The 261501-nt window shown below is 37.1% G+C and overlaps 1 protein-coding gene across 1 annotated transcript; it reads left to right on the forward strand.

Annotated features, from left to right (window-relative positions):
* Positions 1-98277: 98277 nt before the first annotated feature.
* LOC150085834 (nitric oxide synthase, inducible-like) lies at positions 98278-236070 on the forward strand. The gene is made up of 22 exons (XM_090374711.1): positions 98278-98492; positions 102630-102775; positions 123105-123359; positions 132350-132491; positions 134095-134409; positions 140560-140566; positions 141502-141599; positions 146223-146417; positions 149828-149904; positions 150813-150957; positions 159360-159464; positions 159837-159901; positions 162135-162309; positions 164015-164153; positions 170431-170509; positions 181001-181216; positions 188843-189023; positions 196231-196441; positions 215491-215575; positions 223258-223561; positions 233890-234066; positions 235970-236070. The coding sequence occupies exons 1-22, from the start codon at positions 98331-98333 to the stop codon at positions 236030-236032; spliced, it is 3342 nt and encodes a 1113-aa protein (XP_090230837.1). The 5' UTR covers positions 98278-98330; the 3' UTR covers positions 236033-236070.
* Positions 236071-261501: the final 25431 nt, after the last annotated feature.

Here is a 261501-nt window from a genome sequence, read left to right on the forward strand (position 1 = left end):
ATTGTAAAAACTAAGGGCATAATTGGACTCGGCATACCTAAATTTTAAAAAAAATGCACATAAACAGCGCCTTCTTTTGAAAATTTGTTACTTAGTGTTATTGTTCCATTATCTTTTCTTCCACACTTTCTAAAGTGATCGATAAATCTATTGAGACATCTTTAAAATTATCTGGCGATCTCTTTGAAAACCAATACAGATTCAGTTGCTGCCAATCCACAGAAGATTTTGCTTAACTCGTCCACCTACGGGCAAATAAGCCGAACTTCGAAACTTAAACCGATGTTGTTGACATTTCAAATGTCATTTGTTTGAGTTCTGGTCAAGATCGTTTTTCTAACTATTTATTTTTCACAAGAAAAATAAACCTGTGTGAAAACCTTTTTTTTCATCCAGCTGTAGAGTAAACTTCATCCTTTTATTTATCTTGAAAATTTGAAAATTACGGCCTACAGAAATTTTGGTTCGGCACGAGCAAGATCCGTCTGTCCCAATCTCAAATCCAATTATAGTTGTCTTGGGGATTACTATGAAAAAATAATTATTAACTTCTGCATCGACAAACTGAATGTGCACAGATTTGAACCACGGAATGATCAATTCTATTTATCAAAAGGACCTTGGAAAAATACCCCTTTATTCTGGAAGTCTCCACCCACTTTGTGAAAGGAATTCTCCAAAAAATAATAAATCCAGTTTTAAATCCTTCAACGAATTAAAAAGTTATTCTCCCACGATTCCACTGTGCTTACATTATCTTTCTTGTTAAAATGAAGACAATTATTCTGTTTCTTTCGCAACCTCCTTGCCAGAAAATAATGAAAGGGTACTCTACCTTTCAGAAACACGCGATTTACGAAACTAAATCATATGATTATCTGAGTTTCCTTTTCGTCTTTGGAAGCGAACAGGTGTACCAACGCGCATAACCAATGAATTACACAAATATTGGCAGGCTTCTCTTACTCTGAAGGGGGGGTAAGACAATCAAGTAGAAGCTGTTATTTATCGTCATTTCTAATATAAGCAGCGCGGCTGATGACCATGTTCTTAAACTGCAGCTGCCACTTCCGGATTTGCCGTTTATTACTCTGCTGCACAGTCCGTGTTTCTTAGCAGTTACAAGCATCGTGGTTGCGTGCTTCGCAGTACGCCCACTTTCTTGCGGCACATATTGAACCTTAAATGAGGAGAAAAACTTTCTTTAAAGTTGAGATTCATATAAGAACTTTTCCTAGGAAAGAAACTAAAACTATATCAACGAGCGTAATTCCTTCCATCACGGGTATCCAATAAAAAACCAAAATGGTTCGATTCAATGGTCCCGATTGTTCAAGACACGACAGAAAGAGATTACAATATGTAATGATGATACCCATTAAGAAAACAAGTTTCTTGTAGTTGTAGCGTCATCTTAAAATAGTGTAAAACTTTAATAAATAAAAACTCCCATCTTCAGGAATCCGTTGTGTTAAGTTTATTTTTTTATTCTGTCAAAAACCGCATAAGGATGATGTGCACGCACTTTTTTCTTATGCAAAAGTCCTTAAGGACCAAAGGAATTATGCGTTCATATCTTCGCGTGCCTCTGTGGAGGTGCGCGAAGATATAAGACAAGAATAGATGGACAGCATCACTGGATTATACTTCGGGAAGCATAGTTGAAAGGGCTTCGTCAATGCTTTCCGGAATTAGGTATGCTCTGAAATGTTCTCCATAGCTGAGTATACGTTTAAAAGAACGTATCGGCATTTAAAAGATTGTTGACAGGCAGATTTACTGTCTTTTTAATTAGAATTTTTGGCTGTCCTATGTAACGCCAAAATCACCGAGATGGTTTACAACCAAGCTGCTAAGTTCCAGGAAACTTGTCCTGATGTTCCACGAGATGGTACTACTATCGGGAAACTTGGTCCTCTTTTCCACTGTGAAGAGGCAAGATACCTGCTGGTACGCCGAATTGCACATGACGTTTGAGCCAGGGTTCGACCTTGACGTTTCAGAACTTTCATCAGCAAGCAGACCAGCTGGCCGATTCAAAAAATTCTCAAGTACTTCAACACTAGGTATCATTCTATCTAAGCCAGAAGAGATAATGTCACCCTCAAAACTTACTCCTAACCTGGAAACATCAGCTAGCAGCTTGCAAAGCATTACACTAAACAGCTTAAAATCGAAGTGGACCAGACAACCTTTATGGGGACAGAAAAATGGGAAACTGCTGCCCCAACTATAAAAGATCTACACAGCACAATATTGACTATGAAGCAGGCCTTATCGAAGCTCCGAATTCCTCGTACCTCCAGACTCAAAGAGCACTTTGAGAATAAAACTACTGCCATCCTTAGTTGAAGACAGAACGCTTATTTTCACAGCCAGGTTTGTTTTCTGATGTGATCCCAGCTAAACCACTTCGATATGAACTTGTACATCTCCCAAAGCCATCTACGATCCACATCCTTTGCTGATTGCCAACTCTTACCTTTACCCAACTAAATACAGGACACTGATAGCAATCTAACCTGATTATACTCTTTCGATTACTTCTGTCCAATTAAAATCATTTCGCATAATTCTGTTTCTTATAACTCACTTAATTAATGTTATTGATCTCAATCATTATTCAAATACCAAATTATTCAAATAGTGAATTATTCGAATTGATCTCAATCATTATTCAAATAGGGATAATTCCAAGGGGATTATTCAAATCCCCTTGGAATTATCACTACGTAATGGGATGACTTATGGGGTTACGATAAGCAAAACAGTAGCAACTTAATTGTTCCTTTATAGAAGAATTATCCCGTTAAAGTGTTACCTAATGGCAACGCTTTAACAGGCTCCAAAGGACAACAAGTTGACAGATATACCGACTGCCAGAGAAGTGAAAATACCGGTCATGATTTCTTCATTAAGAAATCAGACCACTAATAATGTCCAACAACTGCTGTAAATTAAAACAATTTGTTAGCTGACTGCAGCTGTCCTATTTCGTTCTGTTTGCTTTGATTTAAACAGGACTTTACTCTCAACCTGTTCTCTCCATTTGCCTGCAGTGTACTGCTTTCGAAATCCCTCCTTTTAATAGGCGATGTTGCATATACGAAAACCATTCTTCTAGCAATTCATATTTGCATGAAGACCGTTCAGTTTTCGGTTGTCATTCGTCTTCGTCTCGTGGACAGAATGTCAAGTCAGCTCTATCGTCGAGTTATTGATTTTCTTGCTGGGTACTCGCGGGTAATTTTCCTTCATTAGTCTGACATGAGCATAAGAGCGGCACGAAGAATATCAAGAAGGGTTCAGCTGTGTGGGTGCATGCACGCGATATTAAAGATACGATACGAAGACAACTGACAAAATGCAAAAGACAACATTCCTCTTGAGAATAAATACTCGGTTATGTTTCGACCCACACGTGGTCACAGCATCATTTTGGGCGATAAAACTCGCAGAATAATTCATTCCACTCATCGGAAAGAAAAGCAACTACCATAAACCCTCAGAATAAAAAATGCGTGATTTTAATGTGTTCATTGCGAATAAACTTTAAATATTTAAGTAAATTAAATCTAAATTAATTAAATCAAATCTTATCTATCTTAATATATATCCTTGGATTTCCTAATAGGATGGACACTGCATTTGTTAAATAGGTACAGATTCAGCTAAGGGTTATGAGGTAATGTCCCGTCCCTATAAACTGTGCATATTCAAAATTCATATTGCCTCTTTAAAAGGATGTCAAAAATCCAGGAGAAGCCTGTTTGCGCATTTACTTCAGATTTTGAGAAGTAATTTCGCCTCAAAGACGTCAATCAGAACCACTACATGAACATCTTTCGCGGTGCTCTATCCCCGAAGGAATACAATCGAAATTAAAGTCGAAACAAGCTCGGCAGATAAGAACCTAAAATGAGCCCGAAGGTCAAATTCTTTATGCGATATCAGATAAAATTAAATCAAGTGGTGCGTAATTAATTCTATAACCAAAATCTGTATTACCTGGGGCAAGACGCCCATCATTATTTTCCAGAAAATCTGGGACATCAGATTACGAAGATTGTGTTGGTTTCTTAATATGAAGATGCTCGCTGCTAAAGTATGAAATTAATGCGAAGGAGGTCAAATTGGGAAGCTTCCTTTCCTTTATGAGTGGTGATAGACGTAATACGGTCATTGCGGTTCTAGTACCGTTTAATCTTTATAACTACAGCCATCGAAGCAGCGTCTGTTCCCTAAACGATCCTTCGTTTGGCAGGTCAATCAAAAAACCAGAAATAGTCAGAGCGCCTGCGAAGAACTTTGAAGATGAAGTTGTCAATCAAATGCATTTTAGAAAAACTGCAAAGTCTGTTAGAAATAATTACCGTATACGCCTGATAAGACATTCTTCTCAAATCTAGACAGAAAAGACATTAGATTTTAGAAGAATTTTGGAATTTTTTTGCATTTGAAATACACAAATTCTTTTGACTGCATTCTTTTTTATATGTACATGAAATATGCACTAGATGCATTCTAGCGTCAGAACTATAAGGTTATTAACAAATCACAGGAACTAGAGATGGCTTTCCCCCACGAAGCTCACACACAAGTGACTCATTGATTTATACAAGGGATCACTGATTCTCGAAGGTCATGGATAAGTTCAATCAAGATTAGCAACAGGAGTAATTTATGACTTATCGCGCTGATTTTTGTCGCACCACGTAGAACTCAGTGGTAAGAAGCAGGGAAAGGGCTGGGGTGGTAACGATGTCTTGTATATCGAAGGCAAGGCCCTTTAATAATTTCCAGAAAAGGGTTTATGGAAGAAAGTTTCCAGTGATATTGTCTCTACAGCACATCCGCACGCGTTACTTCAATAACGTAGTCTCTAATATAAATTTATAATATAACATTATAATAAATAATAAAACAAATTTTATTATAATTTGCGTTCACTTTGTTCTAACATTTTACTCCGCTAGTTGCAATAAACCGCAATCGAGTCGTTGCTGATATTATGGCACTGTAGTGTACTTACTGTCGTCTGCTACGTAAAGAAAAATCTCCGATTCTAACTGGGTGTATAATTTCTATTAATTCGGGGCATTTAACTTCTAGCAGAAGGTGCTGTTCACACATCGCCCACGCTAGTTAAGCAGACTGTTCTTCTGCGTCACTTCGTCTCCGCTGCGATGTCATACTTCGTCGTCTTCCGCATTCCAGTCACTGTTATGATGTGTTGGGTTTAATTAAGCTTCAATCTGATGACATCACGCAGCTACACGACAAACGTGATCATTTCTGATGAGTGTTCATAACGCTTCGATGCCTACATAATAAGCTATTCTCTGTTAATAGAAACTAAACTGCTTCACTCTATTGTTTACCCACGAATTATTACAGTGATTTAGTCACGGACACCAAAGAGGTAATCCATTAGGGTGAAAAATATACATGAAAATGTATTCCCAGAACTCCCCACATCAAATGCAGATGGAATAAAGTCTGTACAAGTAGATCCCGATATATTACTCTGAAATATGATTAGGCACTCCACCATCCATACTCAAAGACCCATAAAAATTCCTGACGCCATTAAAGGAATTCGAACCGGGCTCGTTTCCACCCGATGTGGAGAGGACCATGATACACACGAAGACGATTCACAATCTACAGAAGAAATCTCATGGGGACCTCAAAATAAACCACTGAAACCATCACCCTCCCGATCGACTTAGTCTCTCAGCGCACCCTATATCAGCCCCTTTATTACCAAGTACGGTCAGAGAAACTTAGTCATTGCTTTAAAACTAACTTGGCAAAGACTTCACCAGATGAAACTGTTCTCCAAGTCATAAATCATTTCCTGCTCTTAGTATCTCAACAATGAAATAGCTTGAGAAAAAAATCCTGAATCCCCTTAAAGACAGAAGAGACAATTCTTAACAAGAACTAAAAAAAGAACCACCACCTAAAGCCGAAAGCAGTAGATAATCCAGATCTTTCACCAGATATCATCAAATTACTGAGATTCCAAAATGCCCTCATCTAACAAGTTTCGCGAATAATTTGCTTGCCCATAAAGCCCTTGCATCAATAAAATGATTTATTCATACAGAGAATATACAATTAGACTAATTTTTTCTAAACAGGGTGCAAATTTAAACTTTGTCTTGACTAGTAGCATACCTGGTATGCTACTCGTAGGGTCCACCCGATGCGTGTTCCTAATAAATTTCCCAAGCAGCGTACATGTTCTCAGTCTACACATAAAATTGAAGGTCACTAATTTCTTGCTGAGCGGTACCAGAACCTAATGGACAATCGATAGTAACCTAAGTCCTTGGCTGTAAGAAATATGTCAACATCTTGTCACTGTTGCCGACAACCCTTGGGAAGAAGTAGTTCACGATGACGATCGATACGTCGAAAGGGGATAAATATTTACCATAAACTTTTGCTTTCAGGGAACAGAAGCATAAATCACGAGGCACAATGTTTATGAAAGGAACACCACCATCAAAGAGAACCGATTTAAGAAAGAAATTTCTATTCAATCATTATAATCGAGTCATTAGCCTCTTGATTCTCCCCCTCCTCCAAAATCTAAGTAAAACTTGATAATTCCTTCTTGAACATGTCACGCAGGCCCGTTCCTTCGCTGCCACCTGCTTCAAGAATATATTTGGAGACAAAACCGATAGCACACCAGCGACCAACCAAATTAATTTGTACATCTTAGTGAATTAAACGTAAATACTCGCTCTACAAATCTTTTAAAAGGCCTAAATATTGAATTTCATAAAAGTCCATCTACTGGGGGTACAGCAGTTACATGCGAGCGGTCATGGGGAAGACAATAAGCTCATTATGCATATAGAGGGTGTCTATAAAGCTCGATTAAACTTTTTTTATTGTATCTATCTTGAAATGGTTTGTTGCGGTTATCAAAGTAACTCAATGAGTTTTATCTCATGCGGTTGGCAGCCTTGATCTCAGCAAGCATTGCGATAGTTTAGTATTAATGTGATGACAGTGCATGAGAGAGTAATGCGCGTGTTGTGGCTGTGAGATACCAAATCTCTGGTGTCTGTAAAGAGACTTTTTCAATGGTTATTCCAAAAAGATTCGCCTATGGAACAATCAATGAGGTGGTGGTTGAAATTTTCAAGAAACCATACCTATCAAATAATATTTATTTTTACAACTTCTGTGTTTTTTGTTGAAAAAAAATATTCAATTCGACGTTTTCTCGTTTCGAAAATGTTGAGTAGATTGGCAAAAGTGCAATTCTTGCGGTCCGTTATCTTCCATTACAACACAGAAATAGAAATCCAATCCGGAAGCGGAAGGTGTAAAGGTCATTGCCATTAACGGCTCTTCTTCGCCAAAAGCCAAACAAAAGAGATTGTTTTTCCCGAATCCTTGCCGAAGCCCTCAATGCCCTTCGCAGTTACTTCCGAGAGGTTGCTCTTCCGGGATACTACTGACAGTCAGCAACAAAGATACGCCGCTTTATCGACTCCTCCAGCGTCACGAGCTCTTAGGAGAGGCATCAATAAATGCTACCTCACATCTGTCGTAAGGGTGCCGCAAAATAGCGACTGAGGGTAACCCACGGCCGATTCAAATGACGGGAGATAACGCGCTTTGGGGAAATTAAGTGGCAGCTGATGGGGGAGGAGGAACGAATATTTATTGGGATGAAAGAAATGCGGTGTTTTGAGAGGCGCGCGCAATAACGGAAATTTACAACTACTTCGAGGATAACTTGCCGTGACGTAATCAGTGCTTCTCAAAGAACTTTAGAAATCTGTTTCGACACATTGAGGAATGTTTCTAAGCAGCTGTGACTGCAATGAGCCACCAACCAGGACGACCACGGGCGATAGTTTATATTAGAGATCAGCGCGATTCTTTCCGATTCCAGCTTCCTATTATAATTAATCAACGGAACCCTGGGAAGCCCCAACTCCCGTATTTACGATTCACTAAGTTCGCCCGCATCGTTTTCAGAAATATTTCCGAGGAGGAGGTTTCTAAATGGTATTGCACAATGCCAACCCGCGCAAATAAAAAGCTCTGCATGAGCTGACGATGACAGGAACTTCGTTTTGGACTGGAAAAGACACGCAGTCAGACGTCCGTCTAAGAACTTTGTACGACTCGACAGCAGCTGTTAAGGACACTTTCTTTCCTCGCGTTGGAAAAAATTGCGTTCATTCTGCTGTTGCTTTGCGTCTAAACAGGCGTTACTCAATTCTTGCAATGACGTCAAGACGCGTTACACTTCAAAACTTCAGATAGAGGAACATTTTTACCTTCTCTCTCTTAGCGATTTCATCTACAAATACACTTTAGACAGCAAACCACGCGACTTTTACAAATGCTCGATCCTTGACAAATTCTACTGTCAATTTTAGGGTCGATGAAAGAGGATGCTCAGTTGTGATTTCGTCATCATAATTCTGCATCCGCTGAGCCGAATCAGAACAACAAATTAGATAAGTTTAGAATTTATTCCAGATTAAGAAATAGCACAGAAAGTGAATAAACTTATCAGATGCGTGATATGCAATGAGATCAAATAATAATAATATATTAAATATAATTTAATAAAATCTGAAATGCTAGTTGATTGCGAAGAAGTTCATTTTAGCACTTCTTAGCAGTTCTCAGATATAAACAGATTGAGGGGAAATGTTTTTTCAAGGGCAGATACGTAGGCTAAATACTGAGTTGTGTAAAACTTCTTTCGCTGTTCGATATTATCTTTGTTCAAAGAAACTGTCTCAAAGAGCTTTCCAAGTATTCTTCTACACTGCTGTACAAAAGTTAAGCAGAAATTAAATATTCACGAGGATCAAAAATGTTCTTCACGCAGTCTTCGTCCCTCTAGTGCAAAGAATAACTCGCTCGATTCAGAGCAAACTGCGCATGTCTTGCAATGACTACAGATGGAGCCACTTGCTCTTCACAGAAGAATCGCGGTTCAACTTAACGAAGAGAAAGAGGAAGTCGCAATGGCGCAACAACGTGGAAAGGAATAGATATGGAATTAGGGTGTGGCCAAGCATGACTATTCGAAATTGAACAGAACAAATTCGATGTTATAGTGGGCTCACCACTGGTCACTCGTTTGGCGATGTCTGGGTTCGAATCCCGTCGGAAATGGGAAGAATCAAAAGGTTTTATCAGTCGGGACTGCAGCCAATCTCAGGAGAGAGAGAGAGAGAGAGAGAGAGAGAGAGAGAGAGAGAGAGAGAGAACAGGGTCTCCTTGAGATTTTTGTCCCTTAAAACTTGTCAATGGACATGGTCTTTATCGTGTACTCACGATAAAGACCATAATACCTTGTGAACCAGTACACTGTAGTTCACCCTTGGCAATTGATTCATGGCTCACTTAATAAAATACAGTTGGTGTACTTGTATACTTCGATATTTGGTTGCTTTAAGTTTTGTTTCTTTGCTTCAAGAACTTTAACTTTTGTATAGATGGACGGTTGGAATATTTAAATCTGAATTGGCTCATACAATAAAGTATAAACGGAAATTAGCATTACACTTCAGCATATTTAGCTCACTTGGAAAAGCAGAAACTATTCTGAAATTATCATTTTAAGAAGGTTCTGCCGCTTAATTAACCCCTTTAAGGTGAATTCTCTAAGCCATTGATCTTTATTAATGAGTTTGGAAATAACTAATGGCACCAGGACTGCCTGGAGGGAGGAATCTGTTAATATATTATACTCAGTTTTCACGGATGTTAGCAACATAGAGATACCTCCCCGGTACATATACGACCCTTATTAACAAGTGGAGATGAAGGCAGAGAAGATGCGACTTTTGCTTCTATCGAAATAATAAATGAAAGCCTTTTGATTCATCGTTTAGAATAAAAATAAGATTTCATAGAAATTGGTATACTTCTTATTGAATACATTATGTTTAAAGAATCCTTGGAGGGCGGTAAGGAATTAATGAAACTTCTTAACACCTTCAAAGGGATGGTAAAACGAAGGAATATAAAACTGAAAAGTTCCCTGGTTTTAAAAGTAAAAATCCTACACATATTTATTCTTTACTTCCATTATTTTATGCAGTTAAGAGTTTACGTATTGTTTTTCTGAGTTTCTTTTTTTCCCCAACCAAAGTATTTAGCTGTTTCTCCAAGTGTATCCCTTCCAGACTCAAATCCAAAATCGTGGTCTGTTATAACATACGGGTAATTATGACGACAACGGTAAGTACAAGGTAAATAACAGATACAAGGTTATTATTTCCGCTGTATATTCAACCACGTGAGTCGATATTAATTTTGCAATTCTCAGTTCAGTGCAATGTGAAGTTATAGGTTTGCGTAAGGTCCATTTGAACCAGGAATTAGACTGATGTAGCGCGTCATTTTCTTCAATCTCTGTTTCAAGTTTTGTACGCATCTCTCGGCCTAAGAATAACTCGCAACAACTGACAGTTGCCGGAAACTTAACTTCGGGCAGGTCTCACGAGCGCCATAATCGAAGGCGGGCAAACTGTAAAGGTTAATCCCGAATGACTTCACAAATGACTTCCGGTTTAGGATTGCTTTGCTCTAATGTTTGCGCACGAAGAGATCCATAAATCTACCCAATCTCCCTTGAGTCACGATATCACGTGGTAACGTACGAGTATGTTCCTCAGTACAGTTCTAAGCAACTAAAACCACAAACGGTGGTAAGTTATTCCAACAAAACACTTCTTTGCGACCAAAAAGCATGACTGACCAATATTTCCTTCGCCTCCACAGCAACTGGTGACGTAGCCAGCAACACATCATTTGCGAAATCGATGAATCCTCAACGAGGCAATTACAATAGACCTCACCCCTTTCAGTTGCGAGCAGTCAAACTTTATTCTCTTCCCTTAATGGATTAATGAAACCCTGTAACAGCTGCCTCAATGGAAAAACAATGTTCTCGTTGTAACATCAGCGAGCCAGTCAATATTAACGTACGATCTGTTTCTCTTCTTTGCAGAATTCAGAAAAATATCAACACATTTTCACTAACGAAGAACAGACAAAACATTGATGATTTGGGAGTGAGTTAAAATTGCCGAAGTATCCTTCTGTATTCTCTGATACAGAAATGGAGTAGTTCTTAACGACTTCTTTGCTCTGTTAAACAAAAGCAGAAACTTGGGCGCCAGCAGCGGCGATAGAAAAAAGAAAAAATCTGTGACGAAGGACATTGGCTACTCCAACGGGCATTTCCTTCACAATTATAGACCACGTGGATGATTCGGCAGATGGAGCCACAATATTGCTAATCGGGGTAATTTCATTCCCAAATTCCTTGGATTTGTGCACCCACTGCTCCCCTATACAATCTTTAGTATCAACCTAATCTGCTTATAAATGCTAAATGGTACAGGATGACCCCGCCATACTCAATACAAACTCATATCTTTTGATGAAACCACTCTAAATCTTGTAGTAAATTCCGATCGAGGTGGGGGAACTTATATGCATGAGATTAGCTAACTACAGCCCGACTGAAGACGCCTTGAACTCCTCCAGCCTCCAAAGGGATTCGAACCAAGAACCTCCCCAAAAAGTGTCACGTGGCGAAATCACTACTGTCACAGATAGCGAACCTTAAGCCCTCAATGATATCAAATAATAATATTAATAGTGAAGAAACTCTTATTTATGAGTGAATCTTGTAAAATATAAAAGATCTCCCTCCAACAAATTTAATTAAAACAAACTTTAAATTAAACTGAGAAATATTCCAAATGCCGGTTTAATTGGAGATTGGTGAAATAATTGGACATTAGGCTTGTCTTCCCACTCCATAATAACTGTACGGAAGAGAAGGCATATTGAATGACCATGAGCCGCCCATTGTTTTCTCCTTCCATCCCCCTCAACGCAATTCGCAAGGCCATGAATTATAGAAGGTCGTTATTATAGTGGTCCAGAGAGATCCTACCGCTCTGATTCGACAATCGGATATACGTACACTGTGAATGAAGGCCTCAAGACAGCTAACCACCTGCGGATGACCTCGTTTAGTTTTCTCACGAAATGACACGTGGCATTCACGGCATGAACATTTTCCCTCATTACACTTCTCAACGCACGAAATGATTTCCAGCTAATTAACGCCACTTTCTCTTAGATCTTACAAACATCTACGCGAGAGATGCGCCAGGCCTCAATAGGTGTTCCTGTTGACTAATTAACGGCGCTGAAATTTTCAGGCCTCGTGCGTGTTGCGCAACGAGTTCAGTTTACGTAAGAGCTACCGGTTGTGTCAAGACAGAAAACTTTCAACTCATCATTTTAAGCCATTCACGTCTCATTCTGGATTATAACGTGACAGAGAAATCGATTCATGCGCAAGGCACATTAAGTTCCCAATATTTCTAAATTATAAAATACACATCGTATTTTTACTGTTAAAGTCGTTTTTATTTTAATATTAACTCTCCACACAACATGAAAGAAGCTTGATAAAGTATTTTTATTAATTAAAGAGTAATTGCTAATTTTAGTTAAAAGTAAATTACTATCTTTAGTTTAATTAACGGTTCTTTATCTTGGCTGTTTAAAGTGACTGGTTGATAAGAAGAAACCCTTCAGTAACTCCTTATGTGCAGTAGTAATCCCGGATTGGAACGAAAAAGGGCTATAGCCCCTTAATCAAGAAAAAAAAAATAACTTACCATAAAATAAGCCCAATTTATACATGATTTACTGACACCTCATGACCTCAGTAGCCTCCGCACAAATGAAACCCTTCATCATCAGCCATTTTCAATCCACTGCAGGATTGCCTCTCCAGCAACGTTCCAGTTCCTTCTGTTTTGTGCAATGGCCATCCATCTCTACCCACAAACTCATGAATTTCATCTATCCATCTCCGCCTTTGTCTTCCAGGTTTTCTTCTAGCTCCTCTTGGATACCATCCTGTTATTTTCTTAGTCCATCTTTCATCATGTCATCGAGCTATGTGTCCTGCCCAAGACTATTTTAGTTGTTTAGTTTTGATAAGAATGTCCTTTTCTTGAGTTTGCTGCCAAATCCATGTGTTTATCTTCTTATCTAACAGTCTGATTCCCAATATAATTCGTTCCATTCTTCGCTGTGTAGTGATCAGCTTCTCTTCCATTCTTTTGGTGAGTGCCCAAGTTTCACTTCCATAAGTCATGGTGGGGAGTATGCATTGGTTCATTATTTTACGTGTCAGACAAACTCGGATATTGCTCTTCAGTATGTGACTATATTTCCTGAATGCTATCCATCCAAAATTTATTCTTCTCTTGACTTCCAGCCATTTATCATTATTACGGCTAATAAGAGTCCCAGATAAGTATATGACTCCACCTTTTCAATTACTGCTCCTTCAATCATTATTTCTCTTTCCGTGGCATACTTGTTCATCATTACTTTTGTCTTAGCCATATTCATCTTTAGTCCAAAATCCTTACTAACTGTGCATAACTGATTAAGATTTTCCTCTAATTCTTTGGGATCGTGGCTTACGACCACAATATCATCTGCAAATCGTAAATGGTTTAGGTACTCTCCATGCACATTGACTCCTTTCTGCGACCAGTCTAATCTTCTGAAAGCTTCCTCAAGGGCAGCAGTAAACAGCTTCGGAGATATTGTGTCTCCTTGTCGAACTCCTTTCTCGATTTTAAATTTCCTACTGTCTTTGTCTAGTCTAATAAAGGATGTAGCACTCTCATATATTTTCTTCAAAATCATAATATATGGGGTATCAATGCCTTGTCTTTCCAGTGCCCGAAACATTGCCTTATGCTGTATGGAGTCAAATGCCTTTTCATAATCCATAAATGCCAGGCATAATGGTGTTTTATATTCATTTGCTTTCTCCATTAGCTGTGATATTATGTGAAGGCGATCCATAGTTGAGAATCCTGTCCTAAAGCCAGCTTGCTCTTTTGGTTGATTCTCATCAAGTATTCTTTCTAATCTGTTAGTAATGACCCTTGTGAACAACTTGTAGATGTGGGATAATAAGCTAATTGGTCTATGCTTTCCAATTTATCTCCTTTCTTATACAGTAAAACCCTTAATGAGTGTTTAATAAGTACCCTTGTATATAAGTCTTATATAGTCCTAAAGGTAAACAAAAGATAGATATTTTCTCAAAGATTTAAGCAGTGTTTTGTTAAATATATTTGTTCCATCTGCAACTCATCTCTCGATAACAACACTGGAAAACAAAAGTAAGTCGATTCTAAATGTCTAATTTTGCCCTAGCACATGAATCTTTTGCACAAAATAGAAAGTAAAAAATATCCAATAATCACCAAAAAATTAGACCAAACTTAAGACTTTTTTGAAAGCAGCAAATAAATCCCTCTTTAAACTACAATGTTATTCGGCCATTTTTATCTCATCCGATCATTGCTGGTTTTAATGTTTCATGTTCTTAATATCTTGGCGAAACTATTCTCCCTCCTCTCCTCTTCACTGGTGCACCAGAGCCTCAAGGATGTACAAACTGAGTTTTCAAATATGAATTCACAAACTTAGCATGTTGTTGGCAATCTTATTACATCCATGTTCCATATGCTGTTTGTTGATTTCGGCCAATGCAACTAAGCCTTTAAGGTAGCAGTATATCCTATCCATAAATTCAGTGTATTCTGTGGTAGGTTTGGGTAATTTTTTGTTATATTAAAAAGGAGAGCATTTTTGCTTGACGGAAACACCCAATTTTCTGGGAGAAAACCAGACAACCCTCACTGGAGACCGACTAACTCAGCCACTTGGTGATGAGGTCTACCGGAACTCAAGTCTGGTCACTGTTATTGGTGTTATGGAAGCCAAATGATGCAAGCAAGCAGAAGTTTTCTGCATCAAACAAAAGTATAAATAAAACGAAACGGAACACTCATACTGTCCCCGAATTACATACCCCAAAATAACCATCTAATTCTGGTTGGAATCTAGCTAGACTTATTGCTCTGCCACATTAGGAGGAAAATATTCTGTTATTCCCCGAGATTTTATATTTGTATCCCCTATTCCATCTCAGACTTATTTCATTCAATCTCTTCAGCTTTTATGCAACTTATTCACATCGCCCCTTAAATGTCTAGTTGTCATACACTTCAGTGTACATCTACTCCATTCTTCATATGTGCGCAGATTTGCACTCATCACATTTCTTTTAAACCTTCTCCAGACGTTTTGTGTATTTTCTCAATACAATGTTCCAAATACGGTCTAACCATCATCTTGCAGACGGATAAAGATGACGTCCTTTTCCACACCTGGCAAAGACTCATTAAATCACAGACAGGACACCATGTTCCTTCTCAACCGCCTGTTTACACTTCATGGAAAATTTCATATCAGAAGAAATCCTAACACCAAAGTCTTTTTTGACTTGAAACGATTTTGCTCCTTTCCCCTTAGCTTATAGGCAACTCCAGGATTTCTGTTCCCCAAATGCATAATAATATATTTAGAAGCATTAAACTTCTAAGTAGCTATTTTTCGGACTATATGTGCAACGGATCCAGTATTTTTGTAGCATGGCCTAGCTCTAATTATTAAGCACCCTTCTCATCTTCAAATCAACAGCAAATTTTGACGATTCCCTTCGTGAGTATCGTTTATGAATATCAGAAATGGAAGTGACCCAAATTCGAGCCTTGCGGAACACCATTTTTAACACTGGTCCACCTTGATTGACTGGCGATTTATGACAAATTTCTAATTCCTATCTTTTAGCCAGTCTGCGGTCCAGCATAGCATCTTACCAGTAACACCAATACTTCTTCGAACCTATATAGCAGTCATCCATAAAGGATGTTATAAAAGTTTCACAAAAGACTAGATATAAAGTTAACCAACTACTGTTTAGCACCACCTTTGTGGATTGGGGGGAAGACACTAGCACTTCTCTAGGCTAAAGATCTTTCTGGAGTCTAATAAACATTCATTTGCTACCTTTTTAAGTACAAATAAATATATACCGTCCTCTTAACCGCAGTAGCTTCTCTAACGAATGTTTCTCTGAGATCCTTATATCAGCTATTTTAGTAATCTGACATCTTAATATTCCCCAGAGCTTCGAACTTCCGTAAATATCGTTGACAAATATCTCCAACTCATCTGCCATTTCTACTGTGCTTCTAGGAACCTTCCGTTGTAATTATTAAATGTGATTTGTTCGTCTTCTTTGGTATTCACACACGATCTCTCTCTCTGTCTGTCTGTTCTTAGCTAGCTTGTTTGTTTTTTCCGCAATCAGCATTCGCCCGTCATACCTCATCAGTGGCTTTGTTATATACCCTCTTAACATGTTCATACAAATTGTAATCACGTGATATCTATAACTGTCCCATGCTTATTTCTTCAGTTGAAACAACCTCGCCTGACATCCATTTTGACGTATTATGTTTATGGAACTCTAGTTATTATATTAATTTTATATGATGGAAATGCACTTTCGCCTCCAAAACAGCACCTTATTCAAGTCACTGAATTAATTATGGCGTGAGCTTTCAAAATTAATTAGTAATGCTGTTGGTGCATTCCACGGGTTTGAGCCTACAGTCTTAAATAAGTATTAAGTGCTTTGACGAGTTGTTGTAGGGGGTTTTAGGAGGATCAGCGACTAAGGCCATATTGCTCCGTATATGCTGTCTATAAATTGCGGGTGTTCTGAGGTCGATTTCTGTTTGCTGGACGAAAAACCATGCTGTCCTCATATGAGACCGACTAACTCGGCCACAGTGAAAAAGGCACAATTTCTCCTGTCATCCACGGGACTCGAAATCAGGTATTTTTCACCCAATCAGTACAGAAATGCAGCAAAGTGAATAAATCGTTATACTGAATTTAAATAATAGCCTCTTCGACTGATGGTAGGAGGGTTAGCCCCTTTTTGATAGGTGCAATTCAAACAGCATTGTTCGCCGTTTGCCACAAAATCTTTTAAGTGGCATAAATCCCATCAACTACAACTACCCAAAGCGAATCCATTTACAGAGAACTATGTTAGCGTTATCCTAAACCAAATTTTTATCATAAAATTTTTTTATTTGAATAAAAGGAATTAACGATTTCTTTAAAAGACGGATTTCGACAAAGAATGAAATGAGCTGCTGTCTTAATTGCGAGATATTCTGCGGACAAGATTTGCATCATCTCGAAATATTGTTTTCAATTTTAACTGGGCGATGTAAAGGTTTTTAGATTAAGATGTACGGTCTCGTCTTGCTTTTCTCCTCAAGGAAGTAATTTCCCTAACTTCTCAGTAGGTAATTTAATAATACTAGAGCACGATTTATATTTTGCTTGTTTTCAGCCTCGAAACAATTAATTTTCAAATCTAATCTCGGGTTACCGCAATTTTCATATTTCATTTATGAAATTTTATATTGACAGAATTAACAAAAAGGTTGCTCGCAAAATGAAAGCCAATAAAAGAAAACAGATTAAGACACTATCAAGAAAAATTAACTGAATATTGTACTCGTAGAGTACTACAAGTACAATATCCCATTCCTTGCAGCCGCGTTGGGGGTTGTTTTTGCTTTCCTTTTTCTCCAGACCTCCACCCTACTGAAGTCTCAATCTGCCCAAAAAACGCAAATCTAACTGCAAGTCACAGAAGATTCTAGGGTGTATAAAGCGAGTGTTAGCAGAACATTAAAGACATTTATTTACAAAAATATTACAACCTTTAATGAACATTACACAGCATTTGCATAAAAACTAACTACATATATACCAATTTCCATATATTTGAACCATACTACAGTACAGTACACTACTTACTTACTTACTCTCTCTCTCTCTCTCTCTCTCTCTCTCTCTCTCTCTCTCTCTCTCTCATTAACTATTCTCAATTTACAAATTATTAACATCATTTTGCATCAGTTGTATCTTACTAAATATGAATCCTCGATGATTACTCAATCATTCTCTTACATTACCAATTTTTATCGCTTACATAGGTAAACTCATTTCAACTCTTATTACATATTTGTTTCTAGCCTTTAACACATGAAATATATTACAACTGTATTACCTCTTACCTCAATAATATTAACTATAGATCATCCATCCTACCTTAATTATTCTCCAGTTATCATCTTAGTCGTCCTCTTTGCCACCCTTAGGTTATTTCATAATCATCTACATTCGTAACAAATTATCCCAACCTTAGTAACTAACTTGCCTAATACAATATGAATGTTCTTCTTGAAAAGGATTATCACTCAGGTCCTTACAGAGCTAGATTATGAGTCCTTGAGTTCGGGGTTCAATAAAAAAACAGGAACAGACTTGTGGTTCCTACTTCCAATTTCCTTGCGCTCAGGCTTCCTTCGTGGCAGACAGGCTTTCTTCCATTTCTTGGGCACACTGCCCTCTAATGCCGGACCAGGCTTTTTCTTTTCTTGGCTCACTTATCTGCACAACTTTCAACGCACATGTTCCCACTCTTCCATACCTCCAAAAAAACATCACCACTTTCAGTCCGCAGTTACTCGCGTCCTCTACGCCTCACCACCCATTTCTCTCGCGTTTTTTCTTCTTCATCTTGCTTCCACAAGATGTGAACTCTGACCAACAAAAAAATCTACTCCCACTTCGACCACAGAGAAGTCAGATACCAAATGGACACTATCCCAAATTACTCCCCCCCGAACTTTACTCTTTCCCTCAAGTTTGGAAAGCCTCCCGCAAGGACTCCAACCAATCCCCATACTGTTTAATTTTTTTCATTCCTTCCTATTTGCCAAAACAACTCACCCCAGCTGTCTCCCTAGTGCACAAACCAACCCTTCTCTAGAAAGTTCTTATTTTTTTCACACGGCAGTATGGCCCTTTCATGTTTGCCTGTAACCTCCAAAACACTCATTTTCGTGTCCACACCTCTGCTAAATATAGCCAACTTATCCAAAATTCAAATCATACCCTGGCACCGTTTTCTTTTGACGCGAAAACTGGACGTCCACTAATTTCCTGTTTACTTCCTAACGGTGGTTTAGATCAAAAGAGACGCTTCGTAATCCCGTTTCACGGTCCTATTGTTCTTTCCTCAGCAACCCTTTAACGCCTCTTCTCAAATGGCACCCCTTCTCTAGTCATTGCGCTCTGTTTGTTCTCCTGTATTATTTAAATTACTTGTTTACCTTTAGCCGCTATTTTAATTCCCACGCCTAAAACTGTCCATTCCTAAACCCAGTGTTCTTCCAACTTTAACCGTATTTACATTCAAACTAAATATCCAATCTTAATGCTTACTATTTTTAACTTAATGATAATTCTCTTTCCATCGCCCTTCCTGGATCTATTTTAGCAAAACAAATATTTGTACTTTAACTTGCAAGATCTACGTCTTACACGCCATTTATATTAAACAAATTTCGCAGTAGAAGGCATTGGTGGTCGACTACTGCATTTCATTGTATTAATCCGAGAACACGACCACTGTTTCCTTAAAGGATCTGTTCTTGTTGCATTAAAGATTTGGAAATAGTGTTACAATTAGTTTACTAAATTCGTTAACTATTTCTCAATGAATGCCGAAAACGTTATTCTCGAAGAGAACAACGCAATTTTTACTCAAATATTTCTTAATTTTTCTCATACTTTTGTCTCTCGCTAGCATTCAACAATCTTGTTCTGATTCATCGAAAGGAACGGCTCAAGGTTAAACCAGCATGATCTCCAACATAAGACGTATCATGGATTAAGCAATATAGCTTCCAAACTCACTCGACGTACGCGCTCGCCTCTCCAACCACTCGACTTTCTTTCAAGACCCTTTAGCGGTACTTCAAGGCCAGCCACTTTTCTTTCTCGGACTAAAAGAAACTTGGGTTCTTGACTTCCGGTAGCGTAATCGCAATCGTTTTGTATATATATACTAAGCTCCGAAACGTATTTAGCGCTTGAACTACGACGGGGAATCAACCAGATCTCACCAAAATTGCTTGAACATTTCGCATACACTTAGATAAATAACCAATACAGAGCTTCCTAAGTTACATTATGGTCTTCTATAAACATATTTAAAATGTGATCCCTGTAACTGTTGCTATGGCATTTTGTAAAGAGATAAGCGGAATTCAAAAGTCTTTCACAACAGGTTTAATTAAATCTTCCTGCGTGGGTACAGGCAATACGCAATCTATAATCTAATTTCAACAATATCCGATGCATGAGCATCAACTAAACGGGATCTCCAGCTGGTGATTGAATTACATAGCGATATCGAATTCAAGGTGAAAGACAGATGGGTATTCTTTACAAGGAAGCATCCCATTATTTAACTAACAAAATAATGCGCAGAAACTTCCTTATATCGTGACCTATTGGCGATATACTAGGCTGTGTTATTATTGCTTGTATGAGATTCTCAAGGATTATCTTAATTGAAAATATCCCATGATAATAGTCCTGCCCTCTTATTCTAATGATTTTTTTTTATCGGGGAGGTTACACGTTTGTCATTAATGAAAACGCACTCCAAATCCTGCGGGCAGTGCTTTTTCAATCACTAAAGAAAGAATTCTGCGTGGGTGAGCATTTCTGGAACTCAAAAGAAACTGACGGACGTTGACCCGTCATCGATTCTCTACGATTATTGGAGAAACATTTAGCTTGTCAAGAACTCCAAGTGTCTCAAAGGACCTACAAAAAAAATGAAATTACAAAATATACACAAAACGTAAAAAGAATAAATTTATAAGAAATTTCTGTTCACACAAAAAACGTAATTTAAAATAACGTTGCGTGCAATCGAAAGGAGAAAAGCGATTTGCGCAAACATCTTGGTACAGATGTATTCGATCAGATGTGTACACACCAAGGAACTAATGGAAGAACCACATTATCACGAACCGAAGGCCTAAAAATCGATAGGAACAAACACATCCACTGTGCATCAGATGGAAAGAATGGCAACCCGGTACCATTTTGCCTTCTTAACTCATTATTCCAATAGCTATAAATTTCCTCTTCGACTCAAATTTTTCCTCCACCATCCTCAACTTTAACAGCAAGAACATAACAAATCAAAAAACTACCACACTAAATCTTAGAAGCATGCTGAGGATTAAAGGAATGGCTCTAAGCTGAATTCAAAAACAATTTTTCATGGAGATTGACCCATTGACTACTCATACCATTATGCCAGTTGTACTTACCCAATACATGCAATTGTTTTATGTACTCTGTCCGAAAAATCCCGAATAACTCACGCAGAAAACTTAATCCGACTGTGATCGGTTAATTCCACTCCGGTTGACGCAATTTAAGACTTCCTCCAATTTTCTAAAGGATCTGAATTTAAATCTGTCCAAAGAGTAACAGAGAAAAACCAGTACACAGTTAAACAGGACCAACCTGAAAATATCAAAGGTAAACTAGTAATAATAATCAGTTTATTTGCAAGTGTATTGAAAAATACTTTCAAACCGAGACGAGAGAGATTTACAAGGATTAAAACACGTCAGATAAAAGTTGCTACATGCGTTAGAATTTTTGAATTTACTCTTCAAATGTTTACCTTGGCATGGAAAAGTAAGCTGAAATCATTAACTAAAAACTCTCCACATCAAAACAGACGAATTGTTAACTAAGGACAAACCAGAAGGTGGAAAAAAGGTGATCTATTAAAAAAAAAAAAAATCTTTGTTTCAGCAGAGAGACAAGGGGCTCCATTTTTATTTTTTGGAATATTTCAGAAAGCAACTGGATACCAAAGAAATATATTCCCGGACAAGACGCTTGACAAGTTACCGCCTACCAAACTTCTTTCTTTGTTGTACGCGCACACCTGTTTCCGAACTGGCCATATTCGCGAATGAACTCTCCCTCTGTCCAAAAGAAAATGTTTGTGCATCTTAAAGTGGATTTCAGCTTATTGGCCATCTTCTAGAGATCTTCACTGAAATGCCAACCTAAGTGCAAAGATTAACACAACTAATATCGTAAAAGGGTGTTGAGCACACTTCCATTACCAAATCTAAGACCTGTAGTCAACATTTTCTGCAATGATCTTATGAAAGATTCTCACGTACAGCTTTCTCAACATTGCCCAAAACATCAAATTCTAAATATTCAGGCCACCTGAACTAAACTCCTCGCATTGTTGTAGCAAAAGGACCACAGAAGTCCTTATGACAAAATTATTAGAAATAAAGACAAAAGACCCGAGGATGTCTAACTTTGAAAGATTAAGCTAAAATGCAATCAGCTGCATTCAGGAAACAGGAGAATAATTTGGTATCGCTGTGAAATACATTGTACCTACGATACAATACATGTATTTCCATTATTAACTCTTCAAGTTAGGGCAATTAAAAAATAAAGGAGGCACCTGTAATATTAAGAAATCTTCTAAAGCAATCTGGCAGTAAATCAATACAGTTACTATATTTATTTCTGAAGTTGTCTCTTATCTGCTAGGATTTTTCCAACGCTTTTGTGCACCTCAGCCTGGAACTGTGTAAGTGGACAGGCATACAACAATATGCTCTTTTCAGTGACAGATTGACAGCTTCAACGCGCAAAGCCATCAAGTACATAGCGTCTACCCAACTCGGTTTTACGTAGTACGAGAAGTAAAACCGATGGATAAGCAACAAAAAGCTATGGTAGTGGGTTGGCATCGTAACAATAGCTTGGAAAGCAACTAGATTTCCGAAAGCAGAAAAGTCTTCTTCTCCACTCGTTGAAAATGCAAAACTAAGCAAGCGTCTACCCTACCCAAAGTGAGAAGAGTCCACTTTTGAGTTTTTTAACCTCCAAGCAGCTGCCTCGTAGTTTATTATTATATATTTTTTAGATTATACCGATCCTAACTAGCGCATTAGTTCAATTTACAGAGTGCATGTCAGGAGAACTTTGCAAAAACATGGTAATACATTAACAAAACTTCATAGGTGCCATAATAGATTCAAAAGTACAGAATTGCCTGTGCCGCGTTTCAGATCTACATTAAGTCAAAATATTTGTAACGAATGGTACTTGCAAACTCCTCTTCCCTCTGGAGTAGATATGGTTCATTTAAAATCTGTCTGTTTACGGTTAAAAAAATCTGTCCATGACGAACAGAAGGAACGTTGGCAATGCTAAAGAGGACACCGTGATCTGATTGGTTCAATAATACATTTTGAAACACGTATTCTGAATCAATATGAAAATGGGTTACATTGAAATTACATCATATGCAGTGGATTATGCTTTGTCATAGACCCCTCTCCAAAAGCATGTTAGGTTTGGTATTGAAATAGACACGCTCCATTTAATGTCTTTCAAGTAACGACATACAGTATGTTACCCAACCATTTGAAGTTGACACGAGAGAATCAATTATTATATCTTCTCACTGGCCTCATTGAACTCCAACATCGATTAATTTTCACCAAATTTTTCATCGCTGGGATTAATTACATTGAATAATATTTTCTCTAAGACGAATTTTAAAAGCAGGAACACAATGAAATCCTGATTGCTTATCAATTCACAGAAATACACTAGGTAAGATTGTGTAACCTTTTTGCCCAAAATAAATGGGGGGGGGATTAATGGGGTGACCGCAAAATCACAGGGCGGCAGTTAGTGCAATCGTAGCCACTGTGCTAATGACGAAGGCACAAGAAAAGTTCGATTGGACGTTAAGCTTTTCGACATTTTGCATTTCTTCAACACGTTTAGCTTCAAAGCTTACCCACACCAGATAAGATCAGAGTAGGCTGTTGCAGTAAAATTAGACCAGTAAGAAGATGTAATCGCTTTCCTTAAGCCACCTTCAAATGTTTGGATAACACACTATATTGTCACCTGAAAGATCCTCGGCTATTCCTATTCATATAAAACTGAAGTTCACCCTGGTTTCATATAAACAATGTCCAAGAATCTCCGAGAAACAGCGCCAGGCTGTATTGAGAAATCTGCTAAGAGAACATGTGTGTATGAGAGAGAGAGAGAGAGAGAGATTCATTACGCATGCTGACGTACGTTGCACCCAGATCTTCTGAGCTGAGGGCGACTTCCAGATGAATCATATCTAGCAGCACTGTGCTGGTAACGATTCATTCAACCAATCTCACTGTCTGTATAAGGTTGTCATAAAAGCACCTCCAGCAGGATAGTAACAGGTCGATAGTTATTGAATTAGCTTATTACTCAAAGCTTTACAAGCTAATAGTCTAACATTATCTAATGCCCAGCGTACAACCATGTACTAATCCTTGGAAGAACAATTACGAAGACCGCTACTCAATTTCAGTAGACATTGAGCTGGAAAAAAAGAGAGGATATTTTTATATTCAAGTCATGCAGTGTGCACATTGTATTTTGCAGTGACCCGTTACGGCAGAATGCCAAGGATTAATTTAAATAAAAATTTATGCAATTAAAATTATTGAATTTCATAGCAACCCATGATCGCAAAAAAAAAAAAAAAAATAAATAACCATGAGGCTTTCAGGAAATTTATGCTGTCCTCTTCAATCTGAGAATGTGTATTTGTTAAACGGCAAAGTAACTAAGGGTATGAGACGTCAATGTATTCGTCAATGTTCATCGATGTATTCATCGATGAAAGTTTTCTGGTTAAAACCATGCAACCCTGTGGCTGATAAACTCAGCTAAGAGTGTGAGAAGTACCATTAAAAATCCCTCACATCTTGATAGGAGAGATGGCAAGGGATTAGAACGCAGGCCTTTTTCCCACAGTGTGGAAGGACAGCAATCCACCATACGAAGGTATCTTTGGATACACTTTATATATTTCTGCATCTGCCAGCTCAGAATCACCTATAAACTAATCATACAAGATGCTAATGACTGACGTTACAAGATCCAAACCAAAATATCAAATCCAGCTTCTAGAATGGAGGTGGTTCTTTATTCACTCTCCCATACAGTCTACAATCTCTGTAAAAGCGATTTCTATGTTGGTCGGGATGAAAACGCGGGAATAAAAACTTGCCACCTCTACCACATATGAGTTATGGCGCCGACTGATGAGGCTTCTAAGAATTCCTCTAGTGTCAGACGGGATTTGCACCAAAGTCTCTTCAGATAAATACTATATGGAGAAAAGAGTTAATTTTAATGTCTGGTAATCGTATTCCTGATTGGTATATTACCAACAACAGATTTAATCAACATCAGCTTTTCCCAAATTGTACAGTTTTTGTGCTGGTAAATTGGCCTTTCTCTCCACAGCCATTCCAATTATCGTTGGTGGTGGTCGTCGTATTTTAGGCGCATCAGATGACACCAAGGAACCAAGGTTCCTTGGTGTCATCTAATTATTTTGCTCGCAATGATTTAAGACGTTAGTTAACTAAAGTTTGTTTTCCTAAATATATATCTTCATTGCAGTATTTCTTAAAGAGAGAGAGATACTCGGAAATTATTCAAAGGTCCCTAAGAATAATTTGCAAAGCCTTGAAATTTTGTAAGAGATATTTATTATGAACAATGTTTCAGATATGTAGTTTCTGAATCACGTTTTTTTTGTATCCACTTAGGCTTCAACTGGGCAGGACCCGAAATTAAAACTTGTATGGAAGAATACATAATAAATGTATGAAAACTGGAACCGGATTGTTTCTATATAATTCGCGCGCACAATCCCAAGCTAATACAATCGCTGAGCACAATTTAATAACTTCAAATAGTTTTTAGTTTCTTCCACCGCAGTTTGTCTCATTAGTCTGCCAATACTCAGATGGTTAACTTGGAATATTTCCATTTAAATTGCCTTTCTTTGAAATGAAAGACTTGCTGTGCGTCAACCCGGAACAGAAGTAAGAATATTTGCAGGTAGAACGCCAATGTCACGTGTCAGTCAACCAATTCGTTTCTCACTAGGAGTAGTTCTTCAGTTTATGCGAATACTGCATCAAAGTTGGCAAATCATTCGGCCATTGTGTGGAGTGCTTTTCTTTAAGCGCATGACGCAAGGAGTCAAAGCATCAGACAAAACATTTTGTTACAAATGCAGACAAAAGAAAATGAAACAAAGTCGAAAATTTTTCTTTTAGCATTTACATCACAAAGCTAAGATAAAAAAATTACGTATCAATGATTAAAATACAGAATTTTGGTAAAGAAAATTATCTTGGGTTTTCATTCTTTTGGTTCGGCTTCAAAGTTCATCGAATACCACAAATAAAAATTTAAAAAAATGTCACATTTAATTATCACTCCACTTTTGGTACAATGGTCGATCAGGAACTTAAACACGTTTTTGTCGTTGTACCTAATATATACTTTTAATACAGTAAAGTATCGTAGAATCCATATCTTCAACAGTATAATGAGGACTTAGGTACATTTATGAATATAGTGGGCAATTTTTTGGCTATTACAGAGCACTGTTGAAATGATTATGGATAGTAGGGCTATCGGATAGTTACAATCACTGTTATTGGGATATCAACATTAACAGAGTTTTTAAATGCCACAGTCTTAAGACCTCCATTGATGTGCAACTCCATCAGATCGTAAAGGATTTAAATAGTAGTTTACTGTCCATATAAGATAAATTCCTCCTTGAACTTGCGTTTTTCTGTCCAATTGCTAATTAATCTGTAACTCTTTATACTGAAGTTACTGAACTGGGTCATCTGCTCCAAGCCCATCTACACCCGTTATTTCAAAACAGGACATGCTATCAGGAAGGTCCATTATAATCAGAAGCTGAACTGAGCCATCTCGGGTTCAGTCAGTCCATTAGAAAAGACCAAATTGGCCAAGTCAGAATAATTGAGGGATGGTCGTAAACTAAGTTTACGACCATCCCTCGGTTTAGTAAACCGGCTGGTTATTCATGTTGCGCTGGTTGAAACCCTACTCTCTCTCTCCCGAGAGAGTAGGGCTTCTGTCCCGAGAGAGAGAGATTGGCTAGCTGTGTGGAAAATAAGCGTGTCCTAAGGTTGGTTTCTATTGGGAGCAATGGTGCTCAATCTTTTGCCCGATGGCTGCATTGGAGATTATTATGGGACTCCGCATGCCGTATAAGGAAACGGTTTCTGGCACAACCACATTGGTCAGAGGATTTACACTAATAACTCTGGCAATTTATATTCGAACAGCCTTGAAGCAGACTTATATTGTGCGAAATAAATGAATAAATGTCACACTAGGGCTACCCAGATATGCATTCATCTGCCCAAGTGTGTTATGTTCTTGAATTGGGTGCATTTTCTGGTCGAGTTATGTTTTCTGGGAGAAAAACCCGAGTTTTTGGGGGAGACCGTGTTATCTATGCCTGAAACGACTAAATCAGCCACGGAGTGAAAAAAACCCCTCGCATCATTGACAGGATTTGTGTTGTATGAAGCTATAGTTCCATATTTTTCCACTAGGATGTTTGCTTCGAGTAGTGATAATTTTCCAAATTCTTTTGAGGAACTGGTCCAGCCCGTGGGCACCTCTGAATCTGTAAACAGTGAATCTGACAGTCCCTCTAGCTACTCCAAGGTTGGCTTCAAAGCATCTGTTCGAAACACAAAGGAAATGAACGTTTAATTCTACTTAACCCTGTAAGGGCGAGATAGAGCAAGCTAACAACACTAAGAATCTTCAACAGCGTGGTGCAACTTGGTAGAGGCGGATATTAATATGTGCGTAATATAAAGGCGTTTTAATATAATAGATTTTTTACAGTTGTGCACGTGAGATAAAAAAGGTTTTGCGCGCATGTTTTTTATCTTTAATTATCTCTTGTTCTCCCCCCCCCCACACACATTTTATTCGCTTGTCTAAAATCAAGTTGAAAGTTAATGAAATTCTCTATATAAGCATCAAATATTAATTACGGGTTTAAAGTAGCGCGCGAGCACATGCAATTTCAGAAATCCTTCGGGTTCTAACTCTTTTGAAAATGAAGTGGGTATGACCAAATCATTATTTTAAATTAGAACGAATTTCCAATTTCATTAAGAATCCCCTATAAGTAGCTCATTAATTGAGCGTACCCAGTTCGTTGGATAATTTCTTATTCGATAGTGCGTGGGATCAGTGCAAAACTAAATCTTTGCAGACCACACGAATGTGGGAGCTTTGGATCGAATCGTGCAGCGTCATTGTAAACAGAAAAAAAAACCGAAGATATCAATTAACGTTGAGAAACACGTGCGACAAGAGCACAAATTCTTTTAAGGGTCTTAGTTAAGTTTCACGAGTACATTTTGAAGTATTTTATCCCGTCTGAACGGGAACGTTAATTATCAAGAATAAAAAAAAAGCATCCTCATCAATACTCACGCTTAGTGGAACGGCAACGCAAGGTCTCGAGGGTTTAGTTGTATTTGATGGCCGGGAGAGCATTAAGATCACATAAAAATGTTTCCGGAAGAATTAAAGGATGGAACTGCATTACCCCGATTTAATAGCGAAGGTCACTATGTCCTGAAAACTGTCTGGCGCATTGACAATAGAAACGATTATAACCCCGATTGATAGCCATCCCCTCTCGGCCTTTGTAGCTACAATGGGATTTGCAGTTCAGTAAAATAAATTGGAAGGCCATCTATTTAACAGACTAACGTTATTGCTTCAAGAATGGCCAAGAAGCGCGTTATTGTTTTTGTTAGTTTTCTTTTCTGGTTTGCGATGACTACAATGCATCGTAAAATTCATTTCTGCCATTATTTAATCAGATGAAAGAAGGGGACTAACAAATTTTGGCACCGAAAGTGGAAAATCAATAAGAGAGGGCTTCTTCCTCCTTAACACATTGGAAGAAGAGTTTTACAACTTTGTTTTTACCAAATAGCTCTTATCGCTTTCAAAAAGATTGTTTTTCTACCATTTTCATGTTTAATTAGGGCGCAAATGCTGTTTACGTTCTGGAGTACTGTATTATTGTGCAGGAATGGATTAGGGATGACTGAATTAGATCATGGACGTCGCTCGGGAAAATGAATGTTAAACGACGAAAATAAGTTCATCACATCGCTCTTGGATTATACGAGTACAACACGCAGCAAAAATTTTGAAAGATATACGAAAAATGTTTTTAAAATATAAAAAAGATTTATGGGAGATCATACTTCACCTGTGTTACGGTTAGATTATCTCTAAGACTAATAATCATTCATTAAAAATGTTACTGTGTCGGAAACTGAAAGAAAACTGATTATTACTCGTTATTTGAAAACACTTTGTTGTTATGATAACTAATGTTGCAAAAAGCAGACATTGGAACTGGAATGTTTCTAATCCTGCGTGTGCCTTAACAGTGACCATGGATGAAAAGAGTGGATTCTAATCCATTCTTAGTCTGGAGAAATCTTAAAGTTCGCTTCTGTTGGAACTGTAATTTGCCGATGAATTAGACAACAGTTCGCAGCAGAGAAACACCTGCTCAATGTTTCAAAAATTATATTTAGAGGTGATTCCTTGTTGGTTCCTCCTAAGTTCAAAATAAGTCAGTTATCTGGAAATGGCCAGTTGTCGAGCCAGACTCTTGGGAATCTTACTAGTCCATGCTGTGGAGGTATCGGAATTAAGAAGCTGCTATCGTGTGGAATTAGTCTCGTTGCTCAATCCAGGCTCGGATAAACAATCTTTTGTTTATTCTTTGTTTAAAAAATTCAGTTACTGTCATAGTTTTTCCTTCTGTTCAACCAGTGACGATATCATTCGAAGAAAGAAGAAGTGCAAATATGTGCTGCCCATGCATTATCCTGGTCACCTAGAGGACAGCCAAGTATAACTGCTAAATTTCCTGAAAACCGTGATTGTACGCCGCTTGGATTTAGTTGGGTTGGTTGGTTGATTTGGTGTTTAATTGGGCACACACACAGTAGAATTTGTCAGGAATGTTTTAAAGCAAGTCCTCGCGGTAGCACAGTTGATATAATCGTCATCCTCCCCACACCCGGAGAAAAATCTCCGAGTTCGAATCCCATCAATGACCCGAAGAATGTTTAATGGTCTTTTTCACAACGTGGCTGAGTTAGTCGGTCTCAGGCGAGGACAGCAGTGTCTTTTCTCACAGAAACTCGGGTTTTTTGTCCATCAAACAGCTGATACTCTACAACGACAGGAGGAAAGCAAGCGTATACAGCATCAACCAAAACATCTGGCTGAAGGCAGATTCAACCATCCTTTCTCAATCTCATGCATGAACATGATATGCACTAACTGTCAGAAACTTACTTTCATATGACTGCGTGATTATATGAACTGAATATTACATAGCTACACGTGAACATAGGAATAATGAACAGGAATCACACGAATTCGTTTATTTATGGTTCAGAGCATCTTCGTACTTCGAGGTAAAGAAAAGCTAACAACTTCGCCACGAAACTTCCTTAATTCCATACAGGAAACGAGTTTGGTTTCCTAGAAGTCGCATCGCGACTGCGCAGACACTTAGGAAGTCGAGGGAGGAGGGACAAATAATTACGAACATAATTTCAGCTGACGTTTTGCAAGAATATCCTTTCCAACAGCACGTGAAAGCGTTGCAGCAGGGTGATTATGAACATCGCCAGAATGTCTTCGCTCATTAGTCATTCTCTTCTACTTATCTATCTCTCCAAGTGATTCCATGTAAACATAATCGAATAGAGAATGTAACCGAATTAATTACTCGAGTAATATTTCAGGTTTTCAATTATTTCGTTCCCGATTCATGGCTCTGGTAATGGATTCAGTTATCCGAAATCCATTAAGACAACGCAATATTAAAATATCGCGCGTTTAACTTGGTAATAGAGCGTTAAGATAACTGCGCTTCAGGTTCTACAAGAATTCAGAACAGATGGCTCTCTCTCTGTTCTGCACGACTTCTATTTGTGAAAGTCAAACTTATCCAATTAACTGACATCCCATCAATGAAAAATTAGTTGCTCTCGCGAATCTAACTCCAAAATACTTACAACGGGTTAAAAGCAAATGTTTTCGACGTTGTTTGAAAAGCGGGTGAAATGTTTTTCAGCATATAAATCTGCAGGACTTCAGTAGATAACACATCAGTAAGTTTGAATCGCAAAATATGCGCAATCGGAACAGCTCACGGTAGTTGAATTCGATATGTAAACCACACCTGACTACGTGCCCTTCATAAATCTCCCCATGTTGTCTTCTTAAACTGAAGACGTGTAGGCGAGGATAACTAAATGTTTACAGTTTGCTGCTAGTTTGTACAAAGCCTCGTGGGATGTCTTTGCGCGGTTTCTTTAGATAAGTTTTGGACCATTCATGAGACAAAGGATGAATGGAACCTCGCTTCAACCACCCTTGATAAAGCTGTCATCGGCACGCGCATCCCTCTTACCGCATACTCGCTATTTCCGTAAGGTTAATATGGCTTCGTGTATGCGTATTTTATTCGTGAAAGACTCTGGAATTTGATACAATACGGGACATTATTAGACAACATTTGAAAGCTTCGTTCTGATTGAAACAGATTGGACATGAGGATTAAGGTTTTCTCTTAGATAATTTGATTTAATTTTTTCTTTCTCAAACTGTCTCTTGTAAATCTTATGGGGGGGTCCTCAATTGTGTGGAAATTTATTTGTTGATGTGCCATGACGATAATGATACTGTCTAACCGTCTACACCACGTAAAGCTGCAAACTTGGGAAAAATCTGTTGTCCATCTAACTGGATGAAACCATAAATTGCCACGTGACATATAGCGAAAAATGCTACACTGCACAGAAATATTTCACAATAACCTTCACAGACAACATCGAAATAGTCCAAATGAAATTTAGAAAGGTTTCGTTTACCGCTACATCTCGATAAAACCGAGGAGATCCTTACAGCTCGTGCAGTCGCGTACGTGTTCGTCAGATGATTTTCTCCATTAAAGAAGGAAGAAAGTGCGCAGTAAAAAAAGTTCTACAACTTTTTTGAGCTTACTTTCCTGATTGCACGCCATGCTGAGCGCATTTCCCCGAGATGATCCGAGTGAATCTCGCGATTCTGTGGCTCTGAGGTTCATACAGGGACTTTGAGTGCGCAGTTTGAGCGCATTCACGAAATTATCTCCTGTGCAGCGTTTGTTATTCAATCAACAGGCCTTCACTGTATCTGGTGCGTGGTGCTCACCAGTGAGGGGGGGAGTGTTTCAAACATATCTGAACTTCTTTAGAATGGAGACTCTACTGATTCGCTTCCATAAATTAACATCCGTAAAAGGAACAAAGATATTTGTTAAAGACAGATTCTTTAGCATCGAAAAGAAATGTATCTCATCTACAAGATTATTTCAAACTACGTAAGCATATTTTTAACAATTACATTTTATTCTCAAGCTACTCATCTGGTTATTTTCATCTTTTCGTGAGATGCAGTTACGAAAGTTCTTCAACAAGAACTTTAGCATAAAAAAGCACCTCTTCATTCCTTGCGCTAATATGACGTGTTTAAATGGAGACATTGAATGCAATTAATAGAATATTTTAAACTACGATATCGTTCAGTTCAATCGCATCTTACTACATAGTTGAATTTAATACAAACCGAAGTTAATGTTAGGCATCCTTATAACATCTCACATTGTAGGATCCTTCACGAGTTTCCTTCCTCTTATACTTCGAATAAAGAAAACTTCCCCATTAGAGAAGTCTTGATTATTCTCAGTTGAGTACACCACCCAGACGGCACCGTTCCGAAGCTAATTGGCTTCTCATCGATGGGCGATAGGCACCCACAGGTATAAAAGCTGACGATCCAGCTGCATTTAGATCTCAGTATTCCTTAAAGAGAAGCAATAAAAAATAAATCGGTCACGTACTGAGTGCTGGGCACTCAAGACGAAGGGTCTGTAGTCACGAATGGTCGTTCTAGTAGTATCTCAAATAGAGAGCTTTATGGTAACTGAAAAAAGTTTCTGGTACCTCGGCTTGAAACCGAGGAACTAACGAAAACGTTGTCTATTTGAGTCTTTCCAGTTATGAAAGACAAGTCAAGAAGGTGTGCCTGGAGAGTATCTGATCTTCGTTATAAGTAGGCATCGTAGGTCGTCGTAGCGGTCGCATTGGTGCATTAGGTGGTTCCACGTTTCTTCCTGCCCACAGATGCACACTGAGCTATCCACCAGACCAACAGTCATTAGTTTGGCTTGGAATGGGCCGTGTCCTGTAATTAAAAATGTCGTGTTTAGTCCTGGGAAGAACCAGGGAGAGTGCTTTTGGATACACCCTGTCAATATGAGGAAGGAATTTCTTCGTAATTTCTCCTTTGGTGGAGTTCGCTCACCTATACTGCAGGTGTTGCGTTAGTCTGGGTTTTCTATTTTTTTCTGGCCGTTTGGAGGGTTGAATCCAGCAAAGGTTATGGGGTTTTTTTCTGGCGTAATAATGCACGAGGGCAGTCTTAATAACCTCAGGGTCCAGGAGAAGGGCTCCCGCTATGACCTGTAGGGCATGCGCACTTACTATACAGCAGGCTCAGGTGATGACAAGGAAGATGGTTCTTTGGATTGAGTCTAGTTGTCTTCCATTATTACTTCTACCCCTAACCATTGTGGTTTTGTTGTACCAAACGCATAGCTAATGTATGTATTTAACTGTCGAAGGATGGCACCCGGACATACATCCATCTCCACCAATTTAGCATATAATACTATATTCTCATAATGACCTGTTAGTGTAAGTGTGTGTAATATGTTGTAAAGTGGAACAGGCTACTCTGCCACCAGGTGATAGGCCATTGGGCAATTACCATCTGGTGTCCATCCCTGGCACGAGGAGTTAAGCCTGGGTCTACTAACTCTGGCGGTGCAAATTGCACCTAGATCCCGCACCCACCAATAAGTGTGCAAGACTGGTGGGTGCCAGCAGTCCCGCATAAGATTGCAAAAAAAAAAAAAAAAAATTCACGAACTAGGAGAATGCTACTAGCGAGTGCAATAATCCCGCCTCATGGTCATTCCACAAAGCCTGCAATAAAAAAAAGAAAGAAAAAAAAGAAAGAAAAAAAAAAAGGGTACAGGTCTTCAGTCAGTATTAGTAACCACGGGTATACTCCTTTTATTAAAAGTCAACCTGCAAAACCGTTGAAATTCTACAAAATTCCTTTCATTAGACAGCCAAATTAATTCAGAACCCCTAATAAAATTAGGTACCAAATTAAATAAGTCTAATCTAAATTCGTCATACAAATTGCATTCATATAAGATATAATCCCGTGTTTCCAACCTTCCACAAACACAGTAAGGATCTTCCACTAAACCAAATTTATGCGTCTTACTTTTTTTAAGGAACCATGCCCCTTAATTAAATATGAGCATTCCATACTTGGATAAAACCAGCGATGCAATTTGTTATTAAAATTAAATTCGACACTACGTATAAATAAATAAGTTACCCCACCAGCACTACTGGAATCCAACGGTCCTGCCATAATTTAATTAATTTCACCAAAATTTCTTTCTTCTGTTTGCTGATTGCAGAAGAAACTTCATTAGTAATCCCCATGAATGTAATCTGTATTCCTTTATGTATAAAATAACAAAAAGCTCTATACACGACTGCTAAATCCAAAGGCAGCACCTGGGAAACAAGAGGAATTTGTTTACTGTTTACTAATAATCGAGGTGGTCTGTTGTAGTCTAATTTTCCTTTCAATAACATCGTGACAGTTTTAGTAGATGAAATTTTTAATTTGTTTAATGTAGCCCAATCAGTCAAATCCTGAACAATAACCTCCATTCTACTTTCTAAGACTGTTCTAGATCTCCCTGTCACGCACAAAACCAAATCATCGGCATAAGCCACCTTATAACAATTAGGGATTGTTCTACTTAACCACTGGTTTAAGACCAGATTCCATGAAATAGGACCCAACACAGATCCCTGTGGACAACCGCGATCAATAACTATTAAATATTAGATGTTGGGGTCTTGTAATAATCTGCCTATCCATTAAATAACTTTTAATAATTTGGTATAACAAATCGGGGCAATTTAATTCTCTTAATGAAAAAAGAACACTTTGATACCATACAGTATCAAATGCTCCTTCGAAATCTATGAATAATGCTAGAATTTACACTAAAATTAATCAAATCGTGTAGGGCATCCTCTGTTGAGCTATTTCTCTTAAAACCATACTGATATTTAAAATGAAGATCATTGAACAATTTCTCTAGCCTTAATAACAACAATCTTCCAGTATTTTGCCCAAACTTGCTAACAAAGAAATGGGTCTATAACCCCTAGGATCAGTCAACAATTTGCCAGGTTTTTGTAATAATTTTAACAGAGCAATTTTTCAAAATCCTGGAAAAAACTTCTTTCAAGATTAACCATTATTTCTGAACACAATTATTTTCAATCAAGTCTAAACCTGGTGTTTTATTATCCCCAACCTCAGAAATATACAAATTTCACTTCATCAATAGTAAACAACTCCATCTCAGATGATCCAGTATATTGTTCATTCCCCTGTCTAATTTGTTGCTGCTATACACTATCTTCCCCACAATTTTCATTCAGAAATAAAGCACTAGTAATAGTAGCAATTGTAGAGCACAATCAATAGACTCAGTATCATTTGAATACGCAGTATTAATTAAATTATTAACATTCAACTTGTTTCTGGTTAACTTAAACAACAATCCCCATGGCTCGCTTTTTCCAGTAGTACAAACCAATTCTTTCCACGCATTAAATTTGTGTTGAGAGATTGCCTTATGATATTCTCTCCTCTTAATTTTATACATTTCTTTATACCTTAATGCTTCATTATTACTTCTACCCCTAACCCTCTGAAAAAGCTTCCACATTCTAAACACTTCCCTCCTTAATACTGATAGCTCCAAAGACCAGCATAGCTAATGGTGGACATAGTGTTATTGTTATGCGGTTCCCCACAAATCCGCGTTAAGTACTCTATTAACATCAAAGCCAGTCACAGTGTGGGTTATGTGTGAGTAGTGTGTTGTTTGACTGGCCTCTTCGTTACTGGGAGGCGCGATCACCAGGAAGGAGCCTCCCAGAATCCATCCACTGGCACGAGGAGCCGGACCAGAGTAAAAGACTTCTGATTAGATTCCAGTAATTTGGTTTCTGGCCGAAGTGATGTAGTGTGGAGATCTGGGAGTAGTTGGATTCTTAGGTCTAAGTATACGTTGCATAGCTAATGTGATTTTTAAAATTTGTAGCTCCATTAGCGACGGAAATAGAGTGGGGGATATGCAAATTACCCACATTTTCCTGTCTAGCACCGCCATTTTTAATTTTAAATTATATTTTAAATCTACTCGTTGAGCTCTTTCCAACTGTGTATAATAAGCTATAGGTTGTTGACAACATTTTTGTCCCCCCCACATTTCACCCCTCCAAATTTTTGTCAACAATTAATATGGCGTTATGTTGACCCACATGATGCACAAACGCATGCAAAATTTCAAGTCAATAGGTTGAGTGGTTCCAGAGATACAATGCTGTAACAACAGAGTGACATTATAAGGGTCCTTCGTTAGACTACGGACCCTAAAAAACATTCCAACGGTTCAGATCACGTGATTGTCAACACAATTGTACGGATTTTTATTTTTCTTCCATTTCCGCATTGTATTCCAGAATCGAGTAACAAGAAATCCCCGCAGGTTCGTTATCAGACACATTTGTGGAGTAGTTCACAACGATGAAATCCCGTTGCGTTTCCACGCAATTAATTTTTTAATTGACTCCGCATGTTTTTAATCCGCATCGATGCTGAGTTTTAACGAGGCCCTTAATTAATAATTAGAAAAATTAAGGTCTTCGTTATGTTATAACTGTGCTCGCAATTAAGGATTTTCTGTAATGTTTGGATCTCCTTTTTCTTTCAGAGGAGGAGGAATATTTCCTTACTACCAAATGAAATAAGAAACATAAGAGGGATGTGGCTGAAAGTTAGGTACAGAGAGAGATGTTATCAACGATTCATTTGCCGGTGAAGAATACCACAAGATGCGTAGAGAAGAAGTACAAATCCCCACGGATTTTAGATACTTGACCCACCGGGGGATGATGCGACTGAGCATCTACTGCGAAGAAATGGAAATTCAACAATGCGGCGAATTTTTAATAAGTACTTCAACGTGGATAATTAAACAGAAAATATATTTTTAATAGAAACTTTTTGAATAAACAATGGCCACCGTTTTCCCCATTAAGGGAAAAATATATAAATTCTTTTCAAAGTTGAAGTGATGGACGATCCAAATGTGTGTTGGCGGCCCAGCGGCTTATGGAATGAAAGCTTCGAATTATTTTCTAAGAAACTTCATGAATTGTATGATTAAGCTCCTCTAAACATTTGAATGAAATAATTTTGGAAATGAGAAATTGGGCTATTGATAAAACAGTCTCCATGACAATGTTCTAGTATAAGGATGAAAGTCGTTCTTAGCATGTTATCAATGTAAGTGCAGAACATCTAAGATAGCGAACTTCAATAAAAGTATAAATTTTAACAAAAAAGGTATTTCTGTCCCTCCGATTGCACGAAATTACATTTATTGTTAAAATTGAAGGAATATATTCTGCTGTTTATTTTTAATTATATCATTTGTTCCCTGTTTACTATTTTATATTATTTATTTACGCTCTATTCTGAACTGTATGGTAACACTGTTTTTGATCAATATATGTATAGGGTCCAAAAGCTAAGGGAACTTAGACATATAGTTTACCTTCTAGATTGTCACATATGGCAGATCGCAGATTCGACTCATGACTGACGACCTGGAGGAGGATTTCAATCATTTGCTTTCCGAATCCAGTTTAGAATGCCTCAGTGTCATTGAAAAGCCTAATAGGTGGATACTCCCATCTTGCAACATGTAATGCATCTCTGCTTTGTTAAACTGCCGTTTGTGGAGCCAAAGTGATATGAACCCGTGTGCCTAGGATCGGCGAATTCCTGGTGAACCCGACTAGCTCAATGCACTTTTAACTTTAATTTTCTGCGTATTAACAAAATCAATTTTAAATAATCTGACCGATTTAATTTGAGCCTGCTTTGTTGTCAATCCTTTTGTATTCACCGTTTATGTGATGTTCTCTTATGTCCTCCTTGTCTAGATGGCTGTCTGTAAATGCAAAACCAATTGATTTAATAAACGAAATAATAATAAAATGCAAAAAGACTGAATTTCTCCGAATTCCTAGAAAAATCCACTTCCATCATTTCTCATCTGTACCTTTTCTTCGCTGTTGGTTCTTTTTCCATTCTTTAATTGTATACTTTGATCTTTATATCAAGGAAGATGAATTTCTTTCTCTGCCGTGATGACGCTTATTATTTCCATTAGTCATTAAACATTCCGTGGAAACTAATGTATGTGAGAATGCAAAAAAGCGTCTCCAAATTAGCTCTTACTCATGTCCAATAGAAAACAAAGATCCTACGGAAACGACTGACATTAATTCACATATGATAAAGAATGCTGCGAATTCTTGAAGAATTCTCATAATCTTCATCAATGGAATTCTCAGTTCTCTGCTGTACGTGACAAAATTAAATTTTCGCTTTTCTTTCAGCTTGGTTGAAGAAATAGCTGTAGGTCTCAGTCAGGTCAACAACCTCGACAGGTACCCATTAATTACTGCCGCTCCCACACAGATTGCTCGAGGGCACATTCGTAAGATCGAATGGCCTTTACAGCGGGATCACTGGGCGTTATAGTAAATAGGGACACTCCAATGCTTATAGTAAACGGAGAGGAGGATCAAGCATATGCGTCAGTAAGCACGAGAGACTATCCGTAATAGCTCATTTGACAGTTCCTATATTTCATCACAAAATGTATCGAACTTCGACTTAGAAGCTATACATCCATAATGCTTCCGGGAAAACATGCAGGAAGTACAGTTTTAATGCTTACTGTCACCTGATAGTTTAAAGAAATGAACTTTTTATTCCGGTTCAATAGGTTTTCCATTTCACGCCCCCGCTCCTAATTTAAACAAAATCAATAGCTTTAAAGAGAGCTTCTGACGCATAGTGAATAGAATTAGGGTGGATCTGTGTCCATTATTTCCGAAAATAATTTTAATTGTAAAAAGCTCTCCTTTACAATATCTAATTAGGATAAGATTTTACTTACTATAAGACGATGGTAAAGCAATGGATACATACAAACAGTAGAATTACGCTAATTGAAAAAAACATTTGCATACTATTATACGCTACTTCTCCAAAGAGATAAATAATCAATGGAACTTCCTATCTAACCTTAACTCTTATATCCTAAGCATAATATGGAGTATGGATCTAATAAACGGTTTTTATATGCTGATCATCCCAAAATGCAGTTCACTTGGATTGACAAATGTATAAAGAAAAACATCTAAAACAAAGCATTGTAGAAACCAAGTCGCCTCTAACGGATGTAGATTCAACTCTCCTCATGTTAGTGATGCTTTAAAATTGATTCACCTCTATTTCATGAATTCAGTAAATTTCAGCCAAGCGCCATCCTGCTGTCGAGGTCATGAGACAATCTCTTGCCCGCTGATGGTTGGTATCAAACGCCATGACACTCCATTAGGAATCATTACAAAAGGGTTTGTCAAAACCATTTCGTCTTGCCTAGTTACACATTTTAATAATCTTTTACAGAAAATACCTTTCTGAAGTTGATTTTAGCAAAGGTTGCCTGTATTACAAAAGAAGTTTGCAAATCTCCCATAATAGTTGGACTGAACTGATCTGGATAAGTGTAGTAGAAAATTAAGAAATGGGGCGCTAGTACGAGTATATCAGGTCTCTAAAGTGTTGGTATTCTCCCATCAGTTCTCTTGCAATGCAAAAACCTTACACATTCTAACACCAACTAACTTGCTTGCTACATAAAGTCCTTAAGGGTTCCTCCTCTTCCCGCTGGAAAGCACTTCTCTATTCTGGCGATGAGAACTCAAACCTTTCCAAAAGAAGGTAAGTGGGCCCAATTTTCTAAAAAGGAAAGAAGACTCATTTATCACATCACATTGCTCACCTTAAAATCAGTTATCTTATAAACGTTAATGTTCCACATACAAGGACAAATTACAAAGTGCAAACCACATTTCTTTGGTGGGTAGCTTCCATGAATAAATTGCACTGGAAAGACATACACGTGCAGTATTGTAGTGGGGAGTCTATCTGTATAGATGGCGACAGAATTTACAATGATCAGGCGTATTACGCCTTCCACAATTTTAAAGAATCCGAAGGGAGCATGCAACTGGGAAAATTTTGAAGCGTCCAAAATGTGCCTTGTAATTCACTCCAAAAAGAATACACCATGCACTTTGTCAACCCATTCAAAATCAACGCTTTTGGAAGAATCATGACAATATCACTGTTATAATTCGGTTTATAGTAATCTCAATCTCCTGAAAATATCCACCAAAGCTCCAACCCACTCAATTTATTCTACTTCATCACAGCATTCTATCGTCTGAAGACAATGCAAGCTTTATCTATAGGATGCCAATTAGAGAAACTGGTCTTGCTGCAGGAGCCATGAAATCAGGGTGAATACCACTCTGATTTCATTGCTCCTGCCCATAAATATTTCCAGGTCGCCAATTCTTTCATTGTGAAGATATTCACATGACAAAGCCTGAAAAATCAGTTTTGAAACGACTGCTAAGTCAAACATAAAATGTGGACTTAAGAGAAAAATTTATACAAAAATTAAAACCACTGAAATTTTTGGTTCACATTTAGGTAGACAGTGATGGGTTTCAGTAAAATAGCAGCGTACCTGTCTCTAAATGGCAGGAATTCCGAGGAAAGGTAGTTTAATGATTTGGTGGAATTGAATTTAGATAAAAAAATTTAAGCAAAAAAAAAAAAAAAAATTAGATAAATGAATGCTGGGATTTGCATTGGATTGTACCCTGTAATTTCAAATTTCTGGAAAAAGAGTAATTAAGCATAAGCATATTATAGAGTGAGATATTATACAAAAGAAAATTGCGCAGAATATAAGTAAAAACGATATTAAATTATAAAAAATAAAAGTGAACAAGATGAAACTGCATCCTAAGTTCCACAGAATCTTCCAGACTTCGACAGTGGTCTAACTAGAAAATTAATTTCAATAAGACTAAGAAGAATCCTTGTAGAAAAGGGCAACGATTTTGTATGGAGTTATAGTTTTTGAGAAGCGAAAACAGTATTATAAATGTAAGGCAAAAATATTAAATATATGCTAAAAGTAGTTATCACACAAAGATACTGTATATCTGGCTGATGGGCACGGTATTTTGGTGATTCAGAATACGTATTATGAATACGTAACAGCACCGGCTCATCGATCTATTTATATCTCAGTCTTCTTCGCCATAATACCATTTCCCTATTTTGTACAACTAGTTATATCAATATAATGCACAGTTTCCTTTTTTTTAGTTTAAAACCATACGACGATCCTCAAGAACTGTATCGAATCTTTATTAAAATATTTGTAAGGCATTCCATATAGTTAATAAAATTATACTGAAATAATTAGATCTTTGTTCTGAAAGATTGCATCTCGTTGGATTATTCAACTTCATTCCTGAAGAATTACTCCAAGTTTGTGCACATACTGAATTGTAGTATGCAATTCAGCAGTACAAAATTAAGTTTCATTTGGTATTTCCGCTATGAATTCTTTGCGTAAAGTAATGTGCGCTGAAGCCCCATTTCTAACGACAAGTGGCAAATTTCAATTTTAAAAATTGACGATCTGGAATTTAACACTAATGCCAATTCGGATATGTTGAATCATAAATGCATTTAATCCTTAGTTTTTAAAGCTAATATGTCAGAAATAATCTTGCATTTCGCATACAGGACGAAAAAAAAGTCAAGTTTTTACCATCATGGTTATATACACAGCATTGCGCTGCCCAGCAACGCATATCTGCTATGCAGTGGGACAACCTTTACAGGAGTAAATATTGTGAATTTATTTTAGTCATATTGCTCCTGATATCGGAAGTTCATCCGCAATGACTATCCTTATTTCTCCCCACTACACAGAGGAAACGTTTGTACTGAACTTCCATTTTTTTTTAATTTTAAAACATTAAAAGCTGCTGAAAACTAATTTATAACTTCTGATAAAAACGTAGGTTATACTCTGCATGTTCAAATAAAACAATTTAGAGCGGGTGCATTGTAAAAATGGGCTCCCTTCAAGCCAAGCATCCGAAAGCTCTGATAACTTCGTGAGCTCTCATTTTTTTAAGATTGGCTGACTGTTCTAATACCGCTTTGCTCACAGTCATCAGCCACTGACACAGTGAATGCCACTATCCTTGGGAAACTTCTGAAATCTCAGGAAATTAGGTGGCAGGACCTGCCAGAGTAAAAATCTAAATCTGGTGTACCTGGTCAAGCTCCCCGGGGATATGTGGGGGCAATGTTGGGCCTAGCGGCTAACAGGCTAGACCAACAACGTACACAACATTACACACCACAAGATCCACACACTTTTAAATCTCTGGCCATTACAGAGTACTGTATCACATGACAATGAAAACTACGCAGAGATGGGGGAAACCCGTGGTGCTGTTTGACCCTAAACACACTTTATTCTTAGCCAATTTTGATGCTTCTTAGTTATGTGCTTCAAATACTTCGACCTGTTTTAAAGAAGAGAGCTGATTTCCTTTAAAGCTGATTTAATTAAAAGCACGCAGCTTTCATAAACAGCAGTTGTAAAGCCTTTCCGAAAAAGAAAGACTACGTGCTTCGGGCTGGGCAGGGAAAAATTCCTAGATGCATTTGTAAACATCTTATTTGTTCGCAAGACTGATTACACAAAAGTGCCTTTCAAACTGGAAAACGAAAAATCTTAGCTGGAAAATAAAGTGCCACATGATGGATATTGCAATTCACCCTTATTATTTGATAAATGAATACATGGAATGGCAATAATACAGCGCAAATGAATGCAAAAAATTTTGCTAGGAAGCAAATTTTATTTAAAAATTAAATTAACCTCTATATGCTGCTACTCTTTGAAGTAATAATAAAAAAATACTTTTTAGCGTTCAATCATTTTTATGACCCAGTGTACAGCATGCATTTTCATATAAAGGAACACTGAAAAGTAATTCGGAAATGTCTAGCATTTTTATCCAAATAACTTCATAAATTTGCATACTGGTTTATATTTATAGTGCCTAAAATATAATTACATATTTCAATATGGATGCGTACGTGTAAACTTCGCGATATATTTTTCTGATTATTAGTTTACACAAATTTCTTAATGTGGGGAACCAAAACTGTGGGAAATGTTTCTAACACTCAGAAAAGGTACTCGACATCTGGTTTATAACCATCTGTAGAGTCTTCTGAAACAATTTTCTTAGTCACAGTAATACAGACAAAACCTATCTTAGCTAATGCAGGAATTTGCTTCTGAAAACCTCTTATTTCCATTTCTATTTTATTTTGCTAGTCAAGTTTATTCTAAAAGGTAAAATTGAATAAGTTGATATTTTCTCTGCTTACTTTAAACATTAACTCACGAAATGCTATTTAAGAACACTGAAATTAAGAAGGAGATGAGAATTAACTGCTATATCTTATCAAGACAAATCAATATCTTAATTATTTTTTAATCTATAAATAACTTGGAAATTTATAAATCACTTTCTGAAATTTACTAAATCTGAAATTTAAAATAAAATAATTAAATGGGTTTGTTTAATATATCAAGTAAAGGTAGTATACAAACTTAAATATAAATGAAGAGGAGGAAAGACTATTTTCACTTGAAAAAAATTATTTGTACAGTTTCGAATCATTCATTAATCCCACATCTACAATACTAAAATGTTATGAGTTACTGGATATGTTAATTGTTACAGAATAGCAGACTCCTTAAAGAAAATATTCGCCCCATATGACCTAAGACTTGTCTTCATTTTGTGCATGTGAGAGAACTACGTAATCATCCTTTTAATTTAAGAAAAATTAATTTTCTTATGCTACATAAAATTACTAATTCACAGTAATAGTGATTGCGAGGAAACAGTTTCTCCTCTTGTCTTTTATGGATATAAATCTGAGCGGTTCGTTTTCCAATAGTATGAGTGCATAAAAAAATTGCTTAATTTATAGAAGCCATGTCTTCAACGTGTTCAAAATTATCTTTACATCAGACTGGTTACCCCTGTAAAGACTGCATTTCTGTGTGACATTATTGCTTTACAGTACAGTAGGCTATAATATATAGCTGATGATGGTCATCATCTGGCAAGTGACGTTTTCTTACGCTGTACGTGAAATGGTCAATAAAAATCACTCCTTTAATCGAAATACTATGGATTAAATGCATTTAAGATTCAGAACTTCGAAAAGTATCATCGCTGCATAACTAAAAACATCCTAGATGGAAAGTGGAATAAATTTATCCTTTAAAAAGTCTTATGTGAATTAAGAGGTGAACACAGGGATAAAGAGAATCGGGTTCAACGTACGTAGTTAATTATCCAATGCAGGACATTATCCTCTCGAATATTTTTTCATCTTTCGCCTCTTTCATTCAAGGCACGCCCACTGTTATGTGTTTCGTATCTGCACTGATCTTGGGGTCTTCATTCTTAATTCTTCCAGCTTTCATCCACTTATCTTTTACTTCCACCTATTATCCTTCACTTTTACTATTTGTCCTGTCCTTCTCCATTATATCCTTCACTTTAGTCACCTCCTTTCTACCCGCCCCTTTTTCTTATCCTTTATCGGGTTAGAATGTTAACGCTTTCCTTGCCATAAGTGTTGATTTATTTCTTATTGCTTTATGATTGGTTCGTTTATAAGAATATCATTTAACTACAAGGTTGCTAAGCGGAAGAATTATTTTACCTTAGTGAGTAGCTGCGGTTAATTTAGTTTCAAGAGGAAGTTCACAAAGGAGAAAAGGTTTGTCACTTTCGGTGAGTGAAATTCTGAATGACTGATTCTGTATGACAGATGTAAAAAATTAACTCTTAAGAGAATAGGACAAAAAATATCATACGAGTGAGTTTAAGAAGAATCATTCAAAAAGAGAACAGGGTCCGTGATTATGCCATGTGCAATTTGTAGTCACAGTATTACAAGGTCCGATCAAAATCAAAAGTAGCGCTTAATTATGACGTTCTCGAAGATGGAGCTTCTACAAAGGATTAGTATAATCAAAAATTAATTCTACCTTAAATTAAAATTATTAGCGTATAGAATAAGCTTGTTTTTTTCTGTAGATAGCTGAAAGCAGCTAAACATAGAAACTGAACTATTAAAGTATCAGTATAATTTTTACCATGGGGATTAAATTCGTGAGACCATTTACCTTTTTATTACTTCATTTCGATTAAAATATAATTGAAGTGGAAAATTAAAGTTAAATTTTGGGTTTTTTAATATTACATACGGTATATTTTTACAAAGAGTTGCCAAAGCCGTTTTACTTAGAGCGTTGGGCAAATCAAATTTTGTATTTGAACTGATCGCATATTGTGAAGGCACCTTCACCACGAATTTTCTTGGTATTGCGGAACCTGCTCGCCAATGAGACTCCAAACAGAGTTTAAACTTACATGAAACAGCAATTACTTCCTACAGGAGCTGTGCAATACCAAGAGAACTTGTGGCGAAGGTACCCCCACAATATGAGATCAATGCACTACGTAGCAAACTGAGTTTACATAATGGTACGCAAGAAAAATAGCTTTGGCCACCACTTCCAATGATTTTAGAGCACGTAGCCGGTGGTAGCGTTAAAAATCATTAGCACTCGTAGAACCGGCTTTCGTCAATCACTTAAGGTATTAACGACCACAAATCAATTATGGAAAAAGTTTATCAACTAAACAGTAACCGAATGTTGAAAAGCTGAGGACAAGAGCGTGCGTGTGTGGGGGGTTTTTTCCCCAGAACTGCAGTGGGCTGACCTAAACATTCTACACTCAGTTTAATCAGAAATAACATCAAAGACGAATACAGTTCACAATAATGTTCTGCATGTACAAGTATTTTAGCCATATTTTTTACAGACACGCTCCATTTTGTCAAGAAATAAACCTGTTTCCAGTCAGTGGCTCGTGTATTTATATATATAAAGCATCAGTTGAACGCTATTAATGCAGCCTATTTAAAATCCAAATGCCATGCGTGTACTCTGTAGAAAATCTAGTACCTGAAAACAGTTTGAAGAAAGCAAAGTTCGATTATGTGCTCAAACTTTTTAAAAGTTCCTTGGTAATGTGCACTATATTCAAAAATAGAGTAGAATCCAGTTGTTAAAAAAAACACACCATCTTTCAATCTAGACTGCTCGATCAAATTAAGAGAACAAAATGTTTTTGGTGAATATTTGCATAATAGAAATATTCAGTACTCAAGATGGCAAGTAACAATCGTTTATATGGTTGTTTAAGGTGGCAGTCCGTTGGACAATTTCAATCCGGACAGCCGCAGGCGGCATGTTGGCTTAATGTGTCACGCACTATTGTTTCGGCACTATGGAAGCACTTTCAGGAGACATCAACTATTACAAGAAGAACTGGTCAATGTCGCCCGAGGCTACGTCAACCAGAACAGACCGCTCTCTGGTTCTAACAGCAAGATGGAACCCCACGATGTGCTGTCATCAACTGTCTCTTGAGGTTGCTACGGCCACAGGCGAAAACATTTCCAACCGGACTGTGTTAAGAGGGCTAAAATGAAGTGGACACTACGCAATGGAGCCAGTCTTTTGTATCCCATTAACCTCAAACCACCGCAGAACTCGTTTAAACTAGTACTACGAACATGTGACTTGGAGCTCTGACAAATGGAGTACAGTTCTGTTCTCTGTTGAGTCCCGTTTTAGTAACTAACAGATTATAGACATTATTTCTTCTGAAGAAAATGAGAAATGAGGTACCTTTCCTCCAAAATCAGAGAAAGGAACACTTACGATGAAGTCTGTCTTCGTGTATGGGGGAATAATGATCAACGACCACATCCCTCTGTTTTGATAGGGGTATTGTAAAGGTACGGAGAACAGATTGTCGATCGAACCCTATATGCATAAGAGACTGTCTTATGTGACTTAACAGGGAAAATCCATGAATCTAGAATTTTAGAATGCAAGTTTCGTATGCAGTCGATGGAATTGCATGAATCTCTGTTTAAGATTTTTAACAGAGAAACAAATTATTTAACCTCACAAAAAGACGAACCTTTAAATGCTCAACAAGCTTGCCTCATGCGCATCAATCTTAGTCGCTGCTCTGAAAAAAAAAATGCATTAAACCCACCGGCCGCGAATGAGGTTCTACCAAATGTCACCTTCTGCAGTCATCTACGCAGGTTTCAAAAATAAAAGCGAATTTCCAGTTGTCATGGCGACCGGCTCTTCGTATAAATAGTGTATCCCCGCTATTACTCCATTACCTTGCCATTCATCCGTGTTTGTAATTAGACTACTGAAGCATGGCGAAAACCTAATGGCCCACATTAGAAGCTTAAAGAAAACTTTATTAAGGCACGGTGTATGACTTTACTGTAAATAAGAATGTAGGTCATGTCGACGTTAATTACTCCGCGCGTCACCTTGAAACACTTTGCTGGACCCAGCTATTAGAGATGAACACAAAAAGACAAGTTTCGGCACGGAGAAGGAAACAAAGAAAATTACTTGGACGACCTTGGAATCGGTGCGATAAATAAACAAAACCCCAGGTGGAGGCGGAGAAAAGTTCAATAAAAAGCGGATTATTTGTGATTATAATGGGATCAGTAATGCCCACAAACAATTTCCTCACGTTTAATGAGTTTCCTGCTGAGCAATAACAGTTCAGTTTAAGAATGTGACATTTATTCGGAGAAAACTTGACATAATTATGAAGTAACCAAATGGAGCTGAAAGCCCCTACGTGATAGGTCTATATAATAAAGTTGTCAGTTAATGGCACCATTGTAGGAGGAGAGTGGGGGATTGATAATACTGTTGAGTTGAAAGCAGCTATGCTCTCTTTGTTTTTTTCGAAAGATGGTTATTTTGAATAGGTGTGCTCCTGTACCTTTAAAGATGAGCGCGACATGACAGTTCCAAGAATTAACATTATCCTAAGTTTCACAAAAATGATTCATTATACTACGAATGATAAAAAATAACTTTTCGGATAGGTTATTCCACAATACCACAAACTGAATCATCTAGAAATTCTTCTACGATTTACCATATCAAAAGAAGAAGCCTAAAATTAAACTAGTAACAACAGTACCGGTCCTCAAGAAATAAGCACACAACTGGAAAAAATTAATAACGAGGGTAGGTTTGCTACCTTCTCAAACTGTATAGAAAAGATCCGGGTTTGAATCCCATCTCCGGCCAAGTTGATATATTTTTTCCAACCGGAACGGGAGGAACTTTATGGACTGACGTTTTTTCATACCGTGGCCAGGTTAGCCACTATCGAGGGAGAGTCGCGTTGTCTTGTCGAGAAACAATGGTTTTTCACCAGTAAAACAGGACATCGACAATAGGGCAGCGCAATTTACAGTTTATGATATATGCCTCGTGGTCCTCATTGAGTCACCCTTATTTCAAAAAAAAAAAACTTGTCCTAAATTGATGATGACATTAAGCGCCCAATTATTATGTACGTCTTCATAGTAATACCAGATTTTAAAGAGCACTAGAAAAGCCCTAGATTGTTATTTCTCAGTTACTATATTCTTCATATAAAATTCCTGATTTTAGATAACTATCAGGAATTACCTAAAATGGGGGAATTTAGTTTAACGAGTTATCCTAGACTCGCGTCCAGAATAATCTGCGAAACATTTAATCGAGCAAATCTTTATTGGTACAACCTTGCTCCTGTTAGGCAAGATTTAACAGGAACTGCATTCAGCGTGTTGCGCCTAAGAACAAAGTGGACCAGGCATGCAATACGGAATAGTATTTGTCATTAAATTTTCAGAAATAGAAAACCTGTGCTGGGTAATCTGCAGCTTCATTTTTAAGAGTTGCGCGAGTCGAGCTTACCTTCCTAATTGAAGTGAGATGTATAACAGCGATTGTCTTCTTGACAATCTACTAAAGCACGTTCATAAACAATATTTTATCTGCTTCAGGCGATTCCTGTCAAGATCTCCGAAGTAAAACACTTCACTTGCATCTTACAGTCCTTCAATCTCTCAACGACTGCTCTTTTTCATCTTTTGTTCCCGGTTCCTAATAAGCAGGCCACTGAGCACTTCCTTTTTGTAATTTACTACTCTTTAAATAACGTCTAGGAATTTAACTCTTGAAATTACGTTTTAAATTTTTTTCTACTCAAGAATTTCTTTTCTTCCCTGCGAAGAACGATTCTCATTAAGTCGAATTTCCTAACCCTTTGACATAAATGTTTCTTCAGAAAGTGCTTAACACATTCCGGCTATTTTAGGAGAAGAAAAATCAACAATTTTTACGAGGAGTTATTACAATGACGCTTAATTATAATAGGTAAACATCTCATTTTCTTACGACCACTTCCTACTGTCAAGTTCAAGGAAGAGAGGAGTAACGTATAAGAACTCTGAAACGTGTTACTCATGCGTTATATATGATATTATTTATTTAACAGTCGTAAAGCTCGTTGGAACCAAGAGACTCCAAATATTATGAATAGTTCTTATATTATATCAGAAATGGTATTTTGTGATCTTTAATTCTGGTGAACAAATAACCAAGATTATGCTACTAGAAAAACAGCATTTTTGTTTTCGATTTGAAAAAATAAAACGTAAGTTCCAATATCTGAACCTTCCCAGCTTATTTAATTTATTCCTAGTTCAAATATAAGCTCGTCTTCAGATCACCCTTTACAATTCAAAAAATTTATACTTCGTATTTGCATATATACGAACAATATAAAATCCAGAAATCTTTCAAAGATTTGTTTTAAGCGATTAATGATTATTTTTCTTAATTTCTGTCCTAATCTTTAAAACTGGAGCTAAACAAGTCTACAAGGGTTTTGTTTAAATCTTTAGACAAGTAGCCTACCGAATAAATAAGAAAAATATGTGATTTAGGAGAGTAGGAAGAAAATGTACTTAAGTTACCGAAGACCATTACAAAAATAGCACCAGAAGTCCATTAGATTATGGATTCTGCGAGTGCGTGGCACCTATCATCTCATCCCATGCTTACCAACGCTGTGGCCGTGAACACTATCAACAACCTGGTAGGAAAGATAAAGGTGAAACCTTGGGCATTAGCTACTTTCTTGCTCTAAAGAGACCAAAAATAAAATCTTATCGTCATTATTAGAAGAGCATCATGGGTTATGACGACAATTGGGGGGAAAACAGAATGAGGATGGACACGGCAGATTCCTTTCTGAGCGAAAGGGTGATCGTTAGACTGACCGAGTTTAAGTAGCCAAAAGATGAGCCCGCTCCACATTTCTCATTTGCATTTGTCAATTCATTTCGAATCGTCTTAAGTGGGAAATCCTAGTGCGGTTTCCCAAACACCTCAGTGATCAAGGAGATTTCGGAAATTATAGTAGAACTTAATTTATGTGCTTTGTAGAACGCATTTCGAAACTCCTACACCAGCAAAATTATAAATTTTTCCCTGATGGAGAAGTCGTTGCTTCCTACTGAAGAACTTCGGTAGACTTCAACTATTGTTCTTTTTAAGGAGTGAAAAATAAACCTTGGATAAAATGCAGACGCTCTTTGGTTATTTCAGAATTAGTACCATAGAAGTAACTCTTGTGCATGCCTGTATAAAAACATTAATAAATAAATCATTTCACTATTTTTTTTAATTTGCATTATTTTACTTCTGATACACAGTTTCGTTTTAAATGGATAATTCTCAATATTCAGTTAATCACCTGAAGAAAATTTATCTTGATTTAGTTATCTTGAACCCAATTCTTCATTGTCCATGTGGATCACTCATAAAACGTTAGCATGTGTCCCTCTTGGCTACCTTAAGTACTCCAGATTAATCTGTATATTGCCAAATTTTTAATTTTTTTTCTGGAATTCTTAGCTAATTAAAGCGAGCATTAAACAGCTCAAACCATTTGTCCTTGACCCTTTCTTACAAACATTTCGTACCGTCTATTGATTCGAGAAGTAAAGCCCAACAGAACAACAAGTTGGGCATATCGATTTTTGCTGTGAACCATTTTAAACAGGCTTACCGTTTTACGCTCTCTTAAGAAACCAGGATTACAAATGTTAGATCTTGCGATGCATTCTGGAATCGTATAAACCTTGTTAACAAAATATGAGAATTTCCCTAAATTTCTTTGTGAAATCGATGCGACCACTGAATCAAATAAGATTCCAGTCAAACGGAGGCGGGGGGGAGGGAGATTCGACTTTTTCTTTCCACGCAATGGTCCAGCTAGTCGGTCCCAAGATTGTGCAGGGCGTGCTCCATAAGGGATTCAGTAAACATATTTTAACAATAATGATTAATTAAACGGTGTTATCCAACTTAGCTGCTCCCAATTTACAATACAACAAAATTTGGTACTTGTTTAATATCCTCCAAAAGTTACGAGGTCACCACTCTAGGAGTGCATCCTTCGCGGGCATTAAACCTACGTAGTACAAACTACAAACGGTAAATATGAAAGTCTTATATAACATAGCGGGAAGATAATATACAATTATACCGGACGAGTAACTAAAATCATCTATCCAGGTGACCGATGCTTCTGGGTAGCCAAGTGGCCAGAATATAACAGAACACACACAAACCTACGTCACGCACATCTGGCCCATTTGTAGTGATACTGTTCTTCACAGAGACACGAGGCGCAGTTGAACTGACGTTCTAGGTGGCGCCCTATACATATACACATGACCACATACAATTATACCCAAAGATTTATTAAAAACCAACAAAGAATTTATAACTCTTACAGAATTTGGTGGAAGTTTCCACCTTAGAATAGGTTTTCGCTCTTTTTAGTGTACAATTCTATGAATTGTACACAAAAGTATCAGTTCTCAGGTCTTGCAGTCTGTTACTGAATATCCCTTGGCATTGCAAAAAAAAAAAAAAAAGACGCAAGGAATGTAGCAGAGTGGTTAAGATATGAGTGCAGTAGCACACGCTCTTTGAATAGACCGGGATTCAAGCCCTTGACAGCTAAATACGGTCGATCAGCCAACCCGCACTGAACCAGCGTGGCAGATTATGGTCCATTTCCCTCAACATGAATCGTTCAGGACGCTTCCATCCTGCAGTGGATTGATAATGGCTGCAGTTTACCCATTTTTTTTAATGTTCCAAAATAAGCACGTTCTTCAGGAGGAAAAACTTTACGCAAGCAATAATACATATCCTGCTGTTTCTGAAGTATTACCACCCTTGTCGCAATGAAACTGCCTTCTTTCACCCTTGCCTAAAAAGTCTAACAGAATATCCAATAATATCGTGTATTCTGTTGCCTCGTTCTTTGGTACATACCCTAAATGACGGGTTGCGTGATAAAACAGAATAATCTTGTGTACTATAATTCTCATTTTGAGTTCACAATTTACTTAATTCGGAAAAGGATTTGAGTACAGCAACGTTCTCTTAGTTTAATCCAATGAGTTTTTAATTTCACGATACCTCTTAAGCTGGAATAGCTCATTTTTCAAAAAAACATCAGAAATACAGAATGGCGTGGTTATGTTTGGCAAGGCATTGTTTAGCAAGTTGCAAATTAGATAAGTTTACTTACATTTAAATTTCGGTTTAAGTAAAAGTGGAGGGGCGCAGTTGTCAGTTTTGATTTGCCCTTAACAGCTACAAATTTGTATGTAGCAATTAATAGTTTAGATATGTACTTTATTTAGTTCTCTAAAATTTGGTTAAATTTTTAAAAGGCTCCCCACACTCGTCAAAAGGAATATTTACGTTGTGTTGTAAAGTTTCCAGTTGTGTGAATTAACTCCCAATGAAGTGGATTAGTTTAATTAGCAGTTGCTGCATTTTTAAGGTTCCAGTTGAAAATGATCGATATCTCGTATATTAATAGCCTTGAAAAGGCTTCGATAACATGTGCTAAAGACCGAACTAAAGAATTGTTTTTGAAACAGTTCGAAAACATCGGAAATGTTTTCGAACTGTTTATCATGGGAGTAACGTTCTTTCATTGAGACGTGGTAACAGAGTAGGGGTGCTCGCATCTCATCCGTAAACTGGAACTTGACTTCAAGAATTACAGAATCTATCAATTATGATACTTCGTTTGCTTATAAACATTCTAAATCATCAACCAAACTTCTCGGCCAATTTCACCACAATTACTACCTTCTTTCCCCGCCCCTCCCTACATGCTTCATGACCATCATCAGTAGTTATTGAAATGGAATTTTCATCGTCAAGGATGTCGCCAAGAATCAGTTAACAATGGACTAGTTTCCTGACCTGACTACGTATCACACAAATTGCCTGTAACTGGTTCAACAAAACCATACAAAATACAGCAGCGTGGCTGGAACGAGCCCATGGCAGCACATCCATGTGTTTAGCCTCGAGTTGATGTTATACACTAAACCCTTCGTCAAGACAATCTCAAATCGCACTCAAAGCAGCGGGGGTGGTCAGACTGACTACTCTTTTGGTATCGCGCTGGCAAAATTGCGATATCTCAATAATTCAAAAAGATAAATTTACGAATAAAGTTCGGAACTCATTTCAACATCTTCTGTTGTAGCACGTTTCAATATTTTTGTTGAAAAGTCGACAAATTTAATCTATAAACAACTCCATAACTTTGGTTGCCGCTTATAGCAGCTATTTTTGAGCAGAACCAGATGTATGCTTCACCCCTTTCCAATCAAAGTACTCTGCGTGGAGTATTTCATTTGGAAAATGCTTTCATTTTTCTTTTTAACTATTCCTCGGGCTAATTTGCACATGAAATACTCAACCGGTCAGTATCAGCATTTTTATGCAAAAAAAGTTCCTGATTAGTTGCCGGCTCCTTTCAATTTCCTTCAAATAAACATCTGGGGAGAGTCGAAGTTTGTAATCGGTCTGTCAAATCCTACGTTTAGTTCCTTTCGATTAGTGACACGCAATATTTAAGTACAGACGTTTCTGAAGGCCATTTTCACTGGCAGTGCTTCAAAAATCGATAGAAACTAAACTTATTATCCCAAAATTCGCAAAAAGTCAATCTCCAAGCCTACATTAACTAATGCACTTAATCTTAAATGGTTGTGAAGTTCTACTTATCGTTTTTGAATTTCTAAAAACGCAGTCACCGACTTATATGAAAACTGTTCTCTTAAGTTATATTTGTAACACTTTTACAACCAACAAAACTCTAAACTGAACAGTACACTTAATTATTAAACTAAACAGAACTGAGCTGTACAGTACCTTGTTTAAATTCAGCGTCACCTTCCAATGGATTATAGCTGTTTACGACACAGTCCACAAAGTTAACCAACGAGAGTAATTTCCCCTCTCCTTGCAAACACGGTAAGTCGCTAGCTGAGTACTGGAATCCATTACGTTTATCCAATTTTCCAAGCCAATTCGTCCGTTACCGCAATTTCAACATTGTCGCCTTCCTACCTCTTCAACCACACCTTTCACAATGCATTTCCCTTCTACAATTTCATCCATTCGTTTTTCGACAGAAATACCCATTCACCTTCCATATTGGCGAAGGTACTACAGTCCCATTTCACAACAGACGTACTTGGGAAGCCCACGCGCAACAAAAATTGCACGAGTCAAAGCTTTCTGACAGCGCCATCTCATAAATGGAGGAATTTTTTATCATCTAAAGAAACTAAAAACAGCGTTGTAATGTCAATAGCTTTAGCTTTCATTATAATTGGATTTCCGTTTATTTTGCATGCTGCTCATAGTGAACTCGCCGTTGTTGCAACATGCAAACAACCCAAAACCCAGACACCGGTAAAAGACTAAAAGTATGAGCCATTGGTTGACTGGTTTAGAAAGAAGCGACTAAGGTCAAAACAAGCTAGAACGCATAATGGGACTACGTTATTATTCATACCCACGCTATTCGAAAGGTGTCTCGATAGCCGTTCTTTTACACCTATGGAAAAGGCTTGGGTTCGAACCCCATCTCAACCAGGAAAACTTTCATCGACTTTTTCCACAGCGTGACCAAATCAATCAGCCTCGAGCACGATCTGCACGATCTTTCTCTCCCGAAACTCTAGTTTTTCATCCCGAAAAACTCACTACGAATTACACGCAATTTACAAAACGATACGCTGACACTTTATAGCCTTAGTTGCTTAAGTTCATATTTCGTATCTACTCTTAAGTTTCTTTGATAGTCTCAGTTTATAATTATTTTATTTTTAATTTATTTGAAGAAATGTAGAAATGGAAAGCTGTAATGTCGTATGCTATCTTACTACAAACTAGCATCGGGAAAGATATTTCTGATCCTTCTTTTAATAAGAAGTATCCAATTTTGTGGGACCCCTTTTAGATTTCTGTGTACCTAAGTCAGTACCTGAAATGCACTTAAACCTCTGTGTAATGCATAGCAATACTGTAATGCAAAAATATAGAGATTTCTATTTCTGAAACGCGTGTGTTTATCAAAGAAGTAAATATATCTGCGCTTATAAACATGTATTAGATTATTTCTACGAAAAAGCTAAGAAATAAAGCAATCCACCGAACTACTCAGCATAAATGCAATAAATCTTCAGAGTGAAGCGTGTGACGTCGCAGTGAAATGTTCGAAAACTGGAGTACTACCAATATTTAGAATACCTGTCAGTGCCTTACGCGTACCAGGCTGCTTTCCAGATGCACATTTGCGTAAATAGACGAAGGCTGTTTTATTAATGAGACAGTTTCTGGTTTTTATTCCTTCGGGTATACTCCAAGCACGTAAATAAAAATAGGCAAATACTTTATGCAGCTGTAGCAGTATTTGACGTAACTATCTCTGAAGAGGGTGAATGAATAAGTCAAATAAATGGCAAATGCTCCAAACACAACCGCCATGTTTATTTATTTACATTCTAAATAGCGCCTTCTGTTCCTTTTTCACCAGAGGGAATGCAGAAGTAATTTTTAAAATATTTCTCTACTTCTAATTCGCGTACATTTGCTCATTCAAAAGGAGTACCAAATTATATACTGCAGTTCAAAAATTGAACAACAAATGAATTTTACCCATAACTCCATGATTAATTAAGAAATATTTCTGTCCATCAAAAGACTAAAGTTAATAATCTTTATTTAATCTCAGAGGTGCAAACCCTCGATTTTTCCACGTAAATAGGTGTTCCTAAAAACACCTAGCAACATCTTCCCAACCTAGAAAGATGGACACCAAGGTATACTATAAGAGGCTTAAGAAAGGAATCTTTAAAAAAGACGACCAACGGTCTACATGAAGCTCCCCTTAACCACAGCCCGGAGAAGAACATGCATGAAGTTTCATTGCACAGAATAATGAGCCAAACCTAGACAGACCGGGATGAAAGATTTGGTTCTACATCCCACAAAGCATGTTTGCAGTGCTCCAGAAAGATGTATATGCTCAGGAATCTGTACGAAGTTAGTCACTCTATGCCTGGCCTATATACTGCATTATTCTACGCCCATTAACAGCTCCTTTACCTTTTGACCATGCATAGTTCTCCGTGATACAGTAGTGGTTTCTCTGCTTGTTACTTATTTGGAGAAGACTCTGTTGAAATCATGTTTGAAACTAAAGAATGCTTAAAGGCCTCTTTCTCAGGATTGTGGATAGCCGATCTGAGGTGGAGGGAGAAATTTTTCCATTGAATTAATACAGGTTTTTCATCCAACACAAACAGGCCCGTGAACACACTTTTATAGAAAAACAAAATAAGGATCAAAGAACAGACACACTACAATCAAAGGTAGTTGATGCGTTACTTCAAACACTCAGCATGGCCATGTTGATGTAAGATCAAGAATATTTATTTTCTTCATAAAACGACCTCACAGAGAAGTGCTGCGTATTCTGATCACATTAATCCCCCACCTCATCCTACTTATGCCCTGGATATAGAAAATGAACTGACACTGGCAACCTTGCACACAATCGCTACGATTGTGCGCAATTTTAAATTGTAATTTGAGCTAGTATGACTATTTAAATTTTAATCACTTTCTGGTTAATACTTCTCTAGAATCAATGAAAAAAAAATCCGTGAACTGACTGCTGATACATAAAATGATTTTCAGATGGTCATTGAACAAAAAAGATACCATCCTGATCATATTGTTTTCGAATTTGCTTTATATTTTGTAAAAACAACTCTGTAAGGACCATTCTGACATTGCAACATCATTAAGCTAAAAATAGAACTCCCATTTCGTTGATATTTTCCATTACAGTTATGACATACAATTCTCTGATCTCTGCTGAACCCATTACTTCTATTCAGAGACTTTTTTTCGTTTATATCGCTGTAAACTATAAATGACATCGAAGGATCGAAATACTAACAGATTACAACACCGACAAGGTCAAAACGTTTACAAAAGAAAGATTAACCACCAGAGAATCAAAACTGCAGTTTCAGAACAGATGTAACATTTAATTCTTGTTGTCTTTTCATTTCTGTGAGAGCACGAAGGTGCACGGAAGGAAACGTAATCCTCTACGTATAAATAATAACACTACGCCTCTTCTTCAGGTTTTACCAAACATATAATGAAATGCTCATTTTGTTCGCTATCCTTAAAACTTCTTATCTACTCACAAGCTTTTGGAAATTTCCACTCGCAACAAAATAATGTAAAATCGCTAAATGAAGTTGCGTGAGTAGATTTTAATTAAAGTAGACATTTACGTTTCGAAATTCATATATTCAAGTAAAATTAAGTATTACTCTGCAGAACATCCTCAGTTTATGGACCTGCTATTTAATACTGTTTGTAGTTGGCTTTTTTTGGAAGAAATGGACGGAAGGTAATTTAAAAATGTTTCGGAAAGAGAGCTCAGAAACGAAACGCAGCAAGTCTTCCAAGAAGTAATTCACAAATTACTTTTCTAAAGAAGAACATATGGTGGGAATTAAGTTTGCCTTACTTGCGTAGCGAAATAAAATTGCTAATAATATGAAAGTAAACCAACACACGAGATTCACACAGTAATGCGTAAGCGTATGGAGAACACGAGTTGTCCTTAACACCGGTAAAATTGGAGAAAGGATTCAATGAAACAGATGCAACGATGGATGATGATGAGTGGCCAGGAGAGCCACTCATCATCATCCATCTAGGAAACTAGGACATTTCATCCAGAAAACAGGCACGCCAACCATAGAATACACGAAATTTACAGACAGAACATACTGGCGCCTCACGACCTTAGTTTCCTTGGTGATAAATCACTAACAGTGCCGACGCCTCGAAGGGTTACGTGTATAGTCTAAACAGCAGCATCCATTAGCAAAGAATAACTCTGAACCGGTAACTGAAAGACTTGCTACCATCACCATAATCACCATCCACCCACATTGGGTGGAATGGGCCTCATGTTCGAATCCCCTCAATGAGATAAGGATTTTTATGAGCGAAGCCGTTAAATACACGCACACAGAAGAGCATAAATCATTGATAAGAAGAGTGTGCCTCATGTATAGTTGGAAAAGGATGTTACGTGTTGGTTTTCCATGATATCTAGTTTTCTATAACGATCACTCTCATACCACGTGATTATTAAGATAGTTTATTTAGCTAATAATTAAATCCCTATACATCAAGGTAACGTTTTGGGAACCTTCCCGAAACCCATCCTCAGACCATACATAGGCTGTTGCCAACCTCCTCTTTGCCAAGTGTCTCGATTCCGATTGTGCAATTCGGAATGCGCAGTCGGAATATATGTATAATATATCTATAACACTATCTAAATATTCATGTGGTATAAGAGTGGTCATTATAGAAAACTAGTATGCTTTTTGCCAAATTCGTGGAATGTAGAGAGGGGAGAGAGAAAGAGAAATGCGCAGCGTACAGTATATTAGGGCCTCCAGAGAACTAACTCATCCACCCATGTGTATTATGTCAATAAATTGCGTGTATTCTCTGGTTGAGTTGTTTTGCTGGACAAAAAGATCGAGATTCCAAGGTAAAAACCTTGCTGTCCACGCCTAAGACCAATTAACTCAGCCGCAGAGTGAAAAAAGCCTCCATAAAAGTTCCTCGCGTCACTGATGATATTCTAACCCGGCCTTTTTTCCATTCGGTGCAGGGAGGCAGATCGGTGTATAGAGCCCCGGTCTACGCTATACACTGATTATAATCACTGTGCTACCTGTGCACACTGCGCAGTGACACCCAGATTCAACTGCCGGGACGAACCACATGCCGTGGCCTCTTTGCACAGCATTACTGACAGATATCAGACCAATACCCAAAGCCATCAAAAGAAAGTGCAAAAGTTTCTTTACGGATTGTGTAATTCGTCTTCACGATAACACCAAGTCCATATGAGGCTAATGAAAACCTCGAAAATTCATATCAAATTCGAATGAAATTTATTGGAACACCAACCGTACAGTCTATATTTGTCGCCTGAAATTTCCAAGTGTTTGAAGAACTTGAACGAAAGTTGAAGAACCTCGCAACGAAACCTAACTCCCTGGGTTTCAGTAGCCATTCTCTAAACAAGGCAGCCTGCGGAATTTAAGCACATTTCCTCTTTGAGTTATATATGAGGATTACAGCTTTGTGTGAAATCGCGTTAACAAAAAAAAGTTGGAATTAACATTACTGACCTCTGTTGAATCTGAATCCAAGAAGTATGGTAATTTCTCCAAATTAAGCATTCATCCTTATACTCGAGATAAAGAATCAAACCTTCGTGCACAAAGACTGTCACAAGCAATATTTTTACCTACGAGAAGAATACCATGACTACTCCTGCAATCTGCTATCCGGCTATCCTACTCCTAAACCGTAGTTCCGGGGCCGCTGTGTCAAGCTACTGACACCTGATTGACAAGCTTGTTGTTGTCGCTGTTGTTTGTAATGTTTCCGGCGCATCAGTACTTTAAATTGTGTGAACTGTTTGCTGGACGAAACAGTCGAGTTTCCGGGAGGAAAAACCCCGCTACCAACCTGCCTGTGACCGGCTAGCCGAACCACATTGTGAAAAAGACTTATTGCTTTATTTAGCACGTTATTGATGGGATTCGAACCCAGGTATTTTCCACCCGATGTGGGGAGGACTGTATTATGCCAACTGTGCTACCCACGAGGGCGTAGCACAGTTGACATCAATGTGACGCTAATAACAACCACGAAAATCATGGCCATAATCGCCCAGACTAAAATCCAGAGGGCTTGCAAATGACTTCGCACTATTTCAGTATCAGGGTTTTATTGAATATAATGTTCTACGTGACAATACAGTAGTTGTATCCCTTATTACTCTTTGGAGCGGTGTGGGTTCGAGTCCAGGAATTTCTGAAGGCTCCAGCAGTCGGAGCTGTAGTTAGACGATTTCAGAAGGAGATTGAGGGAAAGGAACTTCCCAGTGAGTTATTCGGGCTTTTTGAGCTTGTATAACGTGCAGATCAGTCCATGAACCACACTTGTACAGATATTATACAAAATGGTACAACACTCCAAAGTGCGCTGATGCTCCTGAAAACAAACAACACCAACGTTTTCAAATGCGTATGGGGAGTAGTTTTGATGGGGGAATTTATAGAAAAATAATTCAATAACAAATGACTTTGGAACTGCAGAATGTCAACCACGGACTAAGAATAAATTTGGCGTTTAAACTCTATATCAGAAAAACAAATCGCAACAGCTGATAATGTAATTATTCCCGGTATAAAACATCATAAAATAACCCGCAACTTTGTACGTTTAGTATTAGATTAAAATTGCGAGATTTTTCTCGCCACGATATTTTCTTGGTTCCCTCAAACACCTATAAACCAATCGTGAAAACAATTTGCAGATGATGCCCAAAATTCATTCCTGTTTTATGAAAATTTTGGTAATTTCTTTAAACTTGGAGCTGAAAGTATCTTTCGGGAAACAAACCCTCGCAGCGGTGCTTCCAAAAAATATAAAAACTTCTCCAACGTGCCTTAACGGAATCCTCACAGAGGAGTTCGTTCCTCTTCGCATCATCGTTCTCCTCTCAGGTGGCAGCACCAGTCATCGTTTCCCCTATCCAAATACACAATACGGCTTAGCTGTCCGCAAGAGTCTCGTGTGTCATCAATCAGCGTCGCCCCGAATCTTGGTCCATTTGCATTATTTAAAGGTCAATGGCGATCTGCGGTCACTTGGCATTCCCATCATAACACGTCATTGTCAATCACCCGCCGATGGGACATATATAAAGCCGAGATGAAAGGCAAATGTGACAAGAAAATACATTTATGCAGCCAGAAAACCAAGTTTTCTCGCGCTAGAAAATAAATGCTGATAGAAATTCTTGCTCAAGTCTCTCTCTCTCTCTCTCTCTCTCTCTCTCTCTCTCTCTCTCTCTCTCTCAACCACTTTCTCAGAAAATACTTTCTTGAAACTCAATAATGTATCTGCTTAGAGGTGATATGATGATGCTGCAGCAGCAACGAATATTGCTGGTTTAAGTGGACCAAAGCTTTCGCTCTTTCTAGTAACGATTTTTACAAAGAAAGACTGGAATAAATGACCGCTGCCTGTTGAACAAAATCATCCAAGTTTTGCTTTATGTACAGTTCTTATTTCCGTGCATTATTCAGACGAGTCCTTCTTTCTCAAATGGATATACATCTCCAGAATATCCTCTTTAAAAGCATTCCTTCGTATCCCGACCGCCTGCTTCCATAAATCCGCGAAATTCGACACAAAATGACGATAAACATCCCCAAAGTATTATAACAGAGTTTGTTATAACGCACGCGATATTTCACTGCTCAGCGTTAAAAACAATAATCAGTAAATCCATTTTTAACGTCAGATGAAAAGTCGCATGGAGCCTTTTGTGAGAGTTCAGAAGTCTCTTCCTACGATAGGGGCCTTTAATTTAATTTAATTATTTTTAATTAATTTAATTATTTTTAATTTATTTAATTTAATTTAATTATTTAATTAAATTATTTAATTAAATTATTTAATTAATTTAATATTTTAAATTTAATTTAATTTTTCATTTACTTTAATTTTTTATTTAATTTAATTTTTCATTTACTTTAATTTTTTATTTAATTTATATTCTTAATTAATTTAATTTTTTGATTTATTTAATTTTTTTATTTTTTTTTTATTTATTTAATTTTTTTATTTTTTTTTTATTTATTTAATTTTTTAATTTTTTGATTTATTTAATTTTTTAATTTAATTTATTTTTTTATTTAATTTACTTTATTTTTTTAATTTATTTTATTTTTTAAAAATTTAATTTATTTTTTTATTTAATTTACATTTTTTATTTAATTTATTTTTTTAATTTATTTTATTTTTTTAAATTTAATTTAATTCTGTGAGAGTTCAGAAGTCTTCCTACATATTTGGGCCTTTTACCAGCCTTTATCATTAAAAAGTATAAGTACAACCCTTCACAGCGAGGGATTTGCCATAATATGATAAATACAATTATTAAACAACATAAGCAGACAAGAATTTTTTTAAAATAAATGTGGTTAAAAAGCTAAACTGATAAAAGAACTGGGGGAAATTACTCTCCATAGCAACGAGGCTTCGTCTCAAGACGTAGCGCGGGGTTGCTGGCTTTACATGTCTAGCAGGGGTTACACGTCTAGCAGATAATTCAGATCACAGCAGAATCTGACAGCGTGTATTGCAGGAGTAGTGGCACAAGGATCGAACCTCTGATAAGAATCACAGTACGTGACTGGTCAAAGGCTCACAAAGAACACTTTCGGACACTCAGGCAGGTTTCAACTGTTTTGATCGCAACAGCTATGACAGGGAACTGCTGCACATTAAAGGGTGGTCACCAAGAAAAAATGAAAGCATCGTCTGTATGCTAATAGACGATGGACAGCTTATATTTAGTGTCGGTGGCAAATGGAGATTACAGTCCAATTGCTGGATTCTATTATTATTATTATTATTATTATTAATATCAATTTATTTCCGAAGAAATGTCCTTTTACAGCTATGCAGCTAGAGGACATGAATTATATACAGAGAAAAAACATAAAATACAGACATATGCATTGCATACAGAGCCAGATACAATATACGGCTTTAAACAGCCACTGGTGTAGATACAAAAACATAAAGCTACAACAAATACAAAAACATAAAGTTACAACAAGTACAAAAACATAAAGTTACAACAAGTACAAAAACATAAAGTTACAACAAGTACTTAATGGGTTGAGCGGACAGAAATCTGTCGGAAAAGCTCAAGTCTGTTGTTTTGGACCAAAAAGATGGTGAGGATCGTAGGCGCGGGTGGAGGGGTAAGCTAGGCACAGAGGTGATTCGTTATGTTAAGGTCGCTAATAGCTCCTGAGAGCATTTTTGCAGTGAATACTAACTGCTATTCTTCATAGTTTCGGGAGCCAAATCATCCCCATCATTCGTGCTTTGCAGTGGTCGTTATCTCTGAGAGCAGCTTAAGTTGTAAATTATCATCGCAGTTAATAAGCAGGTCCTTGTATTTTAGTGCACTAAAAATAGTTGCCACTTTTCTGACCATCCTTCCTTGAAGCTTATCCAACTTGTCTTAAAAAACGACTTGGATAAGAAGTGATCAGCGCTTCTTGGAACTAATCACTCTTCTGACCTTGAGATCATCTGAAAATTTTGAATCGCGTGGCAGTCCCCCTCCTCTCTTCTTTATTGATTTTTGACCCATTAGTGAGCAATGCTTACTGAACCATTCACATGTGTATACGAGTATTACAAACATTTGAACTTTTTGTTTGTTAACAAACGAAGGCACTTCATTTTGATAACTGCAGATTGTATTGTTCACGAATGTATGCATTATGAAAGCCTGGACATTGCACATCTATTGGCGAACTTCGCTTTTACTGACACTGATTGTCTCTCAATATTTGTCAGTTGCAAATTAACACTTTATCTTTATAATGCTACTACTAGTATTTAATTATATTGCGACTATTTTTTCCCCCTCTCTCTCTCTCTCTCTCTCTCTCTCTCTCTCTCTCTCTCTCTCTCTCTCTCTCTCTCTCTCTCTCTCTCTCTTTTCTTTCTTCTATTTTCTTTGTTATTTTGTATATTTTCTTATTTTTTATGATGGTTCTATTCCAGTGGATACGAGATCTGTGGACTAGTCCTCATGGACTTGTCAGTACTCACACAATTGTGGAACGTCTGCACGTGGCATGATTGGTACTAGGAAGCAGACCTCTTGGAGATGGCTGCTTCTCAGTACCAATGGTTGCAAAGAGGCAGAAACAACAAACAACACCAAAAACGTACACTGCACAAACGCAACGATATACTCTTTTCTAGTCATCTTACAGAGTTCTATATACATTACATTGTACCACAGTGGAATTGGACTAACTTTCAAGAGTTGGCCTACGTAGGATTCTACACATGTCCATAACATTCTAAACAACCGCGCTCTTCCTACATTTGGTAGCAGTATACGGCGTATACTTTTCTGTTACAGAATAACAATGCGCCATGTCATACTTCACAGTCTGTAGGGACTGGTTTGAAGAAATAGGCGTGCAAAAGCATCATTGTCCGATCAGATCCCGACCTTAGACCCACTGTACACCTTTGACAGGAACTGCAACCTAGGATTAAAGCCAAGACATGCCCACAATTAGCAGCTGAATTGACAGCTGCGTTGATGGAGACGTGGATCAAATTATCGCCTTCCTATTATCAAAAACTGGTTCGGAGTCTGCCGGCGAAGGTGCAGTGTGTAATTAAGACCAAAGGTGGAAGAACATGTTATTACACACTGAGTGATCACTGAATTATGATCACCTACCTAATACTTCGTAGGACCTCCTTTTGCCCCCAGCACAGCAGCTATCCGTCGTGGCATTGATTCAACAAGATGTGGGAAGCGTTCGGGAGGTATGGCGAACCAAGCTGTGTGTAATGCGGTCAGCAATGTAGGTATGGAGGTGATTGGGGTATCCAGACGCCTGATATGCCTTTCCATAGTGTCCCACAAGTTCTCTATGGGATTGATATCAGTGGAGTTCGGAGGCCAATCGATATGCTGGAAGTCAGAACTGTGTTTCTCAAATCATTCCTGCACAATAAGTGCCCGAAGGCTCGGCGCATTGTCATCTTGGAAGACACCATCGCCATTCGGGAAAAAGTGTAACACAGCGGGGTGCACACAGTCAGCAAGCAGTTGATGATAGCGGAAACCACTGATACGTTGTTCCACATGCACTAGGGATCCAACTTCATATCAAAGTTCATGCCCCACACCATACAACCGCCTCTGTTGGCCTCCACTTTTGATACCATGCATGATGGATGAAGAGCCTCATGTTGTTGACGCCAAATCCGTACATGAAGAGTGCTGCGCCTGTTAGCCTGTACGAGTTGTCGGACCCGGCGCTCACCTCTAACATCAATCTTTCGCTGACCTATGCAGTTTTGCCGTCGGGTCGTTGTTTGAGCATTTCGACGCCAGTCCTGGTACACTTGAACTACGGCGGCTTTCGAACACCCCACCAGTTCTGCCGTTTGGGAAATCGAGGCAGCAGATCGTCGAGCTCCCATAATCTGTCCTTTGTCAAAGTCCGATAAATCCTTCCTTTTACCCATCACGCTCGGAATTTTACTACCTACTGAACCACTGACACCTTATCTATGCTACGTAGGTCAACTAACTCCGCACTCTCGTACATCACGTGGTCAATAGGTCACATTCAGTTTTCATAGAGGTGGTCATAATTCAGTGATCACTCAGTGTATATTGTATCAATAATTTTGTCCGGTTACTTTCGGCAATATATCGTTGTGAAGGTACAAACAAGAGCTTCATGGCCCTGAAGACCAGGGAAACAAATTAATATCCGTGAAACAGTTATTTAAAGTGGCTTCGTAATTCCGAAAACTTGATTTATGGCTTCTAGGCTGCATTCTCTTTGTTGCGAGTTCTGTTTCTTTCTTTTTTTTTTTTTCTGTTGTGCTTGTTGTGCGTTGCTCTTCACAGTACGAACTATTTATAAGCAGAACTATTATATTCTCTTCACAGGACGAACTATATATATTATTTTTTTTTGTTTTGTTTTCATAGACTTGGCTGTTTAAGTATTGGAACAGTCAATTTTAAATTACGTATGTTGTAGTGCTGAGCCGAGAACAGCCTTGCCATCTAGTGGATTCTTGTAATATTTGCTCTTAAAAGTTAATGACTACGTGAATTGTCTCTGGCAGAAACTTTGGTGGCGTGGCTGATGTCTGGTCAGTTGATGATCTGAGCGACCAGCTTGGCTAGCACACTGATGGTATCTTCCTTGATTCTTAGTTTCAGTTGTTTAATTTGGAGGTTATTTTGAATACTGGTTCTAGGGATCAGGAATGGAAAGCATAATTTCCGACTGAGCCATCTAAAGATCCAGTATTCTATAGCAAGGAATTTCTTGAATGTTGTTTAATAACCCAGCCATATCTCACAGTCATATATTAGAATGGGGTGCATGCGGCGCTGGAAGTGATTGATTACTTATTTACTACTGTTTATTCTTATTGCTTCTTATTTAATGATCCACATGGCTTTTCGGTCTTGGGTGGCCCTATTATGATACTTTGTTTTTTTTACCTCTTACATCAAAGTGATAGGAACTACTTTCGAATCTGCACAAAGTTGAGACGCATAAGTAAACACATTTCCACTTTATTTGTCAAAAGTAACAAGTAAACTAGTAAGTTTGTTGGTCGGGTTAATTAGCAACCAGTTCAACTGAATTATTTACTGATTCCATCTTAGCCAATCTAGTAACAAGGAGACTGTTTTTATTAGTCCAATTACATAAAAGTATGTTTCCTTCTTTAGTAATTTCATGCTAAATAGATTCGAGCCCGCGAGAAACGTATAACACAAAATAATTACATGGGTAATGAATACCAAGAAGAAGAAACAGCCAGTTCCAGTAGCTCACAAGTCGGGACATTCAGTTAGTCCAATTATTCGGAAGATAAACGAACCACCGTACGGAAATGTGAATGCCAGTAGCAATTCAGCCCAAAATAGCACCCATAAATGCTAAAAATAAGAGACAAACAGCATCTACACGCAACCAAGATGACCTTCGTATGCTTTTGGCGAACGTTACATTAATGGAAACGTCATTTGGGATCTAAATACAGGAACTGAAACGAATACTAGATGTGAGATGAGTCGTGATATTTATAGAATCAATCGCTGAGCCGTTATAAGAGTGCACGCTCTCTGCCTAAGTGATCCTCCTTTATGTCCTACACATACGTAGTCACTCCTAAGAAATTTTCGATTCGACTGTCTCCAACCAATGAAGGCTACACGAATCCACAATAAGCCTTATACCATTGTATTGCAGGGATATTTCAACTCAGTAATTAAAATAAAATGAAAATCCATGCTCGCCAACTACGTTCGACTAGGAAAATGGAGAGACTTTCCACTCTCACTGAAGACCGCGTCCTCGTAGCTAAGGCTTGAGCTCGTGTTCAACTTAGACACAAATTCACGGTTCTACTCAAGTTGCTAATATCTTTCAAATGGTATAACATCACCAGAATAGATGAATCCGATATGAACCAGTCAGACACAACGCAAGGACATGTGTTTCAAATCTTACTAGCAAATCTTAAAGCCTGTAATAACGAACGCATTAAGTGTGAATAACGTGGTCCAATTCTAAGGGTTTACCTTTAACCATAGATGCGACCATAGTTAGGCCGCATCTTTGGTACTATATATAGGTCTGAAGGCCTCACTTTAAAAAGGATATAGATCTGCTGAAACGAGTACAGAGAAGGCAACCAGATTGGTGAATGGAACAAAAGGGTGCTCTTACCAAGAAAGGCTTAAGTTCTGAAAATTGCAGCGTCTGGAGATAAGCACCTGTGGGGAAACCGGATTGAGTGTTTAAGCCTTTGAACGGATTGAGAAAGCTCAATGACATTCTTCTTCTTGCTCAGACTACACACAGGTAGGGGCATAAATTCAAGTTGATGAAGGATGGTTGCAGAATAGATGTGCTGAAATTTGGCTTCAGTCAGCGGGTGGTTGACTGTTGGAACAAACTTCCATCTGTTGTTGTGGAAGTGGGTAGTTTCAATACATTTAAGGACGAACTAGATGAATTCTGAAAGGGAATGGATGGGTGAAATATGTAGGTTTTTTGGGCTGATGCTTCAAAAGCTTGCTTTCTTGCATCATATTTAAAGTACAGTGCAATCAAATTGAAGAACCTGGATTCTTGCGGTATGAGAGATGACATTGTATTGTCCAGCCCAAAAATAAAAACGATCCAGACTAGAAAAATCATAGTTGTTAATGATTTTGTAAGCAGAAGAAAATTTCATCAACAGCAGTAATCTAAAATCCATCGAAAAAGGGGAGAAATCTATGAAGGAAGGCAGTAATGATGTAATGTATGTCTTAAACCTATTAGTATTATACAAAAATAAATATAAAACACATCGAAAGTAGATGAAATCTAGGGATGAATAACCTAATTATACGCTGAGAAAAGACAGTAAATAAAACCTTAAAATAAAAGAAGCAAGACGTTATATATCTACGTGTATAATAAAACAAATTTAAATGCTCTGAGATGTAAAAATGTCAGATAAAAATATAAAATCTCATTAACTAAAACGATTGCGTGAGCTTTTTTTATTTATTTATTGTTCTAGGCGATCCCAGCCAGCTTTTCCGACAACCATGCCACCTACACTGCTGGACAAAATTAACAGAACATATAGAAAACGTGGTGTAACTCGTGCATCTTACGATGAAGGGACAAAATTTGGTACGGTGATGTACGATAGAATAACGATGAAATGAGATGACAGCGAGAAACTTCGGACAGGTATGAGGGACATTTACAGGGATTCTATAAAAATTACCAAAAAAGGTCACAATACATAATGTCGAAAATATGGTCACATGACATCAGTACGGCGTATAATCCGCTCCAACGGGTAAACAGCCCTGACAGCGGTGAACCATGTTCGATATAAGGGTGTCTATAATATTCTGTGGCAACTAATCTCATTCTTCCACCAGCTCAAACCTTAACTCACCAAGTGACAGAGGAGTTGGCTGTCGGCGTGCAATGCGACGGCATAGGGTGTGTCACACATGTTCGATCGGATTTAAATCTATTGATCGTGCTGGCCACGGTAGTCGTTGGATATCTTCAGTTTCAAGGTAATTCTCCACCACTTGAAAAAAACCATGCTACCCTCGCCTGAGACGGATTAATTCAGCAAGTTGTCAAAAAGGCCCATAAAATAAATTCCTCACGTTATCGATGGGATTCGAACTCAGGTCTTTTCCTGTGGGGGAGTCCGGCAATTTTACCAACTGCCCACGCAGTTACAATACCCCTATCAAAAATATGGAGAGGGATGCGGCCGTTTATCATTATTCCGACCCAAATGCGAACATCGCCTCCAAAGTGTTCCTTTCTCTGATGTTGGAGGGATGGTACCCCATTCCTCGTTGTCTCAAGATAAAAGAATGTCTAGAATTTGCTTGTAGGCTAAAACAGGACTCATCAGAGAATAGAACTGTACCCCATTTTCCAGGGCTCCAAATCACATGGTGTGTCTTGTGGGACTTTCTAGATAAATTTCACTGAACACTAATCCAGGAATCCAAATTTTTATTGATTTTAATGAATTTTTAAAAACTGAAAATCTGTTTGAAATATAAATTTACGATTTGTCATTTGACATTTTAGAACTGCACAAATACAAATTTATCTATAACTATAAACTTTGTGTAGAACTCCAGTTGGAAATAAAAACCTGCCACGGATTTGTCAATAAATATTTATTCTGAAGAAAAGAACTTGAATTGCGATAACATGTCCATTACTTCAGTGAACTGACCACAATCACAAGAACGAATAGTAACTAACATCCAAGCCCGTTCTTACAAAGTGAATAGTTTTAAAAGGAAGCGCAGAGTGAAAGTCAGTATTTAGGATCAAAAGATGGATCAGTACCTCATCTGTAACTTACATTAAAAAACTTTTACTCGCTCTCTATGATGCTATTGGAAAAGTACTAGAAGAAAAGTTGGAAAACTTTCGATATATGCTTGTAGAAGAAACTACTCCTTTGAAACCTTGTGGGAGTTCTTCGAAGAAATGGAGCTCCAGATCAGAGAAGACCACGTTTCGATGAAGAAAAGAAACATAAGTTGATACCCGTGGATAAACAGGAATATAATACACCTAAAACGAACACCACACAGACATCAAACGCGCAAGGACAAATGTCTTTAATAAATATTAAAGGAAGCGCATCGGCAGCTAGCCAGGACAGTTAAAATATAAACATCACAACAACGCCTACGCAAGCTGAAAGCCGTTAGATGATCTTCCAAATGGCACATAAAAACTGCTCGCGCACGAGCCAATATATTTTGAAATTCTATCCGTGTCTTACCTTATCAGCCGCATTTGATGGGAAAAAAGGCAAAAATAGACTCTTCCCATGAGAGGCTGTTACCAACCCAAGATTTATGAATGAACTTGAAACCTAACGTTCAGAATACAATATCCCTCGCTGATTGCAAAGCTCCTCGATCGTGGGTTTGTTTATTTACACGTGGATGACAAAAGGTTGCATTTTTTCCATGCTAAATTAATTGAGACAGGAAGAAAAAAAAGTTTTTGATTACGTATTCTCTCATATTTTCTCTAAATGTTGTTATATAATGCACGCGGGCAAGGAATAACTGTATACATAATCATACTTATCATATATGCCCTCGCGGGTAGCACAGTGGCTATTATCACTGCCTTCTCGTCCTGAGTGGAAAAGGCAATAATTCAATCTCATCAATAAGGCGAGGAATTTTTGCGGGCCTTTTCACAACGTGGCAGAGTTAGACGGTCAGGCAAGGATATTTTTCTCCCGGAATCTCAGGGTTTTAGTCCAGTAAACAACAACCCGACTGAAAAATATAAGTTATAGACGGAATAACGACCTCGTGATCGGCGTCGATCACGAGGTCGTTATTCTGTCGTTATGCTATGGAATACGAGGTCACTTGCTGTCCTAACCAGATGCGTTCATCATTTTCAACTTTCCTTGTTGCTGTTTTATGGTTTTAGGAGCATCAGGCAAATTGTGGCGTATATAAGGTGTCTGTAAATTGCTTATGTTCTGTGGCTGGAAAAAAACTAGAGTTTCTGGGAGAAAAAATCACGTTATCGTCTCATGAGACTGACTAACTCAACCACACTGTAAAAATGACCCATAAAAATTTCTCACGTCACTGACGAGATTCGAACTGAGATCTTTTCCACCTGGTGTTAGGACAGCGATTACACCAGATGTCTACCCACGAGAACTTCAACTTTTGTGTCATTAGAAATGGAATCACGAGATGCATCGTAGATTCACCATTTTCAACCCAAGTCCCAACGTGCATCAATACACAGAAAGACCTTGGCTCACCCTCCAGACTGTTATCTGCGACGCTCACGGCGTTCTTCTCCTTAATTTCCTAAAGCCTGAATAGACAGAATACCGACATAGATAAACGCTGCCTTGCATTCTGCACTTCTGAAAGAACTTGCGACAACGTTCACAGAAAACAGCCTGGACTATAGAGATGTGGATACCATTGTTGCTTTGTAGAGCAAGGCTGCCCACAGCACTTCCATCCCAAGAGATTGCATTGACATAAAATGAAATGGTAAATCTAAACATTAAAACGAACAGCCCTCTCTTAAAAATCAATCTTAGATTCTTCAACCATTGACCATCGCAGCGTGTTTTCGAAAAAGATAATAAATTAAGCGTCGCCCTCTAAAAATAAATAATTTTTAAGATTTGCGTAAATTGGACTACATTAAGGTAAACATTTAAATGCTCTCAATAATGAAGTTGCAAAATGAAGAAAAGGTGAAGATTTCTTAAAGCGGTGGTTAAAAGTTTTAACCACTGCATTAAGATATCTTCGTATTGAATGTCTGATTTTTTTTTTTTCAGGCAGATATTGACATTTAATTAAGATAAAAACGAGTTCCACTAATTTAATAACCACCGTTTATAAAGTAATCTCAGAAAAACGCTTATACTTTTCTTCGCTTGTCGAATTCAACCGCTTTGAAAGAGAGAAAGAAATTTCTCTCTTTCAAATTCGCAGTCCTTCACAACGAGAACAATAGCCGCGTTTATGTGGGGGAAAAAACAGAAGAAAAGAAAAAAAATTGTCTAGAAGCGCAAGTTCGCATTCTCTCTCTCGGTCGAAGAACTGTTCAACGAATTGTGAAATCTCTTTTCAAAGTGTACGCGAGCGAGCGTTGCAAAATAATAAAAAAAAAAGAGTTAAATAGTAAAAAGGGTTCTGTTATTTGATTTGAAGTATGCGTGTAAAGCACCAGATGGAGCTAGTGTACGCGAAAGATGCGCAGTTTCGTGTAGAAAACTGCGTAAAAAAAAAATAAATAAATAAAAAGGAAACGTGATCATCACCGGTCTCGTGACCAGGAGAATGTAAGGCATCTTGATGCAGGTAGCTGCAGCCTTGAACTGCAACCATGGCAACAATGATTTCCCAGAGACGGGCAGAGCTGCAGGTGAATCCTCGTTAACCGCGCAGCTTCGTGAGGGAGGAAAGGCTGATGAAGAGAAATGAAAGGTGGGGCAGCGCGAGCATCTGGGAAGGATCAATTGATTTTTTTTTTCCAAGGAGCTCTTGCGCGTGAAAACTTCTCGACTTTCTCAAAATTTATAGTAAGAAAGTCGAAATAAAAGCGAATGAGAATAAAGAAGGCATTCTTCCACGCTGCCAAATGCCTTAAATAGCGTTAAACATTTAGTATCCGCGCGTGTGTGTGTGCACGCACACACACACATGCAGAAAAATCGATTGTATACCTCGGAAGGTCTTTTCTGCTCGCGAAATCCCAACTTCGAGCTTACGTAAGGTAGAATGGGAAACGATTTAATCCTTTATGGCGCGAGGCATTACTCCGCACTTCGTGGTTAATTTTACCTTGACCCGGTTCCGACGCTATCGATTATAGCTGGCGGAACGTTTCGGCTTAAAAGTCGAACCGAAAGAAAGAAAAATGAAGCAATAAACGGCTAACTGAGCGGGCATTTGGAGACTGCAGCGAGATGCGGTTACAGTCGCAATATTATCGGAGCATTAATGGCGAATTATTTCGAGTGTTTCGTTGCCAAACGACTCTAATTTAAACTTTGACACTCTCGGCGGCGAACACAACGATGCGATAAAGTTTCGGCGATGTTCCAATCTCGGGGCTGCAAATACTTCGCCTAATGGAAAACTAGGACGCTGCTACTTAATAACGTACAGAGACAAATCGACCAGTAAGATTCAAAGTACTACCTCGTAATATTTGCCCATACCTTTGATGGGGTAATAAAGGCCTACCCCTGATGGGGGATGGTTTAGGCCTTATTGGGAACGATGATTTCATTTCAAAATTCTTGTTAAAAATGTTAACAATCTGTAATATTTGGTCAGTGCCCGCCTGATGAGGCTTACCCTCTTTTAAGCTCAATAGCTTTTCTAACAGACGTCTCTGAGATCACTTATTTTACACCAATCTGTACCCTTCGCCCTCTCCACAGTTTCGAGCTTGCTTTCGACTAAATATATTGAGAATCCATTCATCTGTCTGCCATCACTAATGGCTCTTATATGGACCTCTGAAACTGTTTGCTCGTTCGTGGGACCAGTTTCGACGAGCTCTGCAGTGGTTTGAGGTTAATGGGATACAAACCACTGGCTCCCTTGCATAGAGTCCACTTGAATTGAGTTATTTTAACGCAGTCTGGTTGGAAATATTTTCACCTGTGGCCACAGCAACCTCAAGGACCAGTTAATGACAGGACAGAGTAGACTTTCTTCTTGTCGTTAGACACTGATAGCGGTCTTTTCTGGATGATGTGGCCCTCGAGCGACCTTGTCCCGCTCCTCTTGTAATGGTTCCTATCTCCCGAAACTGCTTCCACAGTATATAGTGTGTTCGTGTCTAACGACACCAGGGGTTCTCCCCCCTATCTCCGCGTTGCTTTCATTGTAGGTGTAACAGTTCACTGTAAAGGCCACAGATTTAAAAGTGTATGGATCTTGTAAGTGTAGTGTTGTGTATCGTTGTTCTTCTGGCCATTTAGCAGCTAGACCCCTGCTGGGTCCCAACGTTACCCACAACGTTGTCCTCGTGTAGGCAGACAGACCAGGTACCCAGTAATTTTAAATTTTCGCTCTGGCAGGTCCCGCCACCTAATTTCTTAAGATTTCAGTGGCTAAGACCTTAAAAAAATGGGGGAAAAACGCTGGAATTTAGGTAAGGTCGAAAGAGGTTTATATTAATGCGGTTTAATTTTAATATTGTGTATGGTGTACGTTGACAGTTTAGACAGAGCAGAGAAAATACAAAAGTATGCGGACGATAGAGAAGGCGACCTCAAAAGGTCAGTGGGGCAGGCCCAGGCCCCACCATGAGAAGAAGAGGGAGGCAGGGAAGGAGACAGAAACCAGTATGCACCCGCCGCCTAGGGAAGGGGATTTTTTTTAAAGGGGACTAGGTTAGGCACCTGGTTCAAATCGCCAGGTTTGAGTATGTCAGTTTCCTTATCTTCCGCTGTGCGTTAATGGAACTTCTTTTAGTCGAGGCTCCAGTCAGTGATTGAAGGCTACGTCGTGAGTTGTGGGTGGTACTGTACAGTTTTCAAGTTTGTGTCTATGGAAGCGCCCTACGTCGGGTGAACAATTCTTGAGCAAAGTGCGTGAAGGCAATGTAGTCTTTGGCGTTATCAAGAACGTGCTGTTCCTGTTCCAGTTGGAAGATAGTGGATTTTGGGGAAGTGAGTACATCTCAAGTCCTCATAGAGTTCACAGTCGTACATTAAGTGGCTCCAGCTTTCCGGGGAACTACAGTGGCATAGAGGGTCATAAATAATGCCTAGGGCTTGTAATTTCCCTTTAATGCGCCCATGGCCGGTAAAGAAGAACGTAGCATGGAGGCCGGGGGAGAACCATTTCGGCATTCCCAGATAAACCCTGGTACAAAGGGTACTAGGAAAGTTTTGCAATATGACGCAACAATGAATCACAGGAAGCTGCTTGTTGCTGCATGTTGAGACATGTTCATACGTGCATAGTAGCCGCCGCGCCAAGTCGATGGGCTCAGTTATTCATTAGTAGTGAGAGTGTAAAGTGCTTGCGATGGCATCGTGGTCACGAAATGAGATAAGGACAGTTTTGCGGTATAATTTCGTGCGTGGTTTAACCATAGACCAGTGCTTAGAAGAAATGACTCTTGCACTAGATGATGATTGTCCACATCGTACAACGATATTCAGGTGGTATAGAGAATTCCAAAGGGGAAATTTCACTCTGGAGGATTCTGAGAGGCCGGGAAGGCCACGAACGTCAGTTACGGAGGAAAACGTTACTGCTGTGAGGAAACTGCTTGACGAAAACAGGCGAGTGACCTACCAACAGATAGAGGATACTTTGGGCCTAAATGCACCAGCAATTCGTTCGATTCAGCAAGATCATTTGCACGTGAAGAAACTTTGTTCTCTCTGGGTGCCGCATCAACTGACTGAAGAGCAGATGACACGACGTGTGACTTGGTGCCGGGAGATGTTAAAAAAGTTTGATAAGGGACAATCTCGGTATGTGAACAAAATCGTGACAGGTGACGAGACTTGGCTGTACTATTACGATCTGCCGACCAAGGCTCAAAACAAAGTTTGGGTCTTTGATGATGACGACACACCCGTAATTGTCAGAAAATCCCGATCTGTAAAGAAGAAAATGATAGCTGTATTTTTCAAATCGAGTGGAATTGTGGAACGTGTCGTTTTGGACACGCAGAAGACAGTCACAGCTAAGCGGTATACTGAACAATGCCTGCCTAAAGTCATTGGATCTATGAAGAACCTGCGGCCAAAGTCAAGAATGGACACCTGGTACCTCCATCACGATAATGCTCCAGCTCACCGCGCCAAAGCCTGCACCGAATATTTGACCACGACAGGACTGAAACTTCTCGAGCACCCTCCCTACAGTCCAGACCTTGCTCCCTGCGACTTTGCACTGTTCCCGCATGTGAAAATGAAGCTTAAAGGGAGGCGGTTTTCCAGTGATGAGGACCTTCTACGGGCTTGGGACAACGAGTGTGCTTTACTCCCTAGTGAAACTTGGCAGAACTGGTTTAAAGATTGGTTTCGGAGGATGGAGAGGTGTATTGAATGTAGAGGAAATTACTTTGAAAACATTAAATAAACAAAGCTGTATTACAAAACTTTCCTAGTACCCTTTGTAGTGTCGAGAATGAACTTTCTCGTAATCTCTCCTTTAGAGGAGTTGGTCCACCCAGATTACCAGGTTTGTTGTAGGTAGTGGGCTAGGCGTTTTTTCTCTGCTTTAGCTGTGTTAGCTGGGTCTGTTGTGTAATTCATGATTGATACTGCTTTGCCCTTAGAGAGGTGATATAGCAACCCGCATCTGACGACCTCAAGGTCCAGGGGTAACACACCGGCCAGCACCTGAATGGCATGGGTGCTGACCGTGCACACCGCCCTAATGATGGTCAGTAGTATTGCTAGTTGTATAGTTTCAAGCTTTCTGTAGTGGACTGCTGTTATGGCCTTCGAGTACCAGATTCCTGCTGCCTATGTGATTATTGGTATGAACATGGCTCTGGTATATGGAAAGAGTTCGTTTCTTCAATCCCCAGTCGCAGCGAGAGATTGTTTACTAGTGAGGTGTAGTTATGGATCTTTTTACATAGATACGTCAGATGAGGGATAAAGGATAGGTTCTTGTCTAGGATAATTCCAAGATACTTCATTTCGGTGGCAAGCTTGATAGTTCTGCCCTGTATTTTTAATTGTGGAGGTCTCCGGATATCCAGCGTTCCTTTAAGAAGTATGGAGCAGGTTTTGTCTGGTGAGATCTGGGGATTGTGCTCATTAGCCCAATCCTGTAGGGTAGCAAGTGCTCTGTTTCCTATATCTTCAAGCTGTGCTCTGTTATCGGCTTCGAGGGTAAGGTTGAATTAGAAAAAACCCTTGCATGTCCTCTGCTTAAGTGAATATTTACAAAATAAATTCCGTCTACCAACGTAGGTTAGCCAGTTTGAGGAAAATTACTCCCATAACCATTACAGAGTCCCTCAAGCCTAATCCACAAGGCTTTCATCACGAACTCTCCCCCCCCCCCCCACACACACACTCCTCTCATGTCGTGCTAAACTGCAAAAAGCCAAGGACATTTTGTGCTATCTCACGACTTTTTAAACAGGATCTTATATTTCGTAACCAATTCATCAGTTCATTTCAGCTTTAAATCATTAATCCCCCACGTGTTCCCATGTATCCACTACAGAACCCTTAGGCACTGATAAACTTTTTGTTACACAACGTCAATTTTCGCTCCCGGTGAACATACTGTGGTTCTCTGTCATCTGTCCAAGTATGGAGACCGCGCCTACAAAAATACATCAAGCTTCTTAAAAGAGTCCAAACATGGATAACCCGCTTAGCGAGATGTGCAAAAGGGCACCCATATGAGGAAGATTTCAATTGTGTGAAGCTTGCCAATTAAGCACCTTAGAAGGGACCTCACTGCGGTCTACACTGAAAGGACAGAATTCAAGGAATTCATGGGAAATTCATGTTTCTCATGATTCATGGGAAACGCGACGCTGTCACCCCTCTCGCTAGTGGACGAACCGACCACTTGGCAGGTATATACGTGCACTACATCTCTGCATTCACCTAGACGGTAATTCGATGTCAGTATGAATAAACGTCGTGAGTTAGACTTTGAAAGAGAGATGATAGTGGGTGACCGATGCATGGGTCGCTCTTTCGCGGAGGTGGTATAGAAATTGCACTAACTCCATTCGACAGTATCAAGAGTGTATCGGGAATACGCCATTTCTGGAATAACATCTCATCGCGGACAGCGCTGTGGGCGGAGAAAGGTGGTGGATGAACGTGACTGTCGACGCCTGTGTCGCATTATTTCAGCCAACCGGACAGCGATAATGGCACAAATCACCGCCGACTTCAACGAGGTAAGTGCCGGAAACGTCTCCACCAAGATCATTAGCGGCAACAGGTTATGGGAACCGCCGACCCACCAGAGTCCCATTGCTAACACCACGACACGACACTCTACGCTTGAACTGGGTGAAAGAACATCGGCAATGGACCTTGGATGATTGGAGACGGTCTTCTGGTTCGATGGGTCCCGTTTCCAGTTATTTGGCGAGGACGGAAAGGTGCATATCTGGCGGAAACCGTATGAAGCTATGTACCCGTTATGTCAACAAGGAACTGTTCAGGCAGATGGACGGTCCGTAATGGTCTAGGACGTGTCCAACTGGGACGTCTAGACGCATTTCTGAATGGTCCAGATAACGTGTATATCATTGCAGACCATCTGCATCCCTTCATGGTCATCGTACATCCACAGGGCAATGGATTCTTCCAGCAGGAAGAGTCCATTGCCCTGTGGAAGTTTCATTATACATGAAACTTCTGTATCATGTATTATGGCCTCGGCTTCTGCAGAGCCTTATAGACCTCAATGTATCCCCTCTAAGGTGCTTGGTTCCCAAGGTTTCCACATTCGAAGTCTTTCCTCACGCGGGTGCCCTTTTGCAAATAACAGGTAGCCTTACTTTTCTAGCGAAGCGAAAACAAGGAAACAAACTTAAATTAAAAAGGATGGCTGCAGAATATAGTACATGCAAAAATTTGCATTCAGCCAGAGTAACTGATTGTTGGAATACACTTCCACCTAGATGAGCTACACAAGCGTGTTTCTCGCATTATTTCATATTTATTGGTCTCGACTGAATGAGTTCCTCGCCAACGATTAGCTGTCCTAATTCGAGGTTACCGTCTCGAATTGAATAAATATTTTTGTACGCAGTCACGAAAACATCTTAATACAAATTTTAATTGTTTCCTATTCAAAATACCGCCATTCTAAAAGTGCATTCAGGATGAGAAAGAAGTGAAGAACATCTGAAAGGTCTCGTGTAAAGACAATTATGATGGATTGGGCATATCTTGAAGAAGAGCCGAGTTACCATGCCGAGAGATGGCAGAAGGTGTAGAATTCGCAAAGGCTAAAATTAGAAGGGACGATGAAAAGTGTTAAACTTAAAGCTTTCTAGCAATCAAGTTAAGAAGTCAATGGCACTACTTGAGGGATATTTTCAGTCTCTTTCATTCTTACCCTCTCGTTTTCAGTGGCTTGGAAGATATTCCGCGGAAGCGAATAGTGCAGACTCGCATTCCTCTTTCGTTTCTGCTTTTATAACTCAAAGCATTCTACCATAGCGCACCTAAAAATCGTTCTTCCTCGATTACCTGTCACGCCTCGAATTCCTTCGCGTGTTTGCACGTCTTGCGATAAAAAGACGCGCAGTGAGCTGTTTGCAGAATGACTTACAAGAATGCGTCGCAGAACCCTTTGGAAAATCGACCGGCGTCTGTCAAATGTAACGGTGGATCCCCGTTCAAGAGACGAAGTAGGTCAGAGGAGAAAGCCCGAACACGATCTCCCGCCAGGTAAGCTGTGGAAAGGTGACAGAGCAGTAGCGTGTTTTATTACGCGCTCCGTCCCGGAAGGTGGTAATTTTTCTAAGAGCATCAACTGAAAGTAGGTCACAGGGTGGACGGCTGTCTACAGAACGCAGCAGCAGCAGCATCGAGCGACAAGTGGCGAATGCACGTTCGCTGATTTATTTGTTAGCCCCAAAATCCGTAAGCAAGCCCAGAGAACACGATGAGCTGCGGTAGAAGAATCGCATGGAAACAAAGGGGGCGTGGGAAAATGAAGCAATCAGTCTTGCTTGCATTCCTACTGGGAAAGTAGAGCAACTGACCAATAGCCTTAAGACAAACCAGCACTGGAATGGAAATCATAAATCTTCTCTTCAAGAATTAATGCAGATTTATTCGTACATTCGATTCCACTCTTTGCTTGCAGTATTTTGCAGTTTCCACACTTAATTGTGAGATATATGCTACATGGAAATGACTATCTAGTAGTATGGAAGAACATCAAAATGGGAATGTCAATCGCCAAACATCCCACATCGTAACTCTATTGACGTTTACGTCTGCACCAGGAAGACCGATTGTGAGAAGAGGGCTGCATTTCTACCTTCTGCCCCTTGGGCCATTTCGTCATCAGTATCTGCAGTGCTGTAGGAAGAGTGATGCTTGTGAACGAGAATTGTATCGTTCGTCTGTAGAGGCGAATCTCGGTTCTGTTTGGAATCTAGTGACTGTACGGTCTGGAGGCACGTCAGAAAGAAAAGTAATCCATCCTGCATCAGGGAGTAGCATACCAAGCCAACACCCAGAATCATTTAAAAGAGAGCCATCAGTTGTAATAGTCGTTCAACTCTGGTCTTTGTTAGACCTACAATAAACTAGTATCGTGCATGGACTAAGGGTTGAGAAGACCGAAGAATCTTCGGTCTTCTCAGCCAGGAAATACTTAAGAAGAAATAAATGAAGAAAAAGAAGTAACTCGTAAGTTTTGAATAATTAATGGATGTCAAATAGCTAAGGCAGGTGTTTTGACTAATCAGGAAAGAAGAACTGGAATTACAGTTGCTAATTCAGAAGAACAGTGTCTATGGAAGCATGTAGAAAACGCGATTATCAAAAACTATCATTTGCGGTTGAGTGAGGAATCATTAAGCAGCATAACTGCCCTCTTTCGCATAAAGACAACGCGTATTAGAGAAATATTTAGAGGAACCATTCCACATGTAGGAAAAAATACGAGGGGGATCAAAACCTTCGAGGACTGGCTTTGTATCTCTAATATTTCTAAATGGACGTTCAATCAGTCAATCAATTTTAACAAATATTTATCAATGCGACGCGTTTCAGCCAATGCTGTGCATCGAAATCTCACTGTTGATCCAAGACCAGAAAATTCTAGCGTTTCAGAACTTCATCAACCTACAGCTGGCGTATACATTTTCACTTTCACCATTACTATAGATGAATCGTGGGCGTATAACAATCATCGGGAAGCAAAGGTCCAGTCCTCTCAATGGAAGACTCCATCTTCTCCAAGAACCCCCCAGAAAATCTCAATCAAATTTAAAGATTTGCGCTTATCGTATTTTAATCAAGGGGCATTGTTCATTATGAATTTGACTCACATGGTGAGCAAACCAGGAATACTACAAACCAGTTAAACGATGAATGTGCAATGCTGTTAGGAGAAAAACAGCCCTGAACAGTTAGCTTCAAGGAACCTATCAGGAATGCTTTCAGAAGTTGCAGAAGCGTTGGAATCTCTATATACAGTGGCAAGGAAACTAGTTCGAAAGTAACACAAAGGAATGACCCGTAAGGTTCATAATTTTTAAAATTCAGTCCTTTAAACATTTCGATCACACTTTGTACTCTATTGTGAATCGAGTTTCGATTTGAACATAGGTTTGAAGTTGCTCAGATGAAAAATAACACTGAGGGCAAAAGAGAAAGCTAGTTTCGATGCAGAAGACAAAAAATATCATATTAGGTCCACTGGAGAACGAACTTATATGCCTATATGTATTACGATGCATTCCACATCTGAGACTGACTAACTCAGCCAGGGAGTGAAAAACTCCATAAAAGTTCCTCGAGTTATTAACTGGATTCGAACCGGGCGTTTTTCCACCTAGTGTGAGGAACGGTGATTATAACCACTGTGCTACCCCGCAGATCTTATGAATAGGAAAAATATTTCTTATTTTCTTATACCAATAAACGATAGAAATGAGCAGTAGAAAAATTATATAGAGGCAAGATAACCTAAAAGTTTTAGTACCTGGTCTAACTACCAAATGATAGCTCGCCCGAACATTGAGTCAGTAAATCCCTCGCTTGGTGCGAGGAAAGGCTTAGTAACTTCCACGGCCAATTATGGGAGGGGTTACTGACACCACACTTCGAAACAACGAAAAGTGCAGAAACTGATAGCGGCGCACACTGTCCCGAAATCCGTATGCGATTAAAAAAAAATCTAATTCAATTTGTAAGAGAACAATTTACTAATTGATGAAATGGAGTCCCGAATTAAAAGTAAATTAATACTAATTAAATAAAAAATCAATTTATTTGGATGATTTCGTTAATCTAGAAGAGCTGGTGGAGAAAAAGAAAGTACCGCGAACACACTTGTGTGTGTCTATTATAAAATTCGCTTTTAAATAAATAGAGAAATCTAACCATGATCTAATTATTTTTCTCTCTTCACTGTTCTCGTAACTCTTCAGATCATTTGGGACTTTTCCATTTTTTTTCTCGAATATCAACTTTCTGGGCTTAAGAAAGTCGAATCTCGACTTCTTTAAGCCTAGAAAGTTATTTTCCTTGGTTACTGTAACGTTGGTAACTGCGTCTGGCTTTGTTTTTCAGATAAAGCTAACTCACCTAATAGGGAAGAAACGGCCACTAATAATCCTACACAGTCCTCTAATACCTTAATAATTCCACACAGTTCTCTTATACCCCAAGCCACGACTTGATATTGATCGTCTCCCTATGGAACCTTTTTGTTGGAAAGTTTCGACCTCTTGGATTTCACCAAGGCCAAATGTACTTTTTTTGTTTGATTCGACCTCTATTTTAAATCTTTTGATTTGATACTTTGATCACATCACTGAAATTATTCTTATAGAGATGATATCTTTTTATTTCTCATTTTACCTCGCGTTCTTCAGCCACAGTTTGTTTTCCCGAAAAAATTTGCTGAGGCCGTTGGGAAAACAATAACGCACCCACAGATGGCTTACGTCCATATATCATGCTTCAGTTTCCGTTCTAACTGTTCTTTTTTAGACGCATCTAAAGACAAAGCTAGCATCTATTATCTATTTTTCTTTAATCTCCCGCATGGTGCATTGACGACGTTACCAAGCCTCGTCTTACCACCATATATCGCCTTTTGACTTCAAGGTATTGAAGTTAAAAGGTATTTTGATTTTGTTCCTTCTAAAATATGGTACATTTCATGGATTTTGACCTGAATCCAAATCTGACGTCACGCATTTCCTAATCTCACAGATTTAGAGAGGAATACGGTTTATGGTTAGTCACTAAAATTTTTAATGAAAGTTTAACAAGTATTACAATTAGCAGCTAAAAATATAGTCGACTTTTTCGTTTGCTTTGTTCAGTTGTAATGATGGGAAGCCTCTCCGATCAATGTCCAGCAATAGTTTTCCAGCATGAGAGACCTCCAACTTCTTTGGTAATGTTTCTCCTTGGTAGCAATATTTTTGATGAAAATCACCGTGTTTATCGCAACGTGTTATCTGTAAAAAATTCTAAATATAAATGGAGAAGATGTATTTTAGAAACATGTTGCTACTGAGATTTTGGTAGGATTGTAATAAATTCTCGATAAAGATTTTATAGCCGCTTATCTGCTGTAGTCCTAAAAATGTTCACCAACTTTCTTGAAGGATTTCCAATATTCCAGTTGCAAAGTATATTGCTTTTTTTTAAAATGTTCATCTTTCAGTAACTCTCCGATCTGCAAACCGACTTGTACATCTTTGATTTTGGCATCACCAATGTGTAGAAACTTCAGTTTCAAATACTAAACGCCAGCTTTCTTCTGGTCCATAACTTTTAAGAAATTTTTCATTTTCATTCGAACTCAATTTTTTCCCACCCGGCGTGGCGAGGACGGAGATCCTACCAACAGTGCTACCCACGAGAACCACCCCACCATATTGGGCCTTATATAAGGTAAACTGGCCTTATATATATTATGTAAACTGCGTGTGTTCTGAGGTCGAGTTGCCGGTTTGCTGGACGAAATATTTGAGTTTCCATAAGTTAGGCTGAACAACAATGAAAACTTTTTTTTCAGTAGAACGTGGAGAGCGTATTTTTAATGATAATTTCGATTGTGCAGCCCATTTTTCCAAGATATTTCATATTTTAGTTTTCACATATTTACAGTTTGCTCTCTGTTCATAATAGTTGGGATACTAACTGAGAATTCCTGGAGCACTACTCCAAAACTCTGGAGTCATGAGTTTCTAGGTCTTTGTGCAGTGGCCCGTTTCCGGCAGTTCCCTAACCTTTGCTCCCTGCATGTCAGACGGATTATATGACAAACCTCCCCAGATGGGTCAATCAGTCGGAGTTATAAGTGTGTGAATTAATATTTACAGTCTATTAAGTTAAAGAAAGTACACGAACTTTATTTTAGTTGAAATTTAGTTGATCAGTACATGGAGCGGGCTTCTTACATGTGCTGCGCTAATTGTGATTCGTCTCTCATCACCTAGCTAACAACTGAAGGGAACCCACACCATTGGAACACTATTCGTTCTCTTATAGTGGGGAGGAAGTCAACAACTGATGTTTTGCATAACCTGGTTGAACGACAGAAAAGAAAATACAGAAAACAGTTGACTATCGGAATATACCGTCCGCCATTAGATTACTTAGTCACAGTGTCCTTTTGTTTGTTTTCTCAGAAACCTGGTCATTAGAAGAATGTGAAGAAGAAAACACAATACCCTAGTGGGCACAGTCCAAATGCGCTCTGAATCAGAATACGAATGCCCAAATAAGCCTCATCTTATAACTCAAAGTGAATTGAACGATCTCTGTGTGATTTATATCTATTTTAAAGGTAAGGCAGAGCTTTTAGGATCGAAATATCGAAGGAAAGGATTTACCACATAAAGATACAAATATATCTGTATTCCTAAACTTCAAAAAGGTTTCTTCGTATTTAACTACAGAAGATTTACTTTTCCTATTCTAATGATATCGTTGGACTGCTTGATGCCTTCCGAGGAGAACTTAAACAAGACAAATGGAAGCTTTCCATCGACTGTTCCGAATTAATTTTGGAGATGGATACTACTCCAAAATGGAGTAGTATCCATCCCCATATCGATTTTTACTAATTGGTGTTGTCCACATGAAGAATCCATTGAGAACATGAACATAATCTTAAGAAAACTACAGTATGATGAATACAACTGATGATTTCAAGCTTGTCGAGATTCCTTTAGGTCTGCAATCTAGCCGTACAAAATATTGTCTTTTTATGCAGAACTGGAATTTGGGGAGTACAATGTCTACAGAAACGATAGACAGGGTAGGAAGGGAGGAGGGGTTATGCTATTAGTTAAGAAATACATAAAATCCAAGGAAGTGAAGCCAGTCGACATCGCTGGACAGTGCAGTGTTGAGTCAGTTTGGTGTGACATAAGCATTGGGAGATCAAAATTGAGAGTAGGAGTGTGCTATAGGCCTAATGACTCTGATGAGTATAATAAGAAACTGTACAGGGAAATAGTGGGCCAGTACATCAGAGAGTCTTATAATGGGGGATTTTAATTTCCCAGATATTGACTGGAATTTGGGGGCTGGTCACTCACACACTACCAAGGCTTTTGTGGATTTATTGGATGATTGTTTTCTACATGAGCATGTTCGGGAGGCAACTAGAGGGAGTAATACTGTTGATTTGATTATCAGCAGTGATTCTTCATGCATTAAGAATCTGCAGGTAAATGAACCACTAGGTGGCAGTGATCAGAGTGTGCTGAAGTGGAATTTACTCAAAGAGGTAACTACCATTAGGGGTAAAGGGAAGGGTTATTGCTTTCGTAAAGGCGACTACGATGGACTTAGACAGTATTTAAATTCTATACAGTGGGACCAACTGATGATATTACCAACAGCAAACTCAAAATGGGAAGCATTCAAAGAACTTATCTTGGAAGCTACTAGGCTTTACATACCAACTAAGAAATATTGTTCAAGGTTTAGGCCTAAATGGATGTCAGATGAACTAATGAGACATATGGCAGAGAATAAAAATACATGGGATACATACAAATTAACACATGACACAGAAGCCTATGATAGATACAAGTTGATCTGTAGCCAAGTTACAAAGGAGGTTAGGCAGGCGAAGGAAGATTACGAGAAATCTTTGGCAAGGGATGCAAAGAAAAACAGCAAAGAGTTCTTTACTTATGTAAACTCTAGAAGGAAGGGGATGAATCATATTGGTACACTTGATATCGATGGGTCAACTGTTTATGATCCTGCTCAGGTAGCTAACAAACTGAATGAATATTTTGCATCGACATTCACACATGAGGAGTTATTCAGCGAGGGGAATGCCAGAGGTGTATTCAACTCTGGCAGTAAGCTAGAGAATCTTGTAGTAACTGAGAGTAAAGTGGAGGAGAAATTGTTGAAGATAAATACAAGAAAGGCACCTGGTGTGGATGGGATCTATCCAGTTATATTAAAGGAGGCAGCAAAGGAAGTAATCAAACCCTTAGCCATAATTATGAAAGCTTCCTTGGACTCATGGGAAGTACCCATGGACTGGAGATGTGCAAATGTGACCCCAATTCACAAAGGAGGATCAAAGGGCGACACAAGTAATTATAGACCTGTTAGTTTAATTTCTGTTCCTGGAAAATTAATGGAGGCACTGGTTAAAGAAGCACTGCAGGATCATCTAGACAAGACTTCAGTTATAGCTCAGACACAGCATGGTTTTGTTAAGGGGAAGTCTTGCCTGACCAATTTGATTGGATACTATGATGCAGTCACAAAAGAACTGGATGCAGGGAATAACTTCGATATTATATACTTGGATCTTAGAAAGGCTTTTGATACTGTTGCAGATGGAAGACTGCTGCACAAATTGGAGTAGTGTGGCATTGGAGGCAAATTGCTGCTATGGATAAAGGGGTGGTTGAGGGGGAGAAGACAGAGAGTAGTAATCAATGGACACTGCTCATCGTGGACTAATGTTATTAGTGGAGTCCCTCAGGGTTCAGTATTGGGTCCATTTTCTGTATTTATAAATGACATTGATGATGGTATATCAAGCTTAATGTCCAAGTTTGCAAGACGATACGACGGTTGGCATGGTTGTCAAGGACACTACTGACACTATGCTATTGCAACAAGATCTGGAAAGGTTGAGCAGATGGGCTGAGAGGTGGCAAATGAAGTTTAACATTGACAAATGTAAAGTACTACATATGGGAAACAGCAACCCCAGAGCAACGTATCAACTCTGTGGTACTACACTGACAGTGGTAGAGAATGAAAGGGACCTGGGGGTGGTTGTGCAGGCAGATATGAAGTTCTCTGAGCAGTGCAGACGGGCTGCAAGTGTAGCTCATGGTGTATTGTCAATGATATATAGGAATTTTTCTAGCAGGGATAAGGAGGTGATTATTCCCTTGTATAAGGCAATGGTCAGGCCTCACCTTGAGTACTGTATACAGGTCTGGAGGCCTCATTTCAAGAAGGATGTAGAGCTGCTGGAACGAGTACAGAGAAGGGCAACAAGATTAGTGAATGGAACAAAGGGGTGCTCTTACGAAGAAAGGCTTAAGTTTTGCAAATTACAGTGTCTGGAGACTAGGCACCAGCGAGGTGATCTGATAGAGGTGTATAAAGCCTTGAATGGTTTGAGCATGCTGAATGCTGATGGGATTCTTCCTCTCGCTGAGAATAATCACCTGAGAGGGCATAAATTCAAATTGAGGAAAGACAGATGTAGGATAGACGTGCGGAAATTTGCCTTTAGCCAGCGGGTGGTTGGTTGGTGGAACAGACTTCCATCCCCTGTCGTGGAAGTTGATAGCCTAAATAAGTTTAAGGCTCAGCTGGACAGGTATTTCGAACGAACAGAGGGGTGAAGTGGAAGTGGTTATTTTTTATTTATTTTTTTTATTATTTATTATTTTTTTTTATTTATTTATTTTTTTTTTTTTTTTTTTTTTGGCTGATGCTGCATAAGCTTGCTTTCTTGCATCAAATGCCTCTACTAATGCTAATGCTATGCGAGTAGAATAGTATTATCAAAGAAAACCATTCATTACGAAACTATGGTACCTTCTACTTCGTATGACTGGTTTACCTGGAAAGAAATATGTCATCTATATTCCACTAGAGATTTAGGATGAAGGAATGAATGGTCGAGCAAGCATATTTTTACCACATCTCTACCCATAAGATTACAGACGGATGAAATTTTTATGGGCCTTTTTCACAACGTTATTGAGTTAGCATGTTTTTTATTTCTCCCGGAAACTTCGTTATCAAAAGGCTGAATCAATCCTCCATATACCAACAATATAGCAGCCCAATACGATCTAAGTCGCTGATGAGTCTAAAACCCTACATCAATCTACTTCGACTTTTGGAATAACTTTATTAAACCTGGAATGATACTCCACGGCAATGCATCGAAGCAATGCACGGTTAAGCTACCGTTCTATAGTTTTTTTTTTTTTTTTTGTGTTTTTATGAAATAAAAATGCTGAACTGACGGAAAACAACATTGTGGAAATAAAACTCTTCCTTGTGACAGTACATAAAGAAACAGACCATGTACCCAGATCCAAAGATGACATTTCGCAATTTACCTGTGGAGAATATATCAATCACTACCAGCTTTAGACAGACAACTAATCAGGATAGGCCTCTCTGTTCACAGATTACCTGTAAATAATAAATAATTTTATTACTCATGTATTTTTTTGTTGTTTTATTGAGCACCTGGAAGGAGGAGGATTCGACTTATATGGCTAATCCATCCCTATTATCCAGCTGCATTGTAGCACTTTCCCTCCTCATTATTGGTAGAATACAATACACAATAAAAAAATAATGAAAATTTTGTCATTGAATCACACAACGTATGTTAGCGACCACGAGATCTCGTAGATTGGTGTGACATCTCTTTTCACAAGAACTCCCAAGGAATGGTAATTGAGTGCGTCGTGTAATTCTCAGAGATGCCATCATGCTGACCTCAGCCTGTGTTTAAACATTTTACTTCAGTGTGGAGATACCAAACTATAGCAACCATGATATATTTTTCTTATGGTCGCATGGATTTCATTAATTGATTATTAAAATAAACCAACAGTTTTTGCACTAGCCAATAAAAGAATAGGTCTACTTTTAAAATCCAAAGTACACTATGTTACAAGGTACCGGGATACTAAGAGAGAGAGAGCGAGAAGACAACCAATTGTTTCAGATGAGCAACAGAGATCAATTCTGTATTTAGATCACTTAAAATCTTATTAACACATCTTACTGCCGTATGCCGGCTCCTTTAGTGCTTTATACTGAATGTAGTTTTCGTGGAACACTTTCCATCCAAGATTTAACAAAAACTTTTCTTCAGAAAAATAGTTTTTAATTGGACATGTAATGTTGGTCCAAATAGACGAGCCTTCACGCGCTTTTCCAATGTCCCACATTGATGCTATTGAACTCGGCGTAAAAAAAAAGGTAAAGTGCAGCCATTATCAACCCACTGTAGGATGGAAGCCTCCTCAACAATTCATGCTGAGGGGAATGGACCATAATCTGCCACGCTGGTCCAGTGGGTTGGCAGATCGACCGTATTTAGCAGTCAGGGGCTTGAGAGAACTCGGCGTACTTCGCCATAAAATTGTATCGTGCCGGAAGAACCGCATTTTGAAGGTATTACAATATCACTTCTTTTACAAGGAATATCCACAGCAACCATCAGTATATGCATGGCTGATATCACGAAAAACAGGCTTAGCTTATCATTTTCTTAATGCAACAGCGTACATATTTTAGAAACTATAATAATTTTCTAAACGTTCGCAGGATTGAGGCCAAACCTAAGTTCTTCCATCTGATCCATACAGCGTGCATTTAGATTCGCCGCTCCACATAATTTTTTTTTCCACTCTTCCAGGTATAAGTTCCTGCTAGCATGGTATTAACTACCATGATGAAAGATTTATGACGCAGTTTGTCCATGAGGCCCAATTTGTTTCAACATTGTGCGTACAGTATGCACATTGCCTAGTGGTTCTGTACACCTGTACTTTCTCGGACTTGCGCTATTTCAAGGAAATCTCTCTCTCTCATTCGAAGATCATCTCTTGTTGTCAAAAAAGAGGCCTCTCTAGTCAGTGTTCACATTTGGCACGTACCGTTGCCTTCCGCTTGCTTACGATAATTCGAACTGTCTTCGGAAGGAGAGAAGCGCCAAAATGTGTCATGCTCTTAGTCCTCTTACAGAACACCATCAGCTCTTCACGTTTCTACGAGCACGTTTTCGCATAGCATATCAATTTTAAATTCCTTGCATATCTTCCTTTACTGAAACAGGACGTGGGCGATAGTAAAGGAAAATGTGCAAGAAATACCACTCATGAAGATGACATAGCAAATCAATATCACTGAATGTGCAAGAAATTCTATCCACTACGAAAAGCGAGTAGAATCAATGTACATCAGGCAGTCCACTCACTCTGTTATAAACAAGGACGAACACCTTCCAGTTCATTGAACCAACGCGGGGCATCATCTAGAGATTTGACGAAGAATTTTGGAGGCCGTAGACTGACGAGTCATTTGGCTGCATTTGGTGGCGACTCTGCACACAGGCAAGAGCAGAAAGCGCAGATTACTGTTACTATGCACCGTGTGCTCAAGCAGTTTTAAATCTGAGATGATGGAAAGGTTCCCGAAAGCTTTTTTTTTTTTTTTTCATTTATTTTTAGCATATTTCCCTTTTTTACAAAAAAAAAAAGTCAGTTAGGTTGCTTTACGGGGCTACTTCGGTGCACTGCAGTGAAGTATGATTTCAGTATAATAAAATTATTTTATAAATCAGGGATGGGCAATCTTTTTAAACGGCGGGCCAAATAAAATGTCTGTGAGGTACACTTGGGCCAAATTATTATTTTTTTTTTTTTAGCTTACTACGATTTTTGGGATTATTTTTACGATTATTAAAATGGTGTATAATGAAAAAATTGTCAAAAACAGTTTTACGTTATTTATTGTAATATTTATATATATCCGTATAAATAATTAACTTTATTAATAAGAAAAACGAAATACAGATTCAAGATAAAATTACAAAAATAAAATTATAAAAATTAAATTGAAAATTATTATAATTTCAAAGCTTTTATAAAACCTTAATAATAATCTTAGATTTTCAATTATGCATTACGATAGGTTTCAATAAATACCTTCATAAAAATCAAATGGTAAATCCTCTCCAAATTATTCACTGACATTTGCAGTTAAACATACGATACACTTGCACTGCACTCACATTCTGCAGAGCAGAGAGTCCGGAACCACTACTGACTGCGTGCAAGCCTGCTTGCCAGTGTTGCCAGAAGCTATGCTTGCTTACCGTTTAGCAACGCTGTTGCTTACTCAAGTCGTGATACATGGCACAAATTCAAATGATTCATTATACGTCGCGCAATCAAATGTTAAAAACAATTTAATAACAACAAATATAATAAAGATTACAATAAACATAATTTCATGATATATATTATTCGGCGGGCCATATATATATGTATATGGCCCGCCGAAGAAACAACCGCAGACCGGAGGTTGCCCATCCCTGCTATAAATCACTGGTGTTCAATTACAACTAAGACATCCAGTCGCTCAGCAATTAGTGGAACAACGTTGACATGCAGTGAACTTTACAGATCAAAGTCAACCCGATTGCCGAAATATTTTAAATTCGAACACCCCATACTTAGTTATCTATTATGTATATTTAACTATTACACAGGGTGTCTCGAGAGTCACGGAACCCATACAATTGAGTACATCTCCGGTTACACTTCCGGGGACACATGGCATGTGTCATGTGTCAAAAACAGTTTTATCTCTTGTATAAGGTCGCGATGAGTTATATGAGATTGTCTAAAAGAAAATGTTCTGTTCCTACTCCAGCACGACCACATAAGTCAAAGGGGTTTAAAAGTAATCATTCGGATAAGGTTATTACCATATTTATCAATCACGTGAGCTCGAACCACGGTCAACTTAAACTGGTTTGCTACTTCACTTCTGTGCCCTAACCACTCGGCTATGCCAAGTCTGAGTCGTAGTCACTTTCTATTAAACCCGCTCGAACCCAACGCGCAGTGGTACATGTCCCAGGAGAAATTTCAAGTGCCCGCCCTTAAAGGTATCCTCAAAAAAAAAATTTTAAGAGCGGGTGATCCTGCCTGCAGCCATCCCTTGAGATTTTCCGGTTTTTTGACACAGATTTCACTGTCTGAAGCGCCACCGCAAGTGCGCTCTTGTTGGAAATACTCTTCTTGACGTTCCAGTCAGCTTATGCATCTCTGAAACATTCTAGATATTGCTGACTCTGTAAAGAAAATAGGACCGATGATCGAACAAAGTGATACGGCATTTTAATGAAATGAAATTTGCTACTTATCCCCCCCCCAGTAGCTTTTGCCTGTTCCCAGGAATACTGTACCATCGATAAATATTGCAGTCAGTTGAGAGCTGAGAAACAAGAGATTTTTCGGGGACCTGTTATTCAACAGTATTCCAAGTTTGGTTTATAGAGCTTTCCTTCCCTTTCTTCCTTCCTGCCATTCGACGCAGTCCCAAGAACACATTAATTACATTATGAGAGAAATACTTGCATTAATTAAATGCCAAAAACAACACTAGAGTGAATAATGAACATAATTATTAAATTCACGGCTGATATAATTTCTCTTAATAATTGAATATCTGGATTCTATTTTAAGATTGTTTATTAAGTACGTAACTGTGCAGGAATGCCATTAATGTAGGGAAACCTTATATCACTTCCTAGCTGAGATACTCCACGTTCAGATTGCTCCACGAACTCCAGGAATAAAGGGAATCTTTAAACCTCAGAACAGGGAAGCAAACAGCGTTTAGTGTTATTTGTAGATTATTTCTGAGAACACGTTAATCGTGCTAGAGTACGAAGTGTAGTGGAAATATTAATTTAGGGAATATCCCCTTGGAAATTATCATAAAATTCATCACGGTTGAGCAATTGTCCTAGATAGTAAAGGGAGAGTGATTGGTGTGATATCGACAGATGGACAACAGATTTCATACGCCTTCCATCTTTGAATATGTTCCACTTCTATGTCTTAATTTTCGTAAGAAAAAGGCTATTCCTATTCCCAAGTCAAGTTTTTAGTGATTGTCTCCATACTGTAAAAGAGGTCTGTTGCATAGAGTAAGGGTTGCTATTAATTCTTAATTGCAATCCTTCCGCATCCGAAAGGAAGTGATATTTATCAAAGAGAAAGGTTCAAAATCATTATGGTCAAACTCCTTCACAAAATTAAAAGATGCAGCGTTAGTGTCGTGCTTGAATAAGGTTAATAATTTCCACCATAACATGTTCCAATATATGCGTTGATATTCATTTCTAAAGGTTATTTAAATCTTTACTTTCACTGTTCGATCGAAACCTACCTCAGAAGAGTGATTTATACGCCTCCAGGAGGATAAAGCCAGTCGTTTTATTTAATATTACCTCTTCTATTTAACTTTTAAAAGACGGATTAAAAAAATAGCACCTTAAAAGATCACAACTCAACCAAAAGAAAATATTCTTTATCAGACGATACACATTATGCAAATAACATTCCCTATCATTCGCAACTACTGCTCCACCTAGCAAAATGGACGCACTTGTCATAAACTTACCAAAAAATACATTATTTTTTCGTAATTTATTTATCCATTTTAATTTAATTAATTTCATTACTTCATTTTTGACCTACTAGATGGCAGCACAGTTTATAAGCTTTCTAGGTTTAAATATGCGAACTTCTGTAGTTAGTCTTTGTTATCAGTCTTTTACGATTTGATAATAACGCGTTTACAATCAGACGCCAATGCATTAATGACACCAGTAATTCGCTTTTATAACTCGGTGTTTATAAAAAAATAATTTTAAAAAAATCGTGCATTTGTTGATGCTGGAAACCATTGTATATCAGAGAACAATGGTATTGAAGCAAAGCAGCATATCCAAACCCTTACAGCGTGACAAATGGAGGCAACTACTGAAATCAAATTGCCCAAGCCATCCAGAGCTGGCTACTATAATGCCATATTATTATTCTATATGGCGTCTAATAAATAAATAAATAGTGGAAAGCATATTTAATGTTTTCATTTCGTGGATAAATCACAGAATCTCCGATAAACGCCTTGTATTTGAATTTCGGTCAAATTGTATAACAAATCAATTCTATAAATCTATTTCTTTTCCTGGATGATTAAAACAGATTTAACATAATTTTTATTTTCATATTGGTAAAAAATGTAATGAAAAATGGCAGTAAAATCAGTTCTGCCTCGTATCATTAAAATTTTGCAGTGTCCAAATATCTCGTCAAATGGAGTCTGCAGTTTCCATCTAATATTATACCTGTTGAATGGGTTAAATGTAAAACACGAGTTCTCCAATTTCGTTCTATATTTAATCCTGTAAAGCCAATCTAAAGATCCTTGGTGTAATCATGGATCGCTAATCGCTTCTCATGTTAATGGAGCGAACTAATAAAATCCTTGATAAATGCTTGTAATATGAAAGCCGAGGTTTCATGAGATCACAAGCGGTCCCAACAAATTAGTACTGTACGAACTGCGTTATGATATTGTCTAAGAAGAGAATACCTTCTATCAAGGTACCACCGCTTTTTTCACCATGTACATCCTCCAACAAAATACCGAAGGTTCTGCCATTATCAGAAATGATTTCAGTCTGCTCTAAAAATGTATCATTGATTGAAGTGATCTTACTCTCACAAGTATAATAATTTTCTGTGTACTACCTGTTAAATTATATCATACGTATAGGGTATATAGGGTTTATTCACCTGATTATGAAGCTAGATTAAAATTTTATTATAAAAAGTATCTTAATATGGTTTGGTTTGCAGAAGTTATCAAAGCAACTCAAAGTTTTTCTCATGCAGTTGGCAGCCTTGATTCCATAAAGCATTGCGACAGAACAGCATTAAAATGGCGATAGTGCAGGAGAACGTAATATGTGCGTGCTGTGACATACCAAACCCCTACTGGCTGTAAAGGGACGTTTTCAAATGGAATTCCAAAAAGATCCACCTACGGAATAATCAGTGAGGCGATTGTTGAAACAGTTTCAAGAAACCGGCAGTATGCTGCCAGAAAGGAGCAGGTAGGCCCAGTGTATCTGCAGATAAAGTTTCGGAAATTCAGAAAGTTTACCCGAAGGCCTACGTAATGTATCCTCCGGGCAACTGTGACAAGAATTTCTTTGAGTTGTTTTACTAAGTGCAGCAAACCGTTTTACAATAAAATTTTAACCGAACTTCATAACGAGGTGAATAATTTATAGACAACCTGTATATTTTTTACATAAGGTATGTAATAAGTAACCTCTCCTAGCGTATATTGCCCTACCAGGGTAAAGTTGTACACTTCAAATTGAGTTAATAAATGAGCTGTGTGGTCAGGCGCGAGGGTGCATTAGTACATATGCCTTGACTGACTGTGGTTCAAGCCCGTGACTGCTAAATACGGTGATATTTCTTGTATGCTTTCTATCTTGCGAACTCCTCTGACCCTGTGGTCGTCCCGGAGTGCAAACAGACATATAATAATAATTTATAAGTAATGGAAGCCTTTTTATCTGTCTGTATACTTGCACATTCAGATAAATATGCTATCGAGAGTACTGCATAGGTATGTGCCTTTTTTGACCCCCCCCCCGTAAGTCTAAATCTTCCCCAGTGTCTCGTTAATAAACTTCAGTCGGTTGAAATAGGACAGTAAGCCTGTGATCACTTGCATTACTTATTAAACATACACGACGTGGCTCCAATCAAAGGTTGTAGAAACGATTATATTAATTATTTCTCACGCCAACCTTGCCGAAGACCGGGGTGGGTGATATCCAATTATGCCTGTGAGTAACTGGTTAGCGCCTAACCTTGAGTGTTATTATCATAAAATAACCACTTCCCCAGCAGGAAAGTTACACTCTGTCCTGGGTGGTTGAATCACTGCAAATGATACATACCAAAACGATTTCAATTAAATGGTTTCCCAGCGATCTGTTCAATGGTAAAGGAAATAGGAGTTGGAATAAGACATTTTTTATACGCGGTAGTCTTAAATGCGCATTTAACCTAAGGAATTGAAAGCTTAAATTAAGTTAGGCTCAAAATTGAAAATAACAGTTTCCGGCTCATTCCCCCATCCCTCCTCCTCTTTGCAGTTCTTGTGTTCCTGATACTTGTTGTTGTACGACAAGTCCTGCACTCTGAAATGCCTCTTTGGTTATTACTCTTCAAAAGTCTTTTCAGCTTCTTTTGGCCTCTCACGATTATTACGATCGCTGTCCTTGCACACTATGTGGAAAAGGGTGTTCATTTTCCACCTAGATGAGAAGGCCTTTAACTGGCTTGTTTTTTTATCACACCATGGAGAAATAGCGGTTTTTCGAGAGCGGGTTGCATGGTTCCCACAATTCCAGAAACTTGGACTTGTTATCCAGCAGAACAAGCAAAAACACGATATTCTCATGCCTTAGTCGCCTCCAAAGTAAGATAACAAGCCCATTACATTAGGTATTCCATAACCTCAGCCCGTCCCTGGGTCTATCCAGCGAAGCAAAGGAGGATGCAATCTCTGGAAATTTACTGATAATATTTTCTGAAGCATGCAGAATACTTTGTAATTCTTGTTACCAAACATTTAAATGAAAATTTTCAAATACCATGAAAGGACTATTTTTATTATTAGAGTTAAAGACGACTCGTAGTCCACAAAATGAGCGAATTGATTGCCACTCATTCTGCTCATATTCAATTTCCTGTTGCAAAGGTTACAAATGTTTCTCCGAAGATTGTTTTCCATACATGGACAGAAATGAAACACGCCACTGGACTTTAAAAAAATATCTCGTCGTGATAAAAATAAATTTGGTGCCAAATTTATTTTTTGGTCTCCAATAATGCATAAATTTGACACCAAATTTATGCATTATGTTCCTAGACTCCATGTCATTGTTATTATGTATTTTCAACATATAAAATCATTAATTTTGCTAGATATTCAATACTACTTCACAGTATAGTACTTAATAGTACAGTAGTATTTAGTTTTTAAGTCGATTCGATTGATGAAATCATATATACTATGTACGAGTATACTCGTTTTAAAAAGTATTGGACAATCGCAGGCCCAGGCTTAATCCTGGAGTACGAGTTAACATTTTGGCTTAATGCTGGTGACTACTTCTCTGGAGGTTACAGGGATCAGGGTTACTGCATTATCTAATAAAAATTAATCACTTTCAATACTTAGGCTATATCGTAACCTTAAAAAATCCAGAATTCCCAGAAATTGTGAGATTTCTATATTATACCCCGAGGATTCGGGATTTATAAAGTTCTATTGTACATAATTTTGTAAGACAAGAAAAATTGATAAAGTGTATCCACAAAAACAACCCATTACATCAAAAATAGAGCAGAACTGAGTTTTGCCATTTATTAATTTACAGAACTTTAAGAACCAAAGTCTGTTATGTAGAAAAGCCGATTTATAACTTGGGTATAGTTCAATGATCAGTAGAAAATCATAGACAATGGCGGTCCAGCGACTTCCTGATGGGATGGATTAAGAAATGTTCCGGGGAATTCTTGAAATTTTATCGTCAATGTACCAGAAAAACAAAAATAAATAAATCCACAATATTTTTATCATGGGAAGGTACTATAGCCACTTTAGTCCCTATTTGGGGGTGCCATTGATCACAGATTATGTAAAACCATTTCACGTTTACACTACATTCGAGATGATTCGATTTTCACGTATCAACAGGAGGTCGATTGTGCAGAAGTGCCAGGTTGCTTTGTTCACAAATATATCACGCGATAATCACAAGAGGAAAATTATGCTTCTGGAATCGATTACGTGACTATTAACTGCAAAACAACATCCCAGCCAACAGGTTCCATAATGACATGAATATGAAAGGGATTAGCAGAAATGCGCAGTGAACTAAAGCAAGCCCAGAAGACAGAATTCCTGGTGCCTACTTAACAGCGGAAAGAGGTTTTATTCCATTGCTATAAATTAAGTTCCCCTTGATGCATAAAAGTTTAATTCGCAGCTGTTCCTTTGAAAATCTGCTTCAATCTGAGAAAAGTCATCTAGTCAGATGAATTTTGTGATACTGGTTGGGACATGCGCACTGTTATGTGGGCGTGTTTTAGTTCATCAAATAAAAATAGGAGGCATGGCGGGCCATCTTTTATTCAGCCCCTGTCAGAGAAGTAAGTGGCTGATTTTCTTGATCTGTTTCGGCAAGATAGACTGCCGTTCCTTAGAAATCAAGATGCCTGAACACGAAGGGAGTTCTGTTGTGAGCAACAAAGATATGGCTAATCTCAAAAGCAGGATGGCTACGACATGGCGTCCGTCCGATCGTGATGAGATAAAGATTACCAATTACACTACAGGAAAGCAAATGAAGGATTTCTTATACAGGCGTTCTAGGGTAAATATTTTATAACATATTGCATTAACTTTAAATAGTTAAATTAAATTAAAACCATAGCAGAACCTCATAAATCCGGCACCTGTCGATTATTTCTCTAGTTAGTTGCTGTAGGATTTTAGGTGCATCAGCAACTTAGGCCATATTTCTCCGTACATATATGTCTATAAATTTCGTGTATTCTTTATTTTTGTGTTTGCTGAACGCGAAATTCGAGTTTCCGGGCCATACTACCTTCACATGAGACCAACTAACTCAGCCACTTTGTGAAAAAAAGGCCCATAAAACTTCCTCGCGTCATCGACGGGATTCGAACTCAGGTAATTTCACCAGGCGTGTGGGAAAGAAGGCGATTACACCAACTCTGCTAACCGCGAGGGTTCATTTTGCGAGCCATTCAAATACTAGTTCATAGACACTGTAGTACTTCGTAGTATGTATTTATTGCTGAAATCATATCTCACCAATAATACCACTGAAGAACATAAAATATTGTTTAGAAACAGAAATAATACTTACATTAAATTGGCTATTCATTTAAAAGTAAACCCAATTATTTGTATATAAAGTCCAGCACTGCCAAGTAACGATCGTTGATGCAATTTTGTGTCTAGTGGAGGAAGTTTTGCATTTCAAGTATTCAATTTGTCACGATTCGGTTTTGAAGTGGCACGCGTCATTACTGGTGAATAAACGCAATGCCGAATACCATTGAACAACATGTTTTTTACTAGAATTTTACCTGGAAACGAAGTCGTACAGTGAATGTCAACAAAAATGTCATGAAAAATTCTCTTAACACTAACGGTCCATGAAGAGCTGTAATTTTCTAGAAAATAAAGAAGTTTCGTGAATGCGCATCAGTTGGGAATAAGGAACATGAAAGAAGGCTTAGACATGACACTTTAGACGATATTAGGCAAACAATTTTGCAATCTCCAAACAAATCTCCGAAACTCAGCATTCGAAAGGTGATATCACTTGGTTTAGCTCATTTTGCTATAAGAAAACACCTAAAAAATGAAACTGGCTCCAACAGAACGAGACCACCTGCCATACCGCATTCGATCACTGATATATTGCAAGGGTTTTTTGTGAATCGAATAACATCACAAGGTCTTTGGACATAACGCTTTAGACTCCTGATTTCACGTCCCCAGACTTATTTTTTATGGAGATTATTAGAGCAGAAAGCTTACAAGAATACAAGCTTACAAATTTACTTTGTTTCGTCTCTCGCAACATGATCAAAAGAGTGAATTGTGTATTGTACTTATGGAGGACACTACAATATAGAGTCCACAAGAGTTTGTTACTTTTAACATTTGCGCACTTGCTGTAAGAATTAAATTCGCACATAAGTACATAATGTATGAATGCGTGTGATAGTTGCTCCTAAGAAGTTTCGTCTGTCCATCCGATGTGAAGAAAACAATTGTCTTCAGTTTGATGGATCTAAAGTAATTTCGTTCTTTGGCTTCCTTTGTATAATATTTGTTCGTCAGAGCTTCATAAGGGCTTAATTATGTTGAAATGGCAGATCTGCGCATTTTGTCATTGTTCAGCTTCTTAAGCTGAATGAATACTGGATTGAATACCTCCATACTGATCTCCGGTTCACAAGTATCCATGAATGGATACATGTGATCCAGATATGTCGTGCTTCGCAATTTGGATCTGATGGGAAGCATGTCGAAATAGCTTGCATTACGCGACAGAGGTCTGTCGAGGATATTTCTGATATTTGATGAGTCAATATTTCTGGATACTAGATGTGTCGGGATAACGAGATTCCTAGAGGTGACACGACAGCTTCGTGAGAGAATATTAAACTGGCAAGCAGGACGGATTTCGAGATGATATTTTTAAGGCCAGCTATCGTACTCAGCCATTTTAAGAGCCAGTATTCAATGGATAAGAATGTGAATTGATGGAGAGGAGCAGAGGACCAAATGACCGAGGAATATAGGGAAACTGAGGACGATTCAGCAGAGATGATAATCAGGGTTGTAAAAGCTGGAGATCTGTTTGGCCGCTCGTATTAGCTAATTGGCTATGCTTTCGTTCTAGTCACTTTAAAATATGATTTCTTTGTCTCAGGTGGTTCCTAAATAAGTATGTGGAGTGACTGTTTCGATAGAAGAGTTAGCCATTATGATGGTCACCCCATTGATGTTTCTCTTCTTGGAGAGCCCAATAGCATAGAGACAATCATCGAAATCTTGCAACTGTTCACTGCCTCTGTAGTGTTAACGGAAGATAGTAAGGAAGGAAGCCTTCTTCACATTATAGAATTTCAAGTAGCCAGCTTAGTGGTATAAATACGTGATCAGCAATGAATAGATAAAAGAAGCTGCAAAGAGGGCGGAGGAAAGAACACCCTCCGCCTAAGGGACTCCTCTATAGCAGACAGTTCTATCATTATGATTATGATTTCCAATTAACAAGATCATTGACCGTAGAGGATTTTTCAAAAAACGAAAAAGATTCCTGGAGATTCTCAAGTAATCCCCTAGTATGAAGCAGAGATTAGAAAAGGACAGATTTTCAAAGGCCGCCTTTATGTTGAGGAACACCTTATGTTGAAACCTTAACACTTTAAGGTCGAGAAACACCTCAACCTTGCGTCGAGTTGCTCCTTATTGCTGAAGGCAGGTTCAATTCTGAAAGGTATATCAATAAGGTAAGTGACAGTGGATGGTCATGGAATTACATTATGAAGGCATGGTAGAAGACCTCCTCAGAAAGGATGGGAAGTATGGATTTTTCCATGATTTTCAGAAGAGCGCAGCTTACAGCGCTTCACCTACCATTAAAGTGCATTTTTGTTTAGTAGATCTCAGACAAGGACAGCAAGATTTTAACTCCCAGAAAATCAGGTTTTTCGTCCAGAAAAACAGGCAAACCAACCAAAGAACACACTAAACACACGAACGTGTTTCTCCGTTTTTATGCGGTTTTGGGTTAGACTTTTTTTGGAACAGGTTATTCGATTTAGGAGCATTAGCATCTAAGGCCATATTGCTCCGTGTATACTATCTGTAAATTGGGTGTGTTCTGTGGTCGATTTTCTGTTTGCCGGAAGAAAACCCGAGTTTTCGGGAGAAAAAAACCATACTACCCTCGCCTTAAACCGACTAACTCAGCCACGTTGTGAAAAAGTATCATAAGAATTCCTTACGTCATCGATGGAACTCCAACCCAGGTCTTTTCCACCTGGTGTTGGGAGACAGCGATTCTACCAACTGTGCTACCCACGATGGCTTTGGATCACAGGACATACAGTATGTATTCCAAATGACAAAAATGCTGTTTCGAAGACGCAGTTAAAGAAGGGAATCGGCGATATATGTACTACATAGTACGTATATCGCTGATCCCCTTATATAAAGTTTATCTAATCATTTCTTATTTGTGATCCGAAGAACACGTTCCTTCAAATGGCTATTTTTCGATGTATTTGATTTGCTAATGGTTCAGTTTCCAATTTCTTCGGGGTAGAAAATAAACGTTAATAAAACAGAAATCCTCTCGCTCTCTCACACACACACACACACATCAGTAGTGACAACACTCTCCAATGAAACAGTTGTAAAGAAGTTGTTCGATGTGAGTTGTTTGAAGATACGAAATCGCAGTTGTAATGTAGCTAAAACTACGTTTTAGCTACATTACAACTGCGATTGATTTTGCAAATTACAGCTATATGACCGTTAGTCACACAGCGCTTGGGTTAGATGATGACTTTGACGTCACTAGAACAACTGAAAGTAAAGAAATTTAGAAAATCCCCAGTGTGGTGGGGCAGTTGGAAAAATGCACATTCGATTAAATCTGTAATCTCTTGCTTAAACATAGACTTACCGACTCGCTCAAATAATGCATTTACTTCGCACATCTTCGGCCCTTTTGGGGGGGGAGGAAGTTGTTCCACAGCGGCCAAAGGGGAACTGACATGCTAATGAAATGAGTGGAAATAATGTCAGTGAGAATCGACGGTTCCAGATACTTTTCAATAGATGGCGTAAAAGAATGAATTTTTAATGTCATAATTTTTATAATGATAATAATAATACAGAAATAATAATTTTATTCTTCCTATCCATTTTGTAATAATGAAATTGTCTGAATTTACAGCCGATCACTTGTGAAAAATCCTATTGTGCTGGAGCATTAATGGCTGGCCAGTCAGGAATTCTTCTACCTGGACCTCCAAAACAAAAAGAAGTTGTTCTAGAAGAAGCACAGGAATTTCTAGAGCAATACTACCTCTCCCTCAAAAGGTTATGTTATCTTTTTTCATCTTTATAATTACGTTCATAAGGTAAAAGCAAAAAAAAAAAAAAAAAAAAATGAACATGTCAGTATATTACCACTATTCTCCCTTTGCTGTTTCGAATGTAATGCTGTACGCTTTTCTCTTTCTAGTCAAGTCTAGTGTTATAGCCCTTTGCTATTTGGGAATGTAATCTGCTTAGTTCCATATGTCTGTACTACAAAATATATTTCAGATTTCCCTTATAACTGAATCCCCCCCCCCATTAAGACTACCACCTGTGAAACTAGAACAGTCTGCACTGAAAGATCCGGTTCTGCGGCTGGATTTCGGAAAATGTTACTCGGTATAGAATCAGAAACTTAGACCTTTGTCAAGCTACCAGTTCGATATTTATCTAGAGCATTAGCTCGTGTTTCTGAGACACTCAGTCTCGCCTAGCCGAACAGTACACCCTGCATCTAGCGCGCACACACACACAAACAAATTGCCAGCAGCTAGAGAAAGTTCTGCAAATATGCGACAGTAAATGCAAAGAAAAAGGCCGTAATTTAAGAAGCGCTTCCACTTGAAATCATAATTACGTTCAAGTACAAATTTAAATAATAAAATATCAAAATAAGCACTAATGAATTACCTTTAAAAAGATCCCATTAAAAATTACACTAAATAATTTCCAATTTATTATCTAATAATAATTGTTTTCACTTCAGGCACACAACTCCCAACATTTAACTGTACTTTATAATCAACAGCAGTGAAAGGCAACACGTATTTACAGCTCTGTGATGTAATAAACTAACCAATCGTAGTATACTTCATTATTACGTAGGATACTACATTTTAAAAAAAGTTGATAGTATACTGTCACAGTTTACTTCTTTCTTCCTGAATTTTTATAACAATTGAAATACGACAAGTATTTAATTCCTGCTGATTAATATAATAAGGAAATAGTAATAATTCATGATTTATATATTTAGTAGACTGATAACAAAAACAAAAAAAACAGAATAACCTTTATGTGCAAACGAAAACAAGTTCATTTTTTCACTCAGTACACGACAACAATATCCATCTAAAATATACAGCATACGATTAGCCTATGTCACTATGTGATATGTATGAAAAATAATAATAATTTTTCCATCCTTCTGTTGGTCCCATTTCAATGAAATTTGGGATGGCTTGACAAATATTTCTAAAAGAGCAAAATATAAAATTTCGTTAAAATCCATCGACTAATAGTTAAGTTATTACACCGATGAATAGACAGACAGACAGACGTGGCAAAGACAAGTAAGCGCTTTATGCACATATGCTTGCACACCTCAAAATCAGTGTTATCTACCAAAATATTGACTATATATTAAAAAGATACTCCAAAATTGAGTTCTGCTTATATCGCTTTCCCATTGTTTAGGGCAGAGGTTCCCAAACGTTCTCGGTTCATGGTGCCATTAGTGGCCCTGTAATTTTTTCACTGCACCCCCGGGTCAAAAGAAATAACTAACACAGTGGTTTTCGACCTTTTAATAATCCGATTCTCTTTGTGTGTATATATATATAATATTAAAAAAAATGTTATATGATAGTTATTATAATAATATAATTATAAACAAAATTACAATTCATAATGCAAATTATATAAACTTATATAATAATTTTATTCTTTATATAGAGGTACTAAATAAACATCAATCATAGATCACTACAAAATTAAAAAGATACGGTACAATGGATACTGTTCACCTTTTCATAATGAAATAAATATATAAATTAAAAAAAAAAAAAGTTTAAGTAACTTAAACCCAAATTACATGGCACCCCTGGAATGTTGTTGCGGCACCCCCGGTTGAAAACCACTTGTTTAGGGCTAATACCCTGGAATGCACTGTAACGGAAGTTTACTGTTTACGAGGTGTGGCAATAAAGTTTCCGAACCGATGCAATAAAAAGAACAAAGAGTGAAGGAGCTCAAAAATGCTTTTATTTTATTCAAAGTAATTGAACAAATGAATGTATGCACTTTCAGTGAAGGCGCCCAAAGAGATAATGTTCAGATCTGTGGTTACGGTTTTCTTTGTCTCCAATATCCTGAAATCTTTCTATTGAGGGCAGTTTTCATTTTGGGAAAGAAAAATTCCGCTAGTGCTAGATCAGAAATGGATAGCACATATGTATTGACACGGTCCTCCTCACACCGGGTGGAAAAGCACGGGTTCGAATCGCCTCGATGACGCGAGGAACCTTTATGGACTTTTTTCACTCCTTGGCTGAGTTAACAGGGCTCAGGAGTATATAGCAAGGATTTCCCCCAGAAAAACTGGAGTTTTTCTTCCGGCAAAGCAGAAAAATCGACCAGAAAATACACACAATTTACAGACATAATACACGTGGGTAGTTTAAGTGACTATCTAGGTGACCCATATATAATAGTCTAGTTTTTTAATAGTTTTAGTGTTAGATCAGAAGAGTAGGATGGTTGACAGTGCAGTTTCATCAGAAATGTCTTCCCAAGTGTGGAATGGGTGAGGGCGCTGTTGTGCAACAAGAACCAGCTGCCTTTCTCTCGAAATTGCGGCCTCACCCGGAGAGTGCGCTTCAATAGTCTTTGAAGCACCTGTACCTAGAACGCAGCATTGATATTCTTCCCTTTACGTACGATTTCCTTGTAAATCACACTCAGTTTGTCGAAAAACATGATCAGTATCGCCTTCATCCTGGACTTCTGTAAACGAAACTTTTTGGGCTTTGGTGATGATCTTGAAGTCCACTGCATGCTCTGACGCTTCGTCTCTGGGTTATACTGAAATATCCAACACTTATCTCCAGTGACAATACAGTCGAGGGAATTAGGATTGTTTTGACAAGCCTGGATGAAGTGTTCACATGATAACACTCCTCATTGCTTCTGCTCATCCGTGAGGCTGTGTGGCACAAATTTTGCACAGCCCTTCCTTTGCCCTAAATCTTCATGCAGAATTTTACGAATCGTCACTTTATTCGCCACACACAAATCGCCACATTTTCTCGCAACAATATCAGAGTTGCAAACGTAAAGATTTAAAGAATAAAAGAGGTTGACGGGTATCCACTCCTTGGATCATGTAGATGACTTTTATCAACCGATGAAATACCACCGCTTTGCTTATTGGAGGCTTGAAGTGGTGAAACCCATGTTTAGTCTCTAGAGCAAAGTTTCCGGCATCCCCCTCCCCCCATACTTCTCCTTCAACCCATGCACGGTACTAAGTACTATAGGTTTTGATACCTTTCGTGTTTGGGGTTTTCATAAATAAAAAAAAAAAAAAAAAAAACATCCTCACGCCCGCCTTTGAACCACTTATGCCATTCTAACAAGAGTACAATTTAACGTTTCATCGCCATAACATTTGTATTAACATTTCATACGTTTCTATTGTAAACTTCCCCATTTCTCTAGAAAATTTGAAATTCGTTCTTTGCTCCTTTACAAAATCGTGACACAGAATGTTACCGCTACAAATGAAAGTGGTTGTTACTTGCAACCTGTTCACCTACTGGAATTAGTAGAGGCATATGATGCAAGAAAGCAAGCTTATACAGCATCAGCCAAAAAAAAGAAAGACAGGATAAAACCTTCCCATTTCACTGATCCATTCATTCCAAATGTTTGTCTAGTTCTGACTTGAATTTATTTAAGCTATCAACTTCCACAACGACAGATGGAAGTTTGTTTCAGCAATCAACTACCCGCTGGCTAAAGGTAAACTTCCGCACATCTATCAAAACACAGTTTGAATATAAGCCCTCTCAGGTTTGTAATCTGAGCAAGAGGAAGAATCCCATTAGCATTGAGCCTGCTCAACCCATTCAAGGCCTTATACACCTCAATCAGATCACCTTGCAGGTGTCTAGTCTCCAGATGCTGCAATTTGCAAAACTTTATTTTCGAACTCACAGAACATGACCGCAAAAACACCAGTCCAGGAACTTTATTGCCACAGTATAGTCCCATTCACCAGTGTCTTTTAAGTATTTTACGAACACAAACGAAATGGTACTGAGTGGGAGTGAGCTTAGCGTACCGCGTTAGATATATGCATAAGGAAGAACTAGAAAAACTATTGGATGGAATGAATAGGTGAAATTGGAAGTGTTGGGTTTTTTTTTTTTTTTTTTTTGGGGCTGATGCTATATAAACTTGCTTTCTTGCATCATTTGCCACCACTAATGTTAAGAAGTCAAAGTCTGTTACAATCATGTTTCGTTCCGCCCATACACTTAGTAAAACAATTAATCGATCAATCACATTCATGACAACGTAATGCATAAACACGAATTTCATAGTACAGTTGGAAATTCAGTAGAGAGAATTTTCCTGGGTGGCTCAAGATCATTTCACTAGCTATTCCGCGACGTATTCACACTACAATTCCACACTTTCTCATCAACGAACTGTTGGTGTAAGGAAGGCATTTTGTAACGCTGGATACAAGCACTGCCAAGGGAAAAGGATTTATTGTTGTTGTTGTTGTAGAGTTTTAGGAATTTGATATGTATGTTTTAAATAATATCGCTTAGTTTTGAAAAAAAAAATCGTGAAAACAGATATTAATAATAATTGTTATAAAATACATAAATATATAATAATAATCTTTATTTATAACTAAACATAATTACATGTGTAAAGTTTAATTCACGTGTTATTATATATATTTAACTTATAAAATAAATTGAAATAAAATGACTAGATATAAATAAATTGAACTTTTCCGGCTTTAAGTTCTGAAATTTTTCTTATCACGTCGGGCATATCTAAACTTTTAGCTAAATCGTCTTGTATCGAAACTAATGCTAAATTATCCAATCTGTCTTGGGACATTGTACTACGAAGATAATTTTTAATTTAGATTAAATTTGGATTGTAAGAAGTATTCTTAAAGCAACCACTACGTTTGGAAAAGTGGTGCATAAATTATTTTCAAAAATATACTCTAATACTTCCGTTACTCTCAAATCTGTTTTTAAAATATTTTTAAGTACTTTTAATTGGTGGTCATGTCAATGGCATCGATATCCTTTTCGTTCTTGATATAGTCTGTTAATTTATTTTGCAAATCTTTACATTTTAGAATTTCTTGATCGGTTACTTGCTTTAAATTATGTGTCATATAAAAAATTCAAATCATCACTATGTGTTCTTAATAAGTCAAACCTGTCTTTAAGATAATTTATTGTTGTGTCTATAATGAAAAATTAATTTTAAAATTTCACTGTGCATCGTTTATGCCTTCATCTGGATTTTCATAATCAAATGATTTAAATTGAATTTTCTTTTTACGTCGACGTATAAGAGAGACATCAAGAAATTTAGTTTCGGTTTCCAATATTTCGGCTAACTGTTTTGATTCATTAAAATCCACTATCAGATCGTTTACTTTGTAATTAGATCAATTATTAAATTGATCAAGCGAACACTTTCACTACTTTCTGCTACGATTACTGGACATGTTGAAGATGTTGATGGTTCTTCGAGACTTTGAAAGTATTTTAAAATAGCACCTTCTGATTTCTTTATTTTCTTCATCTTTTACTTTTCTTTTTTTACGATATTGCGCACCGGAAAGTCGTTTTGTTTTTCGGTAAGTCTGGCTGTCTTTAGCCATAGCTGAATATTAAAAAAAATATTTTCTATTACTATCATAATACCACCACTTTGCTTATTGGAGGCTTGAAGTGGTGGAACCCATGTTCAGTCTCTAGAGCTAAGTTCCGGTCGGCCCTTCCCTATCTCTTCCATCATGCAGTATGATTGATGACTTTTGAGGTTATGATGAACATCGTGGCGAGATCCAATATTCCTTACATTTCGAGGGTACAGCTCTAAAACGGTGTTCGCAGGCCGGCCGCTAGTTAGTACACCGAACCGAACCTATTGGTAACTCTCTAGGAGGCTTCCGGATCAGTTAGTGTATAATCTTGCTACCTCTACTCTGCCAGATAGTGACTGGAGGGAGTCAGAGTAGTGTGTATGCGGGGAGCATTGTCGAGGCCACGTTATGTCAAGGATCTGGGTAAATTCTTACCATGTGTACGCCATATCCAAAAAATTTCATTACTTCATACAGCATGTCCCACTCACTTTTTCTTACTATTGAATACACCATGAATTGTCAAACTAATAGAGAAAGCTTATCTGTGAAAAGATCTAAACCTCCCAAGCACTTCCTAATTCATTTCACAAATATACGTGGTCTGAATTCTAATCTCAACAATGTCCATTTCCACTTGCAGTCTGCCAAACCCCATGTACTTTTTCTGACAGAATCTCAGTTATCGGTTGATTCAACTACTCTCATCTCAGATGCCAAAATTATTCGTTGTATGATTCCTTTCGCCTCAAAGGTGGTACTTGTGCATATGTCCGTTCTGATATTCCCTGTCAGAGACTTGGCAATTTGGAATCTCCTCTCTTTGATCTTCTCTGGTTTAAAATCTCTCTACCTCATTGTGTCAAATTCATCTGATGTCTCTACCGTTCTCCCAAATCCACTGATCACTTGGAGTTCTTTGACTTCATCTCTTTGCAACTTGTCTTTCTCCAGTCCAACTTTCCTAACAGTGAGGTAATTTTCCTTGGTGATTTTAATGTTCACAACTCCAGCTGGCTTACGTTTTCTAGTCACACCGACCCAGCTGGTCGAGATGCTGAGGCTTTTGCAATTAATAATGACCTTGCACAGAGTGTTCATTTAACTACAAGAATACCGGACAATCCTAATCATACAGCCAATACGCTTGATCTTTTTCTCACAAACAACCCTTCTAAGTACACGGTCGAAGTGAGAGGTCCTTTAGGCACTTCAGATCACAACTTGGTGATTGTCTCTTCTCCAATGGAACCTTTATCTCATGGCTATTCCCAATCCCGTTTTGTTTGGCATTACAAGAATGCAAAATGGGATGACCTGCGAGACTTCTTTTCTTCTTTTCCTTGGTCGGATTACTGTTTCAAAACTTCTGATGTCAACGTTTGCTCAGATCGTGTCAGTGAAATTATTCCTCCAGGAATGGAATCCTTTATCCCACACTCCACTTTAAAATCTCGTCCTTTATCCCACACTCCACTTTAAAATCTCGTCCTTTATCTAAACCTTGGTTTTGCAATAAATATGTTAAGGCTGTACAAGAGAAGAATGTTGCATATCGTAATTGGCTTGTTTATAATTCTTCAGTTTCATTTTCTGCCTACACCAAAGCTCGCAACAATTGTAAAGCAGTTATTAATCAGTCCAAACTAGAGGTTCTTGTCCTAATGGTAGCCGAGCATTCTGGTCTCTTGCCAAAGCTATTGGCCGCAACTTTTGCCCATCTCTGTTCCCACCTCTGTCCAAACCAGACGGTTCTGTTGTCACTTCAGCTAAGGATAAAGCTGACCTGCTAGCATCCCATTTTTCTTCCAGCTCATGTGTTAATGATCTTGATAAAACACCTCCCACCATTCCCAACATGCTCCATTCAATGCCTCCTGTGGTCTTCCGACAAAAGGATGTCAGAAGGATTTTGACGAATCTTGATGCTAAGAAAGCTCCACGTCCCGATGGTATTTCTCCACTTGTTCTCAAAACCTGTGCTCCTGAACTTACTCCTATTCTTTGCCGCCTTTTTTCACTTTCTTATTCCAAAGGTGTTTTTCCTTCTGCTTGGAAATTTGCTCATATCCAGCCAGTTCATAAAAAGGGTGACAAATCCCTCACATCCAATTATCGTCCCATTGCAATTACTTCTACTCTTTCTAAAGTAACGGAGAAATCAATTAACCGCCAACTCTTAAACCACCTAGAAACCTTCCGTCTGATCAACGATCGCCAGTATGGATTCCGTCAGTGTCGATCTACTGGTGATATTCTGGCTTATGTTAAGTATTTATGGACTAATTCAATGGAAAAGTTCGGTGAAACACAAGTAGTTGCTCTTGGCATCTCAAAGGTTTTCGATCGTGTTTGGCATAAAGGTCTTCTAAACAAGCTTCCATCTCATGGTTTTCTAACTGTTTTTAGTAATAGGTTATCCAGTTTTCTCTCTGATCGCTCACTGAGGGTGATGGTAGGTGGCTCTCTGTCTTCTAACTTCTCCACTAATGCCGGTGTCCCCCAAGGTTCAGTTCTTTCCCCCGCTCTTTTCCTCTTGTATATTAATTACCTTCTTCCATTGAATGGAAATCCTATCCATAGTTTTGCCGATGATAGCACATTGCATTCCACTTTCAATTTTGAGAAACCTTGTCCTGCTCAATCAGCTTCAACTTCTCGGAAATCTGCTACCAATTCCTTAAATGCCGTTCTCCAGGTAATTCTCCAGTGGGGCAAAGACAACTTAGTTGATTTCAATCCTTCTAAAACAGTCTTGTCTTATATCTTGCAAAAAGGATTCTTCTGCTCCTATGCTCATCTTTGGTGACACTGATTTCTAGGCAAAATGATATATCTCTTTTCGGGATTACCCTGACTTCTAATCTCTCTTGGCACAAGCACATTACAAATATTGCTTCCTCTGCATCTAAAAAACTTGGTTTTCTTTTTCGCTCTCTGCATTACTTTTCTTCCAAACAGCTGTTCACTCTGTACAAATTGAAAATCCGCCCTACCATGGAATTGCCACATCTGGGGCAGTGCCCCCAAAACCTCTCTCAGGCTTCTTTATTCCATTCAGAAGAGGGCAGTTAGATTAATTAATGATTCATCTCTAACAGGGTCTCTGCACTCGCTTTCTCATAGACGTACTGTTTCTGCTGCATGCCTCTTCTACAAATTATTATTATTTTAGGGTTGCCCGTAATTAAATACATTAACCCATATTTGTGTCTGTAAATTGCGTATGTTCTATGGTTGATTTGCCTGTCTTGCTGTACAAAAAAACCCCAGTTACTGGGGAGAAAAACCTTGCTATCTACGCCTGAGACCAACTAACTCAGCCACGGAGTGAAAAAAGCCCATTAAAGTTCCTCGCGTCATCGATGGGAATGCCTCTTCTACAGATACTTCCATGGGCACTGTTCTTCTGAATTGGCTTGTATAATTCCCGCTCTCTCTCTCTCTCTCTCTCTCTTTCAACAGTCCGAACACGTGCCGCCACCAGCCAACATCCATTTACTGTCCAACTTCAAACTCACAGAACCAACTTTTCATCTGCCTCATTTATTTATTCAACTGCCGTTTTCTGGAACAACCTTCCTTCATACGTATTCCCTGAAAATTACAATCTACAGAAGTTCAAGTCCAATGTCAACAAATATCTTCTTTCGTCTTCTCAACCTCCAACACAAGCACGGTACTAACCACTATAGGTTCTAATACCTCTCGTGTTTGGGGTTTACATAAAAAAAAAATAGTTTAAATATATAAATAAATAATATACATACATTTTTCAGTTACGAAAACTCCCCTGCTGCAGGTAATTTGACGTCAATATTAATTTAAGTAAATAGATAATTTATAATAAACTTAACGCTGATAATATTTATTAAATATATTTTTAATATTCTTATGTAATACACTGCACTTTAAAATAAAACTATTAAATGTTAAATTTCAGTTCATCGTTAAACGAGGTAATACTGTATAATGGGCTCAACAACTACTGATATACGAATGAAGAATTAAAAAAAAGTTACGGGTTCACTATCTAATCATTTTTAAAAATCGTTTGTTTTGTTAAGTATTAAGCTATTTATTGTGTAAATAAATAAAATTTATTTAGACGACCAGAATTTCGTATTTGTTATGACAAGAATTTCATTATTTGTATTTTCTTTATTCAAATTATGCTTAGATTCTACATCATTTCGACCGCCCGTGTTCGTCGCACACAGGGTTGGCGAGGCCCTGTGTGTGTGTCCTGAGGTCGATTTTCTATTTTTCTGGACGAAAAACCCGAGTTTCCGGGGGGGGGGGAACATCTACCCTGAGACCGACTAATTCAGTCACGTTGTGAAAAAGGCCCATAAAAATTCCTTCCGTCGACGGGATTCGAACTCAGGTCTTTTCCACCCGGTCTGGGGAGGACGGCTATCCTACCAACTGTTGTACAGCCCTCGTGGAGCGAAAAAGGGTAAACAAAAGATGAGAGCAATATTAAGACTGACACAGGGGTATAATTCCATAATCACATGGAATGTTTTCAGTTTGATTTTTTGGATCAAATATAACAGAATTTTTGATTCTAAGAGAGACACAACGTGACTGTCGTATTGAATTTTTCAATAATAAATTAATAATAATAAATAATGAATAATAATAATAATAATAAATAATGAATAATAATAATAATAATAATAATAAATAATGAATAATAATAATAATAATAATAATAAATAATGAATAATAATAATAATAAATAATGAATAATAATAATAATAAATATGTACATCGCATTGAGAATAATAATAAATATGTACATCGCATTTTATATCCCGTATTTTTTCATCATGTATTAATAAACTTTCATTTTTAAATTATTATTTATTTATTTTATTTTTTTACTTACGAGGCGCAATCTTTGTGGAGCCCATTGGTTATCTCGGTCACCGAATTTCAGTCCAAAATAAGAACAATATGCATTCTTTAATTAATTAAATTCTGCAAGATCTTGTCTTTGCTTGAGGACTACTTACATAACGTCCACAAATATAGCAAAATACGTTCGGATTGTTCAAACGCGTGAAGACATTGCACTCACTTTTCAGCACAAGTTTGACACGATAACCTCAAAAATGAACTGAGCTCACATTGATAAATACTGCTGCATGGTCAAGAAACAAATGATAGAAGGCAGTGCTGCCAACATATGCAGATTTAGTTTAGAAATTCCAGAATTTACTCCTAACTTAATACATGAAATAATACAATTCATGATATCAACTTAAGTGATTTGTAAAAAACCATAGTGATTATCTTTATTTGAATATTACGAAGCATGTGAATAACATGTCAGAAGTGTCGTCAATAAAATGAGTGAATTCGAAATGCTGGTTACGAAAAGTAACGCTGACATAACAGGAGTTACGGAAACGTGGTTCCACGCAGAGATAGGAGATGATGAGATTCAGTACCGGATGTATAATGTATTTAGGAAGAATAAGGAAAATAGAAGGGGTAGTGGGGTCATACTTCTTATCAAAAACAGCCTGAGCGCGACGAAAGCTTTCCCGGATTCAGGTGTTTCTATGCTAGTACAGAATCTGTATGGTGTGAGATAGTTGGAAGCAAAGGTATAACGAGAGTGGGAGTAATCCACAGGCCAGGTGATTGTGAAGATTATGATGAGAGCCCGTACATGCAAATGAATGGGCAAGTACGCATCAATATCTTATTATGAGTGATTTTAAGGCTGTAGCCAGTTAGCGGTACACTCTTCAAAATGATGACAAGAAGCGTGGGGAACAGTGTTGCCATTTTAGCGGTTTTCCCGCTAGATTTAGCGGAATTGCTTCAGGTTTAGCGGATAAAAATATGAAATAGCGGATAGCGGATTTTTTAGCGGGAAGAGTATAAATGTTTAGCATTTTATGTATTTTGGCAATGTAACATTTATATTAAGAAATATTAAATTAATTGTTTAATTAATTATTTAATTAACAATAAAAATAATTCATAATTGAAATAGTAGGGATATCATATTTCATAGTTTTTTTTTTATAAAGCGAAGAATCGGTTTTATATTATTCTGGATTTCCCTGAGGAGAACCCCAACAATTTTACGTAGTTACGCTCGCGGTCAAACGACCTGATCATTGGGTCATGGCTTTAAATTGTTGAATCAAATCTAAAAATGTGGAAAAAATTCTAATGACGCCTTTTTTTGAAACAGCGAAGGAATGGCATTCGATAATTTTTCTTCGTCGTATTTGTTTGGCTTCCAAGAAATGCGATCCGAATTACCGACATCTCTTTCAACGTTTCTAATAACCACAGAGCAATAAGTAATAAGAGTAATAAGTAATAATTATTTCTAATAACCACAGTGTAATAATATCTTAGTATAGTCAGTCCTCGTATAGCACGATAGTTGTATTCCTAGAAACTCTCGTGCAATGCAAAATCGTGCGTTTAGTAAATCCACCAGCCGACGAAATCAATTCAAATATTTATACAGGGCCATAAACGATGGTGCAGATCTGAAAAAGATAGTTCTTTAGTGTCAAACAAGGTGGTTATCCATTGAAGTTGCTATAACAAGAATTTTAGAACAGTATATTGAATTAAAAGCCCATTTTGAAATAACTCGTTTGACTGACAAATGTTATACTGCAGAACTTCTTTATTCAATGTTCAAAGATGAAAGTAATTTAGCATATCTTTTATTTTAAAACCTATCTTATCTGAAGTACAAAGAGTAAACAAATCTTTTGAATCAAATACTGCCGATCCTACATTATTACTACATGATTTAAACATGCTATTGTCGATGATTGCCAATAAAATGGTTTTACCAAATACATATATTGAAAGGATAGAAGAGGACATTAATAATTATTTAGACCCTAAGCCATATTTAGGTTACCAATTTGAAAGAAAAATAAATGAATTAATAATGAATAAACTTATCACAACAACAACAGATGAAATGGCAATAAGAGAGAGAGAGAGAGAGAGAGAGAGAGAGATGCCGTAATTTCTTGATTTGTGTCAACAATTAAAACAACGCCTTCCGGACAACATAAAAGAATTAGAAAAAATGTCATTAATCTCAATTAACAATATATTAAAGCAACAAAAAGAACCACTGATAAATTTATTACAAAATTTAAAATTGTCTGAAGTAAAAATTGAAAAAATTGAGCAACAGTATATAAACATTACTCTCGTTAAATGGGAAAACATCAACAATACAATGAAGTTTTGGTCAGAAGTTTCGAAATATCGAGATGCAAGCGGTAAAAATCCATTTAAAGAAATTAGCGAATTTGCATTGGGTATTTTAATTTTGCCATTATCCAATGCAGATGTGGAAAGAATATTCAGCAACTTAAATCTAGTAAAAAACAAAACACGCAACAGAATGAGTGTTGGCACGGTTAATGCAATCTTATCAGTACGATACGGGCTCAAAAGAGTTGAAAAGTGTTGTAAAAATTATGTTTTACCTGAAGAAGTGCTTCGCAAAATAGGTCCACAAGAAGCATATGATGAGGCTGTTTGAATTTCGAAATTTAGATTTTTAGATATTGATTTTATATTAAAAACAGAAAAATAAATAACTATTTATATGTACTATTTGTTTGTTTTTATTCACTACAAAGTACAAACAAATGAAAATTTAAAAAATTTGGCGGGTCAAGTGCTAAAAATAGCGGATTTTGAGTATGCGGCTAGCGGGAAATATTATTAAGAGTTGGCAACACTGGTGGGGAAGGCAGCGATTGACAGGTTGTGACTCCGCCCACTCACGTATCTCCTTCTGTTTCTGGCGGACATCACGTGACACGTCATTGCAGCGGTAAATGCGAAATTCGTATCGTTTCGTAGTCGGAATTGCTTTCTGGGTTTGCTGGTTATGTTCGCTTGCTACATTGTGTCGTCCTGAGTTAAAGAAAAGTGAAACTTGGAAATGTTGATAAATTGTTTATATTTTTCCTTTACATCTTAATTACCGTAAGTGTCCAGAAATTAATACAGTATTGGGTTAGCTTGCCACGTGGTTCCTCGTGTCGTCTCTCCAGTTCCATCCTGCGAGTAAACTGTTTAGTTGTTTTTTTTTTTTTTTTTGGCGTCACATTTTGTTATTTCGTTTTGTGTTTTTTTGACCTTTGTTTAATTCCAATGGAGCAAGTGAGTGCGAAAATGTTTCATGGTTTGCAAAGGGACGGATGTAAGACTGTGGTTGAATGGTGTATGAGTGTGAATTTGATTGCTTCTCGGCATAAGTGTTTTCAGTGTGGATGTTCGATGAAATTGGACGTTACGTATCGATTTTATTATTATTATTAGCTACACAGTGCAAGGAAGCCTGAGGCTTATGCTGCACCAGCCAAAAAAAAATTCCGAATGACCCTGAGAGAGTCAGAGTTTTTCAGAAGTAGAAGGGAATCACCAAGAAAGAGATGAATGATGATATCCAGTTCAGGACCCTGGGTGTGCTAAGCCCATACTCACCTGATGTGTGCCCCTGGGGAAGGCGCCTCAGTAGCCAGGTTAGCAGGAGCAGCAGTGGTGCGTAGCACACGCTTCTTGATTAGTCTGGGGTTCGAGCCCGTGACCACTAAATACGGAGGATGCGGAAAAGTCAGGGAATGACCACCGCATATCCCCGGAGCAATATGGCCTTAGTTGCTAATGCTCCTAAAAACCAAATAACAAACAGCCCTTGGGGGTAATTTTGAGTGGGTGTGTAGGAAGGGGCCAATCCTCATCAAGTTAAAAGGTCTGTAAGCAAGGGATCATGGTTTTATGAAAGTAGACTAAGAATGATTGAGGTGCTTATTCTCACCCATTATTAGACGGAGAAGGTACCGTGTGAATATGTTTTGAGTCAGATGGGTTTTAGTCAAACCACTGTGTGTGTGTGACGTGCAGTTTTTGTAGAGAGCAGTTTTTGTGTGTGTGGAGCTGTGTTTGAAAGAAAGGAGTAGGATATGAGGCAAGGGTGTGGTGATTGAAATTGATGAAAGTAGGTTTGGAAAGAGGAAGTATAATATAGGAAAAAGAGAGAATGGTGTTTGGTGGGATTGAACGAGGCACATCACGGTATTTTTTTCAGGATCGTTGAAAATGGGAGTAAAGAAGCCCTCCTAGACATCATTAAGACTTCCATGTTGCCTGGAACGACTATCGTTTCCGACTGCTGAAAGTCGTATGTTGTCTAGAGGATGAAGGTTATAGCACATAGCGGTAAACCACTCGCTTCATTTTACCGATCCTGAAACTGGAGCAAACACCAACAGCATCGAGAGGGCGTGGGGTGCCATTAAACGGCAACTGCTGTCAAGAACAGTGATGGTCAGTTCGACTCGTACCTCGGAGAATATATATGTATGTGGCGGCATATGCACTCTGGCAGCGAAAACCGAACGATGGCTTTCCTGCAGGGAATTCGGGAATTATACAAGCCCGCATGCCAGGACTGATGAGGTGAGTTTTCTTTTTCAATCTCATTAACCTAGTGTTGTCAGTTGTTACGTTCTTTAAAAAAAAAAAAAAAAAAAAACTAGCATATTGTGGACATACAAAGAGGAATTTTTTTTATTGTTAATTGCACATGTTAGTCAACTTTCATTTGTGTTTAGTGAAAAAAAAGTTGTTTTTACCCGACGTCGGGAAGGATTCAAGCAAAAACCGATAGTTGGGGAAAAAAAAACAAAAAAAAAACACGATTATACGAGAGGTTATGTGTTTAATCGACTTTCGTTTTGTTTGGTGAAAAAAGGTGGTTTTTATACGACTTCAAGAGGGATTCAAGCAAGAAAAAAATTGCTCTTTTTGTGTTAATTTTTCTTCATTTTAACTCTGAGATGTTGTTACATAACATTTTTGACCTCCTCGAATAAATTGCATCCCTGTTACTTGCTGCTCCCAAAAAATTGCCGTTTTGCCGTAATTTCGTTGTTTCAATGGAGCTTTCAATTCGTTGTTTCAATTTAGCTCCGACATACTGTTATGTTGCCACGTGCAGTCGTCGAGAAAAAGAGGGTGAACGCAGTGAGTGGGCGGACTTACGAACCGTACATCGCTACTTTCCCCCGCTTCTTCTCGCCGCCATTTTGTAAGGGGTACCGCTCTCTGGAGTTTTACCGATTTGAATTTGCCTCTATAATAAAGTGACCAGATCCTATGCATTCCAATGCGGATATCTGAGGGGGGGGGGGTCAATATAACGCATACATATACAGTATATAATTTTTTTTTTACGGTACCCCTCGTGTTACTCTACGTAACAAACAGAAGGTTGCGTGAAAGATGTGAACTGAAAATAATTGTAATTAGAAGGGTAAAAAAACACTTATTAGAGGGATCATGTTTTTAATCGATTTTCATTTTTGTTTAGTGAAAAAAGTTACGTTTTTCTGTGAAATAATAATAATACATACTTCTTTTAACAATAAAAACAAGGGAAATCAAATAATATAATTAAATATATTCAACCTGGGGGGGGGGGGTCACATCTGGTGAATATGGGCTTGGCACACACAGGGTCCTGAGCTGGATATCATTCTTCTCTTTCTTGGTGATTCCTATCTACTTCTCTTCTCTCTCTCTCAGGGTAACTCGGAAATTTTTTGGCTAGTGCAGCATAAGCCTCAGGCTTCCTGCACTATATGGCTATTAATAATATTTTTCTTCTGAGTGAATTTTTCTTAATAATTTTCCCTAAAATTCTTCACAAGAATTAGCAAAATGGCATTTAAATTTTAGTATTGCTTTCAGTGTTTCTATGGTTAGCTGTGTTTTTGCTGATGTCCACGGCTTATTTACTATCAAAAAAACTCTTTCTGTTGTACCATTGGTTCCTGGCAAACATAATGCAAATGATTTGCATTATTTGCCATTAAGTATGGAGACTACATGTCTAATCCGGGACAGTTTGCAATGTGAGGCAAACAACCGAAATCTGAGACGTCTGATCACTTTACCTCTAATTGATTGGAGCAAATGGGAAGGAAACTCCACATGGGGGAAAAATTGTTAAATCAACTAGATGATTTTGATTTGTAACAACAAGCAGGGAAAAGAATATTCTAGGCCTCGTCCTCACCCATGAGCCAAATAACATAATAGGGCTGACAGTACAGGAACTAGTAGCAGGAAGTGATCACGGAGTTCTACAGTGGACGATGAAGAGAGAGAGGTAACAGTAGTAAAAGGCAAAGGAATGGGTTATAACTTCAGAAAAGAAAATTAAGATGCCTTAAGATGTTACACGACCTTTATTAGCTGGGTAGGTATTGCACAGATAGCGATTACAATTGAATTATTGTATACCTTTTAAAACATTAATTAAAGAAACCTTGAATGAGTATATACCATTAAAACAAATACTCCATGAGGAGGATTCCAAGGTGGATGAGTAATGATGTTGCCAGATTACTTGAGCAGAAAAAGACAGCATGGAAAAGTTAGAGCAATAAAAAGTACTGAAGCATATAACAGCTACAAAGTGATCTGTAATAGTGCCACAGAAAAGGTTAGGCTGGCAAAGGCAGATTATGAGAAATCACTGACAAAGAATGCAAAGAGTGGGAATAAGGAATTCTTCACATAATTTTTTACGTCCAATTTCTTACGTCCAATAAATACAAAGAGGAGGAGGACAAACCAGAATGGACCCTTATGTAATGGATGTCTGATAGTATTAGATATCCCAGCTGAAGTTGCAGATGAACTCAGCAGTTACTTTACATTGATATTTACAGAAGAAAAACCCTTAATGTCAATGAGAAATTCTGGGAGTGAAGTCGAAAAATATGTATTTAACGATACTGAAATTTTCACATGATTATTTAATGAAAAAACTAAAACTTTTGAGCCTACAGACCAGTAAGGTTCCTGGGGTTGATGGCATATACCTTATAATTTTAAGGGAGGTGGCAAGTGAGTGCATTGAACCATTGAGACTAATTATGAGAGCATCACTGGACTCAGGAGTGATTCTGTTGGATTGGAAAAGTGCCAATGCATCTCCAATACATAAGGGTGGTTCTAAGGGTGAAGTGAGAAATTACCAGCTGGTCAATAGCAGAGAAAATCTTGGACGTAATGATCAAGGGTGGAATTCAGGATCATTTAGATAGAAATGGAATTCTGAAGGAATCTCAGCATGGTTTTGTAAAGGGAAAATCATGTTTAACAAATGTGGTTAGCTATTTTGACAGGGTCACTCATGATCTGGATTTAGGGAATAATTTCAGCATCATTTATTTGAATTTCAGAAAAGCATTTGACTCAGTCCCACATGAGCGGTTACTTTATAAGTTGGAATAGGTTGGAATCATAGGGAAAATCCTTAGATGGATAGCTGGATGGCTTCAAGGCAGAAGATTATGATAAATAGTTATTCCTCATATTGGGTTGATGTAAGAAGTGGGGTTCCCCAAGGTTGCATATTAGGACTACTGTTGTTTTTGATTTTCATAAATGACATCGATGAAAGAATAGAGGGTGTGATGTCTAAATTTGCAGGTGATATAAAGATAGGTAGAGTTGTTAATAATCACTGCCAAGCAGAGCTTCTTCAGAGTGACCTGGATAGACTTCAGGGATGGTCAGAAAAATGGCACCTATGCTTTAATCCAGTAAAGTGTAAGGTATTACACCTGGGGAACAGTAACCCCAAAACTTGTACACTTTGTAGAGTTGAACTAAAGCCAGTAGTGGAGGGAAGGGACTTGGTTTGTTTTTTGGTTTTTAGGAGCATTAGCAACTAAAGCCATATTGCTCCGGGAATATGTGGTTGTCATTCCCTGACCTTTCCGCATCCTCCGTATTTGGTGGTGATGGGCTCGATCCCCGGTCTAATCAAGAAGCGTGTGCTACGCACTGCTGCTCCTTTCCACCTGGCTACGGAGGCGCCTAAAGGACTTGGGTGTTACAATACGGTCAGACATGAAGTTGTCCGAGCATTGTAGACAGGTTGCAAGGAAGGCCCATGGTGTCCTATTGATGATTTATCGAACATATGCTAGTAGAGAAAGGATGCCATAAATCCATTATATAAGACTATTGTTAAACCACACTTGGAATACTGTGTTCAAGTATGGAGACTGCACCTAAAGAAAGATGAGCTTCTTGAAAGGGTCCAGAGACTGGTAACTCGCCTGGTGAGATCGGCAAAAGGGCGTCCGTATGAAGAAATGCTTTGAATATACGGGTTGTTTGTTTGTTATTTGGTTTTTAGGAGCATTAGCAACTAAGGCCATATTTCTCCGGAATATGCGGTGGTCATTCCCTGACCTTTCCGCATCCTCCGTATTTGGTGGTGACGGGCTTGAACCCCAGTCTAATCAAGAAGCGTGTGCTATGCACTGCTGCTCCTTCCCACCTGGCTATGGAGGCGCCTATATGGGTTGTAGAACTTGGAAACTAGGCACCTAAGAGGAGACTTGATTGAGATGTTTAAGGCTCTGAAAGGCATAACTAAAATGAATGAGCACAAAATTTTCACTTTTATAAATGATTCTAGAACTAGAATCCATAAATTCAAGTTACGAGGGGGTTTAGACTGGACTGCAGGATGTTTTATTTTAGCCAGTGGGTTACTGGAATAAGTTGCCTATGTTGCCTAGGAATAAGTTGCCTAGGCAGAGGCTGACAGTTTGGGAAAATTCAATGGTCAGCTGGATGGTTACCTATGGGAGGAAGGAAATGCATAGATTGACTGTTTCATTTTTTTTTTTTTTTTTTTTTAATTATTATTTCTTCTTCTTTCTTTTTTCTTTTGGCTGGTGTAGTATAAGCCATAGGCTTCCTTGCGCCATGTGGGCATTACTAATATGTAAAAAAAAAAAAAAAGGTAAACTGCAGGATGAAAGCCTCCTCAGCAATTCATGTCGAGAGAACTGGCCCATAATCCTCCATGCTTTTCCAGTGGGGATTGGCAGATCGGCATATTTAGCAGTGAACGGGGCTTGAACCTTGGTCTACTCAAAGAGCGTATGCTACTGCACTCTTGCTCATGACCACTTGCCTACGGAGGGCTTCGTAATAATATGTATTAATCACAAAAAATTACAATATATTTTTTCCAAACATTTGGCAATACAACATGGTGACTTTTGTTTTCTTTAATTTCGAATTTTTGGTTAAGAGGGGCATATGCCCCCTCTGCCACTCCATGAATACTTACTAATGCGTCTGAAATGTAAGGAATTGTGTGCATCAGATAACTTGTTTTGATATAAATAATCCATTTATACTTTATTATCATTGTATTGTGTTTTTCAATATTTACTCTATTATCATTCTCTAATGTCCTTTAAATTTTAATGTTAACTTAATGTAGGGTAGAATTGTTTTAAAATGACCAGTTTATCTAGTTATTTTTAGTCCTTGTGGATACAAGTAAAGAACAATGTTGAAGTCAATTTTTTTTTGAGATTGGTCGAACATTATGAGCAACTCGTGTTATTAAGATTTCAACAGAAAAATTCACATTCTCTGGATGCATTTTGTTATTCCTTTTTCACCTAAAAATCTATTTCAAAGAGACTAAAATGTAGTAGAAAATTAAATTATACATTAATCACCATTCAGTTTATTAAATCAATACTGAAAATAAATGCCTTTTGTGATTAATCATTTTTCTGATTTGTTAAATTATATTATTCGTTCATTTAAAATAATTTGATCTTTTATTTTTAGACCACAAAAGGCTGATTTGATTAAAAGAATGAAAATAGTCAAAGATGAGCTGGAAAGTAAAGGTACATATACTTTAACAACTGAAGAACTACACTTTGGAGCTAAAATGGCATGGAGAAATGCTGCACGTTGTATTGGTCGGATTCAGTGGAGTAAATTAGAATTGAATGATTGCCGACATGTATGCAGTACCAAGGAGATGTTTGAGGCCCTCTGCAACCACATCCAATCTGCCACAAATGGAGGAAACTTGAAGTAAATAAAAATAATAGTTTAGAAATCCAGTGAATATTAACTTTGAAACATAAAAAGACAATTCCAAAAAATAATATATAGAGATTATTTTAATATTTAACCCTTAATCTTAGTAAGCATACCAAATTCAAATCCATTAGAAGGGGCTTGTGAATTTTAAACTATAAAATTTGCCAACTGTATATCATTTTTTGGGGGAGAAAAGTACATAGTTTAAAATGGGAAACTTAAAAAAATTTTCTTAATTTTGATAGTGTATATATATATATATAAAACGCTTAGGTATGTTGCCCAAATTTTCCAACTGCTAATTGTTGCCAGCACCCGTTCATGTGGTTCACCTTGCATGACCACCATACCGGGCATTCTGTATTAATCTTTGTACTAATATTTTTCAACTGAAGAAAGGCAACCTATGCCTGAAAGTTATCAATGTACATGTATTTTAACTGTTTATTTATCTGTCTTCAATTTTAATAAACCGTTCTAAGTTTTAAGAAGTGTTGAAATGGCTGAACAGTGTGTAAGAACTTTGAGAAAATGTAGAAGAAATGCTAATGAAACATTAGAGGAGAGATCTAATAGACTCTACAACTACAAAGACGGACAGAAAACATCAAAGAAAGAGCAAGATTGGAAATGAAAAGACGGGCAAAATGCTATAGACTAATCAAATAGAAGTACCGGATGTGAATAATCAATAAGCTGTAATTAATGTGGATGACCATGACATAGGAAATATGTGTTACAACTGTGAATATTGCAATGCAAGATATTGGGAACATGAGTTAAACACATCGAATAAATACACCAAATGCTATTGTGATGGAAAGATTTCACTTGACCCACTGTCTGAGAAACCTACTGTATTACGAGAGCTGCTTACAAGGGATACACATGAAGCAAATAACTACAGAGAACATATATTAGAGTACAACTCAGCAGTGACATTTGCATAAATAGGTGCAGAGATTAAATCACTGCCTGGAAATGGTCCATACTGTTTTAGAATACACGACCAGATTTACCATTTGGTCTTGCCGCTATATCCAAATGAGGCAAATAAGCCAGGATGTGGACAACTTTATATTTTTGATTCTGCTGAAGCAACAACAAAGCAGCTTGAAAAACAATCAAATTAAGGGTGTATGGCCAAAGTAATGCAACAATTGGATGAGATGCTGTGACGAGTTAACCCATTTGCTGAGTCATATAAACAAAGGCATCAAATAATCCAGGCCAATCCAGCAATGCCATAATCAGAAAGATGGCATATATTATGCCAGGTACAACTAGTATTATATAATAAGTTCAGAAAACATCAATAGAAACAAGTTCTGTTGTTCAAAATATAAATAAAAAAAAAACACCTTGTTAAGTTTCCATAGCAATGGTGCTTTCTGCTGTACACAATGCCATAAATATTTTACTGCTAAGCTTTTCCATTTAAAAAATAATTAATGATGAACAGTTAAAATGAATATCATACTGGAGGAATTCACACTGATGCAATTCTAACAGATATTTAACTTTTTCTGTTTTTGTTATACAGAATACACTAGGGTAAGAGCTAAATAGGGATACTGTGGGGATAGACAATATAAGTACAATCCCCTTCACTGCTAAGAATGAACAGAAGTTAAAACTTTACGGGGAAGCTAAATTTTTATTTAAAAATATATAAATTCAATTAAAAAAATATATATATATAAATAAATAGGTTTGTAATAGAATTAAGAGAAGTTTACCTCAATGGGTTGCAGGAAAATGTAAAAAATAAAAGATTAAAGTTATAACTGATGAGGAATGACAGCAATATTTAGGAAAACTTACTATCGCAATAAGTTTGCAAACTTATAAAAAGTCACAGACATTTAGGTTTCCTATATGGCAGTGATATATGAAATAGCATTAGTTGAGGCATATGATGCAAGAAAGCAAGCTTATGCAGCATCAGCCAAAAAAATTAAAAAATAATAGTAATGGTTGTTATCAGGGATTTTTTTTTTTTTTTTTTTTTTTTGCTGGAACATGCCAAAATGATGTTCCAGAAATTAAAGAGAAATAAAAATTTAAAAAAAAAAATCGTAAAATATTCTTTTAGCGGCATGGGGTGCAGGTATATCAAGAACAAAAAATTGGTGAAATAATGAGCACTTAGACCTGGGTGGAGACCTGGGTAATCTGCCGTTAATTTCTTAAAGAATTACAGATCATTCTCATATGTTTTATGGTACTTCCTGTACCACTTCTTCAGTGATACAGAAAGTATCACAAAACGACTGAGAATAATTTGTAATTCTTTAAGAAATTAAAGGCAGATATACTCCATGCAGATGTTCATTATTTTGCCAATTTCCAGTTCAAAAAAATCATATCATATATTTAAAACAAAAAAAAAATGTATTTATTATTATTAATGCCTCTGGCACATGACTAATAAATTCAGATGTGATTGATATGAGGATTCCTATCCAAAACTGCATTCCATTATAACAATGAAGCAAAACTTGGGAAATGAAGCAAACCTAGATGAATTTTTCTCCTTTCTAAAGAAGATAAGGATGTTCTCTCACCTTTAAAAATTTGCAAACTTGAAACTATTATATTAATAATTTGAAAGCCACAATATGGCCACTGTAGCCCTCATGCCAAAACTTCAACAACAGCTTTTGGCGTGTAGTACATCAGCAGAGTTAATCTAGATACACAGCTTGACTTTGTAACTAAACTATTGAAGCATTCACCAATCACAACACTTAATAATTAAAATGCTTGATAAAACCATGACATATCCAAGACCATCATGCAGTCATTGACATAAACAGTAAAAAAAGAAATTGCAATAAGAAATATGATAACATGCTTTTATTAAAGGCCTGACGTAGCCCGGTGGTCAGGAGCGAGAGTGCAAAGCATGCGTTCCTTGAGTGGACCGGGGTTCAAGCCCATGACTATTAAATACGATAAATATTTGTATTCACGATTTATTGTAAACTCTACTGACTTGGTTGTCATGCCAGAGTATAAACAGAAAATTTATTTATTTATTATGGAAATCTTTATAAAACACTTTTGAATAAATAAATAATACCCATTAAATTAATTTTATTAATTATTTTGTCTAATTTACTATTCTTCTGTATTTGAAATATCAAATTAGCTGGTATGATGCCATTATTTAAAAGCATCACTGGGAAATGAGATCGTACAGTTTATTGTGCAAGTGCAGTATTACTGAAGTCATTTGTGTTACCTCCTATCCTAGTTGCCACCTGGGCTTTTGCCCATATGCAACTAGTTCTCAGCTGTGAATGTATCTTTAACCATTACTAGGTTAGTTGTTAGTTATGTTATACAACTCATTTTATTCAACTCAATAACATAGTGATAGCAGTGACCTTTAGCCTCTCTATGTGGATGGCATCTCCACCCCCACAAGTTTCTGTCCCCACGGTGAGGAGGTAGGTCGCCCTATCTAGCAATTTTATCGAAGCCTGAAAACATCCTTGACATATTTTGTTAATTCAACAAAATAATTGTACTGTAAACGTTCCCCCAAGTTTTCCTGGGTGAGAGCAAGTGTCACTTGCACCAGCCTGGCTCTGAGATCAGTATAATTTGGACAATCCAACAAGATGTGAAGACCAGTCTCTGGCTCTCCACAAAAGCATAGATCTGAGGTTACCAGATCTATGCTCAAGCCATGTCTGGTCAGGACACAGCAGAGAGCCAGACCAAACTGGAGCCAAGGCATTCACCGGCTCACGGTATGAAAGCAAATAATTGCCGTCCCTTGTCAGGGTGGTCCATTGGTTCTGCCATATGAACTGAAGCTCATCATTTATCCTCCTCTGCTCCACTATTATATTTCTGGCATCATCCGCTGGGCACAACCAGATGCCAAACCCCATTCAGGGAATCCCCTCCCTCTTCAAGTCATACCTCATATATGATCTTGCAACCAGCAAATCTATCAGGATCTTACTTGCCAATACACAAAATGCATTGGTGGAAACAGTTCTTCATGTTCAGGTTATGCCAAGAAGAGAAGACCTCTGTGCAGAGAGAAGGATCCAACAGACGTGGGAATTCTCGGCCCTCCCTCCCCAAGTTCCAGCCGTGTAAGTCAGGATTGGGACTAAGATGTTATGATAAAGGAGATAGAGGGCTGCTCCCTACTGCCCCAATCCACACGGATGACTTGCTGAAGCCTGGCATATGTCCCCTTCACCCTCTCCCAAAAGTGCCTGGCATGTCAGCCTCTCCTCAAGGCACACCCCTAGGTACATCACCTTGTGGATGACTCTAAGAACTAAGACAAAGTATTACTGAAGTATCAAATAAAGGAAAAGGCAACTTTATTAAATATGCTGCAGCAAAGTGAGAGTGCAGGGCGAGCGGCAAAAGTAACTAGCAGTGAAAATGAAAAAATATTTTTCTTGAGATCTCACCAAAAAAAAGTCATTCAGATGTTTAAAGACATTATAAAACCCACCAAATTCGAAAATTTGGCACCATGATTTTCTAAAATATTATTTTGAGGAGAAACCCCTTTCTTTCCTAGGGGAACTTCCTCAGTATTCCAGAAGTTTATATTTTACAAAAAAGAAAAAAGAAAACTGTGGTTGTTGGACTATATTTCAGTACAGGATTTGAAATACTGTAATCTCAAAATTGTATTCAGCTTTTCCAATTGTTCTTTTTCACTATAAAATCAAAAGCTTGCCCAAGACAGATAAACTGAGAGAGAAAATGTATACCGCTGGTACACAGCATACTCCAGGGCACCATTGTTCTCCCACAATCATGTTAAAATACAGCCATTTGGACATAAAAATTAGTTATTTACAAAATTTATACTCCTACTGAAGAAACCATAAAGAGAGGGATAATAGCAGACTTTTTTTTTTTTTTTTTTGTAATATGCAAAGTTCTAAATTCATATTAAATGCATTCACCCTACCCATCAAAGCATGCTTTTATAATATCACTCTCCACCATGATTTTTACCCCACTAATATTTGCTGTTTGTCAGCATAGATTTTTAAAATTTTTAGGCATAAATTTCGAAAACCTTAACTTTCCAGATATTGATCAGATTGTGCAGGTTGGTCACTCATAGTAACAAGACTTTTGTGCATTTATTGGATAAGTGTTTTCTACACCAATATATAGAAGCAATGAGAGAAGGAAATGCTCTTCATCTGATTATTAGCAGTGACCCTTCATGCATTAACAATCTACGGATAAAAACCCCACTAGAGGGCAGTCGTCATAGTGTATCGATGTGGGATTTACTTAAAGATATGACTATAAGGGCAAAAAAAGGGATGGATTTCAGGTTTTGTGAAGGTAACTACATTAGTCTCAGACAGTTTTTAAATTGTACGCAGTGGGACCAACTGATGAAATTACCAACAGCAAATTTTAAACGAGAAGCAGTCAATGACATATTCATAAAACCTACTAGGCTTTTTATACCAACTAAAAGATACTGTTCAAGATTAGACTTAAATAGCCAGTCAGATATACTTATGAGACTCGTGGGCAAAGAAAGAGAAGAAGAAGAAGAAGAATGCATGGGATTCATGTAAATTATCAGGTAAAGATACAAAAGCCTAGAGATAGATATAAACTATTCTGCAATAAAGGAGAGCTAAGGAAGATTATGAGAAGCCTCTCAAAGAATGCAAAGATAAACAACCAAGCCTTCTTTACTTAGGTAAACACTAGAAGGAAGGGGAAGAATGACATTGGTCTATTAGAAATGACTGATTTAATTGTTGATGATTCTGCTCAGGTTGCTGACTAACTGAATGGATACGTTTAATTCTAAATTTACACAAGAGGAATTTTTTTAGGGATAGATAGGGATGCGAGAATTGTATCAAATTCTAAAGGAGTTGAATGATAACAGAAAGGAACGTGCAAGAGTAATTGTTGAAGCTAAATGTAAAAAAGGCACCTAGGGTGGATGGAATCTATTCAATTATATTAAGGGAGGCAGCAAAAGGGGTAAGCAAAGGGGTTTAGCCATAATTATGAGGGCATCCTTGGATTCAAGTGAAGTCCATATGGACTGGGGATGTGCAGATGTATACCCAGTTCACAAAGCCTGATCAAAGGAGTAATTACAAATCCATTATGTTCCAGGGCAAATAATGGAGTTAACTGGTAAAGAAGTAACGCAGGACCATGTGGACAGGAGTGCACTTATGCTGTAATCACAGCATGGATTTGTTAAGTAGTAATCTTGTCTGATGAATCTGATTGGATACTACACTGCTCAGCAAAATTAACAAAACATGTAGAAAACATGGTGTAACTCATGCAGCTTGCATGAAGTGGGACAAAATTTTGTATGGTGGTGTACCATAGAATAGCAATGAAATGAGAAGATAGCAAGAAACTTCAGACAGGTATAAGTGATATTTATAGTTGTATAAGAATTGCCAATAAGATCACATTACAGAAGTCTATACAAAATGCTCAAAATATGGTCACATGACATGAGTACAGCATATGATCCCCTCCAACAGCTAAACAGGCCTGATAGTGGTGAACTATACTCAACATAAGGGTATATACAAGATCCTGTGGCAACAAATCCCATTCTCCCACCAGACCTCAGCTCACCAAGTGACTGAGGAGTTGACTATCAGCATGAAATGCAATGCCCAAGGGTGTCCCACACATTTTCGATTAGGTTTAATTCTGATAATCATGCACTCATTGGATATCTTCAGGTCCACCACTTGAGCTCTATGTGCAGTAGCATTGTCATGATAGAAAAGAAAAACTGGACCAACCACACGCCCCTAAAAGGTTGCACATAGGGTTCAAGAATCTGTTCTCTTGCTGTTGGAGCCAAATAGTTATGTTCTGTTAATGTAGCCCTTGAATTGCCTTAGCCAGCTCTTCTTGTAATGGTTCCTGTCTCTTGAAACTGCTTCCATAGTGCCTAGATGCTACTGCATGACACATTAAGCCAACATACCACCTCTGCCTGTTACTGTCCAGCAGCATGCATGGCATCTCAAAGAGTCATCTAAATGACAATGACTTGCTAACCTGAGTACTGGAAATGTGACTATCCCACTGAGAGAGACAAAATATGGAAATAAAGTGATGTGGTTGCAACCTGTGTTTTTATAGGCATAAATAGTATGCATAATGTGCAGCCCTGTAAGGTATTAGATCAATTTCTATTGGATATTCGGAATTTGCATACCAGGATGCCTGTTATATTAAATAGTCTCCTTCAGTGACGCTGTTCACAATAAAATATTCATGAAATAACATTTTGTTCTATAAATTCTGTTGAGCAGTGTATGACATAGTAACAATACAACTTAATGCAAAAAATAATTTTGATATCATATACTTAAAATTAAAAAAAGCTTTTAATACTGGTGTACATAAAGTACTATATAAATTTGAGCAGTGTGGTATTGGGCAAGTTATTGCTATGGATAAAGAAATGGTCGAATGGGAGAAGACAGAATGGTTATTAATGGGTACTGCTCTTCTTGGATTAATGTTATTAGTCAAATTCCCCAGGGTTCAGTATTGAGTCCATTATCGTTTTTAATAGTTATTAATGATACTGATGAAGGCATATCAGGCTTAATGTCTAAGTCAGCAGATGATTAAAAGGTTGGCAGGGTAGTTAATCACAGTAATCAGGGGAGTGCTACTGCAACAAGGTCTAGACAAATCAGGCAGATAGGCCGAGAAGTGGCAATTGAAGTTTAACATTGACAAACAGGCAGCATTAATCCTAGCATAATCTAGCAACTGTGTTGTACCACACTCAGAGCAGTGAAGAATGAAATAAGACACAGATGATTGTGTAGTCAGGTATAAAGTTCTCTGAGCAGTGCAGACAGGCTGCCAAGGCACCTTGTGGGGTTTTTTCAAGGATATACAGGAATTTTGATAGCAGTGATAAGGAGGTGCTTATCCCATTGTATAAAGCAATGATCAGGCCACCTTGTGAGTACTGCATACAGGTTTGGGGGCCTCATTTTAAGAAGGATATAGAGCTGTTGGAACAGGTGCAAAGAAGGAAATGAGATTGGTGAGGGAACAAAGGGATGCTCTTACCAGGAAATGTCAGTTCTAAAAAGTGCAGTGTCTGGAGACCTGGAACTTGTGAGGTGATCCAGTTGGGGTGTTTAAGGCTATGAATGGATTAAGTAAGCTAGCTCAGTGCCAATGAAATTCTTCCTCTTGTTCAGACTACACACATGATGGGGTCTAATTGAGGAAAAATGATTTCATGTCAGATGCGTAGAAATTTGCCTTCAGCCAGCAACTAGTTGATTGTTGGAACAAACTTCCACCTAGCATTGTGGAGGTGGGTAGTTTGAATATATTTAAGGAAGAACAAAAGAGATTGTTAGAGGGGATAGGCAAATGATATGGTAAGCTAGTTTTTTTATTTTTTTTGATGGTGCTGTTTAAGCTTGCTTTCTTGCATCATATGGCACTAGTAATAGTAACTGATATGCATAATCATATGATTACTTAGTAAAATATTTCTTTCTGTTTATAAGTATAACTACAAAGCTTACTAATAACTAGAGAAAAACTATCTGTATATACTGATATTTTGTATGTATAGTATATGCTTCTTTCACAAGACTTATGCCTATTATTATTTTTCATGCATAGCTCTTATTCACTAGTCTTATGAATTCATGTCTCCTATTTAAACACAAATAACAAAAAGCATTTTCTAAATGCATTTTGAAAATGCTGAAATTAAAGACTGTTTTGATGCAATTTTTACTCCTTAAGATTTTATTATAATCTTTTCATGATTTCAATATGAAAAGGTCATATCGAAATCTCTAATCATTAAAAGTGGCATTGGAAACTTCTGTGACATAATAATACTTGCCACTCCACTCTTGATTTTTGTTGTTTTTCCATAATTTAGTTTATTATATGTAAAACCTGGTTTGTTTTTTTGTTTTTTTTAGGTCAATGATTACAGTATTTCCTGCTCGCCAGCCTGACCAGGAGGATTTCCGAATATGGAATCCCCAATTGATAGGTTACGCAGGTTATGTATTACTAGATGGATCTGTAATTGGTGATCCAACGAAAACAGAATTTACAAGGGTAATTTTATTATGCATCAAAGCAGTACTTCTTGACTTTTATTCATGTGGTTACATTTCCAGATGTTATCCAGACTCTCATCTTTCACTTAAGGCCATTCCCTTATGGAAATTGATCTTAAGTGTAATATAGCCATAAGGAAATGATTTTCTAAATTTTAATCACACCACCCTACTTTAGTGAAATTTTCATTGTGTTCCATTCAAGTAATTTTCTTAAATAACAGTATATTTACAATTTTACTAAGCTATTTTTATGTGTGACTGCATTGAAAGCCTCTAAATGTTGAGTATGATAATCAGCCCATGCAGTCACTTAAATTAGAATGAAAAAGAATGTTTACTTTAAAACAAATTTTTATGTGTGTTTTACTCTTAGAAAAAGTTGCATTGTATGGATGGGAAGTATATTCCACAGTTTGGAAACCACTGAATTAGTGAAAGCAATACATATATTAATTTCTATAACAGTTTCAGTTTATTTGGTAAAAATTCGGAAATTTTTCCAATATGCTAAACCATTTGGCATGGCCAAGTTTAAGAGTTAACTGCATTAAAATTATTATATTTTTATTTGTCATAAATTTGTTTATAAGAAAATTTATTCAAATTGCTTTCAAACTGATAAATTCAATGAGTTCTAGGGAATTAAGTAATCTAGGGGTTTTGTTGAAGGGGAGAGAGAGAGAGATAAAAAAAAATGCTGTTGCTTATTCTGATAACATTTATTTATTTAAATGTAAAACAGGACTTTCAAACATTTTTTAAAAGGCAAACCGACAACTAAAATAAGCACGCCACTTACTCATCACCATTAGTAACAGGTGTATTTCTTTTTTTGTTGGTAGAGATGCCTGTACCAACATTCAAATCTTTCCTGATTAGGCCAATAAAATTCAATGTGGAGTCCAGAAACATCACTGATTATTAAGTAGTTATATTGTGTGGGAGTTCAGCTTACTTACTGTAATACTTTGTACACAAAATTCACTTGATGATAACAATTCATATTTTTAATTAGTGTTATTCATATTTCAAATTAATTCAACATAAGCATTTGTTTGAAAAGAATGGAAATTACAATTAGGAAAACAATGAAAGTAATAGCACTTCAGCATTCAATTTCAATGCTACTGTTTGACTCCATGAGACATTTTTATCCCTTTATTTTTTTAATAAAATACAATTGAAGTTGACTCCACTTTAACCACTTTTATCATATTTTTCATTGCATAAAAAATATTTAGACTTTTAACTAGCTAATAAAGCTAGTATTGAAAGCATAATTTGTTACCAATATGCAAAATAACTTTGTAAATATCACGAATTACAAACAGGAAATACTTAAAAGTAGAAGAAATTTTTGTGATTGTATTTGTAATTTTAATTTTTTGTAATTTTAAAAATTAAAATTTTTTATTTCTGATGCAATAATGTAATGTAATGTACATCATAAAATAATGTAAATTTAGTTGTAAATTATGTAAGTATTATATCAGTATGTTTAATATCTATTAAATTCAATGGTAATATATTTTGTTTCCATGCTAAAATATTTTTATGACAAAAGACTTGTCATTATGTAAAATGCATTTTCTCACTAGATTTGCCAAAGGTTAGGATGGGAAGGTAAAGGAGGAAGATTTGATATCCTTCCATGGATACTTTCTGCACCTGGTGAAGGACCCAAGCTATATGTTATCCCTGAAGAGCTTGTATTACGTGTCAAGCTAGAACATCCCAAATATTCATGGTTTGCCGAAATGGGACTAGAATGGTATGTTCTACCTGCCGTATCTGATATGTTGTTTGATGTTGGAGGTATAGAGTTTCCTGCAGCACCCTTTAATGGCTGGTATATGGGCACAGAGATTGGTGCAAGAGATCTGTGTGATCCTCAACGATACAATATTACCAAGGTACATTAATTTTTTGCACAATATTCCTTTAAATTTGCTTATCTTTCAAATAATATCTTTAAAACAGTTTAACAAATTATTTTATTAATTTAAAACATCTAAATGGGTAGAGCTAATATAATACAAATCATATGATACAAAACAAATGAGTTTAGTTAAATGGGTTTAAAGTTCATCATTAGCTGGATGTTATTTGGTTACTCGAGCAGTCTCAATGTACCCGAGACAGTATATGTGAAAATTCCAGTAGGATAGCAGTTTCTAAGGTACCCTATTGTCACTGGTCCCATACCACATTCAAAGTTATATAAATCTCTTGTCTTGTCCATTCTTACACTGAATAGCCACTTTATTAGATACAGCTAACCTTTTGTGAAATGAGCACTCCTTCAGTAACAGCTTCATATGTTCTTGCCTTGAAATATAAAGCTAGTGGGCAGATATGCATGGATACTATGTACATGCAATTCAGTGCAAGAATGGATAAGGCAAAAGATTTAAATAACTTTGAATGTGCTATGGTAGTCAGTGCCAGAAACACCAGTATGGGTATCTTGGAAACTGCTATTCTGCTGAGATTTTCACGTATATTACTGTCTCAGGTATATCGAGACTGGTCAGGTAATCAAAAAAACATCCAGCTAATGATGAGCCTATGTTTGAAAAAAAGCTCATTTAAGAGGCCAAAACATGGCCTCTTGATTGTAACAAAACTTGTGCAGGGTAACAGAAAGGCTACAGTTAGTCAAATAACAATTCAATACAACAGTAATAATCAAAGAGGCATTTCGCAATTCACAACCTGTACCTTGTCACAGATGGAGTATTGCAGCCAACAAATGACTCAGGTTCTCCTCTGTCAGCAAAAACAAAAAGGTACAGTTGCAGTGGGCAGTTGACTTGGCATGGTTGTTAGAATATGGGGGATGTTTGTGAACCTTGTTGAGGGAGCAAAATTTGTAGCCTTGTTTAATGTATCAATATTTGCAGTGGCATTGTGGTAGTCGTATTACTACTAAGATTGGTGATAGTTGTTCAGAAGAAAATAATGCTAAGAGCAAAAAAATCCTAACTTTTTAAATGCCGAGCCAAGGAAGACTGAAATAAGACCTGTACTAAACATTGTTAGTGTTCTGTAACTTTAATGTTACAATGGTCTTCCATACAGTGTTCAAGATATTTTTGTGGCATTGCAGAGTTGAACGTGCAATAAAAAAAGGTTCTGAAAAGGTCTGCAAATACTATTGTCAACCTGCTTTTGCCGCTCATTGCTCTGGCTCACTCATTCATTATCTGGGAGTTTGCAGAAGTGATGCTGTGACTGCTCTGATACCCCTTTGACAAAATCCAAGCAGAGATAAAATGGAGAAAATATCAGTATCCTTCTCCTTCAGACAATTAGGAGTGCTAACATTTTTGAAATGCATGTGATTCTCCATTGCCAGCTTCTCGTTTTCTAATATCGAGTACTAACTGCTGGGATCTGTTGATTTTCTAACCTAACATATGAAACCGTTGTATATGGTTAAGTTAGGAAATTGAAAATTGGGATTAAGATAATATTGTAATTCTAATATTCAGTTAAAAATTACTACTGGTTAGTAATATACATCCATAAGGAATTTTGCTGCAGTATCCTGAAGCAGCACTTTTGCAGATATTCAAACTTATTATTTATTATTATTAACCATATGATGCAAGGAAGCCTGGGGCTTATGCTGCACCGGCCAAAAAAATTCGAGAGAGAGAGAGAGAGAGAGACCCTGGGTTTGCAAGCCCATACTCACCAGATGTGAGCCCCTGGGGTTTATGTTATGATACAAAACAGTCCATACTAAAACTGTGTGATGCATGTGCAAGTTGCTTCTAATCATGACTCAGTTACTATAAATCAAAATATACCTGCAGTAAACTTTTGAAAAGTATAAGGTAAATAGGTTTTCCTTTTTAACAATAATAATTATCTTAAGGATTAGAATTTGATGTCAATAATCAATTTGGTAACTCTATTGTGCATGCATTTCTCAATTGCAGGTCTCTCATTTTCAAGTATGGATCAACAGCCCAAGATGATCCCCATATATATATATAGGAATAAAATTAATCTCAAAGAAATATAAAAGGTTTTCATTTTTGTTCCTAACTACAAAGTATCCTTGCTGAAGCCATTGATAAAAATTTGCTTGTGGTTTGGCAGGAATGGTTAATAAGCTTATGTCCAATAAATGCAAGCAGAACTTGACACATCAGCCAAATATAGATTCAGACAGATTCATTTCTTGATTACAAGCTTCTCATTTCCAAATTTTTAATTTTTACAAATGGTCAAAGTGATATTTACCTCCCCTTCTACCCTTGGTATCCCCTTAGTATCATTTAGGAACAAAAATTATGGGTTCTTAAATTCCTTTACATATCAACTTTTATACGTATATGTGGGATTGACCAGTGAACAAAATTTGAGAGAAATCCACAAGTAAGAAATGCCTGTATATTATATATTGTACATAATTACCACAGCAATTACTACTTCACATTTCTAATCCTTAAATTTAAAGAAAAAATGCATGCTTTTCAGGTTAATATGATACACAGTTTAAATGACTGTCGCTGTTATTCATGATTATATCCATGGGAAAACTATATGTATCATGAAATTTTTTTAGCAATGGATCATCCAGTCATACTGTGACAAGAGTGTGATTAGCATTAGCAAACTCACCAATTTGTAATGTTATAGCAAAGTTTCCTGTGTGCATATAAAACTGATAATTTTAAAATAAAGTGCCACTGATCATAATTTGCTATGAGCAAATGGCCAAAATTCTTTTTAACTTCAGCAAAGAAAGGAAAACTATTCATCTGTACAAAACCTAAACACATTCTTCTAACTATCTACTTCTATAATTCCACCTAATCTAACATAATGAAATTGTTTGTTTTATATGGTTAGATTATGGAAGTTTACTAAGTGTTAAACAATGGGAATAAGCTTTAGCAGCAAATGGAAGTATAAAGTTTATGCTGCAAAGTGAACTGAGCTTTCTATATTCCTGCTGTGTTTGAATTTTCCACTCATTCCATGAGCCTTATAGAAAATTGCTGTTGGCTAATGTGACCAAGCTGATGATCAGGTTATGCATATAACCACTTGAAGATTAGTGAAAATGAAAAAAGAGCTGTTGGCAAATAAAGTTTGGTTTGTTTCAGCAGTTTACACATCCAGTGGCAGTTATTTTTGCATCACTAATTGATAGAATGCATTCAAACCTGCAGCATAATATATTGTAGCAGCCAATATATTATGCTGCATGTATTCTTGCTAATTTAATGACAAGATATGCATAACTTAGTATATATACAGTTACAGCCATGTACACTGATCTCCCTAAAATCTTTAATACAGTATACTATAAAGAGAGTAATTAATACAATCCACTACAAAGAGGTCTGAGAAAACTATAAATTACTTTTTATAATGGATTCTTATTAAATCCAAGGTTAAAATGCAGGCAAATGCTTAAAAAACACAAAATTTAATGGCTTGAGCATGCTCAATGCCGATGGGATTCTTCCTCTTGCTCAGAATAATCACCTGAGAGGGCATAAATTCAAATTGAGGAAGGACGGATGTCGGATAGATGTGCAGAAATTTGCCTTTAGCCAGCGGGCAGTTGGTTTGTGGAATAGACCTCCATCACTTGTTGTTGAAGTTGATAGCCTAAACAAATTTAAGGCTCAGCTGGACAGGTATTTCGAATGAACAGAGGGGTGAAATGGGAGTAGTAGTTGTGTTTTTTTTTTTTTTTTTTGGCTGATGCTGAATAAGCTTGCTTTCTTGCATCATATGCCTCTACTAATGCTAACCACCTCTAGGCTTAGGAGTTAGGTAGCCTCCTTCAAATACCCTATAATATTTAATATAGTTCTTTTAAATCAAGAAAGTCTTGAGCCATATTTTTGTCTTTGATTATGCTGCAAACAATAAGGTTGCAATAACACTATTATTATTCTTGTAATAAAGTTTAATTTAAAGTGCTTTATCTTTAGGCAACCTTTTTAAAATGAACTTGACTGAATTTGGTTACTTATATTATGGCTAAAACTTCAAGCTTTTTATCTTACTGAAAAAGAATAAGACTGCAATGAGCAAACACTGAAATTTTCAGATTCCAGAGCATTCCTTTTTATAATATACAAGAAAGCTGATTTGTTTATTGGAGTAAATAAATTGCTTATCTTTCTGGTGATCAAGTTTTGAACAAATTTTTATTGCTTGAAAAAATCCCACATATATTGATTAATTGACATTGGATTATATGTATTTTTATATGTAAATGCATATTGTGGCCATTTTAATCATTAGTGCATAAAATGTCCAGTTTACTCAACTGCTTCAATGCCTTATAAACCTCAGTGACACCCCCTTAGATGTCTAGTTGTCAAACTTTGCAGCCTGCACCTATTCCACCATTCTTCATATGTACATTGATTAATCTGCTTACCCTTCTTTCAATCCCCTCTGGAAGTTCTATCCCTCTTTTCAAATGTAGTCTGCAGACCTGAATATAATATTCCAAATGTGCTCTAACCAGCATTGGACCACATTTGGATATTGTATTGACATATTGATCTATACTGGCAAAAATCCTATAAATCATGGACAAGATACCACACCTTCCTAGCTACCTGACTGCATTGCATGGAAAATTTCATAACAGGTTGAATTATAACACCTGTCTTTTTTTCATCTTGAGCCACTTTTAGCTCCTCTCCCCTTAGTTTATTATAAATTAATGTATGCCATCAACTCCTAAAGCCTTGCCCTCCTCTAATTAACCTCAGTAGTTTTCTAAAAATGATAATTATATCACTTATATTTTACAGCAGTCATGCGCCTTAATTTGAGCTTGCTTTTGACTCTACATATTGTGGAGATGTATTTGTCCAATTCATCTTCACTTAGAAAATCTTTCCACTAAACTAGTTTAGGGACCTATTTGATTTAATCACTTATTTTTTGTATTCATGCATGAGAAAAATTCATGAACCCCATTCTTAGCTCTTTGCTAGTGCTTTCTCATAATCAGCTTTTGCCATTTTTACCCTGTCAGTGGCTTTTTTTTGCATACTTTATTATTATTATTAAGTATTAAGTAATCATTATTATTACTTAATACTTAATAATAATAATAATACTTAATAATGATTTATATAATATTCATACAAATCAGAATCCTCTGATAACTGTCCCAAGCTTTTTTTTTTTTTCTTCACTCAATTAAACTCAACCTCCAACTACATTGGCATCTTACATTCCAACAGCATAGAATGAATACATTCAAAGATAAATCCCTTGAATGTTTCTCATAGCATATTTCTTTCCAACACCACAGAAGTCTCCCCATTTTACTAAGCCCAAGATATGTTTCATTTGCTTATAGGCTCCTCTCTTGAAATTTAAACCTTTGCCTTGACCTTTTTCTGCATCAGCCAAAAGAATTCTATGATAATAGATTTATTTAGATAAACTCATTTATGGTAATCTGGTCACTATCACATTTATGATACAGTTAGGCTTTTAGTGAGAACCAAATCTAATATGTTAAAGTTCCTTTATACTGAGACATGTCTGGATGAAATCATCCATTTTGTTCAAAACTCTGTTACCACATAATTTATTTCTGGCTCAAATATCTTTGAGAGGCAGCAGTTGCCCATAATGAGACAACTGTACTGTGTGAAGAAATTTTTGTTGTACTTTTCAGTTATTTTGGCTGTAACATACCCCAACTATTATCTTCCCTTTATTGCAAGTCATTTCACACCACACTGATTCAACATCCACTTTACCTTGATCTGCCTCAGAGAATATTCTTGCCACCTTCAGGCAATTTTGATGAGAAGTATACTCCCTTGTCTCGCTGTCCCTCCTTATCTCACCTGAATATTTACCAAAACTTAATTCATTTTGTATCTCTGAGGGACACCATGTTTCAATAAGCCCAACTACATCAGCATTTAGTGACTTTATCAAAAGCTCAAATTAATTTTTTTACAATATGCCTTGCATTCCTGTAGTTACTCAAAAGTGGTTTTAGCTTACTACCAGATTTTACTTTTATTTCCATTTTCTTTTCAGTATTTAAGGTAACCAGTGTTTGCACACAAGCTTTTTGAATGAGGGTCCAAGTGTAATTTTGTTCCTTTCCACTGACCTGAGTTAATTATGTATACTGACTTCTCTACTTCCTCCCCCCACAAAATAACAGTTTCCCTAAACCCTTAATGCTTCCTTGATGGAATTAGCAAAAGTTCTTGCATCTCCTCTGTTCATGTAAATACTATTTTTACATAATAAATTCATCTACCAACTAAGCTTACCATGCTTGGCAAAATCTCCCCCCATAAGCCTTGCAGTCTCTCTCAGGCCTAGAGTTAATAAAAAAGGCTTTCATCATGAAACCCCTCCTCCTATTCAGAATTATCTTGCAACACTCTTTCAACATGTCATTATATTTCATAATCAGTTCATCAGTACATTTCAGCTGTAAATCATTAGTCCCTACATGTATTACAATGCACCCACCCAATGCACCTATTAGCTGATAAATTTTGTTACATCAATTTTTGCACCCAGTGGACATATTCTGGTTCTATACCATATCTTTCATACAAAATATGTACAGTCTCCCTTACATTTGAGTTGCCAATTAATACTACTTCCTTATGAACCAAAGCATTCTGTACCAGTTAATCCATTTCTAGGGCCAGACTTTGGAAGTACTCAAATGTCTGATGCTAAGTGTATTTCATAGTATCAGATACTGAAGTCTTTGAGCCCCAGCTGAACTGCTCCAAGGCATAAGCTTGCTTTCTTGCATCATTTGCCATTACTACATCTTCCACAAAGAAATGTCTTTCCATCAGGTAGTGAAAGTGCAGGCAACATGTGTAATCAGAAAGGCAGCAACTGAGAAAATAATAAGGTCAAATTTTCAATTATAAAAATTATCTTAGAAAGCCAAATCAGTTCCGTAGGAATTGATTTACTATAAATCAATCATTACAAAATGATCCATTAATAGGAAGTTGGTCAGAAGATGGGTCTTAATACTGCTACAGCAGCAAGCCTGTGGAAGGACCAAGTGTTAGTGGAGGTGAATCTTGCTGTTCTGCACAGTTTTCAGGTAAGTACAGTTTTTTCCAAATCTCCACCTAAGAATAATTTTGAATAATTCTAAAGCAATTATGAAAACCAGTAATCTGACCATTCCCACTTGTAATTTAAAGTAATTATTTGTTTGTATATTATGTTTATTTGCTGAATTATATATTGTATAATTTATACAATATTTATCGAAATAGTTATAAATATTAGAATAGTGCTGTGCCAATTTAATTAAGAATATAATTGTACATTTGTTCAGTTGAATATTGCATGAGTCACCTACTGCAAGATACATCCAAAAGAAAGAAATCATGGAGAATATTCATAAGTTACAGTGGTTGTACCCACAGGACTGTGACTTATTCATATTATTCATAATATATTTTTATCATCATGTTGATTTCCACTGAAGAAGAATAAGAGACAAAAATCCAGAAAAACAAAAAAAAATTAATTCTGCTGAAAATTGCAAAAAAAAAAAAAAAAAATTTTTTTTTAGATATAAAATAGAAAAATAGTCTTATTCTCTTCCATTTTGCAGTTTAAAAGACCATAAAGTGCACAAAATTTCAAATGTGGCATATTTGTTCTTATTATATCTTATATAAGATATCTTATATATCTTATTATATATTAAGTATTATTAAAAAAAAAAAAAAAAACATATATATTCAGTACTAGTAGTTACTTCCTTTTCAAGTTTATTTCAAATTTCAGAGAATGAAAAATTTTAAACTACATATCTTTCTTTTCATAATATAGTGGCCATCTTGAAGGAATATAAAGTTTCATTTTCCTGTGTCTATTAAGTGAAAACAATAAATCTTTCAAAAACAACTGAAGTAAGACGATAGCTGTTTATTGAACTAGTGAGGGAAGAAAAACAAGTAACATAAAACTTAAACACAGTGCTATGCCACTCTTCAAGCAAAAAGCCAAATATTTGCAAAGACAGTGGTGAGTCACCTGACAGGTTCCCACATGATTTCTGTATGAAAACTGTTAAATAAAATAAAATAAAATCACTTCAGAAACTATTGCAGTGAAAGTTTTGATTATATTTAGGAAGGAAGGAAAGTTTCAGATTTTTGATCATTAATTAATGCTTAACATGAGAATGCATTATTTTGAGAGTCACCTGTCAGGTGGCCCACCACTACTGCCAGGTTAAATAAGAAAATTCTTAATGTTGGCTTATTTCCACATACTATTCAGTTATTAAACAACAGCTTAGTATTGAATATTTCACTAACAAGATTTTCAATTTAGCTTTAAGCTGAATAAATAACTAAATTAAAAAAAGGTCACACTGAAGGTAGGGCTTAGTATTAATAAAGGTCGAAAGATACATGGAAGCTAGCTCTGGCTTAATCAACCAAAAAGAAAATCTTAGTCTATACAACCTCTATCCCTCTTATTTTAGTCTTCCACTGCCAGAAGGTAGTGATCCAGTTTCTCCTTTAAACTAACTAGACTGTTACCCTGGAATGCAGTTTATTCCATTTGTCTACAACACACTAACTGAATGTAAACTTCCTGAAATCTGGTCTACTATTTTGCCCCCAGTAGTTTATATTTATGCCCACTGATTTTTGTGTTCCATTTCAATTATGCAGTCTTTTAAATTGTCCTCTCACACCTCAGTCAAATCCCCCCATCCCAAGATACCTTGTTTCAAAGTTCTGTAACCCTTTGAAATCTTTCGTAGTATAGATGCCCCTTCGCTAATTGTCACCAAATAAGTTGGCCATCCTTTCAAGAGGCTCAATGTCTCTTCTTAAATGTAGCCTCCAAATCTGCACCCTATATTCCAAATGTGATCTATCATTGAATTATGGACTTCCTGTAGACCTTCCTATGACACATGTCTTTTTATTTTCAACTGCCACTTTCCACATATCCATGAAACCTGTCCAAGTCATTCTGAAGAAGCTCAGTCTGATTTGCATCATTGACCACACTTGCCCTCTTTATATCACCTGCAAATTTCAACATTGTATCCTTTATTCTCAAATAATATATTGGAATCTCCTTTAATACAAGACCAGTTAATCATTATAGGAACACTATAAAAAGAAAAGATGTCTATTAACCACAATAAGCCACTCTCCAGACAGCTGTTTAGAGTTAGATGAAAACAAAAAGACCTGAAGTGCAGACAATCATAAAATGTCTTTTTTTTGTCCATCTTGGGCACAACCATTTTTGCTGAAGTTAACCCAGAAACTATGCCCATACAAGAAAAACAATGCAAACTCAAATAATTAAGTCTTCTTCTTAGAATTTATTCCATTATTACAACGGTTCTCCTCAACCTAACATCAAAAAGTCATTCCTTTGTTTCCATTTTCTTCTATCTTTCCAATCTCTATCCACCAGTCCTCTTCTATTCATGGCTGCTCTCACACTTTCTATCCACATCCTTCTTGGTCTTCCTCTCTTTTTCCTTCTCCATGACATCCATTCCATGGCTCCTCTGGGCAATCTGTTGTCCTCCATTCTCTTCACATGGCCAAACCACTCCAATCTTTTCTCCTCTATTTTATTAATTATGGTTTTTTGGACATTCATTATATTTCTTATCATGTCTTTTCTAACTTTTTCAATCCTAGACTTTCTTGCCGATCTTTGCCAAAAATCCATCTCAACGGCCAGTAGTTTATTTATTTTTTTGTCTTTCAGTTAAGGTCCAAATCTCACATCCATATAATAAAACACTTTGTAATCTTGCAATATACATTCGATGCTAGTTTTGTTAATATTTTTATTCCATAGCACAGAAATAAGCATTCCTATGACCTTTCTACCTTCACTCGGTCTTCTCTCAATTTCCTGTGCAGATGATCCATCAGCCTGGATAATTGCACCCAGATATTTAAATTGCTGTACAGTTTACACCTGTATTCCACCTAAATCCAGAATCTCCTCACTTCAATTCATGTATTCTGTCTTATTAAAATTAACTGTCAGTCCCCATGTTTTATATTCTTTTAGTAACTTTCTGCCCATGTAGTTTACGTCATCGTCATCCTGTGCTACCACAACTTGGTCATCTTCAAACAGTAGATTGTAAAGGTACTTATTTTGACCAAGGGGAACACCCATCGAACTGCACTTCTGTGACTATGGTCTTAGAACAACTTCCAGGTACAGCTTAAACAAAGTAGGTGACAAACAGCATCCTTGAAGTAGTCCTTTGGAAGTCTTAAATTTTCGTGATATTTTTGAACCAATTTTTATACATGTATTGTTCTTGTAATTTTTCTAATTATTTCAATTAATGGCTGGCTTATTGACATTTTTTCATAGTCTTCCACAGAAGATTTCTTGGCACATTATCATACGCTTTCTCTAAGTCTATGAACAGCATACCTACATAATAATAATAATAAGATTCTTTATTAACATAAATTTTATACAATAATGATTCCATACACAGAAATCCAGGGGAATCTTACAATTTGTTGTTTATACAAGTTATTTTGTTTTATATAAAAAAAAAAAAAAAAAAAAAATATATATATATATATATATATATATATATGTATATATAATAATAACTATATAATAATTAATAGATCAAAGCAAAGATGATAATCAGAATGTAAAATGAATGAAGTAGTAATTACAGTGAAAATGGACTACAAGTTGAGCAGAACATGAAATGACATCGGCTAGCTAAGATCAGCACTTACACAAATGTCCTTTACAAACAACAAGATGGGCCAAGATGCCATCGCGATATGCCTTGTCTATAGATTGGTTTGTTTCCTGACATTTTTCCAGAATTTGCTTAATAGTGAATAAATGGTCTATACATGAGCATCCATTCGAAGCCACACTGTTCCTCAGAAATAACAAACCCTTGTTCTAGTTTTGATTTTATCACTTTTCCAAATAGTTTAGCGATAACACATTGGGATCAATCTCACATATTTTTAAGTTTGGGCTATTTGTCATATGACCTTTTTTGTCATAAATAGGCTGAAATTTTTGAATTTGATGTTAAAATTGAACTGGGTATTATTTAGATTTTTTACAATTTCTAAATTAAAATTTTACCTTATTAACTTTTTTTTCTCAATGGGAATGTTGTTTCCAATCTTCAATTTAGCCTAAAAGTAATTTCTGTACTTCTGAAACAAACAAACTGATTTTATTTGAATTAAAAAAAACACACAATAGTTGGGATTTTTGCTCTTCAGTATGTGCATTTTAGCTGTGAACAGCTGGCTACAAGTGCAAATTGTGTCATATCTCCTCATGCTACCATTGTTTTTGTTTGAAATAAAATATGTTTGTTTGTTAATTTCTGAAGTAATAGATGATATTTTTCTGAACTGAAGACTGGAAACAACTGTCCCATTAAGGAAAGAAAGGAGTTAGTTAGGCAAATTTTATGTTTCTAAATTTTAAATCTAAATGGTAACACTTGTGGAAAAAATAAAAAAGGTCAAGAAGGCAAATAACCTAAAATAATCAAGGTAGACCCCATTGCATTATAATTGAAACACCCTGTATGTAGTGCTCTTTAGGACCAGCACCCTAGAAAGCACTATGCATTACAGGAATTTACTGTAATGACTGTTCTTTAATTTAAGCTTTTCATAAACCTTTCTATCTAGTTGTATTTTTTTTTCAGAAATGGCAAGTAACCATAGTTGATCATCACACTGCATCTGAGACCTTCATGAAGTATATGGAAACCGAGCACAAACAGCGAGGTGGCTGTCCAGCAGACTGGGTTTGGGTTACACCTCCAATGAGTAGTAGTATTACTCCAGTATATCATCAAGAAATGATTTCTTATACACTAAAGCCTAGTTATGAATATCAGGTAGGTTTTTTTCCATTGTTAAAATTATATCATTCATTAGTCACAAATCATCATATAGATAGATCTGCAACTCTATCCTAGTTTGCCAAAAAAGTTTAGAAACTACAAATTGAATAAAGTCTGAATAATCTGGAATATGCAACTGAATATAAATTATAGTAATTTATGTTATAGCAATTTCATGCAGCAATTTTAAGTTTCCAAAATAACTTAATATGATAGCATAGCTTGATTTATTATGGTACTCACCTTTTTTATAATCTGCAATTGATGTTTGAATAAGGTGGATGATAATTTTAATTTAAATTGGGAGTAAGTAAGTTGGGGTTTAAAACAGAAGTTAAAATATGCGCAAGGAAGTAGAAGTGCACGTCTTCGTCCTTGGTTGTCAATATTAAAGTTGAAAATAAATGGCTAATACTGGAGGCCAATAGCCATAACAAGTGGCTTTTGTTATCCATGTCTTCAGTTGGTAATGATGGGTTGAGAGTGAACACGTGATTCGCACCACCCCTTAACATAAAAAAAGCCGTTCTTTATAATCAGATTTACAATGCTATAAAATACAGTTCTACACAAAATGATATCAACTATGAACTTCAATATCTTACAATAAAATTCATATCTAGAAGGTACCCCACTCAATTAATTCAACAAACCATTTTTACCGTCCAAAATAATATTAACAATCCACCCAAACACACCTCTAATAATAATTTACGTATTATCCTACCTTACAATAGTAATTTTTGCAATCAGTTCCATCGCATATTCAAAGGTACTGACATCACCCTCACATTCTCAACTTATAATAAACTTGGCTCATTATTTAATTCATACAAAGACATACAAAAATATCATATCAGCGATATGAACAATATTATTTACCTAATAAAATGTCAACCTAACTGCAATGCATGTTACATTGGTAGCACAACTTCGAGATATGGTTCTATTAAAACATCAAACAAACACGCGTACTACCACTACAATAGTTTTAAGACAGGTCAAACCAACACAGAATTAGCATCACATGTTCAATCTCACAATCACACCCCCTTAGTAGACTCAGTCATTCCCATTATCAAATTAAAATCCAGTTTTAAAATTTTCCAATATGAAGCCCTAGTCATAGAATGGTTCCGCCGCCATTCCAACCTCCAAGTATTAAATACAAAACTACCTTACAACATTGCACCGGCTTGGAAACTCATGCACCTGAGATTTCCACATGTAACCAGGAGCATCATGGGAACTTAGCTTTCTTAAATACACGCGTTCACTCTCAACCCATCATTGCCAACTGAAGACGTGGATAACGAAAGCCACTTGTTATGGCTATTGGCCTCCAGTATTAACCATTTATTTTCAACTTTAATATTGACAACCAAGGAAGAAGATGTGCACTTCTACTTCCTTGTGCATATTTTAACTTCTGTTTTAAACCCTAACTTACTTACTCCCAATTTAAATTAAAATTATCATCCACCTTATTCAAACATCAATTGCAGATTATAAAAAAGGTGAGTACCATAATAAATTAAACTATGCTATCATATTAAGTCAATTATAAATGGTATTTTAAGAAATCTACAATTATCGAATTGTTTCTAAAATAAATTATTTCAGATAGTTGAAATTGAAATTAAAATATCTTTATGTGAAAAATAGGGACATAATGCTAACACAAATAACTAAGAACTACATAAAATACACTTTTTTGCTTTCATAGCTAAAAGAAATATATTGGTGTTAATTTAGATTTTAAATATAACCAAATATTGTCAGAATTTTCTTGGACTTTTCTTATTTTTTGGCACTAATACTAACTAGACATTACTTACATTGCATGGTAGGTAATATTTTTACACATCTGCTTTTCTTTTGAATGTCTGAAATCTCCCTAAATTCAGTTGAGATAGATGGGAGAGGAAATGTCATTCTAGGACATATCCTCTTCTATCTATCTCAATGCTTTAATGTGTGAATTCAAGTCTTCAAACCTAAAAATAGTAATAATAAATGTTCTGTTTGTACTCCCAGATGACCAACTAATGCGAAGGAATTTACAGCCAGAACTCAGAATTGAACTGGAGCATACCAGAATTCCATTCCTGTTCATCACCCAGATCACTAATATCATGTGCATACTTGATTAAGTAAAAATAAGATATTTTATTAATGAGCATTCCATTTTATAAACTTTTCCACCCCATATTTATAGTTTAATAGCCAATACCATTATTATAAGCATGCATGATTTTTACAAGGGCTCATGCATCATTGAGTTTGAAAAAGCATTAATGAGAATAGGAATTTCTGGTCCAGTTATCAGCTGTTTTGAAAAAAAATCTTAAAAGTTAATTTTTAATCACTTCTGTACTTATCATTTACAATATTTTATATTTGTAGTATTTTGGTAGCTGAATGTAACTGTACTGTACTGCACTGCACAACTGGAGTGTTATATCTCTGCTAGGGTAAAGAGTACAACCATAGGAAATTGTAGCAGTCTTCCCTTCCCCCCCCCATCTTCTGCAGATGAATTTACATCTGTAAAAATAAAAAGCTAGTTGCAAAATTTTACAGTAGAGCACAAGGTTGTAAAGTTGTCACTTATGCTCACTGAGAACCATATATCAGATTTCGCTGATTTTTAATGAACCATTTGCACAAACTGACTACATCACACTTCTGATTTAAACAAATATTTCTTTTATAAATACAGAACATCTCATAACACTTCAGGGATGTAATATTTTATATTGTCCATATTAATTGTATTTTATGTCACTAAATTCAACATGTAGGGCTGCCTAAATGGCCGTTGGCTGCACAATGTGAAGAAGCTGCACACAGCCCACAGGTTTGACACCTCGAGTTAACACATAACTATGCTCAGAATTATTCTGGCAATTTTCTGACATAGTTAAATCATAATGTTAATCAGTGTTTCCTGCACTTTACACCATACGGTTTAATCAAGTCTGCTCTGCTCAGTTCAGAATGCTGCATACTTTACATTCTCTGTTCTTTTATAGTGTTTGCAGAATACATTCAGAGTGGTAAGAGTATTCATATTTTGTTGTTAGGAGATACAAGGTGCATGCTACCCAAAAGTTTGCAGACTGTAATAAAAAAAAAATAGTGTCACTTACTACCTATTCCATGGTCATTATCCCTTCAAAGTACTCCCTTTGTGAGGCAATAGTGAGTCAAAAGTAGTATGTGCTGATTAACATTGAAAAAAAAAAAAAATAGCCAAGTCAGCTTGAATATGGTACGGTACACAATCGTGTTTTTTTTTTTTTTTTTTTTTTTTTAAGTACAATTGCTGTGTTTTACTTTGCATCTTAGAAGCTATATCTGGAACAAAAATTAACCCTAACGTGTAATATTTTATGTTTCAGGAAAAAGCATGGAGACTTCATCAGTGGCAGAAGAATACTGATATCACCTTGAAATTTCACTTACGATCAGCAGGAAGGTTAGTAAAGTTAAGTTGGCATACATTTAATAAAAAAAATCTAATTTTTACTTTACTTAAAATTTATAATCATTTATTCTCTGATATATTTTAACATAATTTAAAAAGTTAAGTCTAAAACATCACGTGCAACTTTTACACACTTACTTTCTGCTTGATTTTGATATTAGCAGCATCCTTTTGTTTTGTTGCATAAAAAGCTTAGAAATAAATTACATATATTTTAAACTTATGTTGCACTATTTATGAATAAGTTTGGTTTTTTTGTTTTCTTTTTTTACTATTCAGTATTGTTTTTAGCTGCTCTAAAAGTGGTATGCAGTCAAGAAAGGTGGAATATCATACTACTTAATTCTTTGTTTTTTAAAGAAAGAAAATGTTAATTCTACATTTATAAATATTCTTTTATTAAAAAAAAAAAAAAAAAAAAAGCACTCCACTGACTTTCTTTTGAAAGACATGCATAGTTACTGCCAAACTAAAATAATCCATTTTAGATTTAACTGTTTCATCCAGAAATTGATAATTGAGGTGTCAGCACCATATATACACCTTCCTATTAATGATGACAAGTGATAATAATTGCTGATAAGATTTTATTTATAGTTTTTATGAAAAAAAAAATACTTTCTTGCAACTTCCTTTATATTCCGCTGTTCAACCAAGTTTAAAAAAATTGATTTTTATGAATAAACCTAATTATGGGTAAATGCATACAAAATGAAGTTTATGGCTGAAAGCATTTGATATTGCTGAGCACTGTAATTTAACTAAAATTGTTAAATTTTGCTTTAGAATAATGATATCATTTAAAACTTAGATATTATATGGGATAATTCACATGACACAATATGGATTAAACTCATCTAACTTTTGTCTTTTTGTTTACCACTTTTACTGTTTTATAGAGCTGCTTCAGTGATATCTGCTATGATGACAAATGTGCGAATGCAAAGATTGCAAACCACTATATTGTATGCAACAGAAACAGGAAAATCTGAAACTTTTGCACAGAGACTTGCAAAACTTCTAGACAGTTCCTTTAATGTGCAGGTGAAATTTTTTTAAGTTAAAATTTTTATTTATCATAAATTGGATGTAATATTTGTATTGAATTTTTAGTCATGGTTTCAGATGTGCACATATTCTTTGTATTCTAAAAGCAAAATGCCAATACCATAAAAAATAAGTAACAGTGATAAAAGTACATTTTTTTCCTCCATCAGTTCTTCCTCTTTTACAAAAAAAAAAAAAAATGCCAAAAATTTCATTCCTGTGGTAAAAAAAAAAAGTAAATGATAATAATTTCTGGGTTCTCCCCCCCCCCCCAAGACAAAACTTGGAGGTCTATCCTGAAAGAATCCGTTGATGGGAGCATCTGGATCAGAGCATCCCACCTTTTTGGCTAGGGAGCCAAAATAAATAACATTCTCAATGTCATGGGCTACAAGAACAGTTACTTACCACTAATTTATACATTTTCCAAAAGTATAATTTAATTTCTGATAATCAATGTTTATATTTAATAATTATATACAAAAATCAATGCTATTGTTACATGACTAATAAAATTCTTTTTTATATGGCTGTAAAAAATATTGTTAAATATTGAGGGAGATATATAAAACCATAATAAAAGTATTTGCAAATCTCCAATTTGTATGGATTTAAAATCCCCAGTCTAGAGGGATCCAAATCCCTGAATCCAAAGTGAATATTATTGTAGCCAAAGGTTTAATTACCTCTTTTACTGTATCTTTTAACATATTTAGATAGATTCCATCAACCCTAGATTCCTTGTTCATTTTAGCTGCATCAATTTTTTTTTTCTGGCTTCCTTTCAGTTAAAAATCATTTAACTCTTAATCAGTATTAAATAAATTTCTGGTATTCCCATTTTTAAAAACTTCATTTGTGGATGTAGATATAAAATATACAGTTTGTTTTCAATCTATACTGGATCATCAATATTTATGCCATTTGTATCATGTGAATCAATGTGGTTCATCCTTTTTCCTTCTAGTATTAAACATAAGCAATGAATGCTTTACTACTTATGGCATTGAGCTGTTGTCCAAAGCCTTCTGACAATCTGCCTTAGCATGCCTAATCCTCTGAGTAGCTTGATTATATTCCAATTTATATGAGCTGTGATCAGAAAGTTTGGAGACTGAATTTTTTATCTCAAAGTTGTATCATTATAGCTAGTTACAGCTTTTACAACTTGTCATAGTTCAGTAACATTTAAACACAGTAATGCATAAATTGCCAATTTATCTGCAATCAGTCTGAATTAGCTTGAGTGCTTTTACTCAGCAGCAGATTTGCAACAACCTTTGTTGCGTATTTGGGAAAAGTGCAACAGAAATCCATGAAATGTTAAAAACCAGCTTTAAGAGAAGATGCCTGCTGGTGATAAAGAGTCAATCATTTTTAACTTAAGATTTGGGAATGTGATGTATTTCAGTGAAGTTTGTTTGCTTTTCATGCTCACAAATGATTATATAGAGTGGCAGGTTCTCATATGACAGGATTTTAAAAGTTCTTCTGCTGCCCACATTTATTTCTTTCATTGCTACTGGTGACAGATGATAGGGGTATGACTGTGACCCAGTTCTCTCAGTGAAAGACTCACTCACTCTTATCCAAGGCCCAAAAAAAATGCAAAACAATTACTATCAAATGTGAAGATAATACTTATATTTTTTGACTCACAGGGCACTGTTAAATAAGAATTTTCCCACATGGTCAAAGAGTGAACCAAGAATATCTTAAAACAGTTTTACAGTGATTGCACAATGCTGTTCTAAAAAAATGCACAGAAAAGTGGGCTTTAGGAAGTTGGCACTTGCATTATGAAAATCCTCCTGCCCAACAGCACTTTCTGTTGAGAATTTATTGTGAAGCACTCCCATCATTCTGGTTCCTCATCCACCATACTTTATTTTTTCTCAAGAAAAGTCCCCTCACAGAATGTGACATGGGAACCATTAGCAATTCAAAAAGAAGCCTACTTGAAATACTTCCAGAAGTTGCAGAAGCATTATATTCCATGTCAACGAGATGACTTTGAATGAGAAACATCCAAATAATCATAAGCTTCAACATTTCCCAAATATTATTTCAAACCTCAAAACTTTTTGATCACAACACATGCTTTCTATAGTATTCAGTGTTTTCGGGCAGTTCATGATCATCCTATACATTTTTCTTCCCTGAACCTGACGTTAGCACGTTAACATCAGTTGGCTCGACTGAAAAAATTTTTAAAATGTCAAGTCTTTTATTAGCATCATTAATTTTTGCTCCTGTCAGACATGCCCTGGTTCTAGTTAGTACAAAAAATGTTACTTATTTCCCTGACAATAGATCTCTCAATAAAACTAAATCCTCTTGAATCAGAGCAGAATGGATTTGACCATTCTCTTCTGGGGCCCAAATCGGGGGGGGGGGGGGGGGGGAACACCTGACTGGTTGCTAGATACTTGAGTTCCCAACAAGTCCCTAGTTTTATTTATACCGATGAGCCAAAACATTATGACCAACGAGTCGTTATGCAAATCAAAGCAACTGCAAGTGAACTACGGCGCGTGTTTGGATCAGACACAGTATAAAAAACACCTGATACTGAGCTCCATTAATCAGTGTTACTCTTGTTCTTCAGATGGGAAAGGCAACGGACTTAAGCAAGTTTGACAAAGGTTAAATTTTAATGGCCAGACAACTGGATCAAAGCATATCCAAAACGGCACAGCTGGTGAGGTGCTCATGGTCAGCCGTGGTTAGTACCTACTGAAAGTGGTCCAAGGAGGGGAAACCCATGAACCGCTGGTGAGGTGTTGGATGACCGTGGCTCATCGATTCTCGAGGTGAGTGAAGGCTCTCCCAGATGGTATGTGCCAACTGAAGGGCAACTGTGGCGCAACTCACTTGTGAGGGAGTAATGTGTCACCCAGTACATCAAACTCTGCTGAAAATGAGGCTGCGTAGCTGCAGGCTGCTCTGAGTTCCCATTCTAACCACGGTTCACTGGCGAAAGCACCTACAATGGGCACACGAGCATCAAAACTGGACCTTGAGTGATTGAAAAAAGGTCGTCTGGTCCAACGAATCACATTTCCTGTTGAACCATGTGGACAGCTGGGTACGTGTGCATCATTTACCTGGGGAAATTATGGGGCCTGGATGCACCGTGGGACAAAAACAAGCCGGTGGCAGGAGTTTCATGCTTTGGGCAATGTTCTGCTGGGATACCCTGGGTCCAGTCGTCCATGTGCCGGGCACCCAACGACATCTTCAGCAGAAGAATGCAGGTGCTTCACCACACTGGATAATGCAACAAACTCTTGCTGAGCCATTCCCTGTGTCACCTACCAGTCATCCTGGACTTGATTCTTTTGATCTCTGAGGTTGTTCAGAGATGTCAACCACTGGTGTTTTTTTTTTTTATTATTATTATTATTTTATTTATCATTTTACTTTTATTACAATTTTTTTTTTTTTTTTTTCTTTCTGCTGGTACTCAAGACTGGGCATCCTGAGTACGGGGTTGCTGGCATCCACTGGTATTGCACTACCTCCAGTGGGTGTGGGATTTTATAGCACATTAATTGGTGCAAATAGATTATGTCCAACTCCACGTGCTTTGGGGCATCAGGCAGCAGTTGCTCAGGTGGTGGCTGCTCACATTTCAGGCCCTGATTACACAGATTCTGTTGTCAAGATAGAGACAAATTGCAGAGATGAACCCAGGTCCTGGAGCCACTAAAAACAGGCCACATATATACACGCATACATAAATGTCATTGAGTGTGCATACATGCATTTCTTTTACTTTTGAATTCTAGAGAGTTTTATTGTGTGTTACAATTTTGTAAAAGAAGCTCCATTTTCTGCTGGAGTTTCTTACACAGGTTCGAAAAAGTATTTCTGTTTATGTATTTATGTAAATAAATAAAAAATTTAAAAAAATACTTCAACATCATTGCTGACCAGGTACCCTTTCATGGCAATGGTCTTCCCCTCTGGCGGTGCCATCTTTCAGCAGGATAATGCACCATGCCACAACACCCAGATTGTTCGAGACTGGTTCGCAGAACATTGGCTTGGCCTCCAAATTCCCCAGACATCAATCCCATTGTGATTGATGAACAATCTGTGGTTTGTGTTGGAACAGCAACTCTGATCTGTGGCATCTCAACCACGAACCTTACAGGAGTTAAAGGATCTGCTGGTTACGTGTTGGTACCAGATACCACAAGACACATTTAGAAATCTTGTAGCATCCATGCCTTGCCGGGTTTTTTTTTTTTTTTTTTTTTTAGTTGTTGGCGCATCGGTTTCTGTGGCCATAATGCACCTCCTAAGGTTTTTGCAGTACTTTGATCCAAGCCCGAGGCGGGATTCGAACCTCGTGACCTTTGGGTTGCCAGGCAGGTACTTTACCCACCCGGCCAGCGCCTTGCCGGGTGCAAGCTGTTTTGGCTGCATATGGAGCACCAACAGCGTCATATTAAGAAGGTGGTCATAATGTTTTGACTCATCAGTGTATCTCTACGCCAATTACCATTTCATTTGACTCAATCATCTGGTAAGCACCAAATTTTAATTTTAGATTGTACACTAAGAAAGGAATTGAACAACAAGAGTAATTGTTAGTTGAGCTAGGTTTAACTGCATGACCAACCTTGAATGCATGCCACAGGCTATACAAGTGATGAACTCATGACTCACACGAGAATCACCTATGGCTATTTCTGTCTGAATCAGAAATGGATCTTGTAGTAACCATTATTAAGATAAGAATGAAACTAACAAAATATTATGAAATAAGAATAAAATCACCAAATATTATAGAAAATAACCTTGCTAAATTATCAGAATTAAAATTATAAAATTTCAGAAATTAAAATTTACATGATAGTTAAACAAAATAAGGAAAATCAAAAATTTGTCTAACAGATTCTTAACTCAATCTTCCTGTAATCCTCTTAAATATAATCTGACAGAGTACTGATGCCTGTCTGTTCTTTATAGCTACTGATTCCTGGTATGCTAGAGCCAGACTCCTCAACCACCAGTAAGCCACCCTTCCAAGTCTCCATGGGTCACAGCATATCAATCCATAATGCCAGATTCCTGTGGTGTTAGTCTAGAACCTAAGCACCATTGGATCCAGTGAAGCTGAACAAAGACCAGTAGCATCATTGGGAGGCCTTCCCCCCCCACAACATATAGGTGTCCACATGGAGGGGAATGAATGATGTACTTATTGACAAGGCTAATTAGAACAAACTGAAATGGAAGATTTTATGAAAAATAAAATGGAACAAATCACTATTGTAGAAGGGCACCTCAAATTTAAAAAGGGTGTTAAATAAGAATTTTTCTACTACTGTAGAAGGATTGTCCCCACTTTTCTTTTTTTAATTTGGTATTAAGTGAAGAATTGGAACCATCACTTACAGATCTAGAAAACACAGACATTTATTTAAATAGATTTTTTTAGTATACAGTAATTAGCATTATCATTACTAGAGGCATTTGATGCAAGAAAGCAAGCTTATGCAGCATCAGCCAAAAAAAAAAAAAAAACACTTCCACTTCACCCCTCTGTTTGTTCGAAATACTTGTCCAGCTGAGCCTTAAACTTATTTAGGCTATCAACTTACTTACCAACCAACCACCCGCTGGCTAAAGGCAAATTTCCTCACATCTATCCTGCATCTGTCTTTCCTCAATTTGAATTTATGCCCTCTCAGGTGATTATTCTGAGCAAGAGGAAGAATGCCATTAGCATTGAGCATGCTCAAACCATTCAAGGCTTTATACACCTCTATCAGATCACCTCGCTGGTGCCTAGTCTCCAGACACTGTAATTTGCAAAACTTAAGCCTTTCTTCATAAGAGCACCCCTTTGTTCCATTCACTAATCTTGTTGTCCTTCTCTGTACTCGTTCCAGCAGCTCTACATCCTTCTTAAAATGAGGCCTCTACCTGTATACAGTACTCTAGGTGTGGCCTGACCATTGCCTTATACAAGGGAATAATCACCTCCTTATCCCTGCTAGAAAAATTCTTATATATCATTGACAATACACCATGAGCTACTCTTGCAGCCCATCTGCACTGCTCAGAGAACTTCATATCTGCCTGCACAACCACCCCCAGGTCCCTTTCATTCTCTACCACTGTCAGTGTAGTAACACAGAGTTGATACGTTACTCTGGGATTGCTGTTTCCCCATACGTAGTACTTTACATTTGTCAATGTTAAACTTCATTTGCCACCTCTCAGCCCATCTGCTCAACCTTTCCAGATCCTGTTGCAGCAGCATAGTGTCAGTAGTGTCCTTGACAACCCTGCCAACCTTCGTATCGTCTGCAAACTTGGCCATTAAGCTTGATATACCATCATCAATATCATTTATAAATACAGAAAACAATAATGGACCCAACACTGAACCCTGAGGGACTCCACTAATAACATTAGTCCACGATGAGCAGTGTCCATTGATTACCACTCTCTGTCTTCTCCCCTCAACCACCCCTTTATCCATAGTAGCAATTTGCCTCCAATGCCACACTGCTCCAATTTGTGCAGCAGTCTTCCATGTGCAACAGTATCAAAAGCCTTTCTAAGATTCAAGTACATAATATCAAAGTTATTCCCTGCATCCAGTTCTTTTGTGACCACGTTGTAGTATCCAATCAAATTGGTCAGGCAAGACTTCCCCTTAACAAAACCATGCTGTGTCCGAGCTATAACTGAAGTCTTGTCTAGACGATCCTGCAGTGCTTCTTTAACCAGTGCCTCCATTAATTTTCCTGGAACAGAAGTTAAACTCACAGGTCTATAATTACTTCTGTCAGCCTTTGATCCTCCTTTGTAAATTGGGGTCACATTTGCACATCTCCAGTGTATATGGGTACCTCCCTTGAGTCCAAGGAAGCTCTCATAATTATGGCTAAGGGTTTGCCTACTTCCTTTGCTGCCTCCGTTAATATAACTGGATAGATCCCATCCACCCCAGGTGCCTTTCTTGTGTTTATCTTCAACAATTTCTCCTCCACTTTACTCTCAGTTATTAAAAAATTCTCTAGCTTACTGCCAGAGTTGAATACACCTCTGGCATTCCCCCTCGCTGAATAACTCCTCGTGTGTGAATGTCGATGCAAAATATTCATTTAGTTTGTTAGCTACCTGAGCAGGATCATCAACAGTTTAACCATCAATATCAAGTGGACCAATCTGATTCATGCCCTTCCTTCCTTCCTTCCTTCTAGAGTTTACATAAGTAAAGAACTCTTTGCTGTTTTTCTTTGCATCCCTTGCCAAAGAGTTCTCGTAATCTGCCTTCACCTGTCTAACCTCCTTTGTAACTTGGTTACAGATCAACTTGTATCTATCATAGGCTTCTGTGTTACTTGTTAATTTGTATGTATGCCATGCATTTTTCTTCTCTGCCATATGTCTCATTAGTTCATCTGACATCCATTTAGGCCTAAACCTTGAACAATATTTCTTAGTTGTTATGTAAAGCCTAGTAGCTTCCAAGATAAGTTCTTTGAATGCTTCCCATTTTGAATTTGCTGTTGGTAACATCATCAGTTGGTCCCATTGTACAGAATTTAAATACTGTCTCAGTCCATTGTAGTCGCCTTTATGAAAACAATAACCCTTCCCTTTACCCCTAATGGTAGTTACCTCTTTGAGTAAATCCCACTTCAGAACACTGTGATCACTGCCACTTAGTGGTTCATTTATCTGCAGGTTCTTAATGCATGAAGAATCACTACTGATAATCAAATCAAGAGTATTACTCCCTCTAGTTGCCTCCCAAACATGCTGATGTAGAAAACAGTCATCCAATAAATCCACAAAAGCCTTGCTAGTGTGTGAGTGACCAGTCCCCAAATTCAAGTCAATATCTGGGAAATTAAAATCCCCCATTATAAGACTCTCTGATTTACTGGCCCACTATTTCTCTGTACAGTTTCTTATTATACTCGTCAGAGTCATTAGGCCTATAGCACACTCCTACTCTCAATTTTGATCTCCCAATGCTTATGTCACACCAAACTGACTCGACACTGCACTGTCCAGCGATGTCGACTGGCTTCACTTCCTTGGATTTTATGTGTTTCTTAACTAATAGCATAACCCCTCCTCCCTTCCTATTCTGTCTATCCATTCTGTAGACGTTGTACTCCCCAAATTCCAGTTTTGCATTCCTTATATCTGTGTGACACCACGTCTCTGATATCCCAACAATATCTGCCTTTGATGTTTTTAATAAAGTACTACTCTAAGTTTGAAGACTACATTAAAATCATTTGCAAAACAAAAAAAAAAAAAAAAAGCCAAGCATGTTTAGATCTATAGATACTTAATATAATACTAACCACACCAGTTTTTTTTGAGAACTGAACTTAGTTATTTTAGATCTTCTGTAGGTAATACAAATGGAAGAGTATAAATTTGAAGAACTTGATAAAGAATCTTTATTCATTGTTGTTGCCAGTACTTTTGGAAGTGGGGAACCCCCAGACAATGGAAAGGTAAATGTTCAATAATAACAAAGCCATAATAATTATATTTCTTTAATAGCAATTTTTGCCAGTTGTAATAGTGTTTCTCACTTGACTAGAATAGAGTAACATTAGATACTCTCTACAGTTATTAATTTTCCTATTAATTTTAGCAGTGTCATTGATTAAGGGTACAATAAAATCCCATTATCTGTGATTTTCCCAAGATACCATATAACATACCTTTATAATCCATTTCTATACTGTTTCCCCCATAATTAACTTTTAGTATAGATGGAAGTAAAATTGTGTTAATGACTTTAATATTTGCTTTAGTCTTAGGGAGTTTGTCTATATTTGCACTTTTTTTTTTATAAATTAACAATTTGTGCTCTGTTATAGGAATTTTGGAAACAGCTAAATAAGCGAATGAAGCAGAAAAATGTGACAACCCTGAAACATGTTAGGTAATAGATTTTGCAGTTTAATATATATTAGCCAAACTATAATGTAGGATAAAATTTAAGGAAAGCAAAAATTAATATTGAGAGCAAAGTAAAACATAATTAAAGCAGAGTAAAATACAGGTCAACCATCACTAATCTGGGACCTGTGGGGGTGCCGGATTAGTGAGTTTGCCAGATCACCAGTGGTTATTTTAGCACATACAGTTTACCCAACGGCTAACTACCTTATCCTACGCCTACTTTTAACAGTTGACTGTCAAGCTAGTTTAAGAAAAAAATTCCCCAGGGGCCAAAAAATATTTAGCAAATATTATTTGATTAGTAATTCTAAAATAAATATTGTAATGTCAGTGTTGTCGTTTTTTCGCTTAAAATATCATTAAAAAAAAAAGAAAAAAAAGGTGTTTTTTTTTTTTTTTATTTTTTTTTATTTTTTTTTATGTCACATATATGTGGCCGACGTTGCCCAGTAGGTTAAATCTTGAGAAGCTATGTCGGCCACATACTTGTGACACTATTACGGCATACATATGAAGGTCGTTTGTGATTAGTTTATTGCACATGCGGTGAGAGCTGCAATAAAACTAATTGCGATAAAATAAACTCTCAGATGCTGCAATAAGTTTGTCAGTATTGTTAGAGATTTTGTGAAAACGAGCTCGTCAGCACGCTATATATATATATCCATCATATTGTGTTGTGTTTTTCTGCAAGTTTGTACAAGTGTTGTTAAAAAAAAAAAAAAAAAAAAAAAAAAAGGAATTGCTAAAAGAAAATTACTAAAATAAGAGGAACTGGATAAATTGTTGGAATTTACATATTAAGCAGAATTAAGCTTCTCACAGACACCCCGCTGTCGGGTTTTTTCAGAAATTCAGCTTTATCTGTTATGGACAATGTACGGTGTTTGCGCTTTACACCACGAAAGGCACTTCCTTTATGCATTGGAACCATGGCTGGGGCCACAGAGAAATATGTTACTACTCTGTGGCTGGGGCTAAATGTGAGCAGGTTATAATAATAAATACAGAAAAACAAATGGGAATGGCTTGTCAGTGTTACGAGTTCGTGCCAACAGCTGATGCAACCAACGCCACCAAAACAGTAACGGCAGGTCAGTGCGGCTTAGTAGCAGTATCTCTCATATAATTTTAGTGACATTTTCAATAAGAATCCTTACCTCTTATAAGCTTCAGCATAAACTCTTTATATTGCATTGTAAAAGACAATAATAATGAAATAACCTGAATTATAATTGTCATCATTGTTAGCTTTCAGTGAACATGTATATAATCCAATACAGTGAGCTCCATAAATTTTCTAATTTCTGGTATGGAACAACATTTTTGTATGTAAACAAGAGCAAACCATTTTTTTTTTTTAAAGCATATTGCAAAGCAAGTTACTGTTAAATTACATTAGTATTGTACCTACACCTCATAAAAAGTACTGATCCCAAAGGAGAAATATGCCACTATTCATTTGAAATGCATTCCTGTATATCCATTTCATTACTTTTCATCTCACTGCATTCTTCTCTTTTGGGTGCAGTGCTTTTTATACATATATGAAGTGCAGATGCAGTACCAAGGCAGATCAAAGTGACTTGCTTCTCAATATGAGATCACTGCATTTTTTATGAAACTTAGTTTACTCTCTTCTTCAAATGAAACTGAAGTTTGAAGCTGTTACTTTAAATATACTTGAGCTGCATATTTTAAGATCTTATGCCACTTTTTACCATTTAAAATGAAGTGAATGTTATTATCAGATGTTATCTTGCTTTCCTATAATTCTGTTGGCTAATGATGATTATGGCCAGCAGTGTGGGGGGTCATTGTCTACCCACCATTTCATTTATATCACTGTTAAATCTTATTTTCTCTCTTTTTTTTTTGGCTGAATTAAAAATTTTTTTGCCCAAAAAACAATGGTGTAAGAGACAATGCTAATGTTGTTACTGATAACAAGAAGTTTAGAGAATCCCTATTTCTTTTATTAGAGGCTAAAATAATTACAGCTAATGATATTAATAATCTGGTCTATCAGAGAGGGAAATCACTTGAAGAGTTAACTTCTTCATGTGAGTATCCATAATAAAAGTGCAAATGATAGGCGTGTTTTAATTCTGATTTATGGCATTTGGCTACTACCTAATGTATCATAAAATATTTTCATTATGAACAGTACTGTAAAGCCTAAATATGAAATAATTATTTATATTTGATTTTAGATATGCAGTATTTAGTTTAGGATCTAGCCAATACCCAACTTTCTGCGCCTTTGGAAAAAATATTGATGAATATTTATTTGCTATGGGAGCTGAACGCCTCTTACCAGTAGGATTAGGTGATGAGCTGAGGGGACAAGAACAAACTTTCAGTTCATGGGCAGAAGATATCTACAAGGTACTATCACATATTACTATAATTTAATCAATATATTTGATTGTAAACACTTCGAAATCAATCAGGAGAAAGTGTCAGCTGTAATCTCCTTTTCTTTATTTGCAAGAATTTTTTATGTTATATAATTATTGTTTTTATTTTCAATTATTAAAATCTGAGTAAAAAATTGTATTTCAGATGATATAAAAGGTTATACTTTCTTTATATTAAACAAAACATGAAATTACATTTTTTTCCCTTCTTGAAAGTCAATCAAATAACAGATTCAATCTATTTTTATTTTGTTACACAGAGCATTAAAAACTATGATAAATGAATTAGCTTTCGGCTGGGTGGCAGCCTTCATCAGATTAAAATACTTTGAATGGCAGTTGGAATAGAGATGCACTGCCAGGATGGTGCGTGAGGCACGTGGTTAATTGTTTGTTGATGTTTGTGGCTGTGATGTATGGTGGTGACGTGGCCAGCATTTGTCTATGGACAGAATTACTGCTTCTGTGATGGGGTTAAGTTGACAACCACTGTTCCTGTTCAACGAGGTATCCGAGCATTTTATACTTAACGATTCCAACCAGGTGCGCCTTAGGTAATGGTGGGACTTGTCCACAACCACGACATCGCGGTGTGGGTCGATGTCGTGGTGGGTTGTCCAGACATGCTCGGCAATAGCTGAGTGTTCTACATCCGCCAAACGGATCGCCCTTTTATGTTCTGAGAGGCGTTTCTCGAGTCGACGTCCAGTCTCTCCAAAGTAGCAGCTCGTGCAGTCACGGCAAGAGATGCGATAGACCAAACCACTCTGTAGAAGGGTGGGGACAGGTGTTTTTATGTTGGAAAGGAGAGAACGCAGTTTCTTGCCTGGGAGTTGGATGCACTTTATCCCATGCGATCTTAGGATTCTACCGATCTGCTGTGACAGGTTGGGGTAGTATGGGATGAATGCCCTCGTGGATGACTCGTCACTGTTGGCGTTGCTGTTGGTCGTCACGTTGTCGCGTGCTTGTAGATCACACCTGTTAAGGACGTCGATGGGGTAGCCACACCTCGTAAGGTCTACTTTGACTCTGGTGATCTCTTTGCGCCTTTCATCTGCAGAGCTGGAGTGTGTCCAGGCGTGAGTTAGCAAGGTTCGGGCGGTTGAGAGGATGTGAAACATAAAAGGGCGATCCGTTTGGCGGATGTAGAACACTCAGCTATTGCCGAGCATGTCTGGACAACCCACCACGACATCGACCCACACCGCGATGTCGTGGTTGTGGACAAGTCCCACCATTACCTAAGGCGCACCTGGTTGGAATCGTTAAGTATAAAATGCTCGGATACCTCGTTGAACAGGAACAGTGGTTGTCAACTTAACCCCATCACAGAAGCAGTAATTATGTCCATAGACAAACGCTGGCCACGTCACCACCATACGTCACAGCCACAAACATCAACAAACAATTAACCACGTGCCTCACGCACCATCCTGGCAGTGCATCTCTATTCCAACTGCCATTCAAAGTATTTTAATCTGATGAAGGCTGCCACCCAGCCGAAAGCTAATTCATTTATCGTAGTTTTTAATGCTCTGTGTAACAAAATAAAAATAAATTTTCGCATTATGAATCCAGAGCACGTAGGCCTGTTTTATTAGATTCAATCTGTTTTATATTTAAAAAAAAAAAGGTAATCTGAAAACACAAAATTCCTTTCTTAATGTTAGGTTTCTTGCCAAGCTTTTAATCTGCAAATCAACAAAGATGCCCGCTTACCTTTTATAGACAGTAATGCATTGTGGACTCCTGAAACCTTCCGTGTGACTACCATTACAAATAACCAATCTGTTAATAATATACACTCAGGTAAATAATATTTAATTTTATTCAGGTAAATAATATTTAATTTTATTCAGGTAAGTTTTGTTTAATTTTATTTAATTTTAAGTGATGTCTTTCTTATTATTTATGGAGCTTAAGTTCTGGAAAAATATTCACAAAAAAAAAGAAAAGCTTAGAATACCTTATTTTTAATGGAACTTATGTTTATATATTTTTTATGGAGTAATTTTAAAAGTGTTAAAAGTAAATGTTAAAAATAAAGCATGTTACATAAATTATAGTCAGCAATTTTAGGTCAAAAGCTTCTTGCTGCAAGAGTCATAAAATATAATTGTACAAATAGAACAGCCTCATATTACACATAGTGAAGTATTAGTCAACAGAGAGCATAAATTTGTGCTCTTTGAGTACTAATGCTATTAGTAGAGTTCCCAGGGTAATCCCTATTAACACTAGTGGAGACCCTTCATTAAGGATATTGATGAAGGTATATCAGGCTTAATGTTTATGTTTGCAGAAGATACAAAGGTTGGCAGGATAGTTAATGACAGTAATCAAAGTATGCTACTGCAACAAGATCTAGAAAAATTAGGCAGATGGGCTGAGAAATGTCAGTTGAAGTTTGAACGTAGACAAATGCAAAGTACTGCATATTAGTAGCAGTAATCCCAAATTAACCCCGATTTCGCAGATTAATATACCAACTGTAGTACTACAATCAGGGTAATTGTGCAGTCCAATATGAAGTTCTCTGTTTTGTGCAGATTTTATTGGACTGCACTTCATATTGTGCAGTCCAATATGAAGTAGTGCAGACAGCTCATGGGGTTTTGTCAATGGTATACAAAAACTTTACTATTAGGGATAAGGTGATGATTATCTCATTGTATAAGGCAATGGTTACGCCACATCTTGAGTACTGCATGCAAGTCTGGAGGCTTCATTTTAGGAAGGCTCTAGATCTGCTGGAATGGGGCAGATAGGTTGGTGAGGGGAACAAAAGGATACACTTACCAAGAAAGACCTCACTGTTGCAAACTGCACCATCTGGAGACTAGGTACCTGCAAGGTGATCTTGATTGAGGTATTTGAATGGATTGAGAAAGCTGAATGTTAGAACAAATTTTCATCTGTTGTTATGGAAGTGTGTAATTTGAATAAATTCACTAGACAAACTATTGGACAGTTTGTGGGAAGTTTTTTTTTTTTTTTTTTTTTGAGTGATGCTGTATAAGCTTGCTTTCTTGTATCATTTGCCACTACTAATATAGCACTTGAGCGAGAGAAATTTACTACTAAATGCATCAATCACGAGAAATTACACAACCATTCACCTTGGTATTACACTATGCACCATAAATAAAAAGCACTGCTCCAGTAGAAGTGTATAGTACTGTTTATGTATGCTGTTCCTCATATTAAGACTTTTAAGATAAGGATAAAAATATAGACCTCTAATAGAGTAGAGAACAGCAATTTTCAGAAAACATGGCCTGAACCAGAAGAAGCCAATCTCTATAATCTCTATTTTGGTGAGAATAGAAATAAATGAGCATAGAGGATGATGAGATAGATTTATAGAATTTTGCTTGTGACTGTATTAAGATATGTCTCTCTCTTAATGCAGTCACAGCCATTTTTTGATCCTCATTGGACACTAATGTCCAATTACCTTGTGATGAGAAATAGCCACAATATATGAGATATTTGATGGTGTAGAAAGTTTGAAAGCTTACTGATTTTATAATAAAGGCTTCATGATACAAGAGATAGAAAACATAATTGTATTAGTAGGGCATAGCTTCAGTCCATATGTAACAATTGAGCAGCTTTTATCTTGACTGGATTGTCAAGTCATTCATTTATAGTACTTAATTCCTCACTAATAAGGCACCAAAAATTATTATTATTTTTTTTTGTTATGTTGTTGTTGTTCTAATGTCTAAGTTTGCAGATGATACAAAGGTTGGCAGGGTCATTAAGGACACTACTGACGCTATGCTGCTGCAACAGGATCTGGAAAGGTTGAACAGATGGGCTGAGAGGTGGCAAATGAAGTTTAACATTGACAAATGTAAAGTACTACATATGGGTAACAGTAACCCCAGAGCAATGTATCAACTCTGCGGTACTACACTGACAGTGGTGGAGAATGAAAAGGACCTGGGGGTAATTGTGCAGGCAGATATGAAGTTCTCTGAGCAGTGCAGAAGAGCTGCAAGAGTAGCTCATGGTGTCTTGTCAATGATATACAGGAATTTTTCTAGCAGGGATAAGGAGGTGATTATTCCCTTGTATAAGGCAATGGTTAGGCCACATCTTGAGTACTGTATACAGGTCTGGAGGCCTCATTTCAAGAAGGATGTAGAGCTGCTGGAACGGGTACAGAGAAGGGCAACAAGATTAGTAAATGGAACAAAGGGTTGCTCTTACGAAGAAAGGCTTAAGTTTTGCAAATTACAGAGTCTGGAGACTAGGCACCGGCGAGGTGATCTGATAGAGGTGTATAAGGCTTTGAATGGTTTGAGCATGCTCAATGCCAATGGGATTCTTCATCTTTCTCAGAATAATCACCTCAGAGGGCATAAATTCAAATTGAGGAAGGACGGATGTCGGATAGATGTGCGGAAATTTGCCTTTGGCCAGCGGGTGGTTGGTTGGTGGAACCGACTTCCATCACTTGTTGTTGAAGTTGATAGCCTAAACAAATTTAAAGCTCAACTGGACAGGTATTTCGAACGAACGGAGTGGTGAAATGGGAGAGGGTTTTTTTTTTTTTTTTTGGCTGATGCTGAATAAGCTTGCTTTCTTGCATCATATGCCTCTACTAATGCTAATGCTAAACATTCATTTACACTCAAGGATTGCTCAGTAATTATATGATTTTTGTGAAACATTAAATTAGTACTGTGAGCGAGCATAAGGCCGATCTTAAACCAATATATCCTCTGTATGTCAGGGAAACATTATTGTTGTAAGTCCCCCCCTTAGGAAACAATCAGAGCATTTCTTCCCCTCTTCCCCCCACAAAAATATTGCTCATTTGACCTTTTATATACATATATTATTAGTCTTAGCTTACGTAGAAATTTTGGGAGTCTGTTTATTAAGACCAGTAGTTAGTCTTTGGACCTGGATTGTTCCCTGTACCACATATAGTGTCCCTAAACCTTTACCCTTAAGACAGAACCAATTACTCACCTATCAAATTGTATATTTTTCACTGAGCACTTTAATGGATTTAGCATAAAGGCATCTCATGCTATGAGATATATTTATGCATATCTAATAGAGTCAAAAATATCTAAGCCAGGAATATTATTCAGAAACATGAATCACTGTATATTTATATTAAATAACAACACAGACACTATGAAAAATATATACTATAATAAAACTTTAAAAATACATTAAATGATATGCAGGTTAAAAATTACATAAAGTATAAAAATGTAACAGATGCAATAAGACTGCATATGACATTAATATAGCTTTCAAGAGGATCTTTCTATCTTTTTCAGTAGAGAACAGGCAAAAATATAGGGTGTCCAGCAGAATTACCACCAATAAAAAGTGTATACATTTCAGAATTGCTACCAATTAAAAATGTAAACTGATAATGACAATAACAGGGTTGTTTTTTTTTTTTTTTTTTTTTTTTTTTTGCAGGTGCAGAAATCTGCTGAATTTGTGTAGCCAGAAGAGCAATTGGTCACATATACCATGTTGCACATGCACAACACTTAGTATTAAAATGGTGCTGTTTACCATGATACAGAAAGTTCAGTGTTGCTTTTTGCTTTCTGGATTAAAGTTTCTTGTTATTTTGTAAAGGAAATTCAGGCAGGAATACAGACAGAATCTACCTGAGCATCATAGCATAAACAATTATTAGTTCTGTGTTGAGGAAGAAAGGAAGCAGCAACTAGGCAGTGAACACAGATTTAGTTGAAGCAGTCCAGGAAGCTTTTCAACACACCCTTGCAAATCCATTTGATGGACCAGTATTCCACGATCTACCATACATAATATTATGCACAACAGACTATGGCTTAGAGCTTAGAGGATCCAGTTAGTACTGAAGATACAAGCAAGTGACAAACCTAAATGTAACATGTTCACTCAGGAAATGTTTTCATGGATAGATGATGATGACAGTGCATTTCTCCATCATGTTGGTTTCTGATGAAGCCACCTTTCACATTTCTGGTCCAGTGTATTGACACAACTATCAAATCTGAGGAGGTGAAAATGCATATGTGGTAATGAGTGTGACAGCCTGAAAGTGAATGTGTGGTGTGTGCCATGACTTTGGATTCTACGATCAGGCTATTCTTCATTGCAGAAGCTACAGTTTTTTGTGCAACATGCTGCAAAATTAATTATGCAATCCCTCCTATACCAAACGGATACCTTTTTTCAGCAAGATGAAGCCCACTGTATTATACCAATCCAATGAAAGCCTACTTCAATGAACAGTTTCCAGAGAGTTGAATGGGAAGAGCAGGTCCCATTACGTGGCCTTCCAGGTTACCAATTTTACTCCTTTAGATTTCTGTTTATGGGAAAATCAAAAATTATATAAAATATAAAAATGTAACAGATGCAATAAGACTGCAGATGTAAAAGACCTTATGTACCAAACACTATTGTAGGATGCGGGTGAGCTATGACAGTGAATAATTGCTGTTTGTGAATCTGTCAGGCCACCAAAGCTGCACATGAAGATCCGCTGACATTTTTGAAGTTTGTGCATCTGAGTTAAAAACAAATCATGATTCTATCACCATAATAATTCTGCTGGACATTGTGTATGAATACAGGATGTTTATGTGGATATGGAACTCAGAACTGAACTAAGAATATGGAACTCAGAACTGAGCTAAGAATTCAATCATGTACCACAGTAGCAATATGTAGTGTAGGTCATCCCCATATTCCTGTGAGAATATTTCATGTGGCAACAAGCCAATGATGACAACACTGGACTATAACATTTTTAATCAGTAACTGGTTACACCACCATTTTTTAAGACACTACATTTGCACTTTAAATGGAGTAAAAAGTTATTCCATTTATAACCTAAAGCATTTAGGGCATAAGCCTCAAGCTATGGAGGAGTCTCTAGACTATGTATAAATATAGTGCAAGCACATCAGAAATACATAGCTATATCTGAATAAATCAGAATATTAGTAAAACGGCATCGTTTTAAGTTATATCTCATATTGTGAATACCTTCACAACGAGTTGCTATGATATTGCACTACTTCGAATAAGTAACGCTTCACCTAAGGAGAAGACTAACGTTACTTATTCTCAGATGATACCACCCAGTGGGTGGTGGTATCCATCTGAGAATAAGTAATATTAGTCTCAGATGGATACCAGAATAAGTAACATTAGTCTTCTCCTTAGGTGAAGCGTTACTTATTCGAAGTAGTGCAATATCATGGCAACTCATTGTGAAGGTATTCACAATTTGAGATATAACTTAAAACGATGCCGTTTTACTAATATTCTGATTTATTCAGATATAGCTATGTATTTCTGATGCGCTTGCACTATATTTATACATAGTCCATTTATAATCTTAAAACTTGACAAGAAATTTCAGTAGAGAACAGGATAGAAATGTGGATGCAGGATGGTTATGTGAATATTGGCCAGAAATAAGAGAATAAATATAGAGAACTATGGAATAATCATTGCTGATTATCAGATCAAGAGTATTACTCTCTCTTGTTTCCTCTATGACATGCTGGTGTAGAAAACATAATGAATAAATCCACAAAAGTGTTTTTAGTTTGTGAGTGACCAACCCACAAGTTCCAGTCGATATTAGGAAAGTTAAAATCTTCCATAAGACATTGCAATTTACTGGTTCACTCTATTTCTCCTTACAGTGTTTTGTTGTACTCATCTGAATTATTAGGCCTAAAACACACTCCTAGTCTCATTTTTGCTTTCCCAGTGCTTATGTCACACCAAATTGCCCTGGCCACATATGTTGACTGCATGCACTGCCTTAGATTTTGTGCTTCTTAAGGTTAATCTTCTTCTCGGGGTTAATCTTCAGATTAGAAACCCCTATTAAGGTGATACTAACAAAATACTCAGTTTATTTATAAGTGCTGATCATTTCAAATTCTTTGGAATACTCCTGGTTTCTTGGCAAAATGTACTTATTTAATTAGTAATTTTTTTTTAATGGGTTTTAAAGTCACTTTTCAAGGTGAATTTATTATTTATTTATTTTTTTGTCTTTTTTTAAAAGTTTACACTAAATTTTATTTTTAGATCTCTCATGGTTACATAATAAAAAAGTTGTACCCTGCAAAATGCTTTCTCGTGTTTACTTAACACCTAAATGTTCGGAGTAAGTAGCTCGTTTTATCCTGCCTCTATTACCATTATATTATTATTTCTTCTAAATTAGTTTTTTACTTTTGTATAATAAAAAAGTTTTAATATGAATATTTTTAAATGAAGACATGCAGCATCACTGCAAGAAGTGTGAAAAATAGCACTGACAAGTGCAAATGGAATTAACCAGCATTATATAGATCATATAAGATGAGATTTCCTACAGGATAATAGTGTCAAGTCACCTGTGGAAGCCACTTCAAATATGTGGAATAAAATTAAGCTTAGACAGCCATTTTGATGTTATTTATAAATCTGTAAATTCCATGAATGAACTTCATGATTATCAGATACTTACCACATACTTCAGATTATCAGCACCCTGCATATTTGTTTTATGAATAATGCCTTCTACTTAATATGTTTAAAAATTATCAGTATTTCAATATGACACAATATTGATAAATAAATATTTGATGTCAGTACAAAATAATTATGATGATTTACTAAATTAGACACCGTCATGAATTGCAACAAATAGTACTGAAGACATAGGTACTGTTAACTACAAAATTGCAAAAAATAGATTTAAATGCGAATAAATATGTAAGCAGAGACCTAACTCATCCAGGGAAGCACAGTGGCAGTCTCCTGCATATGGCACAACTCCTTTCAGAAACAAACTAGGAAACTCCACTGTACTAAACTCAGAGGTTGAATACAGACACCCTTAGAAAAAAAAAAAAAAAAAAATATGGGAGAAACCACAGTGACTACTTCTTCAATGAAGCATTGGCCTGGTGGAGATTCTCCAAAAAAAACCACATACACTGTTCCCATTTAGTTGATTGAGTTCATTTGTATTTGATTTGTAACTTTATCCTACTTTGTGATTTTATATAGTAGATGTTATGTTGTATATTTTCATTTTGGTTTGGCTTGTCAACTGGCTTCAGTTGACATGGAAATTTGCTTTTCATTCTGATGAGTTTCTCTCATTATCAGGTTAGCCATATTTAAGACATTTTCTGTTTTCGTATGTCTCGATTGCTTGCATCACAGCATCTGTGGTTCTTTTGCAAGCCACAACAGAAAGGTGAGTATTTTGAGGAATTTATTTACTGGGTTTAGTGCCATGGGGTTTTCCTCCTTTTGAAGATGCAAAGGATTTATTTGATGACAAGCTCTACCTCAGAATCAACTGACTAGTATGGTAGTATTTATCAACTTATTAAAAAAAAAAAAAAAAACAAGAAAGCTATTCATGAGTAATGTGATAAAAGAAAATAAAAATAAACTTTGAATTAGAAACCTAGAAGGCAAGGTAGAGATGGCTTCTGCTCTAAATCTACAATTCAGAAAACTAATTCCTAGCAGGTTGCTAGCCTTTCTATGTTTCCTTGGAGAAACCTCTAAATGTTAATTCACAGATTTTTCCAAGTTATTATTATTAGCCATATGGTGCAAGGAAGCCTGAGGCTTATCCTGCACCAGCCAAAAAAAAATTTCTGAATTACCCTGAGAGAGAGAGAGAGAGAGAGAGAGAGAGAGAAAGAGAAAGAGAAAAGTAGAAGGGATTCACCAAGAAAGAGAAAAATGATGATATCCAGCTCAGGACTCTGGGTATGCCAAGCCCATACTCACCAGATGTGAGCCCCTGGGGTTAAATTAATCTTGATATGTTAATTTGAATTTACATATTTTTGCAAAATGTTATGCCGAATAGCATTTTACCCTAACATCATTTATGAGTATTTTTTTTTTTTTTTTTTTATGAAAACCCCAAACACGAAAGGTATCAAAACCTATAGTACTTAGTACCGTGCAAGGGATGAAGGAGAAGTATGGGGGGGGTGCCGGAAACTTTGCTCTAGAAGTGCTTAGTACCGTGCAAGGGATGAAGGAGAAGTATGGGGGGGTGCCGGAAACTTTGCTCTAGAGACTAAACATGGGTTTCACCACTTCAAGCCTCCAGTAAGCAAAGTGGTGGTATTTCACCGGTTGATGAAAGTCATCTACCACCTAGGATTTTTGGCTACTTCAAACATTTTCAGTTTTGTTCTACAGACAGGGACCATTGTCACGAGAAGACTAGCAAGTTGACTACAATAATACAAAGTAAATTCAGTTAACACGAAGCATTAGCTGAATTCAAGAAGTTACCAAAGTTTTATGCAATAAACAAATGAAAGTAAAAAATTGTCACTACAATTAGTATTTCTTCATAACCCAAAGAATGCATATCCATCAGATGCAGAGTGCTGACTTTCTTGCTTCCCCTCATCCACTTCACTAGCAAAATTTTTCCATAATATAATTTACACATACTGGCAACCCTAATTTCTAACTAAAGAAAAACTAGAGGTAGTATGGAAAACTTGAGCAGATTTGGAATCAATTTCCCAATTAAACCTCACTCATCATCCCCATGATGCACATAAAGTAAAAATAGTCCTGTAATGAAAGAGGAAACACACAATTCGTTTAGGGCAATAGCCTCAGGTTACAAAGAAGTTAACTAATGTATAGGTTTGTGCTATATAGCATCATGTTTATACATGATGCTATAGTACAAATCTATCTCATATTGTGAAAGGGGGAAACTTAACAGACAGTGATGATGAAGATGAAAAATACAAACATCTACATGGAAACAACGTAATTAGGTTCAGAAATGTGAAAAGAGTGTTTACATTATAATCCAGCACATAAAAAGACAAGGAATTTCCAATATTAAATTGCTTTCAAGTGATTCTACCTGGTTGCATGCATACCATGTGAACATTTCTTCAATTTCTGATTGGTTATTGCCGATCTATTAGCTCTGGCCTAGGAGCTAAATCAAAAGCCACCTAGTCTAAAGGTCAGTGGAATCAAATATATACATCTGTGAATTTAGGACTAACATTTACTGTATAATATGTTTATTGAATTCCTTATAGAATTCACCCTAATAAACTTGAAGCTGTTCAATGTAACTTTATATATAAGTGTATATGAGAGTGTTACAAAGAAAGCAATATAAGAAACCCAAAAATGTGAAAAATGTCTTGTAGAAAACAAGGGCAGAAGATAAGCATCTGAATGGTACAAAGTTCAAATTTGAAATGACCTCCAGTGACGATGCAGAACATTCATTGCTTTCTCCGCGGGTTCACTGATATCATTAAGATCATGCCAAAGCATTTTTATTTTTTTACGAAAACCGCAAACACGAGAGGTATTGGAACCTATAGTACTTAATACCATGCTTTGGTTGGAGGTTGAGAAGACGAAAGAAGATATTTGTTGACGTTAGACTTGAACTTCTGTAGACTGTAATTTTCAGGGAATACGTATGAAGGAAGGTTGTTCCAGAAAAAACAGCAGTTAAATGAGTAAACGAGCAAGATGAAAAGTTGGCTCTGTGAGTTTGAAGTTGGACAGTAAATGGATGTTGGCTGGTGGCGGCACGTGTTCAGACTGTTTTGAAAGAGAGAGAGAGAGAGAGAGAGAGAGCGGAAATTATAGAAGACAATTCAGAAGAACAGTGCCCATGGAAGTATCTGTAGAAAAGACATGCAGCTGAAACAGTACGTCTATGAGAGAAAGTGGAGAGACTCTATTAGAGAGGAGTCATTAATTAACCTAACTGCCCTCTTCTGAATGGAATCTAGAAGCCTGAGAGAGGTTTTGGGGGCACTGCCCCAGATGTGGCAACAATATTCCATGGTAAGGCGGATTTTCAATTTGTACAGAGTGAACAGCTGTTTGGAAGAAAAGTAATGCAGAGAGCAAAAAAGAAAACCAAGTTTTTTAGATGCAGGGGAAGCAATATTTGTAATGTGCTTGTGCCAAGAGAGATTAGAAGTCAGGGTAATCCCGAAAAGAGATATATCATTTTGCCTAGAAATCAGTGTCACCAAAGATAAGCATAGGAGCAGAAGAATCCTTTTTGTGAGATATAAGACCAAGACTGTTTTAGAAGGATTGAAATCAACTAGGTTGTCTTTGCCCCACTTGAGAACTACCTGGAGATCAGCATTTAAGGAATTGGTAGCGAATATTCGAGAAGTTGAAGCTGATTGAGCAGCTTCAATTACAGCTGGGGGAAAAAACTGAACCTTGGGGACACCAGCATCATTGGAGAAACTAGAAGACAGAGAGCCATCTACCATCACCCTCAGTGAGCGATCAGAGAGAAAACTGGATAACCAATTACAAAAAGCAGTTGGAAAACCATAAGATGGAAGCTTGTTTAGAAGACCTTTATGCCAAACACAATCGAAAGCCTTTGAGATGTCAAGAGCAACAGCTTGTGTTTCACCAAACTTTTCCATTAAATTTGTCCATAAATGGGTAACATAAGCCAGAATATCACCAGTGGATCGACACTGACAGAATCCATACTGAAGATCATTGATCAGACAGAAGTTTTCTAAGTAGTTTAAGAATTGGCAGTTAATTAATTTCTCCATTACTTTAGAAAGAGTAGAAGTAGTTGCAATAGGGCGATAATTGGATGGGAGGGACTTTTTAGGAACTGGCTGGATATGAGCAAATTTCCAAGCAGAAGGAAAAACACCTTTGGAATAATAAAGTGAAAAAAGGTGGCAAAGAACAGGAGTAAGTTCAGGATCACAGGTTTTGAGAACAAGTGGAGAAATACCATCAGGACCTGGAGCTTTTTTACCATCGAGATTCGTCAAAATCCTTCTGACATCCTTTTGACAGAAGACTACAGGAGGCAATGAATGGAGCATGTTGGGAATGGTTGGAGGTGGTTTACCAAGATCATTAATACAGGAGTTGGAAGAGAAGTGGGATGCTAGCAGGTCAGCTTTATCCTTGGCTGAAGTGACAACAGAACCATCTGGTTTTGACAGAGGTGAGAGCAGAGATGGGCAAAAGTTGCAGCCAATAGCTTTGTCAAGAGACCAGAATGCTTGGCTATCATTAGGGCAAGAAGCAAGTTTTCTAGCCTTAGCCTATTCAAAATCTAGTTTGGACTGATCAACGACTGCTTTACAATTGTTGCTAGCTTTGGTGTAGGCAGAAAATGAAATGGAAAAATTGGAAACAAGCCAATTGCAATATGCAACATTGTTCTCTTGAACAGCCTTAGTACATTTATTGGAAAACCAAGGTTTAGTAGATAAAGGACGAGATTTTAGAGTGGAGTGTGCAATAAAGGATTCCATTCCTACAAGATTAATTTCACTGACACGATCTGAGCAAACAACATCAAAAGGTTTGAAACTAGTCTGACCAAGGAAAACAAGAAAAGAAATATTGCAGGTCATCCCATTTTGCAGTCTTGTAATGCCAAACAATACGAGGTTGGGAATAGCCATGAGAAAAAGGTTTGTTATTTGGCTTTTAGGAGCATTAGCAACTAAGGCCACATTGCTCTGAGGATATGCGGCGGACATTCCCTGACATTTCCGATCCTCCGTATTTGGTGGTCATGGGCTCGAACCCCGGTTTAATCAAGAAGCGTGTGCTACGCACTGCTGCTCCTGCCCACCTGGCTACGGAGGCTTAAGATAAAGGCTCCATTGGAGAAGAGACAATCACCAAGTTGTGATCTGAGGTACCTAAAGGACCACTCACTTCAACCGTGTACTTAAAAGGGTTGTTTGTGAGAAAAAGATCAAGCGTGTTGGCTGTATGGTTAGGATTGTCCAGTATTCTTGTAGGTAAATGAACAATCTGTGAAAGGTCATTAGAAATTGCAAAAGCCTCCACATCTCGACCAGCTGTGACTAGAAAATAGAAGCCAGCCGGAGTTGTGAACATTAAAATCAACAGGGAAAATTACCTCACTGTTAGGAAAGTTGGACTGAAGAAAGTCAAGTTGTGAAGAGAGGAAGTCAAAGAGCTCCAAGTGATTAGTGGAGTTGGGAGAATGGTAGAAACAACATATGAATTTGACAATGTGAGATAGAGAGATTTTAAGCCAGAGAAGATCGAAGAGAGGAGATTCCAAATTACAAATTCTCTGATGGGAATATCGGAATGGACATATTCACAAGTACCACCTTTGAGGCAAAAGAAATCATACAGTGAATAATTTGGGCAACTGAAATGAGCAGTAGTTGAATTAACCGATAACTGAGATTCTGTCAGAAAAAGTACATGAGGTTTGGCAGACTGCAAGTGGAAATGGACATTGTTGAGCTTAGAATTGAGACCACATATATTTATGAAATGAACTAGGGGTTAAGGTAAAGAAAGCCTGCATGAGAATGACAAGAAACGTCGGATAACCTTCGTGGAAAATTACTTTCCTGATACTGGACTCTAGCACTGCTCGCTCAGTAAACAGAAGTAGGTGTTATTGGTCCGGAGCAGAAATCAAGAAGGATATATTGATTGACAGTTAGGTGTGGCAAACAATGAAATGATTGGTGGTGGGCACAACAGACGACAAGCTACTGTGCAATCATTGGTTGGCATTATGTGTATTTACCAGTAAAGAACGGTGCATAATAGTTTTGTAATGAACGGTGAACAGGTAATAGTAGCGATTAAAGATGGAATAAATTTGTAAGGAAAATAAAATGTTGCTTGATTTTTTTTGATGTAAACTAAATTGATAAGACCGAAATAAGTGCAATGATTATTTTTAACTAATTGAATCACGAACAGAGTCATGTGGAAAGTTGTGGTGTTGTAAAACATGTTCTTCACGAGTTTCTTTATTGAAACATAGTTTTATGGAAAATACAAAACTTTCATTGAAAAAGATAACGACATTATATACTTTTGGTCAACGTGCACGCCAGTAACTACGACAGCATTTCATCTTGAGATTTCGAAAGTGATAGCAATTAAGTTTTATAAGAAACTAAGAGATATTTGCGAATTGCAGTTGATAAAAAAAAATCCATTAAGTTAGGTGGATCGGGGAAAATTGTAGAAGCAAACGAAACTATTAGTAAAACCAAAACATCACAAAGGATGAAATTTAACTGCTAAGAAGAAATGGGTGTTTGGTGTATTCGAAAAAGAACCTAAATTTGTCTTCATGAAATTGATAAAAAATCGGAAAGCAAAAAAACTCTTTTGCGCATTATTAGAAAAGTAGTGAAGGAAAATAATACCATAATAACAGATGAATGGTGTGCATATAGCCATATTACAGCCTTAGAAAAAAATAATTACAAACATTTAACAGTGAAACACAAGGAACATTTTGTAGATCCACATACAGGAGCACATACGAATAATATCGAAACCCAGTGGAAAAAACTAAAAAGTGTAACTAAAAGAGTAAATGGCAGCTGTAAACATATTTTGATGGGTCACATCAATGAATATATTTGGCATCAAATTTATGGGAAAAATCATGAAGATACTTTTCTCAATATTGTTACTCAAATTGCGAATAGCTATTCAGGTCCAACTGTATGATTTGTACTCATGAATTTTTTTTTTCTGAGAAAGTTTTGTTCCATTCATTTTTATGTTCTTCATTGTGTTTTTACTGTTTATTGATTTAGGTTTGGTTACGAAAAAAAAAAAAGGAAAAGGTTTCTTTGTTTTTCGTTGTATTTCATAACCTGAGCTTAAATGGTAGGTTAGGAAATAAAAGAAAAGGTTTCCTTGTATTTCGCGACCTAAACTTAAACATTAGGTTGGGAAATAATAGAAAAAGAAAGAAAGATTCTTTATATATATATACTGAATAGCTATTAAGGTGCTGATTGACGTTATGATACATGTGTATCTGCACAAGTGTCCTTAAAAATAAAAGTACAGTAATAAAAAATTAATATTTTGTTAATAAACAATTTATGTGCTAGCCCACCCATGATTCTAAAGAAAAAAGGTTAGGTTACCCCTTCCATTTCGGGAGGGGTTCAAGCTCCCATGGGATTTAAGTGGAGGTAACCTGACCTTTTTCACCATTAGGGCATATTGAACAAGAAAATAAAAATACAGTCATAAAAAAAATTTATTTTTTCATGAATGTATTTCTAAATATGACTTATTCTAAAGAAAAAAGGTTATGTTACCTCCTCCAGTTCGGGAGGGGTTCAAGCTCCCATGGGATTCAAGTCGAGGTAACCTGACCTTTTTTCACCATTACAAAATACTGTAATGGTGAAAAAAGGTTAGGGCATGTGCGATTAGGACAAGTTACCATTAGTGCTGCTAAAGTGATACTAAACTGATGTTATTGTGTGTTGTGTTCGTGCACCAATCAGCGCATCGTTTGCTACGCCTACCTGTCAATCAATATATCGTTCTCGACTTTGCTCCAGACCGATAACACGTACCATCTGTTTACCGAGTGAGCAATGCTAGAGTGCTGTATTGGGAAACTAATTTTCCGCATAAGTTATCCGACGTTTCTCGTCGTTCTCGTGCAGGCTTTCTTTACCTTTGCTGAACTAGGAAGTGTTTGGGAGGTTTAGATCCTTTCGCAGATAAGCTTACTCTATTAGTTTGACAATTCATGGTGTATTCATGAAGTAATGAAAAAAAAATTTCATTACTTCATACTGTATGAAGTAATAAAATTTTTGAATATGGCGTACACATGGTAAGAATATACCCAGATCCTTGACATAGTGTGGCCTTGACAATGACCCCCCCCCCATACACACTACTCGGACTCCCTCCAGTCACTATCTGGTAGAGTAGAGGTAGCAACATTATACACTAACTGATCTGGAAGCCTCCTAAAGAGTTACCAATAGGTTCAGTCCAATGTACTAACTAGCAGCCGGCCTGCGAACACCGTTTTAGAGCTGAACCCTCGAAATGTAAGGAATCGTAACCTCAAAAGTCATCAGTCATACTGCATGATGGAAGAGATGGGGAAGGGTTGACCGGAACTTAGCTCTGGAGACTAAACATGGGTTCCACCACTTCAAGCCTTTAATAAGCAAAGTGGTGGTATTGCACTGGTTGATGAGTCATTTACCACCTAGTGATTTTGATTCACATTCTGCACACATGACAGATTATGGCCAAAATACCCACACTGCTGCCTTTTGGGACATGCCCTTTAACTTCTTATTTATGATCTCAAGATCTTATATCACTCTTCTTCCTGCAAGGTCTTTGATAACTGATCATTGGACGCATCATATTGCAGTCAAACAGATTTTAATGCACCTTGTCCAAAAACCGTTACTCATTAAATTCAGCCACCTTTGTTCTAATTAGTGAGGTAATTTTATGTTACCATCCTCAAACCATGACATTTACTGCTGTTTGCAGTAACTTCCATGGGATATGGTGCATTATTATGTTGAAATAGTAAAGGCTGTACTCTGTGGAATCACATGGAAGCAAAAGAACAGTTGTCGATAACATAACATGTAGAAAAACTAGAGGTCTAGGTCAAACTTGCAAGAACAAAAGTGTACTGTAGCTGCACCATTTTCTCTTGAGAAATAGCCATTTTTAGCATTAGTAGAGGCATGTGAGGCAAGAAAGCAAGCTTATGCAGCATCAGCCAAAAAAAAAAAAAAAAAAACTGCTCCCATTTCACCCCCTCCATTCATTCCAAATACCTGTCCAGCTCAGCCTTAAGTTTATTTAGGCTATCAACTTCCACAACAAATGATGGAAGTCTGTTCCACCAACCAACTACCCGCACATCTATCTTACAATTGTCTTTCCTCAAGGCTTTATACACCTCAATCCGATCACCTCGCAGGTGCCTAGTCTCCAGACACTGTAAATTGCAAAACTTACGCCTTTCTTCATAAGAGCAACCCTTCGTTACATTCAATAATCTTGTTGCTCTTCTCTGTACTTGTTCCAACAGCTCTACATCCTTCTTAAAATGAGGCCTCCAGACCTGTATACGGTACTCAAGGTGTGGCCTGAACTCATTTTCTAAACTCACTCATCACTAAAAACAAACAAGAAGTGTTAGTTTCATTACTCCATATGACTTGTTTTATAATCATTAGGATTTCACTTAGACCACAGTAATCAGTATTTGGCATTGATTAATTTTTTTTTTTTTTAAATTATTAATATTAAAAATACTTTAAGGAAATTCCAAAGAATGGATTTTATATACAGCAGTTCTTAAGGCAGTATTTCACATTGTAGGTCAATTTATGGATGCTATTTCATTTGTGGAAAGCATCTTTTGCCAATTCCACTTTACAGTCCTTTACACTAATATTTTCAGGTGTCTGTCTGCCTTCTGTAGTAAGCTGTTATTTTTTGATCAATGGGTTTGCTAATTTTGAAGGGAAAAAAAAAAAACACAATTTATTTGTATTATTATTATTTTTTTAATTTCTTCTCCAAACAAAAATGCCCAAATCCAGCATTGGAGCAACAGGTTCACTAAACCCTGAACCCCTGCAGCTCAGCACTCTGGCTTGCATAATTCTTTCTCATTTTCAAGTGTAGCTAGCCAGTTGCACTATTAGCCTCCAGAAATCGTATAGCAATCAGAAATTTAACTTATCTGTAATAAATCAGAATAGCAGTATTTTCATGATTATAATTAATCTTGTTACTTCATTTTTTTTTATTTCATCTTTAGAAAACAGGTAATTTTGGTTAGATTGGACACCAGAGGAAATCCAAATCTGGCATATGAACCTGGTGATCATCTTGGAATATTTCCTGCTAATCCTTCCAGAGTGGTTGAAAGGATTCTAGTACATCTTAAACTACTGGGTTACAAAGAAAATGATACTGTTCAAGTTGAAGCAAAAATAAGTATGGAAATGACTTTTATTTTATATGTGAAAATTAGGTATGTGTATATACATACCACATACTGAGTTAGCTTTGCATTAGCAACACCCCCTTTTTGTAGTAATAGAGTAGATGTGATGCTGGTGATGACTCAAAGTTGGGAGCAGCTGTATAAGACTGTAGTTAACACATAGTGATCATTGAGTGTCTGTGATGAAGAATGGGCTGGCATTGAGACATTTCTGACTTTGAATGATTATGGGGACAAGAACACAGGTGCCAGTATCTTGACAACAGCCAGCATTGATAAGTGCTCCCATTCTTTGTTGTCGTGAGTCTACTATGACTGGCTTGATAGCAGTCTAACACTCAAAAAAAAAAAAAGACACACAATACTCATTGTACTCAATGCCAATGATGAGTGTTGTGTGTCTTGTCTCTTAATACAGTAGCAACACAGCAGTGGCCCAGCTAATTACACTGCAATGTAGGAGTAGTAAGACCAATATCCACATGGACTGTGTGACTGACATTAGCTCACATAGGCTATGGCAGTTGATGGCCATCAAGGGTACCCTTGGTCACTGCAAGACACAAGAAACTGTGCCTTGCATAGGCAACACTGGACCACTACCATGTGGAAATCTGTCACCTAATCTGATAAATTGCATTTCCAACTCAATCATCCTGATGGGCATATTCACATTTGAAAAAAAAAGCAACATGATGCTATGGCACCTGGATGCTGTGGTTTTATGATTTGTAAACTATTTTCATTGCATGCCCTTGCTCCTCTGATCACCATTAATCAGTGTCTGTCATTGCTGACCAAGTACATGTCCTCCATAATGACAGTGCAACCCAGCAGATATCAACATGGCAGCACACCATGCCACAAAGCCTAGCAGGTTGCTAACTGGTTTCAGGACCATAATGAATTATCCACCATCCCATTGGCTCCCAGCTCATCCATACTACAGCCATGCACCTGCACATTGTCAGGTGGATGTGCAACCCATATGATACACAATGAACACATTGTGCAACACATGGTAGCATTACCATGGGATGCACCAACACCTTGTGGAGTCCCTGCCAAGATGTGTATGGGCAAACAGTGATCCGCAAGAGGTATCAGGTATTACGAATGCAAAGCCAACTCATTGTGTATATACATACTAATTAATACAATATTGATGTTAATCTCACAATGAATATATTTTTAAATCATGGAAAACAAGTAATACTCAATGGATAAAAGGTATATATGCTGAAGAAAAATAATTTGCAATACTCTGAAGCTAAAGAAAAGATGTAAAATGCAATTGACAGAAATTCAAAATTAGGAAATATTTTAACAGGAGAAATTATAAATCACCTGCTTTCTGAAAAAAAAGATTAGATTCCTACCTAAAACCTTAAAAGTTTTCAGTCTTTTCTGTTCACACACTGAGATCAAGATTAGGGTTTCAAAGTATCCGAGATTTTCCTGGGTAGTATAGAATTAGGGTGCAATTATAAAATTGCATCAAAAGATGACCTGCTTCAGGAAATGAAACTGGAATTTGTCAAAGTGGCTGCGCCTATATGCTCACTGATGTCTAAGCTAAACAGAACTAACCTACAGTGATGACTGATTGACATGAAGTCTGATATACAGCATTCGAATTCGAAGAGATAATGAACAGAATAGACACACTCCTTAATCCCTTTTTTATATTATCAAATTTTAGCTTGCTTTGGTTTTCTGTATATGTTTTATTTATTTAATAAATATAAAGTGCCATAGACAGGCACTTTATTTTTATTAAAATATGTAATTCTTGTCAATAACCAGATTCAAACCTGGAAACTTTTGAGTATTTCTGAATTCTACACCAAATTTTATTTTGTCCATCTTTTTGTTTTTTGTTTTTGTCCATCTATAGTGTTTCACAGAGAACTTCATGGAAGAGCTTTAAGATATAAACTTTATTAAAAACTTATTAAAAACAGAACAGGTATGGATGCCTTGAGAAAAAAAACCACATTTTATCAAAGAAAAGAAAGGTAATAAACAGAACAGGTATGGATGCCTTGAGAAAAAAAACCACATTTTATCAAAGAAAAGAAAGGTAATAACAGTGATTATTCACTTCATTCTAGGAAGAATGATTAAGTTACTAGATTTTTTTCTGTAGACTGGGTCCTTCATTCCTGACATGCATTTACAAAGCATGTCAGCTTTATAAATTAGCATTAGTAGAGCCACACAATGCAAAAAAGCAAGCTTATACAGCATCAGCCAAAAAAAAAAAAAAAAATTTCACTGATTCATTCCAAATGTTTGTCTAGTTCTGCCTTGAATTTATTTAAGCTATCAACTTCCACAACAACAGATGGAAGTTTGTTCTAGCAATCAACTACCCGCTGGCTAAAGGCAAACTTCCACACATATTATATGACTGTCTATCCTCAGTTTGAATCTGTGCCCACTCAGGTTTGTAATCTGAGCAAGAATCCCATCAGCATTAAGCCTGCTCAATCCATTCAAGGCCTTATACACCTCAATCATATCGTCTGGTGACTAGTCTCCAGAAGCTGCGATTTGCAGAACTTAAGCCTTTCTTCATAAGAGCACCCCTTTGTTCCCTTCACTAGTCTTGTTACCCTTCTCTGTACTCTTTCTAACAACTCTACATCCTTCCTAAAATGAGGCTTGCAGGCCTGTACGCAGTACTCAAGGTGTGGCCTGACCATTGCCTTATACAAGGGGATAATCACCTCCTTATCCCTGCTCAAAGTTCCTGTATATCATTGACAAGGTCCCATGACCTACTCTGGCAGCCTGTTTGCACTGCTCAGAAAACTTCATATCTGACTGCACAATTACCCCAAGATCTCTTTCATTCTCCACTACCCTGAATGTAACACCACATAGTTGGTACATGCTCTGGGGTTACTGCTACCCATATGTAGTACTTTGCATTTGTCAATGTTAAACTTCATCTGCCACTTCTCAGCCCATCTACCAAACTTTTCCAGATCCTGTTGCAGCAGCATACTGTCATTACTATTATTAACAACCCTGCCAACCTTTGTATCATCTGCAAAATTTGATATTAAGCTTGATATACCTTCATTAATATTTATAATTATTATTAGCCATATAGTGCAAGGAAGCCTGAGGCTTATGCTGCACCAGCCAAAAAAATAAAATAAAAAAAATAAAAAATTTCTGAATTACCCTGAGAAAAAGAGAGAGACAGAAAACAAGTGTCAGAAGTAAAATGGAATCACCAAGAAAGAGAAGAATTATGATATCCAGCTCAGGACCCTGGGTGGGCCAAGTCCATACTCACCAGATGTTGAGCCCCTGGGGTATAAATATACAAAACAATGGGCCCAACACCAAACCCTGAGGGACACCACTAATAACATTAGAATGTAGAGCAGTACCCATTGACCACCACTCTGTCTTCTCCCACTCAACCATCCATTTATCCATTGTAGCAACTTGCCCTTAATGCCATACTGCTTAAATTTGTACAGTAGTCTTCCATGTGCAACAGTATCAAAATCTTTCCTGAAGTATATGATATCAAAATTATTTTTTGCATCCAGTTCCTTTGTAACCACATCATAGTATCCAATCAAATTGGTCAGACAAGACTTCCCCTTGACAAACCCATGCTGTGTCTGAATTATTGCTGTAGTCTTGTCTAAATGATCCTGCAGTGACTCCATTATTTTCCCTGGAACAGAAGTCAAACTAACTAGTCCGTAATTACTTGTGTCACTGTTTGATCCCCCTTTGTGAATTGGAGATACATTTGCACATCTTCAGTCCGTGGGGACTTCCCCCGAGTCCAAGGATGCTCTCATAATTATGGCTAAGGGTTTGCTTACTTCCTTTGCTGCCTTCTTTAGTATAACTTGATAGATCCCATCCACCCCGGGTGTCTTTCTTGTGTTTAACTTCAACAATTTCTCCTCCACTTTGCTCTGTTATTACAAAATCATTCAACTCCCCTTGAAAGTCTGATAAACATTTGGCCCTCTCCTCCTTGAATAACTCCTCATGTGTAAATGTAGATGCAAAATGCTCATTTAGTTCGGCAGTTATCTGAGAATGATCATCTACAGTCAAACCTGAGTTTGACTGTAGATGATCATTGATATCAAGTGTACCAATCTGATTTATCCCCTTCCTTTTAGAGTTTATATAAAAGTAAAGAAGTCTTTGCTGTTTTTCTTTGCATCCTTTGCCAAAGATTTTTCATAATCCATGCCATGGATAAAGAACCAGCATAGATCCTCATGGGGGGAAAACAACTTTGCTGCCATTTTCCTTTTTGTAACTTTCAAATAACAGCTAAAGCTCACTCACAGCCTAATCTTAATCTAACTAGACACTTCTGAGATGTTTTGAAAGCCATAGTGAGACACTCCACACTTCACAAAAATGTTGCATTCGTTAAATTTCATAATTGTCATACTAGATATTAAATTTGGCTCTTATCAAATGACAATTTCTGTTTCTTCCAGACATGCTGTTTTGTGTGAGTGAGCATGTGTGATAGTGGCATGTTGGTCAAGTGTAATTGAAGGGTTTCTGAATATGGTAATGTTGTCAGATATATATAATCTATGTATATACAAGGTGCAACCCAAAAGTTCCCAAAATCTATTTATAAAATAAATTAGACTCACCCTGGGTCTTATTCACCACCATCACTTTTGAAGTAGTCCCCCTTGAGAGTGTAAACACTGATCTCAGCACTTTTCCCATGATTTGAACATGTCCTGAATGTCCTTCGTCATAGTGTTCAGCACCGCCTGCAATTAGGTTTGGATATCCTCTACCCTGTCAAATCTTTGACCCTTCAGCTTGATTTTCATTCTTGGGAAGAGGAAGAAGTCACAGGGGACTAAGTCTGTAGAATAAGGGGGTGGGGGATGATTTTCATGTTGTTCGATGCCAAAAACTATGCCACAGCGAGAGATGTGTGGGCCAGTGCATTGTCATGATGAAGGACCCAGTTCTTTGTAAACCACTTCTGTGGAAATTTCATTCTGACCGCTTCCCTTAACTGCCTCAGAACGTAGCAGTAGAACTTTGCGTTTACATTTGCAACATTTCCAGGGTGATGCTCGATGGTGGACGCTCAGAACAATAGTTGTTGTAAACCGACAGTTTTTAAAATGGTTAAACCGGTAGTAGGTCTGCATCAGGCTTAAAGCATTGTCACCAAAAGCTTGTTTCAACTTCTTATGGGTTTCTGCTGCTGTATTGTTAAGAAGGAAACAAAACATGATGCAAGCACGCTGCTCTCTCACATCGGCCATAGCAACAATTGCAAATTACACAAAACACACAGCCAAAGAACTGCACATAAAAAAAAATTCAATGACTGTCCAGCCCAACGCCATGTGGCACACTGATTCACAAAGGATGCATGCAGTGTTACCTAGCGCCTCAAGTCCATACTAAAAGTAGTTCCCACGCAACATTCAAATTTCGGGAACATTTGGGTAGTATACACACATACAGTATATAACATGCAAATTAAAGCTAATAGTGCAGAATAGCGAAGCCAAATAAGATACAAATATCGAATATTACAAACAATACCTACAACCCACTGTGACAAGGTGGCCGATGTTTGAAAAAAATAAAACTAAAAAAGTAATTAAAAGAATCAGCCGTTGAGCCCCATCTCATCTGAAGACCACAAAGCAATGATGTTTGAAGGAATTGCAGCATTTTGAATGTTAAACAAATCAAAGCAATACCACCACTGACAAATAAACTAGTCACCTGGTGTGAGAAACCAAGAAAAAGACTAGTTAAATATACTCTGAGTGAGCATAATTAGGTATTTTTGAGTAATGATGGCATAAGAACTACCATTACTCAAATCTTTTGCATTATCCAGCTGATTAGTTTGTCTATCAGTCATGGAGTTGTTCTGATTTGTTTATTTACGAGGGGTTTCCCAAAAGTAAGGTAACACATTTTTTTCTCTCAATGATGTTTAATAATACTAAGTTGAAATTACACACCAAGAAATAAGTGAACATGCACTACTTCTCCACAAAGTCTCCAGTTTTATTGATGCACTTGTCCCAACGATGGATCAGTTTATCAATACCAGTACTGAAGAAGTCCTTGCCCATATGCAGTAACTAACATCGCACCGCCTGATGAACTTCCTCATCTGTGGTGAAATGCTTTCCTGAAAGGTGTTTTTTCAGAGGGCCAAACAAATGGAAGTTTGAAGGCACTAAGTCTGGGCTGTACGGGGATGTGTTTCCCAACAATTACAGCATAATCACTCAAGAGTGGTGTGGGCAGTGTGTGGAGTTACGTTGTCATGTAACAAAATCACGCCGCTCATCAGGAGTCCTGGTCGTTTGTGTTGAATGTTGGCTTTCAAATTTTCCAACATTGCACAGTAAAGCTGTGCATTGATTGTTCCTCCCTTTGATAAAAAAATCCACCAACAGAATGCCTTGGCGATCCCAGAACACTGTGGCCAGGACTTTTCGGCACTGGGAACAGCTTTGAATTTTTTGTGCACAGGAGATTGTATGTTTCCAGGTCATGGAGTCATGTTTGCTCTCAGGGGTTAAGTGATGAACCCACGTTTTGTCTGCTGTGATTATGCGAGCAAGAAAATCCTCTCCTTCATCGCCGTATCAGACACGTGGGGATGTGTCTGGAGAACCTCCAGACATCCTCATGCATTTTGCTTTGTCCTCCTCTGACAATTGTTGGGACACCTAGTGGCAGTACACCTTTCAAAAGCCAAGGACATCATGAACAGTTGACTTACTCACGTTCACTATTTGAGCAATTTCATTCGCCTGTTTTCAAAAACAATGCCTTTAATGCACGAAATGTTGTCTTCTGCCTTGCTCGATGAAGACCTGCCCACCCGATGTCGATCTTCAATGTCAACACAGCCCGATTTAAATTCATTGCACCAAAAACACACCTGCTTCTTTGTCATCACCTTTTCACCATACGCAGCAACCAGTTCATGGTGAATGTCACTTGGTGATGACCCTTTTGCTTGCAAAAGTTGAATAACTTCACGAACACTGTTTTGGACCACACTCGTACTGTAGCCGCCATTTTGCAACTGAAATCTGCTGTGAGGTGACAGTACCACAACACTGCACTAGCGGTCTTTTTGAATGCTATTAACAGGTCTATCTGTCTACCGCATTTCTTCTCATTCTCTTTCACCATTATTAAGAAAAAAAATGTGTTACCTTACTTTTCAGAACCCCTCGTATATTCAAAATGCTGCATTTTGATTATCTTGTGGCCTTCGGGTGAGATAAGGCTCAGTAGTTAATTCTTTAAATACTTTTTTAGTTAATTATTTTTTTCCAAATTTTGGTCTTGTTGTTATAGTAGGTTGTAAGTATCATATGTGATGTTTCGGTTTTGATGTTCACAAGGCAGCACCAGTCAAAAGTTATAAAGATTAAATTAAATTTGTCTTTAATTATAGCTGCATAGGCTATGATTATAAGATTTGTTCATCTAAATTTATTAATTTCAATTATTATAGATATGAGCTGCATAACATTTAAATAGCATGCTAATGTGGCTGCACCTCCAATGTTTGTCTTGCTATCTATTTATTTTTCATTAAGTTATCATTTGTTTTAATTTGAACTTATTTAATAGAGATATCTGTATTTTAGGTAACAAATGGGAAGTTTTTGTCAGAATACCACAATGCTCTCTTAAGACAGCACTTGAACGATATTTAGATATTACAACCCCACCAACGCAGCATATATTAAATTTGATGTCTGAGATGGCCAAGGAACAATGGGATAAATCCAGATTAAAACATCTTGCTGAGGTGAGTATATATATATTAATAAACTGCACATGTGTATGTATATGTGAGAGAGAAATAATGCCACAAAACATTACCCAAGGCAACTCCCCCTTCCTATTCTTTGTACATGTGAAACAATAACATAAATGAAATATTATATATGGAGTGTTTTTAAATTAAACTGACATAATTATAGAGATAATTCTGTGTCAAAGCAAGTAAAGAAGTTCATAAACATGTGTCTGATTCTAATAGTTTCAGAAATATGGTTGTTTGAATTTTAAAAGATGGCCATGGAATTTTGAACAGTAAAAAATAAAAGTAAAGTAAAAAATCTTACAAGAATTAACTTTATGATAGGTAAGAAATTAAAATTTACAATATTACAAAAATTAAGTAAAATAAGGCAACACCTGAGTTACAAGTATGCACTAATATGGTGATGGGCCATTCTTTGCTTTTAAAACAGCTTGTATTCTACATGGAATAGATTCATATAAGTTGAACTGTCTTAAGGGGAATATTGAACCATTCTTTATGGAAAACATTTCAAGTTCCTTAAATGATGAAGGTGGAGAAAATCTGCCTCTCATTCTCTTCTCCAAATATGCCCATGGTGGTTTAATAATGTTTAAGTCTGATGATTGTGCCACCCATGGGAGATGCTTAGCCTCAGTTTCATGATCGTCAAACCAAGATTAGACACATCTGGCTCTGTGTATTGGAGCATTATCATTTTGAAGCATGGCATCATTTGTGGGAAACAGTTTGCACCATTAGGTGAACCTGGACACTCAGAATATGAAGGTAATCAATCACTGGCAGTAATTAGCCAGTTCAGTGTGATGATAGGACCCACTGCCCAAGCCATTGTTAATACTCTTCCATGTTTGACAGTTGGCACAAGACATTCAAGAAAGATGCACTTCCTTTGGCATTCACCAAACATCAACTATCCTTGATGTTGGAAAAAGTGTGAATGATGATTTGTCTGAAACTATGACACTTTTCCAATCAAGTGGCCAGTTTTTGTGTTCCTCACACTATTTCGGTTTCTTTCTAGGATTACCATAAGTAATGAGTGGCTTGGCAATAGAAGCTCTGCCATAAATTTCAGCTGTATATTATTCTTGCTAAAAAGTTTTGCATGAAACGAGATTGCTGTTTTCTGCAGTTATTTTTGAAGCAGTAGTTTTATGTTTACAGGCTACAATCCTTTTCAGTGTCCAGCAGTCTCTTTCAGTCAACTTTGATTTTCTGCTGCAATTTATCCTATCACATTTTGTTTTTCCATACTTGGTGAATGAGCCGACCGGGCTAGCCGAGTGGGTAAAGTACCTGCCCGGCAACCCAAGGTCGCGGGTTCGATTCCCGCCTCGGGCTTGGATCAAAGTACTGCAAAAAACCTTGGGAGGTGCAATATGGCCATAGAAGCCGATGCGCCAACAACTACCAAATCAAAAAAAAAAAAAAAAAACTTGGTGAATGCAAACATCACTCAATGTTTGCATTCACCAAGTTGCTTTGGATACGTTAAACAAACCAACAGCTTAATTACCATTGCTCCTGATAAACATGCACCAGAAATTAAACCTCTTTGGAATTTAAATAGATCAGTCATTTTCTTCATATACCTTTTTTATATCACCCCTAAATAAACAGCAGCTTTTATTGTCTTTCCTTTGCAGTACTACTTCCAAGAAACAGAAATTCATCACTACACGTTCATAAATATGCCATACAGCCATTACAAAAACTACTATTTTCATATCAAGTGTTTCCATTATTTTGTCTGCCCCCTGTAAATTCCAAGGTAGCACATATTCATCACTTGACAGTGCATCATTTTCAAATTTTTTTTGGATGCAGTAATAGATGTTTTGTGGCACAAGTTCTCTCAGTTTCAGCATGAGAACCTACCAGATGCTGTTATAAAAAATAATTGATGCACAATGGTCCTTGGTTGAGGAACTGATCAGTGTACAAGGAAGCTTGGTATATAACAAATTTACCAAGTCACCTTAGCATTTTAACAGTTCCTCATAGCAGTGAGAGGCTATTCAGCCACATAAGAAAAACAAACACTGAGCTCAGATCTTCTCTTCCCAGTGAAGCTTTAGAAATACTCTTGACAGACAAGTGTAGACAGCAAGACCATTGTTATAAACAAAGCTCTGACTCAGTTTCTGAAGAAGGTACAGCCTGCAACAGTATCTGTCTTGAAGCAGTCATAATCACTTGTTGTATAATAAAATATTATACAAGTGATAGCTATTAATATCTATTCAAACAGAAATCCATATACAGAAAATGTTAGATAAACTAATATTTAAAAGCATACTGTACAGGTAAATAGTCCTTTGGATGTATTTTAACATAAAATGTGCATTTTTTTCCAGTGAAATTTAATACTGATTACAGTGTGGACTTAAATTCTGCTGCTTTTTCTGAAAAATCTCCTGTTTTCCTCCTGCTTTCAAATGCCTGATCTTCAGCTTTGAAAGTCAAAAGTTGGACTTTATGTTTATTTCTTCAAGTTTTATTTTGCATCATTCTATCAATTACACTGAGTGAACAGAAATTGTGGGATACCTACCTAGTAATGGGTAGTCTCACCTTTTGTCCAGATAAGGTAGTCATATGGTGAGGCATTGAGTCCACTAATTCATTAAAACGTTCCACAGGTATTTCCATCCATGTTTGCTGCACCACTGTCCATAATTCTGTTACATTCCTGGGTGGAGGATCCAAAGCATGCACCACAGGTTTCATGTCTGGTGAACAGGAAAAGGCATTCCATAGTGGCAAAATCTGCGGAATGCTCTTCGAATCATGTTCTAGTCATCATGACTCTCTGAGGAGGCGCATTGTCCTGCTAGAAGAGTCCATTGCCCTGTGGGTACACAGTGATCATGAAGGGATACAGATGGTCTGCAAGGATGGGACCTGGACCATTCAGAGATGTCTAGACCAACAGTTCTCAACAGTTTTTTTTCTGATGGCCCCAAAAATGGCCACAAGATTTAGCTGGTGGCCACACAAAGCATAATAAATCTAGTACGTTTGTTAAATTCCGGGTGAAAATCTGGGTGAACAATCATGTCTCATACTGTTGAATATCACTTTTATGAAAATCCATATGATATTTTATTGTATATAAATTAATTTTTTTAATGTTGAAATTTAATAAATAAAAAAATTGATATTTATGAAAATTGTCTGGTGGCCACACAGAAATTTCTTGGGGGCTGCTGCATTTGTCCCTCATTACTGTGACTGCACTTACTACTTGAGAACACTTACTAGATGTACAGAGGTCCCAACGTGTGCCAGTTGAACATGCCCCAGACCATTACTGACCATCTGCCTGAACAGTTCCTTGTTGACATGATGGGTGCACAGCTTTGTGTACGTGTCTGGCAGTTTCTGCCAGACACGTACCCTCCCTTCCTCTCGAAATAACTAGAAATGGGACTCATCGGACCAGGAGACCCATCTCCAATCATCCAAAGTCCAGTGCTGATGTTTTTTTGCCCAGTTGAGGCGTAGAGTCCTGTGTCGTGGTGTTAGCAATGAGATTCTGGTGTGTTGGCAGCTCCCATAACCTATTGCAGCTAATGATCACCTGATGGTCAATTGAAGACATTTCTGGCACCTCCCTCGTTGAAGTCGGTGCTCGGTTTGTCCACTAGCGAGAAGTGTGACAGTGTTACATTGCCCAGGAACCAGGTATCCCATGGATTCTGTCCACGGGATACCATGTAAAAGCATTTGTTTTTATGATAACATTAACCAACACAATTTATCTCCAAGAACTTAAATGCTGTTTTTAACCAATTTTTATGTGTAGATTTTTAAAATCTATGCACGTTATAGTTATTAAATATAGAGGGAGTTATGTTTTACTAAAATATGCCAATTGCATAATTTAGCCAGTAATATATGACATACTGATTTATTTTAACAGATATAAGCTAATTCTCTTAATTTTAGCAATCGATTCTGGCCTTGGTTTTCTTGTGATAAACATAATCGGATTTCTACCCGTGGTTATTAGGTTCAAATTCTGATGCAACAATTTACAATTTGAAGAGAGCATACTTAGCATTTTTGTTCAGGATTTTTGTAGGCTGTGCCAAGGTTTTCCAAGTAGGTTCTATGTTATTGGAATATACTCACAGCAGGAACAAAGATTTCAGTGTTACGAAAAAGACATGAAAAGTTTGAAATATTTTGCTATGGAGGACAGTATGTGTTTTTGTAAAGACATCAGACTTCTGAAGGAACTAGGTGTCGTGCATAAGTCAGATGAATGGCTTTTATTCATAGATGCCTCAGTTGGACTTAAAGAAAGTCATGAAAGCATGTCTAAGGTTCTACATGAGTTATGTCAAAATACCAGGATTATGGTTGGAACATATGCAGTGATCTTAAGGTTATTGGTTTGCTTGTTGGTCTGCAGAGTGGGTTTCACAAAATATTGTTTTCTGTGTTTGTGGGACAGCAGTGTGACAGAAGAACATTATGTTGTGCAATATTGGGACAAGTTCATACCAGGACAATGTAATGTAAAATATATTCCTTTAGTGCAATCAAACAAGGTGGTTCTTCCATCCCTGCATATGAAACTTGGATTGATGAAAAATTTCATGCAGGGACTAGATAAAGAAAGTAACTGATTTGCATACTTGAGAAGTGTTTCCTAATTTAACATATGCCAAACTTAAGGAAGGAATTTTTGTAGGACCCCAGATTAGGAAACTCCTGAAAGACTGTGCTTGAAACCCAGTTAAAGAGGTTGAACTGGCAGCATGGCAATCATTTACGGTGGTAGTTCATGGTTTTTTTTGGGTAATAGGAAAGAAGAAACTATGAAATGTTGGTGTCTAATTTACTCAAGCGACAGCACAAAAACATGGGCTGTCGAATGTTGTCAAAAATTCATTTTCTTCATTCTCATCTTGAATTTTTTTCCCAGAGATATGAGTGATGAACAAGGGGAGCGGTTTCATCAAGATATTCCCATGATGGAAAAGCGGTACCAAGGTTGCTGGATCCTATAATGATGGGGGATTATTGCTGGTTCCTTGAGGGAGAATAAGCAGGAATATAAGAGAAAATCCCTTAGTAGCAAACATTTTTAAGGACAATTACAGATATGCTGATTATATTACTGAAATATAACCATTTCACTATGATTTATGATAAATGAAGTTAAATGAATTATAGAGAATGGTATAATATTTTTTTTTACACTTGTATTACAAACATGAATTATACATATATATATCCCTTTATTTTAACATTAAACGTTGGTGCATCTTTTGATGTAGATGTGATAGAGACTTTTTTATGGTGATTTTCAGAATCAGCACATTTATTTCCTCCAGAATCACATATTTTCATTGTGTGGAGGTATGACAAAAAATATTTTTTGTTGGCTAGTGTAATTTGTTACATAACAGCAATTGTCATGTTTTGGAAATGAATTATAAATTCAATTATTCTGAAGCTTTTCTTTAACTACATTTAGAGCTCATGTGAACAGGGCCACATTTGCCATACTCTGCTTAAATCTCCGATTTCATTACCTTCCTTGTTACTGAGGTTTAAAGTAACTTTTCAATAATGATCCATCAGATCCTTACCCCTTCCCCCATTTTCTTCTCCAGTCCAAAGGGATTGCCCCTGAATCTAAATCTAATGTTGGCCTCATAATTAACCCAAGATTATTTGTTATACCCAAGTAACTTAGCCCTGAGCCAGGCACACAGGGGCAATGAGACCCAGATAATATTTCAGCAATCTGTGCTCTTCATCTACTGTCCACACACTTTAAACTCCTATTAGATGTTTTTGAAAATATTTTCTTTGATTTTTTTCCACTGAAAATTCCAGAAATATCTATTAATTATTGCATAATGGAAAAATTCACAAATTACATTAAACTTAATTATATGCATGTGTGGATTGGCATCTGTTATTATTGATAGTTAAGCTGGCTTTACTTCCATGCACTTTCCACCAAATTGGTAATGCTCGCTAGGTTTGTGATATTGAAACATTATCTGGAATCAGTATTGATGTATGCTCTTCATGTTTCATACAGTAGGAACTCCTGTTATTGACAGGCTGGTGTCCAGTTTCATGCATTCATTGTAGTGTGCAGTTTTTCAATTTCCATTTTGCTCACTAACAGTGTCTAAGGGAATGTTAATGTCACAAATTAATTTAAAATATATGCTTTTAATATAAAGAGTGGTATTTTCACAGTTGTGTTCAGAAAAGATTTTGGGGAAGCCTAAGTGGCCTCATGCCTTTAGAGAAAGCACAGTCTTTTCACCCATGCTGATGGGTTAAAGAGTTACAGCTAATTTATTTTTTGAATATAAGAAAAGGGCTATTATTGCTGTAACCAAGTGGCCAGTAATGAACTCTGAGTGACTATAGTTAAAGCCCATATAACTGCTAAATAAGGTGTTGTTTGTCGTATTTTACCTTGTGCACTCACCTGACTGAGGTCACCCAGAGTACAAACAAATGTTTTTATTATTGTGCTTAGTGTTGGTCAAGTTATTTTGAAATTCATTTCTAGTGAAGTATGGACTAAAGCCTGCTGCTTTTTCCAAAAAAAAAAAAAAATCTCCTGTTTTCCTTCTGTGTACATTTACTCGATCCCCATCTTTTTGGAAATCAAAAGTTAGCATCTATGTAACATTATCACACAAGCTTCTGCTGTAGTCAGTGGCAAAACTATTATATTGCTAGGTCTGCCACCAAAACTATTATGCTGAATATAGTAAAAACAAAAAATCATGCTATTATTTTTCATCACATCACTACTTACCACAAAGTATTGTATACAATATCCAGAAATAATTCATGGAAATATGTAATAAATCTTATCTTAATGGGTACATTCAATTGGGAGAGGAAAGGTGATTAGCAAGCTTAAATAAACATTAGTATTTTTTATGTTCTAATTTTATTGCTTTGTCTTTAAACACAAGATTTTTTTTTAAATTTATAGTGGCTGGTTAGCTAGCACCCATAGTAAACCAGATGCTTCAGTGTAGTGCTCACAGTTTGGTGCCAACCTTTTGTATCCTTAGATGCAGTAATTTTGGAGGGCCTTAATTCTGAATTAGTGAAATTGCTCATAATGGATCTCTCTTGCTCTCTCATCAATGTTTTAAGATACTGATATATACTGATATATTCTTTACAGAATGTTGATGAATATGAAGAATGGAAAAATTTCAAATATCCAAACCTAGCTGAAATACTAGAAGAATTTGAATCTATCATAATACATCCATCTTTTCTGCTCACTCAGTTTCCTCTGTTACAACCACGTTATTATAGCATCAGTAGCTCTCCAAAAGAAAATCCACAGGAAATACACCTAACTTTGAGTCTTCTCAGATACTGCACACAAGGTGAGTAACAAACTTAAAACATATGATTATTCTTTTAGAGGGAACTCAACATCAGAATTTTTTGGAGATTACAAAATTTTAAAAATTAATAACTATAGTAACATAGATAGCTGTAACAGTGTCTTGATTCAACCATAAACAAAATGAATTAACATATATCTGGAATTCAATCCTTGACTCTCTCAGCAATAATTGTCAGCAAAATCTGCTTACTATATTTTATGAATTATGAGGAAAACTTCAGATTAAAGAAAAAAAATTCACTTCTGTTTAAGGAAACACAGTTTTGAATGAGACCTGGAATTACAGACTAGTAATTTGTTGTCATAATAGTAGTTATCAGTGGCAAATTTTGAAACCATGCTTTCAGCCATTCTGATTTCTTTTATAATGATATAGATAGATAGATAACAACTTGGTGATAAATCCGCTAAGTTGTTCAGCCTGTTTATTAATCAGATATATTCCTCTATAAAGTTGGCATCAGAGAACAGCTGAAAGTGACTAATCAATGGATGGGGAGGTCATAACATTTTCTGCAAATGCAGTTGCACATATTACAAAGTTAGGGTGTAAGCAATAATAGTGGAAAATTGTTTTATTCACATTTTCTTACTTAAGTACAGAAACTAAAGTAGCACACTTGGATATAACCTATCCAAGTACATCTTATAAAGGAGAAAGGCATGAAAAAAACTCATACCTCATTTTTAGCCAGCTATACATGTCAAAGTTACTAGTATGTAAGGAATGTCTGAAAGGAATCATTTGCCTAAATACTTGCTGAAAAGCTATTGGAAGGCTGGCCACTGTCAGATGAAATGGCTCAATATTGATTGTAGTCAGGGCCAGATTAAGGATGAAAGAGTTCCCAGGCCACATTTAAATTTGAGACTGCTTTAATATATAGCACATACATATAAATACAAATACTACATAGATTTTTATATTTATATTGTGAATAATAATTCCTTGATAAAAAATGTAAAATAAGAGGTCAAAAATATTTTGTTTTTTGACTTGAAAAATAACTGAAAAATAAAGTAATAATAAAAACAATTTTAATAGAAACATTTAACTTTTTTATTATACAATAAAAAGGTATAAGAAAAAAATTTAAACACTTAAATTTAAGTATGCTTTTATATTATAAGTTTTCTTGGTTTATTATTATTATTAGAAATTTTTATCGCTACTATAGAAAATATTTACACTGAAAATGCAGCCCCAGCCATGGCCAGTTTTACCATAGCATTAACACTGCCCTGTATGTTGTCAACTGACTATGGAGAATTTAATTAATTTAAGCATTTTATGAGTTCCTGGCTGGATTGGATTGTGAAGTCTGTCCGGCCTACCAGCGGCTTGATGAGATTTGAAATGAAGTGTGCCAGTTCGTGGGTAGGGATGCCTGTACGAAATGGGCTGTCCACATTCCCTGAACGTTCTCGAAAGCATGGTGAACTCTCTTCTGAGGAATTAGTTCAACCAAGCCAAAATTAGCAAATATCAATACTGGAACCCCCATGCCACCGGCTGCAACTGGGGCTGCTTCTACGGGCTACCAAAAATCCATAAATTGGACATCCTCTTCTGCCCCATCTTTTCAGGTACAGGCACCCCCAACTACGAACTGGCATGCTTCATTTCAAGCCACTGGTAGGCTGGACAGACTTCACAATCCAATCCAGCCAGGAACTCATACAATACTTAAAGAACCACAGCATCAATGACTAAGACCTCCTCGTATCCTACGACGTCACCTCCTTATACACATATATCCCCATCTCTTGTGCAATGGACTGTGTTCACCGCTGACTAGAAGGTGACATGTGATATCTTATGCTATAGGACTAAACTTTCTGTATTGGATATCTGTGAAGCAACACAACTATGCCTCAACCATTCAATCTTCAAGTTCGAGAGCACTAAATATAAACAAACCTGTGGCCTTGCAATGGGCTCTCCCATCAGTCCTCTCCTGCCAAACCTAGTCATGGAAGAGTTCGAAACAGATTCCCTTTCTAATCCCCCCTTCCGCATCACCCTCTGGCATAAATATATGGATGATATCCTCACCATACTCCCCTGAGGGTCCAAGATTACATTTCTAGGCTATCTCAACAGCAAATCACCTTTTTAAAATTCATGATTGAAACCGAGAAGGACCAGGCCCTTTCGTTTTTAGACGTGTGGTTAAAAAGAGAGGGTTCACAGGTCACAACATCGGAAATCCACATGTGCTGGACAATACACCAACTACTCCAACTCACAACGTCATAGCATCACCCGGTCACTAATGAACAGGGCTTGGACACATTGCTCCAACACTACCAGCACGCGCTAAGAAATACATAGGGTCAAGTCAGACCTCAGAAAATGCGGCTACGCTGAGCAGACCCTCAACTACTGCGGACTACAGATATCACACTGTCACAGCACCAGATACTCCTCATCAGACGCCCAACAAACAAACACTTTCGGTTTCACAGGCATCGCCTGCATCCCATTTTACCCTGCTCTAACACATGCCATAGCCAGAATCCTTCACAGCTACAACATCCACACCATTCAAACACCCAGAATGAAACTCCAACCACATACTTTCCCCCCCCTCCTGAAGCGGAGCAGGATCATTTACTGCATACAGTGCCGGGACAGCAAAGCAATCTACATTGAGGGAAGCCATCCTTCATTTGGAAGACCGGCTGAGGGACCACCAAACCATCACTAAAGCTGACTTTACCCATTCAGCGCTAGCTGCTCACTATTGGCAGGAGAGCCATGATATCACACCCAAGAATACAAAAATCATAAGCTTCTCGTGGAATTTCAGGATCTGCCATTGGCTGGAATCAGCACACATCAGTGTAATATGATCAACATGGACCATGGCACCTGCATACATGCAATCTTTGAGCCTCTCATAGTCCACGAGCTTGGCAGCTGCCTATGACTGTCACTCATCTCAACTGTCTTCCTTCCTGCTTCTCCCTCCCCTCTCCTGACTTCTCTTCCTTGCCCTCTTCACCGTTTGCAACTACCCACAAACCACTCACCCCTCCTCCGTAACCTCGCGTGCTTATGTACTCTGTCAGCTACAGCACATAAAAACAACTACTTGCCAGCGCTCAATTAGTTGAAAAAGGCTACATACAGAGCTGAAAGCTTCTATATTTTCTAAATTTAATATATGTTATCTCCTAAATATCTGTGCCTTGTGTCAGTTTTTTATGTGTTACTGTGTTTACTCTCTCACTTACTAATTAAATTCTTTTCACTTGATCGGTGCAAGCAAGAAATCACTATGCAGACTATGGAGAATGTTCCCAGAATCAAGGCAACAATGGAATCACATCAATAGTTTGGTGCATGACCCCTCTCTCTCTCTCTCTCTCTCTCTCTCTCTCTCTCTCTCTCACAATTTGGTGTATATTAGCATTAGTAAAGGTATATGATGCAAGAAAGCAAGCTTAGACAGCATTAGCCAAAATAAAATATAAAAAAAAAAAAACTTCCCATTCCACTCATTCATTCACTTCAAAAGTTTGTCTAGTTCTAATCACCTAACTGGCTAAAGGCAAAAATGTATTTATATGTGTGATAATTAACTGTAACACATACAGACCAAAAGTGAAGCCAATCAATCAAAGTAAAAATTTGAGAAACCAAGAGAATTTTGATCACTTAGACAGGAGAAATGTAGAAATTTAGAAGATAATAAAAGAAACTTTATATATATATATATATATATATATATATATATATATATTTTATTTTATTTTTTTTTCATCTTTATTTAAAATACTACCACCCAGACGGTGCCATCTGGGTGGTGGTATCCATCTGAGAATAAGTAACATTAGTCTTCTCCTCAGGTGAAGTGTTACTTATTTGAAGTAGTGCAATATCATGGCAACTCATTGTGAAGGTATTCACAATATGAGATATAACTTAAAACTATGCCGCTTTGCTAATATTCTGTTCATTCAGATTTGGCTATGTATTATTGATGCTTTTGCACTATACTTATACATAGTCTAGACTTTTCCATAGCTTGAGGTTTCAGCCCTAAATGCTTTATAGTCTAAACACATCATACACCATCAGGCATCTCTCATATTGTGGAGTTATACTTTATAACTGTTTTTCCATCATTGCATCACTCGGATACCTACGTACCCACCCACCGAAGAAGGGCCAAATAGCCCTGGAACGGCACCAGGGGGAGCCTGATGATGTCCGGAGTTTCCAAGAATAGGTAACAACAGCCTTCTCCACTGGGGAAGTGTTGCCTATTCGAGGAGTTTGAGTTTTTGAGTGGTGTGAGTTGAAGGAGTTACTGTCCCTTTCATTCTTCTACACTGTTTCTTTTCCTCTTACACTCTTACTATTACTTTCCCTCTACCTTTTTGCTTTTCTAAGTCTAATAGGGACAACTGGATAGTCGATTTATTATCCCACACAAATACAAAATAGTCCCAAAACGGTGCCGTCCGGTACCTACCCACCCACCGAAGAAGGGCCAAATAGCCCTGAAACGGTGCCGTCTATTCGAGGAATATATGAGCTTTGAGTGTGAGTTGAAGGAGCTGAGTTTCCTCGAATAGGTAACAACAGTCTTCTCTACTGGGGAAGCGTTGCCTATTCGAGGAATATATGAGCTTTGTATGTGAGTTGAAGGAGCAATTGTCCCTTTCTTCTTTCTACGGCATTTCCTTCCTCTACCTCTCCTACTGTCACCTTCCTACATCTTTATCTCTTTTCTAAGTGTAATAGGGATAGTATGAGGATAACCGAGAACTTTATCCCATACCATATTTCAAAACGGTGCCGTCTGGGTGGTGGTATCCATCTGAGAATAAGTAACATTAGTCTTCTCCTTGGGTGAAGCATTACTTATTCGAAGTAGTGCAATATCATGGCAACTCGTTGTGAAGGTATTCACAATATGAGATGTAACTTAAAACGATGCCGTTTTGCTAACATTCTGTTAATTCAGATTTGGCTATGTATTATTGATGCTTTTGCACTATACTTATATTTGTTTTTTTTTTTTTTTTTTTTTTAGGAGCATTAGCAACTAAGGCCATATTGCTCCGGGAATATGCAGTAGTCGTTCCTGACCTTTCTGCATCCTCCATATTTGGTGGTGACTGGCTCGAACCCCGGTCTAATCAAGAAGCGTGTGCTATGCACTGCTGCTCCTTCCCACCTGGCTACGGAGGCACCGTATACTTATACATAGTCTAGACTTTTCCATAGCTTGAGGCTTCAGCCCTAGTTTACTTATTATTATTTTTTTTTTTTTTTTATTTATTTATTACTATACTTATTCTTACCGCCTTTCTCCTTATGTCAGCATAAGCTTTCTTTTGCACATGTATAAAATAAATAAAAAACACCACATCTGAAGTGAAAATTATGGTTGGCACTCTTTTTCTGTATTATATTCTGTATATTTGTTTCAAAGCTATCTGTTGGACTAGCTGTTATCTTGCCTGTTTGCTGTTAAATTTAAAGTTTAGCACAGATTGCCTTTATGTTTAATTATTTGGACCTAGTTAAACAGGCAGACAACAATCAGAAACAGATAGCCTCGCTAATTATTGGTGGGATATATTGAATGGTGTTAGCCTTCGAAAAAGTGCCATTCAATGTATCTGATTATTGATAATTAGCTGCATAATCATTATTTTATTTTATTTTATTCTATTTTTATTTTATTGCTAATTATACGTTTATTTCTAGAGTATAGCGATGTAAACCAACACAGGCTATCTTAGTCTTTATAGGTTCTTTTGGCCTTATGGCCCGCTGAGCACTTTTATGCCAATGTTTTAATACACTTTGAATACCTATATAGTACCAATTATACTCTTATAATAGTAATTAGATTACAGACTGATGTAAAGTTCAGTCTACAATTGATGGCATTAATCTGATCTGACATACTTTTTACATATATTCAAATATTTCATAATAGATTATATATATATATACAGTAAACCCTAGATTTAATGGACTAATAGGGAAGAAGGAATGTCCGTTAATGCCAAAAGTCCGTTAAATCAAATGTAACCTTGTGGGGGGGGGATTTTTTTTTATTGTTTTTAATATAAAAAAAAGCTTTAATATAATATACAGTACTATACAATATAAAATTATAATAAAGAATATGTAATATATATACTCACCTTTTTGACAGTATAGTTGAAGAGTATTTTGCCATGACCATAGTGGTAGTAATACAGTAATCATTATTCAGTCTGAAGGTAGAGATAAAGGGGAATCCTCAGCTTCAAATTCTTCTGAAATGTTCACAAATGGAGGCACTGGTGTCATCTGTTTGCTTTTAGACAGTTGAGATGTGCAAGCAGTTGGAGGTGAAATAGGAGTGGGAGTCGCTGAAGTTCACTTAAAGAAAGCATCCAGCTTCAGTTGTTTGCCACTCTGATGTTGTTTCTTAATAACGATCGCCCTGAACTGCCGAAAATGTTCATAGTAAGGGACAATTTCAGGGTCAGAAGATGTCCCTATGTAGTGGACAGCGATGTCCATGAGATTTCTCATTTCAGACAGTGTAGTGTAATTTTCTCTTCCTCAATGTCTTCTTCTTCCCCTGCCTTGCCTTATTGACCTCATCCACAATTTCTTCTTCGGTGTGGACTTAGTAGCCAGGACCACCTCCATCATTTTCAAGCCATTTCAGAACATCTTCAGTTGTTTCCTGGTTGCCAGCATTTACAAGAATGCCCCAAAAGTCATTTGCCTCAAATCCTTCAAAATCCAAATCCAGTTCAGTATTGTACAACAACTTCTTCCAACCATTTGCCAAAGTCATAGTCTTAATCTTCTTCCAAGCAGCTGCAAAGTTAGAGTGCAGGCTTAATGTTGTAGGCTCATAGATTCTGAAGTGTCCTAGCTCCTTTTGTCTTCTTCATCCTCCAACACAACCATTACTTTTTTACAAAAAGTCTTCTTATACAGCCACTTGCAGGCTGCAATTATTCCCTGGTCTATTGGCTGAATAACTGAAGTTGTGTTAGGAGGCAAAAAAAGACATTTAATTCTGCCATCCTTACTAACTTCTCAGCACTAGGATGACCAGGGGTGTTGTCAAGAAGCAACAATGCCTTTACATTATTGGGGGAAATTATCAGAACATCTGTCTGGAAGTCCCTCGCATCAGGGACAAAGTGGTTGAAGAACCAGTCAGAAAAAATCTGTGAAGTAAACCATGCATTCTTTGAGCTGGTGAAAATAACAGGCAACTGTTTCATAATGTCTTTAAGAGTTTTAATAAATTTATTAAATTTATAATAAATAAATTTAATAAATTTTCAAAATAAATTTATATACAGTGTATATATATAAATTTATTTTGCACAAAGTGTTCAGGCCAATCCTACTCATAGGCAGGTTGGAAAGTCCATCCATATTGTAAAAACTTGACATTATGTACAGACAGACAGTCATGGTGAAGATAACAGGCATACTTAACTTATCCATGCTGCTATTCCAAGACCGTGCAGTTGTATCATGGGGCCTGGGACCCTTCTGTGTTGTACCTAGGTGCATTGTATCCAGTACCCCCACCCCTTTTACATGTCCCTGTGCTATTCTAGCAGCCAGAATAAAATTGCAAGCACATAAATCAGGTGAAAAGAAAAGAAAAAAAAATGAAGATGATCTGCCATATTCTCCAGTCACAGCAATAAACAATATCCATTGCTTAGGATACAATACAGCACACTCTTGATTTACCGAGATCAGTTTAACAGGGAAGTGGATTAACTGGGTCACTTCAAGACTCCAAATAAAAAATATTTTAAAAAATCAACCAGAAATAATAAAATATGGGTATAAAAAGATGTTTTGCAAGTTGTAAATAAGCGACAAGAAGCAGTGTTATAAAGTCGTCAGTGGGAGATTATTATCTTGCAACTCCCACTGTCTTCACACCTGATGCTAAAAAAAAAAAAAAATGTTTAGTTTTAGTACATCACTTCGATTGTTGTGTTCCATCACGCCGCAAAGAGAAATTTTATTTCATTATTTGTGTCAGGGATAACAAATGTTTTTTTTGTTTAGAAGTCACAAAAATGATGGGTAAATGCAAACGAGCTGAGCTTTCAATTAAACAAAAACTTGAAATTATTCAAAAGTTTGAAAATGGTGCATCCATTAAATTTTTAATGAACCATTATAATGTTGGTGACCAAACCATACACAAGCTGTATGGTTTGGTCACCAACATTATAAAAAATAAAGGGAAGCATCATATTGGACATGCAAGTAGTGCATGGTAAGTTTTTTTTATCTATCTCCTTATTTTTTACATAGGTTGCTGAACATTTTTGGATACATATTTGTAAGTCCCCGACTTACATAACTTCAAACTTATGCTAATTTTTTTCACTCAATTTTTTTTTCTTTTTTAGGAATGTAAAATTTAAAACAGTAAAATAATAATAAGCAATCAATAATGATCATGGCATGCACAAATGAAATATGGAGTAACAAGCTTAAATATAGGAATGAAGAGAAGATTCTTAATTTATTTAGGTTTTTTTGTATATGACCAAAGATTTCTGTTGTTGTTGTTGTTGTTTGGTTTTTAGGAGCATTAGCAACTAAGGCCATATTGCTCCGGGAATATGCAGTGGTCATTCCCTGACCTTTCCGCATCCTCCATATTTGGTGGTGATGGGCTCGAACCTCAGTCTAATCAAGAAGCGTATGCTACGCACTGCTGCTCCTTCCCACCTGGCTATGGAGGCGCCTGAAGACTTCAGTGAAGGTACACACATTTCACCATAATAACATATCCCACAAAATTCCAACTATAAGTATTAATGCAATGCAAAACGATCGAGTTTACTACCCGTTTATAATGAATTGAACTAACAGAAAAGCCCAATAACCCATAAAGTGCAAATTTATGATAGTGACCTCCAGATATGTGTTTTAGTAAAATGTAAGCTCACATGGGGTGATAATAGTGAGTTTTCGCCTTAACCTTGTGAAGTCCTTTACAGAAAATTTCATTTTGGCCATTATCATAGTGCTAACTAAGAGAATAAGTGACAGCTGTACTAGTAAATCGATCAAAAAAAGGAAAGCGGTTGATTCGGATCAGAAAATTAAAATAAGGATGTTTGAAAATGGTCAAACATTAACAAGTATTGTGCAGAATTCAGATTTGTCAGTGTCAACAGTGAACACAATAATAAAAGACAAAGAATACGAGAAGCGGTGAAGGGATCATCACCAATGAAGTCAACTATAATAACCAAGGCTACAAAATAAATATCAATTTTTACTGTACAATTTCTTCCTTTTATGTTTTCTTTTCTTATGTGCCACTCCAGCTACTTCACTACTGTCCCCAGATGAAGTGTTTTAATTGAACTAATTAAAAATATATAACTATTTTTCTATATATATATATAACTAACTAATTGAAAAATATATAACTATTTTTCTTCATTCTTCTGAGAATATTATGTGGTTTTTGTAATTTTGACATATCATGGCTATAGTAGCAATATTTTATTAGTCATTACCGAGTTACGTAAAACTCGACTTACATAAGTCCTGGAACGTATGCCGGGCCACTTACTGTATTTTTGGATTAACCAGGAAACCTGGGATTTTTTTTTTTTTTTTACTGTTTATCCCAGAAAAACCTAGTCTACTGTATATGGCATGTGGATAGTCTATGTGATATGAACGAAAAGAATAAAATTCTGGTGGTCAATTTTAGTGAAGTTTTGGGAGGCTCGACAAATCATTATAAAAGAGCCAAATATAAAATTTTACAAAAATTCATTTACTGAGATTTTGAATTATTATGTGTAGATGGACAGACAAAAAATAATTTTTGTCTGTCCATCTTTTGTATCATATTTGTATTAGTCTGATTTTAATGAAATTTGGGTTGGCTTAATATCTGTCTTGGAAAAGCTAAATATAAAATTTGATCAAAACCTGTCCACTGTGAGTCAAGTTGGTAAATGTGGGTGGACAGACAAAAAATTGTTCAATTTTAATGAAATTTAAGAGATGGCTCAACAAATTTTCTAAACAATCCAAATATTATAAAATTTTATGAAAATCCATCCATTAGGATGCCAAGTTATTACATGCAGATGAACAAATAGAGATTGTGAATGTAATAGGTGATATGCTAACATACCTAAATATGAAGGTGATTAGTGTGTTCTATCAAAAATATGAACCATACTGTGACCACTAAATAATAGAATTCACTTAATTGTACTCACAAAACTCATACACCGCATTTGTCATATGCAAATCATCATGGATCCAGCAACAACAAAGAATGCAGATAAGTACCTTTGATTGGTTTCAGACCTCACAGCCAGCATTGAGCAAAATTTATTCAAAATAAAAATAAGAACACAAAGTACTTGTTATGTTCATGAATAAAGAATAATTTTCCCTTTTTTTTAAAATTGAAACTTAATGTTAAGAATAATAAATTATTCACTTATTCTTACTCAAATTTTATTCATAGCTTAGGAATATATATATATATATATATATATATATTTTTTTTTTTTTAATTGTTAACTTACAAATACAGTTTTATTTATAGTGTTATTGAAAATAATTGTTTACTAGGTGTGACAATTACATATTAAAAAAGGAAACTGATTGGTCAGGCATGAAGTTGCATAAGTACATGTGCATTGTCTGATTATGATTCAAGCACACACAAATACTAAATATATTCTCTATCTTGTGAACTCCTGATCATCCTGGATTATAAACAGAAAATTTATTATTGATTTGTCAATCACTGTAACCAAGTGGTCTGGTATAAGGGTACAGAAATACATATGCTCGAGTGACTGCGGTTCAAGCCTATGTAACTACTAAATATGGTAGTGGTTTATTCTCTCGATCTTGTGAACTCTCCTGACTTTATGTGGTCATCCTGGAGTATAAGCAGAGTTGCTCTTATTTGAGAAAACATTTTTTGTGTATGAATTGTAAGTATTAGCATTAGCAGAGGCCTATGATGCAAGAAAGCAAGCTTATACAGCATTGGCCAAAAAAATCTCTTCCCATTTCACCCACCCACCCATTCCTTCCAAAGGTTTGTCTAGTTCTGCCTTGAATTTATTTAAGCTATCATCTTCCACAACAACAGATGGAAGTTTGCTCCAGCAATCTGACTATCTGCTGTCTAAAGGAAAATTCGGCACATCTGTTTAACAACTGTCTTTCCTCAATTTCAATTTATGCTGCCTCAGGTTTGTAATCTGGGCAAGAGGAAGAATCCCATCAGCATTGAGCCTGCTCAATCCATTCGAGGCCTTATACACCTCGATTAGATCACCTCGCAGGTGCCTAGTCTCCAGATGCTGCAATTTGCAGGACTTAAGCCCTTCTTCATAAGAGCACCCCTTTGTTCACCTTATCTGTACTCGTTCTAGCAACTCTACATCCTTCCGAAAAGCCCCAATCATTTGTTTACAGCTTTGACAGCCAAACTCCTTGATGGTGCAGTCTCACTGTCTGGTACTCAAATGAGTATATTGCTTTGTTTAGTCAAGCTTATGCAAATTCTCCTTCAGAACTTTCCTTCTCAAAAATTTAGCATTAGCATTAGTAGAGGCATTTGATGCAAGAAAGCAAGCTTATGCAGCATCAGCCAAAAAAAAAAAAAAAAAAAACCCACTTCCACTTCACCCCTCTGTTCGTTCCAAATACCTGTCCAGCTGAGCCTTAAACTTATTTAGGCTATCAACCTCCACCACAAGGGATGGAAGTCTGTTCCACCAACCAACCACCCGCTGGCTAAAGGCAAATTTCCTCACGTCTATCCTACATCTGTCTTTCCTCAATTTGAATTTATGCCCTCTCAGGTGATTTTTCTGAGCTAGAGGAAGAATCCCATCAGCATTGAGCATGCTTAAACCATTCAAGGCTTTATACACCTCTATCAGATCACCTCGCTGGTGCCTAGTCTCCAGAGACTGTAATTTGCAAAACTTAAGCCTTTCTTCATAAGAGCACCCCTTTGTTCCATTCACTAATCTTGTTGCCCTTCTCTGTACTCGTTCCAGCAGCTCTACATCCTTCTTGAAATGAGGCCTCCAGACCTGTATACACACCTACTCTAGGTGTGGCCTGACCATTGCCTTATACAATGGAATAATCACCTCCTTATCCCTGCTGGAAAAATTCCTGTATATCATTGACAATACTCCATGAGCTACTCGTGCAGCCCGTCTGCACTGCTCAGAGAACTTCATATTTGCCTGCACAACCACCCCCAAGTCCCTTTCATTCTCTACCACTGTCAGTGTAGTACCACAGAGTTGATACGTTGCTCTGGGGTTGCTGTTTCCCATGTGTAGTACTTTACATTTGTCAATGTTAAACTTCATTTGCCACCTCTCAGCCCATCTGCTCAACCTTTCCAGATCCTGTTGCAGCAGCATAGTGTCAGTAGTGTCCTTGACAACCCTGCCAACCTTTGTATCATCTGCAAACTTGGACATTAAGCTTGATATACCATCATCAATATCATTTATAAATACAGAAAACAATAATGGACCCAACACTGAGCCCTGAGGGACTCCACTAATAACATTAGTCCACGATGAGCAGTGTCCATTGATTACCACTCTCTGTCTTCTCCCCCTCAACCACCCCTTTATCCATAGCAGCAATTTGCCTCCAATGTCACACTGCTCCAATTTGTGTAGCAGTCTTCCATGTGCAACAGTATCAAAAGCCTTTCTAAGATCCAAGTATATAATATCAAAGTTATTCCCTGCATCCAGTTCTTTTGTGACTGCATCATAATATCCAATCAAGTTGGTCAGGCAAGACTTCCCCTTAACAAAACCATGCTGTGTCTGAGCTATAACTGAAGTCTTGTCTAAATGATCCTGCAGTGCTTCTTTAACCAGTGCCTCCATTAATTTTCCTGGAACAGAAGTTAAGCTCACAGGTCTATAATTACTTGTGTCAGCCTTTGATCCTCCTTTGTATATTGGGGTCACATTTGCACATTTCCAGTCTATGGGTACCTCCCCCTGAGTCCAAGGAAGCTCTCATAATTATGGCTAAGGGTTTGCTTACTTCCTTTGCTGCCTCCTTTAATATAACTGGATAGATCCCATCCACCCCGGGTGCCTTTCTTGTCTTTATCTTCAACAATTTCTCCTCCACTTTACTCTCAGTTATTACAAGATTCTCTAGCTTACTGCTAGAGTTGAATACACCTCTGGCATTCCCCTCGCTGAATAACTCCTCATGTGTGAATGTCGATGCAAAATATTCATTTAGTTTGTTAGCTACCTGAGCAGGATCATCAACAGTTGACCCATCAATATCAAGTGGACCAATCTGATTCATCCCCTTCCTTCTAGAGTTAACATAAGTAAAGAACTCTTTGCTGTTTTTCTTTGCATCCCTTGGCAAGGATTTCTCGTAATCTGCCTTTGCCTGCCTAACCTCCTTTGTAAATTGGTTGCATATCAACTTGTATCTATCATAGGCTTCTGTGTCATGTGTTAATTTGTAAGTATCCCATGCATTTTTCTTCTCTGCCATATGCCTCATTAGTTCATCTGACATCCATTTTGGCTTAAACCTTGAACAATATTTCTTAGTTGGTATGTAAAGCCTAGTAGCTTCCAAGATAAGTTCTTTGAATGCTTCCCATTTTGAATTTGCTGTTGGTAACATCATCAGTTGGTCCCACTGTTTAGAATTTAAATACTATCGTAGTCGCCTTTACGGAAGCAATAACCCTTCCCTTTACCCCTAATGGTAGTTACCTCTTTGAGTAAATCCCACTTCAGCACACTGTGATCACTGCCACCTAGTGGTTCGTTTATCAGCAGATTCTTAATGCATGAAGAATCACTGCTGATAATCAAATCAAGAGTATTACCCCCTCTAATTGCCTCCCGAACATGCTGATGTAGAAAACAATCATCCAATAAATCACAAAAGCCCTGCTAGTGTGTGAGTAACCAGCCCCCAAATTCCAGTCAATATCTGGGAAATTAAAATCTCCCATTATAAGACTCTCTGATTTACTGGCCCACTCTATTTCCCTGTACAGTTCCTTATTATACTCATCAGAGTCATTAGGCCTATAGCACACTCCTACTCTCAATTTTGATCTCCCAATGCTTATGTCACACCAAACTGATTCAACACTGCACTGTCCGGCGATGTCGACTGGCTTCACTTCCTTGGTTTTTATGTGTTTCTTAACTAATAGCATAACCCCTCCCCCCTTCCTATCCTGTCTATCCTTTCTGTAGACGTTGTACTCCCCAAATTGCAGTTCTGCATCCCTTATATCTGTGTGACACCACGTCTCTGATATCCCAACAATATCTGCCTTTGATGTTTTGAGCAATACCTCAAATTCATCAAATTTATTTACTAAACTCCTAGCATTGGTGTACACGCAAGTATACCTGCACCTGTTTCTATTCTTAGCTACCCTAACACAACCCATGTGTTTACTTGTACCGCAATGGCTCCCAGCAGTCTCTGAAATACCATGCATCTTGTTTTCCAGGCTTCTGCTCATTCTAATAGAAGCAGTGCAAGAATCTCTTTCACCTCTGCCAGTGGCTACTGTCAATCTATTGGTCTTTGTCTCCCCCCAAGCTAGCAGTTTTCCGACCCACCTAACACTGCCTCGATAGCATCAGCAAATATTCTTGCAAATTTTGATTTACTCATTTCATAAATTTACTCATTTCATGAGTAAATTTATGTGACTTATGCAGCACTTGGTCATAGTGACTAAGAAAAAAAAAAAAAAATCATATGTATCATTTTCAAATTCCACAAGATGATGGGATATTTTCATCAGCCATTTATAAAGCAAATCTTATTATATAAAAATAGTAAGTTATACAAGGGGAATGGCCAAAGTTTAGTTTTAAGAGAAAACTAAGGGTATATTAAAAAAAGCTTTGAAAGAAGTAACTATAAATGATGAGGAGAAACACAAAAATTATTAAAAAAAAAAATTTCACAATTATAAGATTGTTTTGCTCCCAGTGTTTTGGAATAACTCTTGCAGTTAATGAATAGTACCAATGAATCCCTTCAAGATCTACAAAACAATTTATGGAAAGTAATAAACAGCTAAAATCTTTATTAGAATTTATTTTGCATATTCGAAATGATTTTGAAAGTGTTTGGAGAGAAACAGCCAATTTAATAACTCAGAGTTTCTAGAGTTTAAAGATTTAAAAACCAGGCAAAAAAAAAAAAAAGCACTACAATATGATGAATCAAGGAGCAATGAAATAAATTTACCTGAACAAGCTTTCATTGCTAATATACGTAGTGTTATTTGTGACAAGCTTATTTGCGAGTTAGATAAAAGATGTGAAGTTTACAGTAATGTTACTGACAATTTTCTACTTACTTTTAAATCATGCATGACAGAGGATGAACTTAATATGTGCATTGATAGATAAGAAACAAGCATAAGAATGACATTAGCGCAAGCAAAACGAACAGTTTTAAAGATGAGGTAATTTATTTTCTACAGTTTATGAAAGACGATAATATTGTTGATTCAATTATAATGTATAAGACTGTGTTAGATAGACTTCAATCAACATTTCCTAATATTGAAACATTAAAAATAATTTTAAGCATTCCATTTGGCAAGTGGAGAATAACCATTTTCAGTTCTTAAACGAGTTAAAATTATTTATGCAATAACTTAACTCAAGACCATCTGAGCAGTTTAACCAGCCGGGCGGGTAAAGTGCCTGCCTGGCAACCCAAAGGTCGCGGGTTTGATTCCCGCCTCGGGCTTGGATCAAAGTACTGCAAAAACCTTGGGAGGTGCATTATGGCCACAGAAGCCTATGCGCCAACAACTACCAAAAAAAAAAAAAAAAAGCAGTTTAACTATTTTATTTATTGAAAGTAAGTTTGTACAGAACTTGGATATGGAAGAGGTTATTAATAAAAGCAAGAAAAAACCATTAATAAGTAAAAGTATTTTTTTTTAATTATTTTATTCAATTATTGCTATAATTTACTATTTGCTTTAGTGGATGTTACCACTGTTACCTATTATTTATATTTGTATTATTTATTATATCTCATACTATGTTTTTATATATTATATAAAATAATATAAATTTTCTGTTTATACTCCCGGACGACCAAATGGTCAGAGGAGTTCGCATATAAATTGAATACAAGAAACAGCACCGTATTCAGCAGTCACAGGCTTGAACCCCGATCACTCAAGGCACGTGTACTTATGCACCCACACGCCTGACCACTAGGCTACGGTGGCCTGATGCAATTTTGTAATATAATAACTAATAATTTTTTTCTTTCTGTGTTATCTCTTTCATTTAACAATTTTAAAACTATTAATTAAAATAATAAAACATACCCTTATATAATATAAGCTAAAACAGTTTGGGGCCTCAAACTGTCTTAATCTGCCACTAACTATTTACCATTGGGACTTGCTTCTTAGCCTTACTGCAAGTTCTGTAATGCAATCCTACTCCTTTTGTTGGTCAATATGTCATCCTCCAAATAAGTTTTAGAGCATTATGCTTGGTAACCTAGTGCTCTCACTTTAATAAATTTGCCAGTTTATTCATTTCATATATACAGGGTGTCTGAAAAAAAAATTTATCCACACTTTGATTGTTAATAACTTTATATTTATTTTCATAAATTTAATTTTATAATTAAGAAAAAATGTGAGAAAAAAATATGCATTAATACAAGTGTTCAAATTGTCCTCCAATCTCATCCAGACGTTGTTTACATCATCGAGAAACTGAATTGCATACATCACCTAAGATGTCTCTTGATATTGCTGCACATTCTGCTTCAATAGCCTACCATAATTCAGCGATCGTTGCTGGTTTTGTGACATAAAAATCCAATGGCATTAGACCTGAAGAATGCGGAGGGAACTCAACACCGCCTCTTTGTCCAATCCATCTTTGGGAAAGTTTCATCCAGATAAGTCCTAACATCACAATGAAAATGGGAAGGTACCCCTCATGTTGAAAATAAAATTCATCATCATCCTCAAATAATTCACAAATGTGTGCAATGATTGATTCCTGAAGCAAGTTGAAGTAAACAGCACCAGTAACTGTTGCATCAAAAAAAGAATGGTCCAATAAAACCCAAGGATGATAATCCACACCACACTGTAATGTCCAGTAAATTAAAATGTTTCTCGGTAACGTGTGGATTCTTGGTTGTCCAGTATGAACAACTGTGGCGATTAATTGTACCATTCAACATGAATGTTGCCTCATCACTCCAAATGATCTTATTAGCAGAGCGTCCTCTGTAGATTTTCTTAAAAACCACTCTGAAAATTCAAACCTACAATCAGGATCATCTTCATTCAGGGCCTGCACTAATCTTGGAATGTACCTTTTCCATATTAAACACTTTAAAATGTTATGCACACTGGATTTGGGAATTGCCGTTTCACAAGCAGCTTGTTGTACAGATTTCCTTAAAGGGATGGTTGAGTGGGAAACGACAGAGAGGGACACTGCTCTTCGTGGACTAATGTTATTAGTGGAGTTCCCCAGTGTTCGGTGCTAAGCCCATTGTTGTTTTGTGTATTCATCAATAATATTGATGAAGGTATATTGGGCTTAATGTCCAAGTTTGCAGATGATACAAAGGTTGGCAGGGTTGTTAAATACAGTAGAGACAGTATGCAACTGGATCTAGATAAGTTGGGCAAATGGGCTGAGAAGTGGCAACTGAAGTTTAGCATTGCCAAATGAAAAGTAGTGCATATGGGTAGCAGAACCCAAGAGAAACATATCAACTGTGTAATTTTACACTTAGGGAAGTGAGCAGTTAAAAAGACCTGGGGGTAATTGTGCAGTCAGATATGAAGTTTTCTTAGCAGTGCAGACAGACTGCCAAAGCAGGTCATGTCAATGATATATAGGAATTTTGCTAGTGGGGACAAGGAGGTGATTATCCCATTAAGGCGATGGTCAGGCCACACCTTGAATACCGTGTACAGGTCTGGAGGCCTCATTTTAGGAAGGATGTAGAGTTGCTAGAAAGAGTACAGAGAAGGGAACAAGATTGAGGGGAACAAAGGGGTGCTCTTCCCAAGATAGGCTTAAGTTCTGCAAATTGCAGCACCTGGAGATTGGGCATGTGTGAGGTGATCTGATTGAGGTGTATAAAGCCTTGAACAGGTTGAGCAAGCACAATGCTGATGGGATTCTTCCTCTTTCTCAGATTAAGAACCTGTGGGGGCATAGATTCAAATTGAGGAAAGACAGTTGTAGAATAGATATGAGGAAATTTGCCTTTAGCCAGTGGGTAGTTGATTGCTGGAACAGACTTCCATCTCTTGTTGTGGAAGTTGATAGCATTAAATAAATTTAATGCTGAGCTGGACAAGCATTTGGAGTGAATAGATGGGTGAAGTGGGAGGTTTTTTTCTTGCATCATATGCCTCAACTAATGCTAATTCTAAGCAGCACCTCTTGTGATCTCGTGGATATGCGAGGTCTTCCTGGTCATTGCCTGTGTGCATTTTGCACAATGCCATCCACTTCAAACTTATCACGAAAACACGAGATTGTGAGATGTGTTGGTAGTTCAGTAATGTATTCACTCCTAAACTGTCTCTGGACTTTGTGGATATTTTCCGACTTCCAGTACCACTTCAATACAAATTTCCGCTGTTCAAATGTAAGTCTGGTCTTCTCCATTATTATCACCACCTTGCAACTGAAAAAAAAAAAGGTTATTGAATTATGGGCTGAAAGTGTGTATACATTTTTTTTTTTTTTTTTTTTTGGACGCCCTGTATATAGCAATGAATGAAAATAATGGGAAATAAATATATAATTTATAAAATATGATTAGCAATTAATATAACACCAATTAAATCAGAGGTACAGTATGAAACAAATTAATAACAAGAAGTTTGCAACATTATTCAACTCTTGTTTTGAATAAGTATTTAATTAAGATATATTCATTTTTAGATGACAAAGGTCCCATCCACCATGGAATTTGCACATCATATTTAAATTCTTTTCCTGAAGAGGATATTTCCTGCTTTGCTAGAAGGTAAAGTTTTAATTTAATCAGATTATTATTAAAATTTTCAAAGCTGTCTGTTTAAACTTTTAGCATCTTAGTTTATTTCATTGCAACATGACAGCTTTATAGTGCAGCTGTAAAACTGATCAGTGTTTTACTTCTTAATTTCATCCAGAAAATAAAAGTAGACCACTTCTATTTTCTAGCTGTGCCTTTTACAGCATGACTACAATGAACTGTTATTCAAATTTCCAAATCATATTTGACGAAACTAGAAGTGCCATTAGCATATGAAAATTTGTACCATTTTATTAATTAGCTGTAGCATGAATAGTAAACCATTGGCACAAAATGAACTTTTGAATTGCACCAGCAGATAATGTGGTCTTCTATTTACATTGTTTCACTACACAACATTAATATTTTAACAGTTTTCAGTATGTTACAAAGTTAAACTATAACATTATGAAACTGACTATGCCAGAATCTTTTAATTGCTCAGTGAGATAGGGTACCATGGTTTATCATGCTACTACGCAGCACCACACCATATTTTTGTACTGACCAGTAACCATACACCAATTTGTTGTCAGTTATACATTTTAACAGTAGCAGGATACAAATGGTATACAAATTGGGCTGCTGTATTTTTCCAAATACACATAGCAAATGGCTAGCAAGTACACTGAAAGGAGAGAATTCATGGAATCTGTGATTCCTGGGCAATGCAACGCAATCGTCCTTCTCAATAGTGGACAAACCCACGGCTTGGTAAGTATATAGGTACACTACATTCACGTAGATGGCAATTAGATGTCAGTATGGATAAACGTCATGAGTTAACTGACTTTGAAAGAGGAATGATAGTGGTGACCGACGCATGGGTCACTATCAAGGAGCAGCAGTGCGTAGCCCACGCTTCTTGATTAGACCGGGGTTCGAGCCCGTCACCACCAAATACAGAGGATGTGGAAAGGTCAGGGAATGACCACCCCATATTCCCGGAGCAATATGGCCTTAGTTGCTAATGCTCCTAAAAACCAAATAACAACAACAACACTATCGAGGTGGTACAGAAATTGCACTATCCCCATTCAAAAGTATCAAGAGTGTATCAAGAACATGCCATTTCTGGAATAACATCTCATTGCAGACAGCACTGTGGGCAGAGAAAGGTGATGGATGAACGTGGCCATTGATGTCTGTCTTGCATTGTTTCAGCCAACCAGAGCACGAAAGTGGCACAAATCACTGCAGACTTAAATGAAAGAGTTGCCAGAAACGTCTCCACCAAGACCATCAGGCAATCATTAGCCGCAATAAGTTATGGTAGCCACTGACCCACCAGAGTCCCATTGCTAACACGACGACACAGGACTCTACGCCTCAACTGGGTGAAGGAACATCAGCACTGGACCTTGGATGATTGGAGACTGTCTCCTGGTCCGTTGTGTCCCATTTCGAGTTATTTCGAGCAGACGGGAAGGTACGTATCTGGTGGAAATCACACGAAGCTATGCAGCTGTCATGTGAACAAGGAACTTTTCAGGCAGGTGGATGGTCGGTAATGGTCTGGGGCATGTTCAACTGGCACACGTTGGGAACTCTGGTACGTCTAGATGCATCTCTGTACTGTTCAGGTTACATGTCCATCCTTGTAGACTGTCTGAATCCCTTCATGGTCATCGTGCACCACAGGGCAATGGACTCTTCCAGCAGGACAGTGCACCTCCCCACAGAGCCATGGTGACTAGAACATGGTTAAAAGAGCATTCCTCAGATTTTACCACCTTGGAATGGCCTCCCCGTTCACCAGACATGAACCCTGTTGAACATCTTTCGGATGCTGTGGAAAGGTCCATTCGAGCTTTGGCTCCTCCACCCAGGAATACAACAGAATTATGGACAGTGGTGTGCAGCAAGCAAGCCTGGAAATAGAAATACCTCTGGAATGCTTTCGTGAACTAGTAGACTCAATGCCTCACCGTGTGACTGCCCTTATCCGGGCAAAAGGTGGGCCTATCCGTTACTAGGTAGGTATCCCATAATTTCTGTCGACTCAGTGGATATGGCTACACATACTAGTATAAAAAAAATTAAAATCACAGAAAGCAGTCTCTTTAGAAGTTTTATAAAACAGTTGTATGCAGTGCATGCAACAGATACAGGTCAAGAATTAGGGTTTAATTTGAAAGTTTCTGCAATTCTGTCCAGACACGATAGGAGGGAGTATATGATGAGAGCCTTGTCGATCAATTCGGCCCTGGAGAGATTGTGCAAGGCTTAAGGGGTAGAATTTTTCTCAGCCTGGTCTGTGCTTGTTAACAGGAGAGACTGTTTCTACAGGGATGGGATACACTTAAATGGAAAGGGTGCAAGAATATTTGCTGATGCTATCAAGGCAGTGTTAGGTGGGTCAGAAAACTGCTAGCTTGGTGGGATACACCGACTAAAATAGATTAACAGTAGCTGCTGGCAGAGGTGAAAGTGATCCTTGCACTACTTCATTTGGAATGAGCCGCAGCCTGGAAAACAAGATGCAGGGTATTTCGGAGACTGCTGGGAGTCATTGCAGTACAAGTAAACACATGGGTTGTGTTAGGGTAGCTATGAATAGGAACAGGTGCATGTATACTTGCATGTACACCAATGCAAGGAGTTTGGTAAATAAATTTGATGAATTTGAGGTGTTGGTCAAAACATCAAAGGCAGATATTGTTGGGATATCAGAGACGTGGTGTCACACAGATATAAGGAATGTAGAACTGGAATTTGGGGAGTAAAATGTGTACAGGAAGGATAGACAGGATAGGGAGGGAGGAGAGGTTATGCTATTATTTAAGAAACACAAAATCCAAGGAAGTGCAAGCCAGTCAACATCGCTGGACAGCGTAGTGTCGAGTCAGTTTGGTGTGACAAACTCTGGGAGATCAAAATTGACAGTAGGAGTGTGGTAGAGGCCTAATGACTCTGATGAGTATAATAAAAAACTGTACAGGGAAATAGAGTGAGTCAGTAAATCAGAGAGTCTTATAATGGGGGATTTTAATTTCCCGATATTGACTGGAATTTTTGGGTTGGTCACTCACACACTAGCAACACTTTTGTGGATTTATTGGATGATTGTTTTCTACATCATGTTCGGGAGGCATTCATGATTCGGGAGGCATTCATGTTAACATGATCACTAAAGATGAATATGGCCAAAACAAAAGTAATGATGAACAAGTATGCCACAGAAAGGGAAATAATGATTGAAGGAGCAGTAATTGAAAAGGTGGAGTCGTATACTTATCTGGGACAAGTTATTAGCTGTAATAATGATAAATGGCTGGAAGTAAAGAGAAGAATAAATTTTGGATGGATAGCATTCAGGAAATATAGTCACATACTGAAGAGCAATATCCCAGTTTGTCTGAAACATAAAATAATGAACCAATGTATACTCCCCACCATGACTTATGGAAGTGAAACTTGGGCACTCACAAAAAGAATGGAAGAGAAGCTGAGAACTGCACAGCGAAGAATGGAACGAATTATATTGGGAATCAGACTGTTAGATAAGAAGAGAAACACATGGATTAGGCAGAAAACTCAAGTAAAGGACATTCTTATCAAAACTAAAGAACTAAAATGGTCTTGGGCAGGACACATAGCTCGAAGACATGATGACAGATGGACTAAGAAAATAACAGAATGGTATCCAAGAGGAGCTAGAAGAAAACCTGGAAGACAAAGGCGGAGATGGATAGACGAAATTCAAGTTTGTGGGTAGTAAATAGATGGCCAGTGCTCAAAACAGAAGGAACTGGAAAGTTGCTGGATTGAAAATGGCTGATGATGATGATGAATGATTAAAGAAGAAATATTTTTATCATTGTAATTAGACCCTGATTAGCAAGTTTAGATCAGCCTTCATGTGTTTCTAGTTTTTTTTTTTTTTTTATGGGGATAACAACATGTGAAAAAATTGTTTGCAAATACAGTGTGTCTCCCCCCCCCCCGTCTGGAATATTAATCTATTCCAGAGGCACCATCGCATCATGCAAATATCGTAATGTGAACCCAATAAGTTTTTTTTGTAATTTGTTCCAAGACCTCAGAAGTTGAAGTTTTCATTATATAACTAAGCTATTTATCTCTCTAAAAGGTTATTTTTATAATGGAAATTGTACATATTGATTAAAAAAATTGATATATTGATTAAAGACCAACATGAAGAATCACTTCAATTAAAGAATGAAAAAACAAAACACACAGCCAAAACAAAAGCACTGCTATTGGCTGAGAGGAAGGACCATGTGATCTGGTCAGAGACAATCTTAAGCCCATCCCATCATAAAGTGAAATAAGTAGGTGCCAGTTAACATGATCACTGGTTAGTGAAATCAACAGCTTTAATTTCAAAAATTCAAATTTTTGAAATCAACTTCTTTAAATTCAAATCATTAAAATGCACTACACTTTCATCGTTATCATATGTTCGGTTATAAGACACAATTTTGAATGCCTTTGTGATATTTTTCTAAAGCACATTTCTGAGGTCACAACCATAAAACAATTTGTAGTTACGGTTTATTGGGCTTTTCTGTTAGTGCAATCAATAATTGGATAGTAAACTCGAACTTATTACATTTGTGATAATACCAATAGCTGGAATTCTGTGAATTTTTATGTTATTATGGTGGAATGTGTTTCCCCTTCACTGAAATCTTCAATCATATAAAAAACAAAGTTTTTAGAATCTTCTCTTCATTCCTATTTTTTAAGCTTCATAAACTTGTTTCTCTATATCTCACTTGTACATATTGTGTTAGTTGCAATTTGTGTGTGCCGTGTTCTTTGTTATTAATTGCTTATCTTTTTTACTGTTTTAAATTTTACAACCCCCTCCTCCCACAATGTCAGTGAACAGAAATATCACATTACAGTACATATTAATTAAGCTATGTACATAAGCGTAAATTTATGTTTTTATTTTGCTAACCTGTGGAAAATATTCTTCTGATTTGCACGTATCATTTAATTTTGTTAATTGGTAATGTAATAAAGTGTAAATTTGTGATATTTACTTTTATAGCCTGTGGATAATATTCCTCCTGTTTTTAATTATTAGAATTGCCATTTAATAGACTTAAAATTCGATTCACAACGACCGGCACTTACCACATATCATAAAGTGATTTGATCATATAGTGAATCAGTCATAAAACCAGGGTCCACTGTAATGTAGAAAATAACACGGCAGAACAATCTCAGGGAGAGGGGGATAATTATGCCCCATCCTTTGTATTCACAAGGGATACGTTGCAAGAATGAATATACTGAAATATATCCTTTTAATATCTTAAATTAATATACAGTAGATCGTCAATAATTCTAACTAATTGGGACCAGGGTAGTTCAAACTTCTGATTTGTTCAGATTTTTAAAATTATCCAAAATATTGTTCTGGAGACTGAAAAAAAAAAAAAAAAAAAAAGGTTTTGTAAGTTTAGAAATAAAATCACTAATTGTACTTACATATTTTTATTCATGAATAACAAAACAAATGGAACTTTCATCCACAATAACACATGTATAGGCTTTAATGAAAATAATTACTTATTTTTTGCTGTGCCAGTCTCAAACCTAGTTTCTTTGCTCTCTCACTCTTTTCAGCAAAAGCAGTTGAGTTGGACAGCATTCAGTTTGTTGCTTGTACCAAGCCATCACAGTCTCTAGCACAGCAAATGCCTCAGCATGCATAGGATAGGCCCAGTGTTGATGTCATTGTTTGTATTATTTTCAGAAGCTCCAGTTTCTTCTACATTCACAATTCATTTTCGTTTAAAACAGGAAACCCTGTAGCATCAATATAATTTTCCATCCACGGCCTTGCATCACCTTCATTAGAGTTCAAACCCAGGGATTGACTGAAACAAGTTGATCATCTAATTCAATATTTAGAAGAACTCTTTATTGCATACAAAAGGCACACACTATACACAATACCCTTCATGGCTACAAGCTAGGGGTCAATGAAATTTGTCCCTCATCTCCTTCTGTTCATTTCCTATAAAAATTTCTTTTGCAATAGGCCACAGTTTTAAACAAGCATTTTTTTTTTTTTAAATTCTGTGCAGCAAGTGATTCCTATTCTTGCAGTGAGTGATTCCTCTGTCTCAAGGGCAGCTGCTAAATGTTAGCAGCTGTCCTTGAGACAGAGCTTTTTAAAAAATGCTATGATGCTTTCTTCGTTTCTTTCTGCTAAAAATAAACAATACAAGATTTGTTTTTTGTAGATTCTTTTCAACTTTTTGATGACTCCCTGGTTCATCAGTTGGAGGAATGTGGTACTGTTTGATGGAAGAAACATGACCTCGTATCAGTCATCTATTTTGTTTAATGTTTCCACTGAGGGATGAGATGGCACATTGCCTAGGATAAGCAAGACCTTGCCCATTTTGCTTTCTCATTCATAATACTTCTTGACATTCAGAATAATAATATTGGTAAACCATATCAAATTACAAAGTGTTATGTTTAATTAGTACTGAATGTCATAGGATTTTAGGAGTATCGGTGACTAAGGCCATATTGCTCAGAGTTTATAGGCTGAAAATTGCATTTGTTCTGAGGTCAATTTTCTATTTGCTGGACAAAAAAACAGGGTTTCCAGGAGCAAAAAATCATGCCACCCTCATCTGAGACCAACTAACTCAGCCATGTTACGAAAAAATCCCATAAAAATTGCTCACGTCATCGATGGGACTCTAACTCAGGTCTTTTCCACCCGGTGTGGGGAGGACAGCAATCCTACCAACTGTGTGCTACCCACAAGGTGTAGTTAGTACTACATGTATACTAATTCTTCTATTTACGTAATTATAAATTTACTTTTATTTTGCTAACCTGTGGATATTCTTCCGATTTTCACGTATTATTTAATTTTGTTAATTGGTAAGATAATAAAAGTGTAAGGTTGTGTTTTATATCTTCATTTTTATAGCCTGGATAATATGCCTTGGATTTTTTTTTTTAAATATTAGAATTGCTGTTTAATAAAATCAAAATTCAATTCACAAACGTGTTGACAATAACCAGTGCTTACTGTAATTATTTCATGGCACCAGCATAAATGTCAATAATCATTCAGATTATTGACGTTCCGATTTTCAATGCTCCACTGTACCTGAAATATATCCTTTTAAAACATACACATTATGCAGTGATGGTGAACCTTCAATGAAGTTTGTTGAAAAATGAAATGCAACTTTAAAGACAATCTTTGCTTGCCAATATAATAATATAATTAGAATCCCCTACTGATATTTGGAGCCCCTACCAATCCTTTATGAAGTACAGAACTTAAATTTCTCTTCAGTATCTGTGTTTTGTTATAATTGCATTATGACAAAATTTATACCTAAATTAATCTACTGAACACATGCATGAAAAAAATTATAACAAAAAACTGAGATTTGTATAATTTTTTAATAATATGGTATTCCAGTAATATCATATCTGATTTGAAATCCAATAATCCAGTATCTGAGTACACAGGTATCCAGGGGTGTTTTTACGCTTCTATGTACATAAAATTAATGGTTGCCAAACACCAAATACATCTTAATTTGCATTTAAATTAGTTTAAATTCAAACAAAACTTTTCTAGCAGAGAATATATAAACACTTTGCTTTTATTTCTTTTTTTTTTTTTTATTTAGTGCTTCACAATTTCGAATGCCATTACAAAGTCATCTTCCCATCATTATGATAGGAGCAGGGAGTGGTATTGCACCATTTAGAGGTTTTTGGCAACAAAGGGATGCTGAAATGAAAGAATATAGCAATGGAAAAAAAGCTGAAATGCCTGTAAAACAGCCTCACTTTGGGCAGATGGTACTCTTCTTTGGTTGTCGACAGTCTAAAATTGATGAAATATACAGTCAAGAAACATCACTGTTACTCAAGAAGGGAGTTTTAAGTCAAGTGTTTACAGCATTTTCAAGAGAACCTGGGCAAAGTAAGGTGAGTGTTTGAAATATTTCAATTCTTCTTTTACTCTAAATCCTCTCATTCCTTATTTTACTATAAACCCTTTCATGGTACACTATAGCCCAGCAGCTTATGCTCCATTAAACCTCCATAACACACACACACACCCACCCAAACCCTTTCATGTATTATTTTACTCTCAGCCCTTCATATTGAAACAGCAATCTGACCTATATTTGATTTATAGGTTAGATAATTAGCATAGCCTGAAGTGAAAGCAAGATTAATTTTAAACACATGCATATTATGGTATGTCAAAAATAATATGAGTGCATAAAATACTTTGTAATTGTAAAACCATATAATTTTGGGATATGAGTTATTCAGGCCAACACAATATTCACATAAGTAGTATATGAGAATAAATTTGATGAATTTGATGAATAAATTTGATGAATTTGAGGTATTGCTCAAAACATCAAAGGCAGATATTGTTGGGATATCAGAGACGTGGTGTCACACAGATATAAGTAATGCGGAACTGGAATTTGGGGAATACAATGTGTATAGAAAGGATAGACAGGACAGGAGGGGAGGAGGGGTTATGCTATTAATTAAGAAACACATAAAGTCCAAGGAAGTGAAGCCAGTCGACATCGATGGACAGGGCAGCGTCGAGTCAGTTTGGTGTGACATAAGCATAGGGAAATCAAAATTGAGAGTAGGAGTGTGCTATAGGCCTAATGACTCTGATGAGTATAATAAGATTTTGTACAGGGAAATAGAGTGGGCCAGTAAATCAGAGAGTCTTATAATGGGGGACTTTAATTTCCCAGATATTGACTGGAATTTGTGGGTTGGTCACTCGCACACTAGCAAGGCTTTTGTGGATTTATTGGATGATTGTTTTCTACATCAGCATGTTCGTGAGGCAACAAGAGGGAGCAATACTCTTGATCTGATTATCAGTAGTGATTCTTCATGCATTAAGAACCTGCAGATAAATGAACCACTAGGTGGCAGTGATCACAGTGTGTTGAAGTGGGATTTACTCAAGGAGGTAACTACCATCAGAGGTAAAGGGAAGGGTTTTTGTTTTCGTAAAGGCAACTATGATGGTCTGAGACAGTATTTAAATTCTATACAGTGGGACCAACTGATGATGTTACCAACAGCAAACTCAAAATGGGAAGCATTCAAGGAACTAATCTTCGAGGCTACCAGGCTTTACATACCAACTAAGAAATATTGTTCAAGGTTTAGGCCTAAATGGTTGTCAGATGAACTAATGAGACATGTGGCAGAGAAGAAAAATGCATGGGATACATACAAATTAATGGGTGACATGGAAGCCTATGATAGATATAAGTTGGTCTGTAACCAAGTCACAAAGGAGATTAGGCAGGCAAAGGCAGACTATGAAAAATCCTTGGCAAAGGATGCAAAGAAAAACAGAAAAGAGTTCTTTACATACTTGAACTCGAAAAGGAAAGGGATGAATCAGATTGGTCCACTGGATATTGATGGTTCAACAGTTGAGGATCCTGCTCAGGTGGCTAACAATCTAAACGAATATTTTGCATCTACATTCACGCATGAGGAGTTATTCAGGAAGGAGAATGATGTAGGTAAAGTAAACATTGTCAGTGAGCTGGATGATTTTGTAATAACTGAGAGGAAAGTGGAGGAGAGATTGTTGAGGATAAACATAAAAAAGGCACCTGGGGTGGATGGGATCTATCCAGTTATATTAAAGGAGGCAGCAAAGGAAGTATGCAAACCCCTAGCCATAATTATGAGAGCTTCTTTGGACTCAGGGGAGGTACCCATAGACTGGAGATGTGCAAATGTAACCCCAATTCACAAAGGAGGATCAAAGGCTGACACAAGTAATTATAGACCTGTTAGTTTAACTTCTGTTCCAGGTAAATTAATGGAGAAAGGAGAAAAAAAGTTGTCTGCACGTGCATGCATCCCCCACCCCATCATACAGTATAATAACAGAAAAAGTAATGCATAAATGACATGAAAATTAGTGTGTAAATCCATCCTACATAAATAAAAATTAATTTTCTCTATATATTCAGATTCCTCTGGCCTTATATAGATGGCCTGCAGTGTAAAAATAAATTTTATTTTTATTTTTTTTTGGAGTTGGATGGGGGAAGTTTACAACTTTCCTCATTATTTTCCCATAGGCTCCTTATGGATACTACTTATCATGTCCACTGCAAGTTCCTTTTTCCCCGAAATTTCTACATATGAAATTTTCAGGAGATTGTATTATCCTTTTCCATATTTCCAAGCTTTGATGACAAAATCAATGCAATCTTAATTCTTTTGATCATGGAGATTTGTCATTATTCTGTGTTAAATATTTTAATATACAAATCACCTTATAAATATTTCATATAATATATAAAAATGTGAAAAAGAGAAAGAAAAAAAAATTACAATAAAGACCATAAAAATTATCTAGAGAAGATTGGAAGATTAAAAGTATATATATATATATATATATATATAGTCTCTAATTCTTAGAAATTATTACAAAAAAATTGTTTGCACTGTGTTCACAATAAAATCACTTCAATCTGCATTGGAACTATTCAGTCAGTTAATTAAGGTTGCATGCTATAAGCAACTACTTCATTCAGTGAGGCATTATTCAAATGTTGCATACTACATCTCTCTACATGAGCTCATGTTTACACTATGACAGGCCAACATTAGATTAGCAGAGGCATATGATGCAAAAAAGCAAGCTTATACAGCATCAGCCAAAAAAAAAAAAAAAAAAAACTTCCCATTTCACCCAATCATTTGCTCCAAATGTTTGTCTAGTTCTGCCTTGAATTTATTTAAGCTTGTCAACTTCTACAACGACAGATAGACGTTTATTCCAGCAATCAACCACCAATGGCTAAAGGCAAACTTCCACACATCTATTCTACAACTGTCTTTTCTCAATTTGAATTTATGTCACCCCCTCAGGCAATTAATCTGGGCAAGAAAAAGAATCCGATCAGCATTGAGCATGCTCAAACCATTCAAGGCCTTATACACTTCAATCAGATCACCTCATAGGTGTCTAGACTCCAGACACTGTAATTTGCAAAAGTCAAGCCTTTCTTTGTAAAAGCAACCCTTTGTTCCATTCACTAATCTTTTTTCCCTTCTCTGTACTCATTCCAGCAGATCAACATCTTTCCTGAAATGAGACCCCCAGACCTATATACAGTACTCAAGGTATGTGGCCTGACCATTGCTTTATACAAGGGTTGTTATTTGTTTTTTTTTAGAAGCATTAGTAACTAAGGCCATATTGCTCGGGGATATGCAGTGGTCATTCCCTGACCTTTCCGCATCCTCTGTATTTGGTGGTGATGGGCTCTAACCCCGGTCTAATCAAGAAGTGTGTGCTACACACTACTGCTCTGTCCTACCTGGCTATGGAGGCGCCTTTTATACAAGGGGATAATCACCTACTTTTCCCTGCTAGAATAATTTCTGTATATCATTGACAAGACACCATGAGATACTCTTGCAGAGTGTCTACACTGCTCAGAAAACTTCATACCTGACTGCACAATTGCCCCCATGTCTCTTTCATTCTCCACTTCCCTGAGTGTAGTACCACCCAAATAATATGGTACTCTGGGATTACTGCTACCCATATGCAGTACTTTACATTTGTCAATGTTAAACTTCAGTTGCCACCTCTCAGCCCATCTGCTCAACTTTTCCAGATCCTGTTTCAGTAGCGTACTATCATTACTGTCATTAACAACCCTGCAAACCTTCATATTGTCTGCAAACTTAGACATTAACCTTGATATACCTTCATCAATATCATTGGTAAATATCAAAAACAACAATGTGCCCAAAACCAAACCCTGGGAGACTCCACTAATAACATTAGTCCACAAAGAGCAGTGTCCATTGAATACCACTCTGTCTTCTCACACTCAGCCATTCCTTTATCCATTGCAGCAATTTGCCTGCAATGCTACACTGCTCCAATTTGTGCAGCAGTCTTCCATGTTCAAACAGTATCAAAAGCCTTAAGATCCAAGTATATGATATCAAAATTATTCTTTGCATCCAGTTCCTTTGTGACCACATCATAGTATCCAATCAAATTGGTCAGACAAGACTTCCCCTTAACAAACCATGCTGTGTCTGAACTATAACTGAAGTCTTGTCTAGATGATCCTGCAGTGCTTCTTTAACCAGTGCCTCAATTAATTTTCCTGGAACAGAAGTTAAACTAACAGGTCTATAATTACTTATGTCACCCTTTGATCCTCCTTTATGAGTTGGGGTCACATTTGCACATCTCTAGTCCATGTGTACCTCCTGGAGTCCAAGAAAGCTCTGATAATTATGGCCAAGGGTTTGCTTACTTCCTTTGCTTCCTCCTTTAATATAACTGGATAGATCCCATCCACCCCAGGTGCCTTTCTTGTGTTTATCTTCAACAATTTCTCCTCCACTTTGCTCTTAGTTATTACAAAATCATTCAGCTCACTGCCAAAGTTTAATACACCACTGGCATTCCCTCCCTGAATAACTCCTCATGTGTAAATATAGATGAAAAATACTCATTCAGTTTGTTAGCTACCAGAGCAGGATCACCAACAGTTGAACCATTGATATCAAGTGGACCAATCTGATTCATCCCCTTCCCTCTAGAGTTTATATGGGTAAAGAACTCTTTGCTGTTTTTCTTTGCATCCCTTGCCAAAGATTTCTCATAATCTGCCTTTGCCTGCCTTTGTGGCTTAGTTACAGACCAGCTTACATCTGTCATAGGCTTCCATGTCACACATTAATTTATATGTATCCCATGCATTTTTCTTCTCTCCCACATGTCTCATTAGTTCATCTGACATCCATTTAGGTCTAAACCTTTTACAATATTTCTTAGTTGGTATGTAAAGCCTAGTAGCTTCCAAGCTTAATTCTTTGAATGCTTCCCATTTTGAATTTGCTGTTGGTAACATCATCAGTTGGTCCCACCGTTTAGAATTTAAAAACTGTCAGGCCACCGTAGTCACCTTTACGAAAGCAAAAACCCTTCCCTTCACCCCGATGGTAGTTACCTTTATCTGGTTCCTTTATCTGCAGATTCTTAATACATGAAGAATCACTACCAATAACCAGATCAAGATTATTATTCCCTCTAGTTGCTTCCTGAACATGCTGCTTTAGAAAACAATCATCGAATAAATCCACAAAAGCCTTGCTAGTGTGTGAGTGACCAACCCACAAATTCCAGTCAATATCTGGGAAATTAAAATCCCCCATTATAAGACAATCTGATTTACTGGCCTGCTCTATTTCTCTGTACAGTTGTTCATTATACTCATCAGAGTCATTAGGCCTATAACACACTCCTACTCTCAACTGCTTTCCTAGTGCTTATGTCACACCAAACTGACTCTACACTGCACTGTCCACCCATGTCAACTGGCTGCACTTCCTTAGATTGTGGTTCTTAACTAATAGCATAACCCCTCCTGCCTTCCTATCCTGTCTATCCTTCCTGTACACATTGTACTCCCCAAATTCTAATTCTGCATTCCTTATATCTGTGTGACACCACGTCTCTGATATTTCAACAATATCTGTCTTTGATGTTTTGACCAACACCTCAAATTCATCAAATTTATTTACCAAACGCCTAGCATTGGTGTACACGCAAGAATATATACACCTGTTTCTATTCTTAACTACCCTAACACAGTCCATGTATTGTCCCACGATGACTCCCAGTAGTCTCTGAAATCCCCCACACCTTGTTTTCCAGGCTGCTGCTCATTCCAGTAGAAGCAGTGCAAGAGTCATTTTCACATGTGCTAGTGATTGTTACTCTATTAGTCCATGTATCCCTCCAAGCTAGAAGTTTTCTGACCCACCTCGATAGCATCAGCAAATATTCTTGCATCCTTTCTATTTAAGTGTATTCCATCCCTATAGAAGTAGTTTCTCTTGTTAACAAGCACAGACCAGCCTGAGAAAAATTTTACCCCATGAGCATTGCACAGTCTCTCCAGGGCCGAATTGATTGACAAGGCCATCATCATATACTCCCTCCTATTGTGTCTGGGCAGAATTGCAGACACTTTCAAATTCAACCCTAACTCACAGCTTTTTTTCAACATTGACCTGTACTTGTTAAGTAATTCTGCCAGTCTCCTGTTCTTAATATCATTAGTGCCGATGTGTACAACAATATCACCTTTTGTGCCATTAAAAGATGATATCTGCTCTACAACGTCATCAACCTTTGCCCCTGGCAGACATACAATGGTCCTGTTCCACCTATCTATCTTTTTGCACAATATATTCCCCATTTCCCTGACAATAAAATCACCAACAGCAACTAGTTCTTGTGGGACCAGTGCATTCTGCCTTGGGGATTTCCACTGTGTTGTCTGATGTTCAAGTGCAAGCTCTGTCATTTATGTGGGCAACTGAGAGCTTGACTACCCTTAAATTTAAGTCCTTCGAGGCCATCTACCCTATTCTTCAAGCTCTCATGTAGGCTCATAACAACGCTGAGTTGTCGCCTTATTTCCTCACACTCCTTAAATCAAGCACACACAAAGACATTTCCCTTGGCAATATCATGTCCCATTCCTGATTGCTCCATAAACATCAAACAAGCAGTACATTTCAAAAGCTGTGATTCAAGGATAACCCCCACCCCAGTTCTCCCCTGAGCCACAGCACTCTCACTTGCTTGAATTTTTTGCTTTGCTGCTCTGAGCCATGATTTCAATTCAATTTCAATACAATTAACAATATAACACTAAACTTATATCCCAATGCAGTTATAACACTATATATATATATATATATATATATATATATATTTCAGTATTGAGTTTTATCCTCCAACATCAGAGCTAAGTTCCTATTGTTGCAAACATTTGGCACAGTATCAAGCACATTACATCAGAAATTTTGGCTTTTATGGTAATAATGAAAGCTTACCAATTTGATTTTTATTACAGAAACTCAATTTCAGAAAAATTTGATCCAAAATCTCATTAGAGGGAACATGCACCTGATCTTTGAAGTTATGTATTTTGTAAATGCAGTGGCACTCAACAATTGCTACAAAATTAAAATTTATAAGTGCAATGAATGTTGGTTTTATAAAAGATTAAGTCAACATTTACAAACTTTTGGAGTTCATTCTAATTGGGATGGCACTTTTGGAGAGTGTGATCCCAATGAGAACTGTATGTACTTGTGGGGAGGGGTGGAGACAATATCTATTGCTAAAATGGACTTAACAAATAATAATAGGTAAGGATATAAACTAGAATGCACTAGAACACAAAGGACAATATATATAAAAGTTGCAGAGATAATAAAATTTGGAAAATTATTTAAGAATGCAAAAGATAGAGGTTTACTTCACAAGAATGTTAAAGATTTAATTTAATAGTCAAAGTTCAAGAAATATATTAAGTAATTTCTCATCAAATCAGCCAGTAAAATAGCCTTTTCATTTTCAACAATAGCATTTCAACCTAACCAACCCCTACTTTGATTTCATGAAACTTGGTAATTTTGTTAAGCATCAACTTATGTAAATGTGCCAGATTATTGTTGGCTGAATCAACTAGGTCCAGCATTATGACTTTAAAATTCATAAAAAGCAGGAATTTTTGGAATTTCATGAACTTCAAGTTTTGCACACATCTCATTATCTAAGTAAGGTAGACTTGCAATTTATGTCTATTTGAAGCTAATTGACATATGCCAGATGATAACATAAGTAAAATGGAAAAAAAATAAAAACTTTTATTTTTCGAGGTCATTGAAGTAGCATTTGACCCTTATTTTTTTTTTTTTTTAAATATTGCACATCACTCAGACTTCCACACATGTATGCCAAGTTTAAACTTGGGACAGCCATGGGATCATTATTTAAAATTGAAGTGGAATGCACCATAGGTGAATGCAGTTGGAAATATTATAAAAATAGTAATAAAGCATCTGTTGTTGAACATTGTGTTATGTTAGAGTATTTAACATAACACAATGTTATGTTAAATACTCTAAATTCAACTGATGAAAGCCACATCAACAGTGAGACATTGCAAGAGTCATCCTAATGATAAAATGGGAAAAACTGCTCCAGCCATAAAGACAAAAGTGATATTAATCTTATCTGATGAATTTCTGCCTCTGACCCAGAATCAGAGGCAGTTAAAAACTAAAAATGAATGAGGCTAAGACAATGGCTGAAAAATTACAGATCTTAACTGTGTTGCTTAAAAGTTAGTTTGAAAAAAAAACTAGCATACAAGTTAAATATTTCAACCCACATTCCAAAAAAGGAAAAATTGCTTGTGAAAGAGCAGGGATTTGTTCTCTTCAAATCCCAAAAAATGGAAGAAATCAAGACAAGAGCCAATTGGCTTGGAGAAGCAATTTTATTGTTCCAATAATGTGAGTAGATTAATGCTGAGAAAAAAAAAAAAAAAAAAGATTGTATTTCTATGAAAGGTAATACACATATTCAAAGAGGCTTGTATTAAAGAATTGTATATTTACAAAAAAAAAAAAAAAAAAAATACAATTTCAATACAGCCAAAGGTGCCCATTTAGTTTCTCAAAGTCTGCTGAACTGCAACCCAAAAATCTACTCTTGTTGGTGCTGATAATACATACAAGTGTATAATCAGTGCATTCATTAAGATTATTCAAAAGGTTCAGGAACTGACTTTGTGTCTTGAGAAATTTCTGTGTTGGCACAAGTTTAACTTATCACAACGTGTTCAGTAGCTCTAGACCTAGTAATACATGAATCACCCATTTATCTGCAGTCATTGAATTAGCATGCATTGAAAAGAAGACATTGTATGTGTTTTGACACATTTTAAGACAAGTGACTTTACTGAGAAGAAAATTGTATAAAATTTGGTTTCAAATTAAGGAAAAGTACAACAAAAACCTATATAATGTTAAAACCAGCATTCAAAGAAGATGCTACACATTGTTCAAAAACTTTTCTATCGTTCACCAGTTAACTTCAAAAGATGATTATATATCAGTTGTGTTTGTGATCTGATCAGCAATAATTAAAGTTTAACCCATCCATGAAAGTGCTAGTGAAATTGGCTTTTATTATGAGACATGTTGATAAATTTTAACACAAGATTTGGGAATGTAGCACATTTCAGTCCATTATGTCTCGCATCCTTACCCATAGATTAAATGACAAAGTACACTGTTGTATCTTGTGAATGTATTTTAAAGTGTTACCATATATATCAGTCTACATTTAAAATATTGGCAACATATCAGGTTTCTACCAAACCTTATGTTCAAAGCCTCCCTTACTCATCATCACAGAATAGCAATTTCTTTCATATCAGGATCTTCGTGAACATGCTGCTGCTGAACCATAATTTGTTTCTTCCATCATTACTGGTCACAAATTGTGGATGTATAATTAGGATCCAGAAACAAAGGCCAAGTCCTCACAAAGGGAAGATTTCATCTTCTACAAGGACCCCAAAAGCAGGTGGTCTCAATTAAATGTGAAGATCATGTGTATCCTATTTTTTGGCTCATGGGGCATTGCTCATTATGAGTTTGTTCTGCATGGTCAAATGGTGAACTAGGAATACTGCTGCAAAATAGTTCTATGGCAATGATGCCTTTCAGAGAAATGGCCAGAAAATGGGTTTCAGGAATTAGCACTTGTATCATAACAGTACCTCTGCACACTTTGTCCTCTACATTAAAGAATTTCTTGCAAAGCATTGACTCTGGTAAATATCTGCTATACTCACTGGATTTAGCTTCCTGTATTTGGATTTTATTTATTATTATTTTTTTTCTTGTCAAAGCTTAAAACCCCCTTGAAAAATCACAGATTTGCAACAGTTGCGGAATTTATCCAGAGCAATACAGGAACTATTAGCAATTCCATAAGAAGTCTATTCAGGAATACTTCTAGAAATGTTGGAATCAGTATATATAGTGTCAAGGAGACTACTGCAAAGGAGATTCATCCAAGTAGCTAGTAAGCTGTGTTTCCAAATGTTAGTTCAGTCTCAGACTTTTTGATTGACTTCATATTTAATATAACGTATTATTACAGTGATATCAACTGGCCTGCCACTGCTGAATGAGAATGCACAGTGAACAAGACCTTCACATCTTAAATCAGCTTCGCAAGTAGTGCAAACTCCTTCGCACATGAGGTATTGTGTTCAGAATTTACATAAATGATTTGTCTAGAAACTTTGAGTATCTTATATGAGTTCTGTTCTCTTTATACAATTATGATATGTGATATAAATGAATTTTATATCCAATTTGGTTCACAGAAATATGTTCAAGACATTATAAAGGAAAAATATACCCTGATCCACAACTTAATTTCTCAAGGGAGTCACATATATATTTGTGGAGATGCTGTGATGGCAGGTGGAGTTCGTCAGTCTCTAAGAGATATACTGCAGCTTTCTGATAACATGACTGAAGAATACCTCCAGAACATGGTTGTAAGTTGAAAGTTTTAATCTTAGTTTTACAGTTTCCATTGATTTTTAATTTCTGTTATCATTAACATAATCTCAGTTCATGAGCAAGTAGGGCTACAGAAAATGAGCAATATTAATGCCTAGCCCAGCAATAGTGACCTCTTTTCTCTGGCATGCCAAAAAGTAAGCTGAAACAAAAATATAGAAATTTGTGCATGCCATTTGATTAAAAAAAAAACACACCTAACTAAAATTAGTAAAAAAGCTCTGTTATATATAAAAAAAAAGGAGGGGGGATAATAATACTTGAAGTTTTCTAATGAGAAACTTAACAATTGCTGTATAATTTTGCACACAATTACACTTATGGTCACTGCTAGATGTGACTGATAGACAATAACATAAATTTGTCTAAAAATAAAGTAAAATAAACTATTGATGGCTGGTTGCATAACCATATTTTTCTCTGTGTGTGGCACATGTGCTATTGGTTCACAGCTTAGCCATATATCATTTCTTTTATAATAATCTTACTTTCATGGCAATATATAAGGGCATTCAATAAAGAATGATTATAATTTTTTTTTTCATGACATACCTTTATTAATCATCCATATTTTGATAATCCTTTTCCAAGTAGTCCCCCATATGATGAAGTGCACTTACTCCAATGTTTCTTCCATTTTCCAAAAACATAGTGGAAGCCATTTTTTGACATGCATTTGAGAATTGCCCCCAATATCTTTACAACTTCTGATGACTGAAAACGCTCCCCCTCACAGCTCTTTCTTTGAATTTAGAAATAAATAAAAAAAAATTGCAAGGTCACGGCTTGTAAGGTGGATGAGGAATACATTTAACATTAATGTTGGCTAGGTACTTGATGGCAGTATGAGCAATGTGAGGTCTCGCACATTCTTAATGCAGCATCCACCCACCTGCATGCAGTTGTGGTCGTTTGCAACAAACATGATCCTGCAAAGTGTGCATTTCTGAACTAAAGTCCTATAACAGTTATATGACATGGGACAACATGCTGGTAAGCCATTCCTTGAATGTCAAAAAAAAAAAAAAAAAAAAAACAGATGACCATAACCTTTCCTGCAGAAGCTACAAATGTTGCTTTTTTTTCAGTGTTGGTGATTGTGCAGACTTCCAAATGGAGCTTTGATGCTTACTCTCTGGATTGAAATGACAAAGCAATGTCTCATTCACTGTTATCCTGTGCAGATCCTCGCCATCTTCAATAATTGTCTGTTATAGCTCCTGACAAACCATGTGAAATTGTTGTTGCTCAGACATGCATAGTCTTTGAACCCAGTGTGCACAAACATGTCATATGCAAATGGTCATGGAGAATATAATGCACACTTCCTACTGATATTCTCAACATCTCTGCCAGTTGCCTTACTGTTATGATCTTTTCTCATGATTACAGAAGAATGTTTATGGTTTCTGTGGTGATAGCAGTGGTTGGCACTCCAGGACTGCCAGTTTTTGTGACTGAATCATATCCATCTTTAAACCACCTGCAATCTGTGCTATATGGAAGCATAGATTCACCATAAGCCTCTTTTAACACTTCCGCTGATGTTTTCTTGAGATGGAAACAAAATTTGGGAGCAGTGTACTATTCCTTACATTTCCTCACCTGTCACATCCATTGTTCCATAGGCGAAACTGAACAGGCATTAACTTGACCAACTGCCAAGGTCACACCATGCGCATGAGTCAACTGCACAGTTGCTATGTTGTGTAGCTTGTTTGGTCAAATTCTGCAGCTCAGGTAGAAATAGCAAGCTGTACATTTGTTCATGAAAAATTGTGCTCAATCATTCTTTATTGAACATCCCTCATATAATAACTGCAAACTTTTTTTCACAATTCATTGATTATCTTACATCATATTCATTTATTATTGTAGGATGAAGAACGGTTTCATGAAGACATCTTTAGTGTCTTGCACAGAAACACAGCTCAAGTTTAAAGTTACACAGACCAAGTATGAATTTGCCTTCTATATATATACAAAACCAGCTTTTGTTATGAAATTGAGGTATCAAATATCACAATTTGCTCTTCAGATAATGCATTCAGAATAAATGTTCACTGTTTGACCTGTAGTCAGTTATTTTAATCCTCAGGGGAATAGTTTCTAATTTTTATCCCTCTGGTAATACAAAGAAACAGGGTGTGAACACAACTGTAAAAAATCCATTTTTTATATTAAAAACATATTTATAATTAATTTTTAAAATAACTTCCATTAGACCTGTAGTGAGTGAAATGCAAATCAAAAACTGCACATCAACAAATGTGTGCAGTTGGACACCAGCCTGTCAATAATGGGAGCACCCACTGCATGAAACATGAAGTGCATGCATCCAATAGTTTTATTTCCAGATGATGCTACAATGTCATAAAGCCAAAGGGTGTTACTGATTAGAGGAAAGTACACTGCAGTACAGCCAGCTTATTATCAATAACTGTAAGTGGCAATTTCCACCCAACATGTGCACATAATTAGGTTTAACTTAATTTATGTATTTTTCTTAATTGTGCAATAATTACCTGAGATTTCTGTAATTTTTCAATGGAGAAATCAAAATATTTTCAATATATTTTGAAATTTGGCCGATTGTACATCATCCAAACAATATATCATCCAGATAATTTATCATCCAAAGTCATTTTAAAAGCAAAAAATGATGTTGTTGTTGTTATTGTTGTTGGTTTGTATTTTATTGGCGCATTAGCATCTAAGGCTATAATGTGCCAAGACCAGGTAATATATAAAAATTTAAAAATTTATCCTTTCAGTGACCTAAATAGTTAGGCCACCATGTCCAGATATATAATAAAAAGCTTATCAATAAAAGAAATAACAATAACGTATAAATTTTAAATACGAGTAAAAACCTTTATTGATTTAAAAAAGCTAAAAACAGCAGACACATTGTCATTGTCGGATAAAATTTGACTGAGTGTATATGGCTCAGTCAGATGATTAAAAGCGGTAAAACGGATATTGCTAAAATCTGGACAGTCAACTAAAATGTGTCTGATTGTTAAAATTGTGCCACAGGACTCACACATAGGAGGGTCATCAGCCCTCAGCAAAAACGAATGAGTCAAATGACTATGTCCTATGCGGGTCCGGGCAAGAACAACTTCCTCCTTACGGCAAAGAATGATATTTTCATATCAAGAGAAGTGACTGAGCTATACTTAAAAATATTACCTTTGAAGCCATTTCAAAGGTAATATTTGAATCTCCATTTCAAGTAACCAGAACTTTGTTTAAAGTTCTGGTTACTTGAAATGGAGATTCTTACTCATTTCCATTAATAGTTATCCATTTTCCTTACGGTATGAAATCTGGAGTTCTTCTTTTAAGTAGTGGTGAATAGCCTGACTGGTGACCCCCAAATAACATTCCTGCATTATCCATGAATCAATGATTAAAAATATAAAATTTTTTCTACCTTCCTAAAATGTAGTCAAATTTTTTACTGCAATACTTTCTGGAGCGATTCTTTTACAGTTTTCATACAGAAATTGGGCATGGTACCTGTCAAGTTACCTGCCACCATCTTTGCAACTATTTGGCTTTTTGCTTGAAGACTAGCAGGATGCACAATTATCAAAACTGTCTTTGTTTAAAGTTCTGGTTACTTGTTATTGTTTTCACAGAGTAAAGACAATAACACAAAACATTTTCTCCAGATGACTGTTATCCTGCAAAAAAAAATGCAGTTTCAAATTTTGCATGCTATGAAGAATATCAACTTAGGAATAAATTTTTAAATAAACCTGAAAACAGAAGTAACTAATAGTATCAAATATAGGAAAGATGTAGAGCTGCTGGAACAAGTACAGAGAAGGGCTAAGAGATTGGTGAATGGAACAAAGGATTAAGTTCTGCAACTTGCAGCATCTGGAGACTAATCACCTGCAAGGTGATCTGATTGAAGTGTATAAGGTCTTGAGTGGTTTCAGCAAGCTCAATGCTGATGGGATTCTTCCTCTTGCCCAGATTAGTTTCCTGAGGGGACAAATTCAAATCGAGGAAAGACAGTTGTAGAATAGATGTGTGGAAATTTGCCTTTAGCCAGCAGGTGGTTGATTGCTGGAACAAGCTTCCATCTGTCATTGTAAAAGTTGATAGCTTAAATAAATTCAAGGGCAGAACTAGACAAACACTTGGAGTGAATGGATTGGTGAAATGGGAAGGTTTTTTATTTTTGTTTGTTTGGTTTTTTTTTTTTTTTTTTTGGCTGATGCTGTATAAGCTTGCTTTCTTGCATCATATGCCTCTACTAATGTTAATGTTGTTTTTTTTTAATAATATTTATATACATAATAAGCAGAAATATGTTCTTGTTTTAAATTTTGCACACTTAGTCTTTTAAATTGAAAAATGGAAGAGAATAAAATTAATGTTTCTATTTAAATATAAAACGTTTTTTGAAAGTTTCAGCAGAATTCAACATTTTTTTTTTTTTTTTCAAAATAAAAAATGTAAAATCCATTAACATGTTTTAAAACTTAATTTTTTTTTTAAACTTAAAGTTTATAAAAGCACTGCAATCCATATTGTCAGGTTAAAGAAAAATTAAAAAACCCAAAATATTTTCCAAACATTAATAAGAAAGCTGGGCACCTTTCAGATAACCAGCTTAAATGACCATTTATTTCTTTTTTTTCTCTCCTGGGTCTTCCAGGGATGGCTGAAATTACTTAAAAAAAAAAAAAAAAAAAAAACTTTCTCTACCTCTTTAATTGTAATGCTCAAAGAAAGTCCCTATAATTAAAGTTTGGTTGCATAATTAGGTAACCAAGCAAGATGAGTCTCCATGAAAAGTATGTTTTCCAAACAAAGAGAATCAGAAAGGGACTGCCTTAGCAATACTAGTTGTGCGGCATCCATGCTATCCAAAGTATCGATAACTTTTTTATAGAATCAAAGTTTATGGCATAAAACAATGCTAAACATAAATACTGTATTATGTTATTATTTCTCCCTGATGGCAAGGGGTCTACCCTGTAACAGGTACTGGTACCAAATACATTGGGTAGTTGTTATGTCTGGCTATTACTGTTGGTCAAGAAACTGACTATCCTACAGGTGTTCAAGGATTGAGGCTTTCTGGAGTTCCATGTAAGTGTTCTCTGGTAGGCCTATTGCTGCTAGGTTCTTATTGAGGCTTTCTGGCATCATGCGGGTGGTTGACTTGGTGATCAGGATGGTCGTTACTTGTTTCGCGTGCCACATCTTTGACTTCCTGATCTTTTCCGCATAGCATTTTTGGAGGTTGACAGTGTGGAGCATTGCTATGTTGATCAGATAAGTAGCCTTTTCCTTCTTGTCAACAAGAGTTACATCCAGAATGTTGCACTGGATCATTTTGTCTGTTATTATTACATGGTCCCAGGTACAGCTTGTGGATTGGGGTTTCTAATACAGCCTGGTGTTCATACTTGTAATACAGTACACTTTCTTTGATGAACTGGTATTTCCTTGTTAGCTTCTGATGTATTAACCGTGTGACTTGGTCATGTCTGTGAGTGTACTTCATCTGGTTGATCATCCTGTAGTGATATGTTGGATTGTTTCTGAGTCCAGGTGGCATTGTTGACATATGTCCTCTGCCACTCCAGGTTCTTTGGCAGTGTATTTTCTATAGTTCCTAATGATTACCTGATCTTGGATGGCAAGTGCAAATCGTTCAGTCTCATAGAACATTCCACTCATGAGCCATGCATTGGAAGCTATTTTATCTAAGAGGTCTTTTGGAAGTCATTGTAGTGCCTGCCATGGAATGCCTTCTTTGCCCATCTTTCAATCATCATTTCTTCCATTAGGCCAAAGGGGTCTCCTCACTTAGGTTCAGTGGGGTATGCCACTTATGTCTTCCTTATGGCCTAATAGAATGGTGCTGTGTTTTTCTGGAAATAATCATTCAGGCTCTCGATTGCTTTCTTCTGTTGCTTAATAAGGTCTCTCAAGCACCTTCCTCCTCCTCCTTTCCAAGCTGTGGTCAGTCTCTCCACAAACAACCTTGTGTGGTGTTGGCAGCTCATGGTCATCATTATCCTCGTCTTTCTCGTGTTCTCTTCCAGTTCAGTGTTGAACCATTCTGTGATAGCATAGCTTTTTATAGCTTTATCTGTGTTTCCTCTGTTCAGCTTTGCTTTCAGCAAGCATCTGAGTCTCTAATGATATTTATCAGTCAGGCAGGACTTTGCCTCCTTGTACTCTAATTGCTGAGCCTGCACCATCCCCAGGTATTTGTAGGTCTCTCTCCCCATCATGACTTCCATCTCTTTACCAGTCTGCAACTGGTAGTTTCAGGCAAATAATTTTTCCCAATGCAATCTGTGGGTCTTACATTTGTCTAGTCCAAATTCCATCCTGATATCATTGTTGAATTTTTCAGTGATCTGGAGTAGTCACTGGAGTTGCTTCTCAGTTACCCTGTAGAGCTTGATGCCATCCACGTACATCAGGTGGGAGAGGGTGTACAGGTTGTTCCTTCATTGTTTGAGGGTATATCCATACTTGCTGTTGTTGAGCATGGTGGAGTGTGATAAACAGAACCACAGTGGACTCAGGGCATCTCCCTGAAAGATTCCTCTCCTGATAAGGATCAGCCTTGTTGTGATCTTTTCTACCTTGATAGTGGTAATCCATTTTGTAATACAAACTTCCTAGAAGTACTAGGAAGTTTGTCACTGTGGGGTTGATTTTTTTTTATATTTTCAGCATTTCTGTTAGCCAGCTATGAGGTATGAAGTCAAAGGTCTTGCAATAGTCATTGTAGGCCATGTACATGTTGCAGTCCTTGTAGACTTGCTCTATAACAGTAGCATCAATGGTTAATTTCTCCTTGCATCCTTTGCTCATCCATTTACAGCCTCACTGCTCTGCCATAATATTCTGGCTTTCTAAGTAGTTTAATATCTTCTTGGCTATGCATGTCATTAGGACTTTGTACATTGTTGGGAGACACGTGACCAGCCTGTATTTTGGTCTGGGTTTCTTGTCTCCTTCAGGTAGGTGATTCCTTGAGTAACTCTGGGATTGTCTCTAGGTGATTTATCATCTGAGTGAACTGTTCTACTAGATACTTCTGTATGCAGGCAAACTTGTAGTTGTGGATGTATCTATCCCTGAGATTTGCCAGTTGTGGGACTACCTAATCTCCTGTTATACTTCTTCCTCATGAATCTCTGATTCTGCCATCTCTTGTATGTCCTTGGTTTTCTTCCATTCTGGTTCTATCTGGGGTGTTCAGCTGTTATGTCTTGCTTTACTGCTCCATAAGCCACCCCAGAACTCCTCGATCACCTTCTGCTTGGGTGGTCTGTTGACTTCTACAGAAGTATTGGACAAGAGTGGAAAGAAGGCTCTCTGATTTTATTCGAAGATATGGTTGTTTGTTCTCCTCTGGTTGCTCTCTTTGTATCAGCATAGTCTCTTGCTGAGTGCAAGATGGTTCTGTTTCAAAACATCTAATGTTTGCCATGGATGTTGTCTCTCTCAAGGATACTCTTTGCTTTTCCAATCAGCTTCATACTCTTTTTACTGGATCATTTGACCTATCTTGATGCTTAGTTCGTCTTTCTTCTTCTGGACTCTTCTTTCCCATGCTGGCAGTTCCTTGTTTTTCCCATTTCTTCTGCTGTTGGTCTCTTGTTTCTCTTCCATTAATATCCTGTTGGCTCCTACAGCATTAGCATTAGCAGGGGCATATGATGCAAGAAAGCAAGCTTATGCAGCATCAGCCAAAAAAAAAAACACTTCCACTTCATCCCTCCGTTCGCTCGAAATACCTGTCCAGCTGAGCCTTAAGTTTATTTAGGCTATCAACTTCCACGACAAGGGATGCAAGTCTGTTCCACCAACCAACTACCTGCTAGCTAAAGGCTAATTTCCGCATGTTTGTCCTACATCTGTCTTTCCTCAATTTGAATTTATGCCCTCTCAGGTGATTATTCTGAGCAAAGAGGAAGCATCCCATCAGCATTGAGCATGCTCAAACCGTTCAAGGCTTTATACACCTCTATCAGATCACCTCGCTGGTGCCTAGTCTCCAGACACTAGAATTTGCAAAACTTAAGCCTTTCTTCGTAAGAGCACCCCTTAGTTCCATTCACTAATCTTGTTGCCCTTCTCTGTACTCGTTCCAGCAGCTCTACATCCTTCTTGAAATCAGGCCTCCAGACCTGTATACAATACTCTAGGTGTGACCTGACCATTGCCTTATACAAGGGGATAATCACCTCCTTATCCCTGCTAGACAAATTCCTGTATATCATTGACAAGACACCATGAGCTATTCTTGCAGCCCGTCTGCATGCTCAGAGAACTTCATATCTGCCTGCACAACCACCCCCAGGTCCCTTTCACTCTCTACCACTGTCAGTGTAGTACCACAGAGTTGATACGTTGCTCTGGGGTTGCTGTTTCCCATATTAAACTTCATTTGCCACCTCTCAGCCCATCTGCTCAACTTTCCTAGACCCTGTTGCAGCAGCGTACTGTCACTAATGTCCTTAACAACCCTGCCAACCTTCGTATCGTCTGCAAACTTGGACATTAAGCTTGATATACCACCATCAATATCATTTATAAATACAGAAAACAACAATGGACCCAATACTGAACCCTGAGGGACTCCACTAATAACATTAGTCCACAATGAGCAGTGTCCATTGATTACCACTCTCTGTCTTCTCCCTCCCTCAACCACCCCTTTATCCATAGCAGCAATTTGCATCCAATGCCACACTGCTCCAATTTGTGCAGCAGTCTTCCATGTGCAACAGTATCAAAAGCCTTTCTAAGATCCAAGTATATAATATCAAAGTTATTCCTTGCATCCAGTTCTTTTGTGACCATATTGTAGTATCCAATCAAATTAGTCAGGCAAGACTTCCCCTTAACAAAACTATGCTGTGTCCGAGCTATAACTGAAGTCTTGTCTAGATGATCCTGCAATGCTTCTTTAACCAGTGCCTCCATTAATTTTCCTGGAACAGAAGTTAAACTCACAGGTCTATAATTACTTGTGTCAGCCTTTGATACTCCTTTGTGAATTGGGGTCACATTTGCACATCTCCAGTCTGTGGGTACCTCCCCTGAGTCCAAGGAAGCTGTCATAATTATGGCTAAGGGTTTGCTTACTTCCTTTAATATAACTGGACAGATCCCATCCACCCCAGGTGCCTTTCTTGTATTTATATTCAACAATTTCTCCTCCACTTTACTCTCAGTTATTAAAAAATTCTCTAGCTTACTGCCAGAGTTGAATACACCTCTGGCATTCCCCCTCGCTGAATAACTCCTCGTGTGTGAATGTCGATGCAAAATATTCATTTAGTTTGTTAGCTACCTGAGCAGGATCATTAACAGTTTAACCATCAATATCAAGTGGACCAATCTGATTCATCCCCTTCCTTCCTTCTAGAGTTTACATAAGTAAAGAACTTTGCTGTTTTTCTTTGCATCCCTTGCCAAAGATTTCTTGTAATCTGCCTTCACCTGCCTAAATTCCTTTGTAACTTGGTTACAAATCAACTTGTATCTATCATAGGCTTCTGTGTCACGTGTTAATTTGTATGTATCCCATGCATTTTTCTTCTCTACCATATGTCTCCTTAGTACATCTGACATCCATTTAGGCCTAAACCTTGAACAATATTTCTTAGTTGGTATGTAAAGCCTAGTAGCTGCCAAGATAAGTTCTTTGAATACTTCCCATTTTGAATTTGCTGTTGGTAACATCATCAGTTGGTCCCACTGTATAGAATTTAAATACTGTCTCAGACCATCGTAGTCACCTTTACGAAAGCGATAACCCTTCCCTTTACCCCTGATGGTAGTTACCTCTTTGAGTTAATCCCACTTCAGCACACTCTGATCACTGCCACTTAGTGGTTCCTTTATCTGCAGATTCTTAATGCATGAAGAATCACTACTGATAATCACATCAAGAGTATTACTCCCTCTAGTTGCCTCCCAAACATGCTGATGTAGAAAACAGTCATCCAATAAATCAACAAAAGCCTTGCTAGTGTGTGAGTGACCAATCCACAAATTCCAGTCAATATCTGGGAAATTAAAATCTTCCATTATAAGACTCTCTGATGTACTGGCCCACTCTATTTCCCTGTACAGTTTCTTATTATACTCATCAGATTCATTAGGCCTATAGCACACTCCTACTCTCAATTTTGATCTCCCAGTGCTAATGTCACACCAAACTGACTCGACACTGCACTGTCCAGCGATGTTGACTGGCTTCACTTCCTTGGATTTTATGTGTTTCTTAACTAATAGCATAACCCCCTCCTCCCTTCCTATCTTTTCTGTAGATGTTGTACTCCCCAAATTCCAGTTCTGCATTCCTTATATCTGTGTGACACCACGTCTCTGATATCCCAACAAAATCCACCTTTGATGCTTTGAGCAATACCTCAAATTCATTTACCAAACTCCAAGCATTGGTGTACATGCAAGTATACATGCACCTGTTTCTATTCTTAGCTACCCTAACACAACCCATGTGTTTACTTGTACCGCAATGACTCCCAGCAGTCTCTGAAATATCCTGCATCTTGTTTTTCAGGCTTCTGCTCATTCCAAAAGAAGCAGTGCAAGAATCACTTTCACCTCTGCCAGTGGCTACTGCTAATCTATTAGTCTTGTATCCCCCCCCCAAGCTAGCAGTTTTCCAACCCACCTAACACTGCCTCGATAGCATCAGCAAATATTCTTACACGCTTTCTATTTAAGTGTATCCCATCCCTGCAGAAGTAGTTTCTCCTGTTAACAAGTACAGTCCAGGCTGAAAAAAATTCTACCCCTTGAGCCTTGCACAATCTTTCGAGGGCCGAATTGATCGACAAGGCTCTCATCATATACTCCCTCCTATCGTGTTTGGGCAGAATTGCAGACACTTTCAAATTCAACCCTAATTCACAGCTTTTTTTCACCAGCGACCTGTACTTGTTAAGTAATTCTGCACAGTACACAGCTGTGTGAATGGCCTCTAGTTCTCACTTCATTGTTGTTGAGATAATTGGGTATTATTTGCCAATTGAGGTGCCCTGTGACTGACTTGCCACAGGATTTTATTGGGTCTATGTATGTAGAGGCCCAATCCTTCTAATTCTCTTAGGACCTTATTCCGATCATCTGCTACTCTGGATATCATGACCTCATTCTGTTTCCACTTCAATCATGTGGATGTGATGTATTTTTTTCTTGTTCTGTGTTGTCCATATTCTTTGTTCTTTGCAGTTCTACCCACATTCTGCTTTATTTTTTTCCCAGTAGATTTCAGGAGCTATCAGGTTCTTTGTGATAATCTTTCTCTTGTCTGCTATTCGCTATTTGGTGACCCGAACAGATGGGAATCATTCCACCCACTTGCATCCAATAGTAGTGTTATTTCTTGGGAGCAACATCAAGTGGTGCCACTATCTGCTTCAGCCATAACTTTGACCTTGAAGAAGGTAGGTTCGATAAAGCAACTTTCACAATTTTATTATTATTTTTGCATATGATGCAAGAAAGCAAACTTAAAAGCATCAGCCAAAAAAAAAAAAAAAACACTACCCACATATTGACAAATCCTATAACTATCCTTCTTCAATTTGAATTTGTCCCTCATTGCGTGTAGTCTCAGCAAGAGGAAGAATCCCATCAGCATTGAGCTTGCTCAATGTTTTCAAAGCCTTAACAAAAGTATTCTGAGAGTTATAATATTTATGATAACGATATTATTATGATAATTCTTCCTCAAGGTAGATTTCATCAGGAACGTTTAGATTTGTATAATTTTTTTCCCAAAAATTATTTGAAAACTGAATTACTTAACTTGTTGAAAGGTATGTTGCTTCTTACCAAGGTGACACAGAGATCCTTTGAAAAGTCACTTCTCCCTTATAACTTATTGAACCTATTCCGTAAACATTTTTATAACAAATCTGATCTGTTATGTTACACATTAAAAGAATGCACTCTCATCCAATATCATTGAGGGAATGTAAATTAAAGTACCATTGACATGTATAGTTCCCACTAATTTTTTTTTTATCAGTGTGTGAAATGAATATTGCTTTGCGTGCTTCTTTACGCCATTGCATGGCTGGTGATCATACAATAATGATTATAATCATTTACTATAATAATCATGTGTATGTGAATTGGAAAAATAATTTAATAACAGATAATTATAAAAATTATATTTTACAAATATAAACTTTGCTTCATGAAAACCATTCTGAATATTTGGAAATAATCCTTGTACACCTCCCTTAAACATCCTTTAATGAGAGTAAGACAATGCAATCTCTTATCTGTAAGGGTTAAGGAGATACATTCCCCCCCCAAAAAAAAAATTTCTTTGAATTATATTTGATGTAACTCTGAGTTTTACTGCACATAAAGGATAATTTGTATTCCAATAATAGAAATATACAAGCCTTCATGTGAAGAGGAATCCTAGGCAGGTTGGATCAAGGTGCAGCCATGTTTGGCTGCATTCCAGAAAATAGTGCATAGCACTTCCAAAACTACTGCATGTCCATGCAGCTTAAACAGAACCCTGTTAACATGTTTTCCCATATTAACTGAAATCTTTTCTCACACTAATGTTATTGTAATATTGTCATGGTTTCAGTGATTGAAATCACATTTTCAAATTTAATGCCAGAAAACTGATCAAATTAACAAAATATGCAGTGTTTCTAGTAATATTTATGTTATATGTATTTATATATAGTAATGATAAAATGGCCACATTGTGCATTTTCATATGAAAATGCATATAATCGGATGTCACTCATTAGTAAACATTCTTTCTGAATAAAAATTTCATTTATGTTGCTTTCTCTCTCAAAAAATTTCTTTTCGCAAACTATTTTCATTAAAAACTTCATCTACCATGTTACATTATTACTTATCATTGATGATCAGCTGTAGATTATGAACAGACTTGTGCCAAGGTTTTAAGTGTCTGGATGCGGCCAATGCTCGCTGCAGCATAAAAAACATCCCAGTAATACTGTATTCACTTTGTCATGGCTCCACTATACACACATGGTACAGCCAAAAATTTCCCAGACTCTTGTATTAAACTTTATAAACCTAAACACAGCTAACTCTCAAAGTACTCTTTGTGACAGCAATTCATTTTTGCTGCTGAAGAAGAGTTATGGCTGCATAACACAGAGCACCACTTTTTTTTTTTTTTTTTTTGGTAGTTGTTGGCGCATCGGCTTCTGTGGCCATGTTGCACCTCCCAAGGTTTTTGCAGTACTTTGATCCAAGCCCGAGGCGGGAATCGAACCCGCGACCTTTGGGTTGCCGGGCAGGTACTTTACCCACTCGGCTAGCCCGGTCGGCTGAGCACCACTAACCTCTTGTTTGCTGCAGAAGCAAAGCAATTGCCTCATAAGTATCGTCTCATTTTAGAGAAAAGGAAAATGTTAGGGAAAAAACAGGTAAGTACTGTTCTTACCTGTGGTAACGACTTTATTTTGTTTAACAAGCTGGTGTTGCAAAAGAAACGAGAAATGTGCAGGTGTGTCATCATGCAGCAACTTCCTCATTCACAGTGGCACCTTGAAGAATGAGTTTGTAATGCATGATACTGCAACAGTCAAATAAAAAAAAACTAATGTCAATTTCCCTTTCAACCTGCCTTACCATTTTTTTTTTTTTTTTTCACAGCAAATGAGGCAGATTTGTAAACCTGTGATTTCACTTTGTTTATAAAATGAATCATTCTTGACAATGACCGACAGGAGGGACGATGTATCATTATCAGATGCCATTATGGGATCACCGCAAACCATTACCTAATCATTGTATTCGTCATCAGCAAATATCTAAGGCACTGTTTGCTGCACAACATGTTTGATATTTATTCAAACATGCACCATTATGCATGTTTGAATAATTGCTTAAAATTCCATGCCAACATTTCCATGTGTGAAATGCTTAAAGCATCCACGTTTATGAACAGTCACACAGTGGTACTGATGTCAGTTTTCCTTCTGCAGTTAGTCTTCCAGCATGGGCACAGCCTACTAAACATTTTATTCTCTCTTTGAATATATGGTGCCATTAAAACTATGGTATTATGAGATGGAGAATCTTCTCTGCAGACGGGCTGCAAGAGTAGCTCATAGTGTCTTGTCAATGATATACAGGAATTTTTCTAGTAGGGATAAGGAGGTGATTATTCCCTTGTATAAGGCAATGGTCAGGCCACACCTTGAGTACTGTATACAGGTCTGGAGGCCTCATTTCAAGAAGGATGTAGAGCTGCTGGAACGAATACAGAGAAGGGCAACAAGATTAGTGAATGGAACAAGGCTGAAGCTTTGCAAATTACAGTGTCTGGAGACTAAGCACCAACGAGGTGATGTGATAGAGCTGTATAAAGCCTTGAATGGTTTGAGCATGCTCAATGCCGATGGGATTCTTCCTTTTGCTCAGAATAATCACCTGAGAGGGCATAAATTCAGATTGAGGAAAGACAGATGTAGGATAGATGTGTGGAAATTTGCCTTTAGCCATTGGGTAGTTAGTTGGTGGAACAGACTTCCATCCCTTGTTGTGGAAGTTGATAGCCTAAATAAATTTAAGGCTCAGCTGGACAGGTATTTTGAATGAACAGAGGGGTGAAATGAAGTGTTTTTTTTTTTTTTTTGGCTGGTGCTGCATAAGCTTGCTTTCTTGCATCATATGCCTCTACTAATGCTAATGCTAACTTGATCCATCATTTACAGTATTTCAGAAACAGATTTCCTTAATCATTGGCAAAATTTGATATTTGTGAAATGTGTGAAATTGACATTTTTCATACCCTGAAATCATGATAAAATAAATGCCTTCAAATGCACACAGCAACAAAATATGTATTGAAAGATCAATAAGCTTCTTTGTCTCTATGTATGTGTAGATTCAGACTGAAATGTGCAACTTTACAACAACAAATTGAGTTGCATGTATTAACTGCAACACTATGCAGCCACTCTGGGACTTTCTTGCTGGATCTGCTGTAGATTTTTATTGGTCATTTTTCTTCCAGTTTAAGCCATTACCCAAATGTAGCCATTTTCAGCAAAAGATCATTATTCACTTTTCTAACATACATAGGTACTAATTTCCACTTTATTTTAATTGAATATCAATTTTAATTTTATAAATACCATAATAATAAATAAAATGCCAACAAAATGCATACTTGCATAAGCAAATACATTTATAAATTACAGGACAAAAGAAGTTTTTCATGTATTTAAAGAATGCATTAATATGTTGATAACACAACTGTTGAAAGGAATAGCTTTTTTTAAATGTAGGCTTTGATACTTAATAAATACTTCACTGTAGTATAAAAGTTAATTGACTGAAATTCATCTACAGTTATCGTAACATGTGACAGCCCTTCCCAGATGGTTGTACATAAATTTCAATTAAACTTTCCTTTGTGACACAGTGGAATGATCACTTGTTTTACAATTTTAAAATATTAATCCATGTTTAACATTTTTCATGATTCAGCACACCTTAATACAAATTTAAACATTAACAATCTAAAATATAGTAAACTCCCTTTATAATTATTATTACATAATATTGATTTTTTTTTTTTTTTTTTTTTGTGGTGTTTGTGAAGCAACACTTTTATGCAAGTTGAGAACCTGGACCCTTAAGGTGTTGCACCTTTTTTTTTTTTTTTATCACTTTTGTCCTTTTATTGCATGTTATTAAAAAGAATTGAAAGATTTTATTAAATGAAATTAAACATATCTTGAGTATTACAAGTATGATAAATTAGTATTAACGTAATGATAATGCTATCATTAATAAATTTATCGATGCCATGTCAGAAACACACATACGACACCAATTGCTGTGCCAGAAAAGAAAGCAAACAACATTGAATTTAACAAAAAGCTGAGGAGTATTATAATGGAAGTCTATCGTATATAATTTTAAATTGCACAAGTACCAGTGGATTACTAATTCTAATGTATTGTCAAATGAGCAAACATTTGGAATTCCATGAAAATCACCTACCATCATTTTTTTTTTTTTTTTTTTTTTGTTCCATATCTGTTTTCTTTTTTTTTTTCTTTCAGTTTTATTCTTCCCAATGCTCAAATCAAAAAGACGTGAATAATGTACAGGGTGGGAATGGAATATAGATGATGCAGAATGTTTCTTTGTCTCCCTTTTTACCATGCCACAATCTACAGCCTTTAAGACTTTTTTTTTTTATGTTCTCAATTATTAAAACTTTTTTAAGGCTACATTTAATCATCACCATCATCATGAACTTGGTCCGGCTTAGGTCTTTTAAGACATGTTCCATTGTAGCTCTTGGAGGTGGTCTTGATCTCGCCATTGCTATCTTAGGCTACATTTCAGATTTACTAAAATTCTCCTTCAGACTATAAAAAAAAAAAAAAAAAAAAAAAAAAAAATATTCTTTTAGCATCAGTCTCTATCAACAATGTAAGAGAATATAGTTGATTATGGTCTACATTTTCTGGAAAAAAAAAAAAAAGGTTTCCCCATCATAAAAACATCTGATGGTAGGTGGGAAGTTTGGAAAATAACCAATGAAACCAAACTGGTGGGTTCCTTACTCATTCCTGCACTAACTGCTTGTGATTTTATTTTTTCTTTTTCAATAAAGAAACATTTTATATATAACTAAACTTTGAAAGTAATGTTGTACTAAATTTTCTGGAAAAAAAAACTGGTTTCACTGTAAACCAGGTCATTCAGGATGTGGAAATTTAGACAACTCTCATCAACTGGAGCAATATAACTGCCACTTTGCTTAGAGTGGTGAAACCCATGTTTATCTCCAAAGCAAGCTCCAAGGACCTCCATCCATTCTATCCTGCAGTATGGGTGATGACTTTTGAGACTGTGATGGGCACATGTCAAAATCCAGCATTCCTATATAATGCACTGGTTTTCATGGTTTATCATGTACTGTCTAGAACATGTTCACAGGCAGATCTACATATCAGTATCAGTAGTGCAAATTCATACTGCTACTACAGTTGAGGCACAGGAAATGCCAGAATCACAGGTAACAGATGGAGGAACAAGCAAGTGGATAAAACACAATTGAAATGCCCAGATGTCTCTGAGCAGGCATCCAAAACAAAAAAGTAGCCAAAACAGTGTGTGATTTCTAAACTACAGAACAGCTCAAGCCATGACAAAGGAATTGACAAAAAAAAAAAAAAAACTAGGTTGAAGTGGTTGAGACTTGAGAAGAAAGGGGCATGGCAGTTCAGAGGATCAAACATATTCTGCAATTTGTAAAGCACAGAATTCAAACCAATTATACATCCAATAAGAGACTATTTAGGTGAGCAGAGATTTTTCTAGGCAGATTGGGGGAGGGAAGCTAGCCACAGTTGAACTCAATGGGGAGAATTCTTTATAAAAAATATAGTCAGCAAAAGTTCAGAACAGGGGCTCACATCTGGTGAGTATGGGCTTCGCAAACCCAGGGTCCTGAGCTGGATATCATCATTCTTTTCTTGGTCTCTCTCTCTCTCTCTCTTTCTCTCAGGAATAATGCTGGAATTTTTTTTTTTTTGGATGGTGCAGCATAAGCCTCAGGCTTCCTTGCACCATATGGCTAATAATAATAATAACAGATATAGAAGGCAGTTACGCAGTCTGGAATACCAGTGTTTTATCAACATGACTGTATTAGAGGTGGCTTTGTCCCATTTAGGTGCTTCCTTATTATCTCATGTGCCACATGGATGATAAGTATTGGTACTCTTAATGTGAGGGGCTTTTCCCACAGTCACAATCAACCCCATGCATGATGGTGATGTTATTACTTGGTTTACCGTCTTGTTCGTTCAAGAAACCTCTTTCTATAACATTATAGAAGTAAGGCGGCCTCAAAACAGATTTAAATGCTTAGGTTTTTCAAACTTTGAGGAAAGAAATGCAAGAAGGTAGCAATAATACCACCTATTGTACAAAAATTTAGCAATTTGCAAAGAGACGTGGAAGGTAGAGTTATGTCGACTGGCAAAATTAGATCCTAGCATATTACATCTTATGAATGTCAATGTGCCCTATGCTACTCCAGAATAAATGCAGGTATTTGGTAGTGTGCTTCTCTTTGTATTGGGTGCCCATTGAATAGGCCTTGGTGGGGACTGGAACTGTGTGGCCGATCCTGTTATAAACAAAATGTGCACAGGAGATCGTGCACATGGCCTATAGGTGCTTCAGTATTAAGCAATATTTGTTTGAGCCACAACAATTGATGTCTGGTGGATTAACAACCCCCGTAAAACATGGTGCAACCTGGACACTAGATACATGCAATGACTGCATTTATGTGCCATGTATCATTGCTAGAAATGCCTCTCGGGTCAAACATTCCAACTTTGTTGCATTGTGTCCAATCACAAGCTAGTAAGCAATGGACCTTGCAGTGTCTTCCACAATTGACCAGGGAAAGGGTATTTGGCAGTATTTGGCTCTCCTACAGGAGAATCTGCACTCTGTTGAACACAAGCTTCAGCTGCTGGTCCTGAGATGCATGGAATAACCTTAAAAGGGAAGTGAAGAGGGCCTTTCAACATCTGGAAAGAATAATGGGTATTAAGAACAAAGAAAAACTAAGACACTTATGAGTCTAATTACCTATTGAAATACTGTCATGACAATATTAGACTGAGGTGGCACAAAACTAAATATGGGCACAACCAGAATCACAAGCAGAACAGAAAGTGATATGAGAGTTCATTAGAGAAGCAAATAAATTTGACCTTTTTCTTCAATCCGTTTTATGGAACACGCCTGCACAGCACTCTGTTCAACATATTCAGGATGGCCTACATCCTTACAATACAACAGAAGAAATAGTTAATTGTTTTTCTGAAAATTATGAAGAGTTATATGCTGCATTCAAGGGACCTTTTCTTCCCAATAACTGGTTTTTATTTGGGCAATATTGCCCAATTTTCAGCTATTCACAGTTGTATGCATAATCAGCCAATCTTTGTCCACAGTACCATCAGTATTGTACTCTATGAGGGGGGGGGGTGCACCAAGCCCAGACTGTCTCATACTGGAATTTCATGAAAAAAAAGTTCTGGAAGATGACTGGTCCTATTCTACCGTCATTTTTTCGAACTTCTTTGTGACAGGCAGTTCTGGCAGGCTTCAAGGAGATCCAAACCATTTTTATAAGAAAACAGGCAAAACGGGGATGTCATGGCAAACTGGAAACCAATATCATTACTTAATAAATACTAAAAGTTATATTACTTAATATAGACTAAAAATCTCAGAACTATTTGGAATATTTCATAAATGCTAAATATGCACTTTCAGAGAAACCTGGGCTCCATTATTGGTGATAACAATGTATGCAATTCCGAAGAGGATCATGACATCCAATCTCTTCTATCTGCAGGACTTTCGGATCTACTCTAGGAAAAAGCACTACAACCTTATAAATGCAATTGACTTGTAAAAAGTGTCAGACAAACTCTCTCATGACTGTATACAAAGAATGCTAGAAAGATTCAGAATGGATTCTCTATTGGGTGCAGCTATCATCAGTCTCTATAGATGATAAAGCTGTGCATTGATGATAAAGCTGAAGCAAAGAGTCAGGCAGGGATGCCCTTTAAGCCATGTACTTGTTTCTCTGGCTTTGGAACCTGCAATAAGTTTGCTAATAACATCAGAGGAATTCATCTTCCCTGACTATATAGCACATACCAGTGATGTTGTGTTGGGAGTATCAGATGATGCCTCATTACAGACAGCTCTGGAGCTTTTCAGTTATTTCCGTTTATATAGTGGCCTGTTTATTGACAAGAGCAAAACAGTGCAGGCAATGGTGCATTAGCCCTGCACAGCAATTGTTGGAGAGACTTCTCCTATTCCAGCAACCCTATCATGACCTTAGAAGTAAGTTTCATTAATTGTTCCATGGTAAAAACTTGCTAAGTTCTTGGGAAGACTCCATGGAACTTGGGCCAATATCTTTTGCAGGAAGGGTATTAATTATGTGGGCAATTCCGAACCTGGTATTAATAAATATTGCAACAATAACTCCTTTTAAGTATGTTGCTCAAAACAGACTACATTAACCACTGTTCCAATTCTTTTGGAACAGGAGGCAACCCAGATATTACAGGAAGAGGTAATACAGAGATCATATTGTAGGAAGTCGCTGGGAAGCTACACATAAATTGGTTACGATGAGCTTACATACTAACGTATGTTCAGGTAGTCCTGATGGGTGCACATGTGGCATCTAGCCTAGCAAAATATTCTGTGGAAGGCTCATTAATTATTTGGAATTGTGCATTCTAGTCCTACTGCAGAAATTATACCAAGCTTCTACAATCAAGTTATCAAATTTTCCCAGCAGCTGGTTCTTGGTGGTTTAAACGTGGGAAATAAAATAGAAGTGGCTGAATTATATTGGGAGATGTTCCATATGAATATGCCACTGTTACCTATTCCTCGGGCATGGTCTAAGCTAGACATTGCCCAGACCTTTAGCAACATTCATAAGCATATTTGGTATGCTTCTTGCAGTGAGCTGGCTTAGAGGTAATCCATGGGCACCACCTATTTGAGGCAGAAAAAAAAAAAAGCATTTTCCACTGTCTTGCAACAGTTGAACATGCTTGTTTTTTTTTTTTTTTTTTTTTTTTGTATTGTCTGGTTACACAAAGAGTTTGTATAAGCGTTCTCAGAATAACAAGATATCAGGTGCTATTTTTGCAGTTTCTCCTCCCTCAGTGTCCAGAGCTATCACAAACACCCCAACACTCCTTATTGGATATCAAAAAGGTATAACCTCAAAAAGGCAAAACTGGCAGATTTTTGCAGAACATATAGCAGCTCAGCTATATGTTCTGCGAACACGAAAATTAGTAGTCTAGATCAAGCAACTGTAGCCCGGACAAGCAAGCACTGACTATGACAAACATTTTAACAAAAACAGCAGACCTGTCTATCCCATGGAAAAAACAGAGGAAGCAAGCAGTCCCCTTGGTGGTGCCCTGAAATGACTGTACTCAGGAGAAGGGTGCACCAGGCGAGGAGAAATTTTCAAAGAGCCAGAACTTCTTGGCCACAAAATGAGGTGAATGCACTGAGAGATTCTTATAAAACTCCCAGGAATCAGTATACAGCCCTCATAAGAGACAAGAAAAAGGAACGCTGGAGGCACTTGGTGGGAACCACTGGAAATAATAACCCTTGGGGTTATAGTGACCAACAAACTGCCAAGAGGAGATGTCTTAGAAACTACTGTCAAACCAGACAGAACCACAACCCTGTTGGGCAAACTCTGTAAATAACATCCTAGACAGTATTTTTCAGACTGAAACTGGGAATCAATCCCACACCCAGTTGGACAAATTAGTGGAAATAGCACCGGACAAATTAGTGGAAATAGCACTACATAATAACTGTATGACAGAAGGTATATTCCCAAAAATATAGAAAAAAGCTGTATTAAAATTAATTCTGAGAAACCCCTACTGATCCCAAATAATATAGACCAATAGCCCTACTCCCTGTACTAGGGAAAATATACAAAAGACTAATATATAGCAGATTAGCTCAATACAGAAGCAGGTTTACATTCCAGCAATCAGTATAGTTTTAAGCAGGACAACTCTATGGAGGATGCCATGCACCACCTACTGACAACAGTTAAAAATTCAGAGGAGAAATATATGCTGGGCCATTTGTAATTGACACACCCTATGAATAAAGGCTGTCCACAGGGTTCAATCCTTGGCCCTTTCTTCTGGACGAACTTTTTTCCTTGGATCTGGGCCCTGTGGAAAGCCTGGCCTTTGCAGATGATATGATTTTCCTTGTAAAAAGGAAAACAGCCACAAAGATCAAATGCCGCCCTCTTGCAGCTGCAGGAGTGGGCACAAATGCACATGCTCAAAATATTGGCTGAAAAAAACCAAACAAATACTTCTAAAAGGGCAATTTCGACATAAGAAGACGTCCACAAATTAAAATTAACACAACTACTATAAAAATAGTTACAGAACTAAAATATTTTGGAGTGGTCTTTGATTCTAAATTAACTTTTTATCCCCATTTAATCTACTTGGCAAAGAAAGTGAGAAATTATGCAGGTATGATTGCCATGATCAGTCAATCAGACTGAGGACTCAAAAGAAAGACCCTGGCAATCATATACCATGCAATGTTCCTACCTGTTATCACTGATGGATAACTTATGGAGCCAGTGTGTGGTTCACCTGCTTGGCCATAGTAAGAAACAGGAATAAATTAGAATCAATACAAAGGACAATACTTCTCACCATTACCAGAGCATGTTGCACAGTGAGCCCATCTGTGCTACAGTTGCTCGCCAGAGCTCTCCCACTTTACCTGGAAGTAGCCAAAAGAGGCTTGTATTATAGACTTAAAAAGGGCATACCCACAGAATTTCTGGGGATAGCCCTTGATACATCCAGCACTTTCAATGCTGAAAGAAAAAGAATAGCCACAAAGCTTCGTGAGCTGTGGCAAACAAAATGGGAGCAGGAAACCAGAGGTCCAGTTACCAAAAGGCTTCTGCCATGGGTGGCAATGGTCAGCCCAAAGCTGCCTAAGTGGTATGCCCCTGGACTTTTTACAACATTCATATTGACAGGTCATGGCTCCCTAAATGCAAAACTAACCTCTCTGGGGCTGACTGATGACCCAAATTGCACACGTGGCAAGAGTGAAGACTGGACACACATTCTATACGAATGTATAATTTATGACATCCCCAGAACACAGCTAATAGCACAGATTGGCCCCCTTCCAAGGGAAGAAGAATATCTGTTCATTATAGAAGAGGAAAATTATAAAGCCTTTACAACCTTCACACAGAAAGTATTTGAAATGTGCAGAACTAGCCAAAGAATGGCAATTCAGCCCTCCAGAAATTAAATAATAATCAATAGTTCAAATTGCCCACTTCTCCCACCACGCCCAGATGATGACCTAATAACTGTCAGGACAGCAGTATTCTGTACCCTGACATGACAAAACCAGATTGACCTGGATACACCCTAGGATTACCCTGCCATGTGTAGGAACCTGGGACCCCACACCAAATAAGTAACCATGTGGGGGAGGGAGATGTTATTTGGTTTTTAGGAGCATTAGCAACTAAGGCCATATTTCTCCGGGAATATGCGGTGGTCATTCCCTGACCTTTCCACATCTGGTGGTGACGGGATCGAACCACGGTCTAATCAAGAAGTGTGTGTTATGCACTGCTGCCCCTTCCCACCTGGCTACGGAGGCACCGGAGGGAGATGTATGGGCAGCCAGGGAAGCAGATTAGCTGAAAAATATCAGTAAGCTGATAGCAAGGGGACGCAAGTAGAATGAAAGATAGAATGAATAGGCTGGTCCCTGAGTGAATTAGGGATTATGGTAAAAGGGAATAAACGTCAGTTTTGGTGAAAGAAAGATGGACCCAGCACAAGGAAAAGAGAGTGAATAAGTGTTATGGTGAATGGGAATAAGTGGAAGAGCAACTGTAATTGTCTGAAAGAATACAAAGTTAATAATAACTTACACTACTTTATATATACTAACAAACATTTACTAACAATGCTGACTGCATTTTCTCTGGCCTGCAAAATACTTGCAGCTAGGCCTGCGCCACAACTGAAGATAAATAGTAAGTTGAGGTGCCCAGAGAGTGCAGTGCAGAAAGCAAGGGTTGAACAATTTAAATGAAAGCCAGAAAAATGAATGAGAGTGTAAGTGTGTGAGAAAAAGAACACAAACCATAAATGTTAAAGTTAAGTTCACACTTAACTTTTTTAATATTTTATATTCTTTCTTATTTAGCTTAATTATTAAGCATCAGTATTTAAATTACATTACACACCATTGCATCCCCCCCCCGGTGTTTGTGAGAAAGTGATGAATGAGTGAGTGAAAAATAAATAAATAAAAAAAAAATAAAAAAAAAAAATAAATATATATATATAAAACCTAAAGGGAAAAAAAAAAGTATAAAAACAGAATGCAAGTAGAATGAGAATGCAGATTATGGATGAAGTAAATGTCGCTCCCCCCCACCTGGTGGGTTCCGCACTGCCAGCTAACATATCCCACAGCCAGAGCAGGATGGGCAGTTTGACCTTCCTACCATATTTGACAAGACATGGACCTGACAACCATCACCGATGAAGACAGGTACTCTAACCCAGTTCCCTTTCAAGCCCCATCCCCAGGCAGGGGGGGGAGGAGACTGGTCTCTGTCTCCTCCTCATACTTCATCTGGTGGGCTCGTCCCCCACTGATCTCTTTGGGGATGCCTACTGTATAATCCCCATCCTTTCCTTCTGCCTGTTCCCCCCCCCCCAAGTCTCCAACTAAATCCACCGCATACGCCCCTAACAATGCTGCCAAATTCTAATCAGCGACAAATAATTCAACCGCTTTCTCGCAAACCTCTTTCGGCCTTTCCAAATTCTAGTGTTCACCCCCCCCCCTTTTTTAGGTCTTTGAAATCCTCGGAAAGTAGGTGGTGGGACCTGCCAGAGTACTTATATAATCTACTGTGTGCCTCACCTGCCTCCTCGTGGCAAAGTGTGGGCAATGGTGGGTCCCAATAAGGGGCCCAATGGCTAAATGGTGAGAGAAACAACAGAACATAACACTACACAACAAACCACTCCCCACACACATTTTAAATCTCTGGCCTCTACAGAGTTCTGTGTCACAAAGAATACAACACAGAGATGAGGGAAACCCCAGTGCTGTCAGACAACTAACACACTTTACTGTCCAGAGCTATGCATATTCTCAAATTTTTTTCCATCAATGAAGAAAAATACCAGGTGTGGCAATGAGGAAAAGAAAAATACAGGAATCTTACTGAAATATCTAATTATGTGCTTTGCTCGATGCATGCTGCTATAAGGGGCTTTCTTTTAATACAGTTGGAACAACATGGAGAACAAAGGTTTAGGCAGTAGTGGTGTTGTCTAGATCTACTAGATGATACATGGTAACAGTTAGTTTAGTGTGATGGGAAAATACTAACTGAAGTTAGCTTAGCTTTGTTTCAGGAAGAAGAGAGACCAAGCCAGCTGCAGGCATTTGATGCCTGCAGCTGGCTTGGTCTCTCCTGACAAATCGAAGGGCTACTTTGTAAACACTGTCTGCAGAATGAGAAATGTGGACGACCTTTGATCCATTCAGGGTAGCCACCCTGCATGGATCAAAGGGGTGGCTACCAATCTGGCAGTCTCACAGACTAAGCCCTCCACAGGAGTGGCTCTGTGTGAGAGGGAGTCTGGTTACCGCTTTTGTCTCTAAGTTACTGGTGTGAATGACGATCTTAGTCTAGTTAAGTGTGAGGTGTTTCTTTGTTTTCGACAGCACTTTTCTCTTGTCTGTCTGCGCAGGTAACACATTGGTAACGTCACAGCCCTCTCCACACTGAGTTGAAAAGGTCCAGGTTCGAATCCCATTGATAACGCAAGGAAGTTTAATGGATTTTCTTTTTTTTTTTTTTAAACTGTGGCTGAGTTAGTCGGTCTCGGGCGTAGATAGCAAGGTTTTTCTCCAGAAACGGGTTTTGTTCGTCCTGCAAAACAGGAGTACACGCGCAATTTATAGACACAATACATGGGTATATGTAAGAAAATACCGGGTAACCATAATATAATAGTTTGGTTTTTTTATTCTCTTGTCTAATGGAAGCAGGGGTGTGGAAAAGGTTTTAATTTATCCTTTACTGATACAAAGAGAGCTGTCTGAGTGGTGGGATTCAATTGAAAATAAGTAACAGTAGTCGTCTATAAAGAGAAGAACTCACCATGCAGGTTTCACAATATGAGATGTACAATACAATGCCAATGTACAAATTTCCGTTTGTCTAAAAAAATTCAATTATGTAGTAATGACGCGAATGCACTAACTAATGTTATAGCCTGAATTTTACTTAGTTCGAGGCTTTCTACTTTAAAATATTATTAGTCTAACCTGGTAAGCTATTTAACACAGTTACTCGTGATTTGGATGTAGGGAACAATTTCGACTTAGTTTATTTGGAGTTTAGCAAGGCATTTGACTACCCTCACGAGAGGTTGATGTGCAAGCTAGAACGTGTTGGGATTACTGGAAAGGTTCTAAGACGAGCTGCTGCAGAGTAGAAGGTTGTTTGTTTGTTAGTTATTTGGTTTTTAGGAGCATTAGCAACTAAAGCCATATTGCTCGGGGGGTATGCAGTGGTCATTCCCTGACCTTTCCGCATCCTCTGTATTTGGTGGTCACGGGCTCGACCCCCAGTCTAATCAAGGAGCGTGTGCTACACACTGCTGCTCCTGCCCACCTGGCTACGGAGGCGCCAGCAGACGGTTGTAAGTAATGGATATTCTTCAGATTGGTGTAACATCAGAATTGGGGTCCCCCAAGAATCGGTTCTTGGACCACTGTTGTTTCTCAGTTTCATAAACAACGTTGACTAAGAGGTAAAGGCTGTCAGGCAAAATTTACAGACGACATAAAGATTGGGACAACCGTTAATGATCTGTGCCAAACAGTGTCCTTCAGGCAGGATCGTACTTGCACTTCTCGGGGCTCGAGGTGCTAATCTCTTGTGTGGGGCCACCTTTAAAGATCATTATCATCAGCCATTTTCAGTCCACTGCAGGATGAAGGCCTCTCCAGCAACTTTCCAGTTCTTTCTGTTTTGTGCAATGGCCATCCATTTACTACCCATGAACTTGTGAATTGCATCTGTCCATCTCCATTGTTGTCTTCCAGGTTTTCTTTTAGCTCCTCTTGAGTACCATTCTGCTATTTTCTTAGTCCATCTGTCATCATCTCTTCGAGCTATGTGTCCTGCTCAAGTCCATTTCAGTTCTTAGTTTTGATAAGAATGTCTTTTACTTGTGTTTGCTGACTAATTGACGTATTTCTCTTCTTATCCAACACTCCGATTCCTAATATTATTCGTTCCATTCTTCGCTGTATAGTTTTCAGCTTCTCTTCCATTCTTTTGGTGAGTGCCCAAGTTTCACTTCCATAAGTCATGGTGGGGAGTATACATTGGTTCATTATTTCACATTTCAGACAAATTGGGATATTTCTCCCTCAGTATATGACTATATTTCCTGAATGCCATCCGAAATTTATTCTTCTCTTGACTTCCAGCCATTTATCATTATTACAGTTAATAACTTGTCCAAGATAAGTATACAAATTTGTGTAAATCCACCTTTTGAATTGCTTTTGTTTTAGCCTTATTCATCTTTAGTCCGAAATCCTTACATTCATAACTCTGCATAACTGGTTAAGATTTTCCTCTAATTCTTTGGGATTGTGGCTTATGATCACAATGTCATCTACAATTGTAA

This window comes from Mastigoproctus giganteus, chromosome 5 (genome assembly GCF_048544385.1).
Source record: "Mastigoproctus giganteus isolate SK-2022 chromosome 5, ASM4854438v1, whole genome shotgun sequence".
Classification (NCBI taxonomy): Eukaryota; Metazoa; Arthropoda; class Arachnida; order Uropygi; family Thelyphonidae; genus Mastigoproctus; species Mastigoproctus giganteus.

What these genes read in the sequence shown, in the direction of transcription:
- LOC150085834 (XM_090374711.1), top strand. Translation starts at nt 98,331, where the DNA reads ATGCCTGAACACGAAGGGAGTTCTGTTGTGAGCAACAAAGATATGGCT. An exon ending in ATTTTATATGTGAAAATTAG is followed by an intron (nt 181,217 to 188,842) that starts GTATGTGTATAT and finishes CTTATTTAATAG; the next exon opens with AGATATCTGTATTTTAGGTA. An exon ending in GAGAACCTGGGCAAAGTAAG is followed by an intron (nt 223,562 to 233,889) that starts GTGAGTGTTTGA and finishes TTTGGTTCACAG; the next exon opens with AAATATGTTCAAGACATTAT.